This window comes from Hibiscus syriacus, unplaced genomic scaffold (genome assembly GCF_006381635.1).
Source record: "Hibiscus syriacus cultivar Baekdansim isolate YM2019G1 unplaced genomic scaffold, ASM638163v2 tig00110569_pilon, whole genome shotgun sequence".
In the NCBI taxonomy this organism is placed as follows: Eukaryota; Viridiplantae; Streptophyta; class Magnoliopsida; order Malvales; family Malvaceae; genus Hibiscus; species Hibiscus syriacus.
This window is the reverse complement of record NW_024062784.1, coordinates 1,039,653-1,247,374: the sequence shown is the minus strand read 5'-3', so window position 1 is coordinate 1,247,374 and position 207,722 is coordinate 1,039,653. Positions and strand designations below refer to the sequence as shown.

General features: G+C 34.5%; 23 protein-coding genes, 2 long non-coding RNA genes, 4 other non-coding genes and 11 pseudogenes across 33 annotated transcripts; 17 read left to right on the top strand and 23 right to left on the bottom strand.

Moving 5' to 3' along the window:
- Nucleotides 1-526: 526 nt before the first annotated feature.
- Nucleotides 527-5,113, top strand: LOC120132654 (annotated as a pseudogene).
- Nucleotides 5,114-9,156: 4,043 nt separating this feature from the next.
- Nucleotides 9,157-10,028, bottom strand: LOC120132561. Its single transcript, XM_039149303.1, has 2 exons — nt 9,682-10,028; nt 9,157-9,588 (listed from the first exon to the last, which is right to left on the bottom strand). Exons 1-2 carry the CDS (start codon nt 9,950-9,952, stop codon nt 9,362-9,364), a joined length of 498 nt encoding a protein of 165 aa, XP_039005234.1. The 5' UTR covers nt 9,953-10,028; the 3' UTR covers nt 9,157-9,361.
- Nucleotides 10,029-14,596: 4,568 nt separating this feature from the next.
- LOC120132653 (probable inactive receptor kinase At3g02880) lies at nt 14,597-17,309 on the top strand. The gene is made up of 4 exons (XM_039149373.1): nt 14,597-15,385; nt 15,464-15,829; nt 15,981-16,571; nt 17,017-17,309. The coding sequence occupies exons 1-4, from the start codon at nt 14,608-14,610 to the stop codon at nt 17,307-17,309; spliced, it is 2,028 nt and encodes a 675-aa protein (XP_039005304.1). The 5' UTR covers nt 14,597-14,607.
- Nucleotides 17,310-18,488: 1,179 nt separating this feature from the next.
- Nucleotides 18,489-19,079, bottom strand: LOC120132651 (pentatricopeptide repeat-containing protein At3g48250, chloroplastic-like). The gene has a single exon (XM_039149372.1). The coding sequence runs from the start codon at nt 19,077-19,079 to the stop codon at nt 18,489-18,491; it is 591 nt and encodes a 196-aa protein (XP_039005303.1).
- Nucleotides 19,080-21,878: 2,799 nt separating this feature from the next.
- LOC120132549 (ethylene-responsive transcription factor ERF106-like) lies at nt 21,879-22,664 on the bottom strand. The gene has a single exon (XM_039149292.1). The coding sequence runs from the start codon at nt 22,639-22,641 to the stop codon at nt 22,003-22,005; it is 639 nt and encodes a 212-aa protein (XP_039005223.1). The 5' UTR covers nt 22,642-22,664; the 3' UTR covers nt 21,879-22,002.
- Nucleotides 22,665-25,166: 2,502 nt separating this feature from the next.
- LOC120132509 lies at nt 25,167-25,963 on the top strand (annotated as a pseudogene).
- A 583-nt stretch (nt 25,964-26,546) lies between these two features.
- LOC120132803 lies at nt 26,547-26,644 on the bottom strand. Its single transcript, XR_005517045.1, has one exon. It is a non-coding gene; the product is annotated as a small nucleolar RNA snoR31/Z110/Z27 (small nucleolar RNA).
- An 86-nt stretch (nt 26,645-26,730) lies between these two features.
- On the bottom strand, nt 26,731-26,825 carry LOC120132799. The gene has a single exon (XR_005517041.1). It is a non-coding gene; the product is annotated as a small nucleolar RNA snoR31 (small nucleolar RNA).
- Nucleotides 26,826-26,901: 76 nt separating this feature from the next.
- Nucleotides 26,902-27,000, bottom strand: LOC120132800. Its single transcript, XR_005517042.1, has one exon. It is a non-coding gene; the product is annotated as a small nucleolar RNA R30/Z108 (small nucleolar RNA).
- A 64-nt stretch (nt 27,001-27,064) lies between these two features.
- On the bottom strand, nt 27,065-27,167 carry LOC120132796. Its single transcript, XR_005517039.1, has one exon. It is a non-coding gene; the product is annotated as a small nucleolar RNA Z107/R87 (small nucleolar RNA).
- A 5,884-nt stretch (nt 27,168-33,051) lies between these two features.
- On the bottom strand, nt 33,052-34,201 carry LOC120132650. Its single transcript, XM_039149371.1, has 2 exons — nt 33,781-34,201; nt 33,052-33,476 (listed from the first exon to the last, which is right to left on the bottom strand). Exons 1-2 carry the CDS (start codon nt 34,199-34,201, stop codon nt 33,052-33,054), a joined length of 846 nt encoding a protein of 281 aa, XP_039005302.1.
- Nucleotides 34,202-36,236: 2,035 nt separating this feature from the next.
- On the top strand, nt 36,237-42,088 carry LOC120132701 (ribonuclease TUDOR 1-like). The gene is made up of 17 exons (XM_039149399.1): nt 36,237-36,390; nt 36,756-36,930; nt 37,197-37,271; nt 37,376-37,492; nt 37,585-37,689; nt 37,792-37,998; nt 38,099-38,314; nt 38,392-38,499; nt 39,181-39,351; nt 39,432-39,629; nt 39,708-40,073; nt 40,166-40,393; nt 40,473-40,661; nt 40,755-40,835; nt 40,907-41,101; nt 41,308-41,685; nt 41,852-42,088. Exons 2-17 carry the CDS (start codon nt 36,772-36,774, stop codon nt 42,056-42,058), a joined length of 3,000 nt encoding a protein of 999 aa, XP_039005330.1. The 5' UTR covers nt 36,237-36,390; nt 36,756-36,771; the 3' UTR covers nt 42,059-42,088.
- A 544-nt stretch (nt 42,089-42,632) lies between these two features.
- On the bottom strand, nt 42,633-47,684 carry LOC120132649 (annotated as a pseudogene).
- A 911-nt stretch (nt 47,685-48,595) lies between these two features.
- Nucleotides 48,596-50,411, top strand: LOC120132768 (carbonyl reductase [NADPH] 1-like). Its single transcript, XM_039149460.1, has 4 exons — nt 48,596-48,825; nt 48,903-49,161; nt 49,260-49,454; nt 49,848-50,411. The coding sequence occupies exons 1-4, from the start codon at nt 48,731-48,733 to the stop codon at nt 50,241-50,243; spliced, it is 945 nt and encodes a 314-aa protein (XP_039005391.1). The 5' UTR covers nt 48,596-48,730; the 3' UTR covers nt 50,244-50,411.
- A 704-nt stretch (nt 50,412-51,115) lies between these two features.
- On the top strand, nt 51,116-53,389 carry LOC120132769 (chromophore lyase CRL, chloroplastic-like). 2 transcript variants are annotated; one of them, XM_039149461.1, is made up of 9 exons: nt 51,116-51,450; nt 51,537-51,586; nt 51,774-51,834; nt 51,901-51,936; nt 52,098-52,148; nt 52,400-52,492; nt 52,648-52,752; nt 52,939-53,031; nt 53,128-53,389. In XM_039149461.1, the coding sequence occupies exons 1-9, from the start codon at nt 51,295-51,297 to the stop codon at nt 53,245-53,247; spliced, it is 765 nt and encodes a 254-aa protein (XP_039005392.1). In that variant the 5' UTR covers nt 51,116-51,294; the 3' UTR covers nt 53,248-53,389. The 2 variants fall into 2 exon arrangements, with proteins under 2 accessions (XP_039005392.1, XP_039005393.1); XM_039149462.1 differs by lacking the exon at nt 51,901-51,936.
- Nucleotides 53,390-58,064: 4,675 nt separating this feature from the next.
- LOC120132648 (floricaula/leafy homolog) lies at nt 58,065-59,762 on the top strand. Its single transcript, XM_039149370.1, has 3 exons — nt 58,065-58,533; nt 58,623-58,996; nt 59,391-59,762. The coding sequence occupies exons 1-3, from the start codon at nt 58,092-58,094 to the stop codon at nt 59,760-59,762; spliced, it is 1,188 nt and encodes a 395-aa protein (XP_039005301.1). The 5' UTR covers nt 58,065-58,091.
- Nucleotides 59,763-61,128: 1,366 nt separating this feature from the next.
- On the bottom strand, nt 61,129-62,247 carry LOC120132647. The gene is made up of 2 exons (XM_039149369.1): nt 62,143-62,247; nt 61,129-62,088 (listed from the first exon to the last, which is right to left on the bottom strand). Exons 1-2 carry the CDS (start codon nt 62,245-62,247, stop codon nt 61,129-61,131), a joined length of 1,065 nt encoding a protein of 354 aa, XP_039005300.1.
- A 2,313-nt stretch (nt 62,248-64,560) lies between these two features.
- Nucleotides 64,561-66,791, top strand: LOC120132726 (annotated as a pseudogene).
- Nucleotides 66,792-67,117: 326 nt separating this feature from the next.
- LOC120132711 lies at nt 67,118-70,084 on the bottom strand (annotated as a pseudogene).
- Nucleotides 70,085-84,733: 14,649 nt separating this feature from the next.
- On the bottom strand, nt 84,734-89,921 carry LOC120132557 (protein BONZAI 1-like). Of its 3 annotated transcripts, XM_039149300.1 has the most exons (17): nt 89,815-89,921; nt 89,520-89,703; nt 89,181-89,228; nt 88,419-88,567; nt 88,277-88,325; nt 87,907-87,963; nt 87,504-87,692; nt 87,279-87,413; nt 86,980-87,041; nt 86,801-86,900; nt 86,604-86,718; nt 85,996-86,072; nt 85,781-85,918; nt 85,521-85,685; nt 85,197-85,310; nt 84,992-85,088; nt 84,738-84,913 (listed from the first exon to the last, which is right to left on the bottom strand). In XM_039149300.1, exons 2-17 carry the CDS (start codon nt 89,661-89,663, stop codon nt 84,819-84,821), a joined length of 1,734 nt encoding a protein of 577 aa, XP_039005231.1. In that variant the 5' UTR covers nt 89,664-89,703; nt 89,815-89,921; the 3' UTR covers nt 84,738-84,818. The 3 variants fall into 3 exon arrangements, with proteins under 3 accessions (XP_039005229.1, XP_039005230.1, XP_039005231.1); XM_039149298.1 differs by having other exon boundaries at nt 84,734-84,913; nt 87,279-87,692; XM_039149299.1 differs by having other exon boundaries at nt 84,737-85,088.
- A 754-nt stretch (nt 89,922-90,675) lies between these two features.
- On the bottom strand, nt 90,676-107,487 carry LOC120132756. The gene is made up of 3 exons (XR_005517031.1): nt 107,393-107,487; nt 107,092-107,328; nt 90,676-90,685 (listed from the first exon to the last, which is right to left on the bottom strand). It is a non-coding gene; the product is annotated as an uncharacterized LOC120132756 (long non-coding RNA).
- Nucleotides 102,900-107,482, top strand: LOC120132750 (auxin response factor 2-like). The gene is made up of 14 exons (XM_039149446.1): nt 102,900-103,573; nt 103,714-103,922; nt 104,008-104,064; nt 104,161-104,316; nt 104,417-104,501; nt 104,681-104,771; nt 104,853-105,017; nt 105,157-105,276; nt 105,395-105,470; nt 105,582-105,753; nt 105,841-106,775; nt 106,858-107,048; nt 107,135-107,323; nt 107,399-107,482. Exons 1-13 carry the CDS (start codon nt 103,432-103,434, stop codon nt 107,298-107,300), a joined length of 2,565 nt encoding a protein of 854 aa, XP_039005377.1. The 5' UTR covers nt 102,900-103,431; the 3' UTR covers nt 107,301-107,323; nt 107,399-107,482.
- A 1,655-nt stretch (nt 107,488-109,142) lies between the features above and the next one.
- Nucleotides 109,143-112,088, bottom strand: LOC120132752 (transcription factor ICE1-like). Its single transcript, XM_039149448.1, has 4 exons — nt 110,764-112,088; nt 110,016-110,240; nt 109,734-109,904; nt 109,143-109,392 (listed from the first exon to the last, which is right to left on the bottom strand). Exons 1-4 carry the CDS (start codon nt 111,919-111,921, stop codon nt 109,309-109,311), a joined length of 1,638 nt encoding a protein of 545 aa, XP_039005379.1. The 5' UTR covers nt 111,922-112,088; the 3' UTR covers nt 109,143-109,308.
- Nucleotides 112,089-113,332: 1,244 nt separating this feature from the next.
- On the bottom strand, nt 113,333-115,565 carry LOC120132753 (annotated as a pseudogene).
- A 2,789-nt stretch (nt 115,566-118,354) lies between these two features.
- Nucleotides 118,355-125,173, bottom strand: LOC120132751 (coiled-coil domain-containing protein SCD2-like). The gene is made up of 17 exons (XM_039149447.1): nt 124,680-125,173; nt 124,405-124,577; nt 123,626-123,701; nt 123,375-123,416; nt 123,221-123,283; nt 122,578-122,627; nt 122,477-122,504; nt 122,096-122,170; nt 121,909-122,019; nt 121,772-121,832; nt 121,268-121,384; nt 121,066-121,184; nt 120,424-120,493; nt 120,054-120,095; nt 119,847-119,887; nt 118,731-118,857; nt 118,355-118,536 (listed from the first exon to the last, which is right to left on the bottom strand). The coding sequence occupies exons 1-17, from the start codon at nt 125,025-125,027 to the stop codon at nt 118,409-118,411; spliced, it is 1,671 nt and encodes a 556-aa protein (XP_039005378.1). The 5' UTR covers nt 125,028-125,173; the 3' UTR covers nt 118,355-118,408.
- A 15,275-nt stretch (nt 125,174-140,448) lies between these two features.
- LOC120132533 (ankyrin repeat and SAM domain-containing protein 3-like) lies at nt 140,449-144,711 on the top strand. Of its 2 annotated transcripts, none has more exons than XM_039149274.1 (2): nt 140,449-141,394; nt 144,700-144,711. In XM_039149274.1, the coding sequence occupies exon 1, from the start codon at nt 140,524-140,526 to the stop codon at nt 141,331-141,333; it is 810 nt and encodes a 269-aa protein (XP_039005205.1). In that variant the 5' UTR covers nt 140,449-140,523; the 3' UTR covers nt 141,334-141,394; nt 144,700-144,711. The 2 variants fall into 2 exon arrangements, with proteins under 2 accessions (XP_039005205.1, XP_039005206.1); XM_039149275.1 differs by lacking the exon at nt 144,700-144,711 and adding an exon at nt 141,428-141,607 and having other exon boundaries at nt 140,449-141,384.
- Nucleotides 142,197-151,872, top strand: LOC120132646 (annotated as a pseudogene).
- Nucleotides 151,873-156,865: 4,993 nt separating this feature from the next.
- LOC120132498 (squamosa promoter-binding-like protein 13A) lies at nt 156,866-158,374 on the top strand. Its single transcript, XM_039149240.1, has 3 exons — nt 156,866-157,264; nt 157,451-157,584; nt 157,708-158,374. Exons 1-3 carry the CDS (start codon nt 156,891-156,893, stop codon nt 158,280-158,282), a joined length of 1,083 nt encoding a protein of 360 aa, XP_039005171.1. The 5' UTR covers nt 156,866-156,890; the 3' UTR covers nt 158,283-158,374.
- Nucleotides 158,375-160,147: 1,773 nt separating this feature from the next.
- On the bottom strand, nt 160,148-161,110 carry LOC120132502. Its single transcript, XR_005517006.1, has 4 exons — nt 160,984-161,110; nt 160,695-160,736; nt 160,422-160,495; nt 160,148-160,238 (listed from the first exon to the last, which is right to left on the bottom strand). It is a non-coding gene; the product is annotated as an uncharacterized LOC120132502 (long non-coding RNA).
- Nucleotides 161,111-169,779: 8,669 nt separating this feature from the next.
- Nucleotides 169,780-170,716, top strand: LOC120132645 (glucuronoxylan 4-O-methyltransferase 1-like). Its single transcript, XM_039149368.1, has one exon. It carries the CDS (start codon nt 169,787-169,789, stop codon nt 170,714-170,716), a length of 930 nt encoding a protein of 309 aa, XP_039005299.1. The 5' UTR covers nt 169,780-169,786.
- Nucleotides 170,717-172,980: 2,264 nt separating this feature from the next.
- On the bottom strand, nt 172,981-173,458 carry LOC120132501 (putative calcium-binding protein CML19). Its single transcript, XM_039149241.1, has one exon. It carries the CDS (start codon nt 173,401-173,403, stop codon nt 172,981-172,983), a length of 423 nt encoding a protein of 140 aa, XP_039005172.1. The 5' UTR covers nt 173,404-173,458.
- A 2,187-nt stretch (nt 173,459-175,645) lies between these two features.
- Nucleotides 175,646-177,080, top strand: LOC120132500 (annotated as a pseudogene).
- Nucleotides 177,081-178,430: 1,350 nt separating this feature from the next.
- Nucleotides 178,431-180,093, top strand: LOC120132644 (annotated as a pseudogene).
- A 3,466-nt stretch (nt 180,094-183,559) lies between these two features.
- Nucleotides 183,560-184,540, top strand: LOC120132560 (protein MIZU-KUSSEI 1-like). Its single transcript, XM_039149302.1, has one exon. The coding sequence runs from the start codon at nt 183,649-183,651 to the stop codon at nt 184,360-184,362; it is 714 nt and encodes a 237-aa protein (XP_039005233.1). The 5' UTR covers nt 183,560-183,648; the 3' UTR covers nt 184,363-184,540.
- A 2,106-nt stretch (nt 184,541-186,646) lies between these two features.
- Nucleotides 186,647-187,215, bottom strand: LOC120132548 (probable calcium-binding protein CML15). Its single transcript, XM_039149291.1, has one exon. It carries the CDS (start codon nt 187,176-187,178, stop codon nt 186,693-186,695), a length of 486 nt encoding a protein of 161 aa, XP_039005222.1. The 5' UTR covers nt 187,179-187,215; the 3' UTR covers nt 186,647-186,692.
- A 1,384-nt stretch (nt 187,216-188,599) lies between these two features.
- On the bottom strand, nt 188,600-191,111 carry LOC120132520 (annotated as a pseudogene).
- Nucleotides 191,112-191,608: 497 nt separating this feature from the next.
- On the top strand, nt 191,609-193,733 carry LOC120132643 (annotated as a pseudogene).
- Nucleotides 193,734-193,968: 235 nt separating this feature from the next.
- Nucleotides 193,969-194,984, bottom strand: LOC120132642 (tetraspanin-8-like). Its single transcript, XM_039149366.1, has 2 exons — nt 194,445-194,984; nt 193,969-194,251 (listed from the first exon to the last, which is right to left on the bottom strand). Exons 1-2 carry the CDS (start codon nt 194,982-194,984, stop codon nt 193,973-193,975), a joined length of 819 nt encoding a protein of 272 aa, XP_039005297.1. The 3' UTR covers nt 193,969-193,972.
- An 875-nt stretch (nt 194,985-195,859) lies between these two features.
- LOC120132508 (plant cysteine oxidase 3-like) lies at nt 195,860-199,506 on the bottom strand. The gene is made up of 5 exons (XM_039149246.1): nt 199,196-199,506; nt 197,662-197,804; nt 197,119-197,281; nt 196,321-196,521; nt 195,860-196,208 (listed from the first exon to the last, which is right to left on the bottom strand). Exons 1-5 carry the CDS (start codon nt 199,416-199,418, stop codon nt 196,087-196,089), a joined length of 852 nt encoding a protein of 283 aa, XP_039005177.1. The 5' UTR covers nt 199,419-199,506; the 3' UTR covers nt 195,860-196,086.
- Nucleotides 199,507-200,578: 1,072 nt separating this feature from the next.
- Nucleotides 200,579-203,516, bottom strand: LOC120132546. Its single transcript, XM_039149289.1, has 4 exons — nt 203,261-203,516; nt 201,261-201,364; nt 201,089-201,143; nt 200,579-200,993 (listed from the first exon to the last, which is right to left on the bottom strand). The coding sequence occupies exons 1-4, from the start codon at nt 203,488-203,490 to the stop codon at nt 200,861-200,863; spliced, it is 522 nt and encodes a 173-aa protein (XP_039005220.1). The 5' UTR covers nt 203,491-203,516; the 3' UTR covers nt 200,579-200,860.
- Between the last annotated feature and the right edge of the window lie 4,206 nt (nt 203,517-207,722).

The following is a 207,722-nucleotide window of genomic DNA, read 5'->3' as shown; positions in this document are numbered from 1 at the left end:
TATTTTTTCTTTAATTTTGATTTCACAGAGGCTGTCTTGCTTAAATAGTGGGGGTTTGAGTTAATTTTACCGCTGTTAAACTTTGATTAGGATTGATTTTCCTAATCCCGTTTTAAGCTTTGACATTTATTTATCTAGTTTCACTACAACTCTAACTACTGTTTGTATTCGTTTTTTCAGGTAAATAGGTTGTAGTCCAATCAAAGTTTGCCACGTAAGCATATTAATCAGTTCACTGTCCCTCCGTAATCAGGATTCCTTGTTTTTTTTTCATTTATTAAAAAATAATTGGGTAGCTTATTAAAAATATAAGTAAGATTTTAAAATTTTAGTTAAAGTAATTATATTTATCATGTTTTCGAATCCACCTTTATGTATATACATTATTGATTATTATGAGTGATCTGTGATGTATATTAGAATTTTAATTTATTTTTTTACGATATCAAAATTTATTTCTTTTAATTTTATAAAAAAAGCCAATATTCTATATGCATCAACCATTTTGTAGACTGTTGTTCAACTGATGAACTTGTGTTCTCCTTGTAAGAAGAATTTCTAACTGATTTTTCTTTTAACTGTAATACCTGTATGTTTATTGGCTTTTGCAATTGTTGTACTTTAAAGCAGAATTTCTGAGTTTTCTTTTAACTGTAATACCTGTATGTTTATTAGCTTTTGCAATTGTTATGATTGCTTTGTTGATGGAAATGACTGCAGCCTTTTTATTGTCATGACCCATCATTTACTGTTGTTTTTAAATAATCCAGATAAAAGAGAGAAAGCCTGAACTTGCCAAACTTGAAACAGTAGATTGTGGGAAACCACTTAAAGAATCAGAAGCTGACATGGTATGCCCCCAACAAATATCCAACTGTTATGTTACTATTTTCAGTTGGATTTTAACCTATTTATTTGTGTGTTTTAGGATGATGTTATCAGTTGCTTTGAGTACTATGCAGACCTTGCTGAAGGTTTAGATGCCAAGCAAAAAGCTCCTATCTCCCTTCCTCTGACGGCATTTAAGAGCTATGTGATCAAGGAACCCATTGGAGTTGTCGGGTTGATTGTCCCATGGTACCTCCAGTCTGTTACCGTTGTTTTTTCACTTCTTTTCTTTGTCTTGATAATTTTTCTGCTTAGTTGGCCACACTGCATGTGTTTTCTTGATAAACCATCCTTAAGTATTATTCTTCTCCATTTACCCAATACTCGTTTGAGATATCTGCGTAACCTGGTTTTGTTTTTTGGTTTGCGTAAAGCTAGTTTCATCTGCTATATAGATCACAAAATGGAGTGAGTGGATGTGTTGGTCTTTAACTTCTATATCTATTATTAGTGGACCTAGTAAGTATATCAATTCACTTAATCAATTCTCCTGATATTAGATTGTAAACTTATTGTGGATGCTAGGGGCTGAACAATTTAAGCACGGTGCCTTCCAAAGTGGATTTATTAAGATGATTTATGTTGATTGTGTCCTACATTATTTGAGACCATTTAAGGGCTTTCCATGGTTTGGAATATTGTTTAGTGTTTAAGATTTATTTCCGCTCATGCAGTATTGCTTTTAGTGATGGGAATCTTTATCCTTTGAGGACTTAGTGCTGTACAGTTCAATGGTTCTTCTCATATTTGCTTTTAATGGTTGTCTTGATTTCCAATGACTGAAAATTTCTTATCTTTTGTTTTGAAGGAATTACCCGCTTTTGATGGCTATATGGAAAGTTGCTCCAGCCTTGGCTGCAGGTTGTGCTGCAATATTGAAGCCTTCTGAGTTGGCATCTGTGTATGCTTTCAACTTGCTTGCTCCAGTTTTCATGTTACTTTTCACTTTTCATAAATCATATGTGGGCGAATTTTGTCTTGATTTTTCATTTGAGATCAATATTTTTGTTTTCCTTTAATCTGCCTTTTATTTTTTTTCTCATTCCAACTTCAGGACCTGTCTGGAGCTGGGAGAAGCGTGTAGGGAGGTTGATCTTCCTGCCGGTGTCCTCAACATTCTGCCTGGATTAGGTACTGATGCTGGTGCACCTTTGGCATCTCATCCCCGTGTTGACAAGGTTAGATTGATTTTAATCATTTTCTTCAGTGATAGTTTCTATGAAATTGAAATTCATAAGATGTTTTTCAAAATAACATTTCAAAACTAATTGCTACTAGTTGGTTGCTAACAGGTTGCCTTCACTGGAAGCACGACAACAGCAATCAAGATAATGACAGCTGCTGCTCAAAGGGTCAAGGTTTGTTGAAGTTCTAGCATATGATCACTGAGATTTTTTAATGATCATGTGCATAAAATTTTCTTTATGGTTTTGCGGCAGTCTGTTACCTTAGAGCTTGGTGGTAAAGGTCCAATAGTTGTGTTTGAGGATGCTGACATTGACAAGGGTTAGTTCCATGTGAATCACTTTTAAGCCTTCATGTTTCCTCTATTTCTCATCAGAACAGATTTTTCATATTTTACTCATGAAACATCATTGCAGAAAAATAGTATATCTTTATTCAGTTGCTAATTTAGTCACCTGTGCTTTTAATAGCTGTTGAGTGGACCATATTTGCTTTTATAATGGTGGCCAAATCTGCAGTGCAACATCCCGCCTTATGGTGCATGTAAGTGCATGAACCAATTTTGTTCTTTATGGTTATTGATTTCATTTTTATTTCATTGTACATGTGGCATGAGGCTACGTCACGTGTGAAATTTATTCTAACATTATTTTGTTCACACTTGGCACAACTAAGAGGGGAACCATTCCAGTCCATTCATAAACTGATAAACTGGCTACATTAAGCACACTAGCCAAGCATTATTTGGGTCCGATTAGCAAGTCGTTAATCCAGCAAACCAATCCCGTATGAATCCCAATTCAAAAGGTCCACAAACACCAGTAGACCATAATTACTGTGTTATGGGAGTACACCAAAGGTATAAGCAGCCTACAGAAAAGAAATAAATCCCAATCTCATGGACTCTTATATCCTTCGTAGCACTTGTGGATGCAGTAGTTTCTGCCATATCTATCTCTGAGTAAGTAGGAAAAATATCTCTTTACGGGCTCCATATTTCATTGTTATTTCTACCTGTCTGATAAACTCCTAAAAAGGGGTTGTAACTGGTGACTATTCTATTTCTCGTTGTAGCTTCACGACCCTTCTTGTACTGGAAAGTGGTTGCATGAAATTTATTTTATTAGGGTTCAAGTCAAAGACATACCTTTGATCCAAGAAAAATAACACTATGGTTCTGCGACCTTGAGTTCTTGAACTAAGCTTGTAGCATGTTTTTTTTCCAGTTGTGATTATATATATATATTTCTTCCAAGTATTGACTAGGCAAACTTCGTTGTTTTTTTCACAGGAAAGTATTGCGGCAGAATTTTTGGACAGGCTGGTGAAATGGAGCGAGAAAATCAAAATTTCTGATCCCTTAGAAGAACATTGCAAGCTGGGTCCCATTGTTAGTAAAGGGCAGGTAAGAAAAAAATTATTACTGTATATTGTTTCATATTCTAACGGCAAAAGTGGTTCAATAATGCAATAGAAAAAAAATTATTCACATAATACAGTCGAACAATTATTTGTTTAAGTAGGGTGATTGCTACAGTGATCACCATATATTTCCAGGAGCACAAGGCGACCTCCATAGGTCTTCAGGAGCACATGGCGACCTATGGAGCTGCAGTGCAACAACGAGGGAAGAGTTGCTGCAACAGAGGAGGCTTTGTCGCAAGGAACACTTGGCGACCAATGAGGTCACTGTAGCAAACACCTCAGTTCAAGAAATAATTTTATTAGAGCCCTATATGAAAAAAAATTCCAACGCCCTACGTGGGCGAGGAAGCCTATTCTAACTATATATTTAAGTTGGACCATGGAGTTCCTTTGAAAGGACCATTTTTTGGGACAGAGGTTAGATATATAAGAACAGAATTGAAAACTATCTGCAAATAGAGAATCTAGCGCACATAACACATAGCCTAGGAATTAGGAGTTGAATAAGATAATTTTAAGTTTCAATTTGGACTACCCCAAAGGAAGTCTTATCAAGCACCAGATAATCCCATCCAGACTCGGACTTCAGAATTTTAAATGGAGAATGAAAAAATGGCATATGATAGATTTGCATAAACTTGGCTATTATGGTAGTGTCTAAGGTTTCATATTAAATATTTGATTAATTCTGCCGCAGTATGAAAAGGTAATGAAGTTCATTTCAAATGCTAAGAATGAGGGAGCAACTATTTTGTATGGTGGAATCGTCCTAAGGTATAATTCTCTGCTTCTCGATGATTGGCATTTTACTCCTTTTAAAACCCTTTAGCATTTCTAATTCATAAATGGTTGCCAGCATTTAGAGAAAGGATACTACGTTGAACCAACCATCATCACTGACGTAACCATCTCCATGCAAATATGGAGAGAAGAAGTGTTTGGACCTGTTCTTTGTGTCAAAACATTTACAACCGAAGACGAAGCCATTGAATTGGCAAATGATACCCAGTAAGTCAACATATACAATTCGTTTAGGCCGTCCTTTACCCTTTTAACCAACCCCTACCCTCCACTCCCCGGGCAACAAAGGCCTCATCATTTTGATCACAGAGCTCGACTAACTCCTTTCTAATATTTTATTTAGTTACGGTTTGGGAGGTGCCGTGGTATCAAAGGATCTAGAAAGATGTGATCGCGTAAGCAAGGTAGGATCTGTGCTTGAAGCATCACGCAATCATGCAACCAAAGTGTGATATGATATTTGACACCTCTGCTTCTTTCATGCAGGCTCTGCAGGTAGGCGCCGTGTGGGTCAATTGTTCACAGCCATGCTTCTGTCAAGCTCCATTTGGAGGCGTCAAATGGAGTGGCTTTGGGCGTGAACTGGGGGAATGGTATTTACCCAAGCTTTCAGCTATTTCTTGGATGATTATTGTCCTGATTACTTGCTATATCCTGTTTGCCGAAACTCAAAAACCTGGGATTTGATATCCTCTTTCTGTTTCTAATATGACCGTAATCGGATTTGGAGTATCGAGATGGATATATAATTTGTGGGTACCCCTTTTCGTGTAGGGGACTCGAAAATTCTTTTAACATATTTCAGGCTTTATAGGCGCAAGACCTATCAATTTTTCAGATAAATTTATTTAATTAATAATAAATCTATGAAACTCGAGGTTTGATCTTGTTTTTAGTATCTTAAATTATTCACGTAAGATTATTTCGCGTCTTATAAAATTATTTTAATAGATCTCATGTTTTATAGGCGCGAGATCTATCAATTTTTCAGATAAATTTATTTAATTTTAGAGGAAAATTAACAATAAATGCGTTAATTTTTTTTATAAAAATGCGGGATTTTATCTTATTTTTTGCAAGAACGCGAGTTTAATCTCATTTTTTCATGAACTCATCGTCGTGGATAGTGAAGAATAATAGTACTATTTCGGACAGTCTGAAGAATTGTTTTGTTACTAATATTGTTTGGAGTATTATTTTAATAAATAAATTTTTGGGGTTTTCAAACAAATAGTGCCCAATTTATTGTCTATGTTGCATGTTTATAATGAATACAAAAGAGCTATTTTCTCATGGAGTTTGTACCATTCAGAGGAAGCTGCTAGGCCTGGTGATTTTTCCAAAAAATCACCCATTTAATCATTATTTTTATGTCAGACACTGTTCATATTTTATTTCCCGATCAAACACCATTTGCAGGAAGGCACACCCCTACACCGCGTCTTATGCTGATCTGGAACCACATGGGTAAGACGCGCCCCCTACAACGCGTCTTGTGAAACGTATAAAAATTTCGGATATTATTTTTATAAATATTTTTAAAATTGTGTCTAATATGTAATTAATTTTTATTAACGTGATATTTGTCTAAAAAGTTGACTTTATTTATTATTTTTTGTGTGTGAAAAAAATATTATATTAAATAGTTGTCCCTTGTTCCCATATGTAATAAGGTAAGGGGGAGGTAAGATAGTAGGCTGCCCCCAACACAAGGTTGAGAGCAGCTTCCGTATGAGATCTCCAAATTATGAAATGCCCTCCATAAGACTCGATCTCACGACCTCAATATTAAGAACCTTGTGATTTATCAAATTATGAAAAAAATATTATATTAAAATCTTTAAATATTATTTTATAAATTATTTTATACATGATTGAGGGGCGTACCTTCCTACACAAGAGTATTAAATCTAGAAATAAAATCCGAACAGTACTTGACAGGGAAATAATGATTAAATGGGTGATTTTTGGGGAAAATAGCCGCTAGGCCTGACTTAGGGCCGCCGCACCATTATTCTTATTCAACGCTTGAAGCTCGTCACCCAAGTCCCTAAGTCCACGGTAATGAATAAGAGTCAGTGATCCCTAAATGTGCTTTAAATGCATGCCAAGATTATCGGTGTTGACCTCAAGCTCGAGTTTCATATGAGTGTTTCTAGTCGGTGATATAATGATAGGATAAATTACACATTTAGTATTTAAATTATTAATTTTGATTCATTTTAATATTTAAATTTTATTTTTTAAAAAAAAATCATACTTAAAATATAAATATTATTTCATTTTAATACTATATCGCTAAAAATTTAAGGTGTTTAATACCTAAACTATCAAATTTAGTTCGTTTTAGTATCTAAACTTTTAATTTTTTCAAAATTTGATGTTAAACGTCAAAATTTAAACGGTCTACTAAAATGAAACAAAAACTAAAGTTTTTAATAGATGAGTATTAAAATAAAACAAAAAATTATGTATGATTTTAAAAAAATTGAAAATTTTGTATTAAAATAACCCGAAATTGATAATTTAGATACTAAACCATTAATTTATCCGTAATGTTATTGTGAGTGCAAATCATAGAATGGGTCCAAATAGAGTTAAAAACACAGTCCCCGATTCGATCCCAACAATTAAAAGAACATGTGATGATTGCCAAACCCTGAAAGTCCACGGTGATGAACAGCCCGATTCTTCGTTGTAAAAGAGCAGCAAGGAATAATTGGTGTAGGGTAGGTGCCCGTTTGTTTTCATACTTTGAGTGTACGCAAATGCACAGTTGAATGCGTAGGGGAACTGCGAGTCGTCTTTAATCCCGTTGAATTTAATACTACCAGTAGAGACAAAGTTCGTATCAGGCATGCCAACAATGGCCCACGGTAAAAGGGATCATGTTCCTCTGTGTTACTCCACCCTATGAATGATTTATTAGAAGGAATAATATAATTCGAAATGTTAAAGAAGTTACTTCATAAGTTGAGGGAGAATATTATGAAAATTTGAATGTCGAAAAAGGATAAGTTAAATTTTAGGGTAAATTATGTGTTTAATACCTAAATTATTAGTTTTAGTCCATCTTAGTACCTAGACTTTCAATTATTTTCTCAAAATCATTTTTAATGTTTAGTTTTTGTCTCGTTTTAGTATCTCTATTCAAAATTTAACGTTTTTAAAGTTTATGGACTAAAACGGATCAAAGCTGATAGATTAGGTGCTAAATGCGTTAAATTTTTAACGGTAAGATACTAAATTGAAACAAAAACTAAACGTTATGTATGGTTTTAAAAATATTAGAAGTTTAAGTACTAAAATGGATCAAAACTGATAATTTAGGTGTTAAATATGTAGTTTACCCAAATTTTTATACAGTGATTAAATTATACGGACTTGGGCGGCCCTTCTCTTCAAATTCATAAATCAAAATATAATGCAGTCCTCAAATACGTTTGAAGTGGAGCTATTTAATTTCATGGTTTACACATAATGTTTCAGCTCCATTTTTTTCAAGTTGGTTGCAGTTGCCTTAATAGTGAAGTGGAGCAATAACTTTATGCTTATTAAATGGGTCATTTTAGTATAAGATTGTGAATAAAAAATAGGATAAATTACACGTTTAGAATCTAAATTATCAATTTTAATACTTAAATTTTTAATTTTTTTAAAAGCACACTTAAAGTTTATTTTTTTTGTTTCATTATAGTGCCTCCATTCAAAATTTAAAGTTAACTTTTGAAAAAAAAAATAAAAGTTTTGATACTAAAACGTATCAAAATTGATAGTTTAGGTACTAAATGTATTGAGTTTTTAACATTGAAGTACTAAAATGGAATAAAAATTTAAATGCTAGGTATAATTTTGAAAAAAGAAGAAAATTTAGTTATCAAAACTGATAGTTTAAATACTAAATACGTAATTCATTTTGAAAATTTTATAGAAATAATGATTCTCAAAAGATTTTTTATTTTACAAAATTACCGACATTTGATGGTGATTTTGCCCCTATCTTGAAAGTTTTTTTTGTGTACACTCTGAAACTCGAATTTTCTTCGATTAATTATATATTTTAATGATGATGTCCACCCCATTTAAAATTTTTATATTATTAACGTGTGTGTATATATATATTCTCAAAAATATTTGTAGATCTGCCGCTAGTTATAGTTATATAAAATATGAGATAACATTAATTTATAATATTCTTTTATTAATTTATTTTACTAAAATGATATATATATATATATATAGTTAGATTTCAAACTACAAAAATTAACCTATTAAAGGAGGGGCATTATCAGCTGGTGCCTCTACTTTTAATTAGCTATTCATAGTTATGGAGCTTTAGGGACCATATAAGAGAGAGAGGCTATGGTCCATCAAGGCAATTATTATGACCTCGATTCCTTTGTATTTTAGTAGAGCCTGTTGGTTTTAAAATAATAGTGAAAATTTTATTTATTTATTTATAGTATACACGAGAATCGATATGAATATATGGCCCCAACCCTACTTTCATAAACAATTGTTGTTGACATATACCTACCTCCCCCCATGTACTTATAATTCATATTCTCTTCTCAATTCATTGCTCTGTAAAACAGCAATGCTGCCCTAACAAATGACATTGCTGTTGTATAAGATCACTTGTATCTAATCGTCAGGTGAATTTTTGTTATACCCGAATCCGAAAAAATCGAATAAAATTATCCCTTTTCGGTTCATTAGAATCGAATCCAAACCCGATTTGATAACATATTCTTAGGTTTGTTTACATGATTATAATGGTTGATCATGAATATAATTTCTAAAAAGAAACGATAATAGGGGGAAAATACTAGGAACCGATTACATATTTGTTTTTGGGATGTACAATTATGCATATAGCTCAGATCTGCAGGTTGAAGAAAGGGGTGGGATTTTCTGGGTTTGATAGCCTATATATGGATCCTAAAGAGAGTGAAACTGCATGTATTGGTTTTTACAGGTTAATTAAAAAAGAAGCTTGGGGGTTTTATGTCTCTTATGCAGCAATTTAATGGGGGCAAGAAACATGAAAATGAAAATGTCCTCAGCTTGTAGCCTCGGAGATGCTGCGTAATGAAGGCTGCCATGTCTTTGATCTGCCGGTTGAGTTGCTCGATGTTGTCGACCTCGATCGTTGCCTTTCTTGTTTGCTCGCCTTATCCGCTTCAGATATCCGACCAACAGCAGCCTTCTCATAAGGCTTCTCCGGCGTAGATTGTATGTTTCTGTTCATCTTTGCATGTTTCTTCGCATACAAACCCTTCATCACTTCTGAGAATCCAAAGAAAAAAAGAACCACCTGATTACAAACCCAAAGAAAACAAGCAACCGGAATATATATATGTGTGTATATGATTATGATACCTTGGATGGTGATGAGGCGGTAAACATGGCCGAGAAGAAGCGCATCCGTGGATCGGAGGAGCTTGATCCTGGTTAAGCGAACAGGGTTGACATTGGGCGTTTGTTGTGGCTGTGAATGGTACAAGGTGGTGGAGATGAGCTGAGCCACATAGTGACCGGGGTTCATCTTCATAACCTCACGAGGCGTCAGGGGCCAATAGAATCTCTCCACTTTCCCACACGGGTGCTGCAGAACCAGAGTCGCTGCATCAATAGCTTGGCAGTTCCCCATTCTTTTTTCAGAGCAAGGAAAAAGGAAGCTATCTGGACAGAGAGGTGGAAATGTGCTGTAGTATCTTTATAGAGAACCAAACCACCAACGGAAAAGCTTTTTTCTTTTAACCAAATATATCATTTTAATTTGGCTTAATATAAAAATAATACATAAACTATATTCAAAATTAACTTTTAGCGCATAAAATATTATTTCGTTATACTTTTAAGTATCTACCATTAACAAATCGTTAAGTGATACATGTCACACTCAAATTTTTGACATAATATTTCATTTAAAAAAAATATAAACTTGATATATATTACTTAACAATTTTTTTAACGATAGACACCTAAAAGTGTAATGCATAAAATACTAGACACCTGTTTTTAATAAAAAAAATTCTTTAAGAAACAAAAAAAAATTCTAGATATAATTTCAGTACTTATTTTTACATTGAGATTTTTATAAAATTAAATATTTAAATGATACTCATCTCTAATTATTTATTTAAATAACATTTTAAAATTAAGAGAGATATTTAAATGATATGCATCTCTAAATATTTATTTAAATAACATTTTTAATTTAAATAATACTTTTAATCTAAAAGTATCATTTCGATAAATAATTAGGATGCATATCATTTGAACATTTATCTTTTTATGAATGAAAATTCAATTTTTCTTGTTATTAATCTAGAGTAAGTATATAGTAACATCTATGCAAATATAATTTTTAAACATTTAACATTAAACGCTCATATTCCTATCATTTATGGTGCTTAAATTCGATACATTAAGAAATAACAACAATTCTTTTACTTCCAAAATCGCTTTGGTTCGTGCGAATAAAAATCCAACTTAAATATATTTGTTGCAAATAATATTGAATAATACATTATAAAATGAAAACAATAAAATAAATAAATACACAAAATTCACTTAAAGAAATCTTTATAGAGTAATCAGTTATAGATTAAATTATCTTTTATCTATAATAAAATACAAGAAAAAATCACAAAAAAATACAATAAATCCTAACTTTATGTCCATTATACCATTGTTTTCTCCTTGTATTTACAATTAGATGATAATTTAATTTGAAATCGATTGTTTTTTTATTTTATTCAATTGAATAGGGTCGGATTTTAAAAAAATAGATTCAGAAACGGGTGGTTTGTACTAGAAAAAAGAGAGAGAGTAATTAATGGTAAATCTCACATAAATCTCCTACTTTTCACCTTTTTGGACCGTCAACAAATCTAATTATGTGGTTCACAGGCTGCCTAGTTTCCCTTTGAACATGATTTTGCAGAGCTGAAACCTCTAAACCACAGAAAATTAGGATGTAGCTATCAGCGTGTTATAAATCTTGGACTTGGAATTTTCATTTGTTGACAATTATTCTCTTGTGCTTTTGAATTGATTATTCCTACCTAAATAAAATAAATTAGACTAAGAGAAGCACCCATTTTAAATTCTCGTTGCAATTTTTGAAAAAGAGAAAGAAATTAATAGAAAAAAAAATAGGTAAAAAGGAATTAGAGGTCCTTGTACATGTACTGCAAAAAAAACCTAATGCGATCATTATGTTATTTTTTTCCCTCAATGTGACCCTCAAACTAAAAAAAAATTCCAATATGGCTCTTTGACCGATATTTTTTGTCGCTGACTGTTATAGTGTTGACGTGACACTTCACGGTGTTGATGTGACAGTCCATAATGGTTGATGATGTGGTGGATAACATGACATATGGACTAAATTGATAACTCAAAAATGGTAGATAGACTGTCACGTCAGCACTGTAAACTGCCATGTCAATACCATAACGGTCAAAGATGAAAAACATTGATCAAAGGGTCACGCTGAGTTTGTTGTTTGAGCTGATGAGTCATATTGAGAGAAAAATTAATACGAGGGCTACATTGGTTTCTTTCAAAAGTATAGGTACCTCTTATGCATTTTAGCCCAAAAACATATCAATTTATATTGGGGATTAGTTTTCATCTCAAATCTTGGAACGATCCAAAATGAGTATAATAACATTATTTTTTTTATTAATTTGGCAAAGTACAAGACAATGTATATTTGAATATTACTCTCAATGATTCGATATTAAATGTTCGCACACTTGGCAATTGTATTTCTGGTGTTCGAACCCGATACCTCAAAGAAAAATAATAATTCATTTACCACTGAAGTCACTTGATTCGTGTTATAATAAAATTATTTATAACATTATTTTTTTAACGAAAACAACTAATTTTATTTAAAATAATAAATATCTCAAATTATAATAAGGATTTACCATCATAATCGTAAATTAAACACATAATTAGGACAATTTCTTATAATCGTCCAAACAAAACTAGCAACTTAAGATCATAACGACCATACGAGGAAAGATTAAAAATCTAACAAAGAAACTCAAACAAAAGATAGATACAAATAAAATCTGATCGTATCGGCAAACGAATCACAAAATGGGATCAAAATATTAAAAGACCGCCGACAAAATCGTAAATCAGACTCGAGTGACGTGAAAAACTATCCACGAACGCAAAACGGATATCCAAATCCACTCCGAGGGTCTAAAGAAAGGACGATCAACAAGATATCATATAAGCGGCATCTTGATCAGTCGTGGTGATGTCAAATCAACCCTTAGTAAAAAGATAAATGAAATAAAATATGTCAGAGGACAAAAGAAAATGTGTCACAAAGGCAGATGAAAGCATGTCTCATATACATATGAAAACGTGTTATTCAGACATACTTATTGAAGGAGAAAACAAAAGAAAATAGAACTACGATATAAGAAAGAAAGAAAAACAATAAAGAAACACCGATGGTCGATAATTAATATTAAAATTGGTGTCGTCGCGATCAACAAAGACAAAAAAATAAATAAAAATATAGTACATGTTAATTCAAAACGATTAAAACTGTGGCTCGTCCTGTATGTTAGCATTTCCTGTGTTAACAGCTTTTCCACAATGGATTCAGTGATCTAAAACAGCGCGGTTTGTTAAGTTAAAATCCAGGCCCACCACATACACAAGCAAATTCCAGGCCCGTGACGCATACATATAATTATCATGACAGTCATTTTATTAAATAGAAATTGTATTTTTTAAAATGAATTTGATCATAGAGACTCATCAAACTTTTTGGATTTAATAAAATTTATGAATATTTTAAACTGAAAAAATAATTAAATATTTATCTTTAAATAATTGAATTTTTAAATAAAAAAACAAAATCGAAACTAATAATATATTTCCAAGTAGAATTTACAAAATAAATTTTATAATAATTTTATTTCTAAAATATTCCATTAAAAACAATAAATTTATAGATGCCACTTAAAAATATTGTGATGTGACCTGTTATATTAACCCAATCTAATTTTTTATCCAAATATCGGATCAAGTTCAAGCTATTCAACCCAACTCGACCTAAACTTTTATCCAAAAATCAAATCAAATTTCAGGTTGAATAAAGTATCTTTAAATTTAAGTTGAATCTGATTTCAAATCGATTCAAATATGTCTAAACCCAAGTCGAATTAAGTGATAAATAAAATTATAATTGACAAAATCTTTAACTTAACCCAATCCGACCCATAACCATCGCAATAAAATCCTCTAATTCAATTGCATTTACATTGTTAGAAAGAAAGAAAAAACTACTAAAATCCAACGAGCCGTAGACTTAAAAGCTTTGTTAAAATTAAATAATTAAAATGCAATGAACCGTAGACCTAAACCTTTATTTCTAATATATTTTAAGTTTGTGGTTAGGCATTTTGGGACAATTATTTACGGTTGGTGCAGCTGTCAACCCTCCCGCCCTTTCTCATTCTTTGCTTCCCACGACACAAATACTCTTATTGATTTTTGAAATATTAAATTAGGTTAACTACGTATTTAATACTTATATTAAAAATTTTAGTCATTTTAATACCTAAACTATTGATTTTAATTATTTCAGTACTTAAACTTTTAATTTTTTCGAAATCATTTCTAACGTTTAGTTTTTATTTTAAACTATGTCGTAAAAACTTATCGCGTTTAATACATAAATTATTAATTTTAGTCTTTTTTTAGTACCTAAACTTTCAATCTTTTGAAAACTTAACATTAAATTTTAAATGGGTTCTAAAATGAGAAAAAAAATTAAATTTTAGATATAATTTTAAAAAAATAAAAAAATAAAAAATAAATACTAAAAAAATTAAAACTGATAGTTTAGATACTAAACGCGTAATTTACCCTATTAAATTGGCCTTTCAAGTCTATACATTACTTTAATGGCAGTTGAAGACGTGTTTTTAATTCGAAAACCGTATACAAAGTTCGTGGGAAAAACAGGTCAAAGCTGTCACATGGTATTAAACCGATAAGAACTCTCTTGTTTCTCCCAATAAAAAAAAAGATTGGATTTTTTTTACGTATAGCTTTGCAAATTTCGTCAACCTACAGCTACTTTGTGATTCACTCAAAGAAAGGTATGGCTTTATTATGCAATCGAATGTTTTGTTCCTTTGGATCAACGACGAGCCAAAACGATGACTTCGACGGTGAAATGATGAAGATTCGTTCTGATTACGGAGAACGCCGGCCATGAATTTCGCTCTCAGCCTCGTCTCGCTGGTTTTGTGTGTGACAATGTCGAGCGGCGTCGTTGCTTTGATACCGATTGTGGGGGAGTACTACCCGAGCGAAGTAGAAGCGTTGCTGCGGCTGAGGGACGCTGTTGGTTCTCAGAATTTGTACTCGAATTGGACGGGGATTCCTTGTATGAACAACCAAAGCCAATGGGGCGGCGTTGCTTGTTCCGACGGACACGTGGTCCGTCTCGTCCTCGACGGAGTCCGGCTTGCTGGATCTCTCCCGCCGTTGGTGATGAAGAATTTAACCTTCCTGACTAAACTAAGCATGAGAAGCAATTCGATCACCGGACCACTTCCGGATCTCAGCGACCTTGTTCATTTGGAATACGTTTTCCTCTCGCGTAATCTGTTCAATAGTTCCATCCCTTTTCATTACGTTCGATTACCGAACCTGAAGAAGATAGAGCTGGAAGAGAATTATTTGCAAGGGGAGATTCCGCCTTTCGATCAGCAAAGCTTGGTCACCTTCAACGTCTCTTATAATAGACTTCAGGGTCCAATTCCTCAGACCGATGTGCTTCAAGGGTTCTCCGACAGCTCTTATGAACATAACTCCGGTCTTTGCGGCAGCCCTATAAAGAAGCAATGCCCGGTTCCACCCGCCCCATCTCCGTCGCCAAATCACGGCTGCAGAAAGAGTTTCGGAGCTCGGGATTTGGCTTTCGTCATCGCTGTTTCGGTCCTGGTTCCCTCCCTAGTTATCTTGGGTTTCTTATGGTATTACAGGAAAGTGCATAGAAAAGAAACAGCCAAGAACACAGGTATGCACAATTGTACAGTACAAATACCATGTATGTATTTGACATTACATATTTCAATAATATGTCATTAAAGTGCTCAAACTTATGTAGGGTTTGACGAGCGTTCTCCCCAAAGGGCGGCGGATCCAGAAAGAGCGGCGGAATTGGTGTTTTTCGACAAGAACATAGCAGCTTTTGACATGGATGATTTGTTAAGAGCATCGGCTGAAGTTCTGGGGAGAGGGAAATTAAGCACCACGTACAAAGCATCATTGGAAGCAGGCGTTGTGGTTACGGTGAAGAGAATAAAAGACATGAAAAGGTTGAGCAACAAGGAATTTGTTCAGCAGATGCAGATGCTTGGAAAGCTTAAGCATGAGAACCTGGTGCACATGGTTTCTTCCTACAATTCCAAGGAGGAAAAGCTGCTCATCTATGAATTTGTGCCTGCTACCAGCTTATTCGACTTATTACACGGTCAGTTTGGTTCTTTATTTACTTCTTTGAGATTTAATTTGGGTCGTTGTTAATTCACTAAATGCCCTCAAACTATAGTCTAGATTCTAAATTGGTCTCTTAAACTTCAAAACTTCTTAATTGAGTTTTCTTGGTATATGGGAAATGGCAGAAAATAGAGGTTCGGGAAGAATACCGCTGAACTGGGGCACAAGACTGTCAATAATCAAAGATGTAGCAAAGGCCATGACTTACCTTCACCAACACTTACCTAACCACAAAGTTCCTCACGCAAATCTCAAGTCTTCAAATGTACTGATCCATTGCCAAGGCCAAAGCCAAAACTACAATACCAGGGTGACGGATTACGGCTACTACCCATTGCTGTCGTCTCGAAAATCGTTGGAAAATCTGGCCATCAGCCGATCACCGGAATTCTGTCAAGGAAAGAAGTTGACGATCAAAGCCGACGTCTATTGCTTCGGCATTATCGTACTGGAAATCATCACTGGCCGGATACCTGTAGACGAAGGGGACGAAGAGAGAGAACTCGGCGGCGAGCTGTCGGAGTGGGTTAGAGATGTTGTGAACAATGATTGGTCGACGGATATATTGGATGTAGAGATTTTATGTACGAGAGAAGCACATGATGAGATGTTGAAGCTTACGAATCTGGCTTTGGAGTGTACCGCCGCCGCGACGGAGGAGCGGCCTAAAATGAGTGAAGTTTTGAGGAGGATTGAAGAGATTGAACAAAGAAAAAGTGATAATGATTGATATTCATTTGGGTGTTTTTCTTTTCTGTATATAATTTTAAAGGTCTAACGTAAGAAAAATTTAAGTACAAGTGAAGATTAATGCATGCATGCATGCACAACGAACGAGCTGGGTTGTTGTACCGTTGGATAGAGATTAAACGACCACGATTCTGACATGATTAATATTTAGGATAAATTAAAAATTTTGATTCTAATTCAATTGTATATATAAAATATTATTTTTAATTTAATTACATATATTTTAAACATAAATAAAATCAAAATAAATTCATATGAAGGAAGTTTATGTGCTATTGAAAAAGCACGGACTGATATCAAGGTTTCTGAAATCTGTACCGGATCCTCTGCGTGTGGGACTCTTAGTGAAGCTTTCTTAAAGCTCTCCCTTGATGCAGCTTTGAAAGCTCTCCCTTGATGCTGCTTTGAAAGTGGCTGACCTTGTGGAGAGGTGGTCTAAGATAGGACAATCGTACCCGATTCCCGTTCCGAAGCCTGGATCTTCATCGGATTCGAGCGTGCCTGCTGTGACTTCTGGGAGCCCTTGTACCACATCTGTCGCAACCGGTCCGGGTGGTGGCTTACGAAGCAGTTTTATCGAAAGTTATGTTGATTCAACTTGCAATCATAGCAAGGAAGGCAGCACTGGAAACGTAACTAGAGGTGTGGATGTACCTTCTATATCTGATCCTGGTACTATTGATTCAAATGTTGTACTTCTTTAGAACTCACCCAATCAAAAAGCCTTCAATTCTTACAAGAGAATAGAAGAAATCATACTTTTCATACAATATCTTAATTGAATTCTATGTAATAATCAATAAATTCGATTTAATTCTCTATCCATACATGCAAAAATCGTAGCAATAATCTACTCTATTCTATAGCTATTTGGAACTAGAATTGACGAACAAGGAATACCCATATTAGTGTTTAGTAGTTTCAGATAGAAATCTATTTGGGGCGTGGCCAAGTGTTAGACCCACATTTTAACGACAACCTGAATGTATGTGCTCCTGTGTCTTCTCAACAATCTCCAATGAATGTTTTTGCTTGTAATGACCAGAAAAACACGAAGGAGAGCATCGGTCGTTAGAAGGGGAAGAGTGTTGGCTTCAATACATCAGCTCCATTTATTGATTCTGCAAAGAAATATTACCCCATCAACATGATGGGTAGGGATCCTTCAAATGAATGCCACTCCGGTGGAGTGTCGATAGCAAATGACCCTGTTGCGCGGCCTCTGTTAAGTCGAAGTAAAAGGATCTTTGTTTGGACTGATGTAAATGGCATGCTGGGTACACTCCACAAGGGAATTCAGTGTGATGTTTGTTGGGTTCTTCCCATCACTGGACCTTGTTCCCGGTCCATATGTTTCTTACTGGAGGATGGCATCGCAAATCCTTCTGAAGGAGCTTGAAGACATGGGATTCAAATGAATTTGATCAAAGAGATTTTGAGGATGAACGAATACAATCTGGTGAAGTGCATTGATGATCTCTGTGGAGCAACTGAATGGGATCCCATGCTTGAAGAGCTGCAGAAAATGTGGTCTCCCTTTGATTTATTTATTTTTCTCTTGTTGATTAGGATCATGGTATACGGGTGCAGGGTTTCTGTGATGTGGAAATGAACAGAATGCTGCTGAAGAAGCACAAAAGGAAGCATCAGGGGAGTTGTCGTCGATCTTCTTCTAAACGGATAAACGACTTAAATAAGAGGAGGATGATTGACTCTTTTTCATGGATGAATAGACTTTTTATAAACAAATAAAGTGTACCTCTAAGCCTCGTCAAGTAGCAACGCTCAACTTAAGATTGTAACATATGACCTCCAAGGTTTTGTATCCTGAACAATCCGTCTAAAATTAAAATCAAAGCAGGGGAAAACCCAGAAAAAAAAGATCAAGCAGTAAACTTGATAGCAAAGAGTTCAGATACTTTAGGATGATTACGAATATGATGAGGGCACTCGTATAGGAGATCTTGAAACTCTGAATGTCTACCTTCCTCCAAAAATGATTGAAGAGCATGGATGTAAGCTCCGATGGTTGGATATTCTTTCACACTCGGTGCTTTTAAGAATTCTTTAGCATCATCCACAGTTCCCCATTTCGAAATATATCGAATGAAAGGCTCTGGGTAAGGTGGATAGTTATGTTTCTTCATCAACCAAAGTAGGTTCATTGATTCTTCAAGTTTTCCTTTCCCCAGAAGCTTCTCTATAAGAAGTTTAAATGTTGCTTGCCAAGGTCTCAAATGAACTACATTCACAATCTCCACCAGCAGTTTGTATGCGCCATATACTCGATTCTGGCCGACAAAACTGTTTATTAAGACGTCCAACAAGTCAGCATCCGCATTAAAGTTTTCCATCATCTTCGAAAAGCACATCAATGCACCATCAATCTGATTAGCATCACAATGGCCTTTCAAAGTAAGCAAGCATACTCTATAGGCGGCATCAGGCAGGAATGATGGCAGTGTGATGCTCATCTGTACCTTGAAAAGTTTCTGTTTTTTAAGTATGCAAGGGTCAAATTGTATATTAAGACTTTTTTAAAGGTTCCAAGTGTTGATGGATTTGAACTCATTATCACCCCAATAAAGGCTTTAAGGGTCATTGGACCTGGGTTCTTACAAATTTGACACTGCGGTACTCTTCCTAATAGAGATAATAAGCATAAACAAAGTATTTATTTGGCTTCTTCTTTATTAGTACAAATTTGGTCTTTGTAGGGATCTTGAGTTCTGGATTTATGACCTTCAATATGGATGTAATTAGGGATGGGAATGGGTCAGGTTTGCGTCGGGTTTCGGCCAACCCAACCCGACCCAACCTGAAAAATATATACCCTCCACCCAACCTGAATCCGACCTGATTTTTTGTGATAAAATTTGAAACCGACCGACCCGACCCGACCCGAAATAATAATAAAATATTATTTTTATTCAATAAAAATAATGATTTAATTAGAAAAAAAATAATATATACAGGGGTTTTATTATAATTATTCCTAAACATATATAAGGTAAAATTACTTTTTTCCCGGGTCGAGTATTTTTCACCTTAAACCCAAATCCGATTAAACCCGAATATCACCTTTTAAAAAAACTCGACCCGAACTCATTTTAAAAAAAAAACAGATTCAATAGGGTTGGATCGGATCGAAACCCGTCAGGTTCGAATCCTATATCCATCCCTAGATGTAATGAGCAAATTTGACGAAATTCTACGCGTGTATATATATATATATATATATATTCTATTATTTCCTATGTTGGTCCAATATTTGGGATGACTAAAATTATATGGATACGGATAGTTGGGCTATCTTGTGAATTTTGAAAACGAGACACACTGATTATTAAACGTTAAAATTGATGAGATCATGTGGATGAAGGGCGGATGACGATCACGATAGTGATACATATCTCTCTTTTGCTACCAAAAAATAAAAGTTTACAAGTTGGGTTTGAGCAAGTTGTGACCCATCTCCATCATTTACAACTGGTTAATGGTGCAGCATTTGGATCATGTATGCATAGCTTCACGGATGGATTGAGAGAGGGTATACGACGTCTCTCTTGAAAATTTTTAAAATTATCATATATTTTAGATTTTTTTTGTATTTTCTATTAAAAAATTATTTTTATCTATTAAAATTTTATAAATTCAAATTCTCTTCTAACATAAAATATAAAACGCATAATAGGACAAATCTCAGGCAACTACGTTCATTAGGGGGTCCCTTTTTCATTTGCTGCAACTTGTTGCCTCAATTCTATCATTTTCTATTTGGAAATTTCATCCATGCCAAAGGTTTAGATAATTACGATGGAAATATTACGAGGGCCATTTAAGGTGGCTTTTCTGTCGTTTGATGTAATAGTTTTCGATTAGATAAGAATAGATTTAATACATATTTTATTGATTAAATTACAAATATCTAAATGATTAATTCTTTTATTTAATTATATTATATTATAATATCTAATTATTTATCAAAATAGTACTATTTTTTTAACAAGAAAAAGAGGCCAGGAACGAGTGGAGAGTTGTTCTGTTCAACTCGATTTGATCCGAGTTGAGGATTCTATGGGTTTCGACACACGGATTTATTAGCGGAGTATGTCCCAGTGTCTTCCCTCAACCGATTTTAGCAAGCTTATCAGTCAGGAAATTTACTTCACCGTGACTCTCCAATATCTAAATAATCGTCTAATATAACACATCTTTACTCTACTTGTCATTTTGATGGATAAATAAAGAAGAAATATTATTTTTATATTAAATTTAAATAAAGGTTAATATCCAATTATATAATATAAAATTAATTTTTTTTACATAATTTTAAGATCGTTGGATTAAAGAAAATTAAAAGTTGAAATTAATAATAAAGAATAATAAGATATTCATTGAAAAAAAATGAATTAAACTTAATCTTTGATTTTCTCGTGGGGAAAATGGGGAGCGGGAAATTATAAAAATACAACACGTAATTTAATATTCTCTCTTGAAGTTTCACTGATGGTGATCTCTAATCAAATTCTAACTTGCAAGCAACGACTAATTTACATGTATGGAAAGATATTAGAAAAATCCTTAAGCTTCGAACCGAAGCTCATCCTATTCTTCATAATGGAGCTCTCTCGGTAAGGCAAATATGGAAAGATATTAGAATGAAAGGGGTTAAAGTACCTTGGCACTCTTTAATTTGGTTCCCTCAAAACATCTCCAAGCTTAGCTTGATTGCATGGATGGCTATGATTGATAGTCTGCCTACACGCGATTGCCTTCAACATATGGGAATTGTTTCTAATGAAAGTTGTGTTTTAGGTAATGATATACTGGAAAATCGTAACCACGTGTTCTTTGAATGTCGGATTGCCACTCAGTCACGGGAGCAAACTCTTCTTCTTAATGGGATTAACAAGACTATTTCTTCTTGGGAAGACATGATCACTTGGGCGAATAGCACCTGAAAAGAAAAATCTTTATTAATCATTATCTTCAAACTTGCTTGAAACGTCACCATCTACTTTTTGTTGGAGGAACGCAACCGAAGAATTTTCAAATGTTGTTCTCGAAACATTGAAGAATTACTTAGCAGCATTAAAGATTATGTAGGAATTAAACTTAGGGGGAAAATATTAATAAGCTTGACTATATTAACTCTAATCTTTATATTACTTGAGGTATTGATTAATACCGATCATTTATTTTATAATTAGTCTGTATATTCTTCTTGTTTTTTATAATCGGTGATTTTTTATAACAAACATTCCTTCTTAGGTAATAAAATTAAATTATCCAAAACATAAATTACATGTTTTTTTATGGTACATCAATTCAACCACTAATTATCCCTATTCACATCGTCTATCATGTTCTCTACTTCAACAGTGACAGCCGATTCTAACCATCAAGCTGCGGCTTAACATCTTCTTCCTTCACCTCCAAAGCCACTTCGACACTTACCGGAGACACGACGTCACTTTCCGGCGACTGAATTCTCTTATCTTTTCCCCTTTTCCTACCCGTACTCGCCGGCGGGCTGGCCCGCCCGGCTTCTAGCGGGAAGTTCAGTATTGCTTTGTGGCCCCTCATCTTAAATGCGGCACAATCATAAGCCTTGGCAGCATCGAGTTCACAATCAAAAGTACCTAGCCAGACCCGACGTCCTTTCCGGTCCGGGTCTCGGATCTCCGCCGCAAACTTGCCCCACGGCCTCCTTCGTACGCCTCTGTAATGCCTTCTCTCTCCAGAAAGTGATACCTTGGGCGCCATTTTTGAGTCCGACATGAAGGAACTCGGAGCCGGAGTATCCAAATCGACAGCCTCGGGCTTTATGTCATAGCTGAACATTTCGTGGGTTTGGTGATTCGGGTCGGGTACGGCGGAGAGAAGTTGATCTAGATCGGAAAAGTGGTAATTTTGTAGGTGGGAGAGACCAAAATCAAGGCCGGCGATAAAAGCATCGGCGGAAGCAAAGTCGGCGAGAAGATGGTGTTGAATGAAATCCAGAGTCGTTGCTTCTTCAAAAGTAGTCGTCATTTTCTTAAGGTTTTGAGCAAGCTACAATATTTATGGATGCTGGAGTGAGCAAGCTACAATATTTATATAGAAATTTTGGAAAGTACAAATATCTAAATTTAATATTTTTATATATTTTTTAATTTGTTGTCGACATTAAGCCTGTGTTTATTTTCACTGTTCAACCTCTTCAAACATCTTATGTTTGCGCTGCGCAGATATTAGACTTCGCAGATCGTTTATTTTTTAGAAGACAGAAGCTCTTCTAACGTTTGCGTTAGCTCTTCTTGGTGCAGATATGGTTTTATGTCTTTAAAGGTCTTCAAACCTCTTCAAGAATAATTATAAAATATGGTTATTTATTAAAATAATTTTAAATAATTTAATAAGGTTATTTATTTTAAAATAAATTAGTATAAAATATGAATTGATTTATTTTTAAATAATTTATTTTAAATAATTTATTAGTATGGATTGATTTATTTTAAAATATGAATTGATTTATTTTAAATAATTTATTACTATGGATTGATTTATTTTAAAATATGGATTGATTTATTTTAAATAATTTATTAGTATGGATTGATTTATTTTAAAATATGGATTGATTTATTATTGTAGTTGTATGAATTGATTTATTTTAAATAATTTATTACTATGGATTGATTTATTTTAAAATATAGATTGATTTATTTTAAAATATAGATTGATTTATTTTAAAATATAGATTGATTTATTTTAAATAATTTATTACTATATATTGATTTATTTTAAATAATTTATTAGTATAGATTAATTTATTTTAAATAATTTATTATTGTAGTTGTATGGATTATTTAAATTTCAGTATTGTAAAACTAAAATTATTTAAATTTCAGTATTGCAAAACTCTTTTAAGTTTAAAAAATCAGTTTATTTAAATTTCAGTTCATTTTAGCAGTCTGCAAACGTTAAAAAACAAACAATCTTCTTCTTGTAGACTGCAGACTTTTGGTCCACCTCTTCTGTTACAGATGCATGCAGATGTGGTTCGCAGACTACAGATCTTTTACCTCTGCAAAAACAAACAACACCTAACAGTTAATTTAATTAATTCATCGTAAGAATATAATTTAAAATTATTTAAATTTAAATATTCATAGGCATTTTAAAAATTAATTTGATGATATTTGAAGTTTTTTTAAAAAATAGATCAATATAGTCATTAAACTTATTTTATACTTAATATGATCCTTAAATTGAGGGCTAAAAATTCAATTTATTTTTTAATCAAAATAATTTAACAACAATTTTCGTTGGTTATAGAATCATTTTGAATAAATATCATTAATCTTTAAAATTTTTACTATACTTATTTGGTCCTGCCTAAACAAAATAAACACTTTAAAATGTGCTTTATTTATTTAAATTGAATTATAAATAAATATAAATGTTAATATAAAATATATCTTCTATTATTTTTAAACTAAAAAATATAGAAATTACAAGCAAGACAAGCCTAAACATACAATTTTTATGCCTCATACTTTGGTCTAATAGGGTCCATTAGGCATTAACACCTTTATCTTTAGGTGTACTTTAGATGCAAAGGTATCATATTATAAATGAATGTACATTCATTTTATATTTAAAGATCTAAATTTAAATATTTAAACATATATTTGAGAATAAAAAAGATAATTTTACCTTATCTTATTAAAATATGATGCTGATGAATCAGATCAAATCATAATAAAAATATTTATTTATTTATTTATTTGGTGCAATAACACACTCTTTTATTTAGTGATCTCTTACAAGAGCAGGACTCACCTGAAATTTATTGTTTTTGGGTTTGTCCAGGGCGTTTGGAGGGAGGATATTTGTGGCAGTGGCACACCCAAGTTGTAGTGTGGAAAGTGGATGGTCTTATCCGAAGGGTAACTAATAAAGAAGAGTGGGGACCAAAGTTCCAACTTGGTACTATGCTAGGCAAAAGATTGTCCATGTTTTTATCATTTGGGACCTTCCAAGTTGTGGTGAGGCATATCCATTAGCCTTTTGGCAGCTGTTGTTAGTGTAAAGGGGGAGTGAACAATTGCGACAATCCGGAGACAGAAACCCTTTGCAACTAGGTTTCTCCCAGGGCTCCACCGGCAACTAACTGCCCTAAAGGTTCTTGTCACTTCTGTTTGGACACCTTTGTTCGTAAAGTGACCAGATACAAAGCTATGCTTTTATTGCTGATTCTTCCCGAGGGAGAAAAAATAAGCAGCTGTGCAACTTGCAGATGACCCTTCCTAGATCATGTCTAGTTAATTTATATATGTATTATACTAACAGCATAAGATTGAATATTTCTGTGATGATATCATCAGTTCGGGCAATTGCGTGAATGATTAAAAAATTATGAATATAATTATTTTATAATCACTCCAAATTATTAAAAAATTGTTTAACTTGAATTATTGTTCTGTGAATCCAGCCCGTTATTAGTTTAATTTCTTCCTTATACATATTTCGTTTTTCATTGCTTTAGAGACATTTGATCAAAGCCGAGCCTTAAATCATAAGTTGCAGATAATGAACGAGATTGGTCTCTGTGAATTCAGCCAATATCCTCGAACTTGGAGCTTTGCGTGTCTCAGCTCTTGCCTGACGGAATACTGGGGTGATTTGCCCTTGAAAGTCGATGACTCCGAGGACATGCTCATCTACAACTCCCTTCACGAAGCTCTCAATTTCGGTTGGTCTCCGTTAAGTTCAACGGTGCCGGAAGCCATTAAAGACGAGCCCGAAGAGGTGATGCCGCCGGTTACGCAAGTGAACACAATAGGGTCGGCTCCAATGTTATTTGGAAGAGCTTTCATGGGAATAAGCAGCAAAAACGGGACCGAGTGCTTTCGAAATGGGAACCAAAAGGTGGTCAAGGGGAGACATTATAGGGGAGTTTGGCAAAGGCCGTGGGGCAAATTCGCGATAAGAGACTCAGCCAAGAAACACGCGAGAGTTTGGCTCGGCACTTACGAGACAGCGGAGGAAGCGGCTTCGACTTATGACCGAGCCGCTTTTGAAATGCGTGGCTCAAGGGCGTTGCTTAATTTCCCGCATAGGATCGGCAACAATGAACCACCGCCAGTTAGGAGCGTGCAGCTTCTCTGTACAATAGTACTTCTCCTAAGAGAAGAAAAGGCTTGGCAATGGCGACCAAAGGAACAGAGTTGGAAAGAGACATGGGGTTGACTGTGTTTCAATTGGGACATTTCCCACTTGGGGAACAGTTATCTGTGAATTAAATGTCTCATCTTTCTCATCTGTTCATTTGTTGTACGTACTAAGAACATGTAAAGTGTTTAACAGACAGAAGCATTAACATTTTTCCTGAGATTCTTGTTTGTCCATTGTAGGCATATCCTTCAGATTTTTAGACCAAAATTTGTTCTTTGGAACATAAAGATGGGTTGCTTGTACCGAAAGGCAAAATGAAAGAAATCAGTAAGATCTCAACGAGACCAAAGAATCAAATATGCCTTTAGCTGATTGGTTAATTTCTAACATTGCTAATGCTCAATAATACAGTATCGAAAATGTGGGATGGGACACTGAATTAGGTGTTACTTGCTGGTTACTAGAAACAAAGCAGCCTGATGATTTTAGTTCAGATGAGGTTCTTGCAAGGATTTTGATTTCCATATAGGATTTTGATATCCTATAAATAACCCATTTGTATACTTTACCCATTAATTATCCTAAAATGATAACAATTCTTTTTTTTTTTACCAGTTGTACAACAAATCATCCAACTGAGTTATTTTAAATTATTTGATATGACGAGCCTTCTGGTTCTTAAGATTCTACTGTATGCATTTGCCTTTGAAATATCAAATGGATCATTGAAGCATCCTTGGATTAGATCATCGTTGTGTCAGAACTCCCCATATTTTAATTTCATCATCAGAAAGGAAATAATCTTCTCATCCATAGCTTTTTAAGCTATGTAGGAAGGTGTCCTAAGATTTATTTTCCAAATTCATCATTTGATGATTCTGCACGCCTGTTCAACTGTTAATTGAAGTTGAAATCCCAAACCGTGAAAATCAAGCAATTAAAACCCTAAAACCATAGTTCGAGGCAGATTCAGAAGCAATGATTTAACATCACTCGATAACGAAATATCTCAGATCAAGTGTTGGATTATGTGTAATTTTTTGCTTCATCATCATCCACTGGAAAGATTAAACTCGAAAAATATGAAAAAACAAATCACTTCAGATTTCTAGAACATCGGTGAAAATAAAGAGGTTGCTCAGTGGTGGCGATAGAGTTATAGGTTCGATTCTGCCAGCTGACTTCTTCAACATTAGTCGGAAGAGGGAGCTGTGACTCCTCGCCGCAACCTCAAATTTCACATTTTCAAGAAAAATTGTTTTGAAATAATTAAAAAAGAAAAGAGAAAGAGAAAGAATATCACTCGGTTCAGCAGGGTTATCGACACGCAAAATTCTCAAAAAGAGAAGCCTGCATTCCGGTCTGTTGAGCTTGAATTTTATGAGGTCATCACCGCGATCTTCTTTACGATGAAAGTAAATAAATTTAAAACAAACAACGATCGGAAATTTAAAAGAGAAGAATAAACCTTCAGAGGGAAAACTGAAGTGAAAATCAGAGACGGCGGATGACACTGATACGCAGCAGCGATGAAAAAGCACTACGGTGGCTTTGTATTTATAGGAATAAAAATTAGGGCTTTGGTAGAAGAATGAAAACAACCTAAACCTAAAAATTAGTGAGATCGGTGAAGCCCGTAGGAATCAGATGGGTCCTTGATCCGCCCCGAATGCTCTCTTCTATTTATTTGGGCCTTGATGAAAGAGTTAAGCGAAATCGACCCAATAGGCCAGGTAGATAATTTTTTTAAGAGAAAATAACCTCAGTGACCAAAAATCTCAGATAATATACGATTTTGACCAATTTTTTTTGGATTTGCGAAAATGACTAACAAAATCGCAATGCGATCTCTAATTCGCATTGCGATCTCCACTATCGCAAATTCGCGTTGCATTTCGCGTTGCGATAGTTGAAAATCGCGTTGCGATAGTCTACAGTTGTCGTTGCGATTTTCCAAATTCGTTGCGATAGTCTACAGTTGTTGTTGCGATAGTCTACAGTTGTCGTTGCGATTTTCCAAATTCGTTGCGAAAATTCGTTGTGATAGTTAAAAAAAAAAAATGTTTCTTAAGAATTTTCTCTACAAAGATAGTATCCGCGCGGATGTATCGAAGACACGTATTACCACGACCACGACCCGAGACGGACGGCAGCGGCGGCGGCGCACGAGAGTCCCCCTTGTTCTCTATCACTCAACAAGGAAGTGGGAAAGCCAAGCCTTAAATATCATTCCCAATAGTGTTTCCAATACTATGTGGGATTTGAGCATTACCAACACTTGTTCCCAATACTATGTGGGATTGAGCCTTAAATAGTGATATTATTTTTGAATGTTTTGCTTAAAATTGCAATAATCGCGATTGATTGTAGATTGACTTTTAATTATGACATATTTAATCGTATAATATTAATGCAATTGGTTGCTGATTCAGTTGTTTTAAGGTGCATGATTGTTAATTGTTTCCTGAATAATCACATTGTATTGGAAACAAGTGTTGGTAATGCTCAATCCCACATAGTATTGGAAACACTATGGAATGGTATTTAAGGCTTGACTTTCCCACTTCCTTGTTGAGTGATAGAGAACAAGGGGGACTCTCTCGCACCGCCGTCGCCGTCGTTCGTCTCGTGGTCGTGGTCGTGGTTGTGGTCGTGGTCGTGGTAATACGTGTCTTCGACACGTCCGCTCGGATACTATCTTTTTAGAGAAAATTCTTAAGAAACAAAATATTTTTTTTAACTATTACTACGAATTTTCGCAATGAATTTGGAAAATCGCAACGACAACTGTAGCCTATCGCAACAACAACTGTAGACTATCGCAACGAATTTGGAAAATCACAACGAATTTGGAAAATCGTAACGACAACTGTAGACTATCGCAACGCGATTTTCAACTATCGCAACGCGAAATGCAACGCAAATTTGCGATAGTGGAGATCGCAATGCAAATTAGAGATCGCATTGCGATTTTGTTGGTCATTTTCGCAAATCCAAAAAAAGTTGGTCAAAATCGTATATTATCTAAGATTTTTTGTCACTAAGGTTATTTTCTCTTTTTTTAACTCATATCTAAAATTAATTTGCGATCTATGCCAAATATTACAATGTAGAGGAAACTCGTCACGCTCACATAACGAGTTCTAATAAAAATTATTTTTTATTTAAATTCATCTCGTCAACGTGACGAGTTCCTATAAAATATATATTTTTAATAATTTTCATCACATCAGGATGAAAAGTTTAAATAAAAAATATTTTTATTAAAATTCGTCACATCAATATGATGAATTTCAAATTACTGTAATAAATGTCGTAAATCCTAAAATTTACTTTGTAACGTATTAGACTAAATAACTAGTCCGCACGTGATATTGGGTCAATTTTACCAAATAATTGTGCTTAATGTTAATACACCTATTTGAAAAATATTATGGGCTTTTTTGGCCCATTACAGCGAACAGAAATAAAATTTATTATTTAGGGAACATTGGTTTTTACGAGGGATCTACGTCATACAAAAATAATAAATCAATCCTCTTCAAACAGAAATATTATAGTATAAAAAGAGGGTTGATCTACAAGGAAAAATACAAAATTTCAGTTCAAATGAAATTGAATTCAGATTCAGAAGCAGAAATTAAGAAAATAAAAATAAGGGGGTAAGTGTGATTTAGATGATAAGAAAGAAAGTAAATTAAAAAAATAAATCTAAAATAAAATTGAGAAAAACAGTAAATCAAAAGAGAAGTGAAATAAAGTCTAGGAATAAAAAAAAATGAAAATCGCCTCGAGCTAGCTTGATTCAATTCATGCGATCATTGAAAAGGAATTTTGCCATGGGATTCATGTCGACAACAATCTACAAGGTCCAACCCATTGTAACTTGCCCTTATATCATGTAACCGATATTCCCAAGTCTATCTTTGAAAGACGATTCTTGAGTGGATTAACCACGTCTATTGACGTTAAAACAATCAGATTTAAACTGGAAAGGCCCTACTTGGATATATTATCTCGTCGAGAATTGAATCCAATCTCGTCTTTCCTTAGCGGGCCGCAACTAAAAGTGTTCACATGAAGTCGAATTGTCACAGGTCGATCCTTCCTCTCAACTTAATATTAAACGATATACAGACCAACAAGCTCTTTTTGATTTGAAAAATGTTTAAAATTGTAGTAAGGTCGATTGCCAAACTATCTAATCAGAAAGACGAAAATGTATCCTGAAGGGATTTAAGCAATGTTCAATTCTCACGCATTAAATTGATTTGTACTAGCTCTCGGCTTAAAAGAAATTAGCTAAGCATAATACGGTTGATCATACTTAGCATAGTTTGCAAAATAAAAATGATTTGAAAATAAAGAAAGTAACAAAAGAAAAAAAAACTTCGATTGACAAATAAAAATGCAAAAACAAAGTAAGTCATAGGTTGTTTCAGCCTTACCCATGCAAGGGTATTTATAGGCTTGTGATTTCTTAAAAAATAACAAAGATAATTCAAAAATAAAAATCTTAATATTGCTTTCAACATAGAAAAGGAAAAAACAATGGCGGGTCTTATAGAAGCTCTTTCCAGTATGTATGAAAAGCCATCGACCTCAAACAAAGTTCACTTGATGAGGCGATTATTCAATTTACAAATGGTGGAAGGGGCATCAGGGGCTCAACACCTAAATGAACTCAACACAATCACAACCCAGTTGAGTTCCGTGGAAATTGAATTTGATGATGAAGTTCGAGCTTTAATTCTCTTGTCATCTCTACCAGACATTTGGAATGGTACAGTTACAGCAGTCAGTAGCTCGTTGGGAAACAGTAAATTGAAATTTAATAATGTTCGGGACCTGGTATTGAGTGAAGAAATTCGACGGAGAGAATTGGGTGAAGCGTCAAGCTCCTCAGCCTTGCATACGGAGTCTAGAGGGATAATTTCAGAAAGAAAGCCAAATCGTGGTAGATCAAAATCTAGAAGGAGAAAATCAAGAACGAGAAAGAAAGATTTTAATTGTTATAATTGTGGCAATAATGGTCATTTTAAAAGAGATTGTCGAGCACCGAAGAAAGATACCAACGCACAAGAATCTGCCAACATGACAGAGGAAATATGTGATGCCATGATTCTAAGCGTAAACAGTCCGATTGAATCATGGATCTTGGATTTAGGGGCATCTTTCCACTCCACCCCATGCCAAGAAATCATGGAGAACTATGTCAGTGGTATTTTGGGAAGGTTCATCTAGCTGATGATGAAACCTTGAAGATCGTCGAAAAAAGAGACATCTGATTAAAGTTGCCAAACCAGACCACCGGAAGCTGAAAGGAGTGAGACATATTCATAGCCTCAAAAGAAATTTGATTTCTGTAGGATAACTTGATGGAGAAGGATATTGTACAACATTTTCAGGCTGTGAATGGAAGATTACCAAAGGAGCCCTCATCATTTCTCGTGGTAAGAATACTAGTACTCTCTATGTAACCTCAAACTTGGAGAATATCATTGCAGTAGCAACCCTATGAAAATCAAACCTATGAAACCAAAGGTTTGGCCATATGAGCGAGAAAGGGATGAAGATACTTCTGTCAAAAGGGAAACTGCCGGATTTAAAGAGTATAGATGTCAGACTATGTGAGGATTGCATCTTTAGCAAACAAAAGAAAGTCAGTTTTGCAAAGATTAGCAAGACACCAAAGGCTGAAAAGTTAGAGTTTGTTCATACTGATGTATGGGGACCATCTCCAATTCCATCTCTTGCAGGCTCACTATATTATGTCACCTTCATCGATGATTCTACAAGGAAGGTGTGGGTTTATTTTCTGAAGAATAAATCAGAAGTCTTTGATACGTTCAGAAAATGGAAGGCCATTGTGGAAAATTAGACTGGTTTGAAAGTTAAGCGGTTGAGATCTGATAATGGAGGAGAGTACAGAAATAGTAGATTCAGAGGATTTTACGCAAACAATGGGATCAAGATGGAGACAACAGATCCCATGACACCGCAACAGAATGGCGTAGCAGAGCACATGAACAAAACTCTAAATGAACGTGCCAGAAGCATGAGGATACATGCCGGCTTGCCCAAATTGCTATGGGTTGAATCTATCAACATTGCAGCTTACCTGATCAACTGTGGGCCCTCAGTTCTTTTGGATGGCGGAATACCAGAGGAAGTTTGGAGCATAAAAGAAATAAACCTTTCACACTTAAGAGTGTTTGGTTGTATTTCTTATGTACACATAAATTATACTGAAAGAAGTAAACTTGATGCTAAGTCCAACAAATGTGTCTTTGTTGGTTATGGTGGTAATGAGTTTGGTTACCGATTTTTGGACTATGAAAATCGAAAGATCATCAGAAGCAGAGATTTAATTTTCAATGAGAATGTGATGTACAAAGACATGTCAACCATAGAATCAAATAACTCCAATACCGAAGCTGAAGTAAAGGAATTTGCTGAGTTTAAGGATATTTTTGGAAATGATGTTCAGATCAGTCCTGAAGCAGTTAAAAAAGAACCAGTCACATCTGAACTGAGACGCTCCTCCAGAATTCCTAAACCAACCCAGCGTTATTCGCCTTCTTTGTACTACTTGTTGCTGACTGACAATGGTGAACCAAAGTGCTATGATGAAGCAATGCAGGTGGATGATCCAGTCAAGTGGGAGTCTTTCATGAAAGATGAGATGGACTCACTTATGTCAACAAAGACGGCGACTATGGACAAACTGAAGTTGTGTTCAGCTTCAGTTGGCATGCTAGAGTAACAATACCAGAAATGTTGTTGCATTGATCGAGGTGTGAAGACAGATTAAAATCAGTCTTCAAGTGGGAGATTGTTGAAAAGTCAATAATTTACAGCTTTCAATTGTCATATTTTGCGGCAACCACCATGAATTTGGTGGTTCAAAGTTAGCAGCAAGTTGGTTGAAAGTTGGCAATTGAAATGGTGGAAAATTAGTAAGGGAAAATTACCAAATTTGGTTCATATACTTTAAGGTATTTACAAGATTAGTCCTTAAGCTTCAACTATAAATACCCAAACCTATTTAGCTTCAAAATCATCCCAAATCATTTCTTTCTCCCAATACTAAAGAGTTTAGAGAGTTTTCTTGTGAGTTGTGAGTGTTTTGTAAACACCTGTAAATTTTCTCTCTTTAGTAAAAGATATGTAGCAGTCTGGAGACGTAGGCACAATTGGCCGAACTCCGTTATCAATTTCAGGTATTATTTTTCTAATTTTATTTCGCATTCTCACTATTCTGGTTATAGGGAAATTACTTGTTTAATTTCCCAACAAATAGATATTATCATCTTGCCAAGTACCGCCGAGAGGGTTGAGTCCGACTTGGAAAGTGGCAGTGGCCACCAAAACAACAATCACTAACAAGGCACTGCGTGCTTCGTTGGGAGAGTCTCGGCCTTTCTTAAACTTGAAGTACTCCACCACGTTATCGGTTAGCCGACGACATCTCCGGCAAGTTCCGAGTTGGTTTATAACTCCATCACTAGATGCATATGAAGGAAATGGAGAGATCGAAAGATCTCTAGCTCTCAAAGCTTCGGCACGTTGAAGCGCCTCTGTGATTTCTTGATCACCGGCTTCACTAGGAAACATCTGTAGGACGTCCATGGCAGTAAGATCACATTGATTTGGTGCATTTATTTCCAACAAGTCTGAACTAGTTGTTCCACAGCCTAGTAATAGCTCTATCATATGAAACAATATAGAAATATCATTTGATCAACTCATTAAGTCATTGTTACCTCTAATCAGGGTCAACCAACTCCATAAATTTTATATGGCCTTAATCAATCAGTAAAGAACCAAATTTTCAGCAAGAGATAATGAAATATACTTGTTTGTCGTTGTTTCTTCCAAGTTGCTAGGTGCATAATAGTATTGCCTTGCTCAACATTGAGATTTAAGAGGTATTATTTCTTCCTCTCTAGAATCCATTGAACCATAACTTTAATGGCCCAAATTAGTTGTTCTTGACGGCAAGGTGCAAACCGATTTCCTTCCTAACTGTTACCCCTTCGATACACTCGACACAACACGAAAGCATTTCGCCGATCACATCAACCCTCATTTTCATTGCTACAAAATGAAGAGTGGTATGGTGATCTCTTCCTTCTACGCAGCATAATTTCCAGTCAACATTCAAAAGCTCTCTTACAACCTCGATATGCCTGTCGGTAGCCACCATGTGCAGAGGGCTAAAACCATTTATGTTTAATTCTTCGGCATACTCGGGCCTTAAACTCGAAACCTCTCGAACATAACTGGCATGCCTTACAGCTGAAGCAATATGTAAGGGATTTTCACCTGCATAAAGTGAGATGGTGTGCAGGATCATAGGGTTTTCTCCCAGTAACTTGTTTAAATCATCAACGTTATCGGTTCTAGCAGACTCGAACAACCTAGTATCCATTTCGGTACGATCAAAGATGATGAATAACAAAGGGTCTCGGTGGAAGAAGGGGTTATAACTTATTTTCAAATGATCCTCCATGTGAACAAGCGATTATGAGTTGATACATGCAAGCCAAACATATTAGTTTGACCTTGTTTAGTCAAATGATAACTTTTAATTTATTCATCAGTTCTTTTGACAAAGCATCTCCATGTTTACCTCATCAAACCCTACTCTAATGTCGTAGTTGACCTGAAAAAACTTCATTGAAAATCAATTATTTCATCTTATCTGTTTATGTTGTACCGGGAAAAAAAGAATTGGGATGATCTATTAATCTAACATTTTCCATGAGCAGGGAAACGGTGTACACATGGAAAACAACAACTTTTGGGCATAAAAGTGGTGCAGACTTTTTATCCACCTCCCTTAAGAGACAAACTTCAATGAGACTCCTCAATCAAGTGTTGTGGGCCTTTTGCACTTTCTTTAGGGACAAGTAGCAAAGATGGTTGATTTCTAAGATGCTGTCTTTTACTTGTTTGGTGTAGTCAATTTAGTAAAATCAGAATATTTATCATATCCGTTTGAATTTCTCATGATTTTATTATTTTGATTACGGTTTTGCTGAATTTTAGATAGTAAGTAATAAGGATAAATGATTAGCTAAATTATTATATGATTATTTAATTATTTTTAATATTATTTTCTCTCTTTAATTTTTATTTTTTTCTTTAATTTTTGTTTAATCGATGATGACAACAATCTTAATATTGATTACCGACCGCTGATGATTATTAATTCTTTTGTTTTTCATACTATATCATTTACTTTTTTAGTTTTTTTTTCAATTTTAAATAAGAATATATGTTCATGTTATATGTTTTTCTATGTTCTTATGACACAATTATTGTGACTTTTGATATATTTTTCGCATATATTTACGGTCATTTATTTTCTAATTGTTTTGTCTTATGTTAAGTATTGTCAGATCCTCTATTTGGTAAAACGTTATTTGTCGATGTAATCAAAATTGTGTAGTGAAACAGCTTATTAAATAGTTTGATTCGTTTATCCCTCGTTTATCACTTCGTAAAACGTCTTAATCGACATAGACAATGATTTTTTATAAAAATTACTATGCCTTTTAATGTTGCTCGCCATTTTCAAGGAAATGTTTCATTTCTCTTCACATATTTAGATTTGATATATTTATTTTTCTATGATTTTTTAACGACTATTGTCCTCATTTTCCTTTATATAATTAGATGCATTGTAATTCCTTCCTTTATTTTTATTTAATGAAATCAAATTGTTATTATTAGAACGTCTTATTTTTTATACAATAAAAGTTGTATTTAAATAAATATTAATTTCAGTTAAAGGAGTTGTTTAAATACAATTTAAAAGTTAAAAAAATTGTAAAAGAAAGTTAAATTTAAAACTTATTTCACTGTAGAATTAGAAGTTATTTAAAGAAGCATTTCATTGTGATAAAAATAAGAAAATTTATGATTTCCCGAAATCTGTTCACATATCTAAAACCCCAAAGGTAGATTAACTCAAAAAATTATATTTTACATCAGTATTAATATACAGTTAAAGAAATATATTATTGATTTTGTTATTTTTTTAATAAAATTGATAAAACAATTACCATAAATATTATTATTTATACCTAAAATATTATTGAACGTTTTACCGAGTTTGATAATATATCTGGTAAAGCGTCACCTAAAACATTATTTTTTCTACTGAATAATTACTAAATCCTGTAAAACGTCCAATAATAACAAAATCAATAAAAATAATAATATTTTCATTAACTTTTTATCGATTATATTAAAAAAATAATAATAAAACTGATAATATATCTTTCTTTAACCGTATAAGACCTCCCCGATTCACTTTCACTTTGGTCAAATTCAAGTATATTCCGTGGCAGTCCATGTAATTTTCCCTAAAAAGGATGGTATATAAATAGTCATCGTCCACATCGCCTACCTCTCTGTTTACATATCGATCTCCTATATCTCGCTGATCGCCGTCTCTATCCTGTATCTTCTCTTGTGTGTGTGTGTTTTTTTAAATATTTATTTATTTTCTCTAAATAACACTGAGAAAATAATAAACGGAGCTGAATTAAGATCTTTCTATCAGTTTTTGTGATAGACCAATAAGGCTTCGGTTTTCCTCAGGTGATCCAGGTAAAACATCAGTGCCGATAATTTTCCATATATTTTTTGTTATATATTAGATCTCTTTCGTTTGCATTGCTATAATCTGATTTTGCATGCACTGATATTATTTTTGTTGTTTTTTCGTAGCTTTTGTTTGGAAAATTAACAGATCGAGTTTCTGAATCGAATCTGTTATTAAAATTTTGACGTTTTTGTGTTGCGTGTAGTATGTTAAGCTATGAATTTTCTACCGTTTTGATGAATTTATTAATCCGATGTTACAGATCTGGAAGATTTTTGCTTGAATTGTGTTATTTTGAAGTTGCAAGTGTTTCTGTTTGTTTATTTAAATACTGATGTAGTAAGTGAGTTTTTATTGACTTTTGATGTAGATCTTAGCTGTTGACAATGGCGACATCAGCAGCTGGTGGCACGGGTTGGTACAAAGGGAGAGTCAAAGCAGTTCCATCGGGTGATAGCTTGGTGGTAACGGCCTTGACCACTAACAGGCCTGGACCTCCCCCTGAGAAAACCATTACCCTGGCATCTCTCATTGCTCCTAGACTGGTAAAGCTCATTCGAGTGCAAGTTTGCTTCTGGCTTGGTTCGCTATTAAATTTGATGATTTGCATGTTTGTTTGACTTGCTGGCTAATTTGGTTTTTGTTTGGATAATGATTTTTTTGGATGAGAGTTGCTCTGAGAGTTTTTACTGGGTTATGTGTTTTGACTGTAAAATTGCCAAGGTCTAAGATTACAATTTCTGGTGCATGTCTTTTGAGGAAAACTTCCGGCTGACGTTTTCTTTGCTTTTCCTTTTTGTCTAAATTATAGGCCCGTAGAGGAGGTGTTGATGAGCCATTTGCCTGGGACAGCAGAGAGTATTTGAGGAAGCTCTGCATTGGAAAAGTCTGTGTCTCTTCAATTAATTTGTGCATCGTTTTTACTTGATGTAGATAACATTTCGTTGTTTAGAAATTTTTGTGGATCTAATTAATTTATTCTGTTCTCAGGAAGTCACTTTTAGAGTTGAATACACAGTTCCAAGCATAGGCCGAGAATTTGGGTCTGTTTACCTTGGTGGTGACAAAAATGTGGCAATGCTTGTTGTCTCTGCAGGCTGGGCAAAGGTAATTTGCTTTCCTGTTTGTAAAAATACTTGGAAAAGGTCACTTTCCCTTCATTTTTATTACTCAAGTCTGACTGAGCCTGGCATGTACAGGTTAGGGAGCAAGGACAGCAGAAAGGGGAATCAAGTCCTTTTCTTTCTGAATTGTTACGCCTTGAAGAACAAGCCAAACAAGAAGGTCTAGGCCGATGGAGCAAGGTAATCTTTTTCCCCATTGTGAGAGTCCATTATATATTTGACTAACTGGTCTAGCAAAGAGTAGTTTTTAAATGACCACTGTCTTTGTATTTGTGGATGTAGGTGCCTGGTGCTGCCGAGGCTTCTATACGCAATTTACCTCCATCTGCCATTGGTGACCCAAGTAACTTGGATGCCATGGGTCTTCTAGCTGCAAATAAGGGCAGTCCAATGCAAGGTGTTGTTGAGCAGGTTCGCGATGGTAGTACTATTCGAGTCTATTTACTTCCAGATTTTCAGTTTGTGCAAGTCTTTGTTGCTGGTATCCAGGTACAACTGTACAAGATCTAATTCATGAACCTTTTTTTAAATTTTTTTTTTGGTTTTCATATGAGTTTTTCTTTTGAACATCTTTACCCTATTTATTCAGTCCCCATCAATGGGTAGAAGGGCTGCTGCCGAAACTGTTGTTGAAACAGATTTTACTTCTGATGAACAAAATGGAGATGCTTCAGCTGAGCCACGGGCTGCCTTAACATCTGCACAGAGGCTTGCTGCCTCATCGACAGCTTCTGCTGAAGTTTCCCCTGATCCCTTTGGACCAGAAGCAAAATATTTTACAGAAGTTCGCTGTTTGAATATAGAAGTGAGTGTATGGATACTTGAAGATGACTTGTCTTCATTCATTTTGAATAATAGGCTAATTCAAGGTTGATTTTGTAGGTACGTATTGTTCTTGAAGGTGTTGACAAATTCAGCAATTTGATTGGGTCAGTTTATTATCCTGAAGGTGATACAGCAAAAGACCTTGCTTTGGAGCTTGTGGAAAATGTATGTTCATGGGTTTTGTTTGGCTTCAACCTTAACATATGTTTTAATGAATGATGCCAACATTGGACTATCACTGAATTATAGTTTACAATATTCATGTTTTAGACTTGACATAAGTTTTTTATGATAACTATAACGTGCCCTTTTTTCCTTCCTAGAGAATTTTGTACACTTGAAATATCTTTTTATGATAATTTAATTTTTAAAATTAAGCTTTTGGAAAAGGTTTCTTACATTGTAACGGTATTGGAACTGATAATCTTGGTTGTGTAACTCCCGTTTTGTTTCCAAGTTATTGTTGGAAAAAGAAGCTTTCCCTTCCTTTATTGCCAGATCTTTACCTGACTTTTTTTCATGTACCTTAAACCTGTCATTTCCATTCTCTCAAACAAATTGTTAATTTCTCTTTTTGGTCCAATGTTCTGGTTTAGATCTCTAGTTTACCTTCTCTTTCCTAACCACTATACGCACTTGATGCGTCTTAATTTTTCTGTTTTATGTATTTGTGACATTTTTAAAGATGCTACATTATGTAATTTCTTGGGCCCAACTGTTTCTTGGTTTAGCAGACTTCTTTTCATACCAATATCCCTTTTCTTGATTTGTGTTAATATATTCTGAATTCTCTTTTTGTCTCCCCGTCCCTCACCTCTCATCCTAACCATATATTCTCAAATAAAGGGTCTGGCAAAATATGTTGAATGGAGTGCTAATATGATGGAGGATGATGCCAAGCGGCGGTTGAAGTCTGCAGAGCTTCAAGCCAAGATGGCTCGGCTGAGGATGTGGACAAACTATGTACCTCCAGCTACAAATTCCAAGGCAATTCGTGATCAAAACTTCACAGGAAAGGTAACAGAATTAGAATCATGTTATTTGTGTTAGCATGTTCTTGCTTTTGTAATTATTTATGGTATCATATTTTTTGTCAGGTTGTGGAGGTTGTTAGTGGAGACTGCATTGTTGTGGCTGATGATTCAATCCCTTATGGCAGTCCTCTTGCTGAGTGTCGAGTCAATCTTTCAAGCATTAGATGTCCAAAAATGGGCAATCCTCGTAGAGATGAAAAGCCAGCTGCTTATGCCCGTGAAGCAAGGGATTTTTTAAGATCACGCCTTATTGGAAAACAGGTTTGAATACCTTTTCATTTAAAACTTATTTTGTAGTGTTGAACATATATTTACAATTCGTCAACTTGCTATTGTCAGGTGACTGTACAAATGGAATATTCCAGGAAGGTCACCATGGCAGATGGAACTGCAGCTACTACTGCACCTGGAGACTCAAGGGTAATGGATTTTGGCTCAGTCTTCCTCATGTCTCCTGTCAAGGGTGATGGTGACGAGGTTGCTGCAGCAACTGCATCAAGAGCAGGCAACCAGCAGCCTGGCTTGAATGTGGCAGAGTTGGTGGTTGGACGAGGCTTTGGCTCTGTGATAAGACATAGAGATTTCGAGGAAAGATCAAATTATTATGATACCCTTCTGGCTGCTGAATCCCGTGCTATTTCTGGAAAGAAAGGAATTCATTCTGCAAAAGATCCTCCAGCCATGCACATACAAGACCTTACAATGGTTAGTTTATCTCCTTTTATGTTAATTATTTTCTCTATGGAAAATTTTTATTTCTTATCTGAATTCCAACTTCCTTTTATGTCTGGTACCAGGCATCGGCCAAAAAAGCTAGAGATTTCTTGCCATTCCTGAATCGGGGCAGGATACCAGCTGTCGTGGAATATGTCCTAAGTGGTCATCGTTTTAAGTTGCTAATTCCGAAGGAAACTTGTAGTATTGCCTTCTCATTTTCAGGTGTCAGGTGTCCTGGTCGTGAGGAGCCCTACTCCGATGAAGCCATAGCACTGATGAGAAGAAAGATCATGCAGAGAGATGTTGTGGTATCGGTCTTTCTCTGTGAACTGATTGTCTGCCATTTTTGTTTTTGTGCTTTTGTTTAATGTATGCTTTTCTATGTAGGTTGAAATTGAAACCATTGATAGAACCGGAACTTTCTTGGGATCTTTGTGGGAGTCAAAAACCAATGTCGCTGTTACACTCCTTGAGGCTGGCCTGGCTAAGCTGCAAACTTCATTTGGTAGTGATAGGATTCCTGATGCTCATCTTCTTGAACAGGCTGAGCAATCTGCCAAGAGGCAGAAGCTGAAAGTAAGAAGCAGTTCATATCTTTTTCCTAATTGTTCTTTTGGTAATGCTAATTCAACATTTTGGATTTATTTATCTTCACACTTCTATTTGTAGATTTGGGAGAACTATGTTGAAGGGGAGGAAGTTTCCAACGGACAAGCCGCTGTCGAAAACAAACAAAAAGAACTACTTCAGGTGCTTGAGTAACTCAGCTAAATAGAGCTTTCTAACAGTCATGAACTGGTGATTTACTCTTGTTTTTTCAGGTGGTTATTACAGAAGTATTGGGTGGCGGAAAATTTTATGTCCAGGCTGTGGGAGATCAGAGAGTATCAGCTATTCAAAAACAGCTTGCATCTTTAAATATTCAAGAAGCCCCTGTGATTGGTGCTTTTAATCCCAAGAAGGGTGACATTGTCCTTGCTCAGTTTAGCATGGATAATTCCTGGAATCGTGCAATGGTTATTTCCATTTACTTGATTTTCAGTCCTTGAGGCTTTTATTTTATCTTTTGTTTTTTCAATGTTCCTAATCTTCCTTGTGACTGTTTATATTTTAAATTTTGTGGAGGTGGCTGTTTCCTTTTACGCTTGCCTGCATGCTTGCTTGTTATGCATCTTTGTATGCCATTTGACATGTTTTTGTGTTCCTCCTTTGGCTTGTGAAGATTGTCAATGCACCTCGAGGAGGAGTTCAATCTCCGAACGACAAGTTTGAAGTGTTTTATATTGATTACGGGAATCAAGAGGAGGTTCCATACAGTCAATTACGACCTCTTGATCCTTCAGTAGCAGCGTCTCCTGGGCTAGCTCAGCTATGCAGTCTTGCATTTCTCAAAGTTCCAAACCTTGACGATGAGTTTGGTACCGAGGCTGCTCAGTTCTTGAGCGGTCAGACTTTGGGGAGCTCACTACAGGTTACTGCTATGATAGAAGAAAGGGATGTTTCTGGTGGAAAAGTCAAGGGACAAGGAACTGGCACCGTTCTCATTGTTACTCTCGTTGCCGAGAAATCAGACATCAGCATTAATGCTGCAATGCTACAGGTTTGAATGATTATCCTTTTCTACATTACTAAAAGGACACATTATACGAACTCCAATACTTGTCATAATTTTTTAATATTGCAAAATACGACCTTTGAGTAAAGTCTAGGTCGTATTATTTTACCATGCTTATCCAATATCTTCACTGGTTGGTCACTTGTTTCAGGAGGGACTAGCTAGGCTGGAGAAAAGGAAGAGATGGGAATCCAAGGACAGAAAATCGGTGATCGACAATTTAGAGAACTTTCAGAAGGAGGCAAAAACCGGTAGGCGTGGAATTTGGCAGTACGGAGATGTGGGGTCGGATGATGATGAGGATCTTCCCCCCCTTTCAGCAGCCGTTGCTAAGAAGACTGGAGCTGCTAAGCGATGAAATATTAATATTTTATCACTCCAGGTAAACCAAAAGAAGAATTCACTTGGTAGTTGGGATTACTCAAAATGAGTCTCTTTTAGTTATAGGTAGTAGAACAGCATCTAGAAGACTGAACTTGCTTAAATTTTGACTCTTTTTTCATTTTTCTTTATATGTCCGTTTTTGGTAGTGAGGCTGTGACATTTGTTTTAAACAATAAGGTGAACTGTGGCGTTTATGCTCTGTTTCCATTCGAAGGAGACATGACATCTTTTTTCCTCGTTAAGAAGAGTTTCTTTATGGATATTTTTGTGGTGTCTTTATCCTTTATACGCGCGTGTGATTGTGCAATATTTTGGTGAGTATTCTAATTGACTTAGTAATCATATATGCTCGGCGATTGACTTGGTAAATCTACAACTTACGCAGAGAATAATAACACGGGATGCAGGATTCAACAACCGTTCATCGGGTTTATTGATGTTAATAACGGCTATGCTATAAGTCGACTGATAAAAGTCATGCTTTAGCAGAGGCATTTCCAAAATGAACTTCAAATGCTCGTATATCACCAGACACCAGCCAAACTCATTTATTTGTTCCACGTTTTCCAAGTGTCACCCCTCCTCCGGCAGGGAGCACCGGCAGTTTCTTTGTTGTCTTCCGCTTCTGCTTCCTTCACTCCACTGCTTCCTTGATCATTCAATTTCTCGGCGACCTCTGTTTTCTTCTGACTCTTGGCTGCACATCGTTTAACCAATTGAGTAATTCAAAGAGAAACTAGAACATAGTTAACAGACAAAACGAATTCGAAAAACTCACCTGTTTCTTCCCAACAGAAATGAGCAGGAAGAAAACCGTGAGGATGAGCACCAGAATGGGGACCAGGAAACCTATGGTGGCGGTCGGTTGTTTCTCTGCCCTCTCGATGAAATCCTAAAAGAAAAATACTCGATACTTTATTCGACAAAATCTGCAGATTGAAATATAAATTTGCGCATGAAAGATCGTGTTAAAGAAACCTTGTATAGGACGTCGAAGACCTTCTGCTGCAAACAGAGGTATAACCAACTAAGTTTTACAGTATAAAATCTATGACAAAAACAAGAATGCACGCAAATGCATTACCTGGAAGCCTCCGAGATAGCCTGAACCATTAGCTTCTTCTTCAGCCTTCTGTTTTTCCTTCTCAATCTCGAATTTCGGCTTCCATTGGGTATCCCGATACGACTTCGCAACCTTCTCGTTTTTTTGTTATCAAAATGTTGTCAAACAATATGCCGTCCTGCATGGTCCAAATCTCAATACCAATTGCAGCAATAGGCTCAAAGTCAGGCTTGTCAACCTCGAAGTATTTGGGGTTTGGGATTTGTCCCGAGGCTTCCAAGTACCGTTGTAATTGGGGTTGTCAATTAGAGGAGGATAACATCTTCCCTTGAAAGCTGGATTCGGCTTCATCGGTCTCTTCCATTCGCCGCAACCGGGGGCTGTGGCGCACTTCGGGTTATCAATTTTCGGGGGCCTCCCATTCACCATCCTCTTCATCATCCCAATCGTCTGGCTTAGATGCCTTGGGATTGTCTATCTCCTCAGTCCCATCGTCTAACCATCCTTCTGGTTTTACAGCCTCATCATCTTCAATTTCCAATAGGTGCATCCTCATCCCAAGCATCCGGCTTCGAAGCACTTGGATCAGGAATTTTGGCTTTATCATCCCAGTCCTCCGGTTTCTTACCATCAGGGTCCGGAATCTTCTTATCAGGGATAAGTGGAGGATCAAAATCTTCAGCTGAGAGGAAGTTTGCCTTCTTCTTCCCCTGTCCATCGACCAAAATTCTAACCACATTGTCAGGCTTCAAGATGGCAATGTACACATGAGTAAGCTTGTCCGATGGGATTAACGGTGCATTACCGAGATGATGCTCGACATATACCCCGCTTTTAGGATTCTTATGTTTCAGGATGAAGTGCAACTTGTTTGTTAACCCACATTTGTCGGGTCCAAACATGATAGAGTAAGGTGATCCGTTGTCAAATTCATTCGGTTTCCACTTGGCCTCCTGAGCTCTAAGGTATTTCAGATATGCACCACCGCATTCGAGCCCGTTCTGGAAGCGAGTCTCGAATTGAAGCACAGTGGTCCCATCCTTGAGACTCATAGGCTCATCAAGCTCTTTCACTATTGCATACTTCCGTGCCTTCTCAATAACGAGAAGCCCATAGCCATCGTGCCCTTCACTCTTCGAATGCTTCCATACACCTGCAAAACTCATAAAACCACATCAACATAAATTTGTCACTGAAAAACATCCCATTGGCCTACGAAATCATATAACACAAAGGATATTTCTTCAGTCTTAGACAACCTCAAACTCAACATCTCGAATGTGAGTGTATCGTCGACAGAAGTGTATTGTGAGGTACATTAAACGGCAAAAAAACGAAAAGTACACGAGGCATACAATCCGACATGAGAAGCATAAGTTCATCAAATTGCCAGTGGCCAATGCATCACAATGTTAAAACAGCAGGATCGAAGACATGGTGCAAACATCATTGAAGTATATCTTATCACTATTGCCACTTCCCTAATGATACATCATTTCAGCTTTCTTCTATTCATGTTTTGATTCTGTAATTTCATATTATCAAGGAGCATTTTCATTATCCTAATTCAACTGCAAGAACATTTCCAGCTCAAATATTGACAAGATCAACATTTTCATTATAAAAAACAATGACGAGATCAATAACAAGAAGAAAAAGAAATCCATAAGATGATTATTAATTTATCCGCTGACGAGATCCATAAATAAATAAATAAACAAACCACCTTTATAATCATCTTTGCTGGAGACGATCCATCGCCCATCGAATGACTCTTCAAATGAATCATAGAAAACCTAAAGCCAACCCAAACAAACCGAACTCACATTTTTATTAACAGATTCAAATATTCAGAGCAAATCGATGTGGATTCAAAAACAAATTACCGCTTCATCATCAGCGGCGAAGCAGAGGAGCTGCAATGACGATAACGCTAAAAAAGAAGAAGAAGCGCGAAATGCCTCGTAATCATCGGTTCAAGAATCCTCGCTCTGATTATGATCGGAAATCTTTTCCTTCTAATATATATTAATTGTGTTAATCTGAATCTAAATATGTTTGAGACTACTAAAATCAAAGCTGTAATTGTACGTTGCTGATTTTTAAAATATTCTAATTTCATCATCAAAATATTCATATATATGATAAATTTATTTTTAATTAGTAAAATAGTTAGTGAAACTGATAACTGAGAGTAGAAATACCAATAATTTTATCAAAATATTCGTATTTGATTGGTTTTTCGTAATATTTTTATTTATTATTTTTGAATTAATCAATTGTGTACGATTAACCTGATTAGGTTCTGCATAGATTCATTATGAGGGCAACCCTTTCAATCTAGTTTACTTCATATGCAAACGTAGGATTCGAGTCCTAGACTTTACTTAAAGAATCTAATCCCACTATACCAATCGATTGTTGATAATTATATCTACTATTAATTCTACGTACATTACCACCGAATCATTAATTTTATCAAATTTTAGTGAAGCGCATCGTACTTTTATGATCATCCTATGCATTAGGACATCATTTCTCGGGGCATAACAAATTCAGATTTTATAAAGCAGTGATCACCTATGAAGTTTACTTGGTTTCACAATAGCACTGCGTAGCAATGCCGACGGAATCGGCTATTAAGTTTACCTGATTCCAGCATTACGTAGCGATTCCGACAGGATTAGCTATGAAGCTTACCTGGTTGCAGTATAGCGTTGCAATCCTGACGGGAACAGCTATGAAGATAACTTGTTTTCAGCATTGCGTTGCAATCCCGACGGGATCATTATCTATGAAGTTTACCTGGTTCCAGCATAGCGTAACAATCCCGACGGGACAGTTACGAAGTTTACTTGATTCTCAGCTATGAAGTTTACCTGGTTCCAACGTAGCAATCCTGTCCCGACGGGATCAGCTATGAAGTTTACCTGGTTCTAGCATAGAGTAGCAATCCCGACAGGATGGATCCGGTACTAATACTTCAATTAGAGTTCCCGACATGCGCCGAGCAGACGAGAGCCAACATTCTATAACGCTCTCACCTCAGCGGGTCTCCGGGTAAAGAAGCACGAAGCTAGAATACCAGAAGCGCCGTTGAGGGAGAGAGTTAAAGATTGTTAGGTCCCTTGGTTTCCTCTCACCTCAGCGGATCTCCAGGTAAACTAAACACAAGCCTAGAATACCAGAAGCTCCCTTGAGGGAGAGAGCAGGGTTTCAAATCGCAGTCGTAGTCACTGTTATTTCGGATTTACCGTGATTGCGTCCATCGCGGGCGCTATTACGATTGTCACGGATACTATTACGGCCGTCGCGGGTAACTCGGACGGCGGCGAAATCGTTATATCGCTGTCGCGGACCGTTTTTTAAAACCCTGGGAGAGAGTTAGAGATATTGTTAGGTCCCCTAGTTTCCTCACAAAACTCAATCTACACAAAGCCAGGCGAGATGTCGAGATTTATATAGAGAAAGTTAGGGACTCCATGTTATCACCCAGTGACAGGAACTAACAAAGACGTTTCCTGGTATTTTCTGACATGTGGGAAGGAGAAGACAACAAAAGTTTTGAGTCTTTGTTTAATGGAAGTGTCTTTGGTAACATCCGATGAGCTTGGAACAACCAAAGAACTGGTTTTGGTCCCCATCAAAACTGCTAAAAGCAAAAGGACAAGAAAACACAATCTCATGCAAAGTCAGTTTCAGGGATCCTGCATGCCCCCTTCTCCACCATAGTATAAACTTTTTTTAAACATCACATTGCTGTGAGCTTATCGACGTGAAGTCCTCAAGGAATTAACGAGCTGCAGCATGCGACGTGTAGTTGTGAAAATGACCGTTAAAAATGAAACTCCGTTAACACTTGTGCAGACAGATACCCGATATTGCACTTCTCAAACGTCGCAACCGGTTGGCGAGTATGCCAAAGTTGGGTTTATGTACATGTTTAGCTCCGAAACTTCCCGGGCTTGCCCATGTTTTGTTTAGTATATTAAGTAATCATTTTTAAAAGGTCAACAATCATGTATAATGACCCTTAAATTATTCATACACAAAATTAGCTGACTCTATTCCCATATGTAATTGGGTGAGGGGAGGTAAGGTAGTAGGCTGTCCCCAACGCCAGGTTGAGAGCAGTTTCCGTAGAAGACTTCCGGCAGTAAGAATTATGAATTGCATGTCCAACTCAGTTGGTAGAGCACAAGTCCCTCCTTGATTATTCAGATCAAAACAAGGATTAATTATAAAATAGGTGTCCAAACTCTAACGCTTTTTACTAGGTGTCTAAATTATTTTTTAAATAATCCTAGTGTCTAACGTTATAAACGTTACTACTTTAGGTGTCCGGACAATGAACGACTTTAATTTCCTCTGTTAAGTGACATATATCATAATCTGGTAATTTTGAAATTTAATTTTTTTTAAATATTATTATATTTATAAAAAAATCATAATTTCTCTTAAATTATAAAAAAATCCCAAAATCTCTAAATTCTAACCTTAACCAACAGTTGTCGTCCTTTCCGACCATGCCCGCCATCGATGTAGGCCCTGTCATATTCTTAGTCATGCATCACCATATTTGTCGTCGATTGGATGATGATCGTGATTTTCATCCTAGGGTTCGTGGCGTATAAAACGTCGGTTTGTCGTCGATCAATCACAATTTTATAGGGTTTTGATCGTCGGGGGAGGTGAGGTCGGGTGGAACTTCGTCAACGATAAAGGGCGGCAGGTGGTGTGGGTTTATGGATTGAAATGAAGGCTATCAAAGTTTTGGGGATATTTTGGATTTTTTGTGTTTTTAAATATAGTTTTCATTCTTTTAAAATTTTAAATATATATTTTTTAAATTATCAGATTGTGAATGTATCACTTAACATAAAAAATTAACGTCCAACATCTAAATTGATAACGTTTCTAATGTTATACTTCAGAATCATTCAAAAAATAGTTCATACACCTATTCATGAAAAAACTATAATTTAAGCATTTATTTTATAATTAAGCCTAAAAACAACCACCACTACATTCTTTATAGGGTTTATTGTAATTGAGATATAACGAGTAATAGCTATTTTTGATCGGTTGTGATTGTTGTATTTTATTGTTTAAAAATGTTATCAATTAAACTTAATTTTTTAATTTAAAAATCATATTTAAAAAATAGCTATGATTTGAACATTTATTTTTTATTTAAAAATGTTATCAATTAAATTTATTTTTTTAATTTAAAAATCATATTTGAAAAATAAAAAATATATATTCTAAATATACATGGAGTGTAAAAATTTGAAGTATATTTTAATTTTAAATAAAATGTAAGTTTAATGGAAATAACTTATGTTTAAATTAGAAAATGATACAAATTATTCAAGAGTTAAATCCGATTTTCTTTTCTATTTTGCACAAAAAATCAAAACCTTGCCCTGCTCGAAAACTTGACCTAAAAATAGAGCTCAAAACATTCGACAACCAAGAACCAGGTTTCACCTCATTTTCTTTCATAGACCTTTGCTGCGTTTCAGCTCCCATAATCAACTCAAATTTGTCCTAAAACCTGCAAGAAAAGATCAACACTCGGAGATGACCGGGAAAAAGGAAAGAAACAAGGAGAGAAGGGAAAAGAGACTCCAGGAGATTTCACTTCTCAGAACAATTCCTTATTCTGATAATCAAAGGTATTTTTTCTTTGATTTTGATGCTTACCCAGATCGGTATTTCAACACATTAGTCGAAAACAAGTAAATACTTTCAGGTGGTGGTCACAAGAAACTGTTGCTGTTGTAACCGGTGCTAACAGAGGAATCGGATTTGAGATTGCAAGACAACTTGCGGGTCATGGATTGACAGTAATACTAACATCAAGGGACATTAGTGTTGGCATTGAAGCAGCCAAGGTTATACAAGATTTGGGTTTCATTGTTGATGTTCATCAGCTTGATATCTTGGATAGTGAATCGATTTCGGCGTTTGTCGATTGGATAAGACAAAAATATGGTGGTGTTGATATCTTGGTAAGATGAAATTTGGTTTATCTTTCTTTGCTTATTGCCTTGGCCAACCTTTGGTATAACTTTTGATGTTTTTTTCCCGGTGAACTTATATTTTGCAGGTGAATAGTGCAGGTGTTAACTATAACCTTGGGTACGATAATTCTGTGGAATTTTCCCGGCAGGTAATTGAGACCAATTATTATGGAACCAAAAATATGACTAAAGCAATGATACCAGTGATGAGATCTTCTGCTGTTGGTGCTCGTATTGTTAATGTGAGCTCACGGCTAGGCAGGCTAAACGGCCGGCGCAATGTGAGTAAATGATTCTCGTACTTTATCCTAAGTAATCTCTTCAATGATTTGTGAATAAGAGCTAAGGGTTGCCATGTACTTATGTGTCTGATGAATTGGATTGTTGCTTTCAAGTTGTTTGGAAGTTGATTGAAGTCTATGTTGCTCTAACTCTTCATTTTTTCCCTTAAAGTATCCATTTATGACACCCGTGTCTGATGCATATTCGAATATGGTTATAAGGTTATAACCCTCTAAATACATGAGAATCTTGAACCAAATTGTAGTATTGTACTTACGTCGCTTTTACATACATATTTGTATTTGGCACTTGTACCTTATTCCTATTAAACATAGATCGAAGTAAATTTTCCCCCTTGTACTTTGAACTAAATTTAGGATTTTTTTTGGCAGAGAATCCAAGATGCAAATTTGAGAGAAAAACTAACCAATTTGGAAACTCTCTCGGAGGAATTGATTGATAGAACAGTGTCTAGTTTCTTACAACAAGTTGAAGATGAAACATGGCAATCGGGTGGATGGCCTCAAACATTCACTGATTACTCAGTATCTAAACTCGCTGTCAATGCTTACACTAGACTGCTTACCAAAGAACTCTCTCGTCAATCACAAGGTGAAAAGATATATGTCAACTGTTATTGTCCAGGATGGGTGAAGACTGCAATGACCGGTTGGCAAGGCAATATTTCGCCCGACGTTGCGGCTGACACCGGAGTCTGGCTTGCCCTGCTTTTGGACCCAGCAATAACAGGAAAGTTTTTTGCAGAGAGACGAGAAATCAACTTTTGAGTCGATCAAGTTTAGTATTGCAGAGTTTAGAGATTCATTTTATTCGTGAAGATCTAAAGCTTAAAGCAATTGAAAGTAACTTGTTTTAGAAGCTATTTAGCCCATACCTAGCACCAAATGAAACTAACATACGAATAAATGTTTCCTTCCGTTTAACCTTAAAAGCTATGTAAAACTCTACAGACTCTTAATTTTTCTTAAAAGCTATGTTTAGAGATTCATTTTATTCGTCGATGTTTACTTTATGGTTGGTTGGTGGTAACTTGTAAGGCAAATTTACATGCATTGGGCTCTTTCTTATGGCGGGCGATCATGTGTCCATGGTAGTTCAGCAATGTAATATAATTATAGAATTCTTGAACTCTAATGCTTAGCCCGGAACTGTCCGATTCCTGTAATAGAATTCCCAGCCTTTGTTATTCGAAGTCAGGTACGAGAGTGTCGGATGCATAAAAGGGGTATGGTTAGACTTTTGTAGTGGGCTTCTCATATATTTGGAGGATCCTTGAAGATCACATTCCCTTATCCGGCACATGTTCACATAAAAAGGTTACTGCATTACAAATTTACAGAACTAGTGAACCATGTATGTCGAACCATAATGTCTTATAAAAACTATACAATGAAACCCTTTGTAAGTTCTCTCCATTGGAGTAGTTAATCTGTGGTTTGATTGCAATTGCTCAAAGGGCAGCTTCCGTAGTACTAAATTGCGGTTACGATGCCACAATTATATATGTCGTAAATATTAAAATACAATTTATTTTTTAAAAATAATTATATATCTATGACGCGATTTATGATGTCACGGTGACCTTGAGCTATAATTCATACAAGGGTTGCAATAGATGGATCACGGGTACACGTGGCAAACGCTGAGAACACCAATAGAATCCAACACCCGAATCGATATCGTTTCACTTCAAGGAAGAAGGGAAAAAAAGCTTCGAATCCTTCCCCTTTCGTTCCACAAAGTTTGTATTTCTGGAAAAGGCAGCAACAAGAAACAAGAATGGTGGGTGTTTGGGTGAGGTGAGAAGAAGACCGGTGGATGGAGTCGGACTCGAATGGATGGAGTCGAGCTCGAGGTTTGATAGTGAAGACTCTGGTTTTAATCGGAGGCCTTCTTTTTCTCAAAAGGTTCACCAAATCCACCACTCGTTGGGACCACGCTAAATTTGTTGCTCGTTCTCTTAGCGGCGAAAAGGTTCTTCCTTCTTTTTTCATTAAAATTTTGAAGCTTTTCCATTACTTTTATTTCATTTCATCTCAATTTTTGTTCTTCAATGGCAGTCCTCGCAGGAGCAAGCCTCTAGAAATCCAGATAGTTACTTCAACATCAGGTAGTAATAGTATGTAATACTTTATTCTGTATAGGAAAAATGAAGGAATTTAATTTATTTTAGTTTACAATAAGTAATCATGTATTAGTTTAGCTTATGATTGATGTTATTACCAGCAATGGGTATTTGCCAATTTATGATTTTTCATTTTAAATATTGTTAAATTGAGGGAGATTTATCATTGTAGAGCACTTACTTGCCCTGCAACAGAGATGGTGGATGGGTCAAAGGTTTTATATTCAGAACAGGTTTGTGGTTCAATCTTTTCTGTTACTAAATCTTCGCCAATTTACTTTCACTTTTTTATGGACTAGGCATTCTGGAGGACTCCCCAGAAACCTTTCCGGCAGGTAATCAGTTTTGCGGAATGATAGACGATACACCGGACACACAACGATGGAAGTTTTTATTACATTACAGCTTTTATTCTGAACCTATTTCCTTTGATCACATAACACTTTTTGGTGGAATGCCTTTACCTCATACAATCCTGATAGTCTTTTGGTTGCAGAGGTTTTATATGGTGAAGCCTTGTCCGAAAGATTTGAAGTGCGATGTTGAGGTTTGTATCGGCTCGGCTTTATCATATGATCTCATACTTCTGTTGAATGATTTAACAGTTGGAGTGTGGCATGCTAATTGCTAGGGAACAATTTCCGACTTGTGTTTGAACCTTGAGGGTTTATTAACAACCTCTCCTATACCAATCTGCTCTATAATTATTTCATATCTGTTCGATCGCCTATTGCGTTCATATGATGCCTTCGGAAGTAGCAATCATTTTGATTTCTAGCTTATGTTTTACGGCCACAGTTAAGTACTTATGCAATTAGAGATGCGGATGAATACAAGAATTTCTGTGATCGTCCAAGGGATCAACGCCCGCTACCTGAAGAAGTTATCGGTGTATGCTTTTTCACATTATTATCTTTCATGTATGCCATGTATACGATACCTCTGATTTTTCTTTCGTAATTTGAAGATATTATTGGTTCTCAATGTACATGTTGCTTATGATGGCTGTTTCTATCTTGCTATGACTTATTCTGTAATATGAACAGGATGTTGCTGAACAATTGACAACTATACATCTCAAACGCTGCGATAGGGGGAAACGCTATTTATATGAAGGTTCAACTCCACCGAGCGGATTCCCGAATTTATGGGTATATTTCTCACCATTCAACCGTGTCGTCATTTTTTTCGATTTACTTGTCGCGTACCTTGCAAGGCCAGGAATACGCTTGACACGATCCTCCTCGTATCAGCACACTGGATGCTTACTTTATTAAGTAGTTAGTGCCAGATTTTTTCTGTCGTCTCACGAAATTCTTCTTTTGCTTTCCTACTAGAATGGAGCAACATACTGCACTTCAGAACTCTCGGTTTTGAAGAACAATGAGATACATACCTGGGATAGGGGTTACGATGATGATGGAAATCAGGTGTTATTCGCAGTCTTTGTCGACTCGTGTTTACGACTCTCCCCTCCCCTTTTCGTCTCCACTAGTTGTGCTTATACATATATATTTCTTTGTTAGGTTTGGGGAGCTAAGGAAGGCCCTTATGAGTTCAAGCCTGCACCGTTTTCACCTCCGAATTTTGCACCTCCGCAGACGGTGGAGAAGAGGATAGAGGGATCGTTTGTGTTGGAAGAATGATTCATGGTTTACATATATTCTGAATCTGTAAAATTTCAACTCCGTTACATAAGTTTGAGTGAAGTTCCTTGGATTATTTGATTGCATTCAACCACTCAAAATTCACAGAATTGTACTGCAAACTCTGTAAAATTCTTAATAAACACTATTTTACAAAGGGTAAATTACGTGTTTAATAGATAAATATAATTTTAGTCCATTTTAATACCTAAATTTTTAATTTTTTTTCAAAATCGTACTTAAAATTTAGTTTTGTTGAAGTTTAGTACTCATAGTTTAAAAGAAAAGTTCAGTTTGAATGGTACTGAATCAGTCAGTGGACGAAGGATTGGTAGAATCTAGCAGACGCATGACGTGTCGTCTATGCATTGGTCAGACTGAAAGCGACCGTTCTGTTGACCGTAGTCTTTTATCAGATACCTTTTGCCTGAAACACAGTCCTCCCCATCTTCGTTACTTCTTTTTTCCAGTTTTTTGCTTCGCCAATTACAGTAAATAGAATTAATTTTTAAACTGAATTTTAATCTTAATTTTTAAATTTTTTCATTTGAATGTTATTACTTTAATAACCCCAAATAATCATTATTGAACAATATCCCAAACAGCTTTAGTTAGAAAAATATTCATAAACTGTCCGCGTAAGATGATTTTGTTTTCCGTAAAAAGTGAGTTTAGACATCACTTTCTACTAAAAGCGATTTTCATGTATTTATTGGGTCCAAATTCTTCCACGTGTCGTCGGATTTCACGTTTTACAAAATTTGAGGTATGCATATGTGAGTAGACATGTAAATAAATTGAACATTCAGTGAATTGTTCTGTAGGAAGTTTGTTTATTTATTAAATAAACGAACATAAATAAAATTTTATGTTCGTTTAAATAAATGAACGAACACGAACAAATGTCTCGCTCAATCATTTACGTTCATGAACGTTCTGTAATATGTTCGTTCATTTATGTTTGTGTATGTTCGTTTATATTCGTTCACTTATGTATGTGTATGTTCGCTTATGTTATTTCATTTATTTATGTGTATGTTCGTTTATATCCGTTCGTTTATATTCAGTTCAATCTCTATACGTATTTAAAATATTAAGATTCAATCATTAATATTTTAAAACCAAAATAATTTTAAACTCAAATCAATTAAAGAAAATATAATGAATAATGAATTTTATGTAGTTATTGTTGTTGTTTACGTTCATTTATTTTGTTCAATTATTCTTATTTGTTATGTTTGTGCAGATTCGTCTATATTCATTGATGTTTATTTATTGTGTTCTTTTACGTTTATTCATTTGTTGTATTCGTTTACATACATTCGTTTATGCTCGTTTATTATTTAAATGTACAATTTTTTATTCGTGTTCATTCAATTTATTTACAGACATGTACGTGAGCCATTTGAAGTATCTTTCTAACCAAATCTGTTTGGGTTATTTTCTTACTTGATGAATTTTCAGGGGGGGGGGGTTTAACTAATATCGCCTTTGAAATTACCGGCTTAGCCCTTTTTCCCATCTTGTCTTAAACTGAAAGCCCTTTTCAGAATCACTGTACTCTGTAGCAGTAGCAGTAGCAGTAGCAGTAGCAGAAGAAAGAAAGAAAAAGGCTTTCAATTTATCAATTTCAAAGTAGAGACGGTCCAATAATATATATATATATATATATATAACGCGAATTTAATATTATTGGGTTTTCTAAAAGTTGTTATGTAACTGAAAACAAAACAAAAAAAAAATATTAATGAAACGAGGATAGGCTGAGAGTTTTTGCTGGAATAAAGTTGATTGCTTGTACGAGTGGCATCAACAGATTAAAAGAATCTCAAAGGAGTTAGTTCACTGTTGAGGCAACAGTTGAACCAAGATTTTGAAGTCATATATTTAAAATATGAAGATCAATTTCGAATCTTACTATCGTTATATTTAGTGGGTGATTTATAAATTTTTATAAAAATTTAATTATATCTTAAGTATGTTTTGGTTCTAGACGGTAAAAATCACCCTTGACCTAAACTTTAATCGACCAAAAGAATTATAACATTATAATTGTGTTTTTCAGTTATTTACTTAAATGCTTGTGTTAATGGCTAACATGTGGCGTCGAGAATAGTAGCAACAAGGGGATATAAAAGAAAACTCACCAACCCTAATATATGATATCAAAGTGCGATCATAATATGAGGTGTAAAAGAGGGTTGATTCATTTAAAAGTTGAGACCGAGATACGTAAGAATCAAACGACTTCAATAATTAAAGGGATAATAATTATTCTTATAGATCTCGAATTCAAGCATCACATCTACAAAAATGTTTAAACGTTCATTGTTAAATGATTAAGAGTATTTATGATAGATACTATTTTGTAATTATCATACATACTCAAAATGATAAAAAATGAGATTAAGACATAAATCACTAAACATCTCTACAACTTTCGTAACCACTAATATTCTTAGTCGTCTTCCCTACAATTATCTATTTAAAAGAAGGAAATAAACACGAACCAAGTAATCTTAATGATTAAGAGACTTGTTATTCTTTGTAGAGGTCTTGGGTTCAAATGTCGTCAGAAGTATGAGCGTTTGTTACTAGTTAATGAAAAAAAAATTAAAAATGTTAACTTATATTCATCTCATATCTATAAAAATAAAAGGAAAAAAATATCATAAATCACTATCTTCTATCATAATATCAACATAACTTGTTGGCATCAAGAGTGCTCAACAACGTCCCCCATGACTTTGGGGCACGAGTTCTAATCCTCAAGTGCATTTCAACATCAAATGTGTCATTCAATGTTAATTGTTCCTTCAAATTATTCAAGCTTTACAATTCATGTAGGGTCGAGAGAAAATCTCGAAAACTGAAAATGAAACAAGGCATCACGATGATGCAATACATTATAGTTGTTAAGTTCCAACTACTCACGTAATCGAAAGATCCCTTAATAACTATTATTTGTTATTATTTAATTAAGAATGAAATGTATAAGTACGAATCAATTTAACTCAGTGGTTAAAAGAATGATTATTATTTATAGAGGTCGGGTGTTTGAGCACTAACAATTGTAAGGTATTCCAACATTTATTGTCAAATGATTAAAAATATATAAAACAAATACTACCACTTGTAATCATCATATATATAAAAAAATAACGAAGTATATAAATATATTAAGTGTTTGTGTTTTATTTCATCAAATATAACTTTAAAACACAATAAGTTTTTACCAAATAATTTGTGATAATTGCAAGATGTTCATAGTAATTTTTTAGTTATTAACAACGTATACACACCCTACAAATGTATTTGTTCAAATTCGAAATCCCTAAGGAGAACAACGTTCATAGTATTTATTAGTTATTAACAACGTATACACATCCTACAAACGTATTTGTTCAAATCTAAAATATTTAAGAAAAAATAATTTTCTCCGTAATTACTAAAATAGTTTGATGGGTTCAAAACACGATGATATTTTAATCACACTAGGATTAAAAAATTATAACATAATGTGCCTAATATTAATACTATTTTTCCTAAAAGAAATTGAACTTTTTACGCCTTAAAGCAACTGAATGTTGCATGTTGTCCTTCGCTTAACGAAATCAGACCAGACAAGTCCAACGAAGTTTCAAACCGAAAATCCATGCTCAACCAGTGAAGTCAAAGGAAGCATTATCTGCTACTGCTCAGGTGCACCCAAATTACCCTAAAGATATATGTAATCACCAATCAAATGGCTAAAAAATTCCAGCATTAAAGTCCTAAACCAAAAATCTGTCCGTACCTTCCTGGGGATCATCAGTCAGTCGTTACGTGAAAAATCTAAACACTTTGTCTTTCATGACGTGTCTAATTTTTATTGGTTTCCTATGCAGAAACCAATGCAGAGTGGAAGGTAAATTGATTATCGCTAGATATTTATGCTCAACGACAGCCTAATATATAATTAACGAAAAACGTTACCAAAAGTATTAATAATTTTTTATATTTTTAACAGTATGTTATTTAAAATATTATTTTTTATATCAAAAATATTAATTTCATTACTTAAAATAAATATTTTTGATATTAATATTTTAAGTAAAATCTAATATTAATATTACTAGTAAAAAAATAACATTTTAATTAATGTTCTATCAAAAATATTAATTTTTTTAATATTTTTAGTAACATTTTGCTTAGCCTTATAATATATTAAAATATATTTCCTTATACATCCTCTTTCCCTCGCTTCTTGGGTTCCAAATTGTCAACTTGGTTTCCCTCCAACAAAGCAAAACAAAAGGGTTAATTCACCAGACGACCCATACTATAATCAAGACTCTAAATCAGTGTTCAAGTTTCAAAATAATTTAATCGAGTTCTAAATTATCATACAAATTATTTTAACCATGTATACCAAATGTCTAAATACAAATCTAATTATATATGAATAACTTGAATATGGTATGTTAAAAAATAAATTATAGTTCTTATAAGTTTCAATGTTATTTTATAGTTTCAATATATCATATACAATTTATTTATGTAATAGGTACATATATGTTCAACACTTGATATACATAATGATTTGGTTAATACAAATATTGAAACTTTTAGGACTTAATTAAAATAGTTTTAAGTTTACGATTCAAATTAGGATAAAATGCATTAGTTAAGGATGCTCGACAAAATTAACCATCTAAACAGTGAGGGTGTTTTGGGGATTCCAAATTTTCTTCTTTATAGCGACCCACAGCTTTAGATAGTAATGAAATTCTTCAATCTTCACTTCATTAGTAGACGCTTGAGAGTTGATACTTGAGAGAAAAGAGGAGAGCTTGATCACAGAAATGGACCAGGAGACTTCCGCTATCGGCAGCTACTTCAAGTGGGACCCAATAGGAGTGTTGCCGCCAGCGCCGGCGCGAATTATCGAGGCAGTAGCGACGGCGCCGCAACCACACACGGCTGCTTGCATGGGAAGGCAGAGAGATGTCGGAGGACTAGAAGAGTTGTTTCAAGCGTACGGGATCAGATACTACACCGCAGCGACTATAGGCGAGCTAGGGTTCACAGTGAACACCCTTTTAGGCATGAAGGAAGAGGAATTAGATGAGATGATGAATAGCGTGTCGCAGATATTCAGGTGGGAGCTGCTAGTCGGTGAAAGGTACGGCATTAAAGCCGCCGTCAGAGCTGAAAGAAGGAGGCTCGAAGAAGAGGAGTATTCAAGGCGGAGACATTTGGTTTCAGCTGACACCACCGTCGCCATTGATGCTCTCTCCCGCGAAGGTTCGTTTATCATTAATTACTTATTATAACCTTAGTGTTTTCTTTCTTTTTGTTATTAGTGGTGGTTAAAATGAGTGTGCGATCGAAAGGGTTATCGGAGGAGGCAGTTCAGCTGTTTCAGCAAGAGAGGGAAGCGGCGGTGAGCGGTGGAGGTGGCACGTGGGATGCGGCGGTAGGCGATGTAAAGAAGAAGATACGGCGCCGGACTAGGCAGAAGAAGGTGATCGAAGTCGACGAAGAAGATGAATTAGAGCGCGGCGATGATTATGAAAATGGTGATATCGGCGGAGGCTGCTACGAGAGACAGCGAGAACACCCTTTCATTGTCACGGAACCTGGGGAGGTAGCACGTGGCAAAAAGAACGGCCTCGATTATCTCTTCCATCTTTACGAGCAGTGCCGGGAGTTCTTGATTCAAGTCCAAAACATCGCCAAGGAGCGCGGCGAAAAATGCCCCACCAAGGTAATCAGTAGAAGCAAATCCATATTTAGATCCGATTCTCATCCGAAAAAAAATATGAAACAAGTGTAGTTTTTGCATGGTGCACGAGATTTGACACGTGACTAGCCGTAAAAACATGGTTGGACCAACCCTCCCATTAAATCAAAACATTTTCTAGCCGATGAAAATGTGACAACTCAAGTACGTCGACGAATGGGGTCGGGACATGTATGACTAAATCTTTGCAGAGTAGGGTCCCCTCCGCCCCAAAGATTGTACTTTACTTTTGTCTTTAAACAAATCAGCTGTTCTTTTGTGAGGCCTCGTTTCCCCCTGTCCTGTCGTGCTGAGGTGGCGTGACCCTAATCCGACAGCTCCTCCATTTCTGGACTCTAACCTTGTTGTGTTCATACAGGTGACCAACCAAGTTTTCAGATACGCTAAGAAGGCCGGGGCGAGCTACATCAACAAGCCCAAAATGCGACACTATGTGCACTGCTACGCGCTGCATTGCCTCGACGAGGACGCATCGAATGCGCTGAGGAGAGCTTTCAAGGAGCGAGGCGAGAATGTTGGTGCATGGAGACAGGCTTGCTACAAGCCTCTCGTGGCCATCTCTGCTCACCGGGGCTGGGACGTCGACGCGATGTTCAATGCACATCCCCGTCTAGCTATTTGGTATGTTCCGACCAAGCTTCGACAGCTCTGCCATTTCGAACGGAACAATTCCACGGGTTCTAGCTCCGTTTCCGGCGTCGCGAACAATTCCGTCGCTTGCTTATATTGAAGGAAGAGAGAAAAGGGTAACTAACTAGGCATTTGTGTTATGTGTGGAAAGTCGTATTTGAATCACTAATTTTAGTTCCAAATCGTACTGTATAATATCCAATATCTTAGTTGAGTGGTATGATATCCATATGAACATGGTAAACACTGAAAAAAAAGAGTAAAACCGGAATGATACAAGAATCAATTCACATGCAACTAACCGAGCAAAATCCGACCGACCATCTTTCCATTCTTTACGTCAGTTTCTTTCTACTTTGTAAATAAGATGAGAGATTGCAGCCGTCGACTACCATGTTAATTTTTATTCCGGACACCATCTTGTTGATAAATCGGACAAAGTAAACGAAAGAACACAAGAATTTTAACGAGGTTCGGCAACATGCTTACGTCCTCGGTGTCTAGGCGGCGTTAGAGAGTTTGCCTTCCAACCAGTCAATTTATTATGAAATTTTTGCACGATTGGTTCTCACATTGCAACAGAATTTCTCTTAGACCCCTAAGACAAGCCTAGGTATTCCGCTGGAAAGTTACCTACTGAGCAGCCAATTTTCTTAGACCAATCTGCCAGCACATCCTCCTCAACATTGATCTCAAAAATTCTGCTCTTAACTAAATTAATCTTCAACCCCACCAATAACTCATAAATCAAAAGCACCCTTCTGACATTCTTCAAATCCCGAATTGAAGCTTTTGAAAAAAATAATAAGGTCATCTGCAAATTGTAGATGTGATAGCTTGAAGGAACGATCTTGAACTCCTAACTCGAAACTCAAAAACAGTCCCATATCCACTGCTTTAGTTAACAGCAAATGTAACAATTCACCGCCCAAATTAAACAGCAAGGGGATAACGAACATCCCTGTCTAAGACCTCTTTCCATATGAATTTTCTCCGTAGGAGTCCCATTCACAAGAACCGAAATAAAAGCTGTTGACATACACTGAAACATCTAAGAACGCCATTTTTCTCCGAACCCCATTTTACCCATTATTTTCAACAATACCGACCAATCAACTGAGTCATATGCTCTCTTAAAATCCACCTTGAAGACCACCCCCTTTAACCCTTTCTTCCTCTAAAAATCAATTCCTTTATTTGCTATAAAGGAACAGTCCAATATGCTCCTCCCTTGAATAAATGCAAATTGAGACGGACTAACTATTTCATTAATGCACAAACTGAACCTTCTAGCTAAGACCTTTGACAAAATTTTATATAGCCCTCCCACAAGGCTAATTGGCCTAAAATCCCCCATCCCCTCCGGGTTATCCTTCTTAGGAATAAGGGAAATGAAAGAATGATTCACCTCCAAGTCCCACTCCTTCCCCTGAAAAAATCCTTAAGAAACAACATAATATCATCTTTCAAAGTGGTCCAGAATTTCTTGAAAAACCTAAATTCAGACCATCCGAGCTAGGAGCTTTGTTAATATCCGAGTTAGCAATTTCTCCCCAGACCTCCTCTTCCGAAAATGGCTTCTCAAGTGCTAAACTCTGACCTTTCGATAGCTTTAGAAATTCCAGATTTAATTCCTCAGCCTCCAATGAATTACTTTGAGTAAACAAACCATTAAAAAACTCCACTACTAAATCTCTAATTAAGGTAGGATTTTCTATAACTTCATTACCCATTCTAAGGGACTTAATACCATTTTTCCTCCCTCTAACTATAGCACTATGATGGAAAAATCTGGTGTTCTTATCTCCCTCAATTCTCCATTTCAATCTCGATTTTTGCAGCCAAATCGATTCTTCTTTCTTATAAAGCTCCCATAATTCTTTCGTTGCTTCAATTATTGATTTCATTGTCACCGAGGGAAGGCCTTGTTGCATATCCAATTCCATGTCCTGAATTCCTTTCTCCAACAATTTAATTTTCCCGGGCAGCTCTAAATAACCCCTCCCAGACCACCTCTTTACCACATCCTTTACCCGCTTTAACACCTTAGACATGGGCTTCCCCTTTTCCTCTTTACAAAATTTATCCAGCTCCTTTTCCATCATCTCAGTAAAACCATCCTCCTCCATAACATAGTTAAACAACCTAAACGGTTTCAACCCCCAATTGCATTCTTTGTTCTCCAACAGAATAATATTATGATCGGAAACTGACCTTGGCTGCAATGATTGGCTTATCCTCGAAAACAAAATTACTAATCTCTGATCAACTAAAAAGCGATCCAACCTCTCAAACGTAGGAACTTCCCTATTATTGCACCATGTAAAACGGCCTCCAGACATTGGTAGGTCAAACAAATTTGCCTTGCTCACAAAATCTCTAAACATATTCATAGAAACCGAATTCACAGCTCCTCCTTCTTTCTCCTACTGTGACAAGATTGCATTGAAATATCCTCCTAAGCATAATGGACATTCAACGTTCTCCACAAATGCTAGTAACTCCCTGAAGAACATCTCCTTATCTGCATCCACACTAGGACCATACACATTGATGAAACAGCAGTTTCCTGGAAAACCATCCATAGTCCCTAAAATTGCTACAAACTGCTAGAAATGACTACATCCTTCACCACAAATTCATTCTTATTCCACAAGGTAATTAATCCACCAGCAGAACCTATAGCAGGAGCTACTGCCGATCCAACAATTAGGACAATTATATTAATACCAACTTGATTTGTTTGGAATCCTCCCTTGTTAGTGTTTCTAATTATACTGGGGCATTTAGATGATTTTGGTTGCGGCTTTTTATTGATTAATATCTCTTCTTTCCAGGATTTGGCTGTTGTTGTTTTGCTTATACTCATACCTCTAGTCTCACCAAATTCATCAAAAGGAGGGGTAAGATCTTCTAAATTCTAATAAATCCGGGCCTTTTTCCTTTGCTTTTCCTTTTTATTGTTTGTTTCACCTTTAATATTCTAATTGGTCTTGCTTTTATATTATGCCATTTGCATACATCTAGATTCTTTGTTTTATTACTTGCATAAACCATAACGTTTTCTTGGGGCTCAAATTTTTTTGATTAATCAACCAGAAAGTTCTCTTTGGGATCAGGTTTTGATGAGTGATTTTCCTAAGCTTCTATGAATAGAAAGCAGCCTGTTCCTTCATCTAAGGGATGGCTTAATTTCTGTTTATGCTTATTTATTTTCAGCATACTCCATTAGTTTGCTTTAAGGGAGCATGTGCCTTTCCCAAAATCTTTTCTTTTCTAATTTGATGTTTGCCTCCATAAATAGTTCTAATGAAATTCTTAGGAAGTATTTTGGATAAACATTTGCTAGTATAAATATTTAGGAAAAAATAAGAAAGAATTTTGATGGCTAAGGCAAGTTAGGAAGCGAAATTCCCCTTGTCTGGTTTATCTGCTATGTTCTTGTTATCACTGCTGACAATTCTATGTTTAATATTGGCACTTTCAGTAATGTAATATTTCTGGTTTTCAGATTGGTTTTAGAGCCATTGCAGAAACTCTTGGACTGGCTGCTGTTAAGGCAGCAGTTGCCATCGCTGGAATTATTGCCGGGGGACGGTTGGTAAGTTTTATTTCTTAAAACACTATTTTTTTTATGTATCCTGTAGTATTTGAATAATTTATCATCTAATATTAGACTGATGAGAAACTTTGAAAGTTATCTATTAAGAGTAATCGAATATAACCTGGTTGGATGAATGTAGTATCATTTTGTGGAATAGTTGATAGCATGCGAGAGGTTTGTTATACATATAATAAATGCATCTAATAGTCTGATACTGTTGACTCATAGAAGCAATTTACCGACAATGTTCTGAATTTACCAAGGTTGTTCATACCTGTGCTTGATTCTGAAAATGAGCAACGCTTCAGAAACACAGCAGGTGCTGATTTTTGTGTACTTTGCAGTTGCTACGGCCAATCTATAAGCAAATAGCAGAAAATCAAAATGCAGAAAGTGGAAGAAAACTGAGAGAGGTGGCTGGATTACATTACTGAGTTTGGAGAATGACAACACTTGCTTAATTGGCTTGTTTTAGGTTATTATTGGTACTTCCATATGTTGATGGTCAAGTATATGCAACTATTCACAATTTGACTTTTCAAGTTGGGATGTCAATTGACCCAAAGCTTCTTGTGTCAAATTTTCCTGTCATTGCGGGTATATTAGCACTCTTACTTGGTGGAAAGACTGTGTTGGTAGCAGTTGTTGGGAAACTTTTTGGTATTTCAATCATATCTGCCATAAGGGTTGGTCTTCTTCTGGCCCCATGTGGAGAATTTGAATTTGTGGCTTCCGGTGAAGCTGTTAATCAGGTAGCTTTCTCTATTAGCTAACATCAGTTGGTCTCATCCACATCTAATAGTTTATCTTGCATTTGGTAACCTTTTGGGCTATTGGGTTTTACTTTTGATTTTTTCATTGTAAGGTTTGTTCTGTAATAATTTGGGATATTCATTAGTTTTGTATCATATATCTTAGGTAAATGGGCACGCTTTGTTACTAATCAATAGGAATCATCCTTCTTTTAATAATGAAATCCAACTTCCAAGTGCTAATAATGGAACTTTTTATTGCTTATGCAAGTATTAATGGGTTTCTTTTGGCAGGGAATAATGTCTTCTCAACTATCCTCGTTGTTGCTCCTTGTTGTGGGGATTTCAATGGCCCTCACACCATGGCTTGCTGCTGGAGGCCAGTTAATTGCCTCTCGTTTTGAGCAGCATGATGTTTGAAGTTTATTGCCGGTTGAGAGTGAGGTAACATGTCTAAATTTAGGTTGCGAGTTTTAGTTTTCCCCCTCAGTAGTTCGTAAATAACTAAAGCAGGCCTTCCCATGGTTCTTTGGAGTGAACTCCATGTTTTGCTACATTTTGAGGTTGTAACAACTAAATAAGGAAAGTGTAATGCATTTAGGTTATATATGGATCCCCAGGAAGATATGGGAAGAAAGCGTCATTAATTTTGCAATAAAAGTCATTTGGAGTGATTATGATCAGATAGTAAATATTGGAGGGAATATAAAGTATCTGTATGCAGTAAATCTCTCTGATTTCTGATGTAGAAGGATTACGTACTAATTTATCTCTGACTTGTATTATTTCCAGACTGATGATTTGCAAGATCATATTATCATTTGTGGCTTTGGGCGTGTTAGCCAGATGTTTATCTATTTACACCCTGAATTTGAAAAATAAGTCTGAAAATGTGAATCTGATGAACCTCCACCCTAATTGGTTAATAATGAACACATGTTTATAATAATGTCATATTTTCTCCATTTCTTTGAGTGTTTTCAGATCATAGCTCAGCTTCTCTCAGAACGCCTAATTCCATTTGTTGCTCTTGATGTGAGGAGGTAACAAGATAATTTATTTGAATGAATTATTTGCTCTTTTAAAAAAAAAATGAAAAGCCCAAATAGTTGTCAAACGCGGTGTTTATGATTTTGCAAACATCCAACTTCATCTAAACCTAGGGTATAGGTCCTTATGTTTTCCAATTTAATTCCTCCAAGATACTTGCCTGTATGATGACTCACACATGAGTTTGTCTTTCATTTCTATTTATCCTATGTATCGGTGTAATATTATATGTCCACTAACAGAACATGTGTATGTGATTATGAGCTAGAGAGGCTGCTGTATATATGGGAAAGTTGGTTCCTTGTGGAGAACCTGGCATCTCTTTCTGCAAACGCTTTTCCAAAGAAGAAAAATGAGAAAAATAGATTCTAATTGTCTTCACTGTAGCTGTCATATTCCATTGAAAAAACACCACTGTTATACATTTGTAAGGGTAGCCCTATTTCCCGGCTTTTTTCTGCTAGTGCAAAACACTCACTTTTGCCTACTATATGAATGACATTTTTCTTGAAGAAGCTAAGACTCCATGGACTTAGGCTGATTCATTTCGGAAATGGCCATAAAGTAATAGTTTTTTCATCAATGGTAGACATTACAGATGAGCAGATTTCTAAAGTTCAACATTCGATAATGGTAAAATACTAAAAGTTCTGCCATTTCAGTGACAGGGTAGCAATGGGGCATGCCCTGGACATTACTGTTTGAAATAAGCCTACTCGTAGATCACTATTTTGGAGATAAACAAAATTATTTTGGAGATGCTGGTAGTCGGGAGGTAAGCAAAATTAGTTTGAAATAAGCCAACTCGTAGATCACTATTTGACTTCCTTTATACTGGTAATTAGGTCCTCCATAAAGTTGGTGCTGAAAGAGCTTGTGCTGCAGCAATAACCTTGGATACCCCTGGTGCTAATTATAGAACTGTTTGGGCTCTGAGCAAGTATTTCATTAATGTGAAAACATTTGTCCGTGCTCATGATGTTGATCATGGCCTTAATTTGGAAAAAGCTGGGGCTACGGCTGTAATATTCTGAGAACTACTACTAAATTTTCCTCCTGGTGTTTTTCTTCTGGTTTTTCCTTACTCTTCTCTCGCTTCACAGGTTGTGCCAGAAACCTTAGAACCGAGTCTGCAGTTGGCAGCTGCTGTTCTTGCGCAGGTATGATACATCATTGGTTTCGTATCATGATTTGGAATTGCAACTCTTGCTTTGGAAACTTACTAATGTGATTAAGGTTGGAGAGTTTAGTTTGTTTTTCACTATGCTTCCGTTTATGTTCTTTTATTTATTTATCATACTGATATCTTAAAACATCCAAGTCTTTTCTTTTTGCGTTTCTTTACGTAGGCTAAACTGCCCACATCCGAGATTGCAGCAACAATCAATGAATTCAGGTCCCGCCATCTTGCAGAGCTAACAGATATACTTCCTTTGACCATACGCCCTCCTTGTAGCTGAAAATTTAAAATCACCACTTCTTAACATTGAAAGTTTCTATATTGCCTTCCTTTCTGTTAAACTATACCTAACATCTCAAGGTTTATTTTTATCGTAATTCACGTGTTTTCATTCTTCACAGCTATGCCAAGCTATAGCGGAAGTTCTCTTGGTTATGGATTTTCTCGAGTCACAAATAAATCCAAAACTCAACTGCCAGATTCTTCTGATGAAAATATTTCTGAAGGAACTTTGGCGATATGAAAGTTTCCCGGTGTTACCCCCCAACCCAGCCCCCTCACACACACAGAGAAAGTGGAATAAAAAACAGTATAGAAGAACACAAGCCCCCTTTGTTGTAAGTTGTACAGAATGGAACTTTTCAGTGATAATTTTGAAGGGGTTGATAAATTTTTGATGAATCCTTTCTTAATTCTTTATCAAATGGTAATGGACAGGAAGGGAACATGTTCATGGATCGATGTTTTCATGTTGTTGAAGAACAATCTCAAAGACATAACACAATCCTTATCCTACATCAATGCAGAAAATTTACTCTGCCTCTTCTCTGGCTTCAATGGATATATCATATATCTGTGTGTAAACTATATACTAAAAGATATAAATTGCTGCAACCTTAATACAGTAAAGGTCCAAAAGTGAATTGTAGTAAAAAAGAATAATCGTGACACAATAATTTCTGCAGGTTCTGAATAGGCAAATTTTAACCAATTTGACAACTATATATAAAACTACATACTTGAGCCAACAGCGGCTTGGCACTTGTTCTTCTCATATACTACGAGAACAAAAATATGTATCATCAAGAAGAAAAACGGTGGTGTTCAAGGGTGGCTTAGGAAGAGAGCTTTGCACTGCCGCACTGTATCATCAGGACTCGTAACTGCATGACCAAAATCAAGATATTGTTAATTGAAATTAAATCATTGCCTTTTGAGACCATTGAACAATGAACACTAAAAATGCTTATCGAGCGAGTCGATCGCGAATTGAATAATGCTCGACTTGTGCTCGTTACAAAAATTTATTGTTCTACTCGTTGCTCGTTAAGCTTGTTAAAATTTTTCCCAGCTCGTGCTCAATAAAAAAAACTTGTTCATTAAGCTCGCTGCTCGTTAAACCCACTGAAATTTTTACCTTGTTTTTTTAACTATAGGTAAAATCTACTAATATTATATAGAACTTAATATAAACATAAATTAATAAATCTAATCAAAAATTGTCAAAAGAGTGTATGAAGCAATTTTAAAGTCTAAACTTCAAAGCAACAATCCACAAAAACATTAAAATAATAATTATGGTTTGATTTTGGGTGTGGTAAAATAATAATTATGAATTAATAATTTAATATTTTTTATTTTTATTAGAAAATTAATAGATTATAATTTATCATCTTTTTTATTATCTATTAGTAAATTAGTAATTTTTTAAATGGAAGAATTTTTTAAGATTATTAATAAAAAAATATTAACGAGTTGCTCGCGAACTTATCGAGTCGAGCTGCTCGACTCAACTCGTTAAAATTTTGAGTCGAGCTTGAGTTCGAGTCGAGTTAACCCGAGTTGAGTTTTGACCGAGTCGAGTTTGAGCTGCTCAACTCATTAATCACCCCAAATGAAGACCTATGTGTAAACAGTTTGAGATAACAACTTACCTGTGTGTCCCACTGTTCTCTCCGATTCATAAATTTCATGATCGTTCCCTCCCTAACCGTAAAACATCAGGGCAAGACCATTAGTCATGTGAAAAAAAGGAGCAGACGAAACGAAGTCAAAGGACCTAAACGAATACAATGAATCATGCATGATGCAGTAAGTTAAAGGACCTTGTAAGTTTTGTCGCCAAAGAAGTGAATTTCTGGAAAATCTTCAAGATATCTCAAGCAGTATGTTTTGTCCCAGCCCTTGGGGAAAACCTATTACAAGCAAAATGAAGCAAGAGAAAATCGATGAATCCTCTTGAAATTCTTGGTATTTAAAACGTTCAATCACAAACCATATGCATTACTCACATCAAAGCTTATTTGCCCTCCAATGGAAAACGTCAAGTTAAGGTGAGCAAACTTTTCTCGAAGCACAGAAACCATTTTTGGCCGAATATTGTGAACCTGAAAACCAAGAATTTAGATTTGTTTGAGCATATCCACACCTAAAACTACCGATTCCATGTCTTTTAGATCAAGGTTTTAAATATTTTATACCTTGTCGTACTTCTCGAATTCATCCCTTTCTTCTTGGCTGCAGTTTCGTCCGATTGGAGATACATTGAGCATCCCACTTCGGAATTCTATGAATGTACCAAAGAAAAAAACGATATCTCGAATGATTAGAAGAATAAAGAGAATTTGTACCATTTTTCCACTCTTCTCACCTTTTTATAGGGATATCCAAGTCAGCAATATAATGCAGCGTGAAGTTTATAAATTCCTGCGCAATCATTTGCAATCAATGAACAAATAGCATACATCATCAAGTTCTCAACAAATAAAGTACTACTGCCTATATTTCACCCGCCACTTAAAATATGTTCAAATTTGATACTCTATCCATCCCACTTCTTTAACTTCAGATATACAAGACTATAAAGATCAAAGAGATTATTGCAATAATTGTTATTCAAACATAGTTACAACAGCTAACAAACATCAAGGAGTCCTATCAATACTATAAATCGAGCTTTTTCTTAATGCAATCTATTTCGGATGTCAAATGGAAGAGCCATCATATCTAAGAGGGGAACAAATCTAACCTTCAGCTTCTCCTCTCCAAGAAATGACTTCAAGCTCTAGAAAGAGGAAACGAAGACCGAGTTAAAGAAATGCAGATCAACTTAAAGAAACAGAAGGGGAAAAAACTTGTTATCAGCTCTTTAATTTACATGACATGACAAGAAAATATGGTGTTGGATGAATAGAACATGCCAGCTATGAGTAATAATACCCGAGTGTCAATTAGCCTCCCATCTTTATGAGCAACAAGCCCATTTTCAGAAAATACATAATCATAGTCATTAATAACTGCATTTTTTTTCTTCAGAAAATGCAAACTATGGGTAATAATCATAGGCATTAAAGGAACAAGGAACAATGAAAACAACAATGTGAAGAGCTAATTGAAAGCAAACCTGATTTCCCAAGTTGTTCAGATATCTTACTAAGGTCAGATCCACCCACTACTCCAACAGAAGCAACCTTCAATCCAAAGTAAAACAGAGTAAATTCTGTAAATGAAATTGACACTTTTTTTTAAAGAATTAACAAAAGAGAATCAAAAGGGTTATCATAAAAAATCAAATACCTTCCTCAGTTCCTTCATGAACTCCAGCATTTCAGGGGTAGCCGTCTATACCATTTATATGAAAGATACATTAAAAGGAATGTCACGTTCAATTAAATTCAACAAACCCAAAATTCAAAAAGCATATCACTAGAATTTAAGGATTAAAAAAAAGAGAGATTTACAAACCTTTCTTGGAGCTGTAAGTGTTCCATCAACATCAAACTAAGCAATCAAACCAGGTTTCCTTAGAGCCATTGAAGTGTCTATTTATCTCGCTTCTGCTATCCAAATTGCGTTTTTAGAAAAAAAGAATCAAACCAAAATCAATTTAAGGATAAAGGGTGGAAATTTAGAGGCAGGGAAGAGGTGGGATGATATGAAAATTAGGACCTTTGAATCTTGATGAAGTTTGATAAAATGGGTTGAGACCGTGTACGAGTGTAATGGAAAAATTAGAGGGAATGAATTTAAAGCAGAGCTTTAATGGTGGAACTAAGGGGATTAAATAATTAGTGAGGAGGGACTGTGAGTTTTCCCTTGGATGAGATCTGGTTTTTGAGATTCCTTACAGTCCACTTCTACAGGTTAGAATTGAGCAAGGTCGTTTGGAAAATTTCTTATAGTCTTTGTATTCTATCTTTGATGTACAGGAAGCACGAATCAGGCTCGTTCGGGGTTGTATCAGGAAATACAGACTAATATAAGATTAATATATTGTTAATATACGGTATTACTAGATACATTAATATTAATAAATTCGATTTAGGGTTATTTATTATGCTGACAGACTAATAATGTTTTAAGTAAAAAAATATGAAAAATTATTAAAAAATTTGATAACCGGTAAACTTTGGTTATCGGTAAGTATCGATACATATATATAAATATTTATACTTATTTCAATGTGAAAAACATTAATTTAAGGTTATCTTTTGAGCGAGTTTTAAGATATTAATTTAATAATTATATACGTTTAATGATTTATTTTTATGTTACGGTATATTTTATTATTAAATTAAAAATAATAAATATAGATATTACATATTTATTATTATTTTTTTGTTAAAATTATTAAATTTAAATTCTAAATAATATTTTATAAAATATATAAACAATCAAATAATTTTTTGTGTAAATAAAATTATTAAATTAATATTGTAGGTGGAAAACATGAAGCACTATTCAAAAATTTTGAAACATAAATTACATAACTTTCAACAAAGTATCGATATATGTACAAAAAATATATATACTTTCAACATATCAAGTAGCTCTTTACCGGATTTGTTATAATGAAATTGGTTTTGTCATATTTTTACCTGTTATATTGTAAAGTATCGATACATTTTTATAAAAAATATATATACTTTCAACATATCAAGTAGCTCTTTACCAGTTTTGTCATAATGAAAATGGTTTTGTCATATTTTTAACTGTTATATTGTAAAGTATCGATACATTTTTATATAAAGGATCGATACTTTCAACATATCAGGTAGCTCTTTACCGGTTTTGTCATAATAAAACTGGTTTTGTCATATTTTTACCTGTTATATTATAAAGTATTGATATATTTTTATAAAGTATCGATACTTTCAACATATCAGGCAGCTCTTTACCGGTTTTGTCATAATGAAACTGGTTTTTTATATTTTTTACATGTTATATTGTAAAGTATCGATACATTTTTATAAAGTATTGATATTTTCAACATATTAGGTAGCTCTTTACCGGTTTTATCATAATGAAACTGGTTTTGTCATATTTTTACCTGTTATATTGTAAAGTATCGATATATTTTTATAAAGTATCGATACTTTATATGCGCTATTACTTATTTTCTTTTAAATTCCAAATGTGTCGATACTTATTTAAATGAAATCGAAACTTTCAACATATCCGGTAGGTAGTTTAATGTAATAGGTAGTGCCTATTTTTTTTTTCTCGTTTACATTATTAGCAATATTCAAAAAAATCGGTAGGTATTTTAATGTAATAGGTAGCACTATTTTTTTTACCGTTTACATTATTAGCAACATTAAAAAAAATCGGTAGGTATTTTAATGTAATAGGTAGCGCCTATTTTTTTTACCGTTTACATTATTAACAACCTTAAAAAAAACGGTAGGTATTTTAATGTAATAGGTAGTTTAAATTTTGTTAACATTTATTCTTAAGGTAAGTTTATCATAACTGATAACAAATTAAGTAATTACCTATTTTGTTACATAAGAACTACCTAATATGTTATTATGCTTAATAATGTTTCCAGTAATTAACCGGTTATGTTATCATTGGTAACATTTTAAGCGTTTATGTTGTAATAACAAATTAAGTAATTAACATATTTTATTATATAAGCGTTACTTATTACGTTATATGAGCGCCACCTAATATGTTATTGAGCTTGATAATGTTTACAGTAATTAACCGGTTATGTTATCCTTGATAACATTTTAGGCGTTTACCTAATATGTTGTAATAACAAATTAAATAATTAACCTATTTTATTATATAAGCGCTACCTATTACGTTATATAAGCGCTATCTAATATGTTATTGTGCTTAATAATATTTCTAGTAATTAACCGGTTATGTTATCCTTGGTAACATTTTAGGTGTTTACCTAATATGTTATAATAACAAATTAAGTAATTAACCTATTTTATTATATAAGCGCTATCTATTACATTATATAAGCGCTACCTAATATATTATTGTATTTGATAATATTTTCGGTTAAATAATATAACATAACCGATCTACATTTTAACCGGTTACTTATTTAACCAGTCACGCCATTTTTTAACCGTCGAACAACATAACTTCACCGCTAGTCCACCTTAGAATATAAATCAGATTCAGCCACGTGCACTATTTTTCTCTATATTATTCTCACTATATGGTTAGGCGAAGGGCAACAAATTTTTTTTACTATTTTTATAGAAAATTTATCCTCTTTGCAAATGAATAAATGGAACAGCTGGTTCTCTTTTAACTTTATTAATTTCGTCGAGAACCAGCTGTTGTTACTTGAAGCATGAAAGGGCAACTATTGGGTACTTAAGTCTGCACTTAATCGACCCACAAGGACCCGGCCTAGGTCAACGCAGCCATATATATGGAAGAATACAAGTCTCATTCAATACTTGCAACTTTCTTAAACCCAGGCTACCTTTAGCACATATCCATTGATTGTATTCTTACAGCTTTAGCTTCTTCATTTTTACCCTTTCTGAGGACAAAATGTCTGCACCAGAAGCTTCAGCAATTGTAATATCCTTACACATGCATGTGAGTATTTTATTAGCCCAATCATTAATTCTGCAGTTGATTGAGCATGCTCACTGTACATCATTATCGAGTGATCCCAAGTCATAAATCCGAATATACGATTCCAGCTTTTCTCCTTTTGCATTGACAAAGTTTTTTCCCCTTGTTTTCTTTTTAATGTTTGAATTTGCTTTCTTTGTTTTTCTACGGTGCAGGCCATCCTCTTCATATTCATGAGAAGGTGTTATCGATGATGTAGGGTAAAGCAAGATGGCTCATTAACCAATTACAAGATTGATCAATAATACGTAAACAACACATTGACGCACATATTCCAAAAGTGGTGATGTTTAGGAAGAGGTATTGGCTCTACAGGTCCATCAAAGATTCATCCAAACTTTAGTTTATCCAAACACAGTTGTGTTGACATGGTCAACGTAAAGTTTCGGTTTCTGTTCCCTTTCCAAAACACTGTGAAACATGCATTGAAATGTTAACATTTTTACAGCGCAAGGAGGGCATTACCAGAAGCTCTACATATAAAACACACAACTGGTTAAGCTAGAAGTGCAGATCACGTTGATCTGATGGACAGAGTTGAGCTAGAAAGAAGAAGACTTCAAAGTTCCCCTTGTTTTAGCAGTAATGCTGTGTTTCCATCCATCATCCGTCGGACACTCACCATCTAGTCTTGAGTTTAGTCATTTAGGGTTCTTCTGATCATTTCAACTTATTTGTGTTATATCAATTTTTTGATTAGGTTAAACGTAAAGTTTTAATCTTACTTAAAATATGATTTAAATTATCATTGTATTAATAATCTCTAAATTATAATTCAATTATCTCAAACATATTCATTATTTCTTACTTTCAACCTAAATATTTATAAAATTTAAATTAAGGTTTAAAATAGAAAGATTTGTGTTTTATCGTATTAATTTTTTTGGCTTAAGGACTACTTCTGCCTTTATACTAGACTAAATTTATTATTTGTGCCCCTATGATATATATTTTCGTATCAATTTAGGTCTCGAAATTATTTAATCGTATCATCCTATATCGTTGACTGTTTTGACTAACATAATCATTAGTCTTTTGCGTATGTAGAAGCCAACAATTTTCACGTCACTCAATATTGTTGACGTAAATTAATAATAACATTAAAAGATAAATAATAAAATGTTTAAAATATATACTGACCTATTATTTATCTTTTTAAAATATGTAATAAATATTTTACTATTTATTTTTTAAAATAAATGACACATCATCATCAAATCACATCAATAATATTGACTAACGGTAAAAATTACTAGCGTCCACATATGCAAAAAATTAATGGTTCTGTTATTTACAATGATCAACGGTATATGATGATACAATTAAACAACTTCTAGGGTTAATTTGATGAATTTTTTAATTAAATCATAATAAATATGAAAGGAAACAGGATCTAATCATGTCAAATCATTAAAAATAAAATTACTAGATACATAAATGTATATGAATTAATTAATAGGTTGAAATCCTTGAAACTTTGGTTGTGATATTTCAAGAAGATAGATTTCTCTTAAGTATAAATTCTCTTACGATGATCTATTTCTTGGGGACCATAACTCCTTTATATAATTGATTTAAAAAACATTTATTGTTTGTATTTATAAATATGTCCATCATCAAATCATAAATACAATTTTAATAGTATCTACACTTTTATTTTCATGACACTTCTAATATCTTATGACTTTGTAACATAATTGGTCACTTAATTTATGACATATTTTATGATAACAAAACAAATTTAAAATATGTGTCCATAATTATGAATTTTAATCTAACAAAAAATATTATAAAAGTAAAAATGATAAATTGTATCTATTATAAAGAAAAAAATAGTCTTTAAATCTTTTTTTATAATAAATTTAAAGTAAATATAAATCAATATTTAATCAAATATTTTTAATCACTAAAATTATTGGATTCGTCCTTTACCGTATTAAATCATAAAATCCATCGTTGAATGTTTAATTTTTAATTTACGCCGACGGTGGCTAGAAAATATAGTAGAAAATTAAAACCGCGGCTCACGCCAAAATTGAATATCTCCAACTATTATTATGTGGATGTTATACTTCAAAATGTTTTAATGGAATCTTAAAAATATTATTATATTATCAATTATGTTATTATACCAGTCTAGATGTCAATTTAAACATTGAATATCACTCTAAATCTAATATAAATAATATTTGAAATATAATTTTAAACATATTTTTATTACTTAAATAACTTGATAGATTAGGAAAGAGTATTATTAAAATTTAAGAAATAGTTTTTAGAACATCAAACTAAATTATTTATGTGATAATTATACAAATATTTAAAATTTAATCAATATATTTCAAAAATACTATATGCTATTAAAGCCTAAGATTACAACTAGGTATTTTTGTTGATTTGTTTAAAAACATTTAAAATTTAAGGACTGATTTAGAATTTGATATATTTGATTGAGGTGTCTGAAGCAATAAAACCCTTATTATAGATATTGTCTGAATTAGGTTTCCAGTCTAAACGTGAAGCAACCTCTCTCCTTCCACTGCCTTTCTTATAAACTAAACTTCCTATATCTGTATATAACTCTTCGTAACGACTCTTTTATCTCGAGTTTCCATTGAAATTTCATTCAGCTTTTGCTTTGCTTTTATTATTCTTTTACTAGCTAGTTACAATGGAGACCAAGTCTCGCACTCTGGAGATCACAATATTGTCTGCAGAAGACCTGAGGATCCACAACAAACCGGTCAAGAAGAACGCCTTCGTGGTCGTTTCGACCGACGCTTTCAACAACAAGGCGACCAAGATCGACATAGAAGGCGGGAGCTACCCTACTTGGAACGAAAAACTGGTGATGGAAATGCCAATGCAAACACGCTTCATAAACTCCGCTCCATCCCCTGTCCTCTTTACCGGTATATTTATGAGTCATACCTTACAAATCTCCACCTTGGCGAATATTCTGCCCCTTAGGAAACATTCAATGTGGGTTGGGTTACCTTACTTCTTTAACAACTTGAAACATTCAACAAGTCCAAGCAATGCTTGAACTTGTCTGTTGTAACTAGCTTGGTGAACATATCAGTGGCATTCTCATCAGTGTGTACCTTCTGAAACAAAATCTCTCCAGATGAAACCAACTCTCTGATCTTGTGAAAACGTACATCAATGTGCTTAGTTCTAAAACGATATACCTGATTCTTAGCTAAGTGAATAGCACTTTGATTGTCGCAGAGCAGCTGAACTCCACCTTGCTGAACACCCAACTCCTTAACTAAACTAGTGAGCCATAAAGCTTCTTTTGCAGCTTCAGCCGCTGCCATGTACTCAGCTTCAGTTGTAGATAGTTCCACAACAGATTGAACAGTAGACTTCCAACAAATAGGTCCTCCACCAAGAGTAAAAACATACCCTGTCGTAGATCTTCTATTATCCAAATCACCTACATAGTCTGAATCGACATATCCTACAACCAAAGGATTATCTCGTTTGACTACCAAAAACAATTCCATGTCCCACAATACCCTTTAAGTACCGAAAGATCCACTTGACTGCTTCCCAATATTGCTTACCAGGTTTAGACATGTACTTACAAACTTGACTAACAGTATGAGCTAAATCAGGACGAGTACATACCATTGCATACATCAAGCAACCAACAACATTAGAATACGGAACCTTTGCCATATCTTCAACTTCCTTATCTGTCTTAGGGCACTGTTCTGATGAGAGCTTAAAGTGGTTCGCCATTGGAGTGCTAACTGGTTTTGCGCTGCTCATCGCAAACCTTTCTAGCATTTTTTTAACATAACCCCGTTGAGATAGCCACAGTTTCCTTGAGTCTCTGTCCCTGCAAATTTCCATTCCAAGAATTTTCTTTGCAGCACCTAAATCTTTCATATCAAATTCCTGACTCAATAAAGTTTTCAAACCGATAACATCATCCATGTTCTTCGCAGCAATCAACATACAGTAATAGAAAAATAAAAGAACCATCATCAAGGCTCTTAACATAGACACAACAATCATACTCACATCGGTTGTAGCCAATCTTGATCATATAGGAGTCAAACCGTTTATACCACTGTCTCGGAGACTGTTTCAACCCGTACAAAGATTTCTTCAATCTGCAAACTAAATGCTCGTTTCTAGGTTGAGTGAAACCTTCAGGTTGCCGCATATAGATCTGCTCCTCTAAATCACCATGCAAAAAAGCAGTTTTAACATCCATCTGCTCTAAATGGAAATCCCAACTGGCCACCAATGCAAGTACTGCTCGGATTGAAGTGTGTCTGACCACAGGAGAAAAGATTTCATCATAATCAACTCCTTTCTGCTGTGAAAAACCCTTTGTTACCAAACTAGCCTTGAACTTCTCCCCCTCTTTTTCTGTTACTGCTGGTTTCTTCTTATACACCCATTTGCAACCAATCGACTTTTTACCCTCAGGAAGGGAAACCAACTCCCATGTACGATTATGATTCAAAGACTCTATCTCCTCAACCATGGCTGCCATCCACTTGTCGTTTTCCTGACTAGTAACAGCATCATGAAAAGTAATCGGATCATCACTGCTAACAATAAGTGCAAAAGAGACCAAGTCTTCAAAACCCAATCTACTCGGAGGCTTTATATTCATCTGTCTCACCCTGTCTCTGGCGAGACTATAATCATGCAAATCATTCGTAATGGAACCACCAGAAGTCGGTTGAGACGTTTCTGGTTTCTCAAGTGGAAACTGCTCGAAATCCACCACTGTCGTGTCTTTCTTCTGTTGCAACATGGATTGTTCATCAAAAACAACATCTCTACTGATCACAATTTTCTTCGCAACTGGATCCCAGAACTTGAATCCTTTGACACCTTTCTTGTAACCCAGAAAAAATGCACTCCTTCGATTTTGCATCAAGTTTGGATCTCTCATCAGTAGGTACATGCATATAAGCAGGACAACAAAAAATCCGTAAGTTATCAAAACTAACATCATGACTAGTCCATACCTCTTCTGTAACTTTCCCAGCCAATTATGCCCTTGGCGATCTGTTGATAAGATAACACGTCATGTTAATAGCCTCGGCCCAGAAGTGTTTGGGAAGCCCTGCATTCAACCGCAAACATCTGTCTTTTTCATTCAACGACCTGTTCATCCGTTCCGTAACACCATTCTATTGTGGTGTCTTGCGCACTGTAAAATGTCTCTTAATCCCGTGCTCCTTACAGAAGTGTAAGAACTGTGAATCTGTGTACTCCGTACCATTGTCAGACCGCAAACACTTGATTTTTCATCCTGTTTGGTTTTCTACCTCTCCTTTTCACAGCTTGAACTTCTCAAAAACTTCATATTTCTGTTTCAAAAAATACACCCAAACTTTTCGTGAAAAATCATCAATAAAAGTAACATAATACCTAGATCCACCCAAAGACGATGTCGTGGAAGGCCCCCATACATCAAAATGCACATAATCAAGAATCCCTTGAGTTGTGTGCTTCGCAGTCTTGAAACGGACTTTAGTCTATTTACCAAGAACACAATACTTGCAAAAATCGAGCTTACAACTTTTGACACCATGCAACAGATTTCTTTTGTGGAATTCTGTCATACCACGTTCACTAAGATGAGTAAGACGCATATGTCACAGTTTTGTAGTATCATCACATGATTCAACAAAATGAACTCCACCTGCAATGGTACTCCCTAACAATCTATAAATATTTCCTGCAGTCATCTTTCCTTTCATTACAGTTAAAACACCTTTAACAATCCGAATGGTTTCCCTATCCTCATCAGCCTTAGGGATAAAACCATTCTTGTGCAAAGTGCCCAAAGAAATCAAATTCTTCTTCAAATCTGGGATATGTCGAACACCACTCAACATCCGAACAGAGCCATCATACATCTTAATTCTGACATCACCAATACCAACAATATTGCAACATCGATCATCACCCAAATAAACAGAACCAGAATTAACCGACCTGTATGTCGAAAACCATTCCCTATTTGGCGTGATGTGATAAGAACATCCAGAATCAAGAATCCACGCATCCACGCATCCGTCAATTGAGTCGTTGAAATAGAAAGCATATCACCCTCACTGTAATCAGAATTGTCACCATCGACCACTTTCACAGACTTGGATGAAACATCACGCTTCTCATCAGTCTGCTTTTTCAACTTCGGACAGTCTAGCTTCATATGTCTCGCCTCCTTGCACTTGTAACAGTGAATTGTCTTCTTATCCCTAGATTTGGATGTGGAATTCCGCTTGCCAGACCATGCCTTCTCTAGCTTCCGTCCACGGTCTCGATTACCCTTGACATATAAGCTATCGGCTTGAGAGTTTTCCCCTGCATTCTGCTTCCGTTGATTGTGAGCCAACAAGGCTGCAGTAATCTCCTCAACGTTGATAGTCTCTTTCCCATATGTAAGAGTAGTCACCATGTGTTTGTAAGAGGGAGACAGCGAACACAATAAAATCATCGCTCTATCTTCATCCTCAATTTTTACATCAAGCCAAGCCAAATCAGAAACAATTTGATTGAAGACATTCACGTGTTACGCCAAATCATGATCGTCCTGTATCTTCAGCCCATACAGTCGCTGCTTTAGATACAGTTTTGTCGTTAAGGATTTGGACATAAACTGACTTTCCAACTTCCTCCAAATTTCGTCTGGAGACGATAGATGCATGACGTGATACATAACCTCATCCGCCAAGCATAATCGTATGGTTCCTGCCGCTCGTTGTTGCAATTCTTCCCAATCTTCCTCCTCCATCGACGCCGGCTTTATAGGTCGCAAAGCCTTCAGGATCCCCTGCTATGCCAACAGATCATTCACCCTCGTTTGCCATAATCCGAAGTTACCCAGACCATCGAATTTCGCAACTTCGAATTTTTCTCCTGACATCTGATACTAATTGTTGATAAATCGGGCAAAGTAAACGAAAGAACACAAGAATTTTAACGAGGTTCGGCAATGTGCTTACGTCCTCGGTGCCTAGGCGGCGCTAGAAAATTTTTTATTCAATGATAATAGGTTTAGGTTGCATCTCTATTTATAATAGAAAACTCTGGTACATAATTACAAAATTAACCCTGTACCGTACCGCGGGGCGCAGCCCCCGCACCCCCAACCCACATAATCGTAACCCCCTCTACAAGACTTTCTTTGTAAGGACAGTTGATGTTCGCTTCACTCACTCCGCTCCATCCCCTGTCCTCTTTACCGGTATATTTATGAGCCATACCTTACATATCTACTGTCATTGAAGGTGACCGTTTGATATGAAAATTCATGGATTGGATAGTCTCGACCCCTGAGTCTAAATCTAATGATTTTTTCATAGTAAATTGTCCCAAAATTTGTGAATTCACTTAAACATTCTGACTTCCTCACATTTAATCTCTAATTTGTAGATTTCGGAGCAAGTTTCGACAAAATGGAAGTTAAATTCAGACTAAGGGTTGAAGCGAAACTAATCATGAAATTTATGAAAATCCTTCTCTGAAATCATTAGTCGTGTTTTTTGTCAAAGAAAGATATAATCAATTAGGGTTTATTAGTCTTGTTCGATTAATCGGAAGAAACCGAGAGAGATGGATTCAAATGGTAAGAAGAAAAACAACCCAAAAAATAGGTATACCTTGAGATTGAGTTTCTTGGTGTTGATTAGCATGATGAAATTGAACAAGTAGTGGATTGTTACTGTATGCAAACTCGAGCTAGGGCCTAAACCATGGCGTCGGTTTCTTGTTGAGACCTAGCCATGTAGAACCGATGATATGCAGCAGCAGCTCCCTCTTTTTGCTCCGATTCATGATCGGACGGCAGCAGCCTCTTCCCTCGTCGTCGATCCTCCTTTTAAATCTTTTGACGATTCCCTTATTATTTTCTATCATGAAAAACGGAAAACAAATAAGGCAAAGATATATATATATATATATATATATATATATATATATAGAGAGAGAGAGAGAGAGATTTTCTCAAAGAACCCCAAAGGAATCAGAACAGAGAAGAAGATTATGAAGGTAAAACGAGAGGCAAATTGTTACAGATAAAACATCTGCTTAAGACTGAAGTGTGAACAAAAGGATGAAGTAGCTGAAAATGCTGAAAACCCTAAATAAATAAATATTCTTTCTCTTTTATTTAATTTATTTTCTTTATATATAAATTCTCTAAAATAATCCAAACCACATTTTGTAGATTTTTTCTCCTTTCTCAACTAATAATTTATTTTGGCAATTTTTAATAACCATTCACAATTTATAGTTTTTATCCTTTTATTTTCAAGTAAATTTTGTAAAAATAAATAGAATTTATTATATGATCATTACTTGATAAAGAAGGCCTTTATCCCGAAAAATCACTTTTTTTATTTAATATTTTCGATCAGGCACCGTTCAGATTATATTTTTTGATCTAACACTCTTTGCAAGAAGGCACACCACTATACCGTGCTTTTCGCCACGTGGTCGAAGGCACCCCCGGGGGTGCCTTACCAAATGTGTAAAAAATTCGGGTGTTAATTTTATAAATATTTTTAAACGGATGTCAAATACATCATTAATTTCTATTATGGTGACATTTGTGTAAAAATGTCAGCATTTTGAATTTACAGACACTCACACTTCACATTTCATCGCTGGGTCTTATCACAAGTTAATAAAGTGAGCAGTGTGTATAGTGGTTGAGTTTATTAGTATTTTAGTATCACAAGTTTATTTTTTATAATAATAAATTTTTTATACTTTTAAAAATTATAAATTTCATATATTTTGAAAAAAAAAATTCTTTTAAAATTAATTGTTTAAAAATATAAAAATAAACTTTTAATTATAATTAAGGGATCAAATGAATTATTATTCATTAATTTTTAATTTTTAACAACAGTTAATAATGTTTATTCATTTTTAATAAAATTATTTTGATTTTTGCATTAAAATTACACAATACGTATAATCTAGTATAGGAAAACTTTGAGGGTAAGTTTTTTAAAATATGAATAATTTTATAAAAGTTTTATAACTAGTATTTCTTTTACAAAATGATGATGATGATGATAATAAATATTTTATAATTTTAAAAATTATAAATTTTATATATTTTTGAAAAAATTATTACCATTTAAATTTAATTGTTTAAAAATATAAAAAATATTAAAATAAACTTTTAATTACAATTGAGGGATCAAATGAATTATTATTCAATACTTTTTTTCAAAATATATGAAATTTATAATTTTTAAAATTATAAAAAATAAACTTGTGACACTAAAATAATAAACTCAACCACTACACATACTGTCCACTTCATTAAAACCCCAGCCAGTTTACAACCTGGAACCGTGCGATGTGTTTGCACAATTCAAAATGATGACGTTTTTACACAAATATCACTATAATAGAAATTAATGAAGTATTTGATACTCGTTTCAAAATATTTACAAAACTAACATCCGATTTTTTACACATTTGGTAAGACGCCTCCCGGGGCGCGCCTTCGACCATGTGGCGTAAACACAGTGCAGGGGGCTCGCCTTCCTGCAAAATGTGTTAAATCGGGAAATATAATCTGAACGGTGCCTGACAGAGAAATATATAGGGTTAGGGTGATATTTCGGGAGAAACACTGATAAAGAAAGGTGGGTAGTATTATGTAATTAAATATTTATTATATGCTTTTACTTGGTATTGAACCTAAAATTTGTGTAAGTGATTTGCATGAACATAAAATACTAGCTATAATGATTGAATTGGAAAATCTTCAAGGATAAGAAGTTTGATATCGTTTAAGTAAGATCTCAGGTTCGAGTCTTTGTGTATGTAGAAAATCTCTGCTGGAAGACTTACCCATCAAAACCAAGTGTACGACCCGGATCAGTCTAAATTAATCAAGGTAAAACCAAATGTACGTAGAAAATATATGTTGAAAGATTCACCCATAAAAAATTGGAAAAATATAAACATGTCATGAAACATTTGTTTATTTTTTTTTCCTCTTCTTTTATATTATTTTATTTTGTTCTTAAACAAGAGTTTTATTTTCTTTGAACTATTAGGTTTCCTTACTAAGTGGATGGGTTGGCTACTTGGGTTTCTCTTAAAAGATAAACATGCACATTATTTATTTATTTTTTAATAGTCTAAAATATTATAAAATAATATCTATTTAAATTTTTTATTAATTTTTTTTTATTTTACAGTGTTGAGATAACCTTTAATTTTTTAGTATCTTAAGTGAAGTGCCTCGAGTGAAAGCCCATGCAAAACGTAAATATTTATACAAAAGATTTTAACCCCTAGCCTATTGGATATAGGTCACCACTTTACAAGTATGACACCACTGGAACTAAATAGGTTAATTTGTGAAATTATTAAATATATTAATAAAAATACGTATTAAAGAGTTTTTTTAAAAAAAACACTTGGTCAATTTTCTTTTCTCCAAATGGGGTTGATAGGAATTGACCTGCAATAATGTGGAATTTGTATTATTCTATATTCAGCCAACATTAAGATAGAACTTAGGCCCACTCCTCAAAGTCTCCTCTTTATTATACTTCAAATACGTTTCAAACTTACATTTCTTTCTAAACTACTAGAACTTGCATATAATATTAGGCTTAAGTATAAAATAATTAACCCAACTATACCTAATTTATCGAGAGGTGTCTAAAATATTTTTCGATCCATACAGGTGTCTAACGTTACAAATATTATAAATTTAGGTGTCCAGATCGTCAACGACGCTAATTTCTTCAGTTAAGTGACATGTGTCACAATCTAGTAATTTTAATTTTTTTTTAAAAAATTTAAAAATATTTTTATTTACAAAAAAAAAACTAAATTCTCTTAAATTATAAAATAGTCCCCCAAGTCCCCAAAATCTAACCTTAATCCATCATCGCGACCCTTTTTGACCACAATCACCACTGCCGACATAATCCCTACCATCTTCCTAGTCTTACGCCATCATATTTGTTGCCATTTGGTCGTAAGAATAGCGTGAGATTACAATTTTCAACCTAGGATTCAAGAGGTGTAAAACATTAATTCGTTGTTGATCAACCACGATTGCATAGGGATTTGATCACCGAGAGGAGGTGAGATCAGGTGAGACTTCGTCGACGGGAAAAGACGGTGGCCGACAAAGGTTTTGGGGGTTGATATAAAAAAAATTTAAGTTTTAGATTTATTTTGAAAATTCTACGTCATATTTTTAAAAGACATATTTTTTTTAATTTATACAAAAATTTTAAAATTATCAGATTATGACACGTGTCACTTAACATAAGAAAGTAATACCGTTGACGATCTGAGCACTTAAAATGATAACATTTGTAATGTTAGACACATGAATTAACCGAAAAATACTTTAGGCACCTATTCGTGAAAATAGGTATAGTTTAAGCACTTATTTTATAATTAAATCATAATATTAAGATGTCTTTTATATATATATATATATATATAAAAGAAAAACTATCATCTTAAAAAAACGAGCAGAGTATCGACCATAAGAAAAAATGGAGATGATGATGAAATAGTGACAAAAATCTTAGATTTATACCTCACTCAGTGAGCTGATTTGGAGTGTGAAGCCAGGCAAGGACTGTCGTACGGTTTATCGAAAAAAGTAAAAATAACTTTGATATGCACAACATTGATTGAAACCTAACTGTTTGGTTTAATCTCTCTGCTTCGCATGTAGGTTAAAAATTGAGCTGGTAATTCCGCCAGAAGTGATTGAACAACAGAAGTCCCTTCGTCTGCAAGTGAAAAATGATTGTTATATTCCCGACTTCGGAACATTTCGGAAGCATCGGAGTGTGTTGTGGATGACTTACTCTGTACATCCCTAAACGGAACGAATTGAACAATGTCACGGGAGGCAACCCGTCCGGTTGAGCTTTCCAGTCTCTCCCCTTTGTCTGCATCTAAAATCTGTAAACAATAAGACTCCATACTTAATAAACCGATTAAACTTGCGAAGAGATCATTCTTCGCTCGAATGGATGTAAACACTAAATTGGGATGTTAAGTAATAAGTACCTCCATTTCTTTGAAGTCGGCTCCTCCAACACCAACGATGAGAATCGACAATGGGAGATCCGACGCTTTTACGAGGGCATCTTTGGTTTCTTGGAGATCAGTTACTACTCCATCCTAGAGCAACATTAACAAAGACCAGAAGCGGCCGCAAAGTTAACAGCCTTTTTTATTCAATAATAGAAAACCCTATCGTTACGAGAAAGGAAAACAAAAATTAATTTCTGCTACATTAATATTTATACATGAATGCACAACTGTTTATAGAACTTTGGTCGGCTGCTAGGAAAAGCCATCCCTTTCTTCATCTTCTTTTTTATAACTTACCGTGATTATTAACAAAACAAAGTATTTTTTAGCATCATTAGCCAGGGATTGACTGGCAATCATTGCAGCTCGATTAATCACATGCCCAAACAGCGTCGGTCCTGCAAGAGAGACATTAAAAAGGGCACTGGTATAGGCCATCATAATTCCTCGGATTCCTTCAACCTGGAGATAATGATATTTGGTCAATATTGAGGAAGGGAATACGGGATAAAAGAATATAAGATACAGAAATTAGATTGCTGCTCGCAGCTGCTTACCTCACAGTAGTTACTGCTTCCATTCAAGTTGAAACAATGAGAAACTGGACCATCAATGGGACGTGCTCCGAATCCCCAAGCGGGAAAGCGCTTGTCTGCATCATAAAACTGCAATACCTCTCCAACCTCATAGATTGCCTGGTTTAAAAGATGCATAAGATTTTCTTGGGTAAATGAACAAAAGAAAGAAAAGGAAACTATGATTCATTTCTTACTTTCTGGTATGCATTCGGCCGTCCTGATGGATCAATATAATGCAAGGAATCAGGGAGACGGGGATTTCCATTTGAAGCTGATAGACCAGAATTAACATTAAAAAAAAATAATGATAATAGGAATGTGTTATGGTACTTCTACAGAACTGCACATGCAGCATGATGCTTTCCACATTCATCCGTATGACTTCAACAGTTTCATATTTATATGGGTAAATCCTAAGGTCTTAAGATGCAGAACTGTAGCAGCATCCAAACCAAAGACCTAATACTTACAGCGTATTTTAGCTGCTTCATCCTAAATTTTTTGTTAAACTAGGGAGGAAATAGAAACGGGAGAGAAATCAGGAGGCATAATAGCAGAACTGGTTCTTACAAACTGTTCGTTTAACTAACTAAACTGTTTTCTCCCAAAAAGTTCACTGTAGTTCAGCTTTTATGTTCATATCGGTCCCTTGATTAACTTTGTTATAGATGCGACATGTTTCATTGTCAAGTTAATAAGAAAAGACAGAAGAAGAGTCATCAGTAACAGTTTACATAAAGGATTGCAATTGGCATAATTTTAGTGGGCCTAAGATCAATTGTGCGAGTAAACAGGAAAGTACCAGTGAAATCAACAGCCACCATAAAGTTCAGCTCAAAACCTCCAGCTAGGTAATCCAGGAATGTATATTGGATTATCTCAGAATATTTTTCCACAAAAAGCTTGCTTTTTAAAACCTACACGACAGTTAGCAAATTAGAAAAAAAAAGTTGAATACAAAGTTCAATACGCAATTAAATTCAGTTCAATTATTTAAACCTTGTTCTGGTTATCATGCCCAACCAGATTTGGCAAAAAAAAAATTTCTTCTCTTCCAGAATGGAGCTTTTCCAAATCTGCTAGTGACTTCTGCACTTTTCTGGTAAAACCAAAAAACGAAGCTACATTATCAAGTGTCTAAAGGAAAAGCAACATAAGAAAGTAAGATCAACAATTACCCGATCAGTTCGTGCTTGCCATTGCTGTTGAAGTCAAAGCACTCAATCACTAATGGACTATCCTGTAAATTCATTTTAAAAAATGAAAATGCAGGAAATAATCAAGTAACAAAAACTGTAAAGGGTCACTTATAGAAATGCTCAACGTCAATGATGAAAACATCATCACATGTTAAGATGTAAAGGAAAAATGGTTGTTTTCCGGTAAGGCAAGACTGGACAAGATCAGCCTTGCAATGCTATGTAACGAATTCAAGAACAGAAGATCTTGGTAAAAGTATGAATAAAACTTGCTATACCTTGCTTCCGATTTGTTGAATATTTAAAAACACAGGCTTCCATGTTGGGTTGAGGTCATTCTTTAAGACTTCAGTTTTACATACAGGAATAGAAATCCCACTCTCAACGACTTTTGATATTACCAAAAAGGGATCCTGCAGGAGAAGTCCAGAAGTGAACCAAATCACAACTAACATTCCTAATAAAATATGACAGCAAGAAAAATTGAAATCAGCAATGCATACACATTTTGAGAAAAGATCCTTAGATTCCAAATTTAAACATTTTAATGTCATCTCTGCTGTAGTCTTTGAGCTAAAGCATTCCTCAGCATGCACAGTAAGCTTTCCACGGTGTTGGGAATGGATTGATGGGACAGATTCCTCCCTTTGTACAAGATCCAAGGTTAATGACCTGTTTCGTTTGCTTACAATCTGTAAGACAGAAATGATTATTTGATGAATACTATATTGGAATATTAATTTAACTAAGTGAAACAGCAAGTGAAGAACCCTAGATTTTATTTTAAATCCAAGTATTTTCAAAAGTAAGGCGTTCCATTTTATAAGATCTTTCAATTCAAATACCCAGGTTAACAGGGAGAGGCTCTAGATAAGGAAACAAAACTAAAAAGATACTCGTGTATACCTCTGACAATGCACAACTTGCCTCACCAATATATTGCTGCTCCTCCAGCTTAAGCATCTGTGAAGTGAAAGCATCAGCAACAAATTTCATGCTTGTATGCTCTGTTATGAAGGTAATATTATGAGGAGAAATTGTTATAATTGTTAACAATGTCAAATCATATTTCCAAATAACAGAAATGTAAAATAAGTATGGTATTAAACTACTTCAGAGAAAACAAAACAAATCCTAAACAACTAGAACAAAGAAAAATACCATATATACAGTATACATATTCCCATAGAGTTCATCAGTTTCTAAACTGAACTCTTTAAAAAGGGCAGCAAAATGTGAGGGAGGGACAAGAAAAGGTAGCATTAATCAAAGATACCTTTACTGCAACATTATGAAATTGAGTGTCAACATCAAAGACACGAAACCTGAGATAATGGAAAATCAAAAAAAGTTAAATTACAGCGAAAAAATCATTATTTTGCTGAACCCAAAACAATAGTTCAAAGACTAGATCTTACAGCAAGATTTGGACAATCTCAAATTGATAAGTAATTGTATACTTTGTGATCCAAGTAGGATTCAATGAATTGAGCACTACTTCGGTACGAAATACTTCTGTAAAAGCTCCATTTCTTTCTTGAATATAAACCACCACCATAGGATCACTCTAAAGCAAACAAAACTTATGAGATATCAAGCTAAGTTTTCTGCAACAAAAATACAATTCTCATGACCAAAGAATAAATCATGAAAGTAAAGTACGTAAATATTATTAGTTGATACAAAAATGGCAACTGAAAATATTGTATCAGGCCAACTAAGCCTTTGCTTGGTCAGTTTGGATATGGGAGTTCTTTAAGTATTTAAAGTATTTGACGAGTTCCTAGCATATTTCATCCTTGAAACATAGTATGATACATAATTTTCTGTCACACTACTACTCTTAACAGCAAATACTTTTCCCCATGGTCCGTACAATATGACTTCTCACCTTCCATTCTCCATTTCCTACTCCTCAAACCTCGTTTCATAATTCCACTTACACAAAGGCATCATTAAGTCACCGTGCACCAGAAAAGATCCTCCAGAAATTCTAATTCCAGCTATCAACCAATACTACATTGTGTTGCCCCTTAAGCTTAGAGCTTTTTTCACCATAATTTTGATTTCAACAACAAACTCAAGTATAGTACAGCAGAATTAAGACACTAAATTTCTTAACTAAATAGTTGCTTGTAGCTCTAGGGTCAGTTTAGCAGTATATTCATACACATGCATACCTTGGAGAAGACATCCCGGTCTCGCAAATTTGTAGCAGAAAACGATAACTGCACAACATCGATTTTGCACAGAATTGTCAATGCAACAGAAGAGAGTTTGTAAATAAAATTAACAAAATTCTTAAAGTTTAGAGAACATGAATCAGAAACCAGATCATCCATTCAAGCACTGATAGAAATCAAGGACACCAATTTTAAATACTAAATACCTAAAAATCCCCACTCCATGAAACAATTAGCCAACCACCCAGTTACAAAGTAAATCCAAATCGTTCATTCTAAGCAAGTTTTAGGCATTCTATTCATTATCCGCTGAAGTAACTGGAAAAAAGAAAAGACCTCGATCTGAGAGAAGAGGCCTTGTATGCCACGAGACTTGAAGTACCAGTCCGAAGCGTCGTTCTGATTGGTGGAGGAAGTGGAAGGGGCGGTGCCACCAACAGCCATCGTCCCGCCGCCGACGTCCGAGCAGCAATTCCCCATCACTAACTAAATACTTTACTGATTCTGTTCTTCAACCCGATAAACGATGCCAATGCATGAACCACAATCAAAAGTGAAATTATAAAGAGCAAGATGAATTATTTGCCTTTTAAAAAAATTGGAAAATAATAATTATGCAGACTAAAAAGTAAAATATTTTGTACTGAGCTCTCAAGTTCTCAGACAATATTAGGAAACAGGCAATTAGTCTTCCTTTTTTCTTTTTCCCAATTCACCAACAGAAACGCGTTTTTTCTTTCTTTCTTTCTTTCTTTCTGTTAGTTATAGCTAAAATATAATTAATTTTAATTATAAATAAATTTAAATATTAATTTTATATCAATAGTGTCATTAATTTTTAACAACCGAGGATCAGAGTAGAAAAAACATTAATGATTTATTTTTATCAAATAAATTGATAACTAAAATAAAAAATAATTACAGTTTATTGATCAATAAGATAATTTATTCTTTCAAACAATATATATATATATATATAATTTAATGCAATAATAATATAGAATACATGGAATTTAATTTTTTTTTATTCTTAGTAATCAACTTTGGAGGAAATTAAAAAAATATTTTAAATGATGATTAATTATGTTATCATCAAGCCTAGAATATTTTTCCTTTCTTAAAAACTGGACTGGAATTTGTTGCCAAAGCATCCAAAAGAAAACTTCCTTTTTAAGCTCAATATTGTTTAGGAAATAATCTAAACAAAGAACAACTTTTATGGAAGTTCATGTGAATCCAAGCTGAATGGAGGAAAACATGCCCGTTTCGGTTTGCAGGCTAATTATTTAGCCTAATAAAAAATAATTTTTATTTGGACTTTTCATTTTAATGTGATAAATTTAATAAAAAAAATATTTTATTAAAACTCATCACGTCGAGACGTCGAGTTCCACGTATACGGTAACATTTGACTTGCAAAAATAAAAGAGTGAACGTGACCTATTAGACTAAATAATTATTTTCATGTCTTAGGGCCAAAAAAACCGGGAAAACATGTTTCACTAAAGCCCATGTTTTTTGACTCGTATAATTTAAATACCCATGGGTCTCACAAAGCCCACAATTCTTCCTTCTTTTAGTTAAGTTTGTATATGTCCGGTTGGATTTTCTGTCTACCCGATTCGACTCAAAATTTTTAAATCCTTCATCTGACCCGAACCCAACCTAAAAATATACCCCTTCCATCCGGCCCGACTTAGATTTAATTTTTTGAGATAAAATTCGAACCCAACTTCACCCAAAATAATATCTTTATTAAAAAATTATTCAATAAAAATAGGAATTTAATTGAAATAAAATAATATATAAAGGGATATTATTGCAACTATCCCTAAATACATAAGATAAATTTTTAATTTTTTCAGTCAGGTCAAGTATTTTTCATCCTAAACCTGAATCCAATAAATTTTAAAAAAATCCGACTCAATCAATTCAAATCAAGTTGAAACCCATCATATTCGATTCTGTGCCCGTCCCTGAGTATATGCAAACACTACGTGGTTTTGACATCATCGTATGACTTCAAACTATTCATTTGCTATGATAAAAAAAAACTATTCATTTGTTCTTTTTCATTATTTTTGGGTAAAGTACAAAAATAATCTTATGATTATAAGGTATTATTTTATTAAGTCTTTCGACTGTAAAAAATTATGAAATAGTTCTTTGACTACAGAGTGTTACTTTGCTAAGTCGTTTGACTGTTAAAAGTTACAGAATGGTCACATGACTACTCATATATTCTAAACTCGTTATTTTTCATTAAAAAATTGATGATATTATAAGTTGAACGTCAACATACTGACTGTGATATATAAAATATGATATCAGAATCACAAACAACTATTATATGCCAATCATCATGTTAACGTTCAGCTCAAACGACTAACATTATTTTAATGGAAAAGGACGATTTTGAAACATAATGAATAGTCGAGTGACCATTGTATAACTTTTAATAGTCAAATGACTTAATAAAGTAATAATCTATATTCGGAGGACCATTTATATATTTTACTCTTAAATTTTAAATCATGAGTGGATATCGAGGATGAAATCCATGTTTGAATGCATCTTAAAATTAAGGATGGATCCATAAACTCGTAAGTCGTAACTAACATCATTTTTTAATTAAACAAATAGTTATAATCTTCGAACAATTATTTACACCAAATAAGATCTCAATCTCCCCTCTCTTTAACCCCAATAATAATAATAATAATAATAATAATAATAATAATAATAATAATAATAATAATAATAATAATAATAATAATAATGATAATAATAATAAATTACACATTAAATACTTAAACTATTAGTTTTGACATATTCTAGTATATAAATTTTTATTTTTTAAAAACATATCTAACGTTTAGTTTTTTTTTTCATTTTAGCACCCATTGTTAAAAACTTAACGCATTTAGTACCTAAAATATTAATTTTGGCTCGTTTTAGCACCTAAACTTTTAGTTTTCTAAAAAAAACTTAACATTAAATTTTGAACAGATGTAATAAAATGAAACAAAAACTAAAATTAAGGTATGATTTTAAAAAAAATAAAAATTTTAAATACTAAAAAGATCAAAAATGATAATTTATGTGCTAAACGTATAATTTATCCGATAATAATAAAGACACTCCACTATTTTCCTTTTTCCTTTCCTTTATCAAAGGAAAAAAAGGGTAGGGCAGAAGCTAAGCTAAATAATTTAGGAATGTGTAGTTTGATAGGGAGACTATCTAGCTCAGTTGGTAGAGCACAAGGTTCTTAATCTTGAGGTCGTGGGATCGAGTCCCACGGAGGGCATTTCATAATTCGGAGGTCTTCTACGGAAGCTGCTCTCAACCTGGTGTTGAGGACAGTCTACTATCTTACCTCTCCTTACCCCATTACATATGGGAACAAGGGACATCCATTTAGTTTGATAGGGAGAAAAGTGTCACCAATTGAGCCATAGCGAGCAAGTTATACGTTATGAGGGTGTGGTCCAATTTGGTCACATGGTTCCAATTATACCATGACTATGATTTCTTTTCCTTTTTCTTTTTTGGTTCGAAAGGAAATATCTTGTGTGTATGTGTGTGTGGGGGGGGGGGGGGTCCGATATTCTCCGCCAAACATTATGTGTTGCTTTTAATGATAACAAACATGAGTGAAACTTTCATGCTCCATGGTCTAGGTTTTTTTTATAAAGGTAGTGGGTCAAATTACTCAATAACCCAACTCTTCTTGGCCCATTAATGCTACAAATTATACAAGATATTATACTAATAATTCATATATTTTTCAATAATAAGCAAATAAAGAGTGGGACTCAGGGACAATTGGTCGGGTTAAGGTTTGGTTTTTGGTCAACTTGAGAACTAACCTGACTCGAAAATATATATCATTCACTTGATTTCGGCTTGATTTTATTTTTTTAGAATATAAATCCGACCTGACCCAATCTGACAAATAATATAAATTAAAGATTTAATTTAAAACAATAACTTTTTAAAATAAATTACATTATTATCATCTGGTCGAGTTGAGTCGGAATTTTTTCACCCTCCACTCTAACCCGACTTGACCTCACCTCTTAAAAAATCCAACCCGACCTAACTTGAACGATAATTCTTTTTTTTTAATATGATTGTATCAAATTTGATCGGATCGAAACCCGTCAAATTCGTGTTAAAATTACGGTCCCTATACTTCACACGTCTTGAAAAAGTTTGGAGTACATTAAACAAATAATGTACTTAAAATTATAATGTAGGAGGTTTAAGGTTTATAATCGGAATGTTACCGAAAATAATCATTCGACTTATAATCGAAAATATTATTTAATTTTAAATTTGTGTTATTAATAGATATTATATTAAAAATTTGTATTTTAAAATTTCGAGGGAGCAGCCATCGTGTGATTATGGAGGAAACTGTTGGCTCACCACGCATGCCTTCCAACGTGATGGGAATTGGGAAAAGGGGGCTTCACATTCAATACGAGCTTTTAGTGTCGTGTTGGATCAACTTTCTTGGAAACAAGTGAGAAACTATTCATAGAAACACAGCAAACAAACAAAGTAACAAATCCACAAACGCTGAACCGTTCAACTCGTGCTCAGGGATGGAGCCCTGTATTGACCGACCCATTATATATCTATCAAACGAGTATTGTTTATTTTTCAGAATCATTAACATTCGATTAATTAATTAATTAATTCAAATTAATGTTATAAATTAATTTTTAATTTGATTTTCTTTATTCATAATAAATATAATATAAAATTTTAAATTTATTTAAAGATTTTTATAACCCAACCTACTATAACAATCAATTGTTAACGGGTTTTTTTTAATAATAATAAAGAGATAAAATATCTGAGATAAAATATCTATTGATGTGTAAGAACTTTTAAATTTTACACATTTTTTTAATCATTAAATGAATAAAAATAAAATTTTGAGATTATTAATAATAAATTAAGATAATTTTATGACAACAAATCATCTTTAATATTAATTATTAAATTTAAGGATAAAGTACATAAATGGTCATTGACTACAACGTACTACTTTATCACGTCCATTAATTATTAAAAGCTACAAAATGATCATTCGATTATAGAATGTTGCTTTATTAAGTCTCTTGACTATTAGAAGTTACAAAATAGTCACACGACTATTCATTATGTTCTAAAATCATATCTTTTCGTTAAAAAAATGGTAGTTTCTAAATTGGACGTTAACGTGATAATTGAGATGTGATAGTCGTTTGAGATTCTAGGATCATATTTTATCAAATCACATTAAGTAAGTTAACGATAAACGTAGAATACTGTCATTTTTTTACAAAGGCAATTGATTTTTTTAATAAAAATGAAAGAAACAAAATTACAACGCATCATAAGAGAAAATTGGAAATAACAGTCACCAAAAACTCATACATAAAATAAAAATATTAAACTTAAATATACGAAGAGACAGAAACATTCTAAACATCAAAACAACACAATAACCTTCATAAAACTCATTTTCTCTATCTAACGAGACACTTTACAATGTGATAAAAGAGTGGTGAGCGAACCAAACGATTTGGTAGATTGCTTCGCTATACAATTATGATTATATCGACAAATGACCTTTACAAAAAAAAGGGATCTGATAATATTTGACCACCGACAAGCCAATCAGAAAATAAATGGCGTGAGGATGTTTATGGAAGCACCAACATGACCGCAGTAGTATGCGAAAAACTTACCGAAAACCATAAAGAACGTGCCACAAGAGCGGATAAAAAGCGTGACACAAGAACAAAGAAAAGTTTGTCACAGTGATAGAGATTTTTATTTAAAATTGAAAAAAAATCAAGAAAAAAAAAACAAATACATAACATGAAAAAGAACAAGAAAAATAATAATCACAGGGCGGTCGACTGCCAACTAAACAAAACACGAATACTGTCAAATTTTTAACGAAAAATTATGAGTTTGGAACATAATAAATAGTCGAGTTACCATTTTGTTACCTTTAATAGTAAATGAACTCAACAAAGTAACACTTTATAGTAATATGATGATTTTCTAACTTTGAATAATCAAGGAACCTAATGAATCAGTACCCTATAGTCGATGGATCATTTTGTGGATTTTGACCCTAAATCTAATTATCTAAAAAAATATATTATTTTTACATTTTAAACTATATAAACAAAACTTAACCTATAATAATAATAATAATAATAATAATAATAATAATTAATAATAATAATAATGAATAGTTTGTTGTTGAAATTCCAAGCAATGGTTTCCTAAATTGTAGAACTGATTTTATCCAAAACATGGCCAACATTATCTCCAAAGGGTGCTTCCATTGATAAGGTTCCAAAAGATTTTGTCTCCTTGGAGATGACCCCTCTATTTTATTTTATTTTTTTTGAAAGGATGACTTGAACCAAAAGAAATTCAATCGCTCATCTAACGTTAATAATGGTAATTAATTAAACTAATCAAAATAACTTCCCAATAAAGAGATTGATTTCGTCATCAACAAGGAAGCAAGCGAGTACTTAATCATGGAGGAAAGCAAAGAAGATATGTTTGATTAATCAAAGAAATGTTATTGCCAATGGCCAATTATGACTGTTTTTTTTTTATTAATCTCGAAAAATTATAATGCCGTATTTATTCAAAAAAAATATTTTTAATCATTTAACATTGAACGCTCATATTTTCGACATTCTTAATGCTCGAACTTAAGATCTTAAGAAATAATGATAAATTATAGTTATTAGAGTCTTTATTTTTTAACCTAATTTTCTCTCTCAATATTCTTGTGACGTCTTCTTTTCTTCTTTTGTTTTTTGTTTAGTTGATGGCGACACTAATCTTAATATTGGCTGCCGACTGCCAATGATTTTTATTTCTCTTGTTCTTTTTCATATTATGTATTTGTTTTTTCTTGAGTTTTTTCACGTTTAAATAAGAATCTATGCTCTCGTGTCGCGTTTTTTCTCTGCTCTCGTGGCTCGCATTTTCTTTGCTCTTGTCGGTGATCACGTAATGTCAGATCCCCTATTTTGTAAATGGATGTTTGCCGATATAATCAGAACTGTGTAGCGAAGCAGTCTGTCAAATTGTTTAGTTCGTTCACCACTCCTTTATCACATTGTAAAATGCCTCGTTCGACAAAGACAACGAGTTTTATGAAGGTTACTGAATTATTTTGATATTTGGAATATTTCATTCTCTTCGTATTTTTGAGCTAAATATTTTAATTTTATGTATGCGTTTTTGGTTATTAATGTCACAAATTTTCTTTTTATATGAGTTGTAATTTTGGTTCTTTCAATTTTATTAATGAAATTTAATTACCATTGTTAAAAAAAGAAATAACAGTAATTTTGAATTATTGAGGTCGTTTGATTTGTGCTATGATAACTACATTATTTTGAATCGAGTGGACATCGGTTCCACATGAATTGAAAATAAGTGAAAATATACTCCTCTGGCATCTGCTGTTATTTATTAATAATGTTTTGGTTTTATGTTTGATATTTGGCAATTTTCGCCCATAAGTAGAAAAAAAAAGGAATAATGATAATAATAATAATAATAATAATAATAACAATAAATATAGAACAGAAGGGACACGGCTTATGCTGATAAAATAGCATCTTCATGTGTATACTAACTCCGGGTCAGAGTATACCAAGCATCTCTCGAGTCCAAGTCCATGTCGTTTTACGCTATCGTTGATAAGTCCTTGCAAACGGGGCTTTGTCGTTTCGACTCGCTCCTTGAAAACGACTTCACAATTTGGAATGCAAAATTACGGATACTTATATTGACCAACTCCAAGTCCATGCAGGCATTGATTTATTGTGAATTTTTTTTTAATAATATGTACATTTTTACCATTATTAACGGAATTTAAAATCAATATTTATAAATTTTAGGGTAAAATACACAAATAGTTTATCGACTATAGGGTATTGATTTATTAAGTTTCTCAATTATTAAAAAGTATGAAATGGTCTTATGACTATAGACTGTTATTTTGTTGAGTAACTCGACTATTAAAAGTTACAAAATGATCGTTCGACTATTCGTTATGTTTCAAACTCGTCATTTTAAGTTAAAAAGTGGACGATATTATAACAAAAACATTAACCTATTGACTATGATATGATTAAATCTGATCTTAAAATCTCAAACAACTATCATATATCAATCATCATGTTAACGTTTAGCTTAAACAACCGCCTATTTTTAACCAAAAATGAGGAGTTTAAAATATAATAAACAATCATATGAAAATTTTATAACATTTTTTTATAGTCGAGGGACTTAACAAAACAACATTATATAGTCAGAAGACGATTTCATAACTTTTCGTAGTTGAAGGGACTTTACCTGAAATTTTAAAATGCTTAAATCTTATCCAGATCTAATTACGATAAAATAAAAAAATAATTATCAAATTAAAAGTATATTATAATAATTCATTTTAACTATGATTATTAAGTTTATATTATAATCTTTGTGTTTGTACTTAATGTTTAGTTTATTTTAGTTTAGTTTAAGACAAAGGAGTAGTGGCTCCTCATACCCTAGCTAAGGGGTCCATCTCCAAGTGATGTAGAATTTCCCAATGCTTTAATTAAAGTGATTATCAGATAAGGGGTGCCCAACTCACCCCCTAAAGGCTTTAATTTTCATTCTTTAATTAAAGTGTTATCCTAAGCCCAATGTGGATGTGCCACCCCCGATTCCATCATTAACTCTTTAATTGACCATTAATCAAAGGATTAGTCTCCCCTTTTCTGTCTGTCTCTCTGTCCCCCACTCCCATTACAATTTTCATATCTTTTATCTTTTCCCATTGTTTTATACATTTTTAAATAAAATAAATACGACCGTATTAAATATCTTTTTAATATAAAAAATATTAACTTTAATTAAAGTAATTAACAAAAACGTGAACGAAAGGCTTTAGTGACCTAAGCAGCTCGTAACAATAAACAAATCCGATCCTCCACTTAACAAAAAGTCGCGCAACCTGCGTGATAAGACGTAACCAATTCTACCCGAGTTAAGGAATCGTCCAAAGCCATTTTTCTGGCATTTAACTGTGACGCCACGTGTCCCCAGATGCTGACACTTTCACCACGCGGCGGATGACCATTGCTCTACTCCTCCATTGTCTCAACCGGCCAAATGCCCAAGAACAACGATGGGGTTTTAAAGTGTTTTTTATTAAATGAAATCTTAAGAAATATTGAGAGTCGTCACTAAATATTTTAAAATATGATTAAAATATTATAATAATCGAATAATTTTAATAAAATATTTTTATTTTATAAAAATACCAAATGTATACTATTTATTATTGTTATATATATTATTGAAATTGTTTTCTTCAAAATATTTTTTAAAATTATTTCATTTTCAAAAAGGTTGTGTATATATTATAATATCATTCAAAATGTTTTTTTCTTTCTAAACTATATTATTTTCAGAAAAGGTTTTAAAAATATATATTTTAATATTATTATATACCATATATTATAATATCATTCAAAATGTTTTTTTTCTTTCTAAACTGTATTATACAAAATTTTAAAAATTATTTTAAATCATATCAATGTATCACAAATATTATTCGGACAAAATTAGAGTACGACATCCATATGTTAAGACCGCATACAATTCTCATTTCAGATCCGCAACCACCTTGAAAAGATAGGTGACAAATCCAAAACCCGAATGCAATCCCGTTTCGAGTCCGTAACCGTTGCTGGTCCTACTCCTTGACGTGGTGAGTGATAACGGCAACACAAGATATTTTACGATCATGAAGATTGGTTTTTTTTTAATAAGGGATGAAATTGTAAATTTCTTTTGTTTAAATGCGTAAATTAATACTATTTTTTTTTGAAAAATGGATTAAATCAGTGATGAAATTAGGGATTAGGTTAGATTTCAAAGGGTGGAGTTTGATCTATGGGTTAGGGGTCAAGACCGGAGATTTTAGGGACTGTCCAAAAGATGTTAAGCACAGGGCGCAGAGGTAAAGTGGGCCCCATTATCTGATTACTGTAAACTTAACAGGAAACAATATCGTGGGCTCCACTTTTCTCTGATTCGAATAGTCCATTGTCATCCTTTATTTTTCTATATATACAAAAAGTATATTTATTATTATTATTTTGGATATTTAGAGTTTTTTATTTGATATTGTTAGGGAAATAAATTGAAATGAAAATATTTTTATAACAAAATTTTATTTAAATTAATTTTTTATAAATTGATTGATGATATGAGAAAAATAATAATGTTTAGTTTTATAATTTCTTTTAAGTAAAATTATTTTGCGGTGTACAAATGAATAGAGCGTTTGATAAATTATTCGTAAGATGTTTATGTAATGTTTATTTATTTTTTCTTATTAAGTTAAATAAAATAGTAAGAACAAAAAGTTTAGGTTCATTTGATAACCAAACGAACTCGAATAAATGTATGTTCAATTTGTTTATGTAGCAAACTAGCTCATTTATTAGGCTATTTAAAAGCTCGTTTATCGGTTTGTTTATAAGTTCGTTTATTCAATTATTATTTTTTATTAATTTATGGGAATATAAAGTAGTATATATTTAAAGCTACCAATCGTTTAAAAATGAACACTCAAACTCTTTTGCAGACGTTGTTCTCGAACCTAAGACCTCAAAAAATAACAATAATTCCTTAGACCTCAAAGGGTCATTGAAGTAATGCTTCGACATGTATTAAACAATGGGTTTAATAATAAAATTATTCGCATCATTTGTATAAATAATTACTTTATCGAATTATTTATATAAAATTTTAAATATTTTATATTAAAATATCATACTAGTAGATAAAAATCGTTAATTAACTAAAATTTAACGTTTATTATTAATATAGAAAGTCCACTCGTGATGTCATATTATATAAAAAATTAATTATTTTTAAATATATTTTTATAAGTGTATATGTAATTAATTTTAATTATAGTTTACTCTAAAAATATTTTTTGTTGAAGTGACAACATATATGGACTTGTTATGTTCGTCTGAAATATTCAAGCTACTTAACTAATAATTTTCATATAATCACGAGACATTTCATTATAAAACAAAATATTTAAGGCTAAAACAGTTAAAAATAAGATAGAAAACAAAATAATAATTTATAAAAATATTGAGGGTTAGTTTTGTTATTACGCCTAAATAATTCCAAGACGTTTAAATCCATCAAACTCTTTCGTTTATTATTCAATTGTTGATTGATTTTATTTCCTTTTTTATATTTAAACCTTTAATTTAATATAAATCTGAATATAAAGTATAATTACAAACATCATTTTAAATATATAGTTGACAATTTTATAGATCAATTTATTAATTAAATGTAATTGCATACATCATCTTATTAGATGATAACATTTTAATAAAAATTAATTTATATTAAAATTAATTAAAAAATGACATGTTATTATATTATATCAGTGTTTCAGATCATATAAACTTGTTGTGGCAGCTTCGAGAATGGTCATTTTAATAAAATATAAATTTAAAAATAAATATTAAAATGAATACTCAATAAAAAAAATAAAAGTCATGTTTTAATATTATGAATTTTATAGATATATATATATATTTCATTTGAAATTTACCTGATTTAATTTATTTTCATAATTTATTATAATATTCATGTTTTAATTTACTTTCAAAATAATTTATTATATTTATGATATCAAGATCTAAATCTATAATCTTAATTATAAATAACTCAACTGCAAATATCTTTAATATTTCATTATATAATTATTTTAGCTCTTAATTAATTTTTTTAAGTTATTTTGCTTTCAAGCATTTCATATTAAAATAAAAATAGTCATAATATTTAATTAAATTATCACTTTAAATTATATTATTTGTTTTAAAACATTTTACTCCATAAAATATTTACTTTATAAAAAACAATTCATATTTAAAATGTTATCCATTTATATACGCATATACTAAGAGTTGATAAAAGATACGAGTTAATTATATCATATATATATTCAAATTATAATTTTTATTTTAAGTTAGTTCTTAAAATTTTAAATATTTTAATTTAATTATAAAATTGCGATTCTTATTTTAAATTAATCATTAAACTTTTAGATCTTCTAATTTTATCCATAAACTATTACACTCTTTTTAAATTACTTCCCAAACATTTGTATATTATAATTTCTCCCCAGTTTTGTCCAAATATATAAATAGTTATAGCACGAACCAACTTACATCAATAATTAAAGGAATCATTGTTATTCTTAAGAGTCAAGGGTTCGAGCACCAGTAACTGTAGCAGGGTGATTAAGCGTTAATCGTCAAATGATTAAGGGTGCGTTTGGTTCACGGAATGTAAGATTATCAGTGGGATTAAAAGATTACCAGAGAATATGATTATTGGGAATGTTATATTTTGTATTTGGTTGGTTTAGCATGAATGTAAGATTACCGTGTTTGGATAAAGGAATAAAATATTATTGGAATGTATATTTGACCAAATTATCCTTATTATATATTTGTATAATATTACAAGTTGAAAAATATTTATATATTTTCTTTAAAAAATTAAATTCAAAATATTTATATAATTTTTTTTACAAAATTAAAAATATAAAAAAAGTTTAATGAAAGGGTAAAATTTTATTTTAATCCCTGAACTTCATATAAAATTTTAATTATATACTTTTTTTGTAAATCTAAAATAATTTAAGGATAAATTTGTAATTTAACCTTCGTAGAATTTTTATTATTCAATGACAGAAGAATGATATTTTTGAAAAAAAATAAAAATTTAAGGGCATTTTAGTCCAAAATGCTAGTAATATTACAATACCTAAGGGAATGGAGGTAATGACATTCCCGGTAATATACCCCAAAAAATCTACTATTGATAATAAAACATTACTGGGAATGACATTCCCGGCCAAACCAAACGGGGGAATATGGATTCCATTCCCGGGGAAATCTCACATTCCCCCATCCAAACGCCTCCTAAATGTATTTAGAACATATAATACTCTGTAATCACCTTAATTTAATAAAAAATATAATTAGTTACAACCATAGTTTATCATAAATTTTATTTTTTTCAAACATATAAAAATATAAATTAACTTAACGATTTTATTAAAATAAATATGATTTGAGATAAAATTAGAGCATTCAAAAAAGTTTTCGAATTGATTTGAGATGTGATAAATATATACGTATAATAGATGTATAAGTTGCTAAGTTGCACCGGGAGGGTGCTAACTACGCACAGCCTACCCTAAATGAAAGCCCAAGCCCTAGATAAGCTAGCTACCAAACCTGCCAGTTAATGGCACGACAAACCCCAATCCTCCCCCGTAAAAACATAACTTTAACGTCTGGACAAACGCCGTTACACCCCAATCCCCTGTCCTCCAATCCCCGACTCGAAGGAAAAGCCACGGGTAAACCAAAGGGGCCAGCCGCCTTTATTTAACTAACCCATGGAATTTTCTTTTTCTTTATTTTTTATCATTTAATTAAAAGTTAAATTATTATAAATTTATAATTTCAATCTGCCTGCCTCTCGTATCTGGTCCCCCCGATACCCATTCCCTACCTCAATAAGTCCACCGGGAGTATCTGGTACCGTAAGAGGAAGCCGGACCGGTTAATGCCGGTTCACGATTTTCAGTTGGGTTAAAAATTGACCCTGGTTTAAATTATTGTCCTTTCCCTTCCACAGTTTCGACTCACCCGTGGTTAAGTCTCTCGACCCCTCATTCGACGCAGACAGACACAGACAAGAGAGAGAGAGAGAGAGAGAGAGAGAGAGACTTTTTATTTTTCCTTTTCTTTGGTTTCTTATTTTTCATCTGCTGCTGCATTGAAGGTGGAGGAGAAGCAGATAGAGAGGCTGAGGTTTTGTTTTGCAGAAGTGGAAGATTGAAAGCGACTATAGATAGTAAAAAGGTGGATTTTCATTTATTGGTGCTAAAATCGATAAGATTGTTTGATGAACTGGGGCAAATATAGGCCGGTGGTAATTTAATTTCGTCAGGTTTCATCAAAGTTGCAGCGGAAGAGAGTGTTTTAACGACGGCGTTTGCTGGTAGATTGTTTGGAAACTTGGGTTGGGTTTTCAGTTTTCGTTTGAGGAGTTTGAGAGTGTAGCAAATGAGAGATCTGAGCTGAAGATTTTTAAAAAAATGACTACTTCGGAGGTATTGATAAAAGGTAATTGTGTTAACGGAAGAGATAGTTTTTCTTCGGGTTATACTGAGCAAAATGATGCTAGGAACGCCGTGGAAGGGCAGAACGGTCACTCCGCTCGTTCAGCCGCCGTCAGGGGTATAATCCCTTTCTTCCTTTTAATTTCCGGTTCCGGTTTCCTTTACTTCATTGTTTTTGTTCTCGAGTTCTCTCTCTCTCTCTCTCTCTTCTGGTCTTTGCCGGTTTAATATTGATTTGGTTTCTATGTTGGAACATAGATCCGGAAACGGCGTTGTATACGGAGCTCTGGCATGCATGTGCTGGACCTCTGGTGACGGTTCCCCACGAAGGGGAGCGCGTGTTCTACTTCCCTCAAGGTCACATAGAACAGGTTGAGGCGTCTACTAATCAGGCATCGGACCAACAGATGCCACGGTATAATCTTCCATCAAAGATCCTTTGTCGTGTGATTAACGTGCAGTTAAAGGTACCTTGCGCCTCTTTTATTGTGATTTGTTTTCTTCTTCTGGTTTTTGTTTTAATGATGAGATAAAACAACTCTTTGTTGTTAGGCTGAATCAGATACGGATGAGGTTTTTGCGCAAGTGACTTTACTTCCGGAACCGAATGTAAGTTTTGGTCTTTCTTGCTTTAGATTATAAGTTGAAGAAGAGTTGAGTTTCTAAATTTGTTCTTTCTTTCTTTGCTATATGTGATGTTTATAGCAAGATGAGAACATGGTGGAGAAGGAGTCTCCCATTCCTGAACCCCCTCGGTTCCAAGTGCATTCCTTTTGCAAGACCCTAACGGCTTCCGATACTAGCACCCATGGCGGGTTTTCGGTGTTCAGACGGCATGCCGATGAATGTCTCCCACCATTGGTTTGTTTCTATCTGCTGAAGATTTCTAGCTTCTGTTGTTTTTCCACTATGTTATTTTGATAATTTGGTTTGTGATTCTTTTGGACTTGTTCTTTGACAGGACATGTCACTGCAACCTCCAACACAGGAGTTGGTTACTAAGGATTTGCATGGAAACGAGTGGCGATTCCGTCATATCTTCAGGGGTAATTCTTTAAGCCTAATTGGTTTCCTGCATTGTAAATAACGGTCATTGCAATCGAGGGAGATAAATTCAAATTGTGACATTTGACTTTTTATTACCCGGTTATGTTCTGTTTACCGGTTGAATCTTGAGTGTAAAACCCCCTTTGTTTACAATTTGGTTCTTCTGCGAAAATACCAGGTCAGCCACGGAGACACTTGCTTCAAAGTGGTTGGAGTGTTTTTGTTAGCTCCAAGAAGCTTGTTTCTCGGGATGCATTTATATTTTTAAGGTTTGGTTCCTCAAATGTGCCATGAAATATGATGTTTTACCATTGAATTCTTTTCTCGTGAAAATGACATGTATTTCATAGGGGTGAGAATGGAGAACTACGTGTCGGTGTACGACGAGCATTGAGGCAGCAGTGCAATGTTCCTACGTCAGTAATATCAAGTCACAGCATGCGTCTCGGTGTTCTTGCTACAGCATGGCACGCCTACACAACAAGAACCATATTCACTGTGTATTACAAACCTAGGTTCGTTGATCAAGCTACCATTTTGACAAGCTGTGTAATTTTTTGTTGTGTGACATGTTTAATATCTCAAAATTGATTACCGGGTGATAAAACTTCAACTGTGGCAATTCTGTTTAAGCTTGTCTATTTTCTCTTATAGGACAAGTCCAGCCGAATTTATTGTTCCGTTTGATAAGTACATGGAGTCTGTAAAGAACAATTACTCAATAGGGATGAGGTTCAAAATGAGATTTGAAGGTGAAGAATCTCCCGAGCAGAGGTATGGCACGTTTCTTCCTTGCTACATTGAAGCCGTTGTTCATTAAGTTCATGGGTATGAGTTTTTCCAACATGATATGACTAGCTGAGATTATGCTCTTCAAATTTTTGTATTGCAGGTTTACTGGAACGATAGTTGGAATTGAAGATTCTGATCCAAAAGGATGGCAGGATTCCAAATGGCGATGCCTCAAGGTATACTTATTTAATTTGACAATTGTTTGATATTTTTAAGAATAATGGAAGAAATTGTAGTATTTCTCAAGTTATGGGTATTATTTAACTATGTTTTAATCACTCTTGTAGGTGCGGTGGGATGAGACATCTGCCATACCTCGTCCCGAGAGAGTTTCGCCATGGAAAATTGAACAACCTTCAACTCCGCCTGTCCTGAATCCCCTTCCAATGCAGAGGCCAAAAAGGCCGCGGTCTGTGGCTGTATCATCATCCCCTGATTCTTCTGTGCTTACTAGGGAAGGTAGTTTTATAAGTCATGTTTCATGCAATGGGTTTGTATTTCATGTAACTTTTTTGGGAAAGATCTACTGACCAAATTCACTTTTAGGTTCATCCAAGGTTAATGCAGACCCTTTACAAGCCAGTGCATTTTCAAGGGTCTTGCAAGGTCAAGAATTCTCGACCTTGAGAGGAACATTTGCTGAGAGTAACAAGTCTGACACTGCTGAAATGTCGGTGATGTGGCCACCTTCAGCAAATGATGAGAAGAATGATGTCCCTGGTGAAAGAAAATTTGTGTCAGAGAATTGGATGTCCTCTGGGAGGGGTGAACCAACATACACAGATCTGCTCTCAGGTTTTGGGTCAAATGTTGATTCATATCGTGGATATCGCCTCCCCTTGGTTGATCAATCTTCAATGCCTGGTAATTCAATGGGAAAACATTTACTAAATCAAGAAGCAAAGCTTGGCTCTTTGTCCCTCGCGCAATCGGGTCTCTCACTCAAGTTAGCTGACACTAGTGTAAACCCACCTTTGCAAGATTCTGGTGTGCCTTATCAATCACAAGGAAGTGGTAGATTTAGTGGTTTTGGTGATTACCCTGTACTTGAAGGTCGTAGGATTGAGCACTCACATGGTAATCGGTTGATGCCTCCTCACCCAACCTCATCTTATTATGAGAATTCAGTCCATGCAAGAGATTTGATGCCCAAAACATCATTTGTTCGAGAACCTAGTGCGAAGTCTAGAGAAGGAAATTGCAAGCTCTTCGGTATCCCTCTCATAAGTAATTCTAGTGCATCAGATCCAGCAGTCTCTCACGTTAATGCCTTCAATAAGCCAGTTAGTAATGTGCAAGCTGGATTGCACCAAGTTCATTCATTCGAATCTGATCAGAAGTCTATAAAGTCGAAGACCTCGCAGTTGGCAGCGGAGAGTCGTACTGCTTTTAATGAGCAGGAGAAAGTATTTCCGCTGGGTCAACCCCATACAATGGAGGTTCAAATCAAACCATCCAGTTCAACTAGGAGTTGTACTAAGGTTCGTTCTCTTCGTTTATGATTGTTTAAGCTTGCTGTTATGATATCTGCTGTGGACTTGCTCAAGTATTTTCTATTTTCAGGTTCTCATGCAGGGAAATTCTCTGGGTAGGTCTGTAGACCTTACTAAGTTCAACAGCTACGATGAATTGATCGCTGAATTGGATCAATTATTTGAGTTTGGAGGTGAATTAATGGCCCTTCAAAAGAATTGGCTAGTTGTTTATACCGACAATGAGGGTGATATGATGCTTGTAGGCGATGATCCCTGGCAGTAAGTATTTCTTGCATCATCTTTCCAATTTATTCACTCGCACGTTTTGTGGTATATACATCATCTGATTATTGCTTGTTCATTAGGGAGTTTTGTGCCATGGTTCGCAAGATTGGTATCTACACTAGAGAGGAGGTCCAGAAGATGAAGCCACGGTCGTTGAGTTTAAAGGTGAACGATCAACCAGTTCCTGCAGAAGGCGTTGACGCAAAAGAAGTGCAATGCCCATCAGCATCTAGTGCTAAGAATTGATTAACCTCACTGTAATGGTATTAAAGTACTGTAACCTTGTTTTGAATATGATGTCTAAAATCTATCTACATAGTAAACTTGTTTGTTTATACTTGTTTCAGGTTTTTGGTGAAGGAATCTGGAGTTGCAATAGTGACATTCCTGCTGGTTAGAACATGAACTTACTAAAGTTGGAACTTATTAGTAGCATGAGTTTGCCACGATAATCGTAATCCGATATAGTCGGCATGAATGCTTTGATCCGATTCTGGATATGTTGTGGAGTTGGTAGCGGTATGGTATTGTCTTTATGTTGCATAAATATGTACACCCGAATCTGAAGCTTCATGCTTTTGCTACCTACCTACACCTTGTACAAAGATGTTTCAACCCACCTTTGGTCTTTTTCAAGCTGTGGATGTAATTAAGTTAATACAGCCATCTCTAATGTCTTTTCAATTAAAGGATGAAAAACATGAATCTCAAGTAATGCTACTCTCTGTTTGCTTCTTAGCCAGATCCATTGTATGGAGTAAACTGCTTGGTAAGCAGGGCAATCCATTTTTGACTATGACATCAATGGTGGAATTCTTGTGTCAGTGGTGTGGTCGGTCGACTAGTGGTGTTGGGTTTTGAATAAATAATTTTTTTCTTACTGGTAAATAATGATAACTTCTCATGGTCTGAATCTGACATTAATATTATCTCGTTTCTTCCATTAACTAGGTCGGATCAAATCACATCAGACCAGGACCCATGCATTGGAAATATAATATTGATAATGATAATAATAGTAGAGCTGTCAATGGTATTTACACGCAAGTTTATAGTGGGAAAAAAGGTTTACACTTGCCAAGTTAAGTTGTTTTTCACCAACAGGCAAGGGTTCATGCATGTAAAAAAAAAACCAGGTCTATGCCAACAGACGAAAACTTTCAGAACTTAAAATAGAATGGCACGGCAATGATACTGCAGGCTCATGGTTATAAAGATGTACACCTTTCCTAGGGTATTCTTGAATGGAAATCTTAAAGGGTGAAGTATACAAATGGTCCCAGGCTGAAGGGAATTGTTTTGCTTAGTTTTATGCCTATTAAAATTTATAAAACGATCATTTGATTGAGTTCTTTAACTATTAAAAGTTATAAAATAACTACTTGATTATTTATATGTTTCAAACTCTCTTTTTTTGTTAAAACTATTACGATCGTCTGAGTTGGATGTTAATATGTTGATTGTGATATGATGGTCGTTTGAGATTGATATTAGATTTTATCATATCTCAATTAGTCTAGTGATCATTTTGTAACTTTTAATAGTCGGGAGACTCAACAAAATAGTGTCATATAATCGAGGGATCATTTTATAATTTTTAATAGTCAGGAGACTCAATAAAGTAGTGTTATATAGTCAGGGTACTATTTGTATATTTTACCCAATTTTAAAATACAACTATTTAATAATGTAAGGTTAAAAATTGGCCTACATCGATGTAGTATTTGTGCAAATTCTCTTTTAATCATTGACAACATACACGTATCTAAGATCTCAATGGAAAATAAACTTACTTTAACCTCAAGTCACTTGATACGTTAGGAAAACCTTACTCTCATTGATCACGGTCTTGATTATTTTACGATCAAATTCCATGAAGATTCTGTTGGTAGCTGCCCTCTTCATATTCATGTTTCTCACTCGAATGGGGGATCCTTCACATGATGTTCTGCCCCATATTTTTTTTATTTACGAATGTTCTCTTTTAACCAAAACAGAAAAGCAGCAGTCATGAGAAGCTCATCATAATTAAACCCAGAAATCCATTCAAAGATATTCTAAAAAAAAAAACTGAAAAAGGAAAACAAGTTAAATTCTTCCAAAAGTTCCAGTTAATGGCGAGTTTCCCACCGGTTCAAATTATCATAGAAGCTCTTATGTTGTTCTCCCTGCTATAACCATTTGATATTTTCTCGGCACAATCGACTTGTAAACGCTTTGTTCGTTATTGTTCGGATAGAGTAGCTGAAGAACCCTAAATCATGTTGGGGTAGCCAGCTGAATCCAAAAGTACAGCTTTGATCTGCTCGGGATGGATGTCCTGCCCTTCCTTGCATTGCTGGGAAATATGAAGAACACAACAATGAAAATGCAGAAACCAAAAGAAAACATGAAACTAAAAACAAAATGCAAGATTGAAATAAGAATATGAGCATGCTGAGAGCGAGCATCCGATATAGACGTGTTCAGTTTTTTCAAAGGTTTTGCCATGTACTTGAGGGACTTGGAGGATGATCATATTATTCATATCGTAATATGTATTGGATTGGTTGTCGCATACCAGTATTGCAGCGAAAAAGAAGACTCGAAGCAATACATGGTTCAGGATTTTCATGCTGTTGTTTTAATCCAGCTTGTTTAAAAGCAAATGATAAGTTTAGGATGGTCAGAGATTTGTACCTCGGCTCGAAAGATATCCATAGCGAAGCCATTGAAACAGCTAATGACTGCTTGCTGGATGTCTAGCCCGAGGCCGTCCAAAGCCCTCATTGTGGATAGCAAAAGACCCGGTCTCCGCCCACAAAACATGTGGATGTTTACAGCTTTTCCTTCTCTCAGCCTCACTTCAACCTACATAAACATGCATATATATTATGTACACATCAAATGGTGCTCAAGCATGCCGGAATCCATTATGCACTAATGGTATACGATAAGAGAAAAGCAAAGACATCTTTTTACCCTTGCTGGCTGCCCGTTAGGACTCGGTAATGAACTGGGGCAAAGTTCGTCCTTGATACGACAGGGCAAGGTAGCCGGAGTAGGAGTCAAAGGATGGAAACTGGTTGTAGGTGTGAGCGAAGAGCTACCAGGGTTCGACTCCAATTCGTTATGCAGATCATTGATCCTTTGAAGAAGCTCCTTCAGGTACTCGATGGCATCCCCGAGAATAGATGCTCTATCCATCTATTAGTAGAAAGGATTATGTTAAATCATACAATTCCTAAGAAGCAAAAACCGAGAATATGAAACTCCAAAAACTCTTCCATTGCAAGCTACTAAACACCCCCGAACAATTCGAACATAAAAAACAAGCAACCATCAAAAGATAAGGAAAGAGAACCGAGAGTGCGGCACAGAACATGAATCTGTAGCTTCTACGCCTGTAACTATGCTGCTGTTGCTGCACTTATTGATGGCTTAAAGGAAATTACTTCTCGAATCGGGTCCGAAGACTTATGGCGACATTTAAAGCACTCTTACCAGGCTTCATGTGAGAGACATTAATGCAACTTTCTGTTAAGTATTTTGGGGGGAACATGTAAAAGCAAAAGATACCATTCATTCACATAATACACAAATACCACACCATGAAAACAAACAAACAAGTTTGCATATCTGATGTTTCAAAAGATCTAAAACAACACAACAATTCATACTTGCATTCACGAGACATAAATGAAAACGAAAGTGAAAGGAACATTCTTACTTTGCTAATCTTCGGGACAACCGACCGCAGCATGTAAAGCCTATCATTGAGTTTCTTCCGACGGCGCCTCTCGGCCATCAAGTTTTTAGCAGGAAGCCCTTTCTTTTTACCCTTTTGATCTCCTCCGTTGACAGCACCGTTTGCATTCGAGGTGCTCCCACCATTTTTGAGAGTTTCCTCAGCCTTGTTATTCTCAGTAAACTCATCTGAATCATAATTGAAAGCTGACCCATCAATGCTTATATCTTCTAAATCATCTCTATTGCTAAATGTCTTCTTTTCATTCTCTTTATCCATTTCTTTCTTCCCTCTATCCCCCTCGGTTCCACTCGAAGCATTTAACTTTCCTCCGCCCAAAACGGCGAAATTCGCACCATTATCAGCCAAATTCTTCCTCAAAGCTGCCCTTTTCTGGAACAGAGTCGGCTGAGCTCCGACCGAAGGAAAGCTATCCAGCGGTCTTAGCAACTTAGACCTATTTATAAACAGAGAATTCCCAGGATTCTCAACAAATCCTTGAAAACCAGAGAACCCGGAATCCGAGAAGTGAGTCTCGGGGCACGAATTATCAGTGTCTATCTGATTACCAGAGGTTAAATCAGTGAAACCACCCAAAACCCCTGAATTTTTCCTGTTCAATAAAGGACTAGCATTTGTTGCTTGGTTGTCAAGGAACCCAATTTCAGCCAAATCAAACCCGTGATCTAAAGGGATATTGGAAACGACATTGAGGAGTGAAGACAAGCCTGGTTTTGGCTGCAGAAAGAACTGTACCTGGGATGGGTCGAGATTGTTGAAAACAGAGGAAGATGGCGAACAAGAAGAGGAAGAATCCACTGGATGCTGCTGCTCCTGCTGCTTCTGGTGGTTTTGATGATGATGGTGCAACAAGAGATTGTTTTGATGGCCACCGAGATTTGGTGGAAACGAAAGGTCCCTGATATCATGGTGATGGCTTGAAATACTGGTGTTTGGAACGTACCATTCATCTTCTAACATGGATTTGAACGAAGACAAAGAACCCATCATTTCTTTGTTCTCCATTACAACACTACTGTTGTTGTTGTTGTTAGTGTTGGTTCTGGCCCAAGAAGCTGAGTGTTGCTCATCTCCTTTATCTTCCGTCCAAATGACACCGCTGTTCGACCTTGAAAGCATGGTTTTTGGACAACTCTTTGTTCCACAGAAACAACAAAAAAACTTGTTTTTTTCTCCTCCTCCTTTTATCGTCTTTGTTGGGACAGTGAGAGAAGCAAGCTAAGTTTGTTTTGTCGAGCTTGAGAGGTTACGGACTTAAATAAAAAAGCAGCTTTGAAGGAGGGGGAGAGAGAGGAGAGCGAAGAAGAAATCTTTTAGATTGAATTACAAGTAGGAAAAAAATTGATGTTTTTATATATTTATTGGATTAAATATAGTATGATTTTTTAATAATTAGTACTAGTAATTTATTAATAAAAAATATGGTTAAAAAATAATTTTTATTTATAAAACAGGTATTATAATATTTATGTCAACGTCAGAAAATAAATAATTTGCATGGAAGGGGCTCCCAAGGATCTCGTGATAACCTTTCATTTTCCTGGATCATTTTGATACCTTCATAGTCACCCACCTCTGTCCCTTCTCTCTGTTTCCAGTCCTTTTCAGGTAATTTTTCTCTCAATTTATACCAAAAATCACCCACAGACAAATCAGACAACGTATCAAATTTATGTGTAATAGAGGCTGCCTGTAGGCGAGAGAGAGGATCCGAAGAGAGGAAGGACTAAAATTAGAATTAGACCAAAAAATTGAGAGCCACGAATCTCTCTCATGCCCTTAATAATGTTAGGGTAAATTATGCGTTTAGTATATAAACTATTAGTTTTGGTTTATTTTATTACCTAAACATTTAACTTTTTCAAAATTATACATAAAGTTTAATTTTTATTTCATTTTAGTACCCCATTCAAAATTTAATGTGTGATACAGTTAACTTTAATTAATATTTTTAAATATATTATATAAATTTAGATAATTTTATTTATTTTTTTACTATATTTGTATAGAATAGGAAGGGTGAGGGAACATCTTAAATAAGTTGCAGAAAGGCTGGGTTTTGGGTATGGTTAATGAATGGAGTGTCTTTAATATTGTTGGACCAAACCCGTGAGCATAGGGAAAATGAATTTACCCTTCAAATTGGGTTTACTTTTTATCCAAATCTTTGACGTAAAACAAGTTGCCAGAATGATTGAGTTAAACATTTAATGAAGTTCACATTGCTCTCGGCAAACTTCCGATTCTAAGATTACGTCTTAAATAATTTGGACTAATACGTGTCATTGCACACTTACATTTAGTATGTGAGTCTTCCGGCAAGAATTTTCTATATAAAGAATCGAACTGAGATTTTACTCAAACGATAACAAATTACTTATCGCTTGAATCAATCAGTTGGTTTCTTTTTTCTTTCTTTTTATTATTCTATTTGGCTTTTATTCATTAATTTCATCTTTTTATTCTATGTAAATCATATTAATAATTTATGGAAAAAAACTATAAAGTTATTCTATTTGACACGACAGATTCCCATGAATCTGATTTTTTTTTTATTCAGAAAACTTCTGGGAGAGGCTTCCCTTCAAGGAATGACTTAAACAACATAATTGATCTCTCAGGCTGTGAGAATGGAGCTTCATGAGAAGCCCCTCTGTTGTTTGTTGCAAATGACAGGATGTTGTCATAAACTTGAGTCCACCCACCAACCTGAATATCAGAAACACGAGTTTCGAATACGAATACTTCGATCGAGAAAAAATAAATGAAGATTCGAAGCGATATCGATGAAAGTACCTGCTTCCCTTCGAACCAAACTCGGTATGGCACGATTGTTTCGAGTCCTAACTCCTTAGCCAGTCAACTTGCCAGAGAGTGGCTTCCGGTCAATGGGATAACAGAATCTTGATCTCCACTGTAGGATTAAACGAGTTTATATAAGCTGACATGCCTCGATGGATGATGATGTTGTTATGGCTATACATAGCATTGTGATTTCGGTTTCGTTACCTGTTAACTAAGACCGGTATTCCGGCCTTGATTAGTGAACCGACGATGGATATCGTAGGGATCTCCAGGTTCAGCAGCTGATAATCGAGTATGCTGTCAACAGCAAATAAAATCATGTTGGTCATGTTCGATGCGTGTTCGTGCATATAAACTTTCTTATATTGCAGTGTATGTTCAGCTCGATCAAGAATTAGTACTTGCTGCATACTATCCATCTTCGAACCCCAACCAGCCGAGCATGAAGAGCTTTCCGGACATCTTTCCGGTTTAGATAATTCACGATCTTTTCTTTGACGCATACGTCTATCCTTTCAGATACTTGCTGTAAGGTAAAACAAACGATATCATATGCAATATAATCCAATTGGTTTCACAGGGAAAGAGTTCTTTACCAGAGGATTTATAGCCATTGATTGTGAGAGCACCGATGATATGCAGACATCAAGTGGTTCATCATATTTGTCCACGAATTTACTGGTTTCTCGGCTTACTTGGCTCATCACCTCCGAACAAGACGATGAAACCGAGTCCCTATAGTACTTGCTGACATATCGAGAATAGTTGCAGACCAAGGTGAACATTTTGTAGGTCGAATCTGATATCAGCCCATGGGACCAGAAGTATTCTGCTCTTGAATTGAAATCAGTTGCGAATTCCATAACCGGATTATCGAGCTGCCGATTACAAAATTGTTCCCTCAGATACAAAACATAAACATGACTTGGATTCGAGTAATGAAAAGATCGAGATCTGGTCATCGACCCGCATTCGAGTACTGCAAATTTGAATTGAACATAGTATTATACTCACAGCAATTCCTTTAAAATTGAACAGATTCTGCTTCATGTTGAATTCAACCATAAGTTTTGCAAGTTGAGGAATATAATGACCTGATATGATCAGTAAGTTAGCAGTTCATATAAGACTCGTTCATCATTTGCATCAAATTTACAGTACCTGCATAGCTTTCTCCTGTTATATACAAATCCCTGTGCCTGTAATTTGGAAATTTCTTGTACCAGTTCTTCAAGAACACAAGATTGTCCCTGGCTTGAAAAAAATCAAAGATCAAAACATCAACTTTAAAAAACAAAGAATCACTCTTTAATGCTTGGAAAAAAAACCCAGAAAGAAAAATCAAAGAAATGTGAAATACCAGTGATCTCATCATCCACTGTTACATAAGAAGAGCTGTTGGTGGCATAAAAGAACCCTACTCCTATTGGTGTCTCTAAATATAACATATTAGCTTCTGCAAATGATGAAAAATTTTCAGTTCATTAATCAGCATTAGGGATCAAATAATACAAAAAAATCTCTGTTCTAGCTGTGATAATTTCTTACTAGAACCTCTCCATTTGGTTTAAAAGGTCCATTTTCAGAGAATGCCCCAACTCCAAGTGAAGAACAGCCAGGCCCTGAAGGGAAAACAAAGTGATAATAAGCATAAAAAAACCCTGAATTTTGCATCACTCAGTTTCAGCTTTGAAGAAGAAGCAAACCTCCATTCAACCAAAGGACTAAAGGCTTTGAAGCAGGATCAGTTTCGGCTTCAACAAAGTAGTAAAACAGGGCTTTATGCTTCTTGTAATCCACAGTAACATACCCAGAGAACTTTTGGAATCTCAAATTAGAGGGTTGCCTGGAAGCCAAACGATTCTATCAGCTGAAAATGATTCAATCTCCATGACAAAACACAGCTCCAGCAATATAACCAAAGCAATAGACATGTTTTTCCGTGATAGAGAACACATTTCTCTACCAAATCAAGAGTGAAGAACTGAACCCAAGAGAGTGTTTTCAGAATGCAGGTCAGTGGAGGCTGTAGGGGTACTTAATAAATCAAGACTTTTTTTTTTGGCTCCAAAGGCATGGAAATGGTGTTGAAAGAGATTAATGAGACTCGGCCGAGTCAGCAACATGATAACACAGGTTAGAAAGAGAAAAGAGAAAGGAATCTGGGACCTAAACCAGAGAGCCTGCCTTTAGTTCTCAGTATGTTGCTTTTGTCTTTTACTGCAATTTTTTTCTTTTTAAAATCTAGAATTGAACCAGCCAAAAAGATGCTTAAAATTACACTGTGTATATCCCTTTTGACTAGGAGGAAAACAAAACAGAAGAAGAGCACGTTCCTTGGAAAGTGGCTTTAGAGGCATAACTGTCCGATATGCAAATAGGGATTAATCATCAAGTTTAGCTAAAACAAACCCCAGTTCTTAACGTTCTTCAGAGTTCCAATTCCAACAGTGAATATTCCCTTTTTTTTTTACAGTGAATTGATGGATTGATCAACTTTTCTTCATCTAAAAGTACAAACCCAGATTTTATTTTTTCTGGTTTTCTGCAGATTGAGAGATATAGTTGCATTAACATGACTTTAATCAAGTCTATGTGGTCTACTTTTCAATTTTTTCCCACATTTTTTAACCTTTTTATCAGGCAGTGCTCACACACCACATGTTTTTCCCATTACAGCTTCAGAACAGCTTATCATGACTTCCAAGGAGGACCCTTTCTCTCAACAGTAACCGCATCTGAAATGATCCAATATGGTGTGTACTTGTATCTAGGTTTATATATATATACATTGTTAATTCTTTGTTTGGGTTATATGTAGGGACGAAAATTGAGAGAAACGGATGTGAACAAACCCCAAAAAACAAACAGGACTTCCATCTCTTGTTTCATGTTTGCTGCTCATTGTAGAAGGAACTTGAGCCCAGCTTTTGTTCCGAAGACAATGATTTCCCCTTTTCAAACCAGCTTTTGATCCCACTAAAAAACTCACTACCTATTAAACAATTATCCACTAAAAATTCACTACCCATTAAATAAAATCTCACTAAAAAACTCACTACCTATTATTTTAAATCATACACTACACTAAAATTCATCATAAAAATCAAATAGAAGAATGAGGAGCATACGAGAGAGAGAAGAATTGAAGAGAAAAAAGAGAAAAAGACATTTCTTGTATTCTGCTGAATTTTCGTTGGCGATCAGGATGTCCGATCAACGTTACGAACGGTGAAAAGTTAGGCAAGACCAACATGAACAATATACTGAAAAAGCAGGACGATCGGACGGTGGACATCGTCGGATTGAAGAAAATAAATTCGAACGGTTTTTGGCCTCTTTATGGAGATCGGAATCTCCGATCAACGTTACGAACGGTGAAAAGTTGCACAAGGTCAACACGAACAACATACTGAAAAATCAGAACGATCAGACAGTGGACAACGGCGGAAGAAAAAATAAATCCGAACGGTTATTACCATGTTGAAAAAATAAATAAAAAATATTTTAATAAAAAACTTTAATAATAAAAAATAACTTAATAAAAAACTTTAATAAAAAATTAAAAGATAATCCTTACATAATCATTAAACCAAACTTTTGATAGGTTTAGTAAAAGAATTAATATATTTAAACTAACACTTATTTTATTATAAACTATTTGGCAAGAGCCTTTATTTGTCAACGTTATAATAAGGAATAGGGCTGAAAACGAGCCTCAAAAAATTTAAAATTAAGCTCGACTTGAATCGAAAACTCGCGAGTTAAAAAATATCAAGCTCAGCTCGAACTCGAAATATAATATTGAAACTCGACTCAAACTCGAAAAGGCTCGAACTCAAAAAATATTCAGGAGCTCGATTGAAGCTCAATTTTGAGCTCGATTCAAGCTTGAACTCAAACTCGAATTTGAACCTACAAAAATATTATATTACATTTAAAAATATATTTTAAAAATTTATAATTATTAATAATTTATTTTTAATATAGTTTTAATAATATAATTTTAAAAAATCTAAAATTATAATATAACATTTTTTCGAGTAGCTCACGAGCTTTTCGAGTCGAGTATTAAGTAGCTCGTTAAGAATTCGATTCGAGTGTTGATCGAAATTTTACCGAGTCGATCTCGAGTAGCTCGCGATATGTCTCGTCTCATTTACAACCCTAATAAGGAAACACAGTCAAAAAGTAAGAAACAACACGAGGAAAAAAATCATTGAGGATGATACTTTTTTTTTATTATTTCTATTAAAAATTATGTAAGAGAGTTAACAAACCTTCATTTTTTTCTCTTAAAACATCTCATTAACTGGATCAGAAGTTTTTTTAAATCAAATCAAACAAAATTTTAATCAAAACTTCTAACAATTAGAATAGCGTGACTGATTTTTGTTGTTGTTGAGAATTTCTATTTCATCATTCCCATCGGCTGTCCAGTTTTTCATTCTTCAAATGTGATCTCCTTGCCTTCTACTACTTTATTTTATTTTACTACTTAAGGAGGGCAAAGCCATTGGACACTATATAAAAATGTAAAGTACTGAACTAATCATTATATTCGAGTCTGGAATTTTCACAACTGTTTTACCGTAATAATATAAAGATTTCAAAAGTGAACCAGGGGGGTATACCTTTAACCTTTTAACCTTCTTCATTTAAAACTCAAACAAGCATCAACGCTTCTATCAAATCATGTATCGTGTCAACAAATTACACCAAACCCAACATATCAAACATGTGAAGTTCAAGACAAAAACTATAATCAAAATTAATAAATATGAGAAGGGAAGGCACTTCACTAAGAGCTCTCAGAATCATTGTGATTCGACAAAGCAGAGGCCGATGGGTGGTCGATTTCTTTACGAGATGCTTCCCAAAGCAGCTGTTCTATCCCCAACTTCCGCAGCTCAAGCAAACCTCGATCAACTGCCACATATTAGTGCAAACCGATCAGATACTTTTACTATCGCACTTTCGATTCTTTTAAAGAGTTTCGTGAATCACTATTTACGTGTTAACGAGTACTCAACCAACTGAAGCATGTCGACTTTGATCTCATTTACACAATAGTTTTAAATGGTTTATGTTTCACATAGCATAACCAAAATAGGTGGACTTACCATCCACAGCATCGTGTGAGGTAGGGGTCTGCCCGCTATGGCTGACCCAAAATTGAAGCCGGTCTTCAGCAATATCCTCTTCTATACCGTATACTTTGGCTCTTCTCCAGAAATATGTTAACCAAGCCTACAAGAATTACAAATGTTTATATGAAGAAAGAGTTTGTGACATCAATCAAGTGTTCTACATCAAGAGAAGCTGTAGTGCAAACCTACCATGATGCCAAAACACTAAAACTCATTGTGGTGTCTAAAAACAAACCTGTTACCCTCAAATAAATGGAAGTCTGTTTTACCAAAAGTTGACAAGACCAAGTGCAGTAATTGATGAACAGTTTTATGGGTAATTTTTCAAAGTACTGGGAGTAGAATAAAAAAAGTCAAAAGCGGAATGGTAATGTCGTTATAGTTTTTTTTTTGAAAAAAAAACTTGTATATAAGCCAAAGCAGAGCAGCATTCTGTGGTCCATATATCAAACATAGCATTTCACCATAAAACAAGCAGTCAAAACTTAAATACAGAAGACAGGGCATTGTACCAAAATACCCCTTCAAAAACCAAAAAAAAAAAGATAAGCACTGTACACTCTCTTCGCAATTCTTCTCCTTTCATTCAGCTGTACCCACTTCTTTTACCTTCTCTTTTATATACATTACCGCAGAACGGGGAAAATTATTCGGGAAGCAGCCGGTGGTCCTAACAACAATAAATATACTAACGGAACATCATAAGGTATAGGACTCTCTTGATTATAAGCCCTTCTTGCTTATCATACGGTAATGTAGTTATATGTTGATTGTTATAATTGAAGGATACATGGTAGGATTATATTCCTGCCTACAGATTTTTTTTTATTCCACTACTGGTGGCATAGAAAAATAATCCATACATATACTAGAATTTGTAATAACCACAATGTGGATAAACATTGTATATAAAAATATATACAAAAGTTCACTTAAACGAATGGTTATAGGTGGATGTGGGAAAGTTGAATGTAAATCTTTATCAAACACAGATTTGATTCTCGGATATGTGAATGCGAAAAGAGATCTTGCTTTGAAAGCTCAGTTATGATTAGTATGTAAAATATTTTAATTCAAAAAGTAACTAACCTCTTTGAAAAGAACATCTTCTCCCTGCTCTTCACTTAATTCTGCAGTTGAAAGGCAAAAATGAAACCCTATTTAAATAAAATCAAAAGGATAAAAGCAGCGGATCTTTTTAAACTAACTGAGGCTGGAAGTTTCACAAAATCAACATGACCGTGTGCTATTAGATATGATAGTGCGTGATGACAGAAAAAAGAGTGCATCTCTTACCAAATGCATCTATCCACTTTGGGTCACCTTGTGATTTCATATCTGAAAATCAAATATAAGTAAAAGGATAAATACCAGAGCATAATATTTCGCCCATGTCAGAATACGATTTCCAACAGATGCAACCAGAAAGAACAGGGGACTATTTCTTCAGGACGGAAAGGTAGATAGAACAGTCACTAGTTTCACTCCATGTTGCTGAACATCAACTAATTTCAAGCTAAAATGAAATAATTTTTAAAAGCTAGGGTTGCCTGACAAAAACTGACAATATTGGCATACTTAAAAGTATTAAGAAATCAAGTCAACCGACTAGGTTGATTCGGAAGGGGGAGGGGGGTGACTTGGACGTAATGCAGATAAATCAAACCTGAGACAGATCGATGAAGCAAACTCAGCCGCCTCTGTCTGCCTAATGCTTGTATAACGGCATCTTCAACCTGAAAACAAGAATTTGAATAAGAAGTTCCATAAATTGGTACTTCAAAAAAGTGCACGTGAAAAAATGGGTAATAATAATATGCACCTCAAGTCAATGCATAATGGACAGGAAGAAAAATTATCACAACTATTTTCTTGAGTCAAATTATATAATTAGCCCCTGTACCATGTGCAAGTCGCAGACAGTCTCTATACTCTAATTTGGTCAATTTTAGTCATTGTATTTGAAATTTCAGCCCTGACCCAAATAGTATATGGACAATATGATGAAATTGCAAAGACTAAAACTACAACTTACGCACAATATATGAACTAACAGATTAGGACAAAAAATTTCAAATTTGGAAAAGTACAAGGACTAAAAATGACCAAATTAGAGTAGAAAGGCTAAATCTACAACTTAAGCATAGTACATGAACTAACAGAAGAATTTGACTTTCTTTTCTAAGTTAATGTGCAGCATAAACCATCAAGGATGTATCGTACATATATTTAGATAGAAGAATCAACGTATAACATACAGGAAAAAAAAGAAGTTTAAATATTTTATCTTCCTTTCTGAAGAATCAACCTTTAAAGATGCTAATTCCCTAAGACCCATTTCAACTGAAAGCATGCTCTCAATATTTCCTTCTCCGGTCAGATCATTCAGATCCCGGGCAAGTTTACTCCTGTCTGGATCACCACCGCCTGTATCATTTCTACAAATTTAGTAATAAAAAATGAAGAAAAAGAGAGGGAGTAAATGGGAGATGGTCAGAAATTGAGCTAGCCTCTATCCCAGGCCTCCTCTTTAGCCTTTTGTCCAGCAGAAACAACAACTTCAAATGGAAGAGGAGCAAATGCTGACCAATATTCATGCTTTGACACTGCTATATCTGCACATATGCCTGCAAAATCCAGTAGCAATTGCAAGAAATACAAATCCTTTCAGGTGATAAAAATAAAACAATTACAAACCAATATGGTGAAAAATGAAAATTCCACCAACAAAACATCAAAATCTTAGCCCAAAAAGAACACTAGCAAAGTTGGTACCCAAAGCCTACCAAAAATATATCCATTAACAATACAAATCTTAGATTTAGAAAAGGACTATTCACCGACCAAGTCATACATACAACAAGATTCTTGAACTTCATCAATATTAGGGAAGGTCAAATTTTCATGCTGAAGGTGCACTACATCACATTTATGAGATCAAATTCTTACTCTTATTGCAAGTTATTTGGTACCATTAAGATGTAGATTATTTCCTTGCTTAAGAAAGTTATTACCATGCTGAACAGCCAATCCCCAGTAACGAGCAAGCCAACATCTTTTCAGGACAACTTCCTCCTACAAAAGTAGATTTAGCATAAATTAGAATATAAGCATGTAGGAATAGAAGTGATTCAAAGATGAGTAGACAAACCATTTCTTCCTGGGTCAAAATCATTCTCTGTGTCATTGAGTGAAGAGCTTTTGCTTCAGATTCTGCTTCACGAAGTTGTTCCACAGATGTAGCAGTCCCATCTCTCAAGTTCTGGTCAAAAGGAAGTCATAGAATTACTTTCTGAATTGGTTGACTCCTATGCACTAGCATCAGACGCACGCTTTACCTCAAGTTCTGAACGAAGGGCTGCAATTTCCTCCTCCCTACCATCCTTCATCTGTTTTGCAGCCTTAAGTGCAGCCTGCAAGGAAGAACGATTCAAAATTTTTGTTTACAGTGAGAAGAATGTTTAATAGATTAAATAGAGTAAAAAAAACAATAAAATTAGCAGTTTCCGATGAAGAGCTGGGGAGGAGGTGATAAGGAGAGAAAGAGGTAAGAGAAACAGAAAATGTAACCGATATTGTTGTTCCATGAAAACACATAAATAGGAAATGTAGGTCAACTAACAACATAACATTCAATTCATGAACCTGATGACATGAAAGACATAAGCTAAACTAGGTTCAACCTATTTTTAGACTCTATTATACTATATTCGGTTTACCTCTCTTTGACGCAAAGCTGCTTCCTTCCTGCAGAAAAAACCAAACCGAATCATACAATGATAACAAATAAATAACTAGCAAGTGCACAAGAGACACATACCTACTTAATAATTTGGCTTCCAGAGATACACCTTCTCCTAAGGAAGCAACCTGTTGATGTAAAATTTAATATGCAGCCACATGAGTGCAGTAAACTAATGAACAATGGATATTTAATCATTTAGGCAATTCTAGCAATTCACAACTCAAACACTGAAGTTATTTATATCTCAATCATGTAACATGATGTTCACAAGTTAAAGAAATGCTTAACATGGGTACCTGAACATGCTTATTCAAGTATATGCCTATGGAAGGAATTTATGTCAATGTCCCACCTCGTGGTTTCCTAGACACCTTGAAAGGTGGATATACTAACTTATATAAATGTAATATGAACCATACAACTAATTTAACCTAATACATAATGCTAAGCTCTCCAAGAAATAAGAAGCACAGGAAGCAGCAAGATATGCCATACTCAAATGAAAGACTTCTGAAGTATTACCCATATGCATTTAGGAAATATTGTGTCCTCATCTTAAATTACTTAAGCGCCTCATGTCAACAACAATGCTTCAGAAATTACAAAAATTTTATATGAAACAACTCAGATCTTGCTACATATTTTAATAGGATAAACCATTCAAATAGTTACAAGTAGGAAACAAGACCTAGAAGCCAAAGACATAAGAGTAACAGACCTGTTTCTCAAGTTCCCTAGCCCTTGCTTCTGCTTCCTCACGTTTTTCTTCGGCAGAACGAAGCTGCACAACATACATAGGCATAAATGCTACAAGTCACAGATAACACAAGCCTAATAATAAAATTTTAAGTCTTTCGGCTCTTATAGTGCACCTTGTCAAGTAGGTTCTCATTCTCTTCTTGTAGCATATCAAGCTGCAACATAGCATATATTAGCTTCAAATCAACTGCTTCAAGAATAAAGTTTAAAGTTGATATGAAATATATGAAAAAAGATTGGCTTAGGGTCAAAGGATAGGTTGCATTTTAAATTGCACAGATATAGAATCTATATACAATAAATAAACTTAAGAGTTGTATGATTCAGATGTCAAGAAATAAATAGAAAAAAGCCAGTGACTAACTTCATCATGAAGTGCGGAAGCTTCATGTTGATCTCCAGCGTCTTTTGCTTTAAGTTGTCCTACTTCAGCTGTAAACCTGCAAAACTTTGCAATAACATCATTTCATGCTTAAAAATATATTGTATTGCAAAAGGTTGAACTTTTATTTAACTTTTCCCAGTTCACAAAATAAAATATTTTCAAAAACAGGAATTTAAACCTAACAACACTCCGCAGAAAAAAGAGAAAAACAAGAGCATGTGCATGATTATGCATACAGAGAATAAAGTCACCAAGTGAGAAATGAAGAACTAAATAACGGCAACCGAATTTGAGTTGAGCTTAAGACATTTTTACCAAAAGATAGAAGCATATAAGTCATAAACAAAATGATGATGTCATGACATTGATATATTAAGATTGCCACAAGCTGCTTTGAATTAATACGATAATGATATTATGAAATATGAATTATACTACATTGTAAGCATTTGGCTCGGTTAGCCAATATAAAGTCTCAGTATCTACTAATATTTTGCTATCTACCAACTCGGTCAATAGAAATCTTAAACACATTTTCAAGTTTCCATATATTAAAAGATTCATCTGTCTTATTGTTGCTCCATACAACTTCATATGCCAATTCTACTTGTGTAAATAGCTAAAAGTAAGGTGAAACCAACTTGAAGATCAGAAAAGTTAAACAGAATTAAAATAGGCTTAATCAAATGCATGGATATTAACTGGTGTACTGTATATATATAGTATATTCTCAAGCAATAAAATTCATGAACGCGAACCTTTTTTCTCTGCTCCGATTAGGAGGATCAATCGGAGGTATATTAACTGGAGTGCGAACTGAATTTCTACTTGGCGGCATCAAATTTGGTGTCGTTGACCGCATTGACACCGCCGGCCTCCCTGCTGACGTGGAGCGCACCGAAGGAGCATGCTCTACAAAATTACGACCTAACTAATCAAAGCAAACAAAAATTCAAAATCAGATCAGAAAATTCAAATCCACAAAAAGCGCAAAGAAAAACCTCCTTAAATCACTACAGCTCAAAGTTATTACCGCCGGGGAGGGAGATCTATTAGGCCGAACTATTGAGATCGCCGGCAAAGTACTGTGATTTAAACCGTTATTGGAGAAGCTAGGAATTACAGGAGGACCGCCGAAACGGAAACCTAGATCGTCGTCTTCCTCGTCTTCATCGGTGGTCTGCGAAGCCATGACTTGAGCAAGTCGTTGAGCGGCGGCTTTCGCAGCAACGTTTTGTGTGCGTTTGATCGTTGAGAACCCACTGCCCGCACCAAGCTGCGACCGCGACTGAGGATGCGCCGGAGACGATGATCCCGAGCTGTTCGATCCTCCGCTCCACTGCCGTCCGTACACCGGACTCCTAGTCCTCCTCCGATCCATCGCTTAACTTTTGATTCTAACTGTTAATTGTTTATATCCTTTAGTTCAGTTGAGCTAGATTTAGGGGTATAATCGGAAGGAAGCGGTTGGTCTCGTCTCCAGAGAGAGACGCAGGTGTTTGAGAGACAAGAGAAAGGGGTTGGGGAAAAGGTTGAAATTAAGAGGGAATGAAGAGGATTGAGCAAGGCGACGGCGTTTTACAGCTTTCGCGGGACAGACTTGAAATGGAAAAAGCAGGGACCCAGTTGACAACGTGTAAAACTGAGTTGGCGCGCGTGGGGTACAACATTTCGGCGCCGATGGCGATTGGCGAAGAATCCTCTCGCGGTAAATAATGTTTTTGCTGCGGGGTGCCGGTGACGGTAAAAATTGGGGTAATCATTTTGTCCTTAGCCGCTGATTCACGTAACAACCTTTTACCTATAACACGTGACACGTCTCTTTGACCTAAATAGATATTTTTGAAAAAATTTGAAGATAACATGATATTCATTAACTATAAATAGATTTCGATTAGGTCTGTAAATGATCCGAACGTACATAAATGGAGGTATGTTTATGTTCGTTCATTTAGTAAATAAACGAACATAAACGAACACGAACATAAACGAATAATTTTTTTGTTCATGTTCGTTTATTAAGGAATATAACTTGTTCATGTTCGTTCATTTAATAAATAAACGAACTCGAACATAAACGAACATGAACATAAATGAACACGAACATAAACGACCATAAACGTTGGAGACCTTACCTTCCATTGTTCTTTTATGAAAAATAGTCGACAATGCAAATCAACCAAATCTATAGTGAAAAATAGCGTAAAAGCTGATTAGCAGTGATGAAATGTTTGAAAATATCAAATATTTCAATCGATCTTTTAAAGATATTAAATGATTCACACGACTTTAATTTAACGCTATAACATTTATCTTAGTGGTCCATGATTATATATGAACAATCACTTTTCACTATGTTATTCTAATAAATTCGTCGCCTAAAATTTTTGTGACATCAATGTCAGACTTTAGTGAAGTTTGTTAATAATGGTCCTTTCCGTTGGCAGAGTATAAAATTTAACAGCATGAAGATTTTGAACGGTACAAATTGGACTACAAGACAATAATATAGATCCGAAATCCCTTCGATGCTACATATCGTAACTGATATTATTGCTAAACCACCATTCAAAATTTTAACATACCTAAAGTCTACTCCACAACTAAATGTCATACAAGAACTATGAAAATAAAAGTTCATTGTCAAAGTGTATTTTCTGCTTATTAATGGGTTATTCCTGGAAAACCCATTACTTCCGCTATTACACTCTTTTTTAGAAATTGCATAGAAACATTTATTTTTTTTATTGGCAAATTCTATATATTTTTCTTTTTACTGATGCTTATATACTTCCGATTGTTACTTTTATCTTCCCATCTATTTCTAGAAAGAACTATGATGTTTTCTTGAGTTTTAGATGTGAATATACCCGCAATAACTTTACATATCAACTATTAAGACAAAGAAAACAGAGAAATAGATGAAAACAAACCTGTAAAACTTCAGATTGCACTATAATATAACTTGTTTTGAAGCTTTCATCGATCGTCTCCACTCTCCAGTGAACACTGGTATTTGGGAAAAAAATAGGGAAAATGAATATAGGTGCGAGGTGCCTCACGGATTAACATATTAGATTTAATCTCCAAATAAAATTGGGTTAATTATAGAGTTGGTAATCAGAATATCAAATTAATTAATATTTTTAAGATACTTACAAATTGGTCACCAAAATTGATTTAAGAAGATTGGGTTAAACATAAATGAATGAACATAAACGAACATAACCGAACGAACATAAACGCACATAACCGAATGAACATAACCGAACGTTTACGAACGTAAATGAACGAACGAGACCTATGTTCATGTCCGTTCATTTAATTAAACGAACAAAAAATCTTATTCATGTTCTTTCATTTAATAAATAAACACACATAAATGAATTTCCCGCTGCACGATTCATGAACGGTTCGCTGAACGTTCAGTTCATTTACATGCCTACTTCCGATATTATAATGTTACAAATATAAGAAGGGTAATAAAGAAAAGTAAGGTAGTTGACTTGTCGAGGTATATTAATCGTTGTTTTACTAAAATATTATTATTTGGTTAAATATCACAATTAATTGTAAACTAATGCAATGATCTATTGTGTAACTTAACAATATTTTTGGGATAAACTTTTTCAAATATCATTTACCTTAAATGTAGATTTAAAAATGTCATTAACATTACAATTTTAATACTAATGTTTATGTTTAATTTCAATTATATTACTCTATCGTTAATTCATTAACAACACAATGATAATAATGTGACTCTCTCACCAAAATTAAATTCAACACAATAAACACCTAATCATCAAACTAACTTATTAACTTGTTATAGTTTTAACAAAATTAATATATATTAAATAATAATTTGAATTAATAGCATTTATCCTCACACTAACAGTGTATCTATCCCCAACAACAACCCTTTTGTTTTGCTTAATTTTTCTTTTCCTGCCGCCCCCATATGTGGTTCCATTTCAAGCTCAACTCTTGCTTTTCAATTTATCTTTGTTTCAAGGCATGGGTAAACTTAATTCTTCTGTTTTGTTTAATTCTTATCCCGTTCTTCGCTCTGTTGTCGATGTTAGACAAATTTTTGTTAATTCTCATTCTTTTTTTTCCTGTTAATCTTTTTTCTACCCACGTCGACGCTTTAAATAAGCAATCCATCTCTGCAAGTGGAAAGGGGGGAAAGTATGATAGCTTCGATAGTGTTGGTAATGCTCTGATTGTCTGCGGCTCTCTTTGATAAAAGGATTTTGAAATCTTAAATTGTTTGCCGGATTTCAATGTACGAAGCTAATAGTTTGTAGTATTTGATATGAACGCCTTTTTTGGGTATTTGGAATTGGATCATGCTGAAATGAAATGAGTTTATGCTTGATAATTGATCTGTAGTTATCGCTTAGCAGTTAATTGACACCTACGATTTAGTTTATTAGGATTAAACAAAGGGAAAACAATACTAATGGCCTTTTCTGATATGATTCGTTGTTAATTGAAGCTTTATGGTGGATCGGGTGAAGAAGCCTCAATATGCTATACCCGAATGATTCATAGTTGAAAAATGCGTTGGGGTTTATGAACTTATCCTTATTAGAAGCCTTCACACAGGAAGAATTCTCCTTTGAATTGGTTCCTCCGGAAAAGATTGATTCTTATTTGAAAAGGAAAATAAAGATGATGCATGTCCTATCCTATGAACATATACATTAAAATTGATTGCACATCTTCTTTTCTCATCTTTCTTGACCGAAATTTACCGATGTGGGGGTTTTTTCAGGAAGTAGATGGTATGAATTTAACTCTTGATGAGACCCTGGAAGATTCAAACCCTCATTACTGTAGGATTTTGAGAGAAAAAATGGCTGCACACAAGGCAAATGAGGCTCGTAAAGCAGCACTGGTAGAAGCATCTTGGTGTAGAATACTCCAAGCAGTTTGTTTTTTTTTTCTTTCCACTTCCTTATTCTTGAAATCTTGCAGGATTCGAAGCAAGGAAGCTAATGAACTTCGGTTGAAAGCTGAGAAAACCGCTGCAGCGGCTTGGAGCATATTCAATTGGAGTGATAAAGTATGATATTCCTAACTGCCACAAGAGTGCCTGTCAGATTGAAGCATCCACGATAAATAAAGCAGGTTCGACAAGAAGACTGCTTCTCTTCTTAAGACGTATATCTTTGTCTGTTTCTTTCTTGCTCTATTGTTTTATATATACAATGAAAAAATGAGTTCCCTATCTCTTTTTTCTTAACCTTTTTCGTTTCTTGTATACATGCTTCAAAAATTCAAGATTGGCAGGTGTGAAGAAGAGAACTTGGAAAAGAACAAAGTTCTGCAAAAGGTATGGAAACCTTTCTCATTTCTCTTTCTGCGTCTCATCAATCTTATATGAGTTCTTTTTCCTCTGAAACTTCTCTATAAGCGTTGCTTTGTTTTTTATTATTATTATTATTATTATTATTAGATTTAAATACATCTTTTTTTCAATAAATTGCATAATGATAAAATCCTCTGTTTTTCTGATTTGGCTTCCATGGCATCATTTTTTTGAAGCTCCACAATACCAATGCTCTCCCGAATACCACTTTCTTTAGCTGTTTGATCCAAAAGGTAAGTTTTTAATATTTTCTAAAAGAAAATTTTTCTCTATTTTTTCCCATTTTTATAATTATTTTTCATGCATTCTCACTATAAATCTGTTTCTATTTTATATTTTAATGAATATTTAATTTCTATGTGATGTAACGATATTTTTTAATGTTTTTTGGGTTCAGGTTCTTCAGCTTTGTAGATCATTAAATACCCCGAAGAAGATCCGCAAAATCTGGTGTGATTTTTCTTGATCAATTACCAAGGGGTGAATTCACGAGATAATGTTCTCGAATTTTTTTTTCACGATATGGTGCACATCCCAGATTAATTGTTGGAATGGGGTGAGTTCAATAGTGATCGCCATAGGACGCCATGCAATCCAGGTGACCTTGGAGGACGCCATGCAATCCAGGCGACATACGGGGTGTCATACGAGGGTGACATACGAGCTATATACGAGCCATACGAGCCAATGAGGAGCATGCAACGAGCCATATACGAGCCATACGAGCCAATGGGGAGCATGCAGGAATAGAGAGCCAATGGGGAGCATGCAACGAGCCATATACGAGCCATACGAGCCAATGGGGAGCATGCATGAATAGAGAGGTCGCCATGCAGCCTAGGCGACCTTGTAGGTCGCCATGTAGTCCCGGCGACCTTGTAGGTCGCCATGTAGTCCCGGCGACCTTGTAGGTCGCCATGTAGTCCCGGCGACCTTGTAGGTCGCCATGTAGTCCCGACGTCATTCCCATCATCCATGCACATGCACAGCCACATAGATTCCTTCACGTGCTCCCCGCTGCATGCCTACAGCTCCCAATGCATGCATGTGAACCATTTGAGCCAATGCATGCATGTGAACCATTTGATTATTGGTACAATAATTGAACCATTGATGCGTGAAATCAGCTGATGATATCATAGCTGCAATTGTACAATTATTGGTGGAATAATTGAGGCAGCCGGTTATAAAAGAAAGAAAGAAAGGGAGAAGAGATTGCAGAAGAAAGGGAGAAGAGATTGCAGCCGAGAAAGAAAGAAAGGGAGAAAGGAAAGAAAGAAAGGGAGAAAGGAAAGTAAGAAGAAGAAAGGGAGATAAGGTAAATTTTTTTATATTTAAATTAGTTTATTATTATAAATGTTTAATTTGTTAGTTTAGGGTTTAGGGTAAAACAAAAAGCAGTTAATTAGTTTGTTAGTTTAGGGTTATATGATTGTTAGTTTAAGTTATAGTATACATAAATTAAAAATTATTTAATTAGTATATGTTTGATAGTTATATAGTTAAAAAATAATTAATTAGTTTGTTTTGTTAATAGTTAGTTATATAAAAAAAATTATTTAATTAGTTTGTGTTAGTTAAATAGTTAAGTTATATTTGTTTGTTGAATTTATATTATATAAAAAATTAGTTAGTAAGTTTATTAGTAGTATATTATAATGAAAAAATAGTTTATTAGTTAGTTTTAGTTATATAAAAGAATATTTTATTAGTTGTTTAAGGGTTTAGCGTTTACGTTTAACTTATATTTTAAAAAGTTTAGTTTGTTAGTTTATTAGTTTATTATATTATAAGTTATTATATTAAAGTTTAGTGTTGTAAATTAGTTAGTTAGTTTATATTAGATTATATTAAATGATTTTTTAAATATTGTTGTTTAATTTTTTTTACAGATTCATTCTAATGGCTGACCAAATTCCACTGTTGAGGCTTGACAATGAACATATTTCAAGTCATTTGGGAATAATGGTGAATAAAATATTTGTTTAATGAATTATAATTAATAAATATTTGAATATTATTTTATGATTGTGATAATTTTTTGAAATATTTAATTGTAGGAGGACGAGCAGCGAGTCCTTCGTCTTCGACTACATAAAGTGCCCAAGCCACACCCACTAATAGAAGAAAATCTGCAAGAGGCTGGATTTTGGTATATAACATTTGTGCGAGATTACAAGTTGGTCCCAAGTTTGATCAGTGCGTTGATTGAACGTTGGAGACCAGAAACGCACACGTTTCATTTGCCGTGTGGCGAATGCACGATAACTTTGGAGGATGTGGCAATGCAACTCGGGGTCCAAACTAATGGGATGCCGGTGGTAATGTCACATGAGTTTAATAAGGTGGAACAACTTTGCAACTTGTTTCTTGGGAAAGCGCCCGTACCACCAGAGTGTAAAGGGTGGCGGGTGAGGTTGTCATTGTTGAAGAATGAATTTCAACTTCAATCAAATAGTACGGAGCACGAAATTATATATGCAACACGAGCATATATATTACAATTGATTGGGGGAATTTTGATGCCTGATAAATCCGGTAGTTATGTTCACACTCAGTATCTTCTTTTTTTAACAAATTTTGAGAATTGTAGGCAATATAGCTGGGGTTCGGCGATATTGGCGTTCTTGTATCGTGAGATGTGCAAGGTGTCATTAGTCGTGAATGATAATAATACAGTAGAAATCGGTGGATGTCTTTTGCTGCTACAATCATGGGCTTGGCATAGACTTCCGTTTTTGACACCGATTAGTCGGACTGCGGTTGACTTTCCACTTGCCGGAAGGTAATATGAATCCTCTATTTTAATATAAAATATTTATTAAAAAATATTTATTTTGATTAAAATTATTGAACAAAATGTCTCTATTTTTGTTTTGATTGATATACAGATGGATGCATAAAATTGAAGGCACAGGGTTGGTGCACAACAACATTAAAGAGTTCAGGTTGAAGATCGACATTAAGGCCAAAAAAGAGGTATGCATAATTTGTATTTTTTTAATTATTATTTAAATTAACTATATTATTTGATTTAAATAAATTTTATTGTTTTTGTAATTTTACAGTTTAATTGGAGACCATACATGAATGAAGAATTATTTGCGTTGATACCGCACGATATTTTAGATGGGTTTCAATTTTGGTGTGCTGTTACACCATTGATCAATTTTGCTTTTGTTGAGATCCAATTTGGGGATAGAGTGCTGAGGCAATTCCACTTCCACCAACCTATTCCGCGGAGTCCATGAGATCATGACCTCCTCCAAAACTTAGATGGTCGTCGTCCAGTGAATTGGGTTGAGACGCATGACGACCTGCACAGATTTGATGGTTGTCGTAAAGAAAGCGTTAATTGGGTTGAGAAGCATGCAACCTACATTAATGCTTGGAACAATAGGGCTTCTTTCATGCCAACTCTTGACGCCATTCAAGACGACGACTTTAATTTTGAGACTTCGGCTTACCTTGCTTATTTTTTGGATAATGGAAAGCCGTTCCTCACAACAATAGTAGAGAGGCGACAATTTTTGAGGTTTAAAAAAAGATTTGGTAAAGCTGAATACTCTCTACCGAGTAGGAGTGGGAGTTCATCTCTACAAACTGAAGCGGAAATGACCGATGTGGATAATAGCGCACCACAATCGTTGCATCACGCAGTTGATGATTCTACTGGCCCGGCATACATACCAGAGTTTGTGCAGCCTGAGGCACCCATATATTCTCCTACGTTTTCGTCGACGTATGACTTTGAACACATGACAGTTCAAATACCCCCAATGAATGAGGGGGATGGGTACAATACTCCTGAGCCACAACGGCCACAACGTATCAGACGTCCGCCCCGACATTATCATTCAACAACACCCCGACATCGACAACAATTGTAAACTCGTTTGCTATTTATTACAAATTATTTATTGAAATTAGACTACTTTTTTTAACCTTAACAATGATTTTTAGTATCAAATCATTACTAGTATCAAATAATTAAATATTTAGTAAATCAACTATTTTAAATCATTAATAAATTCGACTATGTATAAATTTAAACTCAGTAATCCACACTTGTACACTCATTTGTTAGTATTATATAATTATTAGTAATAATTATTAAATCATTAGTATTAAATCATTATTATAAATAATTACTAAATAATAACTAAATAATTATTATAAAATCATTATTATAATGATTATTATCAAATCATTATTAAATCATCAAATCATTAAATATTTAAATCATTATTAAATCATTTTTATAATGATTATTACTAAATCATTATTATAATGATTATTATCAAATCATTACTATAATGATTATTATCAAATCATTACTAAATCATCAAATCATTAAATATTTAAATCATTATTAAATCATTTTTATAATGATTAATAAATACATAGAAATACATATATGATTACTAATGATGAGGCCTATATCTTGGTAAATTAGGACAATTGTTTTTTGAATGGCCTTCACCCCTACATAATCCGCATCTCTTTGCTTGACCTCTCTCTATAGCATGAAAATCCATACTGGTATGAATTCGAGTGGACTCAGGTCGACCCTTTGGACTTCTGCGAAGCATTGGATTTGGTAGCCATTCATCATGATCCTTTTTGGGCCAATATGATTCATTCGGGATCTGTCTGAACATATAGCTGTAGACATTTAATATCCTACGTAGGTGGAAGCATTCATCAACATAAGTGTATGCGCTTACACCAGCATACATACATGCAGCGACTGCATGAGCACATGGATATTTCCATGCCTGAAAACGACCACAATCACACCATTTGTGTCGTAAATCAACTCTAAATGTTTGATCTTCTCCTCCGACGTTACGACGTATGCACGACACGACAAAAGTATGACCAACTCGGTCGAAATTATGAACAACCATTGATGTTGCCAATCGCTCATTTGCTTCCATTGATTCCACCACTGTAGGAGCCCAAGTTTTACCTCTATTTATGAGACTCTCAATTTCCTTGCCTTTGTCCGACCAAACTTTACCCAGTCTAAAGTACGTTTCTTTCACCACACTCGCTATTGGGAGATGGCGTGTACCTTTTAGTACCGAATTAATGGCCTCAACAAGGTTTGTGGTCATATGTCCGTATCTCCGACCTTCATCGTATGCTTGCGACCATTTTTCCCGCGGTATTTTTGAAGCCCACTTCCAAACACGCTGATCATCGTAAAATACCTTCAAATTCTCCAATCTCTTGTCAAAATTTGGTCGACGTAGTTCGTATCCTGTTCCATAATATATTGTGTTAAACCGCAATTAAAAAAACCACGTAAAAAATACACAAATATTGAAAATAAAACTTACCCATGCTGACTATCTCGCTACGAATATGTACGTTATGAAACTGGTCGATACTATTCTTGCCAATATGACGGATACAAAATGTCGGATATGCATACGGAGGTATCCAACGACTTCCTGGTCGTTCAATTGCCGCCAAAATACCCGTTCCTCTATCGGATATCAAGCAAACTCCATCTTCACGAACGACATATTGACGTAGATTGGTCAGAAAGAAATCCCAAGGCTCTGTTGTCTCTCCCTCAACAATGGCGAATGCAATTGGGAAGATATTTCGCTCACCATCTTGAGCAACTGCCATCAAAAGTACATGCCTATATTGACCATACAACCACGTACCATCTACTTGGATCATACGTTTGCAAAATGGAAATCCTTCAATACATGCCTTGAATGCCCAAAATAGTCTATGAAATATTTTCTTCCCTGGCAGAAGTTGACCTTCTTCGTCATATGCGGGCATGGTTTGAGACTTCACTATAGTTCCTGGGATAAATCGCTTTATTGATTATAGCAAATGTGGTAGCTCATTGTACGATGTATCCCAATCTCCATACGTCAACTTCATTGCCTTCATTTTCGCATTCCACACCTTGCCATATTTTACTTGATATCCAAATTGGCTTCGAATAGATGCAGCTAACACTGAACAAGATATCCTTGGATCCTTTTCAACCACCGCCTTCACGTATTCACATATTACATCGGAGTCCAATAGTCGGTGGTCTTGTTCGATGGAGTTTCGCAAACATGTGTGCGAACCATTGTACCTCGTGATGACCCAAACATCGTGCCTTTGATTTTTCGACACTCTGATCTTCCACTTGCACTCTGGGCCATATTTTACACACTTTGCGTATAGGGTTTTCTGGTTGGACTCTGCAACATGGACATCAACATGGCATTTGATGCAGTACTCTTTAATCGCCAGCGTAGCTTCATTTTTTCCTCTGAATTGCACCCAACTGAAAATTCACCAGAATTATCGAATGATTCAATCATTTGGTACGGAGGTAAATGTGGCATGTCTGGGAATTCAGGTGCCCTCATTGCATCATAATCTATCTCGTACATGTGAGGTGTAGCTTCATACGGTGTCGGAACTTCATCAATTGCACCTCCACCGAAAATATTTTCGTCGCCGCCCAAAACGGGTTCTTCAGTTTCTTCATCTTCGCTTGAATCATCATGAATTTCTCCCCATCGATTTTCAGCGTCAATATCAACAACCAATTCCGGTATGTTTCTCGTCTCATACTCTGCTGCTGTAGATGTCCCCCCGACTTCATTTACACTTTCCAATAGTGCCCTAAAACTGTTCGGGAACCTGTATGTCGGCTCCTCAAACTGACTATATAAAGCCATTTCAGATGGATTTTGAGCCACACCTCTTGATGACCCAGGAACATCACATATGTTACGCACATCAACAAATAATTCAATAACTGCTATATTGGTTGACTCATGTAATCCAATCATGGTTCCAATATCATCATCTTCTTCAAGTGGAACTGCAGCATATCTGACTGGGTTAGAGCATATCATAAACCTATACCTCAAACCATCAACTGCAGCTCGAATTTTTCTTTCTATCTTATGATTCATTTCTATAAATGTGATGTCTTTTTTGAACATCATATTTATTGGTTTTTCAGACTGAAAAACTACTCCGACCTCATTTTCCATAATCTGTCCATTATAATGGACAATCGTGAAAAAGTTGCTGCTCATTTTCTCTACAGATAAAAAAATAAATTAATTTAGATTAAAAAATTAGATAAGATAATTTCATAAATTATTAAATATAATATAATATACTATTATATTAATGATCAAATAAAATTTATTATTTAACTTGATTGATTGCTTACTAATAAACCTAATAATGATTTGATAATTACTATTAATCTAATGATTTGATATTTAATGATTTAATAATAATATGATTTAGTCATAATCACTAATAATTATTTATTATAAATATTTAATGATTTAGATTTGATACTAATCATTTAGTAATTATTACTAATAATAATGATTAGTTTGATAATATTTTTTATTTTTTAAAAATATCAAACAAATTTGTTAGGCAAAACTGTCGAGATAATGTTCTCGAAATAATTATTTCGCGAGATAATGCGTTGTCCGGATTATTTCATTCAATTATTTTTTACTTCTTACTAATATACACATACAATGTAAATTAAACAAAATATTTTTAAAACAACACTAAATATTTTTAAACACAATATTTTTTAAAACGGAAATTATCTCGCACAAATTAGTTTATATAATCTAATATAAACTTACTAACTAACTAATTTACACATACACAACAACAAAAAATGGACAACAAAAAATAATAAATTACTCACGTCTTTATGCCTTCTTCCTTTACTTTCTTTTCCTGCCTTGTTTCTTTCTTCGAATCAATCTGTACGTGGGCAAATATTGTGAAATAATGTCATGTATGTGTAAACAAAATATTTATTTAAACAACAATAGCTCCCACAAATTAATTTTATATAATCTATATATATAATATACTTAAACTTAAACTAATCTATTATAATATAACTTAGTTAAAATAACAAACTAATTAAGCACTAATTAATTTTTTTATAACTAATAACTTCAACTTCAACGAACAACCTAATATACGTTTAAAGACACTAACAAATTAATTAATATTTTTTATATTTAATAACTTAAACTAAGAAACTAATTAACTAATTTTTTATATAATATAATATATAACTTAAACTAATAAACTAATATAATATAACTTAAACTAACAAACTAATAATTTATACTAACAAACTAATTAACTAGATTTTAATTTTACCCTAAACCCGAAACTAACAAACTAATAATTTCATATAATAAACTAAATTAAACAATAAAAAAATTACCTCACGAACTATGTTTGAGCCTTTATCTTCTTTTCTTCTTCTTCCTTTTCTTTCTCTCGGCAAAGTTTATATGTGCTGGTTCTGCTTGTGCTTCTACCCTAAACCCCATATCCTTTATATAAAGCAACTGAGCGTTGGACAGAGTCATTAAATTTGATTGTTGAAGCAAATAATATTAGCATTGTCGTCTAACTATTGAGCATTGAAAGGCTGACAGCTAAATTAACGCTGCAATAACGCAACTATAGATGCAACACATACAGCTACGGGTGCAGGAATCTCTCAGCTATGATGCAACGCATGCATGCAGCTACATCAACTACAGGACCAGACCTTGGTCGCCGAGACTCCATGGCGACCTACCTACCACGCCGCCGTGACCTACACCGTTCGACGTGCATGGCCATGCACAGTTCCCACGTCCCATGCACAGCATGCATCTGCATGGCCATGCACAGTTCCCACGTCCCATGCACAGCATGCATCCCCTCCCCCATGCATTCCCACATCCCATGTTGATTGCATGGTGACCTTTGCAAAATACACACAGGGCGCCCGAATGCCATGGCGACCTTGGAGGTCGCCCGGATTGCATGGCGACCTCCAAGGTCGCCTGGATTGCATAGCGTCCTATGGCGATCACTGTAGAATTTACCCCATTCCAGCAATTAATCTGGGATGTGCACCATATCGTGAAAAAAAAAATTCGAGAACATTATCTCGTGAATTCACCCATTACCAAGTCTAGCCTTAAAGGTAGGCAACCGTTCAGAAACATTTATCAGATGATATTTTTCCTGTTTGATTCTGTTAAGTTTTCAAGTTCAAATATTCCTTGTCGGATTAGAATAGATTTTGACATTAAACGGTGCAACCTTAAGATTCCATTTAATGAAATCTATGTATTTGTATGAATTTGGTTCATACACACACACACATATATATATATATATTCATTTCTCCAAGTTCATATTCATTAAGTTGATTAATTACTGAAGTTATAGCTCATTTGCAATTTTGTTTGGTTTTCCTGTGCAGGTGTTCTGGTAAGAATTATATTTCATGGCTCCAGAAGCTATCGATTCTGCTCTGATGTCGTCGCATATCGAGACCTTAACTTGGTTGTCGACTGAACATGTAGAGGAAGCGGGTCCGGCCGATACTTTACCTATGTCGGAAGCTCCAGCGTGTTCTTTGTGTCTAGTAGTTGTAACCAGGTTTCAAATTACGGTCTGAAAATATGATAGAGCCCGTGAATTAGTGGTTTCGCCGCCGTCCAAGTTACCCATTACACCCGTAATAGCGCCCAATAGCGCCTGTGACGACCACAATCACGGTAAACCCGAAATGACCGAAAACGCGACCGCTACCACGATTTGAAACCCTGGTTGTAACATTCCTGAAACCACTGCCTTCTCCGAGTAATATCGGTACGAGAAGTAAGTATTCGAGAAGGCCGCTTGAGTAATATCGGTACGAGAAGTAAGTAATACCTGGTTTGGGTGTTTTGAGTTCGTATAAACATCAAGTATCGAAACAAGTGAAAACAATCAAGATCATAAATTCCTCACCTAGAAACCAAGTAGGATAACATAAGATATGCCTTTATGTGACAGTAGGGAAACAGTTAGGACACCCGAGTTACTTTAGTATTATGACGATCGACCTTTTTTGTAGATATCCATATGATGTCTATTGGTATGCATCCGATGCACGTAAATTTCGGGTCGGTACAAATTTTGATGCACGAAAATTTCGAAATCACACCTCATCCTCGACTAGGTCCAAGATGTGAGCTTTCTATGCAATGCATGCAACTTTAGGTCCTCACCCCGACTTTTCAAGAATCTAAGGTAGACTAAAGGCTATAAGTTTCGATGCACGTAAATTCTGGTTCTTATCTCGAAGCTATCACGTTTTAGATAGATTAGTGTGTTGTCCGAGAAGCACGTAAATTCCTCCGACCACACCACTTGGCCTATCTCACGCCTATTATGTGTTTTCATGCGCAGGTTAAAGGAGGATCGTCGAGGAGCCTATCGCGTCTGTACATTCCATACTAGATGTTTTGCAGAGTATGTCTTGAGTAAATTTAGAAGGCACGTATTGTATATGGACCTTGTACTATTCGAGTCATAACTCTTTTGGTTTAAAACTAAATGGATATATTTTAATTTGGGAGACTCTAGTATGTTTTGTAAACTTTAAGTATGATATCAATTATGCTAGGATGATGAATGATTTGGTAATTATAAACGTTTTTGAAAAGAAATTTTCGGGTTGACCATCTCGGTGGTTCTTTGTAACATCGTAATCTATAGATCTTCGAGTCGGACTAAATTAGGGTGTTATAGATTCGATTGTTCTTGAGAATCGACAACCCGATTGTCTTAGAAACAATAATATGTTCTCTGTCCAACTATGAATTTTTTAAATATATTTTCCTTAAAAGTAACTTAGAATAAACTACATATTTAGTACCTAAATAATTAATTTTGGTTTATTTCAATACTTAAACTTTTAATTTTTTTCAAAACAATATCTAATATTTAATTTTTATTTCATTTTAATACTCCACTCAAAATTTTAAAAAAAATCAACTATTGATGGTGGTTTGAATGATCCAATTGTTCTTGAGAATCGACAACCTGATTGTCTTAGAAACGATAATATGTTCTCTAGTCAGACTATGGATTTTTTAAATATATTTTCCTTAAAAACTTTAGCATAAATTATACATTTAATACTTAAATTATCAGTTTTGATCAATTTTAATACCTAAATTTTTAATTTTTTCAAAACCATATGTAATGTTTAGTTTTTGTTTTATTTTAGTACATCACCATTAAAAACTTAACGTGCTTATCTAAACTATCAATTTTGGTTCATTTTAGTATCTAAACTTTCAATTTCTTTCAAAACTTAATGTTAAATTTTGAACGGATACTAAAATTAAATAAAAACTAAACTTTTGTATGGTTTTAAAAAATTAAAAGTTTAGATATTGAAATAAATCAAAATTAATGGTTTAAATATTAAATATGTAATTTATCCAAATAATTAATACGGATTTACACACTAAAATGGAAGTGGTGACTAAAATATATTAATTTATTAATTAAAAAATTGAGAAAATGTATCGACTAATCCGATTTGAACTGAAAGCGGCAATTCCAACCCTGTTCTTTCATCGCCGTTTTCAAATAAAAACAAACCCAGAAAAAAAAAAAAAACAATCCATTCAACATGGCGGATACACAACCATCGGACTGCCAGGAAAACGCCGGCGAGGTGTCCATACCGGTGGCTCCAGTCGATGCCGTCGGACCGAAACGCCAGAGACGACCCAGCGTTCGATTGGGCGACATCGGTGGCGACTTACCGCATGATACTCATACTCGGAGACAGTCCTCTTCTGCCTCCGCTTCCATCCCCAAGCAATGGAAACACCATTCTTTAAACCCCTCAGCCGCCGCCGCGAGTGGTAAATCCTCCAAGAATCGGGCCGTAACCAATCTCAGCACCGAGTTCAACACCAAGAACCAAACCCTAGATGACGCAAGAGAACCTAACAACAACAACGACGACGACACAAACAATTCGGATGGCGTGGCAATCGGTGGCTGGAGAGTCAAAGATTCCATGAAACGGTGCTCCGCCGCTGCCAAACGGGTCCGCTCCAATTGGGTTTCGAACAGCAATGTAGAATGCGAGGACAAACGCAGTGGCAGTGAAGATACCGCCGATTTCGACAGGGAGAACAGCGAAAGCCCCTTGAGAGAGCAGAGTCATCATGGGAATAATCAAAGAAGGCCGATTGGAACTAGGGTTTCGGATGCAAGCATCAGACGGCACGAGGAAGATGATGGGATTAGAATATGGTTAGAAAGTTTGGGTCTTGGCCGATACGCCCCTGTTTTCGAGATCAATGAAGTAGATGAGGAGATTCTGCCATCGTTGACACTGGAAGATTTGAAGGACATGGGAATCAATGCAGTTGGTTCAAGAAGGAAACTCTTTAGCGCAATCCAGAGGCTCGGTAAAGGCTTCTCATAATCTTTTTCTTCATTGTTACAGCCTCATAGGACTTCTTGAAACCAGAATTTTGCCAATCATTGTTATAGCCTTATGTAGGACTTTTTGAACCCAGAATTTTGTCAGCCATGGCAATGGCTATGTAAGAATTTGAACCCTTATTAGCTGTTTATCCTCTTCTTGATGTAGTTAAAGTAGGGGAATTTGTAGAATCTTGTTGTGCAATTTTTTGTGTGCAATATGCTTCTGGTAAGCTAACAATTGTTGCAAACTGTAATGGAAAACATGGAGATATTATTAGCGTTTTTCCCTTTTGGTTAAAGTAAAGTATTTCACGTAAGGATTCAGTATTTAAACATGGACTATTCGTTTTCATTAAGAAAATTGAATTTGCTCGTGTTAGACATATACTATATCTGACACTTGAGTCCGGGTAACATAGCAACGAAGCAATCACTCAGACGTGTTTCTTTACTCCGGTTGTTAAATGATTATTTTGTTCTTTTGAAACTGTTTATTTGAATGCACTTTAAGACTACTTCAGATAACTTGGACTCTATCTGTAAATGACATGATCCTAGGTTCATGTGTACTTTAACCTAGTATTCTTTAACTCCCTCATCATTTTAATTGTGTTTTAGGATCAATATTGCATAGCCTAGAATTTAGTGGTAGGTGGATAACTGTGTTCTATAGCCTAGAATTCACTGGTATGGTATCTAATTCTCTGTGTAGATAAGCAATTAAGTGATTAGAAGAAAAAACGGAGTTCGAACCTGGCTATATGCTCTATGCTGGATAAGGTAACACGATTCACTTGCATAATATCTTTTGTTGTGTCTCGAATTCACAATCGGAACACATTTTAGAGCCATCGTGAGGAAATGGATTTGGGATTTTCTATGAACGGAAGAGATTTAGGTCGTGCATGGAAGGTTAGAGCCAGTGAGGATAGCCAAAGGAGACTGCCCAAATCCCCGATTAAGCGAGGACCTTTCACTCGAAAATCCAGATCAGACTCGGGTATTTTAGGCAAGTCATCCTTGGCTACCTTACCAGACTCTAGATCTCCATACAAGGCCTCTCTTCCTAGTGTGAGTTTGATGAAAAAAGCAGTTGACAAAATCCCCCAATTTATAGCCATTGGAAACCGGAGGATCCAACAGCTGCGAAATAGCTAATTCAAGATATCTCCATTTCCCTTATTTGTTGGTTTCTTTTTTGACACATAACGAACATTAAAACACCAACGTGGCCTTTGACAGAACATATTCCCCGTGAACATGAACAGAGAATGCATGATAAACGTTCAGTCTTTGCTATTTATGTTGTTTTCAAGTTTCACCACTGTCCTCCATGATTGAATATCACACCATGTAAATTCTTTTAGTTTTACATTTTTTTAGGATCATTGTTGAGAAAATTAAAGTTTGAAATTAACAGTTGAAAATGAGAATATGTTCACTGAAAATTAAAGTTAAAATTTATTCGATATAAACTTTCCTTAATAAGATTCTCTTAATTAGTCAAATAACCTTCGATGTTCATTGTCACAATCAATAAAGTTTTGGGTAATTCAAATATCACATCATTTTTTACACTGTGATTTTCAAAGTCAAGAAAAACACTATTTTTGGCATATTTTTTATTTAACAAATTTTCTTTGACTTTTTTTTATTATATTTTGAATTAATATTCCAAGCTTCTTGAGTTCAAAAGTATATGTTTTTCCCACAAGACTTGGACTTATCAATACATCACTTGCATTCAACTTTATACTATTTTGGTCCTTGCATTCAACGCCCATCTATTTTCCCACATTCTTATTCTTTTTAATCAATTATGGATTTTAAATTCAAATATGTTATACGAAATGAATTGTTGAAAGAATAAATGATGAAATCCTACACCCACTCAATTGGCATCCACCAAAGAAAGTATAGGAGAGGAAATTTGGTAAGGTGTTGGTACTTTTGTTTGTGTTTCTAGGGTAAATTACATGTTTAGTCACTTAATTATTTTCCTAGTTCTATTTTGATCATTCAATTATTTTATTTTATAAATTTTTTCACTAAATTTATGTTTTTGTTCTATTTCAATCACACACCAGTAAAAAATAATTATAATTATTGATGACTTTTTATTTATTTATTCAATGATGATATGTCATTATTTTTGTGATGATATGTTAACATCAATGCTAATTTTTAATAATGGATTATCAAAATGAAATAAAAATATAAGTTCAATGATGATATGACGTATTTTAATAATGTATTTTATTGACCTAAACTTTTATTTCTTTTCAAAAATAATTAAAGTTTAGTTTTTGTTTCACTTTATTATTTCATCGTTAAAAATTTAATGGACAGGCTGACAAGGCATAGTCCAGATGGACGGACGATCAATCCGAATGGTGGACCACGAGAGAACGACGAGTCAACCAATGTAATCTAGTTTTAAGTCTATCGGTTGGTGGACCACGGAGATAAGAGGATAAAGAAATCGAAGAATCCATCGTTGAATTAGGAAAATTGAGGCATTTTCGATGAAACGGAGGTTGGAATCACGTTTAGGGGGTCGAAAATGTACGGGATAGAAAATTTGGGCTTCATCAGCCGACGAGTGTGAAAGTCAATGACTGTAGACGTGATGGTCGGCAAACTCGTCTGTTAAGACTTTAATGATAGATACTAAAATGAAATAAAAACTAAACGTTAAGTATAATTTTAAAAAATAAAAAAGTTAAGTACCTAAACAAATAAAAATGATAATTTAGATACTAAATATGTAAAAAAATTACTTTTTAGGGTTAATCCGTGTCTAGCGGGTCCATTTTAGGTCTAATTGATCTAATTACTAATTGGTTTCCTGTAAGTAAAAATATTTTCTTTTTGGATTTTTATGTATTTAAAAATAATATTTTATATCAACTTATTTATATCAAATGTTATAATAATTAGAAAATAATGATGTAAAAATGATCAAATAATATTTTGGAAAAAATATCATATAAACGGTTAGGAAAATTATTTTCTCATATCTGGTGTGAATCTTGTATTTTTTGTATACTCTTGTAGCATGTCCCCCCCCCCCTCTTAGGGTTAAATTTTACATCACATATTTAGATTCAAACGATGGTTATTTAGTTATTATCTTGATATATCACAGTTTTGGACACTCAATCCAGCTCAGTTGGTAGAGTACAAGGTTCTTAACATTGAGGTCGTGGGATTGAGTCTCACGGAGGGCATTTCATAATTCGGAGGTCTTCTACGGAAACTGCTCTTAACCTGGTATTGGGGGCAACCTACTATCTTACCTCCCTCTTACCCCATTACATATAGGAACAAGGGACATCCATTTTTTTAATCTAGACATTAATAGGCAATTGCAATAATTAAAGATAGATCACGATTAAGTTACGATAATACAAGTTCGTAAAATTCACATAGAAAAAAATCCACATAGAAAAAACATAAAATTTAAAACTCAAAAGTTTATAATACATAACAGGAACATAAAATTTATAAATTCAAATTATATAATCTAGAAATAAAATATAAAAACATAAATTGAAATTATAAAATTACAACTAAATTTAAAATATTTTAAGATTAAAATAAATTATTTAAATATTAAGATGAAATAATTTAAAAAAATAGAGATTTAGAATGTTAGGATAAAATAATTTTGAAAATAGAAACAAAAAATAATTATAAAATAAAAAAGAAAATCGGGTCAATGGGTATTCGATTAAGAGTACTTTTGTGATCCAAATTCAATCCGGAAACCCGCCAAAAATAACGTGTCAGGTATCCAACCCACAAAATCGGATATTCATTCTAGAATACTCGTTAATTTTATAACGGGTCAAATATTTTTAAACACCCCTATTCTTTCCTTTATGTAAGTGTTGAAATAAGAAATATTGGTTAACATGCCTATAATGCTAATAACTATAAAGTTTAAGGGTCACTTTAATTCTTGTAATAGACTTAATTTATTAATTTAGACCTTAAACAATTACGTCATCTTATACACCAAACCATAACTTAAAACCCTACATCATAGATCCTAAATCCTAATCTCCATCTTATAAACTTTAACCCTAACTTAAAACTATAAAGAATAGTAAATATTTTAACATTATACAATTAAATAACTTTAAAAATTAAATTAATACGAAAATACTATATAAATAATAAATTAAATCTACTACACGTACAAATATGAAATAACCCATAGGCCTAACTATAAATGTTGGATGCATAAATTGCTTTGTCGCTTCAACTCTCTCCTCCTTCAACCCACTAACGAACCTTAAATCCAAAGTATAAAGGTTGGATTATTATTTTATGTAAAGTCTGTATTTATAAATCCTTAATTCATAGTATAAATCTTTAAGTCTGTATTTGGTTGTGATCTTCTAAGAAAATATATTTGCTCTTGCCGTGAAAATTCTCTGACGGGATAATAGTAATAATATAAGTTAACATATTTCTCGGGGACCACTACCTATTTATATAGATTTAATATTAGATCAATCTATTAAATATTTATAATATTGTCCCTCATCAAATTATAAATATAAATTATGGTATCTACACTTTAATTCCATGACACTTTAGTACCCATGACACATATATATATCCATAAATATGAATTTTAATCCAATAATGTGAAAATTATAAATTTCGTGTACTAAAAAAACAAAAGTAACTCCTAAACCTAAATGCTATCATCCTTAATTTCAAATATATCAACCATGATTTCAATAAGAAGCTTGTCTTCAATGTATTTTTCCATGTTGACATTTTCATGTAAGATGAAACTCAAAGTTCTGGGGTTCAACGGAAGGCGGTAGAATTCAAGGATTAAATCAGTATTTTATCGAAAATCTAAGAATAGACTTAATATTTTATCTAAAATATAAAGATCGAATTATTATTTTATGTGAAATTTAGGAGTCAAATTAAAAATTAACCTTATTTGCTAACGTGTAATGCTATCAAACTGATAAAATTTAATATCTCACTGATCAAAACTTTATAAACCGTAAACCAAATATTTAAATGACTAAAACGTTATTTTTGAAAAATTACATGATAAAAAATAAACATTTATATAACAAAATGACAATTTCAGTAACTTAACCATAATAACTGGGGTGATTTGTTCAACCAAATTTCTTGGAAACTTTAAGGGCGACTTTGAAAAGACTCTCCATTGACATTTTGGTTTTTGTCCACACCTTTTTGAAAAGCCCGAACAATAAGTTCCTTGTCTATTAAGTTACTTCAGCGTCTGGTTTCCCAGGAAACAAACAAAGCTCACTCTTTAAGTTCCTACACTCGCTCATTCTATTCTACATGCTCTCTACTGTCTCCGTGAGAAAGTAAAAATCAAAAGAAAAAAAGCTGTGTTAGCTATGGCGACGCCAAAGGAACACATAGAGTTGATCAGGAAAACGAAGTTCTCTATCGGAGGAGAACCCAATTAGGGCTGAGCAACGAAATCGAATAAAATGATTCGGTTCGGTTTGACATTATACGGTTCGGTTCAGATTTTTCATATGGAACCCATTTGTTCTATATTGAACCAAATAGACAATTTTTTTAAAAAAATTATAGTTTCAAGTGATTTTTTCATTGAAAAACCGAAACGAAAAACTCGAACCGTTAAAAAAACTAAACCAAAAAAACTGGTTTCGATTTTTTCGAACTTTTAACCATTCAGTTTCGATTTAAATTTTGAAAAATCGTTTATTTCGATTCGGTTCAATTTTTGATAAAACAACCGAATCGAACCCAACCGAATACACCCCTAAACCCAACCCATTGATCAAAGACCTTCATCAAGCTGTTCGATACTTGTCCGCCGAGCTTTATGCTAAAGATGTCCATTTTCTTATGGAATTCATTCAGGTATTTTCTGTATAATAATGATAATGTTTCATTAGGGTTGTCGTACTTTACGGAATATAAGATTATCATCGGGAATAAGATTAACGAAATATTATATTATTCATCACATTAGTAAAAATATTATATTATCTTATTTAATTTGTTGACATGAATATAATATTATATTATTTGAATAAAAGAATATACGATAAGAAAAGTGTATGTTTTTTTTTTCAAATTATCTTTTAGATAGATTTTATTTTTTAACAAATGAAAATTGATAGAAAATATGTTTTTTATTAGACTCAACTATATTATTAACTACTTAATTGTGTAACCCTTTTACTTTTATGATGATTTTTTAATTTTGTTAATTAGAATACTGAATTATTTAATTATTGTCAATCAAACTATTTCTCATTAATAATTAATAGAAATGATTGGCAGTTAACAAAATTAATATAAATTTTTATTTAGTCATCAATATTTATATATTCTATTAATTTAGTTCTAATTTTAATTTAATTTAATAAATTTAATTATCTAATTAAGTTGTGACACAACATAAATAGAATACATTTTTTAAATTTAATTATTTTATTTTTCACTCAATCAAATGGTGACACATGTCATCATTAGATTGGATGAAAAATTAACAATAGAAGAAAAAATATCGCAAAGGGATGGGGGTGAGAATCAAACTTGGGTTGTTTGGGTTATAAATCTAAACCTCAATCACTAGGCTAGTTAAAATTATCGATAGTAGTATTTTTAGATTAAAATAGTGAGAATGTTATTATCTCTAAATTCTTAATAATAAAAAATTCTATCACTTTGGACACAAATACCCTTGAAATATTAATTTTTCATATAGATTATTCTCAATTCTTATTCTTCGTACTTTACCTAAAATTATAAACTTAATAATAATAATATTCAAAGAGTTTTAATTTAGTAAAATATTGATAAATTTGTGTAGTTAAATTATTTTATATTTTTAATATTTAGTATATTAATTATTTTATAATTTTATGAGGTGGAAATATTATTATTGTAAAAATATAATTATTTAGAATAATATTTAATTTTGAGTTATTAAAAATATATCTTATCTATTAAAAATAATATATTTGTCTACTCGAGATTACAATATTATTTTTCATATTATATTATATTTTATATGAATAAATACTATACTTAAGAAAATTATTTAAAATTATAAGTTTGATATACTAATTATATTAATTATATGTTAAATGTATTTTTCTTTAAACTTAGATAGTGTAATAATTAAAATATTTTTATCGTGACATAACTGCGACCGGAGCTCCGGCGACATTGCTGATGTTCAACAATGAAAAGGGTTTTTCTTCAAGGAACATAGAGTCCGTTTGCAGCGTTGGACGCTCCACCAAGAAGGGCAACAGGAGACGTGGTTATATCGGGGAGAAAGGTACATGCACATGTCTTATTTAACTTTCGTTTAACTTTTACTGCAGTCTAAAATGTTTGAGAATTTTGTTTTCTAAATTTAGAAAATCCCATATATATATGTATGGAAACTATTACTGCAGTCTAAAATGTTTGAGAATTTTGTGTTCTTAAGATGTTTTATGCTTTTTATTTTCAGGAATTGGGTTCAAAAGTGTCTTTTTGATCTGTTCCCAGCCTTACATATTCAGTAATGGTTATCAGATACGCTTCAATGAAGCCCCTTGCTCCCACTGCAACCTTGGCTACATTGTTCCCGAGTGGATTGATGAGAATCCAACCATTGATGAGATTGGAGAGGTTTATGGATCGTGCTCTTCACTTCCGACCACGGTTGTTGTGCTGCCCTTGAAGCCTGACAAGGTCAAGCCTGTGAAACAGCAGCTAGTGTCGAACCGGAATTGTTGCTGTTCCTTTCGAAGATCAAGCGCCTTACTATCAGGGAACACAATGAGGATCCCAGGCTCAATACTGTAAGTGGCATAGCCATTAAAAGCGAGACCAATTTCATCACAACGAAGAGCATCAATGCTGAGTCCTATACTCTCCTTCTCTCTGCCGAGGAAGAGAATGACAAGTTCGAAAAAGAATGCAGCTACCATACTTGGAAGCAGAGGATTCTCCTTAGTCCAGAAAACCAAGTGGAAAGGAGAATGGATGTGGACGAGTTGGAGATCACGTTGGCTTTCCCGAACCAAGAGCGTTTGCAAAGAGGGATGAAATTACCTGGAGTGTATGCATTTCTTCCTACGGAGATGGTGACGGATTTCCCCTTCATTATTCAAGCAGATTTTCTTTTATCATCATCAAGGGAAACAATTCTTCTGGACAACAAATGGAACAAAGGGATTCTTGATTCTGTTCCCGGTGTTTTCGTCAATGCATTCACCTCACTGGTGAAACTGACTAATGAAACTCCGGTATCTAGCTTGCGCCGGATGTTCGATTTCCTTCCCGTCAACAGTTCCGTGTATCAGAATTTTAATGCTGTTAGGGACTCTGTAAGATCGAAACTAGTGAATGAAGATATACTTCCAAGCGATGAATCGTGCACAGGGCAGAAGTTTTTCCATAAACCCAATGAAGGTGGTAGAATTATGCCTGCTTTTTGGGATATTATAGTGAAGGCTAGAATGGACGGGCTAGGCTTGAGTAACCTTTCATCCCATGGTACTTATGTCTTGCATCCTTCTTTTGATATGGTTACGCATGATAATATTCTGAACTTTTTGGGAGTTGGACCAGTTGACAAAGAATGGTATGCAAAGTGCATCCAAGGTTCTGATCTTGTTCTTGGAGTTTCGGAGGGCTTATACCTTGAACTTCTGCTTTTCCTTGCTGAGAATTGGAAGAATGTTTTTGATGGAACCGCTATCAATAACGTACCTATTCTCAAATATGTGGATCTTTCTGGACGTGTGTCTTTGTGCAGCATCAGTAATGCACGGAGTAGACAGTCGGAATTATGCAGGTCAAGTCAATTATCTCATGTCTCTTGGATGATGGAGTGGAATTTAGTGGGGTTGCAAACCGTGTTTTCCTTCCCGAAACCACGCAGAAAGCCATTTTTTCATTCTCCTTCCTTTTATCGATGACAGTGACAAATGCTATGGAAAAGACATTCATAAGTATACTCATGAATTGAAGAGCATTGGAGTAGTTGTTGAATTTGACAGAGGTGTGAAATTTGTGCCTTCTTGTCTCTGTTTCCCACAAAGAACCGACTGTGTAACTCCCACAATGGCACTTTCATTGCTAAAATGCTTGAGGATTTTGTTGGAGGAGGAGAATTATACTTTCTCGAAAGAATTTCTTAAGGAAGTTTCAAAAAAATGGTTGAAAACCTATGTTGGTTATATGAGTCCGGCTGATTGCTTATTGTTTGACGAAAAATCAGACTTAAAACCGACGGATGGACCATTCATAGATCGAGAGTTTTATGGTTCTGAGATTGGAACCTATGGAAAAGAGCTGTCTTCAATTGGAGTTATCATTGATGCTAAGAAGGGAAGCTCCCTCCTAGCAGGCCACCTTGATATGCATTCGGATTTTGAGACAATCATTTGAATATACAAGTTCTTGGAAAAAGCGGAATGGTGTCCCGATAGCAAAGCTAATTGGTTAATATGGATCCCTGATGGAGATGAACATGGAAGGTGGGTTGAGCCTGATGAATGTGTTCTGCACGATAAAGATGGACTCTTCGGAATGCAGCTCAACATTTTGGAGAAACACTATAAGAACAAAGTCCCACTGCAGTTTTTCTCTGGTGCATTCGACGTCAAGTCAAATCCTTCGCTTGAGGATTATTGCAAACTCTGGAAAGGTTGGGAAACTTCAGGGCATCGATTGACGCATGACGAGTGTTGTGCATTCTGGAGGTTTGTTACTCAGCACAAGAGTTAGAAGAATGAGCAAACGCTTTCCGAAAGTTTGTGCAAAGTTCCTGTGGGTTCAGGTTCAAATGGGATCATGTTATTTGACAAAAATGATGTGTTTATTGCTGATGATATTCTGCTTAAGGATCTTCTTGTCCAATCCTATTCTCGTCCTCTGTCTGGTATCCTCAGCCAAGCCTACCCCTTTTGCCTCAGACCTTGCTTCTAGAACTATACGCAAAAATCGGAAGAGGGCTGCTCCGACTTATTCTTGGCTTTCTAGCATGTTCGATGAAACTGGAAGCTGACAGAAGGCGTGAAGCTGTTCAGTCCCTCCTCGATCTCACTGTCCTCGAGACTTCGGAGCCGATAGCAGTCGGATATACTTTGTTATTATCTTCGGGTGAAGCACTTGAAGTTCATGCAAGTCGAATGGTGCGTTGGGACAAAGAGTACTCCAAGTTATTCATCCAGAAGATGGATGAGTCTGCTGGGCAAAAGGACCGACTGGAATATGCTACTTACTTCTCCGAAACAGTTGCTGAAGGTCTACTGTGGGAGAAGGAAGACCAGATTAGTTCTCTGGCCGAGCTGATCAAGCTGGCCTATATACTGAAATTCAACGAAGACGCGGTCGATTTCTTGATGAAATCGAAGAATCTGCAAGTGTTTGTGGAGGATGAAGAATTCCTTTCTACTGCCTTTCCTAATGAACAAGTGTAAGGTCTATAATAGTATGCATTTGACTAGGTGTTTGTGTTTATTAAAACTTAGCTTGTGAAACGTATGCTTCTCTATGGACTTCAATATTTCTTTGCAGCAGTAAGAACTGGTTTGTATGACTCTACTTATCATATAATATATGTCTTTAAGATTTTGATGCATCTGTAAGAACTTGTTCCTGTAATATGCACACAAATACACACATGCAGATATTAACAAGTGAACCAAATTCAAAAGCAATTCTGTTAAAATTTCATAAAGCAGGCATTAAAAATAATAAGGTCCTACCGGGAGTCGAACCCAGGTCGCTGGATTCTCTATTATATAAAAGTCTGTTCCAAATTAATTTTGAGTTAATAAACTATGGTCTTACAATTGGTGTAGTTTTGGTGAGTTAACACTAGGGTAAATCTCGTGTTTAGTACCTAAACCATCATTTTTGGTTTGTTTTAATATTTAAATTATCAATTTTGATATATTTTAATATCTAAACTTTAATTTTTTTTCAAAACATTAACTAAAGTTTAGTTTTTGTTTCATTTTAGCATATCGTCGTTAAAACTTTAGTTGTTGTTTTATTTTAATACATCCATTCAAAATTTAACGTTAAACTTTTAAAAAAATAAAAGTTTAGGTAATAAAACGGACAAAAATTTATAGTTTAAATACTAAACATGTTAAGTTTTTAATAGCGGGAGTATTAAAATAAAATAAAACTAAACGTTAGGTATGATTTTGAAAAAATTAAAAGTTTATATACTAAGACATATCAAAATTGATAATTTAGGTACTAAATGCATAGTTTACCCTAATATTTATTATATGAGTTTTAGATACTGGTATATTTTCCGTATCATGTTCTATTCTTGCTTTAAAGTCATGTACAGGTTGAGCTCAGGTTCTTCAATCTTTTATCCGACTTGAGAACAGACCACACGAGAGACCAAAAGCGGGTAAAGGAACGTGTTAGCATACTGGAACGACAGCGTACCGCCGTTGATCAACGGCTTGCCGTCGGCAGCGGAACGTTTTGGGGTTGATGAGCCGAGCCGAGCCGAGCTGAACCAGCCGCAGTTCAAGTGAATTCCCAAGATGTCGCAGCCGGTGACGCAGACGTTCACGATCTTGACGGTGTACGTCGGGATGCCACTGGGGAGAGGCGAAGTTGCTCCCTGGTTGATCACTATGTCGGCCATGCTACACTTCTCGCCTCGAATTCGATTCGATTCCTCCACCGTGGTTCCTACATACAGTTAGCTTATATGAATACAATGAAAGTACAAGGGGATTATTTGAGCAAAGCAGTAAAAATTAGGGATTCTTTTGGTAATTTAAGCCATTAAGGGGTATTTGGTTCAAGGATTGTGGGATTCTCATGCGATGGGATGGGAATTCCACATTCCCATATTTGGTTGGCCGGGAATCTCATTCCCGATAATGTTTTATTACCAATAGTAATTTTTTTAGGGTATATTATCAGGAATGTCATTACCTCCATTCCCTTAGGAATTGTAATATTACCGGCGTTTTGGACTAAAATGTCCTTAAATTTTTATTTTATTTTTTCAAAAATATAATTCATTCTTCTGTCATTGAAAAATAAAAATCCTACGAAGGTTAAATTACAAATTTATCCTTAAATTATTTTAGATTTACAAAAAAAATCTATAATTAAAATTTTATCTGAAGTTCAGAGGTTAAAAAAAAATATCCTTTCATTAAATCTTTTTTATATTTTTAATTTTATAAAAAAATTATATAAATATTATGAATTTAATTTTTTAAAGAAAATATATAAATATTTTACAATTTGTAATATTATATAAATATATAATAAGAACAATTTGATCAAATATACATTTCAATAATCTTTTATTCTTTTAACCAAACACAGTAATCTTACATTCCTGTTAAACCAACCAAACACAAAATATAATACTCTCTGATAATCTTTATTTCCACTGGTAATATTACATTATGTAAACCAAATGCACCCTAAAGACTGGTTTATTTACACCAATCGACCAATAAACAACACAAAAGTAATGTGAAAACCCCACCAACCAAACCAATAAGGGCAAACATTAACAGACAAAACAAACTGTTTTAGGGGGGATGATTTTACACTTTACAGGAATTGCAGGAAAAATAACAGAGATGACATTTGAACCTTAAGGGGACACAAATGACAGCAAACTGCTTTAAAGTTGAAACCTTTTGTGTTCATTGATAGTGAATAGTGATTTAATCGAATGACTAGTACTATTCTTTGTTTAGCTGATAGAACTAAGGTTTGTGTCGTTCAGTAATATTTGAAGTACTTTAATTGTGTTGTTCACTAATGGTTCTTGGGATATATGTTTAATGGTTTGAACCTAGTTATGAATGGATGTGCTTACTAAATGCAGGCCTCGAAGAGAGGTGGAAAGGTATCTGTGTAGAAAGATGGAGGTCCCCTACTGCATCGTCAAGGGAAAATCACGATTGGGATCGGTAATCGTCTTCTGCCTTCATCTCCAAATCTTCAGTTTATAGAGTTAAACCAAGTAGATTACTTCATGTTTATAACTACCACGACAGATCGTCCACAAGAAAACGGCCTCTGTCTCGTGCTTGACCACCGTTAAGAACGAGGATAAGTTGGATTTCAGCAAAATCCTCGAGGCCATCAAGGTAAGATTGCATCTCAACTCACCTGGTCTGACCCGACACTCGAATATCTCCACCATAAACCCATACTGTCCCACCCCAAAATATAATGAGCTTTTTAACCGACGTAACAGGCTAACTTTAACGACAAGTACGACGAGTACCGGAAGAAGTGGGGAGGTGGCGTTATGGGGTCCAAATCACAGGCCAGAACCAAGGCAAAGGAGAAGCTTCTTGCAAAAGAAGCTGCACAGACGATGACATAGAGGTACCTTTATTTTTCTTGGCTGATTAAACGGCCCTGCTACTTTAGTTTAGTGGATTTGTTTCCCCAGAAGTTTTACCTGTACTGTGTTCTGTCCTTATCAGAAATAGTGTGCTTTTGAGCAAGTTGACTATGGCATGTTTGTTCCATTGATTATTTGTAGATATGGATTTCATCCCAAATTGTCTTTGTATTTGAATTCTGATTATAATTCTGTGAATATATATTTACTATGATTTTGTGTACAATTATACCTGTATCTACGTAATAAATAGATGAAGTGATGATGCTCTGAGTCTCAACTACTACAAACATAAATGACTTGAATTTAAGTGTGCAGTTAATAAGTTCACAACAAACACATACAATTGGATCGAAATGAGCAATTTATTCCATAATTATTACACATCAATTCACTATTTTTCCAAACTTGTCGGTGATTCCCACACCATTTATATATATATGTAGTTCATTTTTAAAAATAGTTCTTCAATTAAAAAATAATGGCTTAAGGTTGATTTTTTTCTCATAATAATTCTAATTTATCATTTTCGTCTCGTTTTTTTTCATCAATTTAGCATTCTGAGTTGTTTTAGGTGTTCATCTTAGCCCTTGAAGTCCGTTGACCGTTTCGACTAATAAAACTGTGAGTCTTTTGTGTTTTCAACACTAGCAATTTCTAGATCGGTCAATATTACTGACGTGGTTTGATGATGACACGATGTTTACTTAAAAATAATAAAATATTTTCTAAATACAATGGTTAGAAAAAATCTTTAAAAAAAATGATCTAATCTTTAATCTCACTAAAATAAATAATAAAATTTTAAGAATTTATTCTAATCATTATGTTTAATAAATATTTCAACCTAATATTTTATTTTATTTTGGATGCAAACATTTAAAAAAAATGGCTGTCTCTTTTTTTCATATGTATGGGGTAAGGGAGAAGTAAGATAGTAGGTTGTCCCCAACACCAGGTTGAGAGCAGCTTCCGTAAGAGACCTCCGAATTATGAAATGCCCTCCGTGAGACTCGATCTCACGACTTCAATATTAAAAACCTTGTGCTCTACCAACTGAGCTAAATGGTCATTACTCGATATAAGTATTTTCTTATAAAACTCAAATAAATCATTTTACATTACGCGGAATAGACGGTGTCGGCTGAGAAAAGAAACAAAGTTACAAAAAGAGGGAAGAAGGGGTCATTTTCGTACATAAATAAATAAATATATTTGATACTTAATTATAAAAACCAAAAAGACAGCTACATGATTTACATTTTAAGGGCCCTCACACCAATCATCACATTCTAATTAAAAGGATATTAAAATATAGAAAAGTTTATGTCAAAATAAAAATAATTTTTAAATTTTCATCAATAAATTGTTATTATTCTTATTTTATCATTTAGATTTTGTATTTACTAAAATATTTTTTATCAATTAAATTAATATCACCAAAATTGAAATGTTAAAGATTTGTTATGATTAATCCGTCGTGGGTACAAAATAATATTTATTTAAAAATAAATTTTAATTATTTAATATTAAACTTTCACACTTTTAATATTTTTTATATTCAAATTAAAAAATTCAAAGAATAAAAATAATTGAGTTAGGACGGAGGTGGTTAAGGATAAAACATGTTAGGAAATGTGAAGCACACTTGTCCTTGCTAAGCATCCATCCTTTGTACTTTCCAAGCTCTCTCTCTCTCTCTCTCTCTCTCTCTGAAGAAATTAGAAGGTGAAAGCAACAAACAGGCTGTCCCCCATTATCCCTTTCTTTATCAACATCGTTTCGTGTTTCGAAAAGCAACTAAATGTATAAAAATTATATTAAACAAAGCTGCTTCGGGTCAAATCCCTTTCCCTTTCATTTTAATTCCTGCTGATTTTCTCATGCTTCTTTTTAGCTACTTTCAAATTGTATTTTAACGGAGTCCATGATGTCAGTGTGTCGATGACCTGAAAAGAGGAAACAGCCCTTCTTGTTTGTCTGCAACTGTAAGTACCCTTTTTCTTATTTGTTTATTATTTCCGAGTTTTCAAAAGGGTTTTGTTTTTAATGCATGGATTGAGTCTTTTTTTTTATTATATAATTGTTGAAAAGTTTCCTGTTAGGCGAACATAAACAGTTGAAAGTGAAGGATTCGTTGTTTAATGGAGTGGAACTTGAAAGCTGCTTCCTGGGATTTGAGTGATTTTGTTGAGCAAACTGTGACAAACACAGATGAAATCTCTAAAGGAGATTCCGAGGTTGATTTGGAGCTCGGTCAAGTGGGAAATTCAGGGGAAATTCCGCCTGACAAATGGATGGGGGCCGGGGTTTTGAGCATGGAGTCTTCGAGTTTTAAGAAGGCTCGAATCAACGATATCGGGACTCGTCCGGTTTCGTGCGTCGTCGATGAATGCGATTCGGACCTTAGTAAGTGCAGGGAGTACCATAGGCGCCATAAGGTGTGTGAGCTCCACTCTAAGACTGCACAAGTTATGATCAATGGACTAAAGCAGCGTTTTTGTCAACAATGCAGCAGGTGATTACGGGTTCTTGAACTTTTTCACGAGATAATTTGAACCGATTCAATTCGAATGAGAGTGTAGACAATTGTTTTTGATCAATAACTCAACGATGATAGCTAAGTTTGAATGGGGTAATGTTTGGCATTGTTTGCTTGTTATGCAAGTATGGTTTCTCTACTGTCATTTTGCTCTTTTTTCAGGTTTCACTCACTGGAGGAGTTCGATGATGGGAAGAGAAGCTGCAGGACACGTCTCGACAGGCATAACCGGAGGCGAAGGAAGCCTCAACCGGATCCCCTCTTACATTCTCGAACCGGTTTCTCCAATTACCAAGGTCAGCTTATGAGTATGATGCTTGAATGAAGTTGATTTTCGGTGCTTTTAACCATGAATGAATCCATGCTCTTATTTTATATGTAATAACCTTGTTTGAACCAATTCGAATTCCACATTTCAGGTTCTCAGATGTTGCCATTCTCTGGTTTGCAAGTATATCCATCCACTTCTGTGGTGAAAGCTACTTGGCCTAGAGCAAACGACTCCGTGGCCGAAGCTTGCTGTCTTAACCCGAAGCAGCCGATCAACTCGCCTGCAAAACAAAACCTTGTTCTAGGATCCCCTTCAAGCAACTACAGAGAAGGTAAGCAATGCATGCTCCTGCAAGGGGAGGATCAAACACCTGTGAAAGCTTCCGTATGCCAGCCAGTTCTTGGGGCTGTTGCGGCTTTCTCTGAAGGCAACGGGAGCTGCCATAGCTTGTTGCGTGACGGGTTGACACCTCAAGTTCGGGATTCAGATTGTGCTCTCTCTCTTCTGTCATCTCCACTGTCGCATACACCCGGAATCGGTTCAAGCAACACGGTGCAATCCTTGGGTCCGAGCCTGCAAAACTACATTATAGAGCCAATGGGTTCAGTTATTGCCAATGTCAGCACGACTACTACGGTCCACGGCGCAGGAATGTTTCACCTGGATTCCGGTGAATCATCTGGAAGTGAAGCCCCTCGAACTCTTCCCTTTCACTGGCAGTAGGAAATTCAAAACCTTTGCCCCTCAAACACTTCCCTTTTGTTATTTCTTTGCTCGGGTTTGGATTCAGACTTCGTTTTACTTTTTCTCAATCCGATGTTACCTATCGACTCCATATAATCAATCACTTAACGTATGATTCGGAGATGTAGAGATTCGAATGTCAAATCTATTGAACGTTGTCAAAGCGGTCTGCCATATAGTGACGGCGGTGCCTTCGGCGACTGTTATATGATCGCAATACCCGCAATAACGCCTACTATATCCACAATCACAACAAACACTATGTGAAAATGACCGCAACCGCTGTTTGTATTCCTAGTCAAATCACTCAATAACTCAGCGTTCCTGCAAATTGGAGCAGAATCCGACGGTGATCTTGTTGAGATTGTCACGGAGGACGCAACCGTTCCACACCGAGGCTCCATCGTTGACGGTTACTTGAACGGACAAGACAACGTTAGGTGTCACGTAAGCATAGACGTGTTACCTTCGGTTCCCACCGGCCGAGAGGAATTATCTTCCTTTGGCCCCTGTAGTCCTTATTCACTCGATCCGACGACGGTGATATCCCTTTACCCGCCTCCACGGAGAAACTAAGGGAAGCGATGAAGCTGCGGTGAGCAGAGAACGCCAACGCCGCCGCCTTTCTGGATATGCGAGCTGCCATAGATGTCGCCATTTCGGGTGGTAACGTAGAGAACGCTGAACAAGAGTGGAAATGGAGGAAAGAAATTTTGAAAGGCTAAACTCAGTATATAGTACATTAACTATCATTTTTAGTCCATTTTAGTACCTAAAATTTTATTTTTTTTCAAATTTATGTTAAATTTTGAACTGGTACTAAAATCAAACAAAAACTAAAGTTTTTAACAACGGGTATTAAAATGAATCAAAAACTAAACTTTATGTATCGTTTTTAAAAAAAATAAAAACTTATGTATTAAAACGTATCAAAGATAATTTAGGTACTAAAAATGTAATTTACCCAATTTGAAAAGGGGTAAAGGAGAACAGCCCAGACCAAATAAAATTATTTTGGTGGGCTTTCATCTTAGCCCATAAATTTTCAATGAGCCGAAAGGATTATAGAAATGTAAATGGCTTAATAAATAATATAGCCCTTGAATTATAGATATATATTTTTATTTTGATACCAAAACTTTCTTTGTTCCACTTTGTACTTACTCTACCATTTTCCCCAAAAAGAGTCGGTCAATAAGAACATGGTGTGTGGCACGTACTTATTGTACGTCATAAATTGAACAAAATTATAATTTAAGCATAAAAAATAGGTATTAAAATAATATATATATACAAATATATAGGGAATAAATTATATTTTATCTGTTTTCAAGTAAGTTCAACCTGTCATTTTCGGGAAAAATATTCTAAAAGGTGATGCTTATAATTAAAATTATATCTTTTATTTGTAATTTAAAAGAAAATAGTATGATTTCTTTTGGTACAAAAAAGTTTAGGTTGGCTCCCTCAATCCAGTAAATATTTACATAGGAATTTACAAATTATTCTTCGAGAATGACTATGATAAAATTCGAACTTAACTTTACAAACTCAAATTCATGAATCACAACCACTTAAATCAACACCAAAAGTGACTGTAGTAAGATTCGAACTTGAATTTACAAATTCAGATTCATGATACTAATGTTATTTGACAAAAAAAATATGATATACATATAAAGTTATATTCTCATAGCATATTAAAATGTGTGGATGACAAATATTTTATTAAAAATACATAATCATAATTCTTTATACATCTTGTGATAATTAAATATTGTTCTTAAAGCCAAAACATAAAAAGCCAGGGCAAACAATAGCAGCATGGCTCGTGTCACTGTCGGCGCGTGGGACCCCAGCTCGGCGGCCGGTGCATATATGTATCGGAATCACAGTGGGAGATCTGTTTCGTTAAAGAGGTCTTCTTCGACGATCCTGCAGTATTTCAATTCATGCATAGATGCATTTAAAAAGGAAAACAGTTCCATTTATTCATCCATGCACTCAAAACAGCCTCAGCCTGGCTAGTAAATGATTTATATTAAAATTATTGCTCATGTTTAAACAGAAATATAGAATATAATTATTTGATTACTGATAATAAATGATTATTATTACCTTTGCTGGAGCATGCTGCAGGAACTTTCACCCATTGTTCTTGAGCTGGTATTTCCTTCGTCCAACTCTTTCAACTTAACCTCAAAATCCACAGTAAAAATAATTAATTTCCTTTTTACTTCTACAAGTAGATTAATAAATTCTCATGTGTTTTACTTATTTTATTTTTGTAAAATTAGTAAATAAATACTCTTGTTTGTAAAAATTAAATTTTTTTGTTCCGAATATATAGAATAGTAATTCATTATTTAAAGTGTACAACGAAAGTCTCACTCTTTTCTGGAGGCGACTCTTCTCCTCTTGCAATTGTTTGTGCTGCCTTAAAACGCAAGACACCATTAGTTTGGAGATTTAAACAGGAGTCCGCCCGTGATAACATATGTTATATAGCGGTAGCCGTGGTCGGTACCTTCCACAACCGTTATTGTATGACCGTGATACCCATAATCATCGTAATAACACATGTTATGTCCGCAATCACGATGAACGTGGCGCGACCGAAAACGCAATTTGAATTTATGTTAAATATGTAAATTTTGTACTACTAGTGTTCTCCACTTACCCTTCTCTTCAGCAAGGTGGCGTCATCCGAAGCAATGCGTCTCTGTTGTATACACAAAATGCATGTTAACAATCGATGTCTGTAAGTATGTGTGCATATACACAGACTATAATTATCATCATTTCATTAAAAAAAAAAACTAGGTTTCCATCCTAACAAAAGTGCCTACGTGGCCATACAGGGATGGATCAAGTGGTGTTATGTATGATCGTACCCTGAAAATTTTAAATATACTCGCATCAAAGATAAACATATAAGAAAATGCATTCTGGGGGTGGGGGGGACGACTAAGGACTAAAATACCAGTTCGTAGCATCACGATAATACGACACAATCGAAAACAAATATTGAACTTACTCGTGACTGGCAAACTGGTAAACCTTTCCGGAAGAAGAGAAGAAAAGCAAGGCAACTTCAGCGTCACAGATGGACAGCTCAAAAGCTTTCTTGAGGATTCCGTTTCTTCTCTTAGAGAAGGTGACTTGCCTGTTTGTTGGGTTGTCAATTCTTTTCAACTCAACCTTCCCTCTCCCCATTTCCTTTGTATCCACCTATATCAAGTAAAAATTTTGACGCATACACTTCAATGTTTAGCCATATCTATAAAAGAAACGAAACAAAAAAACAGGAAGAGAGAGAGAGAGAGAGAGAGAAAAAAAAGGGTATTGATTATGAAAGATAAAGACATGTTTCCCATTGCATGCAAGCAAAACGATCAAGCTTACCATCATCCAATTAGAGCGTAGGTGTCAAGAGTATGTTGTCATTGGCTTTATGGGTGTTTATTTTTTGAGTTAGGCAAAAACGAGACGGCTCTGGTGACACGGCCTCACTACTCAAATGCCCTTTCATAATTCCAAATATTTCTCGATTCCCTTGTACAATGGGGTCACTATGAACCCCATCAACACCACCAACAAAAAAAACTTAAAGAAAAATCATAAACGGGGTATTTTACCTTTTAGCTTTTTCTCGCTAGTAACCTAGTTGGATACTCTTTATCTTAGAGTTCATAGAATAATACCCAAGTTGAGTCAAGTTGGAATAGAAAAAGGTTTTAACTTGATTTAAAAATGATAATTTAAAATTCAAGAAAAATGATCTACTAGAAATATGAACACGATGTCAAAAATCAATTATGTAATTCAAACTTAAGTTCAGATTTAAATAAGAACAACTAAAACGTATTATAAACTTCAATTCGAAAATGATCCAAGTACTAATCTTTAAGAGAGATTAACATTTAAGCTTTTCAAATCGATTAATTAATAAATAAAATAACCTCGTTCTAATATAATATCATAGAAATAAAACCTTAATTCAACAAAAGAAAAACCAACATAATATGGTGCAATGTCAATGTCTATAACATAAGCATTCCCAAAAGCTGTGATATACTATAATTTCACACAAATATGCAATAGTCTCAACGAAACTCCAATCATAATTTGACTAATATTAGATATAAAACGAATGGCCTACATACATCTGATAAGATTGATGCTTTAACCTTAGAGCATATATATTATATGAGATCAAGGACCATGACAGTAACTGTGGAGACTCAAATCCAATATAAAAGGTAAAAAGGCATTAGAGGTCCCTGTACTTTAAAGAAAATAATGTCCTTTGTGTTCATTTTTCTTTCAATGTGGACGGCCACAATTCAGAAAATAAATCTAATGTGGCTCTTTGACTAACGTTTTTCGTCGTTGACCATTACAGTACTGATGTGACTGTTCACGGTGTTGATTTAACAGTTCAAGGTGGCATATTAACGTGACGGATGACAGATAAACTAAATTGGTAACTCAAACATTGTTGGGAAATAAACCAAGTACAAGTAATTTTCCTATAACCAGATTAGTGAGAATGCAAAATAAAAGCGAAAAAATAATACCCGAAATTGATAACGGAGTTCAGCCAATTGTGCTTACGTCTCCGGACTGCTGCAGATCTTTTACTAAGAGAGAAAATTTACAGGTGTTTACAAAACACTCACTACTCACAAGAAAACTCTCTAGTATTGGGAGAAAGAAATGATTTTTGGGATGGTTTTGAAGCTAAATGAGCTAGGGTATTTATAGTTAAAACTTAAGGACTTAATCTTGTAAATACCCTAAAACCTAGGGATTAATTGTGATTATCCCATTATCATTTTTCAACAAACATCTACCAAACTTTGAAAAACTATTTTTCAAAGAAACATTTACCAAACTTTGAAAACCATTTTCAAAGAAACATTTACCAAACTTTGAAAATCATTTTTTCAAAGTTGGTTACCAAACTTGAAAACCATTTTAATACTTTCAACAATCTCCCACTTGAAGACTGATTTTAATATGTCTTCACACCTCGATCAATGCAACAGCTTTTCTAGTCTTGTTACTCTAGCATGCCAACTGAAGTTGAACACAACTTCAGTTTGTCTGTAGTCACCGTCTTTGTCAACATATCTGCCGGATTTTGAGCTCCACTGATCTTTTCAAGTTTCAAAATCTCATCTTCCAGAAGAGACCGGATAAAATGATATCGCAATTGTATGTGCTTTGTCCTGGAATGAAAAGACGAATTCTTTGCTAGATGTATAGCACTTTGACTGTCGCAATACAAGACATTGTTTTCTTGTTTCTTGCCTAACTCTTCCAAGAAACTTTGGAGCCAAACCATCTCCTTGCTAGCTTCCGTAACAGCGACATATTCTGCTTCAGTTGTGGAGAGAGCAACTATCTTCTGTAGTTGAGAAACCCAACTCACTGCGGTTCCTCCTAGAGTATAGACATACCCTGTAGTGCTCCTTCTGATGTCAACATTTCCGGCTAAGTCAGCATCTACATAGCCTGTCAGTATCGTATCTCCACCTTTGAAACAAAGTGCTTTGTTTGTGGTACCCCGTAGATATCTGAGGATCCATTTGACTGCTTCCCAGTGTACCTTGCCCGGATTATTCATGTACCTGCTAACAACTCCCACTGCATGAGCAATATCTGGTCTGGTACAAACCATGGCATACATCAAACTTCCAATTGTTGAGGCATACGGCACCTTCACCATGTGTGCACGTTCTTCCTCCGTCTTTGGTGATTGGTCTTTGGAGAGTCTGAAATGAACACCTAAAGCATCAAGTTGTCCTACAGAAATCAAATTTCTTTTGAGACCAGGAATATGTCTCACTCCTGTCAGCTTCCAGGTGGTCTGGTTTGGCAGCTTTAGTCCGATGTCTCCTTTTCCGACGATCTTCAAGGTTTCATCATCAGCAAGATGAACCTTCCCAAAATCACCACTGACATAGTTCTCCATGATTTCTTGGCATGGCGTGGAGTGGAAAGATGCCCCTGAATCCAAAATCCATGATTCAATCGGACTGTTGACGCTTAAAATCATGGCATCACCGGTCTCATCCGTCATGTTGGCAGATTCCTGTGCACCGGTATTTTTCTTCGGTGCTCGGCAATCTCTTTTGAAGTGGCCCTTCTTGCCGCAATTATAACAGGTAAAATCTTTATTTCTTGTTCTTGATTTTCCCCTTCTGGATTTCGATCTGCCACGATTTGAATTTCTTTCTGAAGTTCTCCCTCTGGACTCCGTGTGCAAGGCTGAGGAGGTTGATGCTTCATCCGATTCTCTCTGTCGAATTTCTTCGCTCAGTACCAGATCCCGAACATCGTCTAATTTTAATTTACTGTTTCCCGACGAACTGCCGACTGCTGTAACAGTAGCATTCCAACTGTCTGGTAAAGATGATAAGAGAATTAAAGCTCGAACTTCATCATCAAATTCAATTTCCACTGAACTCAACTAGGTTGTGATTGTGTTGAGTTCATTTAGGTGTTGTGCCACCGATGCCCCTTCCGTCATCCGCAAATTGAATACTCGTCTCATCAAATGAACTTTGTTTGAGGCCGATGGCTTCTCATACATACTGAAGAGAGCCGTCATAAGACCCGCTGTGGTCTTTTCCTTTGCTATGTTGAAAGCAACATTGCGGGATAACGTCAGTCGGATAACTCCGAGGGCTTGTCTGTCGAGAAGAGCTCAGTCTTCATTCTTCATGCCCTCTGGTTGTTTTCCTGAGAGGGGTTGATATAGATTTTTCTGGTATATAAAATCTTCAATTTGCATCTTCCAAAATCCAAAGTCCGCACTATCGAACTTTTTAATTTCACATTTCCTTCGTCTGCAGCCATCGCTCCCACTCGAATTTGGCTTCGTTTGGATCGTTTCTGACAATTTTTGCGAACCGCCGTGTATTAGAACACCTCCGTCGACAAACTCGTATCGCCGACCGAATTTCACTATTCACGAAACTCACTATTCACGTGAATAGTAACCCGAATAGTAACCTCGCAAAAAATTGACAAAATTCACAACCAAAAGCTCTGATACCAGTTGTTAGGAAATAAACCAAGTACAAGTAATTTCCTTATAACCAGATTAGTGAGAATGCAAAATAAAAGCGGGAAAATAATACCCGAAATTGATAACGGAGTTCAGCCAATTGTGCTTACGTCTCCGGACTGCTGCAGATCTTTTACTAAGAGAGAAAATTTACAGGTGTTTACAAAACACTCACTACTCACAAGAAAATTCTCTAGTATTGGGAGAAAGAAATGATTTTTGGGATGGTTTTGAAGCTAAATGAGCTAGGGTATTTATAGTTGAAACTTAAGGACTTAATCTTGTAAATACCCTAAAACCTAGGGATTAATTGTGATTATCCCATTATCATTTTTCAACAAACATCTATCAAACTTTGAAAAACTATTTTTCAAAGAAACATTTACCAAACTTTGAAAACCATTTTCAAAGAAACATTTACCAAACTTTGAAAACCATTTTTTCAAAGTTGGTTACCAAACTTGAAAACCATTTTAATACTTTCAACAAACATGACAGATCGACTGTCACATCAGCACTGCGAATTGGCACGCTAATACTATAACGGTCAACGACGAAAACCGTTGGTCAAAAAATCACATTAAGTTTGTTTTATGAGTTGGAGGACCACATGAGAGAAAAAAATACAAGGACCATATTGATTTTTCAAAAGTAAGGGACATTCGATGTTTTTTCCCAATATAAAACCATATAATATTGAGTAGCAGATGTATATGTTAACATGCTATAATCTCATCTTAAGTGGAGAAAACAATAATCTACATCATACAAAACTCGAAAGGAAATAAGCATATTGAAAGTATAAGGAACAAAATAAAAAAAATTAAAACCCTTGATTTGCGTACACAAAATTAAACTGCCAACACACGGTCAAAGAGAAGGATGCTGATATATTCAACTAGAACATGATCTGCAAGGACAGAAAACAAGATAATGCCAAAAAAATAAGACTTGCAAAATAAACGATATAATTACCGATTTAAAAGTGATCGATATAATATAAAGATGAATTGATGTGAGATTCTGTTAATGGGTACGTTTACAAACACAATAAGGTGGAGTAGCGCATATATGAACCAGCAATCAATCTACAGTGGGGTTGGGCAGTCGAGAGTTATTGGGTGCCAGTTAACCGATACAACATGCAACCTATGTCGAACAAAGTGGTGGAGGGTGGAGAGTTATCCCCTGCTAGGCATTTTCACAAACAATGTGTGGGTGATTCGACACGTATGAACCATGGTGCACCCAAATGATTATGGTGAACCCAAGTAGAGGCCAACACGTGTTGTGAAAAGCGATTGATTGAGAACGTGGAATTGGAAATGCGATTGGAGGGTAAATATAGTGATTAAGAAAAAAAAAACAATGCGTGGTGAATTGAGGGAAAAGGACAAGTTCCGCTTAAAATTCTGCTCTTATTGAAGCCTTTTTTTAAGGCTAAGCCCAATCATGTAAGGAGCTCAAACTATAACTTTTAACTGATATCTCAATATGGAAGTCTGTTAACTCACAAGCTCAATCCAAGTTGATTTCTTTTATAAAGGGTTAAGATTTCCCCCTACTATAATTCATAGATCTAGTAATTGTTTTTTATTTATAATTATTTTAATTTAAATATAAATGCAAAAAATATTAGTGAATCCAATAAAATGGAAGATTAATTTAATTTATATCATTTAAAATTATTTGTACTAACCAAAAGATTTTAATGATTAATAAATTTTTGTTATTTTTAAAATTTTTAAATTTGAGTGTGTTATTTGTAGGAGTGTCTGATTACTTTTTGTAAAATAATCGAGAGTATTTTGAATAAATATTATTTTGTATATCATTTTATATTGATTTGTTTATTTTTTGAAGGTGTTTATGTTCGATTTTTATTCGTTTTAATTTTTAGTATAATATTAATTATTTATTTTTGAAGGTGTTCGTATTCGTTTGTTTGACGTTCTTGAACATTTTTATTTAACATCCATGAACATTTTCTTTTAACATTTATAAATATGTTCGTTTAACATTTATTTAATGTTCGACAACTAACATTATTTTAGATTTCACTTTCTATTCAATTTAGTCCATATATTCGCTAATATTTAAAATAGAAGAAAAGAGATAATCAAATAAATGAGTTTATAAACAAGTCAAGATACGAGCTTAAAAACGACTCAACAAACGAATTTGTTTGTAAACATAAACAAATCAAACACTAGTTTGTTAGTATTTGTTCATTATTAAATTGATCATAATATTTTATTCATATTCATCTATTTAGCTTAATGAACGGACACATACGAATGTTTTACGAACATTTCGTCAAACTTTATATTCATTTACACATGTACCAACATCTACTGCAAGGTAAATCGAAACACAAACAAACTGCATAAAAAATCTAAAAACTAATAAATAAAAATTAACAACAATTTAAAAGAAGAAGAAGAAAAGTTTAACCGGCGTAGATGCGGATGCCGACGGCCAAAATGAGGATAGTGAAGAGGACAGAGAAGAGGAGAGTGTGGATGACAATGGCTTTGACGTTGGTCTGGAAGTTACCGAATTCGAAACTCCGATTGTTCCCCGGAAGCTGGAAGAGGAGGCCAGGGGAGAGCAGTATGAAGAGCAACAGCCCTATAACAATGGGCGCCCAATCCTTCATTGCCTACCGCTTCCAAACTGATACCATACGATTTCCTTTTTTGGCTGTGAACTCTCTGGGTCAAAACAACAAACACATGGAAGCCATTTCAAACAATATATTCGTGTTTTGCATTTGATTTTAGATTTAGATAACATAAATCATACCCACCACGTACTTTACGTGAAATTCTTTTCTTTCAATGGAAGCATCATAGTATGGCACCGAATACCATTAGATTGAAAGCTATGAGTCTATGAATGATCGATAACTTATTTTATTAATAATTTTTCCTAGTTGAGTGGAATCATTCATGTTTGGGGAAAATTGTGAAGCAAAGGTCTCTTTCTTTAGTTTAAAGAAATGTGAATGCTGGCAAAAGAAAGCAATCCAATTATAAGATTATTATCTTGTTATATTTTGGTATCATCTTCCGAAAAATTTGAATTATCGTATATTTTAAAAAAAATTAATGTTTCAGCCCTTCAAAATCCGATAGTTCAAAAATAAAGTGTCGTTCAACATCGATAAACGAAATCCGGATAGAACTAATCCCAAAATTTGATAAAATTCGTGACTTAAAAGACAATATGCACCATGCAGACATTCAAATTCATGTAAATTCTTTAGCTACGAGTATTCAATTGAGTCGAATAAAAGATTTTTTTCCCTAATCGGTCGAATTGACGAATTCATCTTCGGATGTAAATTCATGTAAGGTTGGGATCCGAATACAAACCCCATTGAAGAGTGGACAGCTCATCTTATCTTATTTGAATATATAGTCATTGTAAATAATGGCGGGAATAACGTAGTATTTGATCAAGAGGAGAAGAGACGTAGAGAGAAAAGAAGACATTTTGTGTTTTTTACATCATAAGACGTCGCCCACGAGTGATGTTACAAGTGGTTAAGATTCAGGAATTTATGGTTACAAGTCTAAGTTCAAATCTTTTCATCGTCACTCTTAGTAGACAATATATAAATTCTTATAAAGATTCTAATTGGGTCTTAGATTTAAGAAGTTATATCTACGGGCATATGTACGTTATTAATGGTTAAAAATAATTATGAACATATATTATATTATAATCACGCTAGACTACTTAAAAATAATATTCAGAATTTCAGTACCTTTTTGTTAACTTTATATAATTTTAATTACTATAATGAAAGTGGGAGAATAACATTTTTAGAATGAATGATGAATCATCAACAGGATTTGTTAAAGTGGTAAGAAGTTTGATTTCGATGTAACAAGTCTCAAGTTCTCGAGTTCTTGTGTAAGTAGAAAATTTTTGTTGGGATTCTCATCCAACAAAGCTAAGTGTGTGAATCAAAGCAAAACCTTAGAAACCGTGAGGGAAAAAAATCAAAATATTTATATAAAACTTAAAAGAGAGAGTGTTTAATTACTCAAAACAAAATTCTCCATGTTTGAACCTAAAACACGAACTGTACAATTGGGACATGAAATAATATTATTATATATAATAAACTTTGATTACTTCATTGTTTTACACGGATTGTATTGCTTTTTTTAGTTGCAGAAAAACCAACGTTTGAACCGCTGCAATTAGATGACACTACTTGAAACAAAAGCAAAGTCACCATTTCTTCTTCCTCACTTAACATGATTCCAAGATTGATACCATAACAATAAATCAATGGCGTCTTAACTGCCTTGACAGCAACCCTAGCTCCTTATCAAAAACCCACCACCATCCGTCCAAAACAATGTGCTAAAACGGCCGGGAAAGGAAGAAAATGCCTCCACAAGTCTCTAATGGCGGTGCTTCTCAGATCGGTCCTTCGGTTCAGTTATGTAATGGCTCAGGCTTACGTTCAAGTCCCAAGCATGGTGGAACAGCTACTAGGAGGATGAAATACCATGGAAAGAAGCTGCTTCCGGTTCTTGTTCTCATCCTTTCTTGCCTTTCCATTCTCAGGCTTCTTAAAATAGCAATGATTGCTTCACATTCTTCGTCTTCGTTTCAATCAAATGCACCGTCGACGGTGGCTTTAGAGGCCGACCGCCGTGTCAAAACCTCCACGGCCTCCGCCCTCACCCCGAAGGAATTCATGCTTCTTTCGAAGATCATTACACGTAAAGCGCCGTGTAATCTCCTTGTTTTCGGTCACCATTCACAGTACTTCGATCTCTCGTCAATAAACGCAAGGGGAATCACTGTTTTTCTCGACGATGATCCTCGCAAGAAAATCGAAATCAAAGCTGATTCCAACGGAACTCGAGTTTATAACGTCGAGTACCGAACACCGGCCAAGGAGGCATACGATTTGCTCAAGCATGCAAGGGGAAATCCGGCTTGTTCTCCCGCCGTAAACCTGATAAATCAATCCAGCTGCAAACTGGCACTGAGGAACTTGCCCGAAGAAATATATAAGCTGAAGTGGGACTTGGTGGTGGTGGACGGGCCGACCGGGGACTCGCCGGATGCACAGGGGAGGATGTCGACGATCAACACCGCAGGCATGTTGGCGAGAGGTACCGGTGAAACGACCGATGTTGTGGTTCATGATGTTGATCGGACGATTGAAAAATGGTTTTCTTGGGAGTTCTTGTGCCAACAAAACTTGGTTTCTGCTAAAGGGAAACTCTGGGATTTTAGAATAGCCGCGGATCAATCCAATTCTACAAGCTTTTGTTCTTCTGAAACGCTTCATGTAATGCCATAGCCTTCTTCTTCTCTATGGCTTTCACTATACTTCTGTTCAAAGGCTTGGTGTATAATTTGATTTTTGAATTTAATATTTTTCCAATGTAATTAGGTAATATCTATAGTTTTTATATTCAAAGTTGTTGCGAGCACAAACCAAATGGTCTTCACGAAATTATTATTATTATTTCTGACAATTTAAATCCGAGCATCACAAATATCAAGATAAGAATATTTAGTGTCAAGTTTAGATTACAACTTGCAATAATCAATATTATCATTCAATTAAATTTATCAAATTTAAAGGTCAATTCAATGACCGTTATTAAATTTAAGGGTAAAATACATAAATGGTCCTTCGCAACTGTTTTGTTAAGTCATCCGACTATTAAAAATTATAAAATTGTATTTCGAATATGGGGGCATTGTTTTGTTAACCCGCCTTGCTAGTAAAAGATATAAAATAGTCAATTGACTATTTATATATTCCAAGCTTGACGTTTTCTGTTAAAAAATTGAAGGTTGTTTGAGTTAGACGTTAACCTGTTGATTAGATATAATAATATATTATACCAAAATTATTTATCTTGTATATTATGGATCTACTCCCCATTTATATTATTTATTCGAGTCAATTTTTAAATTATTATGTCGTCGAGTTAATTTTTGTATTATTTAGGATCGATCAAGTTGACTGGAAGCTCAACTTATGCTCGTCCTTGTCGTCTTATTCATGGATTACATCATCTTACTCTCATATATAGAAGAATCTACTTTTACGTATAAAATATGTATGGATCACGTTGAATTTGAAAACGGAAACGCGGGAGACCGGCCATTCTATCCAACAAAGCTCATCCCGCGTTTTCCCCGCTTCTAAAAGGGAATTTACTCAAAGTTAGCCGCCTCAAATTCATCACCCATGCCGTACAATTTGGATTATGAAGTAAATAATAGATATAAAGGTTCGGAATATAATATTACCAGTGAAAATATAAGATTACCAGAGAATAAGATTACTGAAAATATTATATTTTGTGTTTGGTTGGTTTAGCAGGAATGTAAGATTACCGTGTTTGGTTAAAGAAATAAAAGATTATTAGAATGTATATTTAACCAAATTGTCATTATTATATATTTATTTTTTTAACAAGTTAGAAAATATTTATATATTTTATTTAAAAAATTAAATTCATAAAATATATATTTTTTACAAAATTGAAAATATAAAAAGGTTTAATGAAAGGGTAAAATTTTATTTTAATCTCTGAACTCCATATAAAATTTTAATTATAGACTTTTTTTTATAAATCTAAAATAATTTAAGGATAAATTTATAATTTAACCTTCGTAGAATTTTTATTATTCAATGACAGAATAAAGATATTTTTGAAAAAAAATTAAGGTCATTTTAGTCAAAACGCCGGTAATCCAACAATACCTAAGGAAAGAGAGGTAATGACATTCCCGGTAATATACCCCAAAAATCTACTATTGGTAATAAAATATTACCGGGAATGAGATTCCCGGTCAACCAAATATGGGAATGTGAATTCCATTCCTATGAGAATCTTACATTCCTTGAACCAAATAGCCCCTAAGGGTAAAGTATACAAATCATCCTTCGATTATAGGGTGTTTTAGTCCCTCAATCATCAAAAATTACAAAATGTTCCCCGACTATAGGATGTTGATTTGTTGTATCCCATGACTATTAAAAGTTATAACATGGTCATCATACTATTCATTATGTTCCAAACTCGTCATTTTTCGTTAAAAAATTGATGGCAGTCTGGATTAGGTGTTAGTCTATTGTCTGAGATATGATAAAAATCTGATACAACTCAGGCTGTCATTGCTTTATAACGAAAAAAGACGAGTGTGAAACATAACGAATAGTCGAGTGACCATTTTATAACTGTTAATACTCAAGGGACTCAATAAAGTAATAACTTATAACCGAGAGACCATTTTATAACTTTTAATAGTCGATGACTCGAGAAACTATTTATATATTTTACCCTGAATATTAATACACTCGATATCATCAAATTTAGTTAAAAAAATGTATATTTATATTCATATACAAATACATGATTAACACGAACCATTAAGAACAAAAAAATATAATAACATGAGATTTGAACAATTAATTCGAAAATAATTACAACATCACATAAATAACATAATCCGACGATGAACTTTCAAGAACAAATGAAATCATATAGATTACAAGAAGCAATGGACATATAAAAAAGAATAAACAAAGAAGGAGCCATGGAATCATTGCATCATGAGCTTGAATTCCTCGAAGTTAATAACACCATCGCCATTAAGATCGAACTGCTTGATCATGGCCTTGCATTCTTCAATGGACTTGAACTCACCGAGTTTGCTCAACATTTTCTTCAGTCCCATCGGCGTAATGAACCCGTTCCCATCGGCATCGTACATCTCGAAAGCTTCCTTCAAATCCTTCATCTTCTCTTCTTCTCCTCCTTCTTCCATCAACCCTATGAAATCCTCCAAGTCCAGTAATCCGTCGCCGTTCGAGTCCAACGATTCGATCGTGGCTTCGGCTTCGTATACCTTCAGTTCTCCGCCCATTAAGGCCAATCTGTGCCTCAACTCCGATGCCGAGATTTTCCCGTCTCCGTCTCTGTCGAAGTAGCGAAGAACACGTTCGTATTGTTCGCTTCTCAACATGTTTTGCTTTTTTCAATACGAGAGTTTTGGGAGTTCTTGGAAAATATGCAGAAAGATGAAATGATTGAAAGCTGATCGTTGGGTGATCGAAAGACAAGTTTTTATATAGACGAAATGATATGGTGTTTTGCCTATGATAATACCGAGAAAGTTCTTGGTGTTTTCGAAACTTTCCGGGAAAGTTTTCCAGCCGAGGAAGACGAAGAGGAAGAAATCATGGAAAGGAATCGGAACTTGGTTGAATGATTGAATTGCAGGGTGTTATTTTCTTATATAAATAGAATCTAGAATGGAAACAAGGACGAACTATACATTTAATGGTCAAAACCAATTTTTCCTTTGTTTTCACCCCAAAAAAGGAAATAGTTTGTTCAAATATTAATTCTTAGGGTAAATTACACAAATGGTCTCCCGATTACAGGGTAATGCTTTATTAAGTCCCTCGATCATTAAAAGATATAAAATGGTCCTCCAATTATAGAATGTTACTTTTTTATGTCCTTCATCTATTAAAAGTTACAAAATGGTCACCTTAATATTCATTATGTTCTGAACTTGTCCTTTTTCGTTAAAAAGTTTACGATTGTCTAAGTTAGACATTAATATGATTACTGAGATATGATAGTCGTTTGAAATTCTGGGATCAGACCTTATCATATCACAATCAGCATGCTAACTTTCAGCTTATACTACTATAGATTTTTCAACAAAAAAGATGAGTTTGGAACATAATGAATAGTCGGGTAACCATTTTGTAACTTTTAATAGTCGAGGGACTCAACAAAACAATACTTTACAGTTGAAGGACTATTTTGTAACTTTTAATAATCGAGAGACTTAATAAAGCAATATCATATAGTCGAGGGAGCATTTGTATATTTCCTCCTAATTTTTAAATAATTTTGTTTAAAAAATTAAGGGTTTTTTTTTGGTTTAAAAGTAAATTATTCTCAAATTTAGCAATAAACTAATAGAGGACGAAAATGTGAATCTATTTTATAAGTGGTCAAATAATAAATTAATGGTGTTTAATATAAGAGGGAAATGAAGTTAAAACTTTTATTATTATAATAATATTGATAAATGATGTAAGATATGAGGTACTTTACTTGCTATGCCTTTAAAAGTAAGTATGACATTATTACAACGTTGTTATTTTTTATGATTGGATCCCATACCATTATTAATAAAAATGAATTGCATTTGATCTCTCGTATAATTTATCTACGCGGTTAATTTTCGTTGGGAGATTCATTCATTAAAATCAAATGTACGAACTAAATCGATCCAGATTAATCAGGACGAAATCTTAAAATTATAAGAAAAAAAATATTTAAGCTAATATGAACCCATATCGTGGTATTAACAATAAAAAAGAATATTGTTTTCTCTTAAACTTATAGTGAGGTGAGACACTAGATTCATTAAATAAGATCAAATGTTCGAATATTGACATTTGTGAACGGAGCAAACTGGATTGGAAGAGTCACCCTCATCTCTTCAGTATCCAATCTAAATTAATCGATTAATAGATAAGATATCATTGATTAATTTTAAAAAAATACTATCCTATTAAGCAATATTATTTTTTATATAAAAAGATATTTTCATCCAATTGCAATTAAATCTCAAAAGACAAACTCAAATCGAAATCCATAAAACAAAAATCCCCAAAGGTGAAGTTAAAAGGCAAAATTGACTCAATACCGCCTTTAAAAAAATTAGGGTTCTAGGGTATATGTACTTTTAATTTGGATTTACGGCATTTATTATAGTTTTTAACAAACTCGTCACGTCGAGGTTACAAGTTCACTTAAATAATATTTTATATTTAAACTCGTCACTTCGAGATGATGAATTTCAATAAAATATAATTTTTTTATTAATTTTATCACATCGAGAGTAAAAGTTTGAAAATAAATATATATTTTTTATTGAAACTCGTCATCACGAGATGACGAGGTCCATATACTGTAACAAATGCAGTAAATCCCAAATTAAAAATCAAACTACCCTAATTCTCTAAAAAAAATCTGGGTTGCCGTAATGGGCCAAAATTACCGAAGTTAAATCTAATAATAAGCCCAAAACAAACTATAAATCCCTGAATTCGGACGTTTAACCGAAATCAAGAAGGACTCGATCGAACAAATAAAAAACTAACAGGAGTAATCCGAAGTTCCCGAAAAGATTTGCAGGCTGTATAAAAGCTTGAAATCCTTACAGCCTAGTCTCTCATTTCCCAGTGAACTTGATTGTTCCTGAAGACTACGAAGCTCTCTCCTTTCACCGTGGGGGTGGGTTTTTGGAGCCTTTCTTCAATGGCTCTTTACTTGTTGTTCGAGTCATCTTCTGGCTACGCGCTGTTCCAGAAGACTCGATGAAATCAGCCAGAATACGGAGGCCGTCGGGAACTCAATTTCGGTTCTGAACCGGTTCTCACTGCGTTTCAGACTTTTGAGTCCGCTCTTGATGGTCTCAATCAATGCAATTCTGTTTCCGAAGGTATCATAACATTTTACCTTTTGTCATTAGTTGTATTCTTTCGATTTTTTTTTTCTGGATATATATTTCTTCTGCAAAGGCATCTGTTAGTACAACTTTTTAAAGTTTTAGTGGTTCGTTTATGTAAGTTATCGTGTATAATTGGTGGGAGTTACTGTGATGCTAGAAATAATGGATTTTGCCACTTTCATTTGCTGTTTTTGGTGATTTCTGGTGATTATTGCTCTTGGGGATATCTGATGAACATAGAGTTTTGCCACTTCAATGAAATTGTTCAGGTTGGGTTAACTATTGGCTTATGTTCGGTTACATTGCTCAGGGCTTATGAGCGATGAGTTGAGGAGTTTTTTGGAGCTGAATCTCCTGAAAGTTAAGGAAGGCAAGAAGTCGAAGTTCAGCTTGGAAGTTGCATATCCTAAGCTTGGTTCCCACATCTCCGAGACAACTAAAATCCCATGCCAGAGTGGAGAGTTTGTTCTCGAGCTTCTTCGTGGTGTGCGTTTGCATTTCGATGTGTTTATCAAGGACCTAAAGGTTTGCATATTTTGTTATGTTTTTGAAAGGCGGTTTTTAGAATGCGTTTTCCTTATTTTCTTTGCGTTGATCTTTGTGTCTCTTCTTAAACATGGTAGCCTGGGGACTTAGAGAAAGCTCAGCTCGGTCTGGCTCACAGTTATAGCAGAGCAAAAGTTAAGTTCAATGTCAACCGAGTCAACAACATGGTTATTCAAGCAATTTTCCTTCTTGATACTCTTGACAAGGATATCAATTCCTTTTCCATGAGAGTGAGGTTTGATTTTTTTACTTAACACCAATCTTTTTCATCATTTTGGTTTAATACATGACCTTAACTAGTCAAGTTCTTTCACGGGTGTGGATTTTATATAATAGTTATCGCCTGGTTGATTACTTCCTGCAGGGAATGGTACTCTTGGCATTTCCCCGAGTTGGTAAAGATTGTCAATGATAATTATCTCTATGCCAGACTTGTAAAGCTTATAGAGGACAAGTCAAAGTTGTCTGAAGAACATCTCCCTGCCTTAACTGAGATACTCGGGGATGAGGACAAATCTAAAGAAATTGTCGAAGCCGGAAAGGCATCAATGGGTACACAGAGTTTACCAGCCTCTTATTCATGCCTGAACTGTACGACGTAAGAGTTGTGTGATAGTGAGCAACCCTTCACCGCACGGTGGTTGTGGAGCTTTGCCTTCTGAAGGCGGTAATCCTTCCGATTTCCTCTTCCTTGCTGGTGGTGGTCATTTCTTTTAGAGTTTCAGTAGTTAGTATAATTAGCTTCTAGTATATTTAGAAAAAATGAAAAAATATTATCGAAGAAGCTTATTTAGATCGCTCCTAAGGAATAAATTGCTCATAAGAAAGAAGTAGTAGCAAGATGATGCTCAGGATTTAGAGGGTTCCCATTGTTGTTTTGAATTTCTAGAAGGAAGAGATGGAAGAGACTGCTCGCCGTAGTAGCGGGTGTGGAAACAATTACCTTAGGTGTTGCTGCATTACAGGTATTCGTTAAAGTTTCTATGTAAACCTTGTTTGTTTGAAGAAATTAGGTTTTAACTTGAATTGGGTTTTGGTTTATAGGAGCAAAGCTTCCTTTATATGCTTTCAAGAAGCTGAATAAGATTGATGTTGAAAACGATGTGCTTGTAATTGAGGAGAAAGAGCCCCATGTTACTTTTCTTGACTTGCACATTCTTGGGTAGGAAACTTTTTGCTATTAGAAATAAGATTAAGATCATTGTGATAGTTGATAATCGATGTATCATACAAATAGTGAGGATGAAATGTACTTTGTAGTTTCATGATAGTGGGAAGACCGCATGCAAAGAGGACTCTTTCGTTATGATGTTACTGCCTACGAAACCAAGGTCCAATTTGGGCTCCTTTCTTATTTTCTTGCTTCAATTGTTTACCTGCAAATAATCTGGTTTTTTTTATGGTTAACTGAGTTGTTTAGGTGATTCCTGGTGAATATGGCTTCATTGCCCGCCACCTTAAGAAGAGGCCGACTGAATTCCGTTTTGATGAGGTTCTCCATCTTCACGGCATTTCTCTTACAATTTTCAGACAAATTTTGGGGTAAAAAAATGATTCCGTGTTGATAAGGTTCTCCATCTTTACGGGATTTCTCTTACAATTTTCAGATAAAAATTTTGGGCAAAGAAATAGGAATGAAAAACCCTAGGTTTAGTTTAGGGATTTGATTTTTTTTAAAGGAGAAGAGGTGACAAGGTTTTTAGGTCTCCAACGTGGCGGTCAACATAGTCAACCCCAGTCCATGTAAGCACTTAACGTGTCGGATATGTTTTTTGTCACGATCATTAACGTCTGTTAACGTTGAGTGACTAGTTTGTAACCAATCGATAATGTTAGTGATTCATTTGTAATTTTTGAAACATTAATGGAAAACAAAAGCTACCTCAAATATTAGCAACCAAAAGTGTAGTTTACCCTATTATTATATCAACAATCAATAACCCAGAATTTTCAACGCCTTTGATCTGAGTTCTAGCACTGCACAAAGTGGTGGGTGGTCACAAAGTGGTGGGGGGGGGGGGACGACGATATTTCCATGGGAATTTCTATGCCGATCTTCATGGTTTTTCCTTAATGAAGGCCTACTCTACAGTCCCCTTCTGTCGCTTCTTATCCTCCTCTTCATCAACGCCTTCCTCAGGTACTTCAAACATCGTAGTCACTGGAAGAATCCGCCTCCGTCGCCGCCAAAACTACCAATCATTGGCAACCTCCATCAGCTCGGCAGACTCCCCCACCGCTCCCTACGATCTCTTTCCGACAAGTACGGCCCTCTGATGCTTCTAAAGCTCGGCCAGGTCCCAACACTCGTGATTTCATCACCCGACATCGTCGAAGAAATGGTGAAGAATCATGATATCGTCTTCTCTGATCGACCAAACTTGAAGGCAGCAAAAATCATGCTTTACGGACGCTCGGACTTCTTTTTGGCACCGTACGGCGAGTACTGGAGAACAGCTAGAAAGATTTGTGTTTTGGAACTCCTAACCCAAAGAAGGGTTCAATCGTTCCGGTTCGTTCGAGAAGAAGTCGCTTCGCTGATCAACAGAATACGCCATGGATGTTCCAATGGAAGGTCGGTAAATCTAAGCCTAATGTTGCTTGAAACTTCGCATACTATATCTTCTAGATGCATCATCGGAAAAAAGGCCAAAGATGATGCGAATTTCGGGGAGTTTTCCAAGAGATTCGTGACGACATTCTCGGATTTTAGCATCGGAGATTTGTTCCCCGGTCTCCGATGGCTTGATGTTCTTACTGGACTCATCGGACGCCTCAAAGCAACCTTCGATGAAATGGATTCTTTCCTCGATTCAGTCTTTGAAGAGCAAACCAAGAGTTCAGAAAACAACATTGTGCAAATCCTCCTCCATTTTACTCCAAAACGATCAAGACACAAAGCTCACGATGAGCAACCTCAAGGCAATTTTACTGGACATGTTCCTGGCGGGAACCGAGAGCACTTCAACAACAACAGAATGGGCTATGGCGGAGCTTTTGAAGAATCCAAGTGTGTTGAAAAGGATCCAAGAAGAGGTACGAAGAGTGGTGAATGTAAAAGGAAAAGTTGAAGAAGATGACATCAACAAAATGGAGTATCTGAAATGCATCGTCAAAGAAACTCCAAGACTTCACCCTGCTGCTCCTCTGTTGGTGCCCCGTGAAACATCGGCCGGAATCGAGCTAAAAGGCTACGACATCTTGCCTAAAACAAGAGTTCTCATCAATGCATGGGCCATCCAAAGGGATCCGATTGTTTGGGAAAACCCAGAAGAGTTCATCCCCGAGAGATTTGAAAACAACGCCATTGATTTCAGGGGTTCGAACTTCGAGTTCATCTCATTTGGTGTGGGAAGAAGACGTTGCCCTGGGATATCATTTGGGGTCTGTGTTCTTGAATCTGTGATTGCCAATCTTTTGTATTGGTTTGATTGGAGATTAGCGGATGATGCTGATCGTCAGAGCATGGACATGACCGAAACCTTCTTCATTGCAGCCTCTAAAAAGTTGCCTCTCCATCTCGTACCAAGTGCTTATTGTTGTTGATGTATGAAGTTGTTTAGACTTGTCTATACAACGTTGTCAATGTTTTTATTTACATGTAATGAAATCGAATCAAAGTGTTTTTTTTATTAATTTGGGTTAAGTACAAGTACAAGATAGTATCTGTTCATAGATAATTCTCAATCTTTCGACATTAAATGTTCACAACCCTAACATCTATGGTGCTCGAACCGAATCCTCAAAGAATAACTGTGATTCCTTTACCATGGAATCCACTTGATTTGTACTCAAAGAAGCAGCAAAACTGCTATTTGACATCCAGAACCCCAATCAAGGGTATAAAAGAATCCCTCATCTAGAGCAGAGCAACAAATTCACAGGATCACCCCTGTCAGTGCTTTTCCTACCGGTTCGAATGCAGAGCCCAAATACCCTATAGTTGTTATGGTTTGAAACGGGTCTATAAAAATAACAATTAATCTTTTAACTACTATAATCATTTGATTCGAAAAAATATTTCGGAATCATATTAATTTAACAAACCATTGGAGCATTAAATGTCCATTATGGTCTAACGTGAAATAAATTTTAAATTTTGAAATCAAATTTTAAACACATATCGTATGTGTAGTTTGAATTTGTATTTCTAAATATTGATTATCTTTAAAATTTAATAAGATTATCTTTCTAACACAATGAATTCAAGTTGTTCATACAATAATGACAATTTTCAAAATTTGATACATGTATTTTAGAATGATATTCACAGTTTTTCGAGTAGAAATTAACCGAACTAATTCGATTTAATCAATTAATTATATTAAAATTCTAAAGTGAACACCCCTAACCATGACTCTGAAAATGACAGAAAATCCCAACCCCAACTTAGTGTAATTGACTTCACTGCAACTACTGCAATGTATTATGGGATCACAGAACAAGTGCTTGCATTGTTATATTTAATAGTATAAACTATGAATTTAGTACTTAAACTATTAGTTTTGGTCTATTTTAGTACCTAAACTTTCATTTTTTTTAATCATACCTGATATTTAGTTTTTATTTCATTTTAGTACCACATTGTTAAAAACTTAATGCGTTTAGTACCTAAACCATCAACTTTGGTCCGTTTTAGTACCTAATATTTTAATTTTTTTTCAAAAACTTAACGTTAAATTTTGAACAAGGGTATTAAAATGAAACAAAAACTAAATTTTAGATACGGTTTTTAAAAAATGAAAGTTTAGGTACTAAACGGATATAAATTGATAGTTTAGATACTAAATACGTAATTTACCCTATATAATATCACGCATGCGTCGTAAAAATAGAAAACTCAACTGCCACTCGAACAATCGATACAGTACACTCTATATAATTATAGAAAACTAAACCTTCAGGCTTGAGAGAGAGCTGAAATAATGAAGATCAAGTTGGTTATAATCTATATAACCAGCAACCCCATTTCAGTGGATAATATATAATGAAATAATGATGCAAAATTAAGGGTAAACTAGGCGGATAGTCCCTTATGTTTAGGGTTTGACGGACTTTGGTCACTAATTTAAAAATTAAGGGGAAATGATCCATACGTTAGAGACAATTCTCATTAATTTTTAAACTGATGACCAAAGTCCGGTTATACTAAAATCTTAAGAGACTATCGGCATAGTTTACCCTAAAATCAACAAAGCAAAGTGACCTAACTATTGAAGAATGATGAGTACATGATAAAAATAAAAAAGAACAAACAAAGCAATGAAAGAATGCCACTGCTGTTTTTAACTTTTTTTCCCCTGCGAGAGGGCACGAAAGCCATGAAACTAGGAAACGTGGTCGGGCGGGACAACTTATAACCCTTTTGTAAACCACCACCATAAACGTATACTGGCATAGATTCGATATCTGTCATCTATTTTTATTCGTCAAATAGTTTTAAATCTGTGTAAAATTAAAGGATGTTATATTATATAAGTGAATCATAATCTCATAAGAGAAAAGGATAAATATATAATACCCTAATTTCACGAGAAAGAAATAGCACATGAAATTTGAATATTCCAACGGATATTGATTCAAATGATAATCAACTTAATATCGCTTAAGTAAGATATTAGATTCGAGTCCTTATGTATTCAGAAAATCTTCGCTGAAAGACTTATTTTCTAAAGTCAGATGTGTGACTCAAGTCGATTCAGATTAACCAATACCAAACTTTAGACGCGAAGGATAAGAAAGAAAAATAAAAGTAGTCAACATATAAAGGAAAGGGTCATGCCAGGGGTAAGGAATTTGGAACTTTTTATTATTATAAAATATTTTTGCTTTTTGATGACTTCTATGATTAGGGTTTAGATGAATTTGTAGGGCATCAATCCCCACAATATTGGTGCACCCAATGGCAATGATTGGGAGTACTTGGGACATACTGCAGCTTTATTCCACCCTGAAATTCTCAGTGAATTTTACCTATGTATGTATGGCTAAATGTATTCGTTTTATGAAAACAATAATGCAATTGTCAATGAACCCTAATTAAACATGCTTGTACGAGCACGAGTTAGGTTAGATGATGATAACAACGTTGTTTATAAATTTAATCTTTAATTATTTAATTATTGTAGGTTCAAAATATTTATATTTAATTATTTAAAAAATTCATATAAAATAATACGAGGTTTAAAAAAATTTGTTATTAAAAGAAATTTTAGATACTTAAAATTTTCATGTTAGTTGTTGTCTTATAAAATATTTCATATTCACATTATTTGATTTTTTAATTATTGTATTAATACGACTCTTATCAAAATTGATGACATACTTTGACACCTCAAAATCGATAATTTTAACAATAAGATTCTTTGAATCTCATATTATTTAGATATTGATTTTTAAAGTGTTAAAATATATATTTTTTTAAATAAATTCTCATTTAATGATGGAAGAAGTTTATATACATATGTCGCTATTGTCTAACACAGATTGTATTCATGTAGATACGTGTCGTTAATACGTATTGTACATAATTTTTAGATAAAATTTATAGTTATCTTTAACATTTTAATATTATTTCAGATGTAATGGTAAGACATAAATTATATTAAAAAAAAAACAGGCGGAATCCAAACTATTAATACACATATTAATATTTTGGGTAAACTATGCAAATAGTCCTTTTTGTTTAGGGTCTATTCGACTTTGGTCATCAATTTAAAAAATAAGGGTAAATGGTACATTATTGGTTTGTCCAGTTTAAGTCCTTCAGCCGTTAACCTTTAACGAATATATGACATAGCTGAGGGACTAAAATCAAACAGGTCGATAACTTAGGATTCATGTACCCTTAATTTTTAAATTGATGAACAAAGTCGGTAAGATAAAAAACAAATGAGACTATTTGCATATAGTTTATCATTATGTGTATAATTTTCATTCTAATCTAAAAAACAATACGAACGTTAATCCAGTCCCTAAATTGACTGTGTGGGACAGCATTGATGCATTTGTTTTGTCAGGATTCTCTTTCACTAAACCAAAGAACTATAAACAAAGAATTAAATACCAACAAGCCCCACAAATGAATGTAATCCAAGGCATTGAAAAAATAAAACCTTGACCCTCTGTGTTCCTCATACTCTTTAAGGCTCTTGTGTTCTCCTTTCTCATATCTTAAACCCAGTTATGGCAACCATAGCCTCTTCAAACTCTGGTGAAGAAGACACCAATGGAGGAGGAGGAAGAAGAAGAAGAACAATAACTCTTAAACCCCATGCAGCTGTTTCTCTGCCGACGCCGCGGAAGAAAAAGCTTCCGGCAGCCGCGTCGGTTCCCATCGCCAGTCTTCGATCCGTCGTGTCGGCTTTCAGGAAGAGCCGTTCGGTGCTCGGGTCACGAGTGATCGGCACTCTTTTCGGTTACAGGCGTGGTGGACACGTTCATTTCGCCTTGCAGAAAGAACCCAATTCCCCGCCGGCTTTCCTCGTCGAACTCGCCACGCCGATAAGCGGTTTGGTCCGGGAAATGGCGTCCGGGCTGGTCAGGATCGCTCTGGAGTGCGATAAACGCAAAGAAGAAGACCGTAACAACAAGGGTCCGAGTTCGACCGTCAGATTGCTCGAAGAGACCGCTTTCAGAACTTACTGCAACGGAAAGAAATGTGGGTTCGCGACGAGGAGGGACTACGGAGAAATTGAACGGAACACCCTGAAAGCACTGGAACCAATCTCCATGGGAGCCGGAGTTTTACCGGCGACCGGAATCGAAGATGGTGAAGTTATGTACATGAGAGCCACGTTCGAGAGAATCGTCGGGTCGAGAGACTCCGAAGCTTTCTATATGATGAATCCCGATAGCAACGGTGCTCCTGAACTTAGCGTTTATCTGCTTAGAGTTTGAAAGTCTGCCATGGAAGCTTGGGTTTTAGTTTTACTGGTGGTTTGGGTCAGTTTAGGTGGAAGGTGTGAACATACATTATAACATGATAGTAGCTAGGTGGGGGTCTTAAAGGTGTGTATATGTACAACTTGTTTTACTTCACTCTTTGAAATGTAATCCGTTTATTATATTTGTGTTATATTTTAAATTTTCAATTAAAATATCTTAAAGATAAAGACTCAAACTTTAATATTGTGAATAAAAAAATTGAATTAGAAACTTATTTCCTTATAAATCTCTATGATATTCAATTTAAATTCATCTGTCTATGATCAAATTCAAAATCTATCTTTATCCGCTTAAAATTATCATATTTAGTTATTTCCTTTTCAAATTACACATTATTTTAGACATGTGATTATTTTAAGTGTTTAAATATAATCTTTTACGCTTGTGATCAAGAGTGATTGAAGGCAAATTAGTATATACATGTTATTGTTACTTGGAATGACCATGTTTGTCTTCGATACACATCGAGTATTTATTTTTTTAGATAAAATTTGTATAATTTTTTTTTTATTTTTGTCCAACATTTATCAATAGAAGACATTTCCTATTAAAAGTGTATTTTGAAAGTATAGCTAATAGGACACATTTTTATCATAAGGATGTTAATTTGAGAATTAATTTTAAAAGTTTGTTAATTAATAAATTGATTTTCTAAGTGATTTTTAGATAAAAATGTATATTTTATAATAATTATTTATTTAACACTAAAGATAACTTTTAATATTTTAAATCAATCAAATTCAACCAATATAATCTTTGAAATGGACAACTAAAAATCAAATCGATTTGACTTTAAATATTTTAGTTAGCATTTGAATTTGGTAACTTTGGCCCAATGATATCGTAGGCTAATTATTTAGGCTAATAGAATATTTGATATTTTATTTTGATAATTACGATATTTGTTATAGTGATTTAAAATTAGTCATGTAGTTATGAAGAATTTTAATAAAATATATTTTTTATTAGAATATATCACACCAACGTGACAAAACTAATAAAAAATTATATTTTATTAAAATTTCTTACTTTAACGTGATGGATTTGAATATAAAAAATTTATTTAGGCAAACTCATCATGTGAGTGTGACAAAGTTGTCTTACACTATAGTATTTATTTAAATTTCAAATTAATTTTGGAAATGATCTAAGGGGATAATTTTTTTTTTCTCGCATGACCTGTTGGGTCAATTTTATCTTTGAATTTTGCATGAGTGGGCTATTCGGATGGCATCGCTGTGACAAGAGAAATTTTTGCCTAATATAATAGGGTGGGTTAAACACCATATTTTTTTTTATTTTGACAACTAGGACATTTTCTACAGTGACTTGGAACTCCTCACTTTAACGTGACGGGTTTAAATAAAAAATATTATTTGAACAAACTCGTCATGTGGGTGTGATAATGTTTTCCTACATTGTAGTATTTGTCTAGATCTCAAATTAATTTTGGAGATGATCTAATGGTCTAATTTATTTTACTCACATGGCCTGTTGGGTCAATTTTATCTATGGATTTTGTATGAGTGGGCTATTCAGAAGACATTATCGTAATAAGGGAAATTTTGGCCCAATTTAGGAGGCGGACTAATTATTTAGCCCAACATAAAATCATTTTTTTTATTTTGGAAACTAATATGTTTATTACAGTGACTTGAAATTTGTCACTTTGGCGTGACAAAATCTAATAAAAATATTATATTTATAAAAATTCTTCATTTCGACATAATAAGTTTGAATAAAAAAATATAATTTGAGTAAACTCGTCTTGTGATCATGACTAGTTTATCATTAACTATAGTATTTTTAATAGATACCAAATTGATTTTAAAAATGACTTAATGGTTTAATTTCTTTACCTCATCATAAGTCAGAGAACTCAAACGAGCATTTAAGGCTTTATATGCCCCTTGGCCTCAAAACCTTTTTTTCCCTTATGATTTCAGGGTTTCGTCTTAATTAATTTAAATCGACTCACGTTACACACTTGATTTTAGTGGATGAATCTTCTTGTATATGTAGAAAATCTCCACTAGGACACTCACCCGCCGCTGCCAAATCTAAATATACGGCATGAATTGATCCGAATTAATCACGACAAAACTTTAAAATCAAAATAACAAAAAAATCAACAACGTACTTTCATGGGATCCCAAATCTCATTTCTTGTTCTAATGCATCTTATTATTTGACAAAAATAAAGAGAGAAATTATTCGATGATGTTTACACAGAATAAAGGGGCAAAAACTCACAAATAACCTAACATAAATATTCTCGTTTACTATCTCGATAAAGAAACGCCTAGAAAATCCATGGCCAACTTCGCCATTACAGAAGAGAATTCACTGAAACTAATAACACCATCCCCATCGGAATCCGCCTCTCTCATCATCTCCGTCAGCTCCTTATACGTCAACGGATGACCCATTTTTGCCATGCAACCGGCGAGCTCCGTCGGCACGATGATCCCATTACCGTCGCGGTCGAACAGCCGGAACACCTCCATGAGCTCTTCTTGGTTCACCAGTATCTCTCCTTTCAACGTGGGCAATATAGCGTTCACCAGCTCGTCGAATTCCGCCTCACCGTTGCCGTTGGAATCCATGTTGGCTAACAGGACATGGATCTGATCACCCGACGGTTTCAGCCCCAGAGACCGCAGCAGCGCCGCCAGCTCGAGTACCGTGAGGCTTCCGTCGGAATCCATGTCGAACCTCGCGAAAATGCCCTTCAACTGCTTCAGTTGATCAACTCGTAACGCCACCATTCTCTTTAAAAAATGAAGGACAATATGACGACGCCGACGACGGCTCAGGGCGGCAGAAACGGAGGAAGAACGATGGGATAGACAGAAAAATTAGCAGGTAACTGTGAATGAAATATTATGGATTATTTTCGGGAGAGGGGTGTGGAATTTGTTTCCAGTGTGAGGTTTAAATTTGATACTTTGGGATAAAATTTAAAATAGAAAGCGTGTCAACGTCGGTGGATACATGCATGCAAGTGCATTGGAGCTTCAAGGAAACCTAGTATTTTAAATTTTTTATTTTCGAGTACGAGTATTTGTGTATGCATAAAATTCCCGTTGGGAGACTCACCCACTAAACTAAGTATGCGACACGGGTCAATCCGGATTAATCAAGGTAAAACCCTAAAACTGAGAGAGTATCCAAATAAAAACAAGTCTAAATTGAACATTTAAATCATATAATTTTCCTAAAATATTTAAAATGTACAAATAAATCACCTAAGAATAAAAACTAATATACAAAAAATAAAAAACTCAATCAAACCATTCAAACAAATAATTGATATAATCGATACAAATATAAAAATATACATAATAATCATAATTTATTGGCAAACTGACATTATTACTATTCGATCGTAATTTAACTTCAATAACTGTAAATATTTATTAATATTTAATCGAAAATAAAAATAGATCAATAAAACAATTAAATAAACACCAAATTAAATTTGATCCTAGATAATGCTTGAGCATATATGCGCTGATTTTTATATAATTATTTGAATTATTATTTGCTGCACTGTCATTGTCGGTGAAGCTAGAGAAGGTTGGTTTTGTTTCCAATCATTAATTAGTGAATGTGGGGTCCATAAAGAAATGATCGATACCTAAATACAGTACTATGTAATTAATATTATGGTAAAGTATATAACTAATCTCGAGTATAAGATGTTTTGTTGAATTTCGATTATAAAAAGTTAAAAAATGATTCTTCAATTATTAGATGTTGTTTTGTTGAATTCTCAAACTTTTAAAAATTATAAAATGATCACCGATTAATCATTATGTTTCAAATTCGATTTTTTTTAAAAAAAAATTGATGATAATCTTAACTGAATGTTAATATGTTGTATACCATATGATAAAATCTGATCCCAGAATCCCAAACAACTATCATATCTAAGGCAATAAACTATCATTCAGCTCGAATTGCCATAAATTTTTTAACGAAAAAGACGAATTTGAAACATAATGAATAATTAAATGATCATTTTATAACTTTTAATTGTCGAGAGACTAAATAAACATTTTCCTATAGTCAATGGATCATTTGTGTACTTCACCCTTAATATTTTTAATTTAATTGAATAATATGTAAAATATCAATTAACTTGAGTGAATTAACTTGTTCTATATTTTCGGGTTAATTTGACCTAAAAATATTCAGAGACTCGTATAAAAATATCCCATTAGTTTCCTTGTAAAAGCTTCCACAACACTACACAGCTAAAATCCTCCACCCCGAGAAGGGAATCCGGGAGGCGACTTACGAAGCCGGGCGGATCAAGGATTGGCTCTTAACAGCAAGCAACCTCCGAAATCCGGCTTACTAACGTTGAGTGCTCATCAAGTAACTTACAGGGCAGTTCCCCGGAGCAGGCCTCGGGAAGCTCCAGAAGTTTAATGTGTCGCCCTCCGGTTATTCTCATGCCATTCAACAACATCATTGTAAGCTAAGTTGCCCCCAAAAATATCCAAGGCACTTCCCACGGTTACGTCCACGCGTCCCTTCCCTGCTGCTTTGATCGTCTCTAGATCATCCATTACCGTCACACCGCCAGCATAAGTGACAGGAATCTGCAAAATAAAGACAGTGATATATCGGGAAATTTTAACTGAAATATACATCCTCGGGCTCAAATGTAGGAACTACGAACCGGAGAATGCTCGCCTAACAATGCCACGAGATCTTCGTCTATTCCCAGCCTGCAAGAAAAGAGCAACCAGGTAAAAGCTACAAAAGCATAAGAACCAGCATTAAGGGCAATTTGCATAAACACAGTTGGGACTTACTTTTTCCCTTCAACATCCACACCATGGACCAAAATTCATCCGCATATCCGGCAAGAAAATTCAATACTTCCTCATCAAGATAGACATCACTGAATTTTTGCCACCGGTCAGTGACGATGGCATATTTGTCATCCTGAAATTGAAATCACCACCTTATGATTCAAACAACGGCCAAAATCAAAACTCAGCATTCTATCAACTCCGTAGATAACAGTCGGTAGTAAGGGAGGAGAAGGACATAGAATGTTCATATGCAATATCAAAAGAGGTTTCTCCGAGCATTTAGGATGCTGAAGACAGAAATATTTCCAACCTTCTCTCTGCAGCTAAGGTCCAAGACGAGTCTTTGCTTCCCAACAACATCGACAAGACTTTTGAGCCTTTGAAGGTCCATTTTTCCATTGTTAAATACATACTATAATAAATCAAACAAGAAAATATAAACGAAATTAGGCCAACATGTTTTCTCTATGCGAACCCTGTATATGTCAGGATTCCCTGTCTTGCAACTAACAATGTTAAAATTCGATTTTCGTACCGAAGTGACAATGACATGACTGGCTCCTTCATTTATGTAACTCAAACAATTGTCTAAATTGATCCCACCTCCTACTTGCAAGCCACCTATATGCTTTCCATTCAGCAGAGGAAAGATCAGCAAGTATTAAACATATTACCGAAGATAGATAACAAGGATGAGACCGCCACTCTCAAGAAACTTCATTCGTGTCTACAGTACAAGCAGCATATGCTTGCATCATGACTTGAAAATGTACACATTAAACCAGGATTCGCATCTGTCCTTCAAAGCTTTCACAATGATTTCGAATACTTTTAAGCAAGAGAAAGAAAAGTAATCCAAAGATATAAGAACATCAGAATCAAAAGATGAACTTGCATAACTTGTAAAATGCTTCCTATGCACCAAACTAGCCTGCAGTTATAATCTAAGAATACGATAATCTGAAACACAACATTTAAAAGTTTCAATTTACCTAAGAACAGCCAAGCATTTACAAATGAAAACAAAGTTCCAACAACTTAAATTGACAATTAACTCTGCATCCATCTTCAAATCAATAATTTCAGAGATCACAAAAAGTACCATGCTAAACAATAAAGCCAAAGAATCGGAATAAACTGATCACTGAAAAAATATCAGCTTTTACCAGGATATGCATGCAATGCTTCAATGGCTGCTGTTTGGCTCAAAGGATCAGCTCCAAGCATGATTACATGACCACCCGTTAGCCCATCTTTTTTGTACAACTTGGCAAACTCGGCTGCTGACTTATCCGATTCGAAATTGGTTACAAGGGCTAATTCATCCTCCTTTGAATCTCTAAGGGTTGACCCAACAATTTGTTTCACTTTCCCCTAGCAATAAATCAAAATTTAAGTGTCAAGAACTACAGCAAAATCCCAAACCCAATCCCACACAAGCACAAATACATAAAGAAGAAAAGAGTGAGATTTCTGAAACAAAAACAAATCGAGTAAAGAAACAAACAAAAACCATTCCTTTGTATTGAATTCACCTTGTGAATATCAATGCAAGGACGGAAACTGACGGCGCAACGAACAGGGGAATGACAACATTCTGCAAGAAGAAGAAAATTTAAAAGGGAAAAAAGGGTGAGCTTGAAGAAACCCAATAAGGAAAGACCGAAAGGGAAAATGATGAGGAGTTGGAGAAATACTGAAACTTAGTGAAGGGATGGCTCTGGGAAATGGATGGTTTGTAAAACCATAAAGGGAAGAGTTGAAATTGGTGTCATGGGAAATGCTACTCAGCTTCCTTATCGAACAACTCCCATGGATGCTGCTACTTGTCATCTTTGAAATCTCAAAACCCCTCGGCCTAGACGAAGCGGAAAGGGGTTCTATTTTAATTAACTGCTACATCGTTAATTTTTTGAGTAAACTACGCATTGAGTACCTAAACTATCAGTTTTTATATGTTGTAATACTTATATTTTTAATATTTTAAAAATATACCTAACGTTTAGTTTTTATTTCATTTTAGTATCTCACAGTTAAAAACTTAACGCGTTTAGTACTTAAACTATCAGTTTTGATTTGTTTCAGTACTTAAAATTTCATTTTTTTCAAAAAATTAACAATAAATTTTGAATAGATATACTAAAATGAAATAAAAACTAAACTTTATGTATGATTTTAAAAATGGTAAAATATTAGTTACTAAAACATATCATAAATGTTAGTTTATATATTAAACACATAATTCACCTTAAATTTTTTAGGTTAGAGGATTATTTTTAACATTTTTATAGTAAGAAACTCAATAAAAATATTTTTTTATAATTAAGAGATTATTTGCGTATTTTATCCTAAAAGCTTAAGTATACAAAATGTGTCTAATTTATGTATGTATATTTCTCCAGTTTAGTATCTAATTTTTATTTCTTTCCAGTGTGATACTTATCGTTTTATTCTATTACTTAAAATGAGTCAAACAATGATGGATCGTTAAGTTTGACCATTAACCTATTAATCCCTTCTAAATCCCCAATTTTCTTTCTTTTTGTTGTTTCTCTTATCAGTTCTCCTTGATTTTCTTTGGTTTTTTATCTTGTAAGTTCTTATCCTTTATTTTACATTTTCTTTTGTTTTTTTTTTGTTGGATTTTATTGATTGTATTTCGTTTGATTAGGTGTGATCGACGGAAAGATAAGTTAAAAGCTTAGTTACTAAAATAGATCTTAATCGATAGTTTATGTATTAAATACGTAATTTACCTTAAATTTTTAGGTTGGAGGATTTTTTTTAACACTTTGTAGATCTAGGAAGTTGGATGATGCTGTTTTTGCCTTCGAAACCATGAAATTGATCGATGGGAGGCCTGGTGTTGTTATTTACAACCTTTTGATTAATGGGTATTTGAAAAATGGGGATTTTGAGGAGGCTTTGAGGTTTTATAAGAGGATGGAAATTGACAGAGTGAAGCCGGATGTGTGTACTTTTAATACTCTGATTAGTGGTTGTTGTAGGAATGGGAAATTTGAATTGGGATTGAAGCAGTTTAGGGATATTGGACGAGAAAGGCTGTAGGCCTAATGTGGTTAGTTTCAACACTTTGATTCAAGGGTTTTTCAGAGAAAGGAAGGTCGATGAAGCTATTGAGATGGCAAACTAGATGATTCGGTCCGGTTGCGGATCTTCATTGGCAACTTGCGAGATTTTTTTCAATGGATTGTGTAAGGAGGGGCGGTTTCGGAGGGATCGGATTTGGTCATCGATTTCTCTAGGAAGGGACTTCTGCCAAAGGGGTTTGATTATTGTGGTTTGGTTGAGAAGCTTTGTGGTGAAGCCGATGTCGCTAGGGCATTTCGGGTGGTTAATGTGTTATGGATGAACGGAAATGTTCCGAGTTTGATTGCCTGTACCACTTTGATAGAAGGTTTGAGGAGATCCCAGAGAAGAGATGATGCGTTTGAATTGATGGAAAAGATGCTTAAAGACGCATTGTTCCGGATATCGTGACTTTTAATTGTCTTATGCAAGATCTCTGTGATTTGGGAAGAACGACGGATGTGGATGAATTTAGATTGTTGGCTTCAACAAAGGGCTTAGAACCAGATGACATGACTTGTAACATTTTGTGTATGGATATACGAGAGATGGAAGAAGAAAGGAAGGTGAAAATTTGGTGGATGAGATGTTGGATAAAGGATTTATACCCGACATCGCTACATATAATAGTTTGATGGATGGCCTCTCCAATCCTACGAGTTCAACGTTGAAGAAAGTTCGTGCCGTTCACAGGTGAGAACAAGTCGCAATTCACAGGTGAATATTGGTGTCACTTGATCAAGGCAATCTTCTGATTTGTACTGCAAGAGCCACTTCAGAGAGCACAGAATGGGATACTTGGTGGTGGTCACTGAGTGTAATCGGTTGATCAAAGCAATCATCTGCTTTGTAACGATTCTGAAGCTAGCCACTTAGCAAAGGCACGTAGATGGAATTGGATCTTCCTAAGTGTGCGGCAATCTGAAAATCGGCGACAAATCTACTTCCAAGACGATAGCATGGGATGCTATAACCGGATGGCCAAACGAATGACAGCTGACTTGTTACAGAGAATTGGCTAAACATTGGATTTTGGGATGCCAAGGAAACAAATAATCGGGGCGATTACAGGTTACTGATCTAAACCGTCGACTCGCACGGTATGTTACACGGATTCTCTACTTTACATACACGAGTCCAACGCAATTCCGGGTACGAGTAGAATATGATATTCACTCTCTAGTCTAACACTCGAACTTTCATAATCGAAATCGAACGTGCTACTAGACTTGTGGCATCATATTAGGAGTTACTACACATTTCATTTTGATTTACTTTTCACCTTGTGGATTGGATTGCCTTTGGATTATGATATTACTTGCTTCTTCCCTGCTGTTTAGCTACTTTCCTTGTAGGTGAAGTCAGAAAAATTTTCGTGGGAGTGCTGAAATTGAATTATAATTTTTGATGGGAGCCAAAATGTAATTTTACCATTGTATTAATTCATAATGAAATACACAATAAAACCCTCAAAGTAATAAAAAATAACAGAAAAGTCACATACTTTTGTTTTATAAAATAGCATTACATGTACACCCATGATTTTACAATACAATGTGTGTGTGTGTGTGTTTGAGTTTATTATTTTATATTTTTTATAATTTAATTATTTTAAAATATAATATTTTATGTTCTATAAACTATTAGAAGCAAAAAGCACAACAGCCAAGAATATAAATGAAAGTTAAGACTAATAAAAGTATCATATTGAACTGTGCCAATAGCCTCCATTCCTTGGCAAGGTTGTTGATAACTCCTCCTTTGCAAGTATGGCAGTCGAAGCAGAGCTTCCTTTCTTCGTTGTTCCACTTCGGGCAGTCTTCGTTGTTCGAATTCGCCAATGCTCCCTTTTTCGGGATTTCCCAGTATGTATCGCTCTTCTTCGTGAACCCGCATACATTCGGCGGCTTGCAACATCCGGCCTGAAAAACGATTAAAGCTGTCATAAAAACCCAGATCTTAACCGTTGCTTCATGCAGCTACGACCTTTTAGAGATGGCTTTGAGTTTAAATACTTAACAAGCTATTGTATTTTTCTTAAAAGGTTTGATATTCGACTTTGTCAATATTTAATCCCGGATATAAATTATATGAACAAATTTTATATTTGTATACCTTCAATGTGGTGAGGCTACCGTTGGCCGCCGTAGGGAAGGTCTTGTTGACAAACATCATAAAACTAAAATGAGCCTCAACGGTGTGTTCCTCGGCGGTGCAAACCCCAGAATTGATGAGGCAGCTCTTTATCTTCTTCCAGTTTTCCTCATTGTTCACTTTGTTGTCCAACCAGTTCGACAACCCCGACGGCTTCTTCGTCTGCACCAACTTCTCACCATGGTCGTAGACTTGGCCGACGGCTTTGTTGGTGACGGAGAAGACAAAGATGGTGAAGCCGAAGACGCCGACTATCAGGATGGACAAGAGGATCAAGTAAACGCACATGATGATGCTGCTGCTGCATGCGGTTGCCATTAGACCTATGATCGAAAGTAGCAGCAGAAGGCTGCCGATCACCAGAAGCGGATCGGTTAAAGCTTTGCCGCAGTCGTCGGTGTCTTTGACGCTCAGGTAGGCGCCGGAAGCTAATATGCATATGCCTAATGAGAGCAATGCGGTGTTTAGCAGTCCTAATATGCAATTGCAGATGCAATTCATCGTTTCCTCCTTTGTTCAATCACAAATCTCGTCTTCTTCTTCTTCGTCGTCTCTTTTCTTTTCTTTTCTTTTCCTTTCCTTTCTTTTTTGAATTTGTTAAAGGATTTTGTTTATAAGAGAGATGGGGAGAAGCAACGAAAGAGAAAGAAATCTGTGTATAAAATTTAATTTGGCAGTTTTTTCAGTTAGCTTAACGGAAAAAACAGAATTTTTTTTCTGTTTATAACTAACGTTTTTTTTTGAGAAAAACTAACGTAGTTTTTTTATGGTCATTGATGAGTCGAGTTTGAACCACTCGACTTAGTCTTAGTTTAATTAGGGTAAATTATATTATAGGTTAATAGATTATGTTTAGATAATTGTTTTAGCTACCAAATTTTTAAATTTAACAAGATGATCATCGAATTTATCAAATTATTATATACTGTGTATTGAATTTTATCGAAACGTTACAACTATTATAACATTATAGTGATCATTTGTAGTAGGTTGATAAATTTAATGACTTTTATAATTTATGACCAAAATGATCATTTAAGTATAGTTCAATGATCTTTAGTAGACTTTATCCTTTAATTTAAAGTAATGTTTACATTTTTATCACTTTGTCTGATTTTTTATTTTAATCCGTTATCTTTCAAAAGTTATATTTTGCTCACTTATAATCAATTTATCGTAAAATGGTCACTCACTCGAACGTTATTTTTAGTAATATCGATTATGTGCACAAAAAAAGATAATTTATAATTTAACTAAAATATTAATTTAATCCTCTCTTTCTCTGCAATCGAAAAATACTTTTTTCAACCACAAAAGCGTTAAAGTTTTAGAATTAATTAAAAATTGAAGGATTCGAGCAAACATCAACGTAGCTAGTGAAAGGTGAAGATCACTGATCATACAGCCTACTGAGAAATTTTGAGATTGTACAACTTTTAAGGTTACAGTTTTGACCTCATTGAATGAGCATTTCTTATTTGCATGTGGTTAATGGTTAAGGCCATGGCTGTCTTCTCAGAGCTTTCCATGGGTTTCAGGCCAAAGAACTGATCTAACATCATACTATCTACCAATCGCTGCCGAAGAGTTGCCGCACGGAAAGCTAAACCCGAATAGATGGGCCGACATATACACCTGATCGCATGTATAGATCGTCCGGTGTTTCGATTTCTGCAAGCCATGCATACTCCTCTTCCTTTCCGTTGCTTATCCGAGCTCCATTTCCTGCAGAATCAGCAGAATGAGTCTTTTTAACAAGTTTGGTTATTTACGACCGAACTTTCTCAAGACATTCAGTCGAAAAAAAATAAAACTTCCACACGATCGGTTAACTTACCAAAGGTGGAATACGGATAGTCGACATAGTAAGTGCATTTTCGACCTAGATCTTCTCTGTAAGGAGGAGCAAGTACATCGAGCACTGCACAAGGGGTGACAGCGGTAAAGCAGTGCAGATTTCCCCCACTTTTCTGGTACAAAACGGAGGTTCCGCATGGTGCAGTTAAAACTTTATCGGACACCAATCTTGCTAACCTTACTGCCAAAAAGAAATTCTGTAATAAGTTTCTGACTTAAAAGAAACAGAATCATACTGAGTTAACACGAACCGATCTGAAACCACAGAGCATTATAATCTCAACCAACTTTTAAAAAGAAAAAACTATTTATCATGAGAAAGAGAATGTTGAGAAGACAAGCAGCCAGTTCATGAAGATCATGGTCAGGAAAGTAATGCAAGATAATCCCGCAGCTAGGTTGCTCCGACTCAATTTTTCTTGAATAACTCCTGTCCGACAAATACTTCATATGATAGGGGGAATATGACTTTAGAGACCCTCCAAATACATGCAAACTAAGAAAAAGATTAATCAAATCCGTACTTGACGCCCGCCCGTAACATAGCCTAAAAGAACTTGTGGTTTTAAGAAAAACTCAGTATATCTCTCTTCTTTCTACGTTGTAACTGAGCTATTTGATGGTATCAAATGTTCTTATATACCATTTCCACACATTGAATGAAGGTTGGCAGTCTTGATGGGTGGTTTTACTAAAAATAACCAAACTAAAATCACCTTTCATTACCAGCAAGATGTCATGATAATTGTTACTAAAAGAATGTAGATTGAAACCAAACCTTGAGGGCAACCTGGCTCCTGGCGTTCCTTAATGCATGCTGGTTCAACCCAATCATAAGCCTTCACGTGCATTGACCCGTAAAGAACTTTGCTGAATACAGTCATCCCAGGATGGTCATGCAATGGAATAACAGCAGAAGTAGGAAAGCAGAATATACACATCTGCATAGAGCATACTTTGTTCAAGAAACTAGGAGTAAAGTACAAAGATAGTATAACATTAAGAATATGATTTTTTTTCCATCCGGTTTTAAACAAACTCTGGTTCAGAAGCGGCTCAAAAACGGGTACTAATGTTGTGGTATCCGTACCTCCAAAAGAGGCCTACGGAAACACAAAAGCAAGAAAAAGAAACAATTTAAAATTTTATATCTATATAACTACAACCTCATGGACATGGACGCAATGGAAAGGTGCATGTAAGACCTGAAATGGAAACCTTGAAAAGAAAAAAATATCTGGAGGAGGATTAGTCATATGAAACTCCGAAGAGAGGGGCAAGGAAACGTAAGTGTAAATAAGATTTATATTGTAAGGCTCACCGTAAAACTATCACATTCATGAACGTCCACATAGGTTATTGGTTGAGCCCATCGAGCCACTCTATTCAGTCCAAAAAATCCATGCCCCCGATCATCGTTTGGACTTTCCTCTTTAACTCCAACATCAGCAGGGACAATTGTGTCTGTAAAATGGCATATATAAAATAATAATATTAATCATAATTCCATTCTTATAAAGTAGCAATATCACTCATTAGAATTGACACACAAAAACGGATGAGTTCCATCGACTTCAAAACTTTGGAAAGCCAATTACCTATAGGATTATGATCCAATACCGTTTAGACATTATAATATGTAAGACAAATGGGAATTCAAGACTGAACTAATCAGAAATACTAGATATTGCAATTGACTTGCCAGATTTTCTACTACTCATTCCTCATTTCATCTTTGTCAATCTACAATTAAATTGGTCGCCCATGATACTCTGATTTGGACGCGAGTGTGGGGTATAGATATGTGTCTGATAAGGATTTTTCAAGTTTTTCCATGTCTTTAGAGCGTCCTTAGAGGATCATATCCCCATACTCATGGCAAGATATGTGTTGGACATGATTCCTAATATTTCTAGCATCTTTGTGTAAATCGGAAACTATAAGAAGCTGAACCGATACTCTAAGCCAGTTTACAACTACTTTAAAAATTTAAACACAGAACATCTAATGGCATGCGCTGTAAGGGTTTATTTACTTTCGGTAAATAAACGACAGATTCTCATGTAAAATATCTCTAAGAGTTAGGGGCTGTTTGTTTATTCAGCATTGAATGCTGAATCGTTCAATATTCAGTGCGTTTGTTTATCACCTCAGAATGATTCAATGCTGACTGACAGAAGTACATTCTGAATCATTCAGAGCCAGTTATCAAACAACAAGTCACATTCATAGTCTCTGAATCATTCAGCGCTTAATAATTCTGAAGTAAACAAAGAGCACCTTACTTTTCCACATTTGGATTAGGCAGTTGAGGTTACCTGACTGAAAATCATCACCATCAACAAACATCAAAATCCGATTCAATAATCAATTGTTTAAAGCCATCATACCATAGTCAGATGAATAAGAATCAAATCCCCGACACATTACGAAACTCATCACGCGACATTAGTCTCCAAACAAACATCTTTCACTCTTGAAGACCATCTTATTCAACAACACTAAACCACAAAACCGAGATCTAACAAAGAACATAAAAAAACAACATAAATTGAAAGAAAAAATAACATAAACATTTCGACTATAATCTGCCCATAACTTCTACAATTATAGTTGATTCAGCTAAAAAAAACAACAAATTTTCTCCAATAAGCCAGCTCAACACAACTCAAAAACATTCACAAGATTCAATTTTTCTCCATTCTAAAACCCTAATCAACCCAAACTTTCACATAAAACATCACAATAAACAAAACCCACATGCAGAATCCACGCAGACTTTGACACACAAAAAAAATATGAAAAAAAAATCAGCAAAATGGAGGGGAAGGGTAATAATGAAACAAAAAAAAAACCCAGAAGAGAGCAGAGTTTGTGGACGGGCTGAGGAGGAGCAGAAGACAAGCCGGAAGGTGTAAAAGTGGATTTGCAGAGATCATAAAGAAGCTGCACTTTAGGAGAATTGGTGTTGCTCATAGCCATATGTAGCTTTTGCTTTGGAATATACAAAGCAGAAAGTGCTTTCTGCTGTAGAAATACCATGGCCTTATCCGTTACTTTTTGGATCTCTGAGAACATTTTTTGGTATATTTTGGGTGTAATTCTTTTTCCCCTGGTTTTTAGAAGATTTCTGCAAGTGGTTTTGAGAATCAGTGCAAACTGCTGTGCTGTGTGATGATTATTACACCTGGGTTTGGGTCCAAATCGGGCTTTAATACAATTTACAATTCATAATTAAAAGATCAATCAAGTACGTTAAAAACCACTAAATTATATTTAAATTTGATGATTAAATTTTTAAAAATTATAAAATAAATATTAAATTACTATAATATATTATTTATACTATAATAATTTCAAAAAGAATAATAAATTTAAGGATTAATACAAATAAGTACTTAAACTATACTCAAAATTGATTTTTGATGTCTAAAGATTTTTTTGTTAAAATAAATGTCTAATATTTTCTCTGTTATAATTTTAGGTGTCAATCGTTAAATGACACATGTCACGTATATATTTTTTAAATAAAATATTATTTTAAAATAATTTTTAAATAAAATTTGAATGTGACATATGTCATTTAACGATTTTTTAATAGTATACACCTAAAATTGTGACGAAAAAACATTAAGCGCATATTTTTAACAAAAAATCTTTAGACACCAAAAGTCAATTTTGAACATAATTTAGATACTTATTTTTATATTAAATCTAAATTTAATATATCAATTTGTACTAATTAAGAACGCACACACATTTCTAAAAAAATAACATTTCGTTTTATCCCTGAATTAATTCTGCTTTTACGTTAATTTAAGCTTATAGAATTAAGGTCACTTTAATAAATAAATAAATATATATATATATATATATATATATATATATATATATATGTGTGTGTGTGTTTTTCAAATTAAAATATATTCAAATATAATTATTTTAAATAATTTTTTTATTAATCTATGATAAATAAAAAATAACATCTATTTAAAGATAAATTCTTAATCTTTTGACAATGATTGTTCACACTTCTAATATTTATGGTACTCGAATTCGGGTTCTCAAGAATAACAATAATTCTAACAATAATTCTTTTTGATTTTAGCCATTTAAAACAATTTGAATATGATAAATTTGTATAAAAAATATATAAACCGAATTTATTTTTCATTGACGGGGCCGCTTCGATTCGAGTCGTGTGGCTTATGGATATGTGGTTGTCATGTAGACATGGGCCAATACATGTTTATAAATTTTACAAGTTGGAGGATCTCGGCCTTCCATGTTTTTTGATGTATGATTGGCATCTTTGTGTTTTGCCTAAATTTTAAATGAGTCCCTATACTTTAAAACATTCTAATCAAACCTTCAAACTATCAATATGTTTCAATTAGGTCCTTCCATCAGACAAAAAAAAACTACTTGAGCATTAATTCTAAACACGTGTGCACATACTGCATGGACATTTGGATCCGATAAGTGGGAAAAAAAAACCAGATTGTTAGGGTGTCCAAGTATCAGCCATTCTTCTTGAGTGAAAGTTTGCCATTTGACATGTTCGTTAGAGTTTGTGGCTCGGAAACGGAACCACCGTTGCCGGAATCTTCGGATGCATGAACTGGGTCTGCAAATGATCTAGTGCAAGGCCACCTACACAAAAGAAGTTAGAATGGCGTATCCATTTAGTGTTTCGGCAACAGAGATTTCAAAGCAAATGAAAGTGTTGAGAGAAAGTTCATCCGTACCGGCTCGATAATATGGTTTCGTTATCTATAGTCGTTTTGTCGTCAAAAATGTTGCCTGAAAGAATAAAAACAATAGGAATCATGTTTGAATTGTTCCTTTCTATATGCATATCGCACTGGAGAATACCATGTAAAGTTCGAAGCAGAGCAAAATAGGAGAAGCAATGTATACCTCCATAGAAATTCTTCTTTGAGAAATATTTTGCCAACAACCGACGAGTGTAGTCTGCCTCGTATTTCTGGTACTTCTCGTTGTGTTCCGGATCATCCAGTATCCTAGCCAAATGGGAGCATATCAAAATAGAATCACTCTTTTAATAGTACAAAGAAAATATTCAAGATGCTAACCCAAGCTCAACACGACTACATGATTGATGTACGGATTAAACGACTCTTTCTCTAGGCAGTGCGTTCATTCATGACAAAATTACGAGTATCATTTATAAGATTTTGCTCCAATCTCCTGGAAACATCAAGGTATTTGCTTCTTATGCGTTTAATCAAGGTGTGATTCAGAGAGCATACATACCAATGCATGAAAAGCACCGCCGATCATTTTCAGTCACTTTGGATTTGCAATATATTCTAAGCAATTCGAAGAATACATAGTAACATGATCGCTCTAGCATTAGCAATAACTTACCTTACTGAGACTCGGTGCAAGTTTAAAATGCAGGTATATGTCTGACACGGGTATGTTTAATTTTTTTTCTAAGATCTTTTCATATGTTAGGAGGGACCTTGGAGGGTTATATCCCATACCTACACCCAAAAATGTGCAGGACAGAGTATTTCAAGAAAACTGAAGTGTCGGAACAACAAAATCTCGAACTACAAATTAGTCAAGATTTACACACCCAAAAGAATATAATTCAGCAATATATTGTCCTGTAATCTACCTAGAATATGAATACTAGCATTACATAGTTCAAACAAAAGATACCCCTACAACAGACTTATAAATCTTCTATATTTGTACCGCAAATCAGTACTACATACAACTGAAAACCTTTTTGAACCAAAAGCAGAAGTCATAACACGAAAGAAAGTAAAACATTGATATGACCGAAATACAACAATTCTAACAATCATTTCCTGGAAAAGGAAACAAATATTTTTCCATTTCTATCGCTGGAAACACAGGGCACGAAAGGATCAAAAGAACTGTATTGGAAAATTCAATATATAAACGGCAAACCTTCATCGACCATTTTCATTTCAATGAAATTGTAAGCTTCGCCTCCTGGAACAAGTTTCAAAAACTGCAGAGAAATAGTAGGTCACCTATTCTCGAGACTTCATTCACATTTTAAGAACTACTAGGCGTTGGTGAACTAATAGGCAGTTTGTGGAGATAGCTTTTACCCCTGATAATTCTCACTGACTATGTACTATTGGAATCACTGATTTGATATCAACAAGTCTCGGTTTGAAGAGGCTCGTAAACAGAAAACGTCTAGAAATAATACTGTGGCAAGAGATTCAATTAACCAAGGTCTAGAACTAGAAGCTGAAATTTCACTGCATCCATCAATAGGATCATAAATGGAAAACATCACAAAATAATACCCGGTGCAGGCGATTCAATTAACTAGATTCAGAAGCTGATTTTTACCTGCACCGACAATAGGCTTAGAAAAGGCATTTATAACTCGACCCAAATAAACCACACTCTCTGGTATCTAACTTAACCAAATCACCAACGAGGAGAATTTTCTTCTATTGATCACAACTACTCATTAAATAAGTTTGCTTTATATAATTCATCAAATTTGACAAAATATTAAATTCCTAATTTCATATTTATCTTTTGATTTAAAAAAATAATCCAAATATACAAAAGATGTTATATACCACCAACTGAATCAAGTTTAATGCTTTGTTTTCCCTTCAAAAATCATTCACTTAAACTGAAAATTACTGTTCCAGAATTGGGTTCAATCAAAGTTACAATGAAGCAATTACTTCCAAGTTCTTCAGTAGAATTTTATCTGAATTTAGAAATTTCACCAATGAAAAGAAAGAGTAAAGGTGACATAGAAAAACCTACCCAAACTGAAACAAAAATAGAACAATTATAAAGGGTAGGCCAAACACTGATAGGGAAAGGTATATAAAGAAAAACCCAGAAAAAAAATTCAAATTTAAGAATATTAGAAGAAACAAACTCACGCAAAATAATCAACAATTTGAGGCTTCTTTTCATCGACATTGAACGTTCCATTTTCGTTGAAGGCAGTATCAGGCAGGGTCTGAGGGGGCACAAGATCGGAGGGAACGGCAGGGGAGGACTCATAATGCCAAGGGATGAGGGTAGGTGATGAAGGCAGTGGTGGTGACGGAGGTGGTGGTGACGATGGCGGAGGTGGAGGTGGAGACGATGGTGGATTCGCGCTCGCCATGTTCGATTTTCAGACAAAATTCAGGTTTCCCGCAAACCCCCTTTTTATCTTTTTCCCGTACTTTTTGAATGGATAAACTACAAGTCACTGTTGTTTGAGTAATTTTATACATTTGTCACTATTATTTGAAAAGTTACATTATGATTATTCATGTTACTAAATTATCAGTTTATGACTTCTCATTTATTAATTTTAATTAAATAAAAATAAAATTATATCGTGGCATATTAATGAAATGTTCAAAATTTGAGGACCAAAAGCAATTTTATCAAATCCAGAAAACTATTATTATTTAGTTTTATTGTGAACAAATTGAACTAATAAAATTGAGTGAACAAAATATAATTTGGAAGTGATGTATGTTGATTCACCCATCTAAACGTTGGGCCTTAATTTTTTTTATGTTACTTTTAATATTTATATTTAGAGTTTATATTATTTAGGGAATGTATACAAATGGTTGTTTGACTATAAGATATTGTTTTATTAAATTTAGATTATTAAAAGTTATAAAATGGTCCTTTAACTATAGGGAGTTGTTTTGTTGAGTCCTTTAACAATTCAAAGTTACAAAATGATCACTCGACTGTTCATTATGTTTCAAACTCATCTTTATTGTTAAAAATTTGATGACAATCTAAGTTGTACATTAACACGTTAACTAAGATATGATTAAAGATGATTTTATAATCTCAAACGAATATCATATCTCAATCAACATGTTAACATCCAACTCAGACGACCGTTAATTTTTAACGATAAAAGAATGATTTCGAAATATAATGAATAGTCAAGTAACCATTTTATAACTTTTAATAGACAATAGACTCAACAAAGCAACTCCCTATAGTCGAATAGATCCTTTTGTAATTTTTAATAATCAAATGATTCAATAAAGTAATATCCCATAATTAGGGGACCATTTGTGTACTTTACCCTATTATTTATTCCAATAATATTCCCTTGAAAAATTTAAATTTGAGTCCTCCTGAAGACACTAAATTTCATCAGATTTAAATAATGTTATTTCATATAATAATTTCTAACCACATTACATAATATACATACTTAAATTCTTTTCTTTTTTTTTTACAGGCCCTTTACAAATAAAATGATAACAAACGGCCCAAATACAGGTGACCCAGATCCAACGCCTCAGCAGCCCAAGGCACGTGACCAATAGGCTAGGGTTTCCAGAAACCCTAGCGCCGTTCTCTCCTTCAACTCCCATGGCTGCACGTTTCTTCTCTCCAATGGATCCGAGTTCTCCGGCGCAAGACTCTCGGCCACCAAACAACCACCAATAAACGTAAGCACATGAGACACCAAGCAAAGCAGCGTGTGTTAGTGGGATTCCAAACAACCAACAAGTCGAGTTTCACTCGGATTAAAACACTAAAAATAGGACAATATTTTGTATTATAAATAGACGCATGTAATCAACACAGAGGGGGGTTTTTTTTTAGGGAGAGATTACGGCGAATACACACAGAGAGTCACCATAGCAAGCACAAAGAAAGTCAGAACACTTGTACAACATTTCGAAACAAGAAATAAAAGCGAGGTATATTAGTTGTTTACCTTTTGGTTCGCTTGATCCTTTGCACGTCAAATTTATCGTCCATCGTGTTGTTTTGAGTTGAAAAAAATCTTTTGGCCGATGAAAAGGTGTTTTCATTCGAGATCGTTTGTATAGATCTACGGAAACCCGAGGCCTATTTCAAAAAAAAGGTTTGAGATTTGAGTCAAAGGGGAGAAAGGCTTTCAGAAAAACCAATTTTTTATGGGTTTGCCGCCGATGATCGGTGGCCGGCGCCGACCAACGGCGGCCGGCGAGGCGGCGTGTGGCCATTTCTGGGATTTACGGCGGCGTGTTCTTCATTTCTGAAGAACACGCATGAACAAATGAAGGAGACGAGAGAAAGAGAGGGGAGCTCTCGGGCGAGGAAGGGAGAAATGAAGAGAAAAAAGGTTTTTGGGCTTTATACATAGCCCGTGCGGTGACCCGCGCGTCAACCCGACCCGGGGAAGGATCCGCGTGTTTTGTTAAAAGGGGTAAACTTCATTTGGCTCCCTATGTTCTGAAAAACATTCAATTTGGTCCCCAAACCGGTTGGGTAAACTTCATTTTGGCTCCCTCTGTTTTAAAAAACGTTTAATTTGGTCCCCAAATCGGTTTAATTCCCTTGGTTATATTCTGATTCTGCCATCTAACTTTATTTTGTTTCATTTTACCCCTTTATACTTATATATATTTATATATCTCGTATTTGCTCTTTTATACATAGGTATTTGGATTTTTATTTATTTACACTATAATATATTCCTATTTAGTTTATATATACATTACTTATTTTTCTTCTATTACATGCTATTTATATATATATATTACTCATATTTGCTTTTTTTATTTTCTTTGTTGTTATATTTTTATGGATGTATTTTTTTTTACCTATCTATTTATATTTTTGTATTTTTTCGTCTTTTCTATTAATACTTTTTGTTGTGTTTCACAAATTATTATATTCGTATATATTATTTTTAATTTAAATATTACTATTATCTTCTTTTTACTAATTTATATATATATATATTTGCGTTATTATTATTATATACGTATACTTTTTTTTCTTCATTGATTATTTTTGCTTAATGTTATATTTTAATATATATGTATATATATATATATATCTATGTATATACTTGTAATAGTTTATATATATCTATTATTATTATGTGTACATTTCAAATATTTTATTCGATTACCTTTTCTTTACTTTGTTTTTATTTCTTTGATGATCATCTTTTTATTCATTGTAATTTATTTATTCGTTGGTTGTATGTAGATTATCAATGTTTCACTTATTTATTTTACTCTGCTATTAACCCTTTTTTTCACTATTTTTATCTTCATTCTTGTTTCCCTTATTTTTCATTTTTTTATTTTTGTTCTTTAACGTCTGTATTGTTAAGGGAATTTCAATCAATCAAGGGTAAGTAGTTCAGATCGGTGTTTTTACCTTTTAGTTTAACTTTCAATTCTCTTAATTAAAGACAACTGGAAATTACATAGTACCGAAAGGGCAGTTCAAGGGTGCTAATCCTTCCTTGGCTGTAATCGACTCCCGAGCCCGACATATTTCCGGTAAGACGCAGATCAGGTAAGAAATAGGGTATCCGATCAACCCATTTATTTTAAAATAAATGATCGGTGGCGACTCCAATCCACATTTTTCAAGTCGAAGCCCAATTCCGGGGCCCATCCGAAAGACGGTTCCGACAGCTTGGCGACTCCGCTGGGGACCTAGGTAAGTGAGTCAGGCTAAGGTAATTTCCAGTTGTCTTTTTAACGAAAAGGGTAAGTATAAATTTTAAGGTAAAATTTCGATCCTTATTGCTTACTTTTGATTATATTTTTCGAGTAAATAGTTGGACTGACCGTTTTCTAATGATTTCAGCTTTCCAAACTTTTTCATCCAAAGGCTCTATACCCGAGCTCCGAACCCTATTTTAAGTGGGGGTGAAAGCGACGCCTTCGTGTGAATTTATTCACCGTGCGGGCCTAGCAAGCAGCCTTCGGGATTCATACACCTTATGTCTTCGTGTGAATTTATTCACCGTGCGGGCATAAGGGAATGTGTCCCCTCGAGTTTAACTTAGTCCATACAAGCCTGTGATGGGCTTAGGACTAAGGGTCTGGCAAGCCCAAGGGGGCACCGACAAGGAAAACTCGGGTACCGTTTTTTAAAACCTAAACCGGGAGACCATGAAGAATTAGAGCCTACCCCGAAACCACGTTCCAAAACTTAGGATTTTTTTTACCCTAACCATGTTTTTGTTGCGTTTTTTTCCTTCCGTCATTTTTTTTATTTGTATTCTTATTTTACTAACGTTTTTGCCTTTGTGTTTGTTTTCTAGCATTTGCATCATTACAAGAGGCTATTGATCCCTAAAAAGCGTTTGTTATACACAAAATAATTCGAATTAATGGACAAAGGTGTTGTAATACAAGAGATTGAAAACGCTGAGGCACGACTATGGTCCGAGAAGGCTCAGAAGGAGAAGGGAGACAGTCTTCAGGGAAACTATGTGTCAGAACTGGTTAGTTATGCCGCTGTTAGCCTGAAACAGAATAATGTCCAAGAGCTGCGAAACATTTGGGACAGTTGGAAGAATGACAGAAAGCAGAAGTTCAGCCAACGATATGGTGATATCGCCCTCTTGCTCCATGT

What these genes read in the sequence shown, in the direction of transcription:
- LOC120132561 (XM_039149303.1), bottom strand. Translation starts at nt 9,952, where the DNA reads ATGGGGAACTGCCAAGCTATTGATGCAGCGACTCTGGTTCTGCAGCAC. An exon ending in CCGCCTCATCACCATCCAAG is followed by an intron (nt 9,589 to 9,681) that starts GTATCATAATCA and finishes TTGGATTCTCAG; the next exon opens with AAGTGATGAAGGGTTTGTAT.
- LOC120132653 (XM_039149373.1), top strand. Translation starts at nt 14,608, where the DNA reads ATGTCGAGCGGCGTCGTTGCTTTGATACCGATTGTGGGGGAGTACTAC. An exon ending in CTTATTCGACTTATTACACG is followed by an intron (nt 15,830 to 15,980) that starts GTCAGTTTGGTT and finishes GGGAAATGGCAG; the next exon opens with AAAATAGAGGTTCGGGAAGA. An exon ending in AGAGATTGAACAAAGAAAAA is followed by an intron (nt 16,572 to 17,016) that starts GTGATAATGATT and finishes CTGCTTTGAAAG; the next exon opens with TGGCTGACCTTGTGGAGAGG.
- LOC120132651 (XM_039149372.1), bottom strand. Translation starts at nt 19,079, where the DNA reads ATGAGCATCACACTGCCATCATTCCTGCCTGATGCCGCCTATAGAGTA.
- LOC120132549 (XM_039149292.1), bottom strand. Translation starts at nt 22,641, where the DNA reads ATGACGACTACTTTTGAAGAAGCAACGACTCTGGATTTCATTCAACAC.
- LOC120132650 (XM_039149371.1), bottom strand. Translation starts at nt 34,201, where the DNA reads ATGGATACTAGGTTGTTCGAGTCTGCTAGAACCGATAACGTTGATGAT. An exon ending in AACAGTTAGGAAGGAAATCG is followed by an intron (nt 33,477 to 33,780) that starts GTTTGCACCTTG and finishes TTCATATGATAG; the next exon opens with AGCTATTACTAGGCTGTGGA.
- LOC120132701 (XM_039149399.1), top strand. Translation starts at nt 36,772, where the DNA reads ATGGCGACATCAGCAGCTGGTGGCACGGGTTGGTACAAAGGGAGAGTC. An exon ending in CACGCCTTATTGGAAAACAG is followed by an intron (nt 39,630 to 39,707) that starts GTTTGAATACCT and finishes TGCTATTGTCAG; the next exon opens with GTGACTGTACAAATGGAATA. An exon ending in ATTCCTGGAATCGTGCAATG is followed by an intron (nt 41,102 to 41,307) that starts GTTATTTCCATT and finishes TGGCTTGTGAAG; the next exon opens with ATTGTCAATGCACCTCGAGG.
- LOC120132768 (XM_039149460.1), top strand. Translation starts at nt 48,731, where the DNA reads ATGACCGGGAAAAAGGAAAGAAACAAGGAGAGAAGGGAAAAGAGACTC. An exon ending in CCTTATTCTGATAATCAAAG is followed by an intron (nt 48,826 to 48,902) that starts GTATTTTTTCTT and finishes AAATACTTTCAG; the next exon opens with GTGGTGGTCACAAGAAACTG. An exon ending in ATGGTGGTGTTGATATCTTG is followed by an intron (nt 49,162 to 49,259) that starts GTAAGATGAAAT and finishes TATATTTTGCAG; the next exon opens with GTGAATAGTGCAGGTGTTAA.
- LOC120132769 (XM_039149461.1), top strand. Translation starts at nt 51,295, where the DNA reads ATGGAGTCGGACTCGAATGGATGGAGTCGAGCTCGAGGTTTGATAGTG. An exon ending in GCGGATTCCCGAATTTATGG is followed by an intron (nt 52,753 to 52,938) that starts GTATATTTCTCA and finishes CTTTCCTACTAG; the next exon opens with AATGGAGCAACATACTGCAC. An exon ending in ACGATGATGATGGAAATCAG is followed by an intron (nt 53,032 to 53,127) that starts GTGTTATTCGCA and finishes TTTCTTTGTTAG; the next exon opens with GTTTGGGGAGCTAAGGAAGG.
- LOC120132648 (XM_039149370.1), top strand. Translation starts at nt 58,092, where the DNA reads ATGGACCAGGAGACTTCCGCTATCGGCAGCTACTTCAAGTGGGACCCA. An exon ending in TGATGCTCTCTCCCGCGAAG is followed by an intron (nt 58,534 to 58,622) that starts GTTCGTTTATCA and finishes TGCGATCGAAAG; the next exon opens with GGTTATCGGAGGAGGCAGTT. An exon ending in GCGAAAAATGCCCCACCAAG is followed by an intron (nt 58,997 to 59,390) that starts GTAATCAGTAGA and finishes GTGTTCATACAG; the next exon opens with GTGACCAACCAAGTTTTCAG.
- LOC120132647 (XM_039149369.1), bottom strand. Translation starts at nt 62,247, where the DNA reads ATGGATGGTTTTCCAGGAAACTGCTGTTTCATCAATGTGTATGGTCCT. An exon ending in TACTAGCATTTGTGGAGAAC is followed by an intron (nt 62,089 to 62,142) that starts GTTGAATGTCCA and finishes TTGTCACAGTAG; the next exon opens with GAGAAAGAAGGAGGAGCTGT.
- LOC120132557 (XM_039149298.1), bottom strand. Translation starts at nt 89,663, where the DNA reads ATGGGGAATTGCTGCTCGGACGTCGGCGGCGGGACGATGGCTGTTGGT. An exon ending in TTCAACAAATCGGAAGCAAG is followed by an intron (nt 87,042 to 87,278) that starts GTATAGCAAGTT and finishes ATGAATTTACAG; the next exon opens with GATAGTCCATTAGTGATTGA. An exon ending in TCCGTTTAGGGATGTACAGA is followed by an intron (nt 84,914 to 84,991) that starts GTAAGTCATCCA and finishes TTTCACTTGCAG; the next exon opens with ACGAAGGGACTTCTGTTGTT.
- LOC120132750 (XM_039149446.1), top strand. Translation starts at nt 103,432, where the DNA reads ATGACTACTTCGGAGGTATTGATAAAAGGTAATTGTGTTAACGGAAGA. An exon ending in ATTCCGTCATATCTTCAGGG is followed by an intron (nt 104,502 to 104,680) that starts GTAATTCTTTAA and finishes CGAAAATACCAG; the next exon opens with GTCAGCCACGGAGACACTTG. An exon ending in GTAGGCGATGATCCCTGGCA is followed by an intron (nt 107,049 to 107,134) that starts GTAAGTATTTCT and finishes CTTGTTCATTAG; the next exon opens with GGAGTTTTGTGCCATGGTTC.
- LOC120132752 (XM_039149448.1), bottom strand. Translation starts at nt 111,921, where the DNA reads ATGCTTTCAAGGTCGAACAGCGGTGTCATTTGGACGGAAGATAAAGGA. An exon ending in TTGTCCCGAAGATTAGCAAA is followed by an intron (nt 110,241 to 110,763) that starts GTAAGAATGTTC and finishes TTCTACTAATAG; the next exon opens with ATGGATAGAGCATCTATTCT. An exon ending in TGGATATCTTTCGAGCCGAG is followed by an intron (nt 109,393 to 109,733) that starts GTACAAATCTCT and finishes CATATTTCCCAG; the next exon opens with CAATGCAAGGAAGGGCAGGA.
- LOC120132751 (XM_039149447.1), bottom strand. Translation starts at nt 125,027, where the DNA reads ATGGATCGGAGGAGGACTAGGAGTCCGGTGTACGGACGGCAGTGGAGC. An exon ending in ATAGATCTCCCTCCCCGGCG is followed by an intron (nt 124,578 to 124,679) that starts GTAATAACTTTG and finishes TGCTTTGATTAG; the next exon opens with TTAGGTCGTAATTTTGTAGA. An exon ending in AAGATGTTCTTTTCAAAGAG is followed by an intron (nt 118,858 to 119,846) that starts GTTAGTTACTTT and finishes TAATTCTTGTAG; the next exon opens with GCTTGGTTAACATATTTCTG.
- LOC120132533 (XM_039149274.1), top strand. Translation starts at nt 140,524, where the DNA reads ATGGCGGATACACAACCATCGGACTGCCAGGAAAACGCCGGCGAGGTG.
- LOC120132498 (XM_039149240.1), top strand. Translation starts at nt 156,891, where the DNA reads ATGGAGTGGAACTTGAAAGCTGCTTCCTGGGATTTGAGTGATTTTGTT. An exon ending in TTTTGTCAACAATGCAGCAG is followed by an intron (nt 157,265 to 157,450) that starts GTGATTACGGGT and finishes CTCTTTTTTCAG; the next exon opens with GTTTCACTCACTGGAGGAGT. An exon ending in CGGTTTCTCCAATTACCAAG is followed by an intron (nt 157,585 to 157,707) that starts GTCAGCTTATGA and finishes TCCACATTTCAG; the next exon opens with GTTCTCAGATGTTGCCATTC.
- LOC120132645 (XM_039149368.1), top strand. Translation starts at nt 169,787, where the DNA reads ATGCCTCCACAAGTCTCTAATGGCGGTGCTTCTCAGATCGGTCCTTCG.
- LOC120132501 (XM_039149241.1), bottom strand. Translation starts at nt 173,403, where the DNA reads ATGTTGAGAAGCGAACAATACGAACGTGTTCTTCGCTACTTCGACAGA.
- LOC120132560 (XM_039149302.1), top strand. Translation starts at nt 183,649, where the DNA reads ATGGCAACCATAGCCTCTTCAAACTCTGGTGAAGAAGACACCAATGGA.
- LOC120132548 (XM_039149291.1), bottom strand. Translation starts at nt 187,178, where the DNA reads ATGGTGGCGTTACGAGTTGATCAACTGAAGCAGTTGAAGGGCATTTTC.
- LOC120132642 (XM_039149366.1), bottom strand. Translation starts at nt 194,984, where the DNA reads ATGAATTGCATCTGCAATTGCATATTAGGACTGCTAAACACCGCATTG. An exon ending in GTAGCCTCACCACATTGAAG is followed by an intron (nt 194,252 to 194,444) that starts GTATACAAATAT and finishes ATCGTTTTTCAG; the next exon opens with GCCGGATGTTGCAAGCCGCC.
- LOC120132508 (XM_039149246.1), bottom strand. Translation starts at nt 199,418, where the DNA reads ATGTTCTCAGAGATCCAAAAAGTAACGGATAAGGCCATGGTATTTCTA. An exon ending in CAAACTCTGCTCTCTTCTGG is followed by an intron (nt 197,805 to 199,195) that starts GTTTTTTTTTTG and finishes GCCATTTTACAG; the next exon opens with ACACAATTGTCCCTGCTGAT. An exon ending in ATGAATGTGATAGTTTTACG is followed by an intron (nt 197,282 to 197,661) that starts GTGAGCCTTACA and finishes TGCTCTATGCAG; the next exon opens with ATGTGTATATTCTGCTTTCC.
- LOC120132546 (XM_039149289.1), bottom strand. Translation starts at nt 203,490, where the DNA reads ATGGCGAGCGCGAATCCACCATCGTCTCCACCTCCACCTCCGCCATCG. An exon ending in CAAATTGTTGATTATTTTGC is followed by an intron (nt 201,365 to 203,260) that starts GTGAGTTTGTTT and finishes CCATTTGGCTAG; the next exon opens with GATACTGGATGATCCGGAAC. An exon ending in AAAGAAGAATTTCTATGGAG is followed by an intron (nt 201,144 to 201,260) that starts GTATACATTGCT and finishes TTATTCTTTCAG; the next exon opens with GCAACATTTTTGACGACAAA.